The sequence below is a fragment of the Eptesicus fuscus genome, chromosome 4 (assembly GCF_027574615.1).
Source record: "Eptesicus fuscus isolate TK198812 chromosome 4, DD_ASM_mEF_20220401, whole genome shotgun sequence".
In the NCBI taxonomy this organism is placed as follows: Eukaryota; Metazoa; Chordata; class Mammalia; order Chiroptera; family Vespertilionidae; genus Eptesicus; species Eptesicus fuscus.
In genome coordinates this window covers 57918375-58206732 of record NC_072476.1, presented here as the reverse complement: position 1 = coordinate 58206732, position 288358 = coordinate 57918375, and the positions used below count along the sequence as shown (strand labels likewise).

At 42.3% G+C, this 288358-nt stretch overlaps 3 protein-coding genes and 1 pseudogene across 9 annotated transcripts; 2 read left to right on the top strand and 2 right to left on the bottom strand.

The window, feature by feature from the left end:
- The first annotated feature begins 82593 nt into the window (after positions 1-82593).
- On the top strand, positions 82594-86630 carry LOC103288807 (nuclear prelamin A recognition factor-like; annotated as a pseudogene).
- Positions 86631-108651: 22021 nt separating this feature from the next.
- Positions 108652-225322, top strand: CAST (calpastatin). 7 transcript variants are annotated; one of them, XM_028149846.2, is made up of 32 exons: positions 108652-108752; positions 124992-125054; positions 143771-143842; positions 172131-172190; positions 177337-177402; positions 177988-178029; positions 180189-180245; positions 180750-180857; positions 181895-181972; positions 185559-185627; positions 187975-188073; positions 189463-189543; positions 190358-190396; positions 190914-191006; positions 191135-191224; positions 192608-192709; positions 195755-195838; positions 196765-196812; positions 197954-198049; positions 199708-199803; positions 203455-203553; positions 204052-204135; positions 205914-205964; positions 206129-206200; positions 208261-208362; positions 210823-210927; positions 212062-212154; positions 213410-213445; positions 213853-213942; positions 215010-215081; positions 224130-224195; positions 225101-225322. In XM_028149846.2, exons 1-31 carry the CDS (start codon positions 108678-108680, stop codon positions 224178-224180), a joined length of 2373 nt encoding a protein of 790 aa, XP_028005647.2. In that variant the 5' UTR covers positions 108652-108677; the 3' UTR covers positions 224181-224195; positions 225101-225322. The 7 variants fall into 7 exon arrangements, with proteins under 7 accessions (XP_028005647.2, XP_028005655.2, XP_054571022.1 ...); XM_054715047.1 differs by lacking the exon at positions 108652-108752 and adding an exon at positions 109319-109449 and having other exon boundaries at positions 210826-210927; XM_054715046.1 differs by lacking the exon at positions 108652-108752 and adding an exon at positions 109320-109449.
- On the bottom strand, positions 113747-114088 carry LOC103288759 (transcription elongation factor 1 homolog). Its single transcript, XM_054715051.1, has one exon. The coding sequence runs from the start codon at positions 114086-114088 to the stop codon at positions 113840-113842; it is 249 nt and encodes an 82-aa protein (XP_054571026.1). The 3' UTR covers positions 113747-113839.
- Positions 225323-228112: 2790 nt separating the features above from the next.
- Positions 228113-265535, bottom strand: ERAP1 (endoplasmic reticulum aminopeptidase 1). Its single transcript, XM_008144525.3, has 19 exons — positions 265488-265535; positions 259321-259866; positions 256386-256524; positions 253619-253753; positions 250683-250803; positions 249763-249917; positions 249307-249420; positions 248010-248141; positions 243510-243641; positions 243279-243350; positions 241803-241957; positions 240275-240354; positions 239525-239708; positions 237883-238039; positions 236815-236999; positions 235788-235949; positions 233344-233484; positions 232738-232819; positions 228113-228763 (listed from the first exon to the last, which is right to left on the bottom strand). The coding sequence occupies exons 2-19, from the start codon at positions 259845-259847 to the stop codon at positions 228608-228610; spliced, it is 2829 nt and encodes a 942-aa protein (XP_008142747.2). The 5' UTR covers positions 259848-259866; positions 265488-265535; the 3' UTR covers positions 228113-228607.
- Positions 265536-288358: the final 22823 nt, after the last annotated feature.

Below are 288358 nucleotides of genomic sequence, written 5' to 3'. Positions count from 1 at the left end.
TCCTGTCACATAGAAAGAGGCAATTAAACCAATTGTGGCTTATTAGTGCCACTTAGTTCAGGAACAATGAATTTCAGGCTCTGAATAAGAAAGAATCTACTTCTCTGAGATATGCTTGATGACTTCTAGAGGTTACTTCTGTGTCACTTGGGACAGTAATGAAGAGGAAAATGCAGCCACAGATCAGACTTTATAAGAGATTACATCTGGACACATGTGCTCTCTGGTGCTGTAGATGTCCACGGAGCAGAACCATATCCTCACAGAGCTCCCACTGGTGAGGGCCTGATGATATCTCCAGTGAGTATTAACTCCCTCTGCAATGGCTTTTCTTTTCTTTGTATTTATTTATTTATTTTAAAATATTTTTTTAATTTTTAAATTATAGTTGACATATAATATTATATTAGTTTCAGGTGTATAAAATAGTTATTTGACAGATGTATACACACACACACACACACACACACACACACACACACAAAGTGATCACCCCGTAAGTCTAGTACCCACCTGATACCACACATGCCAGTAGTTGTGATCGCCTCTTTTTTCTTTTTTTAATCCTCACAGGAGGATATGTTTTTATTGATTTTAGAGAGAGAGAAACATCCACTGGTTGCCTCCTGTATGTGTCCGGCCTGGGGATCAAACACACAACCCAGGTATCCTAGGAACCAAACGCACAGCCTTTTGGTGTCTGGGACAATGCTCCAACCAGCTGAGCCACCTGGCCAGGGTCCTGTGACTATCTTTATAACTGGCAATTTGTACTTCTTAATTCCTTCACGTTTTTCACCCATCCTTTCAACCCTCCTCCCCTCTAGCAACCATCAAAATGTTCTCTGTATGTATGAGTTTGTTTGTTTGTTTGCTTGTTTTGTTTTTTAGGTTCCACATGTAAGTGAAATCAGATGGTATTTGTCTCTCATTGCTCTTGGAACAAAGCTCAAAATGCCTAACATGATCTATTATGTCCTGCCTTATCTAGGCCCACTTTCCTTTCCAGCTCCTCTCTTTCTACTCTCCTTCCCGTTATGCCTGGGAATATAGCAGGCCACTATCCACATGATCCAAATATCCAATACACCTCAACCAACATTTCAGCAGAGGAGTGTGTGTGTGTGTGTGTGTGTGTGTGTGTGTGTGTGAACTGACAAATTGACATGCTGACCAAAATGCATCTAAAATTCAAAGGACCAGGAGTAGCAAGTCAGAGTTAGCCTTGAAGAATAGCAAAGCTGGAGGAGGTGTTCTATTCACTATCAAGGCATATTATAAAGCATTAATAATAGTGTGGTATTGGCATAATCATATGTAAATAAGCTAATGGAACAGAAATAGAGAGTCCAGAAACAGAGCCATACATATGTGAATACAACTGATGACAAACTCATGCTGCAGTGCAGTGGGGAAAGATAGTCATTACACAGATGTTACTGAATTAATTGCATATCATATAGGGGGAAAATGAACCTGAATGCCTACCTCATACTATACACAAAAATCAAGTCCAGATGAATTGCATATCTAAATACGAAGTGAAAAACAATACAACTTTTAGAGAAAAACATGGGAGATTATTTTGGGACAAGCAAAACTTTCTTAAATAGGATACAAAAAGTACCAGATATTTAAAAACAAAAACAAAACTCTTATTTTCATCAAAGAACACCATTAAGAGAATGAAAAGGCAAGCCACTCACTGGGAGATATTTGCAATACAAATGTCTGACTAAAGACTCATGTATCAGAATAATTCAATAAGAAAAAGATTCAATAATTCTATAATTCATTAAGAAATTCAATAAAAAATATGCAAACCAATAGATAGATGGGTAAGAAATTCAAAGAGACATTTTACAAAAGAGAGTGTGGAAACATGGAAAGATACTCAACCTCATGAGTCATCAGAGATACGCATATTAAAATTATAATGTGACATCTCTCTGCACACTCACTAGAATGACTAAAATTAAAAAGACTACAATACCAAACCCTGTGAGACAGCCCAGGAAGCTACAGGGAAGTTTTGTTTAAAAGAAAAACAATAAAAGGATCCCTAGAGAGTGATAATTGTTTAAGTTGGGTCATGGGTGCATGGGATCTGACTACATTATTTTCTCTAATGTTGTGTATGTTTTTAATTTCTATAATATTTCTATAATAAGAGCAATTTGTTTCTAAAATCTATACAATATCAAGCCCGATTTGCACCCAAATCAAATCAGCAGCCGCTGCAGTCTCTTTCTACTTCACCTCGTATGTTAGCCCCTAAAGAAGCGTCCACCCAGGGCTTGTTGCTCACATAGGAATGCTCTCCTCCTGGTCACTTGAATCTTTGGAGAGTTCTTTCTTATGTGTTCTATTTTTCTCTCCTTGGAAATAAAGATGTGCATTATTTCCTCTCACTCAAGACCCCCACCAGCCAATTACATTCTCTTTTATCCTCGTGTTAGTGCCTAAGGAATGACTGAATAATAAATATAAACTTCTATAGATAACATACAGGGAAATACATGAAATCAAAGAATATCAGCTGAGAAGAGGAGACTAGATGTCAAACTAATGAGAGGCCCCATGTCAAATCAACAAAAAGGAACTAATTAATTATGGGAAGGGAGCAATAGAGCTGTCCCCAAGTGTGTCAGTAAAGTGGAATGATGCAAGTTAGAGTCGAAAATAACAGGCCCATGGATTTGATTTGGGAGTGGGGGGGAAAAAAAAACCCACAAGCCACGCCCACCAGCCAATCAGGAGCGAGTATGCAAATTAACTTAACCAAGATGGCTGCAGCCACAGAGAGAGCAGGAGGGAGGCTTGGATTTCCCCGGTGATGGAGGAAGCCAACCTTTCCGCACACCCTGGCCGGCCCAGGCCTCTGCTTAAGGCTACAAAGTTTCAATTATAGAAGATAAATAAATCCCAACAAAAATGGCGGTAGCCATGGAGCTGGAGAGAGCAGGAGGCTAGGGTTGCCCCCGGTGATGGAGGAAGCCAAGCTTCTGCAGCCCTGGCCTGCTTTGGCCTCCGCTTAAGGCTACAAAGTTTCAATTATAGAAGATAAATAAATCCCAACAAAAATGGCTGTAGCCACGGAGCAAGCAGAAGGCTTGGCTCCACTCCAGGCTACAAAGTTTCAATTGTAGAAGATAAATAAATCCCAGATACCAGGGCCTCTGCTTGGGTTGGCTGGGGGCGTGGCTGTCCTGCAAACCACCACAGGCCCCTTGCCCAGGCCACCCCACCCTCCAAGGGAACCCCCACCCTGATCCGGGACACCATTCAGGGCAAACCAGCTGGCCCCCACGCATGCATCAGGCCTCTATCCTATCTAATAAAAGAGTAATATGCAGATTGACCATCATTCCAACACACAAGATGGCTGCTCCCATATGGTCAAAGATCCTGCCCCCATGTGGACACAAGATGGACAGCAGGGGAGGGCAGTTGGGAGGGACCAGGCCTGCAAGGGAGGGCAATTGTGGGCGACCAGGCCTGCAGGGGAGGGCAGTTAGGGGTGACCAGGCCGGCAGAGGAGGGCAGTTGGGGGCAATCAGGCTGGCAGGGGAGTGGTTAGGGAGTGATCAGGCTGGCAGGCAGAAGCAGTTAGGGGCAATCAGGAAGGCAGGCAGGCGAGCAGTTGGGAGCCAGCAGTCCTGGATTGTGAGAGGGATGTCCAACTGCCCATTTAGGCCCGATTCTACCAGGATCGGGCCTAAATGGGCAGCTGGACATCCCTTGAGGGGTCCCAGATTGGAGAGGGTGCAGGCTGGGCTGAGGGACACACACCCCCTGTGCACAAATTTCATGCACCGGGCCTCTAGTGTATGTGTATATATATATCTGTCTTGTGGCGGCCATATTGTGTCCACATGCGGGCAGCTATCTTTGACCACATGGGGGCAGCCATCTTGTGTGTTGGAGTGATGGTCAATTTGCATATTACTCTTTTATTAGATAGGATAGAGGCCTGGTGCACGGGTGGGGGCTGGCTGGTTTGCTCTGAAGGGTGTCCCAGATCAGGGTGGGGGTTCCCTTGGGGCATGGAGCAGCCTGGGTGAGGGGCCTGTGGTGGTTTGCAGGCTGGCCACGCCCCCCAGCAACCCAAATGGAAGCCCTGGTATCTGGGATTTATTTATCTTCTATAATTGAAACTTTGTAGCCTTGAGCAGAGGCCAGGGCCAGTCAGGGCAGGCAGGAAATTGGATTCCTCCATCGCTGAGGGCAACCCAAGCCTCCTGCTCACTCCAGCTCTGTGGCCACTGCCATATTTGTTGGGTTAATTTGCATACTTGCTCCTGATTGGCTGGTGGGTGTGGCTTGTGGGCATAGCAGAGGTACTGTCAATTTGCATGTTTCTCTTTTATTAGATAGGATAATTTGTATGTCACATACAGATGGCCCTATTTTTACCAAAAAGAAAAAAAATATCAAGAAATGCTTTAAAAGTTCAATAAAATATAGCTACAGAGAAAGGTGATATTGGATTTGTCCTGGCACCATGATGTGCCAGGGCAATGTGGAATGGGATGGAGGGATGGAATGAGCTACAGAGTGTGTACCAAATATAAATAAAAAGAAAGTTAACAAAGTCGTAACTAAAAGAAAGTCAAGGGAGTGCTGGCTGAGGTGTCAACTTGAAAATTTAGGAAGAGAGGCTAGATCCAGTTAAAAGGCCAAGTCAGATATCAGTGGGATCAAACAAAGAAAGAGGTTATGGAATGTAAAGGCCTGGGGCAAATATACAGTACAAGATCATGTGGTAAAAACAAACGTAAATATTTCTGTAAACACAAAAAAATACATGGACTAAACTCTTCACTTAAAAGACAGAGATTAGAAGTGTAAATAAAGAAACATCTTATCTATAAGCAGTTAACCAGAGTCATATCTGAAGTTAGACATACTAGTAACAAGGCATAAGCTTGCTGTACCACTGAAATACCAATCAAAAGAACATATGTGTAACAACATTAATTTTTGAAAAAAATTATTTTATGGCAAAAAGCATTACTAAGAATAAAAATAGTAATTATCTAGTCATAACAGGTTCAATTCACCAGAAAAACATAGAGTATGGTGTAAAGATCAACAAATTAATGAACTGACCCTTATAACCACCACTCAGTTTAAATAATATTCAAAGAAATGGACAAATCATCAGAGTAGGAAATATTAAGACACTTCTTTCAGCAATTTTAAAAGGCAAAACCATCAGTAAGGATGTGGAAAGTTAACCTTTTCTTTCCCACAGTATCTATAACACAAATCCTGTTCTTCAAATCCCTGACACTGTCCCTACTCTAACCAAGAGAAACAACACATAATTCTACCCTCTTGCCTTGGCCCACATTGCTGCCCAGCCTCCAAAGGGACAAAATATCTTGACATGTATTGTCATTTATATTTTCTGGTTGTTTTCTCTTTCATATTATTTGGACTAGATGGTGAGCTGATTGATGGCAGAAATATGGTTCTGAATTTACCAGGATCTCAGCACGGGGCTGAGTTCACAGCAGTATATATATTTTTTTAATTAAAGAAATTTAATTTTAAGAATTTATTTAATTTAAATTAAATGTTTTAATTTATTTAAATTAAGGATTAATTAAAGAGATTTCTTTACTTTAATTAAAATCAGTGCATGTTCATTGTTAAAAGTGAACCATCCAAAGATGTATAATGAAAAAGTAAATACTTTTCTCACCTTCACCTCCCTAAGGAAGTCAGGATTACCTAATATGTCTGTCTAGCTCTCATCTACCTATCCAAACTTACTTACTCATATCATTTTGGGGGGGAAGGGGTTGGAGTTTATTTTTTTTACTAAATATTAGGTCTACTATAAATACACTTAGCAGACCTTGGACATTTTTCCAGATTAACAAATATGGCTCCAACTCATTAATCTATATGATACGTTGTAATATAGATGCACCATAATTCTTCTTTCCTCCTTGGTTAATGGCTTGGGGTTGTTTGTTTCCAGTTTTTCTGCCACCCAACATGCGGGTGCTTTTCATTTCTGTAGGATAAGTTACTAGGAGGGGGGTTTGTGGATCCTTTTCATTTTAGCTTTAAAAGTTGGCTCTTCGTTGCGGTACCAAAAGCTGTTGTAATTTACATTTCCACAAGCAATATATTGCAGACACGGCTCCCTGTTTCCTGGGTACTCTCATGCCTTTTAATTTTTGTCAGTTTGAAATGTGAAAACTGGTATCTTGTGGGTGCTTTGTTTTGCATTTCCCTGGCTACCAGGGGTGCTGAGCCTTTTCACAGAGTAACTGAAATAGTATGTCCTTATCTGCAAGTTGTCTGTTTATATCCTTTGCCCTCTTTTCTATTTATTGTCTCAGAATACTTGTTCACAATATATTTTTTGTGTGAGATGGAAGCGAAGGCGGGTGGTCACCCCATGTCCTCTTTGGCCTGAATTAGTAGAGCCTTCCTCAAACCTCCCTTTCACTCTGGCTGCGCAGACGTGGTTCCACCTCTCGGAGAGTTGAATGCTACCATTTTAAAAAAAGAAGAAAGGGGAGAGCAGCACTTCCTACATCACATAATCCTCTTTGCTATCTGTGAAGCCTGCTGCTGCTGCACAATCCATGTGGGGTTTCTATTCCAGCAGCCAAAGAGCAGGACAGAAAACGCACCTGCAGAGACCCTGCGGCCTGCGTGCCCGTGTGCGGGGGCTGTCCGCTTAGCATCGTGCTGCTCTATTGAAAACCGTGGGCTCCTTCTAATGGCCTCACCTGAGGGAATAGAGGCCCCAGGCATATCAGCCAAACTGGCGGGGCTCAGGCCTCCCCTGCACCTCGCTCTTCCCACCTTTCTGATCACTCCCACAGTCTTTGTCTCTTCTCCCCCCACCCTGCACCCGCTTTTCATGTTTTCACAGGAGTGCCTCCCATTCCTAACATTAATGAGTTTCAGGCTGGTTTTGAAAAAGTAGAAAAGGTAGAAAAAGAAACCTCATCTTCCCAGCCAATATGCCTCCAGCAGGCTTCCCCACAGAGAGAGAAGAGTGAGTCTCGGGCTGCGGGGGAGCTGACATGCCGGGCAGGGGGCAGCTGTCCGCTTTTATTAAAATGCCCCCTTGACCAGAGTCTGATTTCTTTGAGGGCCAGGTGACTGTCGTTCAAATGCGGGGCCCTGCCACGTGCTCTGCTGCTTGTGTCCACAAGCCCTGTCAGCAGGCGGGTTGTAGGGAGGAGGTTAAGGTGGTGCTGCCAGCCCCGCCCCCCCCAACCCCCCCCCCCGCCCATCACTGCCCCTCCCCCACGCCGTCTGGCCCCTTCAGCTTCTCCAGGCGCTTCACCAGCACATCCAGTTCAGCACAGTGATTGTCTGTCTTTTCATTCCCCATGCATGGTGGCAGTGGACTCGCCGATCCTGTCAAAAAGTCCTCCAGAGAATTCCAAGGAGAGGATAGCACGGATGTGCTTGCATATGTCAACCCACACACAGACCAGCTTGAAATGTCAGATGATAGCTGTGTCTGCGCAAATATTAATTTCTCCATGAGCAGATTTTAAAATTAAAGCATATCCCAAAAATGTAGTTGGTGTTTAGGATAACTTTTTCTTTGATATATATTTTTTAAATATATTTTATTGATTTTTTACAGAGAGGAAGAGAGAGGGATAGAGAGTTAGAAACATCAATGAGAGAGAAACATCGATCAGCTGCCTCTTGCACACCCCCTACTGGGGATGTGCCCGCAACCAAGGTACATGCCCTTGACCGGAATCGAACCTGGGACCCTTGAGTCCGCAGGCCGACACTCTATCCATTGAGCCAAACCGGTTTTGGCTGATATTTTTTTATCATAAAGGAAGATCACTACTTGAACAGTTCTGCCCCTTTCCTCTTTATAGAGCTTTATTGAGGTATAATTGACCCCTAAAACTCACCCATTTTTAATGTACAGTTTGAAAAGTTTTTGTAAATGTATGCAGTTGTGCAACCATTAACACAATTCAGTTTTAGAACATTCCCATCATGCAAAACCTCCCTCTGACACTTGTAGCCTGTCCCTGCTCTCACTTCCAGTCCAGGCAAAGACTGATCTGCTTTCTGTGTTAGCTAGTTTTGCCACTTCTAGAAATTGCATATAAATAGAACCACACAATATCTGGTCCTTTGTGTCTAGTTTCTTTCACTTAACATAATATTTTTGAGGTTCATCCATGTTGTTGCATGTATCAGTATTTTGTTCTTTTTTATGGCTGGGTAGTATTCCATTGTATGGATATACCACATTTTGTTTATCCAGCTGATGGACACTTGGATTGTGTCAACTTTTTTCCTTAGGTACATCTCACATATAAGCACTTCTGTGGACATATATTTTAATGTCTCTTGGGTAAATTCCAAGTAGTAGAATTGCTGGATTGCATGGTATTTATATGTTTAACTTTCTAAAAAAAAACACCAAAAAACAAAAAAAAAAACCTGCCAAATTTCAAACAAATTCTTAAGAAAGATAATTACATCTCGCTTTCAAGGTTGAATTTGCTATGAAATTACCCAATCTAAAATTCTATCTAATAAAGAGGGAATATGCTACTTGACCCTCACGCCGTTGCAAAGATGGCAGCACCCACAGCCAATAAGGAGGGAATATGCTAATTGACTGCCCCACCCTCAAAGATGGTGGCACCCACAGCCACAAGCTGGTGGCGCCCAGTCCCATCAGCCCTGGGCCCAGCCTTGCCACATGCCTGCCTCCCGAGTCCCCCAGTCCCCTCAGCCCCCCAGCTGCCCAGGGCTGGCCTGAGGCACAGGCAAGCCTCAGATGGTGGCTGCCCAGCCGCCCAGAGCCAGCCGAGGCTTGCGCTGCCGGCAGTGGCAGCAGCAGAGGTGTGATGGGGCATCGCCTTCCCCTGATCACCAGGTCCCCTCCCGCCCCTGAGGGTTCCCAGACTGTGAGAGGGGGAAGGCCGGGCTGAGGGACCCTCCCCCCTCCAGTGCATGAATTTTCATACACTGGGCCTCTAGTAATAAATAAAAATTTGGAGCATTATTTGGCAAAGTTTTTAGAAATAGAGTCATGGGAATAAAAATAACAGAACTAAGGAAGGGGAATATTCTTAAATTTTATTCCATTCCTGTTCAGTCTTCAGCCAAGAGGACTTTTTAAAAAATTGATTTTAGAGAGAGAGGGGAAGGGAGAGAAAGAAAGACAGAGATTTGTTGCTCCTCTTAGATATGCACTTATTGGTTGATTCTTGTTGTATGTGCCCTGACCAGGGATCAAACCTGCAACCTTGGTGTACTGGAATGATGCTCTAACCAACTGACCTACCCAGCCAGAGCCCGAAGAGGCCTTCTCTAGAACTCTGCTGATGAAGGAAAAGCACAGAATCACCACTGCCTCTCAGTCCTGTTTCTTCCCCTTTCCTTGCCCCACTTCAGCTGAAGGTGCCACTTTCAGATTTCTTTAACTAAGAGCCTTCTGAAGGGGCAGAGGGTCATGGATGCACAGGTCTAGCCAGTCCTATGGCCACTAGTGGAGTGGAAGCTGCTAGAGGGCACTTCATTGACAGGGCCCCTCGGGGCTCCTGGGGCTCCTTCCACCAGCCTTCTGAATGCCTGCGAAGTGGTAGGCCAGGATTTCCCTGATCTTGTAGTAACTGTGGATTCTGGGTCCCTGGTATCAGAAGAGAAGCTAGTGGCTTAAGACAGCACAAGGCCATGGCCCCAGAGAAAGGAGAGGTTTTTTCCACTGCAGTTCTGCTACTTATAAGTTTTATGACCGTAAGCAAATTACTCACCTTTATAATGTTCCATTTTTACCTGGCAGGGTTGCTGTGAGGACTAACCGGGATAATGATAGAATGCATATCATGTAAGCTCTTTGGTGGCAGGGAATCTTTGTACAGATCTCAGGAGCCTACAACAGTGCCAGGCACCTCGTAGGTATTCTGTAAATGTTTATAAAATGGCTAAAGTTCTTAACATAATACCTCAATACATTATTCATTCATTCACTAATGTAATCTTTTGTTTAATATTTATTGAGCACCTATTATATGTTTGCTAAGCTGAGCCACAACATATCAGAGTAGCTAATTAAGACAACAAGGCAAATTTAACTGACTGTGATAGTATAAACAAGAGGTTGCACTGGAAGCACCAATTCCCCCACCATTCCATTTTCCCCATGAAATGACACCTGTTCGGGTTAAATGGATCAGCAGAGACATGGAGAATTGTGTCACTATCAAGAGTCCTGCCATCTTATGGACCCAGGGGCCAAGGGTTGAGAAGGAGGTAAGGGTGGAGGGAAATGTGCTAGAAGTGAAAAAAATACTCAGTCCTGAGTAGAATGGAGAAAAGTATCTTCCAGTTTTCTGTCCTCCTCTCCTTATTAGGAAGTCTCAGTAGTGATGCCTGATAAGTCCTCTATGTACGGGCCCCCGTGAAGAGGCCTCCAAGTGGAGATTGCCTGGCTAGGAATACGGATGGGAGGAACAGCATGACTGGCCAGGGAGGCCGAGTCCTTGACTGCAACACCCTTCTCCACTGCAGTGCAGGGCTGTGCACCAAGTCTGGTGTGGGGAGGGCGGCTTGCCTCTGTCAGTCCTGCCAGGTGGAGCCTTGTAAGAGCCTATGATCTGGCCTAAAAAATCACACACAGATTTTGGCCAGGAGCCAACGTCCTCAATGTGGCCCTTAGAGGAGAAGCAATGTGGCTCTCCGAGAAGCATATGCACACTACTGAGCAGGCAGCCCATAAATAAGTAAACAAATAGCTGCATAATCGCAAATGGTAACGGTGGTCCTGAGGTGGGGAGGGGCTGAACCAGGCTCTGGGAGCTGTCCCTGCATTAGCCTGAGTGCCAGCGCCATCAGAGGGACTCTCAGGACGACTGAGCTGGGAGGAGCAGAGCAAAGAAGCTACAGAAATGTTTATTTGTCCCCACTTGGCGGCACTGGGCTTTACCTAATTATAGATGCTCTGCTGGGGAGGCAATGCGACTTCTGCTGAGCTCACCCGCATCTGTGCAATAATCCACACCTTTATCACAGTGTTTCCTTTGATGTAGAAATTGGTGCATCCAGTCAAATCTGTGGTTATGCAGCTCTCAAACACACGAGTCAGATGTTCCTAGAATCTAAACAGTCTTTTATATGTTAGAATGAACTCTGTTGTGTATGTGGAGAGGTCCAAAAGAATTCGTTTTGCTGACACTCCCGAGTGTGATCCCTCTCTGAGTATTAAAGACTGGAGATGTGCAGAAAGCAGCGGTTGCTTTTGACTTTAGGGAGAAGAGATGGTAAGTGATTATTTTCCTCATGTGGGGAGGGCTCGGGGAGATGCCTGGTACTCCTCAGCCTGCCCCTGTAAGCCACTGACACAACGTACTTTGTCAAGAATGAGAGGGGTCTCCCAGTAATGGTGAAATGCCATCTTCACAACTTAAAAAGCACCAGCAGTTATTGGGAATCTTGTTTTTGAGAAAGGTTATTTATACTTCAAAAAAACCCACCCCCTTTCACGACGATTGTTTACAGTTGGTTCAAAGGAGCCAATCCATTTCACAAAGCCCTTACATCGTGCACCTAAATTTTCACAAACTTTGTTTTTAGAGCTCTTTTCAAACAAGGTTGGATTGAGGTACTGAACTATTTATATCCCTGATTTATTATTTGTTAAAATTTGGAGAAAATTATGCTGTGAAAGGAGAATTAACGTGGGAAGGAGGCAGATGTGGGTTCTAATCTTGACTCAGCCCCTTCCCAGTTGTGTGACTTCAGCAACTTCCTCGCAGTAGTCCTGACCCTCAGTCCCTTCATCGGAAATGCAACCTCTTACAGGGATGTTGTGAAGACAAAAAGTAATTTATTCAGTGACCTTGGGATATAGTATATGCTTAATAAAATAAAGGTAATTAAATAAAGTAGGTTGCTGATTGTCTTGGCTAGGACTCAAAAAGCACACTAAGTTTACCACACTTTAAAATTGGAAGCATCAAATTGAGTTTTGTTGAGCTGAGAAGAGGAGTCTCTGGAAAAGTATTCAACTCTCTTTCCCTAGGTGGTTGGTTGAATGCAGCCTGGAAAAAGAAAATTCATTCAAAGACCCCTAGATGCCTTTATTGGGTAGTGCGGGGAGGGGTGAGAGTTCGGTGGCTCTATAAGGGAGGGGGCATTTTAGGAGTGGAGGGTCCAATGAAAGCAGAAATAATACAGTTCCCTTTCTGTCCATCCTGAGAAAGCCACCTTAGAGCCTTTTCATATCTCAATTAGAGACATTGTTATCATCGTAATTAGCTAGTTATTAGTAGTAATAAAGGAAGAGAGCAAAGGTAAGTCAGACACTGTATGCATGGTAACCTGGGAGGCTTCACAGGAAGCAACAGCTTCACACAGCATTGTTCCCACAAGGGGCTTAATACCCCTCCCTGCCCCCATCCATACTGGATTGTTGGGGGGGTGGGGGTGGAATGGGGAGATAGGTGCATGCGCAGTGAAGTTGGGGTGATGTAGGGAAGGTGCTTTATGTCAGTCTAGACTGGGGAACAGTGGGTTGGCTATGGAGTGGGCCCCATCAGAAGCTCACAACATCTTGGGAAGTTCCTGGTTAAAACCCCCAAACAAAGAGTTCCTCTTGCTCTGGCTTGTTCGTTCTTGCTCTCTCACTCTGTGATCCACACTGGCCTGTTCTCTCTCCATGGCCATGTGGGCCTTGCATAGCCCATGGCCATGCAGACCCCACATGCAATGGGCTACAGTGAGAACACAGTTAAGTAGCCAGATGCTGGGCTGGACTGGACTGGACTTTAATATGGAGCAAAATTCTGGGCAGTGGCCTTAATTCTGGCCCTGCTGAAGACGGGATTGGACTTCTTCCATGGCGGGAGGGACGGAGATGGGACTGTGGAGGGAAACACCCTTAATTTTACATTATCAATAAAGCTTTCCACAGAGCCCTCCTCCTGTGGGGCCTCAGCAAATTATTTTCCTCATGGCACCCCAAGAACTCCACTTCCACCAATGACAACATGCGCTCCTGAAAAGGAACCCTGGCAGAGCCCTTAAGAGTATAGACTTGTTCATTAAACTGGGTTAAGATCAAATCCTGCCTTTGTCTTCTGACCTGGGCTCAGTTGCTCACCCAATCTGTGTCTCACCCTCTTTGCGAGAAAGGATTTGAGATGATAATATTTTCTACCTTAGAGTGTTGCTTTGAGAATTAAGTTAGTAAATACATGTATATTAAATAGTATCAAGCCACAGCTAGGTACTGTTATCATCACTCAAAAATTTCCGTTCAAAGTCAATCCCAAAAGATCCTTCCCATTGCAGTTTTAGAAGTTTTTAAATATGAAATTTAAAGAAAAGATATGTCAACGTAAGAAACATTGAAACCTGTAAGAATTTTCATGAGTTTATTTGAGCCAAACTAATGACAATTGCCAAGAAGCAAAATCTCAATGGATTGAGAAAATGCTCCAGAGAATGGCAGTTTTTTTACCTTATTTTACACATTAGAATCCAAGGAGATGACATAAGGGGGTTACATGAAATCCATTGATTATAGATTAGGAAGGTGGGAGAAAGCGAAGAGGGGAGGGAATCTCTGGGATTGGATGTAAAGTAAAAGGAATGGACACACACTTGTTTTACAGGGTACAGGATAGTTAACAGTTAATAATAACACAATAACAATAACAATGAGGGGCTCTGTCCTGTTCTGCTCTGGTTGGAAATTGTGCCCTGAGGGGTCTGGAAAAAAGGAAATTACCCTGATATTACAAAGGTATGTTATCCTAGATGCAAAAAGACAATAGACAGGATCAGTAAGGTAAAGATTGACCTTTGTCAAGGAAGACTGGCCTAGGACATGACTTGTTTTTGTTAGGAAGTTTTAATTTCCTATGTGGTTACTTTAGGTCTCTGAGTTTGTAAGGAGGCCTTCCCTGAGCTTGTCAGGCTTAGCATGTGGTCCCCTTTTTGTCCACAGATATTTTAAAGAATCCCTATCATACCTCATGCAAATGAGCAATAGCATGTGGTTGGCAGATAACAGGTTCAGTGGGGAGCCGAGAGGGCTGCGGTCCTCGGAAGAAAGCCCTGAGAGGGGCAGGGAGGTGACTGGCCCACATTTCCTCAGTGCACAGCCACAGAGGAAGCGGGTTAATTATTGTAATCCCCCTGGTGGTTTAAATTCAAACTTAAATGGTCTGGATGTTTATAAAACCTTGGTTTTCATTTGTCTTTGAAAAAGTGCTATCTCAACTTTAAAAATCCCCCTGAGCTCTGTGACTCATACCATCAGAAATCTGACCTTTCAACCGAAAGGGAACAATCTAAATTGTTACCTTGACAACAAAAGGTAGGCAGTATGCTCTGAGCTCTGGTTTCTGCTATAAATAATCCATCTTTGGCTAGACACCAGCCAGAAAAATTCTACCGTGAGCATGGAGAGGGATAAGCCAGGTTGGCTGTGAGGACAGTCTACATTTCAGGAGATTGTTTTATTCGCCATTTTTAGGAGTCATTGCCAGAGACTCTTTTGCAGCAATTAACCAATAAACCATTAAAAGGGAATGAATTCAATTTCTAAAAATGGGAATTTACACAAATGAAGAGTGATACGGCTTTTTGTGTGTGATGGCTTTCTCTATACTCCTACCGTTGTCTAAATTCTGTTGTTTGCTTTTGGAATATTTATTCTCTGGTTTCCCAACAACCTATAAAACAGAACCAAAGAAGCTGACAAGGAACTTTGGTCCTTCAGCCATACTTTGCATGTTCCTGCATGGTAGCAGAAAAGGAATAACAATAAAATTGAATGGCTTTTTAAGACTGTGGATTATTAAAACAGAAAAGAAATCAAAGTCCTCTTTTGGTAGGAAGTAACAAAAGATGACTTAATTTTTAAAAAACCAGCTGTACTATGGATGGGTTTAAGATTTATGGCTGTGATTATATTTTTGCTTGCTGACGTAAATTAGTCTTCTGGGAAGTCCAAGTTATTTCTCAATAAGCTTTAATAGTCTGTGAGTCAGAGTAGGTGCTGCTGATAATGAGTCTTGCAGGGTTTATAGGACGGCAAGTAAAAAATTGAGGATCACGTCCACCCAATGGCCTTTGGAAATAGTGGATAAAAATATTTTCTGAATAAGAGCCTTTGCTACAATAGATAGATTCTAGCTGCTTTTCAGTAAATATACTTAACCTAGGGAGATTTTCTAAAGTTACCTTCCATTTGGATGAGATTCTCCTTGACAACTAATGCTTATTGCTGCAATGGGGTCAAAATTGACACCTTCAGACTCACATTAGCAAAATAGCATAACTTGATTTATTTTTTCCAGCTGATCTTGTGTTTGTTTCTTTTCTCAAATTCCTGCTCTGGATTATTGCAGGGGGAACTGCTCTCAATGGAGACATCCTTGATTAAATCTCAACTCAAGCCAACTGAAAATGTCAATGCGAAGCAAAGATATTTAAAATAGACTGTACATTAGCTAGTCCATGAAATGATTGTTCCTTGCTTAAGGTGTGTTAATAGCCTTGTGGTGATGCTATTGTGGTAATTGGCTGTATTTCTTGACATGCCTACTGAAGTCCACAGAAGCAAAATGACATATGCTATCTAGGATTTGCCGTACAATATTTTTTCAAAACAGAGGAGTAGGCTATAGAGGAAACATAAGTGGCAAAAATCTAAATTAAGAGTGATAGGTATGTGGGGGTTCATTATACTATTCTATTCTTGTGTTTGTTTGAAAATATTCATAATTTAAAAAAAAAAACTTTTCTAACCTAAAACAGTCTTTCTCTCTCTCTCTCTCTCTCTCTCTCTCTCTCTCTCTCTCTCTTCTCTCTCTCTTCTCTTTTCCAAGATAGAGTCTTGGAAGGACGGCTAGCATATCCTATTGTAAACTGTGTAGGGGGTGATATGGAGTCAGACCCTCATGGTACTCTCATCCCTGATTCCTCACCGGCTCTGCCTCTGAAGAAGTCTCTAATATGTAATTGAGTCAGGTTGAGGCCCCATGGTTTCCTCTTGCCTATTTGTCTCTCATCTCTGTTTTCCTTGGTGCTACTGATGTTCTGTGACAGAGATTGCCTGTGGTTTGCCCAATACCCAGTCTTCCCCCTTTCCTTAAAGGCCCAGCTGATAAACAACAGTCATTTGGGACCATGAAGCGAAATTAATACTAAAAGCTACACATTAAGAATGGTAGAGGGAAAGAAGCGTGGCTTCCTGCTAATGTATTAGAGCCACCACACTAGCATCGATCATCTTATTTCCCGGCTTCATTGATGTGAGAAGCAACCCCCCCCCCCCCCCGTTTGTTGAAACAATAGTGCAGGTGATATTTCTGTTTTCCCTCGGACCCACTCCTGCGTGTCCAATTCTGTTCTGTATTTCAAGGAAGGGCACTTCCCAGGCTCTCTTGCCTTCTGCTTTTCAGAGACAGTCAGCTAATGGGAGGCACTGGATAAATATTGGAAGGCATTCTCTCATTTTAAATCCCACAGAGCAAAATGCAGTGCTTGGTCACCTCTGTCCCCTTGTGGTCCTCTTCCTGGGAGGGTACACCAACAGCCCAGACTGGGTCTGCACATAATTTGTGTGCAGCGGCACAGGGTCCTGGCTTATTTCCTCTGGCGTGGCCAGTTCCTTTGTTGGAGTTCAGCAATGCCACCCCTCCCATATTTGTTAGGTATAATCCATTACAAGAATAAACCCAAATTTATTCATAGGTGATCACAAACGTGCAAAAGGTTCAGAAGATTGTCCAAATATTCATTTATTATTCCCATAGAGGTTTCTTTTTAGACCATACAGAATTAAAAGTTATTTTTCCCTTTGCACTCTCTGCCCTGTCCTCGAGGTATCTGTGATCAAGGCTAACAAGGCCTGTCCCTGTTTCTAGCCCCAAAAATCAAAGATAGATTTGTAAATCCTTCAGTGTGCAGCACCTATATAAGACATATGCTATCTAGGATTTGCCGTACAATATCTTGGCTAATATTGATCATGTCTCAGATCCTAACTTCAGTGTCTGCATGTTCTGTGAGATGTGTCCCTCTCCTTTGAGGGCAAGAATAAGGAGGAATAAAGAAATTGACACCAGACTCCATTCTGCTATAGAAGAGAATACCCAATGTATTAATTTTATAATAATGAAGAAAAATAAGAAAATTTATTTTTAAAATAGTTTTAGGGCAAATAGAATTGGAATAAATAGAGATGGATAAGGATTTCTAACAAGGATCCATACAATTTAGGGGTCTTTTTTCCTTTAGTCTTTCTCTACATAATTGTTATTTTATAAATAAACCTTTTTCAAGAAATACAGATAAAGACAGGCTGATAGATAAATCTGCAGTATATACCCAATTATCTATGAAGAAATTAACAAGGTAAATTAACATGGGAGGATAGAGTCTTGTACACATTCTTTCTACAAAAGCAATTCCTTTTTTCTTTTTACTTTTTCATATAGAAAGTGTTGCAAGGGGCATACAAATGCTGTGAACTGAAATGGAAACATCAATATGTTGCTTTTGCTCAAAACATCTCTGCCCGGTTCACTGATCTCCCACACTCCTGAATAACACCATGAATCTTTGAGTTAAGTGAAAATAACAAATTAGATTTGTTCTAAATAATTCCTTATATTTTTAGCATGCCTTTTCTCTTGCTATGAGGCAAAGAAATAAGTTGACCTGGTGTCCTTTAACATCCATTCTCATTTCTCAGGCAGAATTGGGAGAGTGCAGAAATCTACACATCAGCGAGTTTCTTATTGGTAGGTGTTTGCAATGGCAGAGTGATGTGCCCTAAATCATACATTTGCTTTGAAAAATATATATATAACTCACTCTCACCCACTCCCCCAAACAGATTTTTCTTCTTTGATGAAAATGTTGGGTAACAACACACGTGAGAAGAACGCATGTGATTTAAGTCAGTTAGCTGGAGTTCAAGACTGCCCAGTGACTTGGCTCTCTGTCATATCGAAGCATGCTCAGCTCTGACAGAAGTGCACTTTTACTTCCAATATGCATTTATAATCGGGAAATGAAGCGTGATAGACCATCTTCATAGTGACCTTGGGTGCTCCTGGGGAAAATATCCATCACTACTATACGTATGGAATCACACATTCAATCTGAAAGGAACCACAGTGATAATTTTATTCAGCCTCTTAACAACATGAAGAAAATTAGGAAGCCCCTAGGCCAGTGGTCGGCAAACCGAGGCTCGCGAGCCACATGCGGCTCTTTGGCCCCTTGAGTGTGGCTCTTCCACAAAATACCACGGCCTGGGCGAGTCTGTTTTGAAGAAGTGGCGTTAGAAGAAGTTTAAGTTTAAAAAATTTGGCTCTCAAAAGAAATTTCAATCATTGTACTGTTGATATTTGGCTCTGTTGACTAATGAGTTTGCCGACCACTGCCCTAGGCCCTCCTGATTTTAGCACTAGAAGTCTCATGTGCCAGGAAACCCCTCAGTCCTGAGCCGTTGGAAATCCTAAGATTAGGTCTAGATTTTGGGTCTTCTGATTACTCATTCAGTGAGGTTTGTCCCACACCTTTTTGTTTTTACTGGGATATTAGTTGGTCTACCCTTAAAGACAACTTGAAAATAAGTTTAAATGCTAATTATGCATTCCTTACATATTTAAGGAATGAAAAATGTTGGTTTCACTCATGCATTTTTTAGAGGCTTATTTCCATATGAGACATGCCTAAATATTATTTTACTTCATTCTCTCTCCTGTCTCTCCTTTCTTTTTATTCCTGGAAAGATGTAGATTTGTGTTGTTATGCATGGCTTAGGCTGCTAAATCAAATCAGTAGACATTTCAAATAAACAAACAAAATGAATTTGAGAGGTTATGAGTGTTTGCAAGTGTCACCGTGGAGACCAGAAATGGATTGTCACCATGGAGACTTGCATAAACACTGCCTGTATGATTTTCATGTGAAATCAGATACAGAGGATATTAGGGAAGGAGGATGTATAAAGGGAGCTGGCAATTAGGATGGCTGGAGTGAGTTGTGTAAGGCGGCTGGCGGATATTAAAGCAAATTGACAGTCTAAAATGTGTCTGTGCTCACCATTGCTCCATCAGTGAGCAAGAAAAACCTTCAGGGAAAACCCCAAAGTTTAGAGAGTGAGAAGGGTGTGTTTCATCAGCTACTAAAATCCTACAGGATTGGAGGTGGTTTCTACCCACTCTTTCACTTCTTTGTTCACACTGGCTATCTGTTACTGTCATAATGTGATGTGATAAGAATGACAGCTAGTCTTTATTTAAGTCTTATCACATTGCAGGGACTGTGATAAGCCCATTATTGTTATCATCACATTGAACCTCAATACTTATAAGAAAATGCAAATATTATTCTCATTTTACCAATGAAGAAACCAGTGCACAGAGAAGTTAAGTATCTTATCCAAGGTCACACAGCTAGAAAATGGTGAAGCCAGGATTATCAGGCAATCTGATGGCAGATCCCATGTTCTTAAATACTATACTCCAAAGAGAAGATAAGGTCCTTGTTTTTGAGGTACTTCAAATCTAAATAAGGAAATAGTAATGAAATTGAAGTATACCATTATACACTAGGGCAACAACATGTATTTATAGCACATATACACATTTTAGCTAGTATTTAATTATAGGTTAATATCCACATGAATTTTATTCTTTTACTGTCTCTCCTCTACAGATATTCTATCATTGGGGTTCTTAGTTTCAGAGAATAGAATCCATATTAGCTAGCTAACGGAGAAAAGGACTGTATCAAAGGGTATCAGTTTGGTCATAGGATAGAAGGGTCAGAGAGTCGAACTTGAAAGCTACAGAACCCAAATTACACCCTATTCCTATTTCAGTGTATACCCACCAACCCGCCAATCACATTTGCCTTAAAATGTACATTTAAACTTTCAAGGTGGGTAGACTCAGGGTTAGACTCCGTTGGAATAATGCTGGATTCTCTAGGCTCTAATTTCTCACAGCAGCCCACGGCCAAGCTTCTCTAACGGTTACAAAGCTCGAGATAAGGGATTCCCAGGGATCTCAGGAAGCTTTGTGTTGGGCCAACCAACCATTCCTGAGAAGCCTTGTCCGACAGCAAGGATCAACAGAATTTATTGCAGTCTTAAGAAGGCTGTATCAATAATTTTGGATAAAGTCCTTTGACGCAAATCTTGTGGAAGACTCCTTTACAAATGAATGGTACACAGCATGAGACGCAACCTTGATTTTGCACTAAGTACTTAGCAGATAGCAAAGTATGCAGGACCTTCTTTTTCTGAGGGGAAGCAAAGGACACTGTGTGAAGTGCACTGGATTCGTACTAAGATTGAAGTTGTTTTGAATATTAAATTAGAAAACATGAGGGTAGTGCCTGGCCCCTAGCAGACATTCTATAACCAGTGATTCACTTCCTCCACCCTGAGACCATGAACGTAATTCCAGACGAGGCTTGTATAAGCCAGATTGGAAGCAGTTCATTTTGTTTTTAACCCTTTAGATACTGTCAGTTATGTAAAGAGGTTTTTTCCATTTTTTATTGATTGAAAGTTTATAACCAAATCTGTGACCCAACTTTATCTAGCAAGTGCATAGGATTTTATGGCAAGGTTTTTAATGCACACCTAGCTTCCTCTTACTTTCCAATCCTCTTTTCTCTTTCTCTCTTTAAAAACTATTTATTTGCACTTTATGTCACTACGTTGCATGCATGTTTTCATGCTTCAATCCATTTTTGGAAAAAGGTGGCAAAACCACTGAGCCACCCTGCAATACCCCAATCACTCTGATGTTGGAAGAGGAATAGATCTTTGAATTGTTTGTGCCACTCACACTGAGGGTAACAGGACAGCCTATCAATAATTTATCATGTTTCCTTCTCACTGGTGTCAATAGTTTTCCCTCCCTCACCCTGAAAGGGTAGCTAAGCCTTTTGTTCCCATCGGGAAGCTCTTGTGTTATGGGGCCAAGAGTAGAAGTGGCCAGGTACCTGGCCAGTAAACTAAGCCTCAACTTTTGTTTTCAAGGCATAAGCTCATGAAAGCAAAGTAGCAAAATACTTAAAAGGGAAAGGGGACTCCAAAGTTTGAAGAAAGTAGAATTGGATCAATTTAAGGGGACGAGAGACTGTAAAGCTTCCTTGAGGATGAAGGGGTCGGGGCTTCGGCCATAGGCCAGGGAGTGAGGACCAGCGCCATGCTCATTCGTAGCACTGGGCACACAGGCATCCTGTGTGGGAATGGCCACGTGCTGTGACTCAGGCAGCCAATGTGGGCTTGGAAGTACCTCCCACACTTGGAAATGTACCCTATGCCCAAGCTGCCCACTTCCCAGGAAGCAAGGCCTGGATGAACCCAACAGTAGGGTGTTCTTCTCTTCGGCTGGACTTACAAGTCAGCTAAAACTGTAATTTAACCCTGGAGAAGTGGGTGAGCACCACTTCTGTACCATCCATCCCAGGCAGATATAAGCTTGGGGAGCATCTTCTTCTTTTCCAACATAATGTTTTTAAAACCAACATGTTGTTGTGTTAATATTTATTCTTGCTACAAAAGGTGGAGCTGGAAGTGAAACTCAGGCCCTCTGGGTGTTAACCTTGCAGTATTCTCGTGTAGCTCTGCTGTCTCTCCGAGCCAAGGGTAGGATTAAGGGAAACAATATTGATCACTGAAGAATGAGTCATCCTAATTTCTCATCTTGCTTCCTTGGCTCATCATTTGTTCTGTTTTCCCCTATATTAATGTAATCCTACATGGTCACCTTGTAGGCTAGAAACTTCTTGAGGGCAGGTAGTTGGTCTAATCTATGACATGGACCGCAGGTGTGTTGCCTTGCTCACAGCTTGTCATTTCACCAACCCTTCGTCAGATCATCATGGCGAAACTTATTAGCCAGGATTTTCCTGTTTGAGCTGGATCGCTCAGAAATCAGACCCAGAGAGGAGCGATCCCCTCGACAAAGTTGTGAGAAAGACAGATACCACGGTTCTTTCCCTCAATCTGGGGCTTGTTACAGATTCAAATGCCAGAACCAGGTCTCCAAAGGAAACCCAGGGAGCTGTAACCAGTGATATTCATCATTCAGTAGGTAGTGGAGGTTTTTTTTTTTAACTTTAGATGAAAGCAGTGGGTTATGAGGAACCATTCTTCAGCTGAGTCATAGAAACAAGTTCCTGCCCTCTTGCAGTTGCAAAAGCACGAAGCATTTTCCAAAGGCTATTGAGAATGAGGCTTGTTTACATCCCTTCCCCTTTCTTCACTTAAATATTGTCCATATGATTATGCATTTGGAGGTTTCCACTTTTAATGAACTGTAATCTGGTGTTTCTAAATGTGAAGCCTGGTTACCACGTAGTGAAACTAAAGAAAAATATAAGCATTATACAGAAGCCAGCAACAAAATAAAATATAAATGTCAGTGAGTTTTACTGTGCTTTGCTACAGGGTTGGCAGGCTTTGAAACTTGGCAGGCCAAGATTGGCTCTCTCCCCAAGGTGGATAACCCAAACTGTTAACTTGAGGCTGGAAACATTTGTCAGCTACTGCGTTTTACTGTCCCATGGTAGTTCCCTCCATCAGAGGAAACTGTGGTTGGGGGATGGGGTGGCACTTGATCCCTGACAATGAAAACTGTTCTGTGTCTCCTAATTGGCCCAAGTGCCACAGATTGCCGGTGTCTGCATTGGTACCTCTTAACTGGATTTCTAATATTAAGTTTTGCAGCCATGGTTCTCTGAGATGCCATTGCTTTTGCTATTAGAAACATAAAAAGACATCAGAATATATCCCTTGGCTGAATATTGGAAGGAAGTCCAGGACCTTGGAGAACTTACTATTTCAGGACTGATGATGTCACATAATGTGCTGCCCTCTTGTAGTTAAAAATGCATGAAGCATTTCAAAAGGCTCTTGAGACACAGCACTAGACCTCCCTCCCCCAAGTTGCCCAGCTCCTTGACCCTGATCTCATAGAGCCTAACCCGTGGAGATTCTAACCTTGCCAGAGTCCCCCACCTCATGGAGAAGTTCAGTAAATCTTTTTTTTTTTAATTTTTTAAATTGATTTCAGAGAGGAAGGGAGAGAGATAGAGAAATAAAAGCATCAATGATGAGAATCATCAATTGGCTGCCTCCTGCATGTCCCCCACTCGGGGGATGGAGCCTGCAACTCAGGCATGTGCCCCTGGCCAGAATCGAACCCGAGACCCCCTCCAGTTTGCAGGCCGATGCTCTAGCCACTGAGCCAAACCAGGCCAGGGCTCTTTGGTCTCTTTTTGTGTGCAGCACTTACTCCTCCCTTCACAGCGGGCTCACAAGTGGTAAAAGGCAAATGTCAGGACTCTTCAGAAAACCTAGAATTGTCACTGAAATAATAGGAATAACAATAATGATGATGATAATAATGATGATGATGATGATGATGCCACCTCCCTTCTCAGAAAGGCAAGGATGCTTCTTTCCCAGAAGTCCTCAGAAACCATCTCAAATTTCATTAGACCAAATCAGATACAGACCTACCCTAGGGCCAATAACTATGAGTAGGAGGTGGGACTATGCTGATTCCTATAGGCCCCAGTCAGGTCTTCCACCTCTGAATCAGAGGGGTACTGAGCCAAGAGTGTGTAGAGCTTCTCCCAAAGTATAAAGGCCTTGTCGGGGTGGGTATGCGAAACCAGACAAGAATGATGCATTTCCGATAGGAGGATGAACGATGGCAAGATAGCCGCAATGTCCACAGCAACTAACACTATTTATTTAGCACTCATTTTATCTTTTCACAGTTTTAAAAACTTTTTCACTTAATCCTCACAAAAAAACTGTAGAAAGAGGTTCCAATTTTATGCACCTTTTCAGATGAGAAAATTTAAACTCAGAGAAGCTAAGTAACTTGGTACAGTCACACAGCCAGGAAGTGGCAGAGCTGATATTCAAATCGGCGTGGTCTGACTTCGAAGCTCAAACTTATCCATTCTCCTCACAGGGAAGCGCTTCCAAGTTTAGGCAGAGCACCCCGAGGGAGGCAGGAGCCATTCTGGGCCTAGGAGACCAACAAAGCTGGAGAGCCAGAGCCAGTTAATTAGCACAACTTCCTCTCCACCTGTGGTGCCGGCAATAGTCACCTCTCCAGGCAACCATCTACACCCTCCGCTGGGCCCCTCCCGCTTCACTTTACACCTCCCCTGAGAGCAAAGGAAGGCCTTACAGGGGCGGTGTGACTTCCTGTGAACAGCATCCCCATAGGGTGGGAGCAGCCTGCAGGGACTAGTGCAAATGCTTCAAGTGTCTCCCTGGGAGAGAGGGTTAGAATGGATGCCCTCCCCTAGCAGTAGGTTCCCCTCGGATGTGATAAGACAAGCTCTTGTTGCTACACAGAAATAGCTCCTGTTACTACACAAATAATGTACTCTAATTTAAAAATGGGTAAAAGGTTAATTTCTAGGAATTTTCCTATTAAAATAATGAATTAAAGCATATAAGGTAGTCTTTTCTTACGACAGCTAATAGCATTTGTAAGGTTAGCCCAAATGATAATAGAAGGCTCTTGTGGTGCTGACTAGGCCAGGCAAAATATCACATCCACAACCGTTAGTAATATCTTATTCTGTCAGTTTTGAGGCCTTAGTTCTCTGGATAACCAGTCTTGGGTTTCTGTTTCTTCCCTGAAGAAGCTGGTGTTGGGAATCAAGCCAGGAATCGGTAGCGGGACAATTGACATGTACCTGGTGAATACAGCTCCTCCTGACAGTGAGATCCTCTCGATTCATCTGATCTAGTTCATGACATTTTATTTGGCAGGTTTAAAGGAATGAGATACAGAGAGCTGTCTGGGCTTAGCAGGAAAGTCTTGCCTCTTTATTGTTCCTGTGTTCTCAGGTGGTGTCATGATTCATAGTTCATTCTGAACTGAACAGTTGTGGCCCTTATCAAACAAACCATGTTAATTTCATACAGTTGGATCAAAAGGATGAAAGGAAAAGACTGGTAGGAAATTTATTTGGAGGTGTAAGCCTATAAATGGTTATAGAGAACTTCAGGAAATTATATATGCCAGTTAAAATGCATCCATATTGTTTTCTGGACTAAACCATTTTTGTAAGTATTACAGTCATATGTTTTAATTGAGCCACATTTTTTAGGTTTGAATTAAAATTTAAAAATTAAATAAACAATAAAATAAGCTGTTACAGTATTTTTGAGGTCCTTTGAGGCAGTTTTAAGATAGTTATAAATAAGAAAGCTTTTGAGATTTCATTATTTATTTTAAACACTATCTACATATATTTGTTAATTTTCTCCTATTTGTCAAGCACTATGTTAGTATTGGAAAAGCAGTGATGAATATGGCATCACAGTCCTACCTGAAGTAGGCCTTACCATTTCATAAGAAAAAGGAAAAATCAGCATAATAAATAATTTCAAATTTGAAAAGTTCTATGAGGGTTGATAATAGAGTGCCAAGAGACAGAACAACAATGTGGAAAGGAGGGACCAACGTGTGCAGAGTTATTATGGAAATCTTCTCTGAGGAGACACCAAAGTATGAGAAGAAACTAGCCAGGCAGATAGAGAAAAAAACAGTATTCTAGGGAGAGGAAACAGGATGTCAAAAGACCATGCAGAGGGAAGGCACCTTAACTAAGATAGGGAGCCCGAGTAGGGGGGATCCTGGAAACCGGTATTTGAAGTATCTGTGAAACACTGAGATTTCAAGTAGGCAACTGGAAAAGAAACCTAGAATAGTGATTTTCAACCTTTTTCATCTCATGGCACACATAAAGTAATTACTAAAATTCTGTGGCACACCAAAAATATATTTTTTGCTGATCTGACCAAAAAGTAGGTATTATTTTGATTCATTCATAGCAGATGACTATTGTGTTGATGTCATTTTTTTTTTTTTATTTGACAGTCTAAGGCAGTGGTCGGCAAACTGATTAGTCAACAGAGCTAAATATCAACAGTACAACGATTGAAATTTCTTTTGAGAGCCAAATTTTTTAAACTTAAACTTCTTCTAACGCCCCTTCTTCAAAATAGACTCGCCCAGGCCGTGGTATTTTGTGGAAGAGCCACACTCAAGGGGCCAAAGAACTGCATGTGGCTCATGAGCCACAGTTTGCTGACCACGGGTCTAAGGGAAAAGAGGTCAGTGCCCCTGACTAAATAGTCAGTTGTTGCATGTTTTAAAAATTCTTGCAGTGCACCAGTTGAAAATTGCTTGCCTAAATCCAGAAGTAAGGTCAGGGTGACATCCCCCCTTACTCAGCCCTGCATTCTGATTCTCTGGGCAGAAAAATCCTACATAGAAAACCAAAGGCCTGCACTCTCCAGCTTCTAGAAATTATCTGGTATAAATAGTCTACCTCCATAAAAAGCACCTTAAAGTAAAATCTGGGAGCTGAGAAGGTCTGCCCCTATACCCAGAGCTCCCAATTAACTTTTTTATTGTTTCATTCTTAAATGTGAATAGACAAAGTTCAATAGAATGTTTAAAAGAAAATATCTAACATGAAAGAAAGAAATCAAGATAAATCAATAGGTAAAAATGACACTGGGGAAAGTGAAAATTTAATACATGGAATAAAAAAAAATTCCAAAACTTGATTTCTCATCAGAGAGATTTGAGAAAATATTGCATCATAACACAAGGAAAAAGACAATCAAAATACAGGAAAGATGTCTTAAGTAATAAGATATGACTGCCAAAAAATAAATATTCAATATAAAGATTACAAATGAAAATGAAAAAATTACTTGGAAAGTAGAAAAGCCAAAGAGATAGAAAATATTATCCTATATAATAAAAGGGTAATATGCAAATTAACCATCACTCCATCACAAAGATGGCGGCGCCCATAGCCACAAGATGGTGATGCCCAGTCCTCTCAGACCCAACGTAGTCCCCCACTGAGAGTGGGCAGTGTGAGCGGCCTGGCAGAATGCTTGCTTCATTGCTGCGGCGATGAGGCAAGCGTTCCACCCCAGCCTCAGAGGGCCTCTGGGCAGCAGGAAAGGAGCGGCCAGTGGGGGTGTGGGGCGGGGGGGATACTTGCCTTATCACCCTGGCGACAAGGCAAGCGTTCCATGCCCGGCTGCAGATGGGCCTCTGGGCCGTGGAGAGCCTCTGGGCAGTGGGCACAGAGCAGCCAGGCCCCACAGAGAGCTACTGGCACATGGATTCATGAGCAGGGCTACTAGTTTAAATATAAAATTATAAATGTGGAAAGAAAACTAAAGAATATATTCAGGTGTTCAAAAAAAGGACTAATGGAAATTCCAAAAAGAGAAAACAAGTGATAGAAAATTATTATCAAAGAAATAATGCAAGAATATTTCAAACAACTTAGTTGCATGAATGTAGATTTAAAAGGTCTAATGAGGGCTTATAACAATGAATTTAAAAAAATGAAAGACCCACACATAGGCACATTGTGTTGAAACTTGGAAACACCAAGGATATAAACATAATCTGAAATGCTTTCATGGGGGCTGGGTGGGGGGCTCATGTAAAGGAAACAACTTAGGAATAAACAAGAATCACCTTCTTATCAGACTTGGCAATAGCAACACCAAGTACTAAAAGGCAGTGGAGCAATGGGAATTTTTGAGGGAAAATGATTTTCAAACTATTATTCCACATTAGCTAACCATCATGTGTGAGGATAGAATTAAGATTCTTTATACAGAACTGAATGTGAGACGAGCAATATCTCATAAGTATATATCTAGTGACATATGATCTCGCTCATCTAGGGGAAATGATGAACAACATAGACTGAGAAACAAGAACAGAACCAGAAGCAAGGAGGCATCGATTGGACTATTGGGCCTCAGAAGGAAGATAGGGGAGGGTGGGGGGAGGGGGAGAGTTCAACCAAAGGACTTGTGTGCATGCATATGAGCCTATCCAACGGTTAAGTTCAACAGGGGGTTGGGGCATGCGTGGGGAGGGGGGGCGATGGGAATGGGGGGATGAGGACAAATATGTGACACCTTAATCAATAAAGAAATTAAAAAAAAAAAAGATTCTTTATACATGTAAGGACTCAGAAAAAATGTGCCTCCCATATAACTTGCCTTGTGTTGCAATAAAACCAGAGAGCAAACAACAGCAACAAAAGATGGCATGGGATCCAGGAAACACTAGCTCTAACCCACAGCTTGGAAGGGAAGTCTCAGGACTATAGCCCAGAGAAAAAGAAGATAGAGGGTCCTCAGAGGAAGGTCTCCAGGTCTAGACTAGATTAATGGTTCTCAAACCGAGCTCCACAGAACCCTGAAGAACATGGAGACCTTTGCAGGAAGACTGTGAGACCAAAACTCTTTTCATAAGGATACTATGACATAGCATGCCTTTTTCATGGCTTTGGCATTTGTACTGATTATGCATAATAGCAGTTAAAATTGTTGATCCTTTATCATAAATCATTGTGGTGGTACCTAGCAGACATTGGATTCTTCTCTATCAAGCACTCTGGAAAAAACCAAAATGCCACTTTTCATTTAAGAGTATAATAGATGAAGCAGTGAAAATTACTAATTTTATTAATGTGGGTCCTTGAATACATCTTTTCAGTATTCTGTCTATCAAAACAAGTGTGCATAGTCTTCTATCTACCCCAGGATGAAGTTGTTCTTGGGCATAAGCACGTGTGCAACTGTTTGAGCTGTGAGCTGAGTTTAGATGCTTTTGTCATGGAATACTATTGTTACTTGACTGCACAAATGGTAGAAAAACTATGGTTATTCAGACTTGGAGTTCAAGCAGACATTTCCTAAACAGAATGAAATGAGCCTGTTGCTTCAAAGAAGAAAAAAACTGACAGCATTTATTGTCACTGATAAACTACAAATTTTCACAAGAATTTTGGAAAACTTGTATCCACTACTATGAATCTGACACACTCCCCATACTTAAAGTTTCCTGATAATACCAGTGATAATATTAACAAACTAGAGGCCCAGCCTGCACCCTCTCCAATCCGGGACCCCTCAAGGGATGACCAACCGCCTCTCACAATCCGGGACCACTGGCTCCTAACCGCTCGCCAGCCTGCCTGCCTGCCTGATCACCCCTAACCCCTCTGCCTGCCTGCCTGCCTGCCTGCCTGATCACCCCTAACCCCTCTGCCTTGCACCGCACCCGGGACCCAAGATTCCCTCCCTCTGGCCGGCCGCAGGCACCCAGGACCTGGGCCGGCTTCGCCCGGCCAGCTGCAGCTGCAGGGGACCATGGGCGAGTGGCTTTGCTTGGGCCGCAGCCGCAGGCACCTGGGACTGTGGAGCAGACAGCTTGTCCCTCTCCCAGGCTGCAGCCTGGCTGGTCCCCATTCCTCTCTTGTAAGCTCATTTGTGCCTGGCTGGTCCCCGTTCCTCTCTCAGAGATCATTTGTGCCTGGCTGGTCCCCGTTCCTCTCTCAGAGATCATTTGTGCCTGGCTGGTCCCCGATTCTCTCTCCCCAGTTTTGAGTGTCTGAGCAGTTCCAGCGCAAGGGCATGAGGGCGTGATGACCATTTGCATATTAGCTCTTTATTATATAGGATGTTATTTTTTATATTATAAAATAAAATGTGTCACCATTTGGAAAATCTGCATAACTCATTCAATCAACATTTTCTAAATAACCAGTGCATGATGTTATAATATCATATATGAGCAAAAGAGCTCTTCAAAATAAGAGACAGACCGGTAGATTTTTTTTCAAGTCCTCACCCGAGGATATTTTTCCATTGATTTTTAGAGAGAGTGGAAGAGAGAAGGAAAGACAGAGAGAAATATTGATGTGAGAGAAACATATCGATTGGTTGCCTCCTGCACGAGCCCCAACCAGGGCCCCGGCCAAGGAAGAGCCTGCAATCGAAGTTCATGCCCTTGACTGGAATCAAAACTGGGACCCTTCACTCTGAAGGCCAATCAGAGCAATAGATTTTAATGTGACAGAGTGTGAAGATGTCAGATTCCACAGGGCAATCAACTTGTAATAAACTATTATTTGTCCTGTTTTGATGAAATATTTAAAAAAATATTCACAATAGGAATTATTAGCTCTTCATTGAACAATATTTACAAAGTCACAATAATGTAAGCACTTTGTTGATTTTCAGTATTTAGAAGCAACTTATTGGCCTAACTATTGTTAGAGAACAGATGGTAAATAGTATCAACCTTGTCAATTCAGTAGAGCAAGTACAGAAGCCAGAAAGTGGGACGTACACCTGGGAAAAGGAGATAAAGAATAGGGCAGGAGCACTAGTCCCCTCCCTTACAAAAAGATCAAGATGTTACATATAGTTGATGGAATAAGAATTTGATAGTGTTGGCATTTTATTAACTGCTGTAAGGAAACAACAATTAACAAAGCAAGTGTAATTCTATTGAGAGAATGGGAAATGAGGAGAGAAAGGAATAGAAATTATGCAATGAAACTAATCCTCATTTATTATCACAGAAGCAAAGAGATAATGTCAAAAAAATCAAGAAATTTAAAAATATTACTTAGAAATATAGAACTAACTATCAGAAGAAGCAGCTTATAAAAATTAGGAAGTATTGCTCTGTCCGATGTGGCTCACTTAGTTGGTTGAGTGTCAGCCCATGCACAGAAGGGTCGCCGGTTTAATTCCCAGTCAGGGCACATACCCAGGTTGCAAGTTCAGTCTTCAATAGGGGTGTGTACAGGAGGCAACTGATCTATGTTTCTCTCTCACATCAATGTTTCTCCCTCTCTCTGAAATCAATAAAAACATATTTTAAAAAATTAGAAAGTATTGCTTCTGGGGAGCAGGACAAGGCATGGGACATGGTGGAATGAGTTAGATAAAATATAACCAGTTAAATTTGAATTTCAGATTTAAAAAAAAAGAATACTCTTAGTGTAAGGATGCATATATAATGTTTAAGACATACTAAAAAGTAATTGTTGTTTATCTAAAATTCAAATTTAACTTGGTGTCCTATAATTTTATTTGTTACATCTGATAACTTTCTGGATGGTGCTTTTGTTTTGTCTTGTTTTGTTCTAATGGCCCTTTTATATGTTTACATTTTTAATCATATGTTAAATTTTAATATTTTTTAAAGAAGGAGGAGGGTAAAGGTAGACCAACAGTGTCCAGTGCCAGTGAGAGGGTGACTAGGTGAGGTTATAGGCGTGTCTATTGCATTTGGCACGAGAAGAGCAATGGTGTCTTTGACAAGAACAGTTTCAGTGCAGGGGCTGTACCGAGACTGTTTGGATTAAAAAGTGAATAAAAAGTCAGGAAGGGGAGGTAATTATAAAATCAGAAAAGAGGAAAGTAAGGCACAGGCATGAGATTTGAAGAAAATCCTTGGATTACAAAGTAATGATACATTTTTCTTTCTATGTATCCCTCACATATTTTAATCTTTTTTTTTTAGCTACCATATCAAATCTGTACAACATTATGAAGGATATGAAATTCTAAGAATAATTTGGGATAAGTCAGGGTCTGACCTTCTGGTGGAGGATATTTGGAACAATATGAACATTCTTTATAGAAAGGAGGAAGTAAGTGAAAATATAATATAGTGATTTGCCAAATATTTCAATCAGATATGGAGCTGGGTGGGAATTTACAATCCCATTCTCGTTGATAAAAGTCACCAAAGCAACCTAACTTCTCTCATGAGAACTCGGAAGTCTAACTCTCATGAAATTTAAATTTACCCAGTGCTTGTACCGAGCACGTAATATATGCAAGGTCTTGGGGACATACAAATATGCCGCAGACATGGAGCCTGCTTCCAAGGAAGAGAAGCTTTCAATACAGTGGCTGGACTCATCAAACGTCCTCTGACTACCGATTGACTTGCTGGCTTGGTGCCAGATTGAAGACTACCCCAGCTGAGCTCTGGGACATACACCCGTACCCCGACCCAGTCACTATGCTTCACTTCCCCCAAAGCTCCTCTCAGAACTGGATTTGAACTGGCTTCTTTACCAAAAGATATAAAGCCAACCTGACTCTTTTCAGCAGATTTTATAAAAAAACATCTGAACACATTTTTCTCTAGTTGAAACAATATGCAAGCCACGCTGACATCTTTTAAGCTTTCCAAGTACTCTTTGTTCCCCATCCACTGTGTTGTGATTTTAAAAAGCCAGCTAATTTGTATTGCTGGAGTCACATATGTGTATGATGAGCCATCAATAGCTTTGAAATGAGAACTTATTAAAAAAAACCCTTCAGTTATGTTTCTCTGAGCAACACAGGAAGAGTAAAAAAAGAAATCCCTATCTTTTCATCTTTCATGGCCAATGACTCATCATTTCCTCTCCTCCTTGGAGGTTAACCCCCTTGTAACCTCATCTCACGTCTCTATCACTTCTATGACCTCGAGACTCTGCCATCTTGAAAGCGGCAGAAAGAGGAGACAATAGCAGCAAGAGGTGGGTGACTTTCCCTTTGTGTTGGAGGTGCTTCTTCCTGGAGTAACCAGGTTGTCACTGAGGCCCTTGGGCCATGCTTCTTTCTCTCTGAGGCCCGTGTCAGCACCCTTTCCCCTATCAAACCTGTAAGATGTGCAATGTATATGTTTGCTAATACTTTTGAGAGGAGGAGGAAATTACGTTGCACATCCTGTAGTGAAAGCTTCCTTTCTGTCCTCACTGATCCTCTCAGCAATCCCCTAAAATGTCTCCCTACAGCAGCATCCACTCTTCCAGCCTCATCTCCCACGTAACCGCTCTCTTCTCAGCCCCTCCAGCAACCAGGCTCTCTCTGTTCTCTCCCTTAGGACCCCTGAAAACCCCATTCAGATCGTGTAAACACTACACACAAGGCAAACACTGATTAAACAACAGCCCAAAAGAGAAGTATGCTTTATTAAGCAAACCAGGGTCACCTTGTATCCTTCAAGCCTTCCAGCGAGTAGCTTCCCTTCAGCCACAGAGGTTATCAAGAGCAGTGTGGGTGCTAAGGATGGCTCTTTGACGGGATACAATTACCAGTTCATGTGAAGCATTTAGGAAAGTAGGTCATTAAATGGTAACATATATGGATGTGATCCTTATATCATGAAGGAGAATTCCTCTTCTCCTAAATTCATCTTTTAGAAAAAATAATGAATGGTTGAAAGTCTTTTGCGAGCCTACTTGATTTGGAAAATATTATTAAACTTTGGAACATCTCTTGATTTATGAATTGATAATATGGTTGAAATCAGTGGGAAAACTAGAAAATGTTCAAATAGCTATAAAATGGACCAACCTCAACCTTAAATTTTTGTCCTTTATAATAAAAAACGTAATATTGAAATACTGTATCATCAGAAATACATAAGGCTTCCATACCTCACTCAGCTATATGGTCTTCTGGTCAGAAATTGAATGCCCTTTGGGATACCATCTCTGTTTCACACTGTTGGATAGAAATATCAGGTTACTGCAATCTGGCAGTTTGGGGCTTTCAAAAACATTTTTAAGGAATTAAAGATAAAAAGTTGATATTATGTGACTCACGGAGGCATTTTTTAATGGTTCTGCTGCTGTCATGTCATCCTAAGAGAAAGCTCTTCAGACTTGGTCAATATGGTGACACTACATCATTCTGAATTTTATCTGAAAGACCACAGGATTATTTTCATTATAATGATCCTGCTACGATGATTCCATCAACCACTAACGTTTGCAGTTTAACTATAGGCAGACTTTGTTCTCTCTTATTTGTACATTCTCATAAAATATGTATGAAAACAATCAGAGAAAATGTCAAAATATCACCTTTTTTGAAACTTAGCAGGACTGACTCATGATGTTCAAAACTGAGTAACATATTGAATGGCTGGAAAAAAAAACAACACAGTCAAAGTCTTAGGATAACATGATTAAGCCTGTTTGAATGGACAATGAAATCCTTATATAATGCCAACTAGTTGAAAGTGAAAGGTGTGATGTGACAGCTTACATTCTGTCATTATGTTATTAAATGTCTAAAACTCTAAAACTATATATATATATAGTTGATTAATTGACCCCCTTTATCATTATGAAGTGATGCTTTTTATTCTGAGTAATATTCTTTGCTCTGAAATCTCTCTTGATATTAATATAGCCATTCCAGATTTCTTTTTATTAGTGTTATATCATTTTCTATCCTTTTACTTTTAACCTGATTATGTCTTCGTTTCAAAAATTTGGTCTTCTTTTTTTATACAAGCTAATAATCTCTAACTTTAATTGGTATATTTATGCCATTTACATTTAATGTTAATATTGATATCCTTGGGTATGAAGCTGCCACCTTGTTCCTTGTTTCTATTTTGACCTATCTGTTCTGTATTCCTTTTCTTCTGTCATATCATGGATTAATTTAATATATATATTCCTCACTTGAAGATATGTTTTTATTTTTTTTATATATTTTATTGATTTTTTACAGAGAGGAAGGGAGAGGGATAGAGAGTTAGAAACATCGATGAGAGAGAAACATCCATCAGCTGCCTCCTGCACACTCCCTACAGGGGATGTGCCTGCAACCAAGGTACATGTCCTTGACCAGAATCGAACCTGGGACCCTTCAGCCCACAGGCCGATACTCTATCTACTGAGCAAAACCGGTTAGGGCTGTTTTTATTGATTTTAGAGAGAAGAAGGGAGAGAGAGAGAGAGAGAGAGAGAGAGAGAGAGAGAGAGAGAGAGAGAGAGAGAGAGAGAGAGAGAGAGAGAGAGAGAGAGAGAGAGAACGAGAACTATTTATGTGAAAGAGAAACATCGACCAGTTGCCTCCCATCTATGCCCCAACTGGGGATGGAACACACAACCTAGGTATGTCCTCTGACCAGAAATCGAAACCCCCCCACCTTTTGGTATATGGGATGGCTTTCCAACCAACTGAGCCAGGGCTAATTGAATATTTTTGTGGTTTAATTTTATCTTTTTTTATTTTATTTATTAGATATAACTCTTTGTTCTTATTTTAATGGTTGTTTTAGGATTTATAGTATACATCTTTATTTTATCACAGTGTAACTTTAAATAGTATAGAATAAAAATCTTACAATAGGTTTTTCCCATTTTCCCCCTCCTGGCATTTATGCTATTATTGGCATACAACTTGTGCATATATTATAAACTCCACAATACATTTTTTTTTGTTTCAAACAGCTGATTACTTTTAAAGAGATATAAATAATAAGAAAAATGTCAATCCACATAGCTTCCATTTCCAGGACTTTTCATTCCTTTGTATAGATCCAGATTTCCATATGGTGTCATTCTTCTGCCTTAGGATCTTCTTTAACACTTCTTGTACTGCATATCTGCTGTTGATGGATTCTTTCAGGCTTTCTAAGTCTAAAACGGTATTTGTTTCACCTTCTTTTTGTTCTCCCAATAATTTTTTACATTAATAGACTGACCATGCTTAGAACTGTTTTAGAGTTACAGAAAATAAATAAGAAAATTCTCACTTGTCTCCCCACAGAGCTTCCTCTATTATTGACATCTTACTTTAATATGGCAAATTTGTTACAATTAGTGAAACAATATTGATACTCCATTATTAACTAAAATTCATAGTTTATTCAGATTTCCATAGCTTTTATTGAATGTCCTCACTCTGTTTCAGGATCCCATCCCAGATAGCACATAACGTCTAGATCTCAGGTTTCCTTAGAATCCTCTTAGCTATAATAGTTTCTCAGTCTGAACTTGTTTTTGATAACCTAGACAGTTTTGAGGGGTTTTCATCATGTATATTATAGGATGCTCCTCTATTGGATATTGTCTGAAACTTTTCTCATGATTAGACCAGGGTTGTAAATTTTGGGGTAAAAGAGCACAGAGGTAAAGTGCCATTTTTATTACATCATATTAAGGATATGTACAGGGCGTTCACCCCAAAAATGTATACACACTTTGAATAATTACTAATTTCAATAGTTTAAATCTGAAAAGAAAGAAACATCAATTGAGTTATCAGCTGTTGAAGTGTATATACATTTTTGGGGACACCGTGTACTATAAATGAATGTGATTGATCACTGGTCATGTCCTCCTTGACCTCCTGGCTGAGGTAGTGTTTGTTAGGTTTCTCCACTGTAAGGTTACTCTTTCCCTGCCCTTTCCCATACTGTACTCTTTAGAAGGAAGTCATAATGCACAGAGCACACCTAAGGAATGAGGGCTTATACTCTGTCTTCTTTAAGGTTGAGTATCAATATCATTTATCATATGAGAGATTCTTCTGTATGAGAGATTTTTCTGTTCTCCCTCATTTATTTATTTACTAGAGGCCCGGTGCACAAAATTCATGCACGGAGGGGGTGGGGGTGTCCCTCAGCCCAGCCTGCACCCTCTCCAATATGGGATCCCTCTCACAATCCAGGACTGCTGGCTCCCAACTGCTCACCTGCCTGCCTTCCTGATTGCCCCTAACCGCTTCTGCCTGCCAGTCTGATCACCCCCTAACCATTCTACTGCCAGCTTGATTGATGCCTAACTGCTCCCCTGCCAGCCTGTTTGCCCCCAACTTCCCTCCTCTGCCAGCCTGGTCACCCCTAACTGCCCTCCCCTGCAGGGTTGATCACCTCCAACTGCCCTCCCTTGCACGCCTGGTCCCTCTCAACTGCCCTCCCTTGCAGGCCTGGTGCCTCCCAACTGCCCTCCCCTGCTGGCCATCTTGTGGTGGCCATCTTGTGTCCACATGGGGGCAGGATTTTTGACCACATGGGGGCAGCCATATTGTGTGTTGGAGTGATGGTCAATCTGCATATTACTCTTTTATTAGATAGGATAGAGGCCTGGTGCAGGGGTGGAGGCCAGCTGGTTTGCCCTGAAGGGTGTCCCGGATCAGGGTGGGGGTTCCCTTGGGGTGTGGGGTGGCCTGAGCAAGGGGCCTGTGGTGGTTTGCAGGCCAGCCACACCCCCTGGCAACCCAAGAGGAGGCCCTGGTATCTGGAATTTATTTACCTTCTACAATTGAAACTTTGTAGCCTGGAGCGGAGCCAAGCCTCCTGCTCGCTCCGTGGCCGGCAGCCATTTCTTTTGGGGTTTGTGTACCTTCTATAATTGAAACTTTGTAGCCTTAAGCAGAAGCCTGGGCGGCCAGGGTGTGCGTAAAGCATTGCTTCTTCCATTGCCAGGGGAAACCCTTGCCTCCTGCTCTTTCCAGCTCCGTGGCTGCCGCCATTTCTGTTTGAATTTGTTTAACTTCTATAATAGAAACTTTGTAGCCTTGAGTGGAGGCTTAGGCCAGCAAGGGCAGGCGGAAAGCTTGGTTTCCTCTGTTGCCGGGGAAACCCAATCCTCCCTCCCACTCTCTGTGGCTGTAGCCATCTTGTTTGGGTTTATTTGCATATTTGCTCCTGATGGGCTTGTGGGCATGGCTTGTGGGCGTGGCTTGTGGGTCTAGCAGAGTTAGGGTCAATTTACATATTACTCTTTTATTAGGTAGGATATCAGTATGAGCTCATGAATACCTACTTTATATTTTCTATTATAACCTAACTAGAGGCCCAGTGCATGATTGAATCGTGCACATGTAGGGTCCCGTACACGCTTTCACTTTTGATCGCGGGGGAGCTGGGTGCCTGTCTGCTGGTGCACCAGGCCTTTCAGAAGCCTCCGCCGAGCCGGAGGCTTCTGAAAGGCCTGGTGCCAGAGCAGACAGGCACCCAGCTCCCCCGCTTTTGATGGTCCGTGGCAGGACGTGAGCTCGCTGCCCCAGAGGCCCCTTCTGTTCTGCAGCACAGCCATGGTGCAGACACTGAGCTCGCGTCACCGCTGGCGATGTGAGCTCAGCGTCCCGCTGGCCCAATCAGCTACCCTGGCCACCCCGAGTCCTGCCCCCTGCACCTCCCACTGGCCCAATCGTAGGCGTAGCGGAGTGATGGTAATTTACATATTACCATTTTATTAGGTAGGATATTATCTTCTTCCTTCCTCCCTCCCTCCCTTCCTTTCTTTCTTCCTTCTTTCTTTCCTTCCTTCCTTCCTTCCTTATTTTGCTTTCGTTGTTCCAGCCTTGGCTATGCAGAGTTCTTTCAGTTGGCTCCTATGTCCCTTTAATATATATATCAATATGTATATTTGTTTTTGAGCAATTACTTATTTCTGGCACTAGGAGATGCCAAGCTGCTTCAGGCTCATCCTCTATATGTCCTGTTCCAGTCCTAGAAACAGTCATTTCTTCAAGGAGCCCTGTTTCCTCCTATTGGAGAATGCCATTAGAAACCCAGATCAGGGTTGCTAGGTCTGCCCATGCTAATGGGATATCATTGCATTTAGATCCTTTCAGCTGATAGAACAAAGAAATATGTGTATACTAACATGTATATAACACATCTATAAATATTTCTATTTGTAATTGTCTGTATCTACTGTAAGTCAAATTATGTACTTCCAGTCCTCAATGAGACAAGAGATCTAGACTCCCCTGAAATAATAGATTTGGCGTCTATGAATTGACTTTGGTCTGAAACTAAGTGAGAAGCTAGATTGCCCATTGTGGTTACTCAGGTCAGGTTTTTGACAACCATAGTTGGAGTTTCTGCGCTATATAGATCAACCAATACTCTAGTCCAGTGGTCGGCAAACTGTGGCTCGCAAGCCACATGCAGCTCGTGAGCCACAGTTTGCCACTCTGTTGACTAATGAGTTTGCCAACCACTGCTCTAGTTGATTGCCCATAGAGGGCGCTAGGGACACTGCAATCAATTAGTTACCACCAAAGATCCTGAGGGACAAGGCATTCTGGTAACAGTGCTTCCCTGTTGTCCTTTACAGTAGACTAGAGGCCTGGTGCACGAAATTCATGCATGGGCGGGGGAGGGGGAGGTGTCCCTCAGCCCGGCCTGCACCCTCTCCATTCCAGGACACATCAGGGGATGTCCTGTACTGGCCGTCGGACATTCCTCTCACAATCTGGGACCACTGCCTCCTAACCGCTCACCTGCCTGCCTGCCTGATCGCCCCTAACCACTCTGCCTGCCGGCCTGGTTGCCCCTAACTGTCCTCCCCTGCTGACCTGGTTGCCCCTAACTGTTCTCCCCTGCCGGCCTGGTCACCCCTTACTGCCCTCTCTTGCTGACCTGGTTGCCCCTAACTGTCCTCACCTGCCAACCTGGTCACCCCTAACTGCCCTCCCCTGCTGACCTGGTTGCCCCTAACTGCCCTCCCCTGTTGGCCTAGTCACCCCTAACTGCCTCTGCCTTGGCCCCCACCACCGTGGCTTTGTCTGAAAGAATGTCCGAAGATGTCTTGTCTAATTAGGATATTACTCTTTTATTAGTATAGATAGCCTCCCTTGTTTGGGGGGTTAAGTACTGCCACTGGCTTCTGTTACTCTGGATTCTCATCATCCCCATTGAATTTATGGAATCAATTTCTGTGGCAGTACCCCATAATCACACCCAGCCCACAAAGATGAGCAACCATAGTTTTCAAGGTTGCTGATACTCCTCTCTCTAGCTTATTTCTCGATGCCTCAGTCAAGGGAGTACCTTCTGAATAGGATTGCCAGATTTAGCAAGAGCAGAGCAAAGAAAGATGCCCGTTAAACTTGAATTTCAGATAAATGACAATAACAAGATTTTTATGGATTTACCATAAGCATATTTCTGCTGTGACCTGAGTTTTCCCATGGCCAGAGCTAGTTCACAGCTGGCAGGCAGAGTCTTATGGACAGGCAGGAAACTTCGAGTCAAGACTGGTAAGCAAGGAGCTCCTCCACAGGAGTATCAGCAGACTGAAGCCGGTAGGCAGGGGAACTGAACATGGAAAATCATGCCATCATGATGACAGCAGTGAAGACTGGTGGGCAGAGATCCACAGACCAGGCCATGCAAGCTTGAAGGTACATATCACCGAGAGACTTGCATGCTACTGGCTGCTGCAGGAGCAAGCCAAGAAAACTACAAGAAACCAGAAATAGAAGCTGTTTCCTTCTGTAGTTACTCTCTTGCACCCTCTACTGGAAAGGGAGAAACACTTACAGGAGCCAGCTCCAACAAGCCTGGGGGACAATGAAGGGTAGATTTAGAGCTGGATTTAACTGATACATATACAAATGATAAAATTCTGTGCTGCTAGCATGTGACTGGAACACCAAAAACACCAAAATAGATTTAAATGCATTCTGGCACTTGGCATATGAAAAATTAGGCATTTCAAATAAGTACAGGGAAATGGGTTATTTAAAAATTGGTGTTGAAAATAGCAGAAGGGCTGTTTGCAAAAATAAATTGAGCTAGATCCTTATTTTGCTTACTAATTTAAGAGAGAAACATTGATTTATTGTTTCACTTATTTATGTATTCATTGATTGATTCTTGTGTGTGCCCTGACCAGGAATCAAATCCGCAACTTTGGCATTTCAGGAAGAATCTCTAACCAACCTTATTTTACTTCTTATACAAAAATTCTAGGTAGATCACAATTTAAATATTCAAAAAATTAAAATATAAAAACACATGGGAATGATACATGTGTAAAATATCAGAGTAGAAAAGTCTTTTTAAGTATAATAGAAAACTTTGAAGTCATTAACAAAAAAATGTCTACACTAAAAACATATATAGGGTAAAATATTTTGAAAAGTCAAAAGAGAAATTACAACCCTAGCCAGTTTGGTTCAGTGGATAGAGTGTCGGCCTGTGTACTGAAGGGTCACAGATTCAATTATGTTCAAGGGCACATACCTTGGTTTTAGGTTTTAGGCTTGATTCCCAGCCTAGTCAGTGGTGCGTTCAGGAGGCAACCAATCAATGTGTCTCACGTCGATGTTTCTCTCTCTCTCTCTCTCTCTCTCTCTCTCTCTCTCTCTCTCTCTCTCTCTCTCTCTCTCTCTCCCCCCTCCTCCTTCCCTTCCAGTCTCCCTAAAAGTCAATGGAAAAATATCCTCTGGTAAGGATTAACAAAAAGAAACGAGAGAGAGAGAGAGAGAGAGAGAGAGAGAGAGAGAGAGAGAGAGAAATGACAACTGAGAAAAATGCTTGCAACTTATCACAGATCAGATGAGGACACAGATCTGTGTAGGCTCAAGAGGCCTCACCAATGAACAGGGAGGCAGGCTTCATATGGGGAGGAGGCTCCTTGCCAAATTATGTTCCTTTAAATCCAACTAATAATGGAATCTAGTCATTGCAGCAGGAGCATAACCAGTAAGCTGTAATCTTTGAACATTTTTTTTAAATACTTATTTTTATATAGGTAATACATGTAATATAGACAAAATTCAAAAAGTTATCTACTAATAAATGTAGACACAGTTCAAGTATGCCTTACCTCCACTCCCAACAATTCAATGCTCACCTCATTAGAGAAATCACAGACAAATCAATAAGAGATAAACAATTACATTATTTGCAAAATTACATGAACAAATATTTCATAGAAAAAAATTATATAAATGGTCTGTAATATATAAAAATGTTCACTATCAAGGAAATATAAATTTCACTCATAATAAGAAAATATAAATTAAAATCACAATGAAATGCAAAGTTCTTACCTCTTAAACTGAAGCACTGAGCAAAAAGTTGTATAACACATTGTGATAGTAGGGGGGGTGTGGGAAAATAACTAATACATATTGGGTTGGAGTATGACACTACTTCCATCATAGGCAGTTTTGCAAAATTATTAAAATGACATGGAAACATACTGTTTCACTTAGCACTTGTACTTCTACAAACTTTACTGTAGATATACTAGTACTCCTTGCACTATTGTTAGTGATAGCAAAAGATTAAAAACTACCTCAGTGTCTGCTATGGTCTGTGTCATCCCCCCCCCCCCCCCCGCCCCTTCATATGTTGCAATCCTAACCCCCAAAGAAGATGGTATTAGTAGGTAGGGTCTTTAGGAGGTGCTTAGGACATGAGGGTGGAACCTTCACTAAGGGCACTAATGGGGTTATTTTATTCTTATAAAAGAGACCTCACAGAGACCCCCTCACTCCATGTGCCACGTGAGGACACAACAAGAAGGTGCCAGCAATGAACAAGGAAGAGGGCCCTCACTCGATCATGCTGGCATGCTGGCCTTGGACTTCCAGCCTCCAGAACTGTGAGAAACACATTTCTGTTGTTTCTAAACTGCCCAGTCTGTGCTACTGTATTATAGCGGTCAGTCTGAATGGACCAAGACAATGTCCAATAAGGGGATTGATTAAGTGCTTATGGTATCTCCACTCAGGGAATACAATGGGGCTCATTTTTTAAAATGAGGTGGCTTACTCCCATTTGGAATGTGGAATAATGTCCAAAAAATATTTTTAAGTGAAGAAAATCAAATTGCAGAAAATACGCATAGCATTATACTACCGCCATGAATATGTATATGTATCTATAAGTATGGGGTCCCTGGAAGGAGACACAAGAAATTGGTAATGGTGGTTTTCTCTAAGGAGGTGAACAGTGAATTGTTGGGCATGGGGGTAAGGCATACTTGAACTGTATCTACATTTAGATACTTTTTGAATTTTGTACCATATTACATGTATTACCTATATAAAAAATAAGTATTTTTTAAAAAATGTTTGAAGATTACAATTTACTGGTTATGCTCCTGCTGCAATGACTAGATTACATTGTTAGTTGGATTTAAAGGAACACAGTTTGGCAAGGCGCCTCCTCCCCATACGAAGCTTGCCCTCCCTGTTCATTGGTGAGGCCTCTTGAGCCTATACAGATCTGTGTCCTCATCTGATCTGCAGGTTTCTTTGCGTTTCACTGAGTGTTGGCAGCACTCTGTGCTGTTGGCGTCTGTGGAGAGCATTCATCTTAGAAGGTGTTGCTTGAATTTCTGAGCTATGGAGTGACGCAGGCTCCGCAGTTATAATTTTGTAGTTATAATTTTAATTTAAGAGGCTCTGTTTCATCATACATTTCATAAATAATGCTTTCTTCTTCCTAAGGCTGTCGCCTCTGCTTCTACACAGTGTTTGATATGCAAGAGAGAGACGTGCTTTTATTCACCCCACAGAATCACCAAATACGTTAGTTTTATAGTCAATAGATGCAGTAAGGGATCCTCTTATGTCCTACCAATTAGAAGGAACATGGAACACTTTTGCTCAGTACCTTTTTCTTCATTTGCTTTGGAAATATAAAGGATGCCTCTCACAATATATCAATTCCAGAGAAAAGGAGAATTGACCATATGGTCTTCAAAATCAACTTTTTCACTTAGATCTGCTCTGATTCCAAAGGCTATTTTCTGAAGCTGATTTTGTTTTCCAGATTTTTTTTTTCTTTTTAAAACAGAACCCTATCCTGGTGTCCAGAAAATATTTTGAGTTCAAGAGGATTAATACACAATGAAAGAAGGAGCAGCTTTTCCACCAGATACCACCTGGCTATAATGAAAGTCCTTCAGGCCCCAAGGCGTTCAACTAGAGAACGCATTCGTTAAGATGCCAAGCTAAACATCATCTCCTCTGTGAAGCATCTATCCACTCACCCGAGCAGGGTTACTCTCTCTTCTTCCTTTGAATTTTTAAAATATGCACATACCTCAATAAAAACATGCATCACATGTATTATAAGCATTTTTATACACATGTCTTCCCTCCCAATTGGACCCTTCCCTCTAGCTAAAACAGCAGCTAAGTATGTTGTTTAACGTGATGCTTGGCCCATTATCATCACTCTTTAATTAATAAATAAATGAGTGAGTGAATAAGTGAAATGGTACTGAGCCCCCTGAGAAGGAAGCATTTAAACAGGTGGACCCCTGGGTGAGTCAGGGAGCGGCCACTGAAAATAGGCTGCCTAATTTCTCTGGAGCCAGCCAGCCAGCCTAGAGGATGTGCAGAACAAATACAGGAGAGATCTTCCATCTCCCCACAGGGTGGACAGGGCAGGAGGGAATACCTGCCCTCCCACAGGGTCATTGGTGCTCAAATCAAACCTAGAAATCCTATATTCACCCTCCCTTTTAGTGGGAAACACTATCTGTCTAGCTAGAATTTCAACAGACATATTCCCAACTGCCTTTAATATCATGACCTAAATATAAATATCATGGCAGGAGCCCATGAGGTGGGAGCACGATTTATTCTAACTGGAAATAGAGGTGGAAAACATCAGCCTTAGTATCCTCGATACTAGAGTGGGGTTGCCATAGCAACCAGCTGAGTCACTAATGAAAAACGAAGAGTTGTGCTATGACTAGGCTGACATTCTGTGACATTCTCTTATTTTACTGTAGCTCTAATGATGTCTTCAGTAGGAATGAAAAAGGGAAAGTGTCTGACCTCTCTATTAAACCTGCAACTGCCTTGACACGCTCTGCCTTTAGCCTAATGCATGTGAATTTCTGTGTGCAAATTCTGCCGTGGAGAAAAGCACTTTAGGAATCTGTCTGATTCATATATTAAACTTGTTGATACCATTGTTCCTTTAATGAGGTCCCTTCTCTTCCAAATTAAGATGGCAGTGCTGCCGATGAGCCTCAAAGCAAAATGGGAAGGGAACAGAATAGTGAAAAGATGCAACAGGGGCATGCAAATCCATCACTGATGACATGGAACTGAGGAAAACAAGCCAAAGCAGTGTCTTCCCCTTCTTCAAACAGGATGAACCACAGGCAATCAAGCAAGACATCTAGGACACTCTGCAAAGACAGGGGGCCCTGCTGGATATGGTCAGGGATCTTCATGACCCACGCACTCACTGGTCGCCACAGTCAGAGCCCTGAGCTAGGCACTATGGGTGTTGCAAAGAAATGGTATCCTCAAGTCATTTGAAGTCTAAAGCTGAAGGAGGGGGATGAAGAGGATTAGTAACTTAAAGTGCAAACTACACATGACCCTTACCACTGCCAGGAAACATGTGCAGGAACCCGCACATTTATAATGCTAAGTTTTCAACATTGAAGTTGATAAAATAGAAAACTGCCACAACTTTGAATATACAAGTGAAGTTTTAAAAACAAAACTGATCAAGACACTGTCGCTGAGTTTGTAAAACAGTGAGAATGCTTTATTTATGTTTTTTCCCCCAAATGTACTTGTTTGCAAACATATGGACTTGTTTTAAGTCCAATATTGGATTGCTTTCATCTGCACAAGAAGGGCCACAAGAACTGGTGTCAGCATTTGCTGCACACTATGTGGGAGTTTCTGAATGTGAGTGTAGGCATCTCCATCCCTTCATCGGCAGGAGAGAAGAGAGCTCCTTCATTATTAAACAGCCTTCCAGCTACTCACTCTCCCATCGGCATAGCAATGCTTGACAAATTTTCTTCATCTATGACTTGAATCATGTTATTCTTCTCCTCAAGGTCTTACTTATCCTTTCACATGTCACTCTCCCAGTTCAGAACAGATGGTGGTTCCCCTGCAAAACAGATCACACCCAATTCTGCTGCCTGATTTGAAATGCCCTCCACTGTTCTGCCCCAGCATATCTATCCACACATATATCTAGTCCTCCCCAGCACCAACCTCCCTTCCTGCCAGGCTGTCTCCTGCCTGACCACAAAATGGCATTGCTAATTCTCACCCCACGGCGTTCTCTCTGCCTATGCCGTGCTAACTTGTCCAGTGGGAAAAGCAAGGGCCACTTCTGGTTCTCGGAATGGCTGCCGCTTTTGTAAACAGGCCTTCGCTCCCCTGACTGCTCAGCATTTTCCTAACATCTTCTCATTTTTTCTGTTGACTAAATTGTTTGCCCCTTGAGAGAAAGCCTCCCATCCTATCTTTTCATGTACATATTCTCCTAGTTCATTTACAGTCAGTCACGCCAGAATGCATTCATTCAATAAATGTCTATGAACATTAGGCCAAGGTAGCTCAAAAGACCTGTGGGCATCTTCATGTGGGATATTTAGACTTCGCGGCATCTGGAATGTAGAGAAGGGATCATGCTGGCGGGGCGCTTTGGAACCAGACAATGGAGAGGATTGGAGACACCTAAAGATTTTGTTATTTAATCAGCCCTGCTTTGGTGGAACGTCAGGGTCTCATCCAGGAGAGGGGACAGCAAGAAGGGCAGGTGAGATGCTTTTTTCTTGATTTAACCAGAGCAGTTTTGCTTACATCTATTCTGTGGATTTAGATGTCTTGCACTTTGAGCTAAAATTTCTTCTGAAGTAAGGGCCCTTTTTGACTGAACATTTGGAACCCTCTTTTCTGGGTATTGGAGAGCCTTTAGTGTTTGTGAGTGGGGAGGGACGAGCAGGTTTCGGCTCTGAATCGAGACGGAACCCACAACAGGATTCAGTACATCACTTAGCCCTCTGGGGGCTTTCACACCGGCAGCATCATGTATCTCTGACAGATGTTCTTTCACTGCTTGTTTGCTAGTAAGACACAGAAGGTAAAAGTGGTTGAATTATCCATTTAATCCTGAGAGGCTTTGGGAAAAAGTATTCTGTCATAATATTTTGTCTTTGTTTACCAAGAAATAAGGTGCTTCCTTCTCTAGTCTTTCCGTGCCTATTTCTTTTGTTTTCATAGGGGATGTTTACTTTCTTGGCTTGTCACACCAGGGAGTACTTTCAAGGACTGGTAGAAGACAAGTAAAACGGATCTCTATCAAAATGTATAAGAACTAAATCTATATCTAGGTAGAATACAGTTAACAAAAGCCAAGCGTACTAGTAAGGGACAGTGGGAGTGGCGTGGAAAGGGAATAATATATGTGTGAGAAATCAGCACAGAATGGGCCTTTGCTATTGATATTGAGTCAGAGCCCAAAATAGAAGAGTGGCTGGTGCAACACAGCAGCCACCCTGCACAGACCAGGCCTCCGAGGCCGCACTCCAGAAACAAGCCTAAGGCTGCCACCTCCTCAGCTGCTGCTGGTACACGGTTTAGGCTAATGAGTGGAAGAAACTCCCTGAGGGTTTCTAGGTGCCAAACCAATAGAGACACCCTTCATTTTATAGAATGCCTCTCTGCTGAAATAGACATTAAAAAAAAAATTCCTAACACTTCAGCTCCTGAAACAGGCACAACGACAGAGACCTCTCACTCATAGCTCTGTTTCTGTCACAAGAATGTGACACGAGTGGCCATCAAGAAAAAGCATCATGTCAGAGTCGGAAGCATTCAGGCTTGGAAGTCAGACGGTGCTATGTTCAAATTCTGGCTTGGCCACTGGAAGACAGAGGAACAAAAATTAGGAATAATTATCTTGCTCCCTGTGACTTGCACACAGAAAGGAAAGGCCACTGGGAAACGCACTGAACGCCGTATCTCTGAGACATAGAGGCCACTCCCATCCTGCTGTCCTTGTAAGCCGCATCTCTCTGCACCTGTCACCCTGCTCCAAACATACCAGACTCTGCATGTCCCCCTCCCTGAGCTCCCATAGCACGCCGCTGATTTCTACATCAATCTTCAATTTCCTTTATTGTGATTCTGAACTTCTTCTTGTTTCACTGCTAACTTAGGAATGATAGAACTTGGAGACTAAAAGTCTCAAAACAGCAATAAACAAGTCATGAATATTGACAATACAATCACAGCTCCAGTGTAATATGCCGTGGTGCCTATAAAAACACCCACGGTGATTGCATTCTTCATTTGGACACCCCTCAGCACTGTTTTACCGTTTGAACAGAACTGTTTGCTGCCTGCCTACCCTCTCCCAGGTGCCCAGAGCAAATTACTCCTATGAGTCAGTAAACTTGGACAATCTGATTATGGCCCTGGTTTGACATTCTGCCTCACCTATTTCATTTGCTGAACCCGCATGGCACCTGGTTCTCAATCACATTTCTCCGTCTAAGACCTTCTCAGTCTAATTCCATCTGAATGACATCACAGGGACAGGTTGCATCCCCAGATAGAACAAAAATAAATGTATAGATAGCCGGATCTAAAATAGGTGGCTCACTTGGGAATGTTGAAAACCACAAGTTTATGAATGTGACTGCCTCACAAGACTGTGAAATCCTTCAGGGTCTTGGGAAAAGTGATTATGTCTTGTTCTCCACTGAATGTCATGTGCTGAGCAGATGTCCTGGTCTTCTCTTCCCTTACCCCCTCCAACTGTAGCTGACCTGGGCATCAAAATAAGGCTTGCACGGGTCCCTCGGCTGAAATACAGCCTGCTTGCTGCTAGTCTCTGCACTTTGGACAGGCTTACTGTTTCCTCCAGCATGTGCCAGCCAGGAGAACAGCTGTGAGCCTGTCGGAGCCGAGAGGAGCTCTGTATTTGTCCACCAAGTGTCTGTACTCCTGGGGGGTATGGCTCATGGCACCATGCACAGCCTGGTGGGAGTTGGTGAGACAACAGGAAGAAAGGTTAAATGAATAGAAGAGTCGGTGAGACAACAGGAAGAAAGATTCAATGAATAGCAAGTGTGCTCAGGACAGAATAGAAATAAACTGGGCAGGGAGTTGAGTGGTGACAGGAACAAGTTACCTGATGACTAATTGGGGGGGAGGACAAAAGCTGTGAAACTGAAGGACAAGGAGGAGCAACACAGGGTGTAGGTAACTGCTTTGGTTGCTGAATCTATCCCACCAGGTGATTTTATTTTATTATGTTTTATGGTGTATGCCCTTGGATTGTGCACTAAGTGTGATGACTCAGATGGTTAAGAGCCAGATGGTCTTCTACCATATCTCCATGGGAGTCCCCAGAAGGGCAGACATTTGAATTTTAAGGCATTTTCTGTTACCATAAAACTTACTTTTTCTTGTCTTTTATTTTGTCTATTTATGCTTTTTACAAAATGACAAGCACAGATTGTAAATACAAATGTACAGGCTGATGAATGTTGACAACTGTGCCAACCCATGTATCCTGCACTGCAAACAAGATAGAAATTACTGACATCAACTTAGACAGTCCCCTTGTGCTCCTTCCCAGACAGTCCCACCCACTACTCCCTCGAGCAACCACTCTTCTGATCTTCATCATGGTAGGTTAGTTTAGCCTATTCTAGTACGTCATAGAAATACAATGGTATAGCATATACTCTTTGTTTCTGGCCTCTTTTGATCAGCATGATGCTTTTGGGATTTATTTCATGATGTATGTATTAGTTTTTCATAAAATACTAACACATAACACGTTTTTATTGCTGAGTAGTATTCTATTGCAAATATATAAAATTTGTTATCCAAACCCTCATGTATTTGCTCATTTTCTAATTGAATTGATTGGTTTGGTCCTGTTAGATTTTGACAGTTCTTTATGTACCAATCCTATATTGACTCTGTGGCCTATAGATGTGTTCTCCCATCATATAGCTTAGGTTTTCAATGAGGGCTTTCACATAGCAATAGTTTTTATTTTGATGAGGTCCAGTGTATCAGTGTCTCCTGTTATGGATTGAGCATTCTGTGTCAAGTCTAAAAACTCTTTGCCTGCCCCTAGATTCCTAAAATTTTATCCTGTTGGGTTTTTTTCTAAAAGTTCTATAATTTTACACTTTTCATTTATGTCCATGCTTCATTTTGTGGTTAATTTTTAATGAGGTATAAACTTTAAGTCAAGAATTATCTTTTTTGCCTATGAATGTTCAAGGACTCCAGCACCTTTTGTTGAAAAAGCTATAATTTATCTATTAAATTATTTTTGCACCTTTGTCAAAAACTAGGTCAGCATATTTGTGTGGGACTATTGCTGGGTTCTCTATTATGTTCTGTTGATAAATGTGTCTATTCCTCTCCCTATGCCTTTCCAAATAAATTGTAGAATAAGCTTGTCTATTAAGTAAATACATGTATACATACAAAATAAATAACCAGCCTTACTGGGATTTTGACAGAAATTGCATTAAACCTTTAGATCACTTTTAGGAGAATTGGAATTTTTATTGAGTCTTCCAAACTAGAAACACAGTAAATCTCTCCATTTACTGAGTTCTTTTTAAATTTTTTTCATCAGCATTTTGTAATTTTTAGCATGTATATCCAGTGCCTATTTTGTTAGGTGTATACTCTAGTAGTTTATTATCTGACATAATTATAATGGTATTGTATTTTTAATTTCAGTTTCACATGTTACTCATATAAAAATGATTTTCATTTTTGTGTTTTGTTCTTACTGAACTCAGTTCTAGGAGGGTTGTCTGTTTGTTTTTGTGTATTTCTTGGGATTTTCTACATAAACATTAAGACATCTACAAGCAGTAAAAGTTTCATATATTCCTTTCCAATTTGTATGTTTTTATTTCTTTTTTCAACTTATTGCAGTATTATGTTGAATAAGAGTGGTGAGTGAACATCCTAACCTTGTTCCTGATATTTGCTGATGGTGTTTGGCTAGTTTCAGAGGGATTCCCCTTCAATCTAGGGGAGGAATGAGCCTACCTGGGCTACCTCCATTGCTAGCTTGGGAGCCAGGAAATACTAAGTCTGGGTTACCTTCTTCTGTTATGTACATACCGCCTGCAAGATACCCTGCCATTGTGCTGTTTCTCCTGTCTGGACTCCCAAATCAATGTGCCTTCTTCTTACCAGTTTTCAGAGTTTCATTTGGTTATCTTCTGAGTTATTTCCAGAGTTTATAGTTATACTTTGTAGGGATGAGCAGGGAAAAACAGGTCTACGTTATCTTCTTCACATTGGAAGTAAAATGTACCTTTAAAAGAGGAATTATTAATAAATTGAGTCCATTCCGTTAAAAAAAAAAAAGAGAGGAATTATTTTTGGTTCTCAACTGTGTTTAGTAATTCTAGGGCCAAAGCCATTGTTGCAGTAATCGTTTCCAGACATTGCTGATTTGAGGTACTAACACAACCCCCAACTTTCTTCTGGGACTAGATGCCTGGATCTGGCCCAGAAGCAGATGGTGAGGATGAAGGGTCAGCAGGTGGTTGTTTTGAAAAAAAGAAACAAAGTCACTCAACCACCACATACATAAATATCTTCAGTTAAATGTTGTATATTATAATATTGCCCTCTTTATCCTTCCCCTGAAGGCTTATTGTAATATTCATCTTAACTGGATTTAATATGTCCATAAAAACAAAAGAAAGGGTAGAGGGAATTATCAAGAGCCTGACCATACCTCTTTATTCAAAGTTTTAGATACATTTCCCCAAAAACTGAGTAATAAGAACCTCTACATAAAATTCAGATTCAATATTTAAAGAGCATATCATAAATAAAAATTATGTGTTGAAATGAATACAATGAAATTTATTGGGAATAAGGGTAAAATCTTTTATTTAGGTACAAAATGTTCATTAATAAATACATAAATAGGGAAATGGTTTAACAATAGTTTATTTGAAAGCAGAGTAAAAAACTTAGTTACTGTGGCTTAAAAACTATGGTAATCCTATATAATAAAAGGCTAATATGCAAATCGACTGAACGGTGGAACTACTGGTCACTATGATGCGCACTAATCACCAGGGGGCAGACACTCAATGCAGGAGCTGCCCCCTGGTGGTCACTGTGCTCCCACAGGGGGAACGCCTCTCAGCCAGAAGCTGGGCTCATGGCTGGTGAGCGCAGCAGCAGTGGCGGGAGCCTCTCCTGCCTCCGCAGCAGTGCTAAGGATGTCCGACTGCCAGCTTAGGCCCGCTTCCCATGGGGAGTGGGGCTAAGCCATCAGTCGGACATACCCCGAGAGCTCCAGGACTGCAAGAGGGCACAGGCCAGGCTGAGGGATCCCCCTGAGTGCATGAATTTCATGCACCGGGCCTCTAGTCTTAATATAAATATCAGAGCCAGGGGCAAGAATTAAAGAGCCTTCATGCTCTGTTACATCTTTCTCTAGTCTTAGTGTGTATGCAGATTACCTGGGTACCTTGTAAAACTGAAGCTTCTGATTTAGAAGACCGGGAGTAGGGCTTGAGAGTCTGCAGTCTAACAACTTTCAGGTGATGCTGGTCCTAGTCAGTGGACCACACTCTGAGGCCCTACTGTGCAGGTCACTTTTAGGAGATATTCACTTATGAGCCAGCAGCACATCTTATGAGAATCATTGAGAAGCGAACTTGTAAGGCAGGATAGAAGTTAAAACGTAGTTCCATGAGTAACAGTAGAAAAGTCAACCCTTAATCCACTAAGAGCTCTTTCAAATTGGTAATATAAACCGTCCAAAGACAACAGGTAAACAATTGAACAACAACAAATCACATAAAACCCAAATACAGATAACCAATTAACATTCAAAAAGATGTTTGACTTTAGTAGTGATCTTGGCATGCCAATTAAAACAACAATATGATATCATTTTGCTCCTGAATAGGCAAGTTTAAAAGCTTGGTAAAATCCACCCTAGCTGGTGTGGCTCAGCGGATAGAGTATCTACCTGCGGATTGAAGGGTCTCGGGTTCGATTCCAGTCAAAGGCACATGCCCCGATTGTGGGCTCAATCTGCGTTGTGGGCTTGATCCCCAGTAGGGGGCGTGCAGGAGGCAGCCAATCAATGATTCTTATCATTGATGTTTCTGTCTCTATCTCTCCCTCTCCCTTCCTCTCTAAAATCAATAACAATATATTATTAAAAAATAAAAACTTGATAAAATCCAATGGGAAAATAGGCATTGTCATACCAGTGGAGCATGAAGTATCACAGTCTTCTTAAAAAGTAATCCAGCATTAGCTATTAAAATAAGAAGGGTGCACATATACTTTGACTCCATAATTCCACTTGGAGGAGTCTTTGCTGATTAAATAAACCTAGAATTATGGATATACTCACAAAGATGCTTATTGCAACATCATTGAGAAAAACTGAATGTTCACCCACTAGTGATGGACTGTGTGCCCTGTGCAATGTTAGAGAGAACTTGCTATAAACTCCTGCCTCCCGAGGGTGGAATGATAATTAGGAGGCTTCTTACACCAGAATGCTCAGTCAGAGGCCATCAGAAATGCTATTTAGGAAATCCTGTGGAAGCAAGACATTGGTCTGCATGAGTTCCAAGTTTCCTTCCGACTATAAAATGCTCTGATTCTATCCACGGGGCACAGTGACCCTTTAATGAAAGAAAGAAGAGGAAGGGAGGTGAGTTGTCTGCCCCATTTTTGTCTGCTTTCCTCGTTGTATAATTGGGACTTTGGGAGCAGGTTTAAGAGCTGGAATATTTTCATTGGCATGTACAGAGGCCACTGACTAAAGTTGTTTCATTTAGAGACATAATAAATGGAGAAGAAAACTGGGTATTGGTTTCTCTGTCCCTAATTGTTGAAACGAGATCCCTGTTTCAGGAATGCCTCCTTTATATTCACAGTCACTAACGGAAAGTGACTAATTTGTGACTGTGCAGGGACACAGCGTCAAACACCCTGAGCATATGGATAAGTGACTCTCTGTGTGTCTAAGATCAATGAAGCCTGATGCCTGCTGCTTTGCCTGTGCGTGGGCCAGCATAAATGCTCTCCGGAAAGGGAGCCGGCATCCCATGACACAGGGGGATGGGGTGACGCCTGCATTTCCCTCCTCACCGGTTTGCACATTATGATACTTCCTCAGAGGTGCTTCTGGGCCCAGCAAGCATTTGTTTAAAATAAGTCTTAATAATTATTTTTTAAACAATTTAAATAGTTATTTTTTAAAACTGTAAATAAAAACTAACCAGCATACACATTCAAATGTGATGGATATATGCCAAATTTTAACATTTGATTGTCTGTTTAGAAAGTAAATATCAATGTCAATGCTTAAGATAAGTTCATGTAAAAAGTACTGTTTTGCTTGATCTATGGTACAATATAATATTTTATTTGAAAAAATAGAAAATTGCACTGCCATAATGTTTTATAATCACTGCCCCAAATGACAAGTTAGGAAAGACGGAAAAGTAAAAGTGGAATGAGTGAAGCCTGAGAAATTACTATTAGGATAATTAATTCATATATATCTTGAATCTTTCAATAGTCCTCACCTCCTTCAGAATATCCCACCTGAACACAAAAAGCTCTTTTTTTTGCACTTTAGAACACTCAAACCTATTTTGTTTCTTTTCAGAATCTGAGATAATGTTCTTCTTCCCTCATTCTTATGTTTTACTGTCATTTTGAGGAAGAGGGAATTGGACTGGGAGTTGGAGCTGAGTTGAATGTTGGTGATAAGGGTCAATGTGGTGACTTGTATGACTGTTTCTGTTCAAAGGGAGGAGGTTCTTCTCAAAACACTCAATTCTTTTTCTATTGCGAACATATTTTGAAAATTAAATGAACCAGGACACTTTCCAGCGCAGGTTCTGTAGTTTGAGCACCTAGGTTCAAATTCTAGGTTCCCCATCAGTAACATCCTTAGATGTGAAATAAAGAACTATCTGGGAGGTTTTATTCACCAAACTTTTAGAATCTATTATAATACTTTAACAATAATTAAATGTCTTTTCAAAATTAAAAACAGTAGCTAACATGGAAAACTTCTGTGTCAAGCACTACTTTAGGCACTTTACATACACTGTCTCATTTATGTCTCACTAGCTGCCTATAAAGTACATGCTTTTATTATTCCATTTTACAGATGAGAAAATTGAGGCTCTGCGAAGTTAATTATCTTCCCCAAGGTCACACAGCTACCAGGTACCAACTAGCTCTTTGAGAACTAATAAGAAGACAGGTCAATAACTTCTTGAGAATTACCTTTCCATTTTCCCCATGTCTAGAAATAACATTTTTATATCTGGTTTTAATCACTTGAGATTATCAAGAAGGACTATAATGTCAAGAAATACTATAATGTAAATGAGTCAAATTTTGCTTTGCTTAAACAGAAATGTTATATCCATAGGTGGATGAGGAAGCCACATCTCCTAGCCTAGGAGCTGAATGTCATACTAAGCAAATCAGAGACAAGACCTTGCTGCAGCAACAGTGTGGTAACAGCTCTTCTGGGTAAATTATTAATCTAGTAACCAACATGGCAGAAGGCTACAATTCATGAAAGCAACCATTTCCTGAAGGCTCCCACTTCCATGATAGCTCTGACCCTGCAATCAGGATCAAAGTGAGGAAAGAAAAGCTACTGATCCACACAGTACAGGCACATCTCATTTGATTATACTTGGCTTTATTGCATTTCACAAGTGTTGTGTGTTTCTTTATTTTTTTTTTTAACAAATAGAAGGCAACACCCTCCACCAGCAAAAAGATTACTGCTTGCTTTATTGCCATACTGGCTTTATGATGGTGGTCTGGAACTGGAACCACAATATCTCCACAAAGTATGCCTGTAAGTAGTTCCAGTATAAATTACTACAAGTTAATCAGGGGTTAATGCAGAAAAGATAGAGAAGAGGAATAAAAATCGCTACTATTCATCAGGTATCTACTATGTGTTAGCCAGGCACCATGTTGAGCCTTCTCTATAAGTTATGCCATGAAAACCCCAAGTGAACACCCTCTGGTATTTTTATCTCCATATTACAGATAAGAAAATAGAAGGTAAATTAGACTGCATAGCATGTTCAAGATCACCAAGGTAGGAAAACTGCCTTCAAACCCAGGTTTATTAGGTTTAAAGACTATAGTCTTTCTACTGCTTCAAGCTGCCTCAGCTATTACTGGATGCTATTTGTTTCTATAATTGTTATGGTTATTTAAGCAATAGAGTTTTGTTTGCAGAAAATAAGACCCTCATTCACAATTCACCACTTCAGCTAGGAAGGTTTGTAAAGTAGCTCTTAGCTCCGAAAAACAAAATTGACCCATTAACAGCAACCTGTTACAGCTGCTGGAGCCATGGCCTCTGTAGCTCAGAAGGTCTATAGCAGGTGCCTGCAATCCTCCACAGCAAGGTAGTAATGCATTCAGTTGTTCCAAGGGGAAAGAGCCAGGATTGAGAGTGGCTCACTGGGAGAATGGATGGAGACTTTCCGACTGGGGAAAGGATAGTTATGTTGGTAAGAATAGGTCAGGAAGGAACAATAAGAAATATTATTTCTTGAATGGTTGCTACTCATTAAGTTGGTAAATATTTTGAGTGTCATCTCTGTGAGAAGTGAATTGTTGGGGCACAGAAGGAAAATGATTATTTCTTTGTTTTTAAAAAGGCATGTGACTTAAGCAGAAAGAGGGGTAGAAAGTGAGAAACTAATAAGAACATTAGACAAAGTAATCATGATAAATAATACATTTACTGACAACTTCAGTGCATCGGAGATGTTCCAAGGGCTTTTAATTTCAAGCGATAATCATTTGTATTCAAGTCCAGAGGAAACAGCTGATTGAGAAATGTGGAAGATCGTTAAAATTCCCAAGACTACCAAGGTAAGAGTATTCTTTATTTTTGTTCTAATTGTGCATGGTATTTAAATAAGGAACATTATGAAAGTTCTGTTTAGCTATTTCAGAAGAGCCTTTATTTTTATGAAAAGTAGTCTTTCTTACAGATAATTCTTATGAGGGCACATATGCAAAGTGCCTAGCACAGTGCTTACCACGGGGTAGCTCAGCTCTCTTTTCCTGGTTGGAACTCGAGCTGTTCAGACTCATTGCATGATCCTGCACCACGTGGGTGTAATTACATGGGCTGGAATCACTTCGGGGAAAATAATAGCTTCTAGAGCAGTGGTTCTCAGCCTTTCTAATGCCGTGACCCTTTAATACAGTTCCTCAGGTTGTGGTGACCCCAACCATAAAATTATTTTCGTTGCTACTTCATAACTGTAATTTTGCTACTGTTATGAATCGTAATGTAAATATCTGTCTTTTCCGATGGTCTTAGGCTCTACAGCACACCCACAGGTTGAGAACCGCTGCTGTAGAGCCTAAGACCATCGGAAAACACAGATATTTACATTACGATTCATAATAGTAGCAAAATTACAGTTATGAAGTAGCAACGAAAATAATTTTATGGTTGGGGGTCACCACAACCTGAGGAACTATATTAAAGGGTCTCGGGATTAGAAAGGTTGAGAACCACTGTCTAGACCTTCTAGACTAGAGTGACATTTCTTTCATTTACCAAAAGCTTTACAATTAAAGTAGATAGTACAGCCCATGCTAAATTCACATTTTCTTCATAAAAATAAGTTATCAGTTCACCAGGTTTTGTCATTTGATAACTATAGTGGTCTAATTCTGTCGATGTAGATAAGGGAAAAAAGGGTGTTTTTTACCCCCACTAGATGAAATTACAGTGAGGTAGCTTGAAAAATGATTTATGTTCAGATCCCAAGAGAGTAATCAATTTACACTCTGAAGCATGAAATCCGATTGCCCTTTTCTCTAATGTAAGAAACCATGTACTACAATTTATTGATCATAAAACTACTCATCCATAGTCAAAGCATTTCTTTTATAATTTCTCTATGCAATCTCCAGAGAAAGGATTAATGTAAGATTGACCAACTATTTTACTTCATATAGAGAAAGCCCCACCCACCCTTTTTTAGTTCTCCATAGAAGGGAGGCTCCGTAAATTGGTAATGGAATTCTGCAGTTCAGTTTCATAATTTATTTCATTCAAATGCATAGTAGTTTTTTAGGCCTCCAGAATAATTAGTTTTCCCACATAAATATTTTTTTATTCCCTGAGTTCAAGTTTGACATTTTTCTTTTTCAGCTTTTTAAGGTTATTGCTACAACTACCCTGCCTTCCAAAGACGTTTTCATTCAGAAAACAGTTATTTCAGTTACATTACTTTAGAGATAATAGACATCTAAATAATGTCAAATTCTCTTTCCATTAATAAATGTATATTTAAATGTCTCAAATGATGCTTATATTACAAGAATTTTTAGACTAAATTGCCAAATGATTAATAAACTTTTCAGAGAGGTTGAAGAAAGGTGTTTGGATTTTATATAAGTAAGTATTTTCATAAAATTTTTCAAATTTTTTATAATTTGAATTTGAATAGGAATATAATTTATTTTAAATCTCATAGCATATCAATGCTTTCTCTTTAAGAACTGGTATGTATAAAATTAGAACATTTACATTTGTTATTTTCAAAATTCTGGAATTTTGGGAATTCCTTTCCTCTTTCAAAGAAATTATAATGCCACTGAGCTTATCTTAAATGCCACTTTCTGCTTTATCTAAAAGTCATTTTTACATTTGCCTTTAAATTTATTTCCATTTGGAAATGAAACATACCATTTATAGTCTCCAAATCTGCATTCATTGACAGCTGGACAGAAACAGTAACAGTTTCTAGAGCAAAAAATCTTAGTCACAATCTGAGGAAAAAAGGATATTTTAAGTTCAAGTAATTCTTTTAATAGTTTCTCTACATCAAAGGTCCAGGAGAACATAATAATTTTAACATAATTATGCATTTCTTTGAGTACGTTGAATCTAGCAAAAACGTCTCGATAAATAATCAGCTCTCACCTTTGCTTTGCAAAGGTCTTTCTTTGATTACAAACAAAAACAAACTTAACAGTTTTCTGCATTCCAGGCAGGTGTTCCTTATTAGAAGAACTGTTCACAATAATGACTTTAAAATAGGTTTTAGGGTGTTACCAAGAACAACAATTTGAACCTTCTAACATATTGGGTGTGTAAAACTGAACCAAGGCAGTTTTCGTCAAATACAAAAGTTGGACTTCACCTGCAATTCGAAAGAGGCTGTCTTATACTGTTTTGGTTTGATATTCTGGTAACTAATATTAGAAGTCAGGACGTTTTATGAGTTTTATACGTTTTCTAAGTTATATTAATTTTTTGTAATTTTGCAATTTTCCAGAGAAAGTTGTATTAATGAATCATCCAGCTCCTTGTTACACCAAGTATGGTCCCTGAACCACCCTGGTGTCGCCTGGGAGCTTGTTATAAATGCAGACTCTCAGACCTACTGAATCAGAAGATGCGTTTTTAATGAGATCCCAATGCACTGCATAAGCATATTAGCATTTGAGAAGCACGGAGCTAGTTAACATGGATACTTGGAAGGACTAGAGACTGTTACAGAGCTTCCTGCCTTACTGCTGAGGCAAGATGCTGGGCTGCAAATGGGTTGCAGGTGCACTCAAGTAAGGGCTCCCTCAGCCCTCAGCAGATGGGTAGGGACTGACACAATCGGAATCCCCTACAGTTGCAAGTGTCCTTGTCCATTAGCCCCTGCGTGCCATACAGATATTACCATTTTCTATGTGTGCTGCTACATGAAAAAAGGTAACAGACCACTGCTCTGATGAATTCGATTTAAAGGGTAAATGCTTTGATGGGGAATATTTTGATGTTTGGGGCACAGACAGATCTAAAGTGAGGAAGCCAGGATGAGACTGGAAATTTGCTTCAATTCTCTGGCTCCTTGCATAATAAGTAGAACTTATGCAACAGCTAAACGATGTTGGAAGAATAGTTCCTGGCTCATAGATTTTATTTTTCCCCCTAGCTCTTGCTTTAAGATAAACCAGCATAGTCAAAAACATGCTTAAAATTCTTCAGCAGTAAATCCTTGGTAATGGCAACAGAAGGATCACAGAATAATAGTAGGATATAGACCAAATTTTAAAAATAATATTTCTTTTAGCCATATTTGTTAAGCATTTGTCCAGGGCTTTGAGGGGAGTGGCTTAGAAATTATATAAGAATCTAACTCTATTGCAATTGTGGTTGCTATAAATGACATTGTGCTTTAGTTAATATTTTCACTTTCATCCCTCAATATGAGTCTGCCTTTCTCAATGATTTTTTTAAAGGGACAAAATTAAAGAATCCCACAGTCTGAGCTTCTCTCTTGTAGCACAGCAGTGGTTTCAAATCGGTTTCTCTTTCTATAGTTTCCCTCCTTCCAGCCCATCATTCACATAAAAAAAGGCCCTTTGCAAATACAAATCATTTTATGTCACTTTTCTGCTTATACTATCCAGTCACATTGCATAGCTTTCTGGATCATTTAAATCCCCCCATTTGGCACTCACATGCCTTTAAGACTCCTTAAAAGGATGGCACCATCTTTTACTTTTAGGGCCCAGTGCTCACATTTACCATGGTTATGAGGGCCACATCAGGAAACATTATGAAAAATACTTCCAGAACACCTTTTAATTTCCAGGCTTAATTTGAATTCTTAAGACTTTCTAAATATCACAGTCTGACCAGGAATTTACCCATTTTCCCTAAGAAAGAGAAGACAAGGTTAGATATTGTCACCATTTCCTCAAGCACCTATATGAAATGCTAATTACAGAAAGTACAAAGTACAAATGCTAATTACAGCAAGCACCTATATGAAATGCTAATTACAGAAAGTACAATAGAGAAAATACTGTCTTTTTGTAGAAACCATGCAGCTGGGGCCTGCTATCAGGAGATATTTATACAAACTGGAATTGCTCTCAAGCAGGCCACGTAGGTTACCATCCCAGCTCCATAAAGTGCCTAGGGAGCTCTTCTAATTACCACGGACTACAGACTTAGTCTTGTATCTCTTTCAAATAATGTCAGCAGCAGCCACGACAGCCTGCACCTTCCAACATCACACTCCTTCATTAGTGTGCTCTGACTCACCCTCCTCATATCCGACCCAATAAACCTTTCACTGGGTGATTTATTTTTCCATGTACTGAATAGCACTGACGCCACTGCCTTCTTTCTTCCTTCTTTATTTTCTACCAAATAACTAGCAAGTGTTTCCTCTGTGCAAGGACATTCATATAGGCTATTTTATTTATCATATACTTAAACTTTAAATTGCAGTTGACATACATTATTATATTAGTTTTAGGTGCATATAGGCTATTTTATTTAGGCCTCACGGTAACCCTGTTGAGTAGACATCACCCTCTATAAATGGGAAAAGTGAATATCAAAGCAGTTGTGTGGTTAGGCAACAGTATTGAGTCATCCTGATGGGCATCCAGAGGGATGGGGAGTAGGGGGAGAGCGGGAAGGAAGAGGGAGAGATGGAAAGAGGAGAGGGGCCAGCAATCTGCAGTACAGTTAGCTGAGCCCCATCTCTGCCTTCCTTCTGGATCAATACGGCTCCTCACATGCCCAGAATTCTATGCCCAGAGACTAATTTTATGGGAATTCATTGTAATAGAAACTTGAATAACCTACTTGATGAGAATTGGTTGGACTTTCTGTCCAGACAGAGCAAAACCGTAGTGCAATTCTATAAATAAGCTGTGACTCCCGTGCCTAATGAGAGCGTACAGTCAGCCTGAGGAAAAATATACTCTATCTTTGCTGTCGATTTCTTTTTGTCCCAAATGCAAGAGAAGTGACTTTTTTTCTGCCTTTTCCCCATATGCTTCTCTCTGTCCAAGTTGGGGTAGGGCCCCAAATCTGCCCACAGCCCAGTCAGTTTCCCTGCTCCCAACCTACGCCCTGGGCAGGACCAAGAAGGCCTGTCAAGTCCCACCCACCCAAGCACCAGGTGAAGCAAACTCCTCCCCACCTGCCCTTTCTCTAGGGCAGCAGCCTTGATTTCTTCAGGAGAATAAGCAATGGCCTGGCTCTAACCTCTTCCTTCCTCTCCATGGCTTCTAAGCTGGGCCACAGGGGCTGGTGCCACAGGACAAACCAATGAACACAGCTCTGCTTCTGTTTTTCTATGAAAAAGGTGACGATCACTGTTGTGGACTTGAATGCTTGTGTCCTCCCAAAACTCATGGGTTGGAACCCTACGGTGTGATGGTATTAGGAGGTGATAGCATTAGGAGGTGGGACTTTTGAGAGGTAATTAGGATTAGATGGGGTCATGAGGATGGAGTCCCCATTATGGGATTAGTGCACTTACTAGAGTCACAAGAGAGCTTGCTTCCCCTCTCTGCCATCTGCCGTGTGAGGAGATAAGAAGTCCACTGTCATAACCCAGAAGAGGGCCCTCGCCAGAAGCGCATGCTGGCACCTGATCTTGAACTTCTGGCTCCTGGTACTGTGGGAAACAAATTTCTGTTATTACCTACCCGTCCATGACATTTGTGTTACAACAGCCTGAGATGCTTAAGACAATCACTGAGCCACAACTTTGTGAGACTTTTCGCATTATGGCTATGTTTACAGAAAAATTTCAAGTTGTCAGACAAATGCACAATGTAAAAACCATTGCCTGATAATTTAGGGGATTGAAGAGAAGGAGGACCTGGTGGCTAGTGTCCCAATCTCCCCTCAGGCTGCTTGAATTCACTGTTGTCCCCAGTGCTCAAATCAGTGCAGGTGGCATGGTCTCTAATTATTTGGGGGATTTGAGAAATACCCATTTCTATAAGTCAGGTGAGGTACAAGTTCCGGCATACATTTAACCAAGTTATAAGGAAATTCATCAGAGGAAATATTGAGACTGGCTGCCTACTCAGTCTGATAAGAACCTGAAAATCTTACAGGGTATCTAGAAAACACTTCAGACCATCTGCCTTTCTGGGGTCTTCATTCCGTAATCCACCCTGGACACCACTGATAAGCTCACAGAGGTCCCTCAAAGTCTGGTAACTTAGGTCACACAGGAGGTACAGAAAGGTTTGCAAAGAGTGGGTGCAAGGACACCCACTGCCCACAGACCTTTCTCCTTTTCTTGCCACAGGGAAATATTTTTGCTTTCTCTTCTATCTTCTCCCTCAAAGAGTTTCTTTAATTCCTGTATTTCTCATTCCCGTCTACCCAAAACAATTCTGCATTATTGTTTCATTGGGTTTTGTTTTTAAATAAAAAAACACAAAACACCTCAAAAGTTGTTAACTTTAGATGGCAAGTTTGAAGTGTTTCGTATCAGTTCTTCTGGATGTAGTGACTAACCTTGGCTGTGGTTGGTGAGGGTACATGTAGTGCTTTAACTAGGCTGCAGGGCATGTGCCCAAGAGGGAAAAAGTCGGATCTGCCTGGTGTTTGAAAATGAAGCTGTCCTAGATTTAAGCATCTCCAAACTTCCTAACCCACTCTCCCCTGGTCCTCCTTTTTCTCTGTGTTCCTTCTGCTTGTCTTCTCTCTGTGTACCTACCTCCCATCTCCCCGGCTACCATTTATCTATGATAGGGCTCCCTTATTCTCCCCCTGCCTCCTCCCTTTCCTTTCTCTCTCTGGTCTCTTCCTTCTGTGTGAATGTCTCTCCCCCATTCTTCTTCGGTGTCTCTCATTCTCTTACCCTTCCTTTCATTCTCTCTTCCCTCTCTGGATGCCTCTCCTCCTATTACTTTCCTTGCTATCCCTCTTTAAAGATTACAAAATGGAAAGGAAACGTATTTATTAGTGCTTGTCATATTTTGTGTTCTATTTTTTATTTAATAGCAGTGAACATCTATTTTATTTTTTAATGAAAGGAAATACCTAAACAAGCTGCTTTTGCATGTGTCCCTCAGCCGATTGTTGTCTCCAGTATTCTGTGGCTTTGAGAGAAAACAAAGGTTCCCCGAGTCTAGGGCTCTGCTTAGAAGGTTACCAGGGAAACAATAGATTCTCTGATCGGTTTATATTGGGAAGAATTTTTTTAAATCTCCCTGCTGTTTAAATAAAAGAGAAAAGAAAGAGAAAAACACAATCCATTATTTACTAAATTAGATTGTTAATCCAAAAGGGACAGAGCTGTTATTGCAGCGAAAATAGTGATTTGAGTTTCATTATACAGAACTTATCTCTCTTGGTGGTACCCTGGAGCTGACATCAGTCGTTCCACTAGGTTAGTTTTGTAATGTTCCCATGTTGCACATTTACTTTGTGAATCTGAAAGTAAAGTTTCAGAAAACATATTACTCTTCGTAGACCAAGTCCAAAGCCCTTATCATAATTCTTATTATCCTGTCAAATGATTAAAATCCCTTTTGGCATTTAATGTCAACAGAGAAAGTTATCCAGCATTTGGTAAGCATTCTAATGCTAATTACTCTCTTTTGTATCCAAGAGCATCGTCTCCTGCCACCTAGTGTCTTAATAAAAAATTGCAGTAAATGATCCATTCAGTCAAGGTCTCCCGGGCTCCCTCTGAACTCAGTGAACTCCTAGGGTTTATGTTCAGATTCTTCTCTCTGTGAGAGGCTACTAGACCTGACTTCACTCTGAACAGCAGAATCCCATCTGTCACAGTCGGGTGAAGTCCCTCTGGTCTATATGTGAGGATACCCAAAGGAGTGCTCTTTCTCCGAACTTTATGGAAGAGCAAAGGATGGTTGAAAATAGCTGAAACATACCCAAACCATGACACGGAAAGTACTTAAAGTACATACACTTAATGTTATATTGTTACCTCAACAATAATTACATGTAGTGATTGCACTGACATTTTAATTTAACATTTCACAAATGTGTAAGTGTAATATGCGCTGGGCACCATGCCAGGAACTGAGAAGGAGGCAGTGGGTGTCGGATGAGGGTCCTGCCCTCACAAAACTTATGTTCTTTGGAGGAAGATGGATGACAAACAAAGCAAGATAAATCCATATTGGGATATATATTATAAAGGAAATAAACAGGACCATGAAATAAACTTATTGGAGAAGATTACTTTGTTTAAGGTGGTCAGGGAAAGCATTTCTGAGCAAGTGGCATTGAGTGGGGCTCAAATAAGAAGATGCCATTATAAAAGTAGCTGAGGAAAGTTGCAGAGGGGTCAGCAAGTGCAAAGGCCTGGAAGAAGAAAGGGACATGATATGTGTAAGGGCCAGCAAAAAGGGCACGATCATTCAAGTGTGATGAGTGGGAGGTAAAATGGTGTCTGTTCTTAGACATTGCCGAGTTAGGACGTGAAAAAAATAAAGTTGTCCTCTGAGATTTAAATTTTGAAATCAATGCATAATGGACTATGTATTTATTGCGATTCTTCAAACCAAACCAAATTAAGAGGAAACAACGTCATGTTGCAGGAGAGGGAAAAGAATTTATTGGTTTATGTACCAGAAAGGGTATTAAATGTTGAATTCAGTCATTCCAGCAGGAGAAGCATGGATCCTGGTAGCTCTGGGCTTACATATCCTAATCTAAAGCTTCTTTCCTCCCCACTCAGGGAAGGACTCTGATTGCCCTGACTCTGTGCTCAATCCTGGGGTCCAGGGAAGTGAGGAACTATGCCTCGCCGCCTGCACCATGTGCCCATCCCTGGGGCCAGGTCAGTTACTACAAATGAAAGGGAAGTGTATGGTGACACAGATATGGCCCCTGGGATACTGAGCTATTTTTGTCTACCAGAGATGAGAAGAAAGATATGCTAAATCGTATTAAGACTAGAATGCCAATAATATGAATATGGGTGGGTTTTGTTTTTTTTTTTGTTTCTTTCATTTATTTTTTTCTTAATCCTCACGCTAGGATATTTTTTCCATTGATTGTTTAGAGATGAGACACATCACTTGGTTTCCTCCTGCACATGCCCTGACTGGGACGGGGATGGAATCTGCAACCCAAGTATGTGCCCTTGACTGAGAATAAAACCTGTGACCCTTAGGTGCACAGGCAGATATCCAACCACTGAGAAAACTGGCCAGGGCAGTAATATGTTTCTTTAGGTTATAAATAAAAGGGGAAAACAAGGGCTAATGTTAATACTATCCAAAGGGGGCGGGGGGGAAGGGGAACAGTGTCCTTCTGAAGGAGTCTCAGTCAGCCATTAAAATACAGATAAAAGGAAAGCCACTGAGATGAACCTTGGTGAGTGTCACCTAAATGCTGTCTGGGGGAGAAGAGGTCTTGGCCAGTGGCCCTTACGGTAAGGTGTATTGTTGAGCTAGCCAATCTCTCTGAGCTAGCCCCTCTGTGGGCCATCTTAACTCTGCATGATCAATGCGTTTCTGATTTTAGTTTGAAGTACATCCTCATTGAAGAACTTAAGAATCTTTACCATAGTCAGGATAGTCTTAGTTCTTTTCCCAACCAGGTCTTTTCTTCTTGCATGATTCAGACTCTGTCTATGTGCTTCTATGTCCCCATATCCGTTCAGATAAGATTTTGCTTTCTTATAATATTGTTAACAGGAAAATCTAAGTCTCTGCATCATCTATTGCTGTTAGGTCACAAAATTTGGCATCGTTTTTGCTAAGGACACTTTACTTCTCTCTAAAGGGCTCTACAAAATGCCCTCCTGCTAGTTACTTGCTATAGGAAAATAGCTTCTCACTCAATTTTTATGGTACTACTTCTCAGCTCTGCGCGCGTGCATGCGTGTGCATGTGTGTGTGTGTGTGTGTGTGTGTGTCCCTCTGGCTCTTAGCTGCCTTGTTAACAGTATGATCAGCATCCCACCTTTTGGAGAAGGTCTTATATGTCATTACTTTTGACATTAAAAGGAACATTTAACCCTGCTGAAAACAGATCTAATGTTGGACAAAATTATGAATGGTAGTAAAGATCAAAACAAACAAACTCATAATTGAGTCACACAGATACCCAATAAAGCAGTGACTCTCAATCCTGGCAACACATTTGAATCACCTGAAGAACTTTCCAAACTACTACAGCCCAGGGCCCCACCCTGAGATTCCAGTTTATTAGACCTGGGTGGGGCCCCGGCACCACTGTGATGCTAATAGATAGCCAACATGGACAACAAGGACTCAAAGGGAGCGGATCAGAGAAACGAGAAAGAGCTTTGGAGGCAGATAAACCTGAATTTGAGCTCTACTTCCCTACCTACTGGCTTTGTCACTTTTGGTAAATTAACTTCTCTGGGGCTCTGTTTTTCATCTGTATAATCAGAATAATACCTATTTCATGGAGTTATCCTGAGGATTAGGCATAGGCTGTGCCAATGTCATAACTGTGGATGGAGTGGCTGAGAGCCATGAGGGCAAGGACAGAGGAAGGGACCAGAGGAGGATGAGAAGCCAGAGCAGAGAGGCAGGCAAGGGGACCAACCAAGCTAACAAACCTGCCTCACCCTTATAACGATTCAGTTCCTGACTCATATTTTCCTGAAATCTAGGGAACAGAAAGCGGTTAGGTCAGAAAGAACGAGGACTTTTACCCTGAGGAAGCCCTGCAGTGTGGAAAACCTCGATGCTCCCAGTCACCCTTCTCATGCTCTCTGACATGGGAAGGTGTGCCCCACCTGTGCACAACGTAGCACCCAGCTCCTGGGGTTTGACACTTACTCTAGAACATCACACTCCCCTAGTGGTCCCAGACCAGCAGCAGCATGTGGAAATTTATGAGAAATGCTAAATCTTGATCCCCTTCCTAGACCAACTGAATCTGAGATTGTATTAAAGTACTAGAGGCCCAGTGCATGATTAAATCATGCACGTGTAGGGTCCCCTACACACTTTCGCTTTTGATCATGGGGGAGCTGGGTGCCTGTCCGCTGGTGCACCAGGCCTTTCAGAAGCCTTCGGCACGGCGGAGGCTTCTGAAAGGCCTGGTGCCTGAGCGGACAGGCACCCAGCTCCCCCACTTTTGATGGTCTGCAGCAGGACGTGAGCTCGCTGCCCCAGAGGCCCCTTCTGTGCCGCAGCACAACCATGGCGCAGACGCTGAGCTTGGGCCGCCGCCGGCGACACGAGCTCAGTGTCCTGCCGGCCCAATCGGCCACCCCGGCCACCCCGAGTCCCGCCCCCCCGCGCCTCCTGGCCAATCGTGGGCATAGCGAAGGCATGGTCAATTTGCATATTTGTCTATTATTATTAGGTAGGATTATAGCACGTGCCCTCGGCAATAACAATGGTTAGCAATAAGTAAACACCAGAGCACTTTTCATTTCATTCACTATCTATATATATAAAAGCCAAGCGACTGAAAGGCCTGAATGACTGGAACGACCGGTTGCTTTGACATGCACTGTGGCCCTGATCAGCTCCCTGACCCCAATTGGGGGCAGGGCCAGCTGGCCAACCTCCCACGTCCCTCCCCCTGGCCAGCCCACCCCAATCGGCCGCCCCAATCAGGGCGGGCCGGCCAGACCCCACCCAGGCCTCTAGTTGCTAAATAAACTCCTTGACTCACTACATTTAATAAATGGGGAGATATCCAAATCATTAAATTCTCCCTCAGAAAGAAATAGGCAATCATCCTTTAGACTTCATTTGCTAAAACTGTCAGACAATACTTTTTTTATATATTAACACTGGTATATCTACCTGTGTATGAATGTGTGTCCTTTTCTATGTTTAGTATGTATTTATTCATTTGTCCACCTTTGCAAGGATTTCCGTTCACTATCACGTTTCTAGATGTCTCAGGTTACTCTGCTGCTCTTCCCAATTAATGTGTCCAGGAAGGCAGGCTGGTCTGCCACTGGCGAGCCTGTTATACGTCCACGATGCTCTTCACAGTGCAGGGAGAGACTGCCACTGCAGGACACAAAGGCTTAGATTCTGCAGTCAGCGGGAATAGGTTTAATCCTATCACCATGTATAATATACACAATGCCAGCTTGTATTTTGGGATAAATTACTTAATCTCTCAGAGTCTTGTTTCTTATCTATGGAAATGGAGTTAATAATATTACCATGCCTACCTCATAGGGTTTTTGAGGAACATGTTAAATACTCAATAAAAGAGACTTTTTGGTACTATGACTTTCAGAAGTCTCTTTTCTTGTAATGATGATATGAAATACTTGTAGATTTTTGAAATAAGAAGACATGATTGGAATCCTAGGGTTTTTGTAGAATTTGAGCTAATGCGTTCAAAGCAGTGCTTTTCAACCTTAGCATGTGTGCGAACCACTGGAGGGTCCTGTGGCAATGCAGCTGTCGGTCCAGAGTGTCTGAGGTGGGGTCTGACATTCTGCGCTTCCAGCAAGCTGGCAGGGCACCGGTGCTGCTTGTCCTGACGGAAGGCACTGCGCGTGTGTCCTCGCACGTGGCCAACACTCAGTAAGCATTAGCTCTCAGTATTGTGACTTCCAGAAGGCTCTCTGCTTAGAATAACAATTTGAAATACTTGCAGAGTTTTGAGCAGAGTTTTGAAGTACATGGGCATTAAGTGGAATCTGTTATCTTCCCAAACCAGGAGATACTTATAAGATCTAGCTATTCTTAATTGCTTTGTTTAGGGAAAAGTGGAGAAGGGACTACTTTTTCCTCTTTTTAATAATGAGCTGCTCCTGCACACACCCCTGCGGAGGGCTTTTCTACGTGTGCTTCCATTTCCCTCTACCTGAAATGCTCCCCCTCCCCCCATTTCTCTTCCTTACCCTCTCAAATATTAGCCTGACCTCAAGGTGCGGCTCCTTTAAGAGATATCTAGCTCTCAGCGGGTTCTACTATACAACATTGCATCATGTGACTCTACAGGGATAACAACACCTTTTAAGTAAAAAACCGCCCCCACCAACGTACTTGACGATGGATGTTGTTCTCAGGACCCTTTTAAGAGATGGGGTTCATGCTGCTGCTGCCATCGCTTACAACAGTTTTGGGACTTGTGTGGGGGCAATTGCCTCTGTATTAGAATGTGCTAGGCTGTGTTGCATGACAAAATAAAAAGGGCCTAAAATGTCATTAGCTTAATGCTGTGAGAGCTTATTTCTCTCTCATCATGTGCCATTGCAACTCAAGGGGCTTTGATGGAGGCTCTGCTCCAAACAGCGATTCAGCAAGTAAGGCTCCTCCCATTGTGTGATTCTGCCGTCTGTCTTAGAAAGCCTGGCTACGGGCTGAGGAGGAAGAACGTGGACAGTTGCTCAGGAGGTCAGTGATCAGGTTGAAAGGCGTTCCCACATTCCAAAACCTGGTCAGGTGATTCCAAGGCCGCCGCTGGCAGGATCCAGCCAATCCGTGTGCCTCCGCGGGGGAAACGGTACTGGAGAGCGTCGGCCAGGTTCTGCGCACAGAGTCGTTGTGCAGGATGTGCAGGAAGGTGAGCTGCTCTGTGTTCCAGAGCCTTTCAACCAGGGTCTGAGGCCCGTGGTGCGCAGTCACAGGTGCGCAGAGGTACTGCCTCCCTCCGCTCTCAGGGGGCTGGGCAGAGGGTTATGGCAGCTTGGAGGTCCCCATCCCCCACCCCCCAGGGCAGCCACCACGGTCATAAACAGCCTCGTACAAGTATCATCTTGTCATGGAAAACAAAAGGAATCGCTGTTATGTGGTCATGCGGAGTCATTGACCGAAAGTCACATTAACTAATTTGGCTCTTCTCCAAAATCAAACTTAGCTCCCAGATGTCTTTCTTATTATAGAAACTCAAGCTAGAGTGCTATCTACTCTAAACGTTATTCCAAAAGGGGCTCCAAAATTATTTTAGTTACTAATGATATCTCCGGGGTAAAGGTTACAAATCGTGCGGGGCTGCTGTGAAAGGGATCACCTTCATTTTTATGTGTGCAAGGATGTGCTTGCTAAAATAGCAGCATCATTGCATCGCACAAGTAGACTCCATCCTGCCGGGAATAATTATCTTTCTCTTCCTTCTCCTGCTCTTTCTCCTTCTTTCTTATTTGAAATATGCTAGCAGCCAGGTAGTCTGCTCCTGTATTCCCCTCACAGTAAGTAGCTTGCTGCCAGGCCCCTGATAGGTGCCCAGAAAATAAATGATTGGTTGATTAATTTGCTCTGTAGACATGTTGATAGAAGAAAATAGATTTAAGCTAAAGTATGTTTTAAAATTTTCCTCCCAGAAATAAATATTTAATATCAGAATTATTTATTTGGCAGGATTTCAATCCTCTTTAATAATCACAAATGCATTTTAATATGTGCCATTCATTTTATGTACATTATCTTTCTCTCTAAACTGTTGCAAGCATATAAAAAATCCAAAGAACATTATAAAAAATGTATCTAAGTACTAACTTTAAATTATTAAACATTGCAGATCTTACTGAAACTCTGTATCCTTACTGGAATGCTATCATCTCTTTCTTTACAGAAGTAGCTACTAACCTAAATTTAGTATTTATTATTCATATGCCTAAATGGTATTATATTGTTCATATATCTTTGACAATTGCCTTTTTTTTTTTTTTGCATAACATGAGTTTCTGAGGTATGTGTTATGTGCAGTTCTAATTTACTTGTTTTATTGGCTATATGGCATTCAGTTCAAAGAGAAAATATATTCACCCATTCTGCTGAGTTAATGTACTTCTAGGTTATTTCCAATTTTGGGCTTTTGCAAGAGCTTCAATAAAGTCCTTGTGAATGCTTCCTTGGTGCCTGTGCTAAAGCGTTTCCAGGAAAAATGCATAGAAGTGGGGTTGGTGGCTTTATAAGGGTGTGCTTTTAGCTTTACAAGGTCATGCCAAAGTGTCTCCAGGGATGCTTGGTTGGTGTTCACCCCCCACCAACCTTCATGGAGAGTTCCTCCTGCTTCTTCACTTGGTATCATCAGACTCAAGCTGGTGGTTATAAATTGCAATCTCATTTTTCTTTTCTTTTTAAAATAATTTTATTGAGGTATAATTGACAATATTAGTTTTAGGCATACAACATTATATATATATATATGTATATACACACACACACACATATATATATATATATATATATATATATATATATGTATATATATATATATATATATACATATACACACTAGAGGCCCGGTGCATGAAATTCGTGCATGGAGGGGGCTTGTCCCTCAGCCCAGCCTGTACCCTCTCCAATATGGGACCCACCGGGATCGGGCCTAAACGGGCAGTCGGACATCCCTCTCACAATCCAGGACTGCTGGCTTCCAACTGCTTGCCTGCCTGCCTTCCTGATTGCCCCTAACCGCTTCTGCCTGCCAGCCTGATTACCCCCTAAACCACTCTGCTGCCAGCCTGTTTGCCCCCAACTTCCCTCCTCTGCTGGCCTGGTCACCCCTAACTGCCCTCTCCTGCAGGGTTGATCACCTCCAACTGCCCCCCTTGCAGGCTTGGTCCCTCTCAACTGCCCTCCCTTGCAGGCCAGGTGCCTCCCAACTGCCCTCTCCTGCTGGCCATCTTGTGGTGGCCATCTTGTGTCCACATGGGGGCAGGATCTTTGACCACATGGGGGCAGCTATATTGTGTGTTGCGATGATGATCAATCTGCATATTACTTTTTTATTAGATGGGATAGAGGCCTGGTACAGGGGTGGGGGCCAGCTGGTTTGCCCTGAAGGGCGTTCCGGATCAGGTGGGGTTTCCCTTAGGGTGTGGGGCAGCCTGAGCGAGGGGCCTGTGGTGGTTTGCAGGCCGGCCACTCCCCCTAGCGACCCAAGAGGAGGCCCTGGTATCTGGAATTTATTTTCCTTCTACAGTTGAAACTTTGTAGCCTGGAGCAGAGCCAAGCCTGGGGCTCCCTCCGAGGCCGGCCCGCAGCCATTTGTGTTGGGGTTATAATTGAAACTTTGTTGCCTTAAGTGGGTGGGCCCGGCCAGGGTGTGCGAAAAGTTTTGCTTCCCCTGTTGCCTGTGGCAACCCTGGCCTGCTCTCTCAAGCTCCATTCTGCCGTCATTTGTTTGAATTTGTTTACCTTCTATAATTGAAACTTTGTAGCTTGAGTGGAGGCTTAGGCCTGGCTAGGGCAGGCGGAAAGCTTGGCTTCCTCTCTTACCTAGGAAACCTTGCTCTCTGTGGCTGTAGCCATCTTGGTTTGGGTTAATTTGCATACTCGCTCTGATTGGATGGTGGGCGTGGCTTGTGGGTGTGTCGGAGGTATGGTCAATTTGCATATTTGTCTATTATTAGAGAAGATATACACATATATATACACACACGCACACACACACACTAATAAAAGAGTAACATGCAAATTGACTGTACCTTTGCGACACCCACCAGCCAATCAGGAGTGAGTATGCAAATTAACCTCACAAAGATGGTGGGTTAATTTGCATATGCAGGCGCCGAGCAGCCAGGGGCATTCTGTACACCCCCCCCCAAGCCGCTCAGGGCCTCTGGGCAGCGTGGGAAGGCGGAAAGGCGGCTCCAGCCAGAGCGAAGGCGGTGCCAGCAGCCAGGGGAAGGCCCATTCTTGCACGAATCTTTGTGCATCAGGCCTCTATATATATATATATATATATATATATATATATATACACACACACACACACACACACACACATACACACACACACACACACACACACACATATATATATATATATATATATATATATATATACATATATATATATATATATAGAGAGAGAGAGAGAGAGAGAGAGAGAGAGAGCTGATCACCACAATAAGTCTAGTTAACATCTGTCACAATATGTGGTTACAAACATTTTTTTTCTTCTGTGTCGAGGAATTTCAAGATCTACCCTCTTGGTAACTTTCAAATATGCAATACAGTATTATTAACTATAGTTACCATGCTGTTTATTATATTCCCATGACTTATCCTATATAATAAAACCCTAATATGCAAATAGACCAAACAGCAGAACGACTGGTCACTATGATGCGCACTGACCACCAGGGGGCAGACACTCAATGTAGGAGCTGCCCCCTGGTGGTCAGTGCACTCCCACAGGGGGAGCACCGCTCAGCCAGAAGCCGAGCTCATGGCTGGTGAGCACAGCGGTGGTGGTGGCAGCACTAAGGACCTCTCGGGGGATGTCCACCTGCTGGCTTAGGCCTGCTCCCCATGGGCCTAAGCCGGCACGCAGACATCCCCCAAGGGGTCCCAGACTGTGAGAGGGTGCAGGCTGGGCTGAGGGAACCCCTCCCCACCCCCAGTGCACGAATGTTGTGCACCAGGCCTCTAGTTTATTTTATAACTGGAAGTTTGTACCTTTTGACCCGCTTCACACATTTTACTCATCCCCCACCCCTGCCTCTGGCAACCACAAATCTGTTTTCTGTATCTATGAATTTGGTTTGTTTTGGTTTTTGGTTTAAGGTGTGTTTTTTAGATTCCACATGTAAGTAAGATTAGATTGTATTTGTCTTTCTCTGTCTGACTTCAAATGGCAAGATTCCATTCTTTTTATGGCTAAATAATATTTTGTTTTTTATATATATATATATATATATATATATATATATATATATATTGGATTGTTTCCATATTTTGACTATTATAAATAGTGCTGCAATGAACATGAGTGCATATAGCTTTTCAAGTTAGTGTTTTCATTTTCTTCAGATAAATATGCAGAAGTAGAATTACTGAATCATATGATAGTTCTACTTTTTGATATTTTATGCTACATCATTTTTCAGTTTGCATTTTTCTCTGCTAAGTGCTGAGACTGAGCCCTTTGTCTAACAGACATTGATATATTTTCTTTTGTAAAGGGCATGTTCACATTTTTTCTCCATTTTTCCACTGAGTTATCTTTCTTTGTTTTTATTTATGTACTCTGATACAAATCCTTTGTCAGGGATGTATTGAAATATCTTCTCCCATTCGGTTTCTGGTCTTTTCATTTAATTTATGGTGTCTTTCCATGCACAAATTCTGCTTTTCAAAGTGCTCCTTTATTTAGGCATTCACAAATAGCTTTCAAAGAAATATTTACTTTTTGCATAATTGCACATCTTTTGTTAGATTTTATATTAGGCATCTTACATTTTTTATTATTACTGCTCATGTTACCTACATTTCCTGTTTAAATCTTCACAAACCCATGAGTTAGACATTTTATAACTAAGGAAGCTTGATTTAGAAAGATTAAGTAGTTCACCAATGTCACAGGTAGGAAATGGCCAGGCAATACTAATACCACTGGTCCAAAGGACTCACTTGCGAACCACTGCTCTGGAAGTCTCTGCGATGACCTTTAATTAACAAGGACTAAAGGAGAGCGCTCCACCAGATGGCAGCAGGAGTTCATCATGTCATCTCGAGTGCGTTTCCACTGCCCTCTGGGTGCAGACCCCCGACTGTTAGGCTGTTTCCGGAAAATGAATCGGGTTCCCTTCACTCCTGGACCTACTACAGCGCGTCAGTACTGACAAGGGATTTTCATCAAGAGCACTCAGCCGGGCCAGGGTATCCTGCCCACAGCTTCTTCCATAAAGCTTATTCCAAGAGGCTTGAAAAGGAGGATGAAAAATTGTTTGCCATCGCTTGCTTTTTCATCACAATGAGTTCAATTTAGGCACTTAACCAAAAACGGCAGGCATAATGTGAAATATTTGGCAGGATATGAAAGGAGGAAATGATTCATTCCCTGTGGGGGAAGGGAAAACCGTTCAGGCAAACAACCCCAAACAGAGTCCAAAGATCCAGGGGAAACCCAAGCCACAAGCCCGAGGACCCTTCGCTTCACGCCAGAGCCCAGGGTCAGCTGGTACGGAGGCCTCTCCCCTTACTCGGTCCTTTTACTTTCTCTCTGAACCTGAAAAGAGATTATTTTTAAACATGAAAATGAGCCCATTATCTCCTAATGTTCCCCCGCTGAGCTTGGTAAGGTAGGAACCCTCCAGCCTCATTAAGGAGGAAACGCACTATTGATGTTTAGTTCCTCAGACGCAGGAGCTTGTGCCCCGGGGAGGCCCCGCGTCCACCTTCAGCGCAGTCCGGCCGGCTGAGGTGTTCGGTGCCACTCAGTGGTCCTGGGCAGGTCCCACCTCCTCAGCTCTCCTCACTCTGTGGTGACCATTGATGTGGTCAGCACACATAGATAGTCCCTCCATGCTATCTCGAAGGGTAATAGTCATCTCGCAGAGACTCCCATGGGTTTCAGATGGCTTCATCAGTGGGGCAAGTGGGCACCTTGGAGAATTAAGCAAACCGAAGGGGGGAGTGTGAGGCTGGGCTGGCTGGCACTAGCACTGATGGGACCCCCTAACACGCTCCAGCGCTCCGGGCACCAGGGAGACAGGGAGCCTGAGAGGGGCAGCTGGGGTAGGGGCCCTGTTGCTTAAGGGTTCCTGCTTCAACACTGTCCTAGGGGGCGGGAAGGAGGACAGAGAACAGGGCCCAGAAATGAAAGCTTAGAGAGGTCAGGCCACTTCTCTAGTCAGATGGGCTACACAGAGTGGAGCTGAGCTGAGGTCCAGGCTCTGATGTGAACTTACTTGTGAGAGAAGTTGCACTTCGTAACAAACAAACAAAAAAATACAAAAGAAAACCCCAGACATAAAAAGCCAACCATCTAGAGATGGGTTAGTGGCAGAGAAGAGGAAGGTCCTTGGCAATTGGCTGTGGCCCGTGGAGCCCATGGCTCTTTCCTCTGGGTCTCAGGATTCCAGTCTCGCACAGGGTGTGGTGCCGGGGATGGGCTGTCAGCCACACTTCTCCCGCCGCTTCCCTGACCACACCTTCCTTAAGGCTCTCGGATTTCTGCCTTTGATGCACTGAGGCCATAGCCTGAATCATAGGCTAATACACTGGGATGAGTTGCTGCTGTGATTCATTTCATAAAACAAAGACACCTTTTGTAAAAAATAAAATTTCTTCCAAGGTAATTCTTGTTAACTCACCAGTGGTTGTCAACTATCTTTTGATCACAGACTCCTCTATCCTATAAAAGAGGACATACACACACCACATGCGCGCGCGCACACACACACACACACACACACACACACCACGCGTGCAACAGCGCACACAACTTCAGGGAGGGTCATGTACCCCAGAAAATCCTATCCAGAAACCCTAAGCTGGGAACCCCTGCCTTAACGGCCATTATTTGGAATTTTATTTAAGTCGAGACACAAAATCCTATTGGTGTCCTTTAGTAAGGAATGAGCAAAAATAGGAAGGGATGAAATTGGAAGTTACTTTAAATTTGTACCTTTTTAGGCAGGCATAAATAATAGTGCTCTTAAAACCCCATAAAAGGCCGAAACCGGTTTGGCTCAGTGGATAGAGCGTCGGCCTGTGGACTGAAAGGTCCCAGGTTCGATTCCGGTCAGGGGCATGTGCCTTGGTTGCGGGCGCATCCCCAATGGGGGGGGTGCGGGAGGCAGCTGATTGATGTTTCTCTCTCATCGATGTTTCTAACTCTGTCCCTCTCTCTTCCTCTCTGTAAAAAAAAATAAAAATCAATAAAATATATTTAAAAAAAAAACCATAAAAGGTATTTTAATGGGAACACTTTAAAGGTAGTGTAATAGTTTTAAGTGGCCACATTGGGTGGAAAGCAGGGAGAAGAGTGAGGAGAGCATTTCAGCACCGTGGGACAAGGGCCCGGCTCCGCTGCACGCAGGGCAAGGCTCTGCTCCCGGGCAGCACAGGGCTCTCCTGGGTGTGAGCCACTGGGTGTGTGGAGCTGGGAGTCCCAGCTTAGGTGGTAAGAGAGCACAGAGGACACTTTACTTCCATCACACAGTCCTGCTAGCTCTACTCTAGGGCCCTCCTCTAGTGATGGGAGCAGATTCCCAGCCCGAAGGTGAAAGTTGAACAATCTTAGGATGTTCTGAGGACTTCTGTCTGAGCTCTGTGCTTTTTGGAGCTTAAAGCTAAGATACACTTAGCATGATACTCTCTAGGGTCCCTCCATGCTATCTCGAAGGGTAAGAGATTCCCGCTTTTTCATAGCTGCATAGTATTCCATTGTATAAATGTATCACAGCTTGGGCACTTGGGCTGTTTCCAGATCTTAGAGATAAAATTAATGAGGAAAAATAAAGATAATATAACACAGCTTTGTGGTCAGACAGCTAGAGTGACCAGCCACCCTGGTTTGCCTGGTTCTCTTCTGGTAGTTCTGCATCTCAGGAAACCGCTCAGTCCTGGGCAAAAAGGCACAGTTGGTCACCCTACTTGAACCCTAGGTAGTGACCTTGGGCCAGATGCTTAATCTCTCCGAGCCTCCGTTTGCACTTCTGTAAAATAAGGCTCATCCCCTGTGTTCCAGGGCCTTCGTGAAGACTAGATTAGGGGCAATGCATGTCGATGCCCAGTGTCTGGTAGGCAGTCAATAAGCAGAATGGCAGTCTTTTCTGTTGTTCTTTCGTTGTTATTGTTCTCCTTGTCTTTGCCTGGAAGGCCAGGCTTTTGGGGGCTACAAAAATACTTTCATCCCTGTCCCCTAGGGCCTCTGAGGCAGTCACGAGGCCCCAAATCCAGGAGGGTTAGTAGAACAGGCCCAAGATGGAAATGTGATAGAGGCAAAGCATCTTTAATTCTCACTTTCCAAATCCTTCTCTCTTCTGCCCACCCGGTTCCTCGTCAAACTCCCCACCGGCACCTTGAGCGCCCTGTCTTCCACCTCCCCGTCTGCCTCAGGAAAGGAGCTGCTAGAAGTTATCTGCACTGTAGGTGGTTTAAAAGAACCTGCCGGAAGTGATGGCATGTTAAATCTCTTGTCTTGAAAATAAAAGCCTAATGTCTCCTTTCAAAGGAGTTCGCAGGAGGATTTGACCCTTTGACAGCTGTGTCAGGTAGGCTAGGTTCAGCTGCCAAGACCGAACACATAAAGTTATAGTAACTTAAGCAAGACGGGAGTTGATTTCTCTCTCATAAAAGGTCGGGAATGGCAGTTTCGCAGACATCATGGACAAGGCATCTTCCATCTTCCTCCCCCTCCACCCCAGTGCTGGTTTCTAACTTAAAGGTCACTTCCTGCTCCCAGGAAGCTGCTGGAGCTCCAGTCCTTACAGGTCATTAAGGGCAAAAGAAAGAAAAAAGCTAAAAGGGCAGAAAGGATACCTGCTGAGTCAGTTCCCTTTAAGCAGCCTTACCGAAAGTCCCACCTCCTTGGCCAGGGCTTAATCACATAGGCACCACTAGTTGCAAAAGATATTGGGAAATATGCAAAGGGAGAATGCACCTAAAAATGCACACCCCCCCCCTCCCCATGGGGAGCTGCACTGGTGAAAGGTTTCGCCATTTCCCTGGTAGCTGGTTTATCAGATTCACCGTAGTCGTGACCAGTGGGAATTAGGCACTTCTCAGTGACCAATAAGAGAAAGAACGAAGGGAATTACACTAATATTGGAGGGATTTGAGTTCAACTGCTGGTCACTGGGTCAGATTTTCAGGGAATGTTCTATCTCAGGATTTTAAAAACCTATTTTAAAAATCTTTATCACCTATCTGGAGGTTTAAGGATTGTTCTATTCTCTTACGATTTTATTTATAGCTTTCGAGTTGTTTCTCAACTATGTAATGAAATTAACTTATAAAAGCAGTCAGGCCCTGGCCAGGTGGCTCAGTTTGTTGGAGCGTTGTCCCACACACCAAAAGGCTGCCAGTTAGATTCCCAGTCAGGGCACATACCTAGGTTGTGGGTTCGATCCCTGTGGCATGTGCGGGAGGCCACCAATCACTGTTTCTCTTTCACTTCAATGCTTCTCTCTTTCTCTCTCTCTCTCCCTCTTCCTACCCCTCTCTCTAAAATCAATAAAAACATATCCTCGAGTAAGGATTTAAAAAATAAAAAATAAATAAAAGCACTCAGAAACTCTCCAAAACAGAAACTATTTCTTCCCCAACATTTATTGACCATGACTCACATAGAAAGTATGGAATGACCAATGAACCTTCAGCCTGTGAGTTAGAATTGCTAATGTAGCATTGGTAATATAGTAGGGGCTGATTTCTGAGGAAAAAGTTAATCCTGTGGGACAATTTCTAGCCTGTCCAAGAAGGAGTAAATCATGTCAGCTTCGTTGCTATGTGCAAGCAGGAGCTGGGATTTCTCAGCTAACATTACAAATGACATCAGACGGATGCAATGCACATAGTGCTGAGCCTGATGCCAAAAACATTCTCCTGACTCTTTTTCTCTGGATACATGATTCTTTTAACATCCACGTTTAAATCTCAGAAGTATGGGCAATGAACTAAATCACCCTTTCAGCTAAAAAGCAATGAGTAATGAGTGCTAGCCTAGGGTTGGCTGCACAAATAAGACAGCTATGATCCATGAGGAAAGCACCCCTAGATATGCAAGTCTGGTTGACCATAAAGAAAGTAAGAAATATTAAATGCCCTAAAGAGCATTTGCTATTTAGGGAAAACATTGAACACAAAGTCAATCAGGAGGGATATTCATTTTAAACTGAAAAACAAGAATGAACGGTCCTTTTCTCAAGGGCGAAACACAAGATTTGAAATGGACAGGCAGTTGCATTTGCCGACCCATTCTTGGTGGAACCTCTTGGGGATGTTACACCGCCAGCCGCAGCAGCGGCGGCCTGAGCACATTAGTCCTGCTTGGCACTGTTTTCTGTATTCAAAACATTCATGTCCAATTTTGTATCTTAGTGAAATGCCTCATTCCATGAGGAATATAAATCATTTTTCCTTCACAGATAGATTGTACCCCTGGCATTTCATAAATTGCATCATATCCAGTGTGCTTCAATAACTGTTGTACCCAGTGCTCTTAACTGCCCTCCTCTGTGATTGTCTTAGTGACAGGTCACAGAATCTAACATGCATTAATAGCATCTGTTTTCATCAGCTCCAAAACAGCAAGTGGAGTGACCATTACAGTGAACGGACACTGCAAATTCATAGGATAGCACCTGGGCGTGAGATGGAACCCTTGGGTTAATTCTTTCAAAAATCAGTAATATTAATAATAGCAGCTGTCAGGGGGAGTACCCAGTTTGAGCCAGGCACTCTAAACATAGCTTTACATTCATGGACTCATTTAATTCTCCTGACAACCTTCTAAGAAAGTATTTACATCTCCATTTTTTAAAAGAGGAAAGTAAGGCTCAAGGTCTTACTGATATCAAATGGCAGAGTCGTCATTGAAATCTGGGTCTGCCTGAACCCAAATCCATGCTCTTTTCTACATTTAGCTGCCTCATGAAGTTTCAGATTTCATTCTCCTCTGATTATATTAGCATACCTTCTTGAAATAAAGGAGAGAAAAGTTAAGGCTTTTTTTTTTTAGATTACAATAATTTTGTTAATGATACTCGTGCCATATTATTTTAACTAGATCTAAGTCACACCCACAGTTTTCTGTACATTTTCCTAGATTAAAACTGGGCCTGTCTTTTAACCATGTGCTCTACTGGGGATTTCCACAAATGTTTGTGGGTATAGCCAGGAAATAACCACAACTAATTCAAGGGAACAGTGTTCTGATACCCATCCCATTGTGTGTGTGTGTGTGTCTGTGTGTGTGTGTGTTTTCTTGGAAGAAATTCTAGGCACAACCTTTCTTTGAGAAACAGACAGCTATTCTTAGCCAGACAATGAAGCACTGACTAAGCATATGACACTGAACAAGTTTAAAAGAGTCTGGGAAAATAGGATAGATAGTGTGATTCCAATCTTGTAAACACACACTAGCACATGTCTAGTTCATTGTTTAATATATGGATGTAATTATCTGGAAAGAATTATACCAGCATCATAACAACAGCTACTACTGAATGGTAGCATTAGTGATTTTTCTTTTTTCTTTTAGGTGTTTTATAACTGTCCAAAACAAATGGGTGTTACTAATATAATGCCCTCCTGAAGTAATATTTTTAACGGGCATAAAAATTCCCCAAACATTGAGTGAGTTGCGGGAGGCAGAGCCATGTTTCATGAGACTTCTTAGTATGGCACCCATCTCTTACTTATGAATGTAATCATTAATCATAAGATCTTTGCTATTTCTTTGCCACTTTTTCATTAACTGAAAAGATAAACTGGTCTCAAAAAAATGGCAAACACAAAGCGTTTACCATGGGTTTAATCTCTGTGAACCAACATAATTTAATAAGCAAATATTCTCATCCATTTATATGTCTTTGTACTTGTGTTCCTTTTATGTGAGAATTGTTTCTAGAGATAAGAAATCACTGCATCATTTTTGGTTATCTATTTCCATGGCAACACATGGATTCAGGGAAGAGTTCTTGCTGTCTTGGCTATTTTTTATGTGCAATTTTTATAGACACATGGTCCTTCTAAGTTAGTAAGGTTAATGCTGTGTAAGACTGCCTCAGTTGTCATTTTTCATGACAATTTCTCCTAAAAGGTCACAAAACAAAAATCTTTTTAGGATTACTAGTTAGTATAGAGTATAATGATGATGGTGTTTTTAGTTAAGGTTCTACTTTCTCTCAAATGCACACGCACACACTCTTAGAAATCAGAATATGAATTTTTCTTAATCTTTAATAAAAAAGAATAGACAAAAATGTAGGCCAATATTCTCCCATTGAGATGTTTTTCTGGTGAATGCTTCAAGCTAGCAATAAAATTGCAAAAGCTAGGAGGCAGAATTCTGATCTTTTACCATGGCCTCTGTAATCTTAGGCAATTTTTCTAACCTCTTTGTGCTTTCAATTTCTCATCAGTAAAGTAATATCTATCTATATCTATATATCTATATATCTATATATCTATCTATCTATATCTATATCTATCTATCTATATCTATATATATATATATGTGTATATATATATATATATATATATCTATATATATATATATATAAATCAGTGACCTTAACCCTTTGCACTCGCTTGCTTTTTTCTCGATTCCTTTATTCTACTCGGGATTTAATTTTTTAAACATCCCAGATTTTACAAAGCGCGGCAGTGGAATAAAAAACTGGAGTTTCTTTTCATACAAACTTATTTATTTGGATTTTTTTATATTTCAAATTATTGATACATTCAAAGAGTATAAAAAGAGCTGCTACCAACGACATCCGAGTGCAAAAGGTTAAAGACCTGAACAACCCGTAGACCAGTCGCTATGAAGTGCACTGACCACCAGGGGGCAGATGCTCAATGCAGGAGCTGACCCCTGGTGGTCAGTGCGCTCCCAAAGCAGGAGCGCTGGTCCTGACCTACCCGTTCAGGAGGCCCACCAGCCCGGTGGCAGCCACTCCCTCCCTCAATCGTCCTGCAGGTTCAATCTCCTGAGGACGGGCCAGGCACCAATGGACCAGCGCCGCTGGCACGATCCCAACAGCACTGCGGCCTCCTGGAACTCGGCCTCGGCACTGCGGCCGCTTCCCCTCCCTAGACGCTCCACAAGGAAGAAAGGATACCGCCAGCAGCACCAAGGGCGACCAGTGGTGACTGCTCTCCCCGTGCTTCCTCCAGGTCACTCGAGCCGGCCCCTGCCCGCCCTGCTCCAGATGAAGTGTGATCACTGCACATGGAAGGAATGTAGTAAGAAAACATAAACCAATGACCAAGAGAATGCCGCAGTCAACGTCCGGAGTCCGGCTCAGGAGAACGGAGAGAAGGGAGAATTCCATAAGCTGGCCGATGCCAAGATATTTCTGAGTGACTGCCTGGCGTGTGACAGTTGTGTGACCGCAGAGAAAGGAGTCCAAGTTTCTCAGCAGAACGCCAAGGACTTCTTCCGTGTTCTGAACCTTAATAAGAAATGTGATACCTCACAGCACAAGGTGCTGGCAGTGTCCGTGTGTCCTCAGTCTCTGCCTTATTTTGCTGCTAAATTCAGCCTCAGTGTCACTGATGCATCCAGAGGTTCTGCGGCTTCCTCAAAAGCCTTGGGGTGCATTGTCTTTGACATGAAGATAGCTGTGGACTTCAGCATTCTGGAGAGTCAGAAGGAATTTGTGCATCGGTACTGCCAGCACCGTGAGGAAGAGCCCCGGCTACCCATGCTGACCTCTGCCTGCCCCAGCTGGGTCCAATATGCAGAGCACATGCTGGGTCACCCCATCACCCCCCACCTCTGCATGGCCAAGTCTCTCCCCAGCAGATCATGGGCTCTCTGGTGAAGGATTACTTCGCCAGATGGCAGAACCTGTCCCCAGACAAGATTTGCCACGTCATTGTGGCCCCGTGTTATGACAAGAAACTGGAGGCCCTTTGAGAAGATGTTCCCACAGCTTTGCATAGTTCCCATGGTGCTGACTGCGTGTTAACCTCAGGTGAAATTGTCCAGATAATGGAGCAAAGTGAACTTGCCTCGAATGACACCGCTGTGGACACTCTGTTTGGAGACATGAAGGAGGAGGAGGTGAGGCTCCACGAGGGTGCCAGCTCCGACGGGTCCCTGGCGCACATCTTTAGGCACGTGGCCAAGGAGCTGTTCAACGAGGATGTGGGGGTGCTCACCTACCGCACCCTGAGGAACAAAGACTTCCAGGAGGTCACCCTTGAAAGGGACAGAGAGGTTCTGCTACGCTTTGAGGCTGCTTACGGCTTTCGGAACACCCAGAAGTGGTCCTGAAGCTGTAGAGGGGCAAGTTCCCCTGCCACTTCATGGAGGTCCTGGCCTGCGCCAGGGATGCCTAAGTGGCAGGGTCCAGGCCCAGGTGAGGATGGGCGTGTGGACAGGGCAGTGCTGTGGCAGATGGAAGGCATCTACGCTGCCATCCCAGTGTGGCCCCCGGAGACCAGCGCCCATGTGCAGGAGCTGTACCAGGAGTGGCTGGGGGTGGGGAGGGTCGACTCCTCCAGGGCCCAGGCGGCCCTGCACACCGCCTAGCAGGGCCCAGGGCAGACTGCCAGGACATCAAGTGGTAAAGGTCCAGCAGACGCCCGGCCTGCAGGCCGCCTGAGGAGGGGTGTCAGACACGTGAAGGAAAGGCTTAGCATCTCTGTCATGGCTTTGGTTTTCAGAATTCCCTGCTCCCCTTCTGTCAGCTCCCTCCCTCTGAGGGGCGCCGCCATCGTCACATGGGTGCAACTGGAATATTGTATCTCAAGAGGATTGCCCGAATGTACGTATCCTTTTATCCGACGATGAAAAAATCCCTAAGAACAAGAATGGAGACAGACTACTGTCCTTTAGGCTTAAAAAACAAAACAGAAGTGTCCTGTGAAGAGCTGAGACTTGGTTCTGCCCACGCACCTCAGAGAGATTGGATGACGAAATGGCCCAGCTTGGCCCTGACTTTACCCACTTATGTTACTCATGAAGGTGTCTTTGCCACAATGTGAATAAACTGCCACCTTTTGGAATAGGGGCTCATACGAAAGTCTGCATTCCCAACTTTTCTTGAAACAGATCTATGTTCTGCAGCTGTGGCCACCGTCCTGAGACCAGGTCCTGTAGACCAGGTCCTGTCTCTGGGAATCAGGGGGCACTGGAGTGGAAGACCCCCCTCCACCCCTGTGCCCTTTTACATTCAGGGATTGAGCTGAACTCACTTTGGGGGAGGCCTGGCAAGAGTGACAGGTGTCACAGATGGAAGGATGGAGAATGGAGAGGCGGACACCCTGCTCGGTCCCTCCCTGGGTGGGGTCAGGCAGATGAAGGCCGGCCAGCCCGCCCCACAATTGGGTGAGATAGCGTCCCTCAGTGTCCACCTCTCACCCTGTGGGCCCGGCCACTCCCCTCAGCTCCAGGCAGCCCTCTGCATTCCCGGCAGCGTGCTCTGCCCTCACATGCTGCTCGCTCTAAATGAGAAGGAAGAGAGCAGTTGGCCCACAGACAACTACACAGAAAGATACGCAGCCATCACAGAGCCCAGCACCCCATGCATGTTAGGGCTGTCCTGTGACGTGAGGTCTGGTGTTGGTTTCTAGAGCACTTAGATTTTGTTATCATGTGGGTGACATTCTTGAACCCCTCAGCCTGTTAGATTTCCCTCATTCCTGTGTTATTGTAACTGTGCACCCAGCTGGGTTGATAACTGGGACATTGTGTGAAATTACCTATTTTCTGCTTTCAATCTATTTACAGTGGAGTTTCATCCTCTGTGATAACGTAGATCCATTTCTGATTATGGAATAAACAGTTGAAGTGTCAAAAAAAAAAAAAAAAAAAGCGGCTGCCAGGTGGCTCCTGACAACTGACGGGAACATCTGTGGGATGGATCCAGATCCCAGGCCCTCAAGGGTGTCCCACTGCCCGTCCGGAGGGCCAATCAGGTCCTGGCTCCTCCCCACCCCCTTTGGGACCCTACTCATGCACGAATTTGTGCACTGGGCCTCTAGTAAGCTAATAAAAGACAGGAAAACCAGTTTGAAAGAAGAGTTAAAAAAAAGAAAATAAAGAAGGATTTCCACTCCACACAATTTCTCTTCTTGTTTTCTCCATAAGTGCAGGGTTCATAGAAGGAAAGAAAGAATACAAGAGGCCTCCCTGCTGTTGTCCAAGCACACATATAAACACAGAAAATTTCAGTTTGTCATTTACTCCAGGCTCAAGCAAAGTACTCCTAGGCCCCAAAATTCATGTGACTGGGGGTTTTTCTAATAGTCCATTACCTAATGGTCCATTAAATTTGTGCCTACCAAGACTAACTAGGCCAGTGATGGCAAACCTCTGACACATGTGTCAGCACTAAATATTTAGTTTTTGGTTTATTAAATACAATTATATATAACAATTATACATTTATGTTATTTAAACTATAAATATCGTGAAATAATGTTTTTTCCTCAAAGTGACACACTACCCGAGTTATGCTCAGTTTTTTGGCGAAGTTTGACATACCAAGCTCAAAAGGTTGCCCATCACTGAACTAGGCAGTCAGGGATTTTCTTCCAGATTTTCAGAGCAGCCCTCTGTCTTCTTCTTTTACTCTCCCTAGTACTTTTTTTTTTTAAAGGAATTTATTAAAGGATACTAGAGGGCTCATAGAATTTCCAACAGGGCCAGTCTCGGAGAACATATTTAAACCCAATGTAAGTGTTTCTCTGGGGACTGAAAAGCCAGAGAGAAATAATAGGCACAAGTCAGATTCTGCCGGCTGAGCAGACTGGTGGGTGGCTGTAACCTGGGAAATCCAGGAAGATATAGTGGCCTTGGCCTTGGCCTTGACCTTGGGACAATCACTCTAACCCACAGGTGAGCCAAGAAAAGGAAATTGAACCAAATGAACTTTATCCAGCCCCTGGGCCATGTATTAAAACCCCAGGCCCCTGGGGTAAGCTGATTACAATTTTTTTTCTAGGGCTTTCAGGTATTACTAAAGTGTCCCAAGTTTTCCTAGTTTTCCTTAGTAAGTAGCTACGCCAGGATTCCAGCCCAGGGTCTAGGTGTGGGTGCGCAGTGTCAGCATCACCAGAGCTCATTACTCCACATCTCATAGCCCACATTCCCTGACAGGTAACATGAGAGTAATTCCTGTTCACCTACTCTAGAGATTGGAGGGTTTTTGACAGTGTTTTTACTGCTCTTCAAAAGAATGAGAAAATTCAGGATAATAGAGTGAATTTTCCAAAAAGTCCATTAAAGGCAATTTGAAGGGCTTTTTATATTAACTGACTACCTTGCTCTTTTGCTATGACCATGGCCTTTCTTTCATGAGTGATGGTAATTGTATATGACAGCATTTTTCTCTCTCAAAGATTGTTATTTAACTAAATACAAAGTTGGACACTCTCTGTTGCTATTCCTTTTTTTATTTTATTTTACTAGTCTGTGAAACCCAAAAATCTGCAATCCACCATATGAAAATGCTTGGAAAGCTGCAAAAATGTTTAAAAAATAACATGAGGTGTTGCTATTTTCTTAATTAAGCACAGATTACTTCCTGAGAAGTAAGTTTATGCTCAGGGCACACAAATGTCAATGTTTTACTGTCTCCTGGATGGTGAGGCTGGTTCATGGAAGAAAGAGAAGGACCTTCTGGGGTGACTGGCAACGCGTGCCCTTAGGATACTACTAGAAGCTGCTGGGGACCCTCTTCAAGTCCATGCCTCAGGTCCCTGAGTTTCCTGGTCCCAAGTAAACCTGAAAGTGAAATTTACCTACGTGCCATACTTTCATTTTCATTTCACTGGGCATGTGCTTTATCCCACAAAGTGAAGATGAAAAACTGGTTGTTTACTTGATTGCTATCAGTGACTTTATTGTAGGAGCAGAACACGCCTATATTAAAAGTGCACATAAATATTACCCTTTACTCTACAAATATTTAGAAAGGAAATAAATTCTTTTTATCATTGTTGATTTTTTTAAAGCATTCTTTTAAAGGGACCACTTTAGTGCACAAAAACTTTTCTCCACTTAATTGTCTGTTTTGCCTTCATCACACAAAGGCCCCTTATGGGCTGGTATGCCCCAAACAGTTTTGGCAGTTTACCTGAACTTGTTCAAATTGCTCTGTAAAAAAGACAGTTAATAAATAAATTACTCTAGCAGATCAGACACCCCCCCATGGCTAACATGTTGGGAACTCAAAAGGGTGTCACACAACCTCTTGTTGCTCAGAAGAGACTTCCCCAAAGATGGCATGAATCAGTTTTGACCCTTCTATCCTATCTAATAAAAGAGTAATATGCAAATTGACTGTCACACCAAGACACAAGATGGCCACCCCCATGTGGTCAAAGATGGCTGCCCTCATGTGGATACAAGATGGCCACCACAAGATGGCCAATATGGGAGGGCAGTTGTGGGAAGTTAGGGGTGACCAGGCCAGCAGAGGAGGGCAGTTGGGGGAGACCAAGCCTGCAGGGGAGGGCAGTTGGGGGGGACCAGGCCTGCAGAGGAGGGCAGTTGGGGGAGGCCACACCTGCAGGTGAGGGCTGTTGGGGGAGGACAAGGACTGCAGGGGAGGATAGTTTGGGGGGACTCAGGCCTGCAGGGAGAGAAGTTGGGGGGGACCAGGCCAGCAGGTGAGGTCAGTTGGGAGCCAGCAGTCCTGGATTGTGAGAGGGATGTCTGACCGCCCGTTTAGGCCCGATCTCAGTGGGATCAGGCCTAAACGGGTGGTCGGACATCCCTCAAGGGGTCCCAGATTGGAGAGGGTGCAGGCTGGGCTGAGGGACACCCCCCCTCCCACGCATGAATTTCGTGCACCAGGCCTCTAGTAAACACATAACATTACAACTGTGGGTACAAACTGAGTAAGGTTTCTATTTCTATGTGATAAGTATGCCCTAATCATACATGAAGCATTAAAAATATAAGGAAATTTAGAAATCATCCAGCCAACCTCCTTTAAGAATCCAGAAGGCTGAGTGATACAGCTGAGATCATGCAGGCTTAGAGCCAGGCAGACAGATCTGCCCTGAGCCTGGCTCTGCTGTTTGCCAGCTGCAAGGATTTAGGATGTCATTCATCGCTCCTTATCTGTGAAGTGAGGATAATGATATTCCGAGATAATCTAAGTCACAGAGACCTGGGCAGTGAACTGGCTTTTTCAAAGTGACCCAATTAGTTTAACCTTCAGAGCCCAAATTAGAAAGTTGTTTGGGTGCTGTTTTCCCTGCATAATCAAAACGTAGCCAGTGAACAAAGAGCTTACTCCTGAAGGGAGCTGTCATGTGATTATACAGCTGCTTTTTATCTCTGTGGCCCTGCTTAGGGCCAACATAATGCTGGGAAGGAGGTTCTGAGTGAACTTGAAGTCTGCACTGAACCTGAAGTTCCCAGAGGAGTTTAGCGTCTATAACAAATACTACCTCTCCATGGTGGGCATAAGAGACAGGCAATGCCTTTGACCCCTCAGAGTCACTCACCTGTCTTTGAAAGGTAATGCCTCCTTGTTAAGTGACTGTATGAAAAGTTCACCTCAAGGAGCCTGGCACTGGAGGTAGGCAATGAAGTTCATTTCCTCCATCCCCTTATTCTCTTTCCTTAAAAATAACATTACAGGTAGAATTAAACGGCTTCTAGCCAAAAAGGGGAAACATGGCCTTTTCTTTATCAGTCGATGGTCTTAAAAAGTCTAAATGATTTTAAAGCCTTATATTTCAAAAACCAAACCAAGGAGAAGGATAGCAGAATGTCATCTTTGGCCTGACAATGTCTCAGGAAGAGTTAAGGAAGATGTAGTGGTCCTTCTGCGTGCCACCTATTGTTTAAAAAGGGAGGAATTTGATACTATTTCTTATGGGCTAAGAGAGGAAGAAAACTTATCCCATGGACAGTATTTACAGTGAAAAAAAAAAAGTAAAGAAAAAAGCCCTGTTACAAATGTCAACCGATGCTCGGGTGGGCTTGTGTGGTAGCGGGGGGACCAGCGAGCAGATCCCCTTCAGGCAGACTTGTCCAGCTGCAGAGAACGTGGTCAGCGGGCAGCCTCCACGCCAGCTCCTTTCAGGGGGCTCCGCGGCAGAGAACTGCTTGGCCTGAGGCCGTGCCCTCACTGGGCAGCCTGCATGGCCACGGAATGGGCGCGCAGCGGTGGGAATACCGGGCCGTACGTTTGGCAGGATGTGACCACCCTGCTGAACAGTTCTCTTTCCAGAGCCCCCTCTGGGTTGGCTAAGGAACTGGCAACCCTCCACCATAGTTAACATCTCATGCCACAGACTCTGTTTTAGCATCGCCTTCAGAGAACCACACCTGCAACAAGTGTTACACCTTCCTAAGAAGTATGGGTTGGCACTTGCCTCCGTCTCTCTGAGCAATGAGCACATTGCTAAACGTGAGAGCTGTTACAGATCAACCAGGCCGATTTCAAACTCTAACATAGCTCAACCTTTCTTCCGACCTCACCCTCCACAGGCCTCCCATGAGCCTTTCACTCAGCAGCATGGGTTTGCTTGCTTCCCATCTTCAGAACCCACTGGTCTGCTGACTGAGAGCAATGCCCGCGCCGTCCCTTTCTGCCCCACCTTAACTACTCCAGGCCAAGCCATGCGTCACCACCCTTATTTGGGGTTGACTTTGGCAGAGATGATTTTTTCCCTCTGTCAGGTGCTATAAAGTTTGCAAACACAGAGCTTAACCACAGCCAAGCCCTAGACCAGCTAAGCCTGGGATGTTGTGGACCAGGCTGGACAGAATCAGCTTCAGAACAACAAGGCAATGCCAGACGCTCTAGGCCGGTAATCTGAGGAGGCTTGTTCTATCATCCCTGCTCTCTGCCTTCACAGTTAGTCATTCAACTAATTTTTATGGGCCACTGTCCTAGGCAGTGGGTATGTCACTGAAGAAAACAATCGTGTTCCCTGTCCTCAGAGTTAGATATAAAAATCCAACAAACAAGTAAATAACCATAACTGCCTGAGTAGGACACTACCAGAATGCAGTGACGGAAGATAAAGGTGAGCAGTGGGAATCTACCAGGTGGCAGGGGCAGGGAAGGCCTCTCTAGAGAAAGACTTAAGTTGGGCCTGAAAGAGACAAGGCATGAGCCCTGGAGAGCCAGGGGGAGTGCGTTTCAGGCAGAGGGATGATCCCCAAGCATTCTTTGTTTATTGATCAACTAAATTACTTCAAAGTTGAGGACCAAAATGCAGAAGAGAAGAAAGCCATCTTCTAATCACACAAAAAATTAGTGCTGTATTGACTTATGTTAAAAGATTTGTTTTTTGTGTTTTAGCCTATATCTGATTCTTTTTTTAAAATATATTTTTATTGATTTTTTTTTTTTTTTTTTTTTTTTTTTTAGAGAGAGAGGAAGGGAGAGGGAGAGAGAAATAGAAACATCAACGAGGAGAGAGAATCACTGATCGGCTCCTTCCTACATGCCCCCAACTGGGGATTGAGCCCTCAGCTATGTGCCCTTGACTGGATTCGAACCTGGGACCCTTTAGTCTGCAGACTGACACTCTACCAACTGAGCCAAACCAGCCAGGGAGGGGATTCTGCTTTTATTGAGTCAAGTATGGAGGCCTAGTGTCTCCTGGGCTCACTATTGGTGAATCTAAAACATAAGAGTGGCTAATCAACATGCCGTTGTCTGTGTCTATGAGTTTTTGTTTGTTTGTTTGTTTGTTTTTTGCTTAATCCCTTAACCTTTGTCATCCAGCCCTGCAGGCCCCCTCCCCACTGATAGCTGTCAGTCTGTTCTCTCTATGAGTCTATTTCTATGTTGTTTATTAGTTCATTTTGTTTGTGAGATTCCACATATGAGTGAAATCATATGGTATTTGTCTTTCTCTGACTGGCTTATTTCACTTAGCATATTGCTCCCCAGGTCCAGCCATGGTGTCGTAAAGGGTAAGGTTTCCTTTTTTATGGCTGAGTAGTATTCCATAAATGGAAAAAAAAAAAACACTTAAGAACAGGAATATAAAGCATGGAGAAGAGAAAACAAATAAATGTATAGATAGTTACTGAAATCAACTAAGATCTCTAAAACAAACAGCCTCATAGTGGGAGGTGGCTGGGATCTTTACTCTTGTGGCTGGAAATGTGTTTATTCCAATATTGTTTTTGTTTGTTTAAGTGGATGCCCCTCTGGATATCTCAGCAATCAAAGCTTACATCAGTCACTTGCATTACAAAAAAGAAAATGTCAGCTCTTATGCTACATGTATACACTGAGTGGCCAGATTATTATGACCACCTGAGGTTTGTAGGCAAATTAGCCATACACTGCATCATATGGGATATGGATGACACCTTTGCTGTCTGCAGTTACCAAGATAAAACGTCTCCAATTCACACAAGAACACAAGGATTGGACAGTCGAGCATTGGAAAAAAGTCATGTGGTCCGATGAATCACGTTTCCAGTTGCATCATGCAGATGGCAGAGTGAGAATTTCGTGGAAACAGCATGAAAGCATGCACCCCACATGCATGAGTACAACCCTTCAAGCTGGTGGGGGCAGTGTTATGGTTTGGGGCATGTTTTAGGCCCTTTAATTCGTGTGGAACAATGTCTGAATAGCACAGCATACCTAAGTATCATTGCTGATGAAGTTCATCCTATCATGTTGATGGCGTATCCCAGTGGTCGGCAAACTCATTAGTCAACAGAGCCAAATATCAACAGTACAACAATTGAAATTTCTTTTGAGAGCCGAAAACCGACTTCTGCGCATGGGCCACAAAGTTTCAATCGCACTGTATGTGCACGCCCGCACGTGGTATTTTGTGGAAGAGCCACACTCAAGGGGCCAAAGAGCCGCATGTGGCTCGCAAGCCGCAGTTTGTCGACCACTGGCGTATCCCAATGGAGATGGCTTCTTCCAACAAGACAATGCGCCATGCCACGGTGCTCGTATTGTGCAGGAGTGGTTTCAAGAACATGAGGGAGACTTTACCTTGCTTAGGTGACCCCCACAATCACCAGATTTCAATTTGTTTTATGAGATTCAGAACTGGACAGTGCTATTCATCAGGCATGGTGTCAGATTCCTTGCATCACCTTTGAACATCTCATGGAGTCAATGCCAAGTAGAATCACTGCAGTACTGAAGGCAAAAGGTGGCCCAACGAAGTACTGATGGGGTGGTCATAATAATCTGGCCACTCAGTGTATATTTTTAAAGTTTTTTAAATAGTTGTTTGCAGAGTCCTGAACTGAGTAACGTATTGCTTCATGGCTCTGTGCTTTTGTACATTTGATATTCTCTGCCTAGAATTTATTTCTCCACTGTCCACTCATAGGACCTTTCCTTGTTTATTCTTCACAACTCACTTTAAGCATTTTTCTTTTTTAAACAGCATTTAAAAAATTGAGATATACTTCATATGACATAAAATTTACCATTTTTAAATGTGTACTTTAGTGGTTTTTAGTGTATTAACTATGTGCTGCAATTGTTGCAATCAATACCACTATCTAATTCCAGAAAATTTTCATCACCCCAAAAAAAACTTTAGTACCAATTAGCAATTAGTCCCAACTCCACCCCATCCCTTCACAACCACTTATCTGCTTTCTGTCTAGACATCTTATATAATTGGAATCATACAATATGTGGCTTATTGTGTCTGGCTTTTATCTTTCATTTACCATATTTTCAAGGTTCATTCTTGTTGTAGCATAGATCAGTATTTTATTCATCTTTATGGCTAAATAATATTTCAATGTGTAGATATACCATTATTTAATAAAAAGAATCAGGATGCCTTGAAGAAATGGTTAATTCTAGTGCTGCAACAGGAAATACATAAACAGGCCTGAAGCATCTTGTAAGGCCAGAAAGAATGTTTAGAGATAAAATGATGGGGTATGTTAAAGGGAAACAGAGCTGACCCGAAAGAGCTCCCAATGGCTAATGCTGGAACATTTCAGCAACACAATAAATAATGTAGTATAAACTATAACCCAAAGTGTAAAATACATATCCATGAGTCCATACTGATATAAATAAATCAGTAGGGGAGAAGAGACAAATACCCCATACAGAAGAATTGCAACTAATACTTCCTACTCAAGAAAATAGAGCTTAACTTTCCACCCCTTGAATGTGGGCTGTCTAGTGGCTTGCTTCCAAAGAGTATAGACAAGTGTAAAAAAGTAAATTTACAGTCATAGAACCTGACAAACACTACAACAGCCAAGTGACCCAGATTAATATGGTGAGTGGTAAATCATGTTGAAAGTATGTACCACTGATACATTTTTTTAAAAATATATTTTATTGATTTTCACAGGGAGGAAGGGAGAGGGACAGAGAGCTAGAAACGTCGATGAGAGAGAAACATCGACCAGCTGCCTCCTGCACACCCCCCACCGGGGATGTGCCCGCAACCAAGGTACATGCACTTGACCGGAATCGAACCCGGGACCCTTCAGTCCGCAGGCCGACTGCTCTATCCACTGAGCCAAACCGGTCTCGGCTGATACATTCTTATAACAAAGGGTTATAAGAATGACCCTTTGTTTCTATGGTCCTGAAAGTCTGAGAAGCCTTTACAGCACAGGGGAGCCTAATGAGACATGAGGACCGACTGTAATGTGGTGTCCTGGATGGGGTTCTGGGACAGAAAAAGGACATCAGGGAAAAACTAAGGAAATTAGAATAAAGTCTGTTTTAGGTAACGGTAATGTACCAATGTTGGTTCATTGGGTGTGTGATAAATGTACCATGGTAATGTGCGATGTTAACAAAGGGGAAACTCTCTATATTATATTTGCAACTTTTTTTGTAAATCTGAAACTATTCTAAAATTTAAAAATTATTTTAAAAAAAATTAGTAATAGATTTTCATACAAATGTATACTTGAATCAGAATTTCTATAGAGTAATAAATAACAGAGACAAACACCAAGGTGAGCATCAAAAGTTCCATTTGCTGGAGGCCGTCATGTTTTTACATAGTGGGTAAGCACACAGCATAGTGGGTAAGCAGACAGCATAGTGGGTAAAGCACATGACCTTTAGATCCACCCAGCTGTGTTCAAACGCCAGCTCTGCCACTTACTGACTGTCTAACCTTGAGCAAGTTACTTAATCACTTTGAACCTCAGTCCCTTTATCTGTTACCTGTGGATAATTAAATTGGAATACTTACTTTCTAGGGTTATTCTGAAGACTGGATGAGGCAATGTATTAAAGCACTTAGTACAGTGCCTCATGTATGATCATTGTGTACTAATGCTGGTTGCAATTATTGCATTACATTTATTATTGTTCATTGAAAAATTTTACATACCAGAGCATCCTCTGGACAGGGGCAAACTAATTTTGGCAGAAGTCAGAAGCAACTTCCTTCCAGCTGATGAATGTTATTGTTGTTATTTTTAATTGTCTAAAGTTTTACATGTCTCCTTTTTCCCCAATTGACCGCCCCCTCCCGCTCAGCCATTCCTACCCTGGGCAAGCCCCCACTGCCCCAGTGTCTGTGTCCATTGGTTATGCTAATAGGTAACGGTAATGTACCAATGTAATGTACCATTGGTAATGTACCAATGTCCATTGGTTATGCTAATAGGTAACGGTAATGTACCAATGTACTTGCATGCATACAAGTCCTTTGGTTGCTCTCTATCTCCTCACCCTCCCCTACCATTTGTCTCTGGATCTATTCTTGTTCATCAAATTATGTTGATCAATATATCTCACATATGAGTGAGATTATGTGATATTCATCTTTTTCCGGCTGGCTTATTTTGCTTAGCATAATGCTCTCCAGTTCCATCCATGCTATTGCAAATGATAAAAGTTACTTCTTTTTTATAGCAGCATAGTATTCCATTGTGTAGATGTACCACAGTTAATACACTCATCTGCTGTTGGGCACTTAGGCTGTTTCCAAATATTAGCTATTGTAAATTGTGCTGCTATGAACATAGGGGTGCATATATCCTTTCTGATTGGTGTTTCTGGTTTCTATAGTTCTAGAAGTGGGATTACTGGGTCAAATGGGAGTTCCACTTTTAACTTTTTGAGGAAACTCTATACTGTCTTCCACAGTGGCTGCACCAGTCTGCATTCCCACCAGCAGTGCAGGAGGGTTCCCTTTTCTCCACATCCTTGCCAGCACTTGTTTGTTGATTTGTTGATGAAAGCCATTCTGACAGGTGTAAGATGATATCTCATTGTTGTTTTGATTTGCATCTCTTGAATAATTAGTGACTTTGATTATGTTTTCATATGTCTCTGGGCCTTCTGTATGTCCTCTTTCGAAAAGTGTCTATTTGCCCATTTTTTGATTGGATCGTTTATCTTCATTTTGTTAAGTTGTATGAGTTCTCTGTAAATTTTGGAGATTAAACCCTTATTCGAAATATCATTGGCAAATATGTTCTCCCATACAGTGGGCTTTCTTGTTGTTTTGTTGATGGTTTCTTTTGCTGTGCAGAAGCTTTTTATTTTGATGCAGTCCCATTTGTTTATTTTCTCCTTAGTCTCCATTGCCCTAAGAGCTGTGTCTATAAAGATATTGCTACGACATATGTCTGCTATTTAGCTGCCTATGGAGTCTTGTAGAATTTTTATGGTTTCCTGTTTTACATTCAAGTCCTTTAGGCATTTTGAGTTTGTTTTTGGGTGTAAATTGGTGATCTAGTTTCATTTTTTTTTTTTTTTTGCATGTATCTGACCAAATTTCCCAGCACCATTTATTAAAGAGACTGTTTTGACTCCATTGTATGCTCTTGCCTCCTTTGTCAAATATTAATTGACCATAATGGATTGGGGCGATTTATGGGTTTTCTGTTCCATTCTATTGGTCTGTATGTCTGTTCTTGTGCCAGTACCAGGCAGTTTTGAGAAGCGTGGCTTGGTATTATATCTTGATATCTGGTATTGTGATCCCTCCAACTTTGTCCTTCTTTCTCAGGATTGCTGTGGCCATTCCAGATGATTTTTGGAGAGTTTGTTCTAGAACTTTGAAATATGCCCTTGGTATTTTAATGGGGATTGCATTGAATCTATAGATTGCTTTGGGTAGTATGGTCATTTTAATGATATTGATTCTACCAATCCATGAACATGGTATGTTCTTCCATTTGTTTATGTCTTCCCCTATCTCTTTTTTCAATGTCCTGTAGTTTTCTGACTACAGGTCTTTTAAGTCCTTAGTTAAGTTTATTCCTAGGTATCTTAATTTTTTTTGGTGCAATGGTAAATGGGATTTTTTTTTTTTTCGTTTCTCTTTTTGTGAGTTCATTATTGGTGTATAAAAAGGCCATAGATTTCAGGGTGTTAATTTTGTATCCTGCTACATTGCCAAATTCATTTATTAGGGCTAGTAGTTTTTTGATAGAGTTTTTGGGGTATTCTATGTATAGTATCATGTCATCTGCGAATAAGGATAGTTTTACTTCTTCTTTTCCAGTTGATGAATGTTTTTGATATATCCCCATTCAGCCAGCATTCCAGACATTCTCCAAACCGTAGGGTGATTCATACCTGAGCAGTACTCTAGGAAAGCCCTGATCTAGACCCACATATCTGACTGACCTGGCAACTGGAACTCATCCCCAAGAATGGGTGCTTTTTTCCATTTCCTGATGAACTTCATTGAAGTATTTGTTTTTTTTTTTGTTTGTACTGATAGGATGTCTTGTTATTGAAACAACTGCAGTATTTGCTAGGCAACCAAGAAAACAACTTTAGGATGATGCGTTCATGGTAATGAATATACCAAACCCCAGCCCTGTTGTATGTATCCCCATCCTGAGGTAATGGCATGCTCATTATGGGCCCTCAGACCTGCGGCAACACTGAAAACTGAGTCACACAATGAACTACTCTGGCTGGCAAGTGTATCTCTCAAATTATATTCTTGAAATCTGGCTGTTTTCTTCTAACTTCCATTCCTCTCACAAACACCATTTTATTGAGTGAATTTCCTACATAAAAATGTTAGCAGCCCAATTCTTTCAAAGGTAAACAGCTTACTTCAGTGCTTAGCAAAGCCAGATTTCCCTTTACTGTGTTGTTTCTGTCTGGAATTTACCAAGACAAAGTGGTCTAGGAATCAATTTTTATTTACCCATGTGATACAGTTTTCATATGAATTATCTTATCCTTTCTATATATCTTAATCTACCCCTCCCAATCAAAGTATAGTCACCTAGCTTTTCCTTCCTCCTTGCCCTCATTTCTTCTTTCAGCATGTCTTTTACCCTTTAATAAATATTTCTTGCAGTGTACCTAGAAGGTATTTAACCTGGGCTGATATGCTGAGCAAACCATATTTCCTCACTATAGAGAAAAAGAAACCACAATTGGTCATCAACGTGACTCACCCAGGCTTCTACCACCACACCCAAACCACATGTTACTGCAAATGCTTTGGTTAGATTTAACCAAGAAAAAAGTGATTAGCAGAGTAAGATTTTGTATATCAACATATGCCTAATGTCACATCTCTTTGGCGTTGATAATAGTCTTAATCTTTCTTATTTCCGATCACTTCACATTACATAAATAATGGTGTTGGATTTATTTTTATTTTCCCCCTATATTTCTGTTGTTTCAAGCTCAGAGGACAACGTGCCCTTTCCAAGAGTCTCCTCAGTGGACTACACACCCATCCCATGTCCAGATTTCTTTTTATTGAGAAAAAGTATCTCTTCAATTATAATACTCAAGGTCATTTTGGGCACTTGCATAATCTTGATTTTTATTTTATTTTATTGCAGTACCTCATTAGAGAGCCCCTAATTTTTTGAGAGAAGGGAGTTGAGAGCATGCACAGGACCATTTGGAGTATCCTCCCAGCATGTTCTATTTCCTCCTTGACTAGTTTCCTAGAGCTCATTATGGCCTCATCACTCCACCCCTTCCTTCCAACCCATACTTGATGGGACCAAGCGTAGACCTGACTTGAACTGACCCAAACAGGGTTGCTTTCCTCATTGGGAGGTGGGCCTGGATAGGAAGGTTAAGAAGACAGAGAAAAACTTTCTAAATGACAACAACTATAAGAAGCATGTAGAACTGGGATTCGCTATGAGAAGTGACAACCCAGCAAGCCAGCCTGCAGAGAAAGAACAGGGTAGGTCCTTGAGGGAAGCAGAGAGACAGATGGAGGTAGAGGAGGGTGAGCTTCCTTGTGGCCTTCCAGTTATGAGTTCCAGTCTGAAGTGAGGCCAGTTGCATTTCAACTCTTTAGTTTTGACAGGTCCCTTATTTCCTGGAACTAATCTGCCCTCTTTTTTGTTTGAACTTAATACAGTTGGCTTTTTCTGTTACTTAATAACAAAAGAGTTTCAATAAATACAGAGCATAACTAGAAAATCGCTCCTGTCACTACTGCACATCACGTTCATGATTCTCTTTATGGGGAAAGACTGTGGGCTACACTCAAACCCATTTCTCCCTATTTGGTTCTCAGAGAGGATAAAGAAAAGTTACCCTGAACCCTCCCTTCTCCTAGCCCTACTCACCCTTTCCACAGGAAGCCAGCTGTCTCCCCCTTCTCTGCAGTTTTCCACGTTGCACTGCCTGGAGAGTCTCATCCCCTGATTCTTTAAATCCTGCCTATGCTTCAGGCTCCAGCATAAGCCCACCCACCATGAGGCCTGGCCAATCACTTCCCCCACAGTTGTCTCTTCCCTTTCTGATCTCTTCAAACACTTCTAATACATATTTATTGACACCAAAAAAGTATTCAAGATCCTATTTTAGGTAAATAATGCAGTTACAAATATCTTTATCTACATCTGTCTGTTACAGAGATGTAGATAAAGATAAAATTATATATCAATAACTTAACTGTGTATTGGTATTTGGGGGTAATTTTATTTCAGTTTTATTTTTCCTGTTTAGGTTTTATTAATAATAAATTCTACAATAAACATAATAAAAGGAAAAGTCTAAGCTCCTTGACCTGGCTTTTAAGGACTTCCATAATTTGCATTCTTCCAAAATTTAGCACAAACCTATATTGTCTTTAATTGTTCTTTTATTCAGGTTAGCTCCCACTTCCAAATGTATTATAATATACTTAATATTTTTATGGATTTTGGAGAGGGAGAGAGAGATAGAAACATCAATGATGAAAGAGAATCATCGATTGGCTACCTCCTACATGCCCCATACTGGGGATGGAGCCCACAATCTGGGCATGTGCCCTGATAGGGAATCAAACCGGCCATCTCCTAGTTCGTAGGTTGATGCTCAACCACTGAGTTGCACTGGGCAGGGCTAACTGTTCATTTTCTGTTTCCATAATTCTGATGTAACAGTGAGTTATTAATTGATTTATACATTCTTGAAAACGTGAGTAGTCATGTAGAAGCTCATACTATGTGTAAATGTGTGAGCTCCTTCTGAAAGATGCAGTAGTCAGCCTTTCTTTGTTGGAGTCCCTGTGACCACCATTTCTGTCACCAGCCTTTTTGTTTCTGGGAGACTTCAAGTATCACATCTTACATTTTGCATTGCATCATTTCAATATAGGCAAGATAATCACATGTCCAAATAATACATGTCAAGTGTGAGTCTTAATAAGTAAATGGCACACACTCATTCCTCGAGTGGGCTTGGCCAAATGCTGCACGTCAGGAGGTTCTCTGACACTGGGCGTTTAGTGGAAGCTTCACAGAGGAATCACCTAAACATGTATTTTCCACCTTGTAGGTGTGTCATGAGCTGATTGTATCTGCAGTTAAACTTATAATTAGGTGCTGTGGATTACTCACCTCACTTTTCTGCTTCATATCTCTCCCCCTGGGTTTTAAGCACCATTTAATGCTTTAGCTAAAATGATATTAAATCAATTATCTTTGCTTAAAAATATCCTTGTGGCATTTGCTTTGATTATCCACATAACAAAGGCAAACAGAGTTGGAAGAAAATCTTAGGGTTGTCCAGAACTTGCATGACCTGTATCACGTGTCCTCCTAGGATTACCCCTGACAGTGGCCACTTCACCTCTGCCTAGGTGACTACTGCAGGTAGGATGTGTGCTAGTGAAGGGCTTGGGCTTTGGGCTCAGTTAAATATAGGTCTGAATCACAGCTCTGGTACTTAGCTGGGAGCTTTTAGGCAATTTACTAAATTTCTCTGAGACTCAGTATCTGCATTTGTAAAATGAGCCTACTAATCCATACTTTGCCAACAAAATTGTTGCAGCAATTTATATTTCAACCAGCAATGTGGAATACTAGCTCCTTCTTTACATTATTGCCAGTGTTATGTGCTGTTAATCCTTTTTGTGTTTTCCAATCTAATAGGATAAAAATGGTATCTGATTATGGTTTTATGTGTTTTTGCCTTATTTTGAATCAGGTTGGAGAGAATTTTCACTTGCTAGTAATCCATGTAATGTCCTTTTTCTGTGAAATTTCTACTTGAGTCTTTTACAATGTGATGTTTCTATTGAATTGTTGGTTCTATTATTGGTGAATAGTCATTTTTATGTTATCTTTTTTATATACTTATTTTCTGTGAGAAAATTTTAATGTAGTCAGATTTATTAATCTTTTCCTTTAGGGCTTCTAAGTTTTATGTCACATTATAGAGAGAGCTTTCCCATCTAAGATTATGAAAAATATTCTCCCATTTTGTCCTCTGGACTAGTAAAGTTTGAGATTTTTTACTGTGTTTCCTCACTCATTCACATCTTAAAATTAAAAAATCATAATTTTAAAAGAATTATACATATTCACATTTCACCTCTGGGAAAGTAAGAGTTACACTGTCTTATAATTTAGAACATATTTCTTTCCAAAGCACTAGAATCTAAAAAATTTAAAGTTTAGTATTAGACGTTAAAGAAAAAGAGAATCCTAGTCAATTGTAATAAATTTTGAAATAATTTTTGAAATAACTGGTGAAATTCAAATAAGTCTGGAGTTTAGTTAATAGTACTATCCCAATGTTGGTTTCCTGGTTTTGACAAATGCATTTGAAAAACACAAAAGACAGTCATATTCAGGGAATCTGAAACTGGGAACCCTCTGTAAAAATACAACTTTTCTGTAAACCTAAAATTATTATTATTTTTTAAAATACATTTTTATTGAATTTTTACAGAGAGGAAGGGAGAGGAATAGAGAGCTAGAAACATCGACGAGAGAGAAACATCGACCAGCTGCCTCCTGCACACCCCCCACTGGGGATGTGCCCGCAACCAATGTACATGCCCTTGACCGGAATCGAACCTGGGACCCTTCAGTTCGCAGGCCGATGCTCTATCCATTGAGCCAAACCGGTTTCGGCTAAACCTAAAATTATTTTAAAATAAAATTTTATTAGAAAAAGTTTTATGTTTAACAAGAATTTTCTAAAAATAAACACCCCTAAAATATTTGAACTAAATTTTTATTTGTAATAACCATTTTTAAAGATTTAAAGATAATTTCCCAGCAATACATTTATTGCTTGAAGTAGCTGACCAACATGCAGTGTGAATCCTCCCAGCAGGAAAACTAGCCCTGCTGTGAGTATCTCTCTAAAATCCTTGGAGGAGCTGCACATGTAAATGGGTGAATAGAAGATTAGGTGATAGCCTTGTCCTGTAGATGGATCTTAAAGCGTTCTTGTGAAATTCATAGTTATGTTGAAGACAGGTTTGTAAAGAAGTATTTTTTAATAACAACTTTATTTTACATACTATACATTTCACCCATTTAAAGTGTACAATTCGATGTTTTTAGTATATTTCTTCAATTTTATTCAGACACGTAAACTGCCAGTTTTAGAACATTTTCATCACCTGAAAAACAAACAGCCCGGCCAGTGTGGTTCAATGGTTGAGCTTTGACCTATGAACCAGGAGGTCCTGGTTTGATTCCTGGTTGGGCCACATGCCCAAGTTGCAGGCTCAATCCCCAGTAGGGGGCGTGCAGGAGGCAGCCAATCAATGCTTCTCTCTTATCAATGATGTTTCTATGTCTCTCCTCCTTTCCTCTCCGAAATCAATAAAAATATATTTAAACAAACAAACAAACAAAACCAAATTCCCAAAACCCTTTTCTTATCACATCTTCTGGTTGGTTTTGGAGAGTATAGAAGTTTCAGAGCATGGGGGAGTTAAAGGGAATAAGGTAAAGAGAGAAAGGATTAAGATGTTCAGCTGTGTGTTCAGACTGTGTGTTCAGACTGTGTGCCCACTCAGGCATTTTCAATTGTAAAAATTAAAATGCTTGCCCTGGCGGGTTTGGCTCAGAGGATAGAGCCTCAGCCTGCGGACTGAAGGGTTCCGGGTTCGATTCCAGTCAAGGGCACATGCCCAGGTTTTGGGCTCCATCCCCATGGGAGGTGTGCAGGAGGCAGCCAATCAATAAGTCTCTCTCATCATTGATGTTTCTCTCTCTCTCCCTCTCTGAAATCAATAAAAACATATATTTTTAAAGAAATTAAAATGCTTTTAATTACCTTTGCAGTGCTGGACCACTGTTGCTTTAAATACAATCTGCATTTAGGATTGAGCCATGCAGATTCTGGACCTTATTTGGGGTATAAACAGTTACAGTATAATGAAATGCCAGGAAAAGTTGGAGAGAGCTTTGGGAATGGAAAAGGAGGAATATTTTAGGGGACGGGAAATGAGCAAAGCCAAAGCATGCTCCAGGATCTGAAAGAGGAGAACAAGGTGGGTAAAGGCATGTGGCGCCCGCAGGTCAGATCTTGCAGCACCTGGGAGACCATATTAAGGGGTCTAAACTTCATCCAGAGAGAGGCATCTAGGAGCCATCAAGGGCTGTAAACATTGAAGAAGACGATTGCTAGTTATTTGCTGGCCGCAGATTGTACTAACACCGAGAACGGTGCTCTTTTCATAAACCCACACCCCCAAGGATGGAAAGCTGCAAAGCTGAGGGGAATTAGTGATGGAAACAGAAGACAGATGAAGGCTCTTGGAACTTCATGGCAAGCCGGGAGTGTCTTATACCTACCTCCTTGCCTGCTGCCAAACCTATAGAGCAATTTTTTTGTTTTAATGTTACTAGATAAAACAAAAAACATAAAAATTTTATTTTCCCTTTATTTCTAACCATTCTTAGCAATCACCACTGTAAAAATGTTGTTGCTCTGTATCTTGATAGTCATATTAACAGCTTGGCTACTCTGTGAAACAAATTGCTCTTCAGTGACCCCTCTTGAAGGCAAAAGTCATTATGAAAGGGGGAGAAATTTAATTGAATGGGTAATATTTTTAAACCTAATGTTCTGTTAAATAGCAATTTGACAACATGCTTTTGCAATATTTATTCCCTCCTCCATTCTATCTGCAAAATTGTATGATGTTATATAACACTGAAGAGTGTAATGGGTGTGATAAGCTACCTGAGTCCCCTTCAGGAATAAAAGAGCCCTTATCTCAGCCTCTGGGAGTGCCACCAACAGAGAGCCCTCATCTTCCAGTCCCCTTTGGGGGTTGCCCCAACTCAAGGGAGCTACCTTCCTCCCCTAAAGCCATGTTCCTGCCCCCTCAATCCTATCCAGGGACTGGTTGATTCCAGCTTCAAAGGCCCTTTCTTGCCAACACCAGCCATCTCTAAGGCGATCACTAAAGGGCATCCCGTTTCATCCTTCCCTGCAGGTTATCTGCGGCTTCTCCTAGATAGGCATCCCAGCTCAACTGCTGCCTTTGCCCATCCTTGCTTCCCTTCCACAGACATTTAATCCCAAGAGACTCTCTAATAAATCCCTGGGGGGAAAAAAGATGTAATCTCAGTCCTCTTTGGTCCACATAGACAAGAAGCAGGACATTTTGTCATGCTGAAGAATAGACCTGAAGGTATTTTTAGGTGTTTTACTAGCTGGAGGGACATAAAGGATGAGACAGAAAACCTGAAGTCCTAACTATAGGCATGTGTGTGACTCGAGTTCTTGTCTGGTAGTTCTTGTCTGGTAGTGAAAAATTTAAAACTACTTCCTCTGCTGTTTATTTTTCTCACTTCTGCCTCTGTCTCTCCGTCCTTCCATCTCCTTCCCTCCCCCTCCCCCTTCTGCCATCCATGCACAAGCCCATGTGATCTGAGAAGCACAGTGTCTTAGTCCCTTTGGGATGACATAAAAAAGCAAACAAACTATGGACTAGGGAGCTTAGAGGCAACGGAAATGCATTTCTCGCAGTTCTGGAGGCTGGACGTCCCACTTCAGGGTGCAGCCTGTTTGAGTGAGGGCCCTCTTCTGAGGTGAGACTTCTTGTTTCTTCACATGGCAGAAGGGGCAAGGGAGCTCTCTTGGGCATTTTTTTTCAAGGGCATAAAGCTCTGCCCTCATGACCTAATCGCCTCCCAGAACCACCCCCACCTACTAATGCCATCGAGATGGGCATTCAAATTTCGACCTATGAATTTGAGGGGCACACAAACATTCAGACCATAGTACATAGCAAGGCTCCGGTGGTCTGTCTACACGTATTCTCTAACTGACTAGCACCTTCCTCTCCTTTGTTTTCATAAACCCATATCCCCAAGGATGGAAAGAACTTCACCACTGAGGCTTCATTCTACAGTCAGATGCACGCAGCTCCTACTCAGATCCATGTTGGTATAAGACAGTGGTTAGCAAACTGCGGCTTGCAAGCCACATGCGGCTCTTTGGCCCCTTGAGTGTGGCTCTTCCACAAAATGCCACGGCCTGGGCGAGTCTATTTTGAAGAAGTGGCGTTAGAAGAAGCTTAAGTTTAAAAAATTTGGCTTTCAAAAGAAATTTCAATCGTTGTACTGTTGATATTTGGCTCTGTGACTAATGAGTTTGCCGACCACTGGTATAAGGGAAAGGAGGCTGAGAGTCTTTGCATATTTGCTAATTAGTCTTTGCCTGTTTACAAGGATTCTTTTTTTTTTTTTTTTTTTCTGGTTTACTCAGGAAAACATCACTATGGAGTGGAGCAAAGTTGACTGAGAGTCTGGAGATGGCAGATAGGACAAGCATGTTTCAATGGCATTGGAGGACACTGGATGTCAGCCAGAAGCTCCAGGGTGAGGGCCCTTCCTGGGGTACATGGTGGTGTAGGAAAAAACACCACCCAAAGTGAAGGGACTGTCCAAACGGTGGGAACCTCAGAGGAACACACTCTCCTTCTCAGTTTTACCCACTGACTGTTATCAAAAACCTCTCAGCTGTCAGATCCAAAGGACACGCTTCATACACTGTCCCACCCAACCTTTGAGTGACATTTTTTACTGTGGACCAGCCCTTCCTTTCAGAAGGCCCCTCCCGTGGCCTTTAGCACCACTTCTCTGTTCGATTCCTTCTGCCAAAGCTCTTTCTTGGGCTCCACTGCCTTCTTCTCTGGATCCCATCCTGCCTTTTTCTCATCTTATATGCTTCCTGGTGAGAAGTGAGAAGTGAGAAGTTCCTGAACAATTATAGGGATGAAGAGGAAGAGATAAAACGTGGAGCTTACTTGGAGGGGATTTCAACTCACTCAAGTCAAACCTGGGGGGGAAGAAGCTGCCCCTGAGCTCACCTACCCCTAGGTCAGGACGAAAAGCCCCTCCTAGGATCCTGCAGCACTCTTGAAATACCGCTCCAGGCCATAGTCCTTCCCTGCGGTCACTTGTTTGTGGGTTTATTTGTTTGTCTTTCCTTCTGGACTGTGATGTCCTTGAGTGCAGGAGGTCCCTGGTCCCTCCACAGAGCCTGACACACAGTAGGTATCCTGTTACTGAGTAAATACAAGGGTTAAATTCTTATAATATGTGCAAATAAACATGTAGCAAAAGTTGCCATATATATTTAAAAGGAGCTTCTCCAAGATACTCAACTGCTGGTTCTGGTATTAAAGTTTCTCCTCAACGAGACCATCACCCTCTTCTTCAACTTTTTTGAAATTTTTCTTTACTCACAGTCATCGAATCAGTGCACTGTTTAGCCTGCAAATGTTCTGCTTATATGAGTTCCAACTATCTCTTCCAGATTTGGGTATGAACTATCTCATGAGCACAGTGTAGCTGCTTAGTAAGTAAGTTGATAAATGGATGGATGGATTACTCCTGAACTTGGACTAGCAACTTCAGCCAGGTGGATGGGCACTTTTTATTTCCTGAACTGCCTCAACCCTTTCTTTTTCAGTCCACATCCCGCCAGCCAGCCAGCCCACTCAAGCCTCCTTTCTCTTCCTATAGTCACTAAAATCCATGGAACCCCCAACTCCCAAAACACATTTGTACTATTCACACATTGTATGTCTCTCAATGACACCCAAGTGATCACATGTTATAAATGCCACATGGCTTCAGCTAGAGTGCAAATCTCTAGAGGGCAGAAAATGTGTATTTAAATCTTTAGTATATTTTCTGTTGTTGTTGTTAATCCTCACCTAAGGATATTTTTTCCAGGGTACCTGCCCTTGACTGGAATGGAACCCACAGCCCTTCAGTCCATGAGCAGATGCTCTAACCACTGAGCAAACCAGCCAGGGCTAAATCTTTATATCACTCCCTCTACAATTCCTTTCACAGTGATATACATGGAAGCCTTTCAGGAAATATACACCTAATTGGTTTAAATTCCATTTCAAATATTCCCTTAGAAAACATCTCAAACTTTAATGAGAACTGTTCTTCTTCCAGATTAATGTTCTCAGGGATCTAACACCCAAATCTAGGGCCCCTAGGCTCCTGAGTTAGGAAATGGTTCCAGTTCCTGGGCCTGAGGTGGGGCTGCCTATCACCTCACCCCTATAGTTTTACTGCTCACTTAAGTTATTGCCGTTGTTTTGTTACTCAGAAAAGCAGTTTTTCAGGCTTATGACACTTGCCCCAACTATGCATTGTAATTGATGCCATCAGTCACTTTTTCTTTTCTTTTTTTGTTGTTGTTTTTAAACATATTTCATTGATTTTTTACAGAGAGGAAGAGAGAGGGATAGAGAGTTAGAAACATGGATGAGAGAGAAACATTCAGCTGCCTCTTGCACACCCCCACTGGGGATTGCCCGCAACCAATGTACATGCCCTTGACAGGAATGAACCCGGGACCCTTGAGTCCGCAGGCTGACGCTCTATCCATGAGCCAAACCGGTTTCGGCCAGTCACTTTTTCTTGAAATGACAATCATAGATAGACCCCATATCCAAGTTGTTTCTTTTTTTATGTACAAATTCCTTTTATGTATAAATTTCAACAGACTGCAGCTTGCTTGTTGGAAATGCTACATACCTAGACAGTAAGGAGAACACCTTAAGAGGAAATGCATTTAAATCATCCTTCCTTCCTCCCTCCATTAAGAATGAGGCTAGCCAGTCTCTTGAGTAAAGGGAAATCAGAATCCCTAAAAATGAGAAAAAGCAAGAAGTCCATGCTGCCAAAATCCCTATAGCATGACAGATCTTTCCCTACAATCTGTCCTCTCTCTCTTCAACCTGCCTAAAACACAACGCTGCTGTAGAGAGTGGTGACCTTGAGGCACGAAGTGTCAATGCCATTAAAGGGCAACAGGTTTTATGGTCAGGTCTGATCACTAGCAGGCAGCCACCGCAGGCTGACAGCCTCTGCAGAGGAGCGTTTTCTAGTCGGGCTTGTAACATTTCACTTCCACAAAAACCAGGAAGTGCCGTGTAAGATGAGCCAAAGACAAAAGCAATCAGCCTCAGAAAGAAAACCCGCCAGGCTCCGGAAAGCCTATAAAGGGTTTCCACTTGGGACTGTTGTTCCATTTGGATCGGGACTTGGCAGCTTCCTCCCCAAAAAACATTATTAAAACTTCCAAATTGCAACACCACTCCTCCCACCCCCGAAAAAAAAGAAAAAAGTAAAATGTCAGAAAACAGACGCAGGCGCTCGCGCACGCACATTCTCAAACACACAGACCAGGTTGTTTTTGGGATCCGCTTTCCCATCCGGACGGTCCCAGACCAGATTTGGGTTGGTACATTCTTCTGGTTAAGTCAGGGCAGCCTGCCGAAAAGGTGTCTGTTTCTCGAGGTTCTAAGGGAGAAGAGTCCAGAAGTAGTCGGCCACACCCGGGTCCCCGCTCTCCCGTTGCACGAGTCTGGCCCAGTCTCAGAAGGAACCTCGGACCTCCCGCCCTCCTCTCGGTGACCCGCAGGGAACCGGGCGGGCCAGGGGGTGCGGGGCGGAGAGTGTTAAGTTTCAGGCCCGGACCGCTACAGCCCGCCGCGGGCAGGGCAGGAAGGGGAGGGCCCAGCGGGGCTTGGGGCAGCCCCTGCACGGGCGCGGGGCAGGATCGGAAAAGCCGCCTCCCGGGCGCGCCCGCCGGCCCCTCCCCGCCCCAGGCAGCCTCCCTTCCAGTCTCCGCTGCGCCCTCCCGGAGGCAGCGCTCGTTGCCGCCTCGCCATGTCCCAGTCGGGCCAGAAGCCCGCCGCCTCCCCGCGGCCCCGGCGCGCCGCAGCGGCCCGCCGCACCCAGGAGGTGAGTGGCGCACCCGTCCGAGCCGCAGGGCCGCGCACGGGGAGGACCCCAGCCCAGAAGCCGCGGGCCGCCTCCTCTGGGCGTCGCCTGCCTGGCTTGCCACCCGCTTCGCCGCCTCCCGTTCTGGGCAGGGCTGTGTGCCCGCCGCGGGCAGGGCAGGTGGCGGGAGGTGGCCAGGGATTCCCGGGCCTGGGCTCGGTGCGCTGGGCGTGGCGCGAGCCGGGTCGGGGGTGGCCCGCGCCGGGAAAAGTTGGGTGGTGAGACACGAGTGAAGCGATGTGAGGATGAGAGGGACCAACGTTCCTTCGGGACCCCCTCCTCCGCCCCAGGGTGGGTGGGGTCGTTCCACTGCGCGGCTGGCTCGGGTCTTCCGCGTCCCGTCGGGGCTGCAGGGCGTGGCTGCCGGGAGGAATAACACCTCGCGCCTACCAGCCGGGAGCCAGATGGGGGCGGGGCCAGCCCGTTGGGGGCGGGGCCAGCCCGTTGGGGGCGGGGTCTGTGTCAGGCCCCGCCCATGTGCCCGCCCACCGGGCAGCTGCGGGGACTCGCTGAGTTGTGTGCCAGCCCGGCCCAGGGCAGGTGGAGTGGAGCCCAGCGCCTGCAGCACCGCACCCCGAGTTCTCGCTGGGTCCCGCGTCGTGTTGCGCAGAGCAAACCGGTTATCGCCATGGCATTCGCAAGCTGGTGGTACAAGACGGTAAATGGAAGCGAACGTCCCTGGGCAGGACCGGGAAGGGAAGGGAAGGGATTGGGTTCGCTTTGCCTTTCCGGGCGTGCGGACGAGGTACTGTCCGGGTTTTGGCGGGGAAGGGGTGGAGGCCGGGTGCGACCTCCTCTGTATCTTCAGGCTAGGCTCCGGGAGAGGCCCGGACTCACCCTGCAGTGGTATGTGGGAGCGCGCCCGGACGTGCAAGTCTGTGTGAGCAGATGCACCGGGCTCAGCTCAGGCTCAGAAGTTGAATGAAACAGAAATTTTTTTTTTTGCTGGAGGAATTCCGCCCCAGGACGGGGATTCCTGGATGAACTCGGACTCAGCTCTTTGAGAACTAATATCTAGTGTTTGTTTTTAACCCATGAGCAAAGCTTAAAACGGAGGCAGGTTGTTGGCCGTGCATTCTGCAACGCGAAGGAGAGGCAGCTGGGATGGAGGCGTGGAGAAAACCCCAAACTCCAAGGAGCAGAAGCAGCTGAGGGTGGTTAAGACCCTCGTGGGGAAGGCGGGAGGTAGCGCTGCTCTGTACTTTATTAGTACTTTGGATGAGGAACAAAGATGTTCCATTTGTTTAGTGTTTTGAATGCCAGGCCAACCGATTAGGTGTGATATCCAGTCAAGCTGGCATTTGTAATGTGTAGGAACTAGGAGGCAAGATTGAACATTAGATTACATTAGTTATGTATACCAGTCTCTACCAGCATGCGGTATTGTAAAAAAAAAAAAAAAAAAAAAAAAGGCAAGGATGTTGTAATCAGACCCTGTTTAGAAAGCAATCTTGTGTTGGAATTAGTAACCCGTCTCTTACTAGCCAGTGACCATATACTGAACATCTGTGTGCCAGGCAAAGTGCTAGCCTCCAGGTACACAGTGGAAAACAGGACAGGGTTCTTGTTCTCAATGGGCAATGAGTCAACTTTTTTGAACCTGTTTCCATATCTATAAAACGTGGGTGATAATAGGCACCACGTAAGGGACTCGTTAGATTCATGAATCAAAGTACCATGGGTATATACTTTTAATACTGGGAATTCCAGTTTCCCCTGAGATATTTCTTCATGACTGCTTCCCATTATGTATTCTGGGCTTTTAAAAGTTTGCTTTGAGTCATTATTGTCCTGAGGTTATCAAAATGAAGTCTGCAAATATGGATGTCATTGGTTCAGAGCTGATATCAGAATCCTTCCAAACTGGTGATTCTCTAAAGGAAATTATGGGGGGAACATTTGGATGAAAGTTGTTTAAATCTATGCTTTTAACTCTTACTTTTAAGAGTAGGGTGACATTTTTGTTAAAACCTCTTTTAGAATCCAGTTTTGGAACTATAGTATTATAGAAATTGTTTGCTAGTAGGAAGGTCCTAAAGTCAGCAATATGCCTGTGGCCAAACTTGGACTTTTCCCAAACCAGTGCTGTCCAGTAGAAATATAGTGAGCCACATATATCATTTTAAATTTTCCAGTAGCCACATAAACAAAAGAAACAGAGAAAGTTAATAACGTATTTTATTTAGCCCACTGTATCTCAAACACTATGTTAACATGTAATCACTGTATAAATCATTTATTTTATACCCTCTTTTTCATATGAATTCTTCAAAATCCAGTTCACCCTTGCCACATCTCAAGTGCTCAGTAGGCACGAGTGACTAATGGCTAAAAATATGGACAGTACAGCTTAGGTTCCTAACCAGTTTTGTATGGTGATTGTGAGGGGGTGATCAAAGACCACTTGAGAATTAAATGCAAGTTAAGGGCCATTTTTCCACAAAAGAATATACACTTATACACCAAAAAGCCCACCAATAAATCCCCTAAAGGTCCATGGAGCCAATTTATAACATATATATCGTATTTTCCGGCGTATAAGACGATTGGGCGTATAGAAGATTTTCCTGGGTTTAAAAAGTCGTCTTATACACCAGAAAATACGGTACATACATGATATGTATGCATGTATGTATATATCATAATATATACTTATATATATAATATATTGATATATAATAGCATGGCTTTTGGTAAGTCTTATAGCAAATATCTTTAGTGGGATCCTTTAAATACTGAAAAAAAAAAATTCTGACTGACCTAACTTTAAAAATTTAGGCAAATATAATTAATTAGAAGACATGTCTGTGATGTGTTTGTTTAAAGGAATGCCACATTCCCTTAAACATTGCACTGTATATTTCCACATTGAATAACATCAGTATCATTGAACTTCTGAAGAATTATGTATAAAGTTAGAGTTGAAGAACATCTGATGAGCCTCATAATGATGAAGAGTACATTTGGTTTACACCAGTAATTACATTCCTGAGTCCTAAGTTGACTTGGTTAGTCCGTATTAATTAAAGGTGTTCCTTAGCCTAATTAGACCCGTGGGCCCCGTGGCAGCATGATGAAGGAGCCCAGTCATTTGGGAGGCCCATCCTTGCAGCCAGCCTGGGAAGAGTGTCTGTCACAAGCCTTCCATGGCTGGACAGACCACTTGGCTGCAGTGATGCTTAGGAGTAGGAATGCAAATTATAGTGTCTGCAAAAAGGGCACAGGCTTTAGGTGAAGAGAGTATGGAGGTCAGACACTTTAGTCTTTAGGTTGGCAATTTATGAGTTACTTTGCTTCCCATTGCAGATAAGACTTTTAAACTCAGAGTGATATCTCATGGTAGTGTTCTTTAATCAGTTTTGACACTTCCCAAAAAGTTAATTATATTCTACAAGTGCTTTTTAAAGAATGATAGAGCTTGCTGGGGGTGTAAAAGTGGGTGGTCATTTGAGATTCTTAGGTGAATGAGTAGATAATTAGTTCCGAGTAGGTTGTTTCCCTGGAATACAAGACTTCTCTAAGCAGCCCATTTCTATTCTATCTTTTCCTTGGAGTTTTTTTGGTTTTGTTTTTGTTCTTAATTGTGGTAAAAATACATATACCATAGAATTTACAACTTTAGCCATTTTTAAGTGTAAAGTTCAGTGAAATTAAGTATATTCATATTCTTATGAAGCCATCACCACCATCTATCTCCAGAACTCTTCTTATCTTGAAAATATTGAGACTCTATACCCATTAAACAACACATCCCAATTTGTCTTACAAACATGAATTCGAATACATAGCATTGTATTTAAGTATTTATGTTATTTACCATTTTCCTTTTTTATTTTATTGTAAGGACATTTAAGATGATATTGATATATATGACATTTTGTTTATTCATTCATCTGTGAATGAACACTTACGTTGCTTCCATTTTAGCCATTTTTAAAGGAACCACCTTACTGTTTTCCAAAGAGGTTGTACCATTTTACATTCCTACCACCGGTACACAGAGGGTCCAACTTCTTCACATGCTCACCAATACTTGCCCACTGCCTTCTGACTTCTAAGGTTTGCAATCTTACTGAATATGCCTTGTATGTGACAATTTTTCTTGCTGCTTTCAATATTCTGTCTGTCTTCCAACAGTTTGATTGTAATGTGGATTTATTTGAGTTCATCCTACTTGAAGTTTGTTGAGTTTCTTGTTTATATTCATCTTTCAGCAAATATGGGAAGTTTTAGGCCATTATTCTTTAAATAATCTACTGCCTCTTCTTTTTCACTCCTTCTCCTTCTGAGACTCCCACCAAAGATCTGTTAAGTTCTGTTCACTTCTCTTTAATCATTTTTCTTTCTGTACCTCAGATTCAATAATTTCAATTGTCCTATCTGTAGGTTATTATTATATTTCTTCTGCCTCCTCAAATCTTCCTTTGAAAATCCCTCTAGTGAATTTTTCATTTTAGTTATTGTATTTCTTTTCTTTCTTTCTTTCTTTTTTTTTTTTTTCTGCATCGGCTGCTTTATTTAAGGGCTGGTGACTAACAGTCCCCATCCCAGCCCCTTCCTCTTCTATAAAAGCAACTACACATGAACCGGGGCCCCCATCCAGTGGTGTTGAATCCCAGGCCACAGTCCTTCGAAGGCAGAGGAGGGTGTGGGTCCAGTTCACACAGGCAAGGTGCTGGAGAGGGGGTGAGGAGGCGGAGAGTCCTGAGACCGTCTCTGTGGGCTTGCCCCCAACCAGGATGTCAGGACACTGGCCCCTGGAGAAGCCAGGGCTCCAGAGCCAGGGGGTCAGGGACTGAAAGAGGGAGCAAGTCAAAGACTTTTGGAGCCAAGGAGGCAGTTCAGGCCCCCGGAGCCCCCTGCCCCTGAGCACACCCCCATGGCCATACTTGCAGCCAAACATTCACATCCACATCCACTCCATACACAGGCAGGGGGCTGTGAAGGCCCTGGACCCACACCCTGGACCTCAGGAATGTCTCTGGATTGGCACCCAGTGGGCTGGTCCTCGGCAGCGGGGCCGCTAAGGGGGTGGGTCCTCTGTTTTGCTACTGATTGGCGGCCTCACAGGCATCTATCCAATCACTATGTACGTCCACTGGTTCTGATAGATACGTGATGGGCGCCTGGAATTCCTCTAGGCACACAGTACAAGAGATGACTCCGGTGTTACGGGCACGGTCCATTTTCACGTCACAAGATTCCTCGTGGTTGCAGAAGGGGCAGGTGAACTGGGTCTCTGGGGTGCCTGTCATCTTCTTTGGGGGTGGCTTTCGTTTTGACTTTCTGCGCCCCATGTCTGCAGGAGTGTGAACCTGCACAAGCTTTCCCTCGTTACGACAGCCTCGTTCACCTGGGAGACAGAGACTTCCCTAGTTATTGTATTTCTTTGCCCTAGAATTCCTTTTTACTTTCTTTTTATCTATCTTTTTGCTGATGTTGCTTTTCTTTTTAATATACTTTTTTTTTCTCTATTCACTGATTTTTTTAAAAATAAATATACCTCTCACATTACCATTCCCAATGAGTTTGGGGTTTTTTAGTTAAAGTAAAATGAGTAGGGAAATACATAGTATTGAGATAAGAGGACTCCAAAATTTTCAAAAATTTTTATCACAGAAGAAGAGAGAATAACATAATGAATTCCCCATGTACCAATCACCTGACTTCAATAATTATCAACATTGTAAGATTATGCCAATCTTGCTTTATCTGTCCAACTTCCAGCCTCACCAACACACACACACACACACACACACACACCTACACACACACACACACACCCTTCCAAAGTATTTTAAAGTGTGGGAATCAGTATAGGTTGTTTGGAAAATGAATTCTCTTTACCCTGTGAACTTCATTTTCTTAGGTATAATATGGAAATGTGAGATTAATATAATACACAGTCATGAGATAGACAAAGTCGTAAACATAAACTTATCAGATGAACCTAGTTCCTTTGTTCTTATAAAAAATAAAAAATAAAATCTCTGTTCTAATATTTACAGCCTTAAACTTTTGCTTGCATCTCATATTCATTTTACTGTCTCATAATTCGCCACAATCGGATTAGTGCCAGAGAAAAAGAAGGGAGTGGAATAGCTTTTATTGTAGTATTCTTAAAATGAGCCAGGCAATGGGCCAGGTTCCTCATTAACTCAGCCAATTTCATAAATATCCCATAAATATCCCTGGGGGTAGGTAACATTAGCTCCATTTTACAAAGGAAAATATACACACACACACGCACACACGAAGGTTAAATTATTTGCCCAAGGTCACATAGCCTTTCACTTCCATGCTCTTTCTGTCCTATTAGAGTTTGTCAGGAAATGGAATGCAGGGAATTGGTTACCCAGGTTATAGAAGAGGCTGGGAAGCCAACTGGAGTGGGTGAGGCAACCCAGAGATTAGAAATTGCAGGAAGCTGCTACAATTCCTAGGCTGGAAAGACAAAGGGAAGAGCTGGGTCACCCTGCAGAAGCTGGAACCACCATTGGCTTGTCCTTCAGGAGACCCTACCGCAGAGGCTGCCAGAGGCAGAGAAGAGGGAAATACTGCCCACCCACCACCTCCCATCTCTTGCTGGTGCCTCCCACTGGCCAAACCAGCCTGAGGCCATCCATCTTGGGAGCCAGCAAACATCCCTGCTACACCGACAGGGCAGGCTCAGGGCGGCCCAGAACTGCACTAGGGAGTCTGTGTTAAAGCAAAACCATCGTTACATCTTGGTCCTCCTTGTTTGCTGAACAATCCTGTCTTAGCAAGCGAAATACACAGAAGAATAGATTTGAAGGGATTTGGCAGGAAATATTAAATTTGCACAGTGTCTCTAATATATATTAGCTTTTTGTTCTTTTGTCTACTTTATGGACCTGAAAAGAGCAAAAGTGCTTCACAGGGAACATTTAGAGGTTTGTGGAAAGAGGTTTGTGGAAAGTATTCATTCAATCAAGACTTAGTTGCCATACCCCCACCATGGGGAAAAAAAGAATAGAATTTACCATGTGGTTAGGGAGGCAAAATATACATTTATGAAGTAATCAAGTGAGCAAGAGAGTCTACAATAAAGTGCTAATTAGTTTGCTTTACTAAGGAAATAGAAACTTACATGCAGACATGAAGATATGTGCCATGCATAGGACAAGGCTCGGGGTTAGTCAGGAAACGCTGGTGTGCACACAAGGCCCTGAGCCATCAGCGCTCACCCAGGAGGCCCGGAGCTGCCCCAGCCTGCCTGACCAGGCCAAGCCCCCCATCGAGGCTGGCTCAGTGGGTGATTTGAGAAGCAGAAACCTCCACTTCCAGTCATGGTGCCACAAATCTCCCTGCAAAACCAGTGGTTTCCAATCCTAGCTGCATTTTAGGAATTTTAGAAACTATATTCATGTCCAGGCCCCACCCTGAGCAAACTAGCTCCAAGTCTGTGGCTCCAGTGTGAGTGTTTCCAAACGTGCCCCGGGTCCTGGTGGCCCTCTCTGCGGGTGAACACCCTGCTGACCGAAGGCTTCCTGATCTTAGGAGGCCCCGGAACAAGCCTTCCCCAGTAGGTGCAGTGGTGGTGCAGCGAGACCTGAGCTTTGTGCACTGGGAAAGTCCAGAGGGCACCAAGATAACATTTTATTGCTTCACGGTTTTGGTACAGTGGGCGCTGGACATGCAAATACTGATCTCATGCAAATACTGGTCTCCAAGTTGAAGAAGGAAAATTTTCAAATAACTTTTACGGTTTTTTAAAACAACTTTTAAAAAATATAATTCACAAACCATAAATTCACCCATTAAAACATACAATTTAATATTTTTAATGTACTCATAGGGTAGTACAACCATCGCCTCAATTTAATTTAATTTTTAATATTTTATTGATTTTTTACAGAGAGGAAGGGAGAGGGATAGAGAGCTAGAAACATCAATGAGAGAGAAACAACGATCAGCTGCCTCCTGCACACCCCCTACTGGGGATGTGCCCACAACCCAGGTACATGCCCTTGACCGGAATCGAACCTGGGACCTTTCAGTCTGCTGGCTGACGCTCTATCCACTGAGCCAAACCGGTCAGGGCTCCATTTAACTTTAGAATGTTTTTGTCACCCCTAAAAGAAACTGTATCTTTATTTTTTAATAAAGCAAAGACATTTCAGTGTTGGGTGCTCTTTCACAGCTGGCCTTGGACTTGGAAAAGCTCATTTGTTTCTGCCTTCTCTCCTCGTTCACATGTGTAGAAGTTTGTTGATTGTGTCTTATTCTGTGCAAGGTATGCCCTTGTCTGTGTCTGGGTCACGATAGGGAGGGTGCCCAAATGCTGGAAGGTCCTCAGCTGGGTGGGAGATGGGCTCCAGTCTTCCTGCTCCTGGCCCTGGTTATTTCCTGACAGGTTCAGGGTCTGGTTTGCTAGGGTAGAAGATTTTAGCTTATAACTGCTATCTCCTAGAATGAGGACAAAGACAGCTGTACTTCCCAAATACGTGGTGATGTCAGGGGCTGGGCATCGTTTGGAAAATTATTCCTTTTTGAGGGAGGAAAGGAAAGCCCTTTATTTCATTTGTTTCCCTGCTTCTGCACTCCTGTCTTGGGTGGCCTGGTCTTCCCAGGGAAATTTTCCTTGCTGGCCTCCTGCTCTTCCTGCCTTTGGCCTCATCTCCAGCTGCTTCTACAGGATGAAATGTACAAGTATTGTGTGTCTGACTAATTTTATAAAACAAACCAGTCTTAGAAAAGAAGGGTTTTGTTTTGCCTTTTTTGTGTGTGTGGTGATTTTCATTTCAGAGCATTGGGCTGAGACTGTTTTTTGTTAATCCTCACCTGAGGATATTTTTTTCATTGAATTTTAGAGAGAGTGGAAGGTGAAAGGTTTGGGGTTGGACCAGGGCCACACAGAATGAACTCAAGCCTCAGTGTAATCAAAATGATATTTATTCATGGCACCTGGGTGCAGGGGGACTGATTTCGAGAAAGAAACCAGTGGCAAATGGGGAGGGAGCAGGCTTTTTATGTGCTCAGGGAGCGCTGCAGATGGGTTGACACACATATCAGGACCGTGCCCCTACCTCCACCCCCCACCCCCCCGACCCTGGTCATAGTTTTATAGTCTTGCCCTTTTGTCCTTCTGCTGGTGCCAGACGTCCTTCCTCTGGGGGGCTCTGCAAGAATTAGGGTCTTCAGGAATTTCTGTAAAATAGCCACTCAAGGGGAACATGTTTGTACAAGGCTTAGGCTTGCAGAACGAGCTTTCTTTTGTTAGCCCCTGTTGAGTTAGCCCTGTTTCTTGATTAACCCTTTCAGAAGGGAGGGGAAGCAACAGAGAAACATCAAGATGAGAGAGACCCTTCTATTGGTTGCCTCTCGCATGCACCCCAACCGGCAACTGAGGTACATGCTCTTGACCTGAATTGAACCCGTGATCCGACGGTCTGGGGGACCTGTGCTCTAACCACTGGGAAACACAGCTAGGGCTGGATTGAGACTTTTTGGATGTGAATCTCAAGATCTCAGCTAGCTTTTAACTGGATGCAGCGTAACCCAGCCTCTGGCCATAGACTGTAATCCTGACATGTGGTGTGACCAGGGAAGACCTCACCTTTCAGGTCCTCTACTTTTCCCCCATTTTATTTATTTATTTATTTTAATACTTTATTGTTGGAAGTTTTACATATGTCTCCTTTTTCTCTCATTGACCTCTCCCTGCATGCTCCCACCTCCCAGCACATGCCCCCAGCCCCCTGTTGTCTGTGCCCATTGGTTATGCTCATATGCATGGATACAAGTCCTTTGGTTGATCTCTTACCACCCCTCCCCTTCCCTCTCCTGCCTTCCCTCTGAGGTTTGACGGTCTATTTGGTGCTTCTGTGTCTCTGGATCTATTTTTGTTCATCAGTTTATGTTGTTCATTATATTACACAAATGAGTGAGATCATGTGATACTTATCTTTCTCCGATTGGCTATTTTTGCTTAGCATAATGCTATCAGGTCCATCCATGCTATTGCAAATGGTAAGACTTCTTTCTTTTTACATCAGCATAGTATTCCATTGTGTAGGTGTACCACAGTTTTTTAATCCACTCATTTGCTGTTGGGCACTTAGGCTGTTTTCAAATCTTAGCTATTTAAATTGTGCTGCTATGAACATAGGGGTGCATATATCCTTTCTGATTGGTGTTTCTGTTTTATTGAGTTATATTCCTAGAAATGGGATTACTGGGTCAAATGGGAGCTCCATTTTTAATTTTTTTGAGGAAACTTCATACTATTTTCCACAGTGGCTGCACCAGTCTGCATTCCCACCAGCAGTGCACAAGGGTTCTTTTTTCTCCACATCTTTGCCAGCACTTGTCGTTTGTTGATTTGTGGATGATAGCCATTCTGACAGGTGTGAGATGGTACCTCATTGTTGTTTTGATTTGCATGTCTTGGATGATTAGTGACTTTGAGCATGTTTTCATATGTCTCTTGGCCTTCTATATGTCGACTTTCGAAAAATATCTATTTAGGTCCTTTGCCCATTGTTTGATTGCATTGTTTATCTTCCTTTTGTTAAGTTGTATAAGTTCCCTTTAAATTTTGGAAATTAAACCCTTACCAGAGATAACATTGGCAAATATGTTCTCCCATGCAGTGGGCTTTCTTGTTTTGTTGATGGTTTCTTTTGCTGTGCAGAAGCTTTTTATTTTGATGTAGTTGCATTTGTTTATTTTCTCCTTAGTTTCCATTGTCCTAGGATCTGTATTGGTAAAGATATTGCTATGACATATGTCTGATATTTTGCTGCCTATGGACTCTTCAGAGATTTTTATGATTTCCCATCTTACGTTTAAGTCCTTTATCCATTTTGAGTTTATTTTTGTGTGTGGTATAAGTTGGTGATCTAGTTTCAATTTTTTGCATGTATCTAACCAAATTTCCTAGCACAATTTATTAAAGAGACTGTTTTGACTCCACTGGATGCTCTAGCCTCCTTTGTCAAATATTAATTGACCATAATGGCTTGGGTTGATTTCTGGGTTCTCTGTTCATTTCGATTGGTCTATATGTTTGTTCTTGTGCCAGTACCAGGCAATTTTGAGAACAGTGGCTTTGTAATATAGCTTGATGTCTGGTGTTGTAATCCCTTCAACTTTGTTCTTCTTTCTCAGAATTGCGATGGCTATTCAGGGTCTTTTTTTATTCCATATAAATTTTTGAAGAGTTTGTTCTAGCTCTGTGAAATATGTCCTTAGTATTTTAATGGGATTTCATTGAATCTATAGATTGCTTTGGGTAGTATAGACATTCTAATGATGTTGATTCTACCAATCCATGAACATGGCATATTCTTCTACTTATTTATGTCTTCCTCTATCTCTTTTTTTTCAATGTTCTGTAGTTTTCTGCATACAGGTCTTTTACCTCCTTAACATTAAAAAGATCATATACCATGACCAAGTGGGATTTCTTCCGGGGATGCAAGGATGGTACAATATCTGCAAATCATTAAATGTGATACTTCACATAAACAAATTGAAAGACAAAAACCACATGATCATATCAATTGATGCAGAAAAGCATCTGACAAAATTCAACACCCTTTTTTGATCAAAACTCTCAGCAAAGTGAGAATAAAGGAACCATACCTTAATATAATAAAAGCCTTTAAGACAAACCTATAGCCTACATAATACTCAATAGGCAAATACTAAAACCATTTCCCCTAAGAACAGGAACAAGACAGGCATGCCCGCTTTCATCGTTCCTGTTCAACATAGTATTGGAAGTGCTAGCCATAGCAATCAAACAAGAAGAATAAATAAAAGCTATCCAAATTTGAAAAGAAGAAATAAAATGGTCATTATTTGTGGATGACATGATATTGTACTTAGAAAACGCTAAAGACTCCATAAAAAGACTACTGGATTTAATAAATGAATTAGGCAACATAGCATAATACAAAATTAACACTCAGAAATCAATGGCATTTTTATATACCAATAATGAGCTCACAGAAAGAGAAACTAAAAAAATAATCCCATTTACCATTGCAACAAAAAAATTAAGATACCTAAGAATAAACAGATCTTCTATTCTTTTTAGTAGATGCTTAGCACATGTTAGTTTCTTTTTCCTCATGGAAAACTGCTTGGATTTATTGGGATTGTGGTTTGATTCTCTTCCCTGACCTCTCTCTCCTTCCCTTCTCATGCTCATCACCTCTCCCCATCTCACAGCCTCACATAGTAGTAGCAGACAAAGTTTTCTCTCTTTGTTCTTAGAAAGTCTTCTTGCAGATTCCTAAACTGGATAAAATTTGACATATTTCCCAAATATTTCATTTCACCATCTCAATTATGTCAAAAGTGCTTAATTGTTCCTTGAATTAAAACATTAGGCACTTTTTACTCTCTCAGTAAAAAGATATAATTAATTTCACATCATTAATTGAATGCTGAGTGTTGAATGAGCCCCATAAAAGGATCAGGGCAATGGTTCATTCAGAAAGTTGCTATTTACTGGACATTGAATGGCATTAATAATACTTGTTAATTCTCTTAAAGTCACAATGGTGGAGTTATATGGGAAAAGTCCTCAATTTAATGAGATACATGGTGAAATATTTAGGGGTAAAGTTTCAGGACATTTCCAATTTACTTTCAAATATAGGTACATATACAAACATAGATAAATAGATTTATGTATCTGTCTATAATATATGACAGATACATAGATCTGTTAATAGTTGTTGGATCTAAGTGGTGAGAATATTGGCATTTAGTGTATTCTTTCAACCTTTTGTATGTTACCAAAATCTATAATATAAAAGGCTAATATGCTAAGTCCTTCCAACTGTCTGACCAGTCACTATAACATGCACTGACCACCAGGGGGCAGATGCTCAACGCAGGAGCTGACGTGACATGCACTGGCCATTTACAAAGAAACGTCACTACAGACCTGGCGCCAACAAAGTAACATTCAGCTTTTCCCAAGTGGGACACAGGCCCCCACCACCCCAGAGCGACAGCCCACCAAATCGCAGCCAATGCTGCTGAGACCCCATGGCGCAAAATGCAGCCCACAGCCCAGCCCAGCCCAGAAACGATTGTCTTGGGCACTGGGTAATGACATCACGTAGCAACTACGAGCTTCCTCTCCCTAGCGACTAGCCTCCTTGGAGTTTCTTCAGCCTAGGAACACAATTTGCTTTATAGCCAGGTACAAACATTTTACAGTTAAACCGAATGTCTGTTAAGCATTTTCCCTTGCCTCATCTCATTTGATCCTCACAGAAGTCCTGGAGTAGGTAAATAGGAGACTCAGTAGAATCCTATTTTCTTTTCATTAGCCGGAAAATGGAGATTTAGAAAGTTTAGAAACTTGACCCAACTGAAAAGAAGTAAGAAATGGTGGACCTTGAAAATGACTTCAGGTTTTCTCACTGCACAGAATATAGTCAAACACTGCTGCAGTTAAATATTTTACCCTTTGTTCTCCCTGCATGATCTACAATAATAACCTGCTTCATGTTGATATTTACTGCTGTGTTGCTGACAATTACCTGAAAGAGAAGTTGGGGTGCCTCACTGGGCTGGAAAAAAGTTCAGCTAAATCAGAAAGCAAGTCTAATTAAGCAAGTTTATTCTCTATATATACAAGGCTAAGTTGACTCGTGCATGTGTGATACATATAAAGCTCTGGCTGGTGCCAATCGCACGCGTGTGTTTCTATCTGTCATTGTCAATCGTGAATTTGGTTGATACTTCTATTATAGAGAAAGGGCAAATAGTGATATTAAAATATTTCTTCTAATTAATTTCCTTTCGATGTGCATGAATTTGTGCACTGGGCCTCTAGTTTTATAACAAAAAGCCAGGTTAAAAAAGTAGAAAATGGAAAAATACAATACATACAGTTCCTAAAATTTTTGCCACTTGTTTATATGACTTTTGTCATTATGCTTTTGAATATTATAAAAAAGCTTCCTATTGAGAGCAGATATTTCTTTTGAAATGACAAAATACCAATTCTTAAAATCCATAAGTTTTATAAATTGTCATTATAACTTAACATTTAAAAAATATTTGTTATATATATATATATATATATTCCAAACTATTATTTAGAACCAACATTATTTTGAATAATTTTGAGCATTTCAGTGAAAGCATGTAACTGATATTGTTGCTTAATCTGGAGAACTGCAACTTGAAACACCATCAGGAAACAACTTTTTAAAAATTTCTAAAGAAAAATATCTGAATACCAATAGAGAGAAAAAGCATTTACTGTGGGGTAATCATTTACTGTGGGGTAATAAATCATAACATATATTTGCTACATGAGTAGAAAGCAGATTGAGACCTTGTGGAGAACATGGAACCTTGCATTGACTAGAACAAACTGCTTCTTTATTTGTAAAATGGAATAATAACACCTCCTGGCAAGTAAATGAGACACTCTAGACAGTGTGTTCAGTAAAACAGTGGATACTGTTGTGTTATTACCTATATCTAATCTGACAAAGATATGGAATTGGAGATTATAAATGAATGTGATATCATGGCTCTAAATGACAGTTCTGGGAGGAGACAGACGGACTAAATCTCTATCACTGCACACCTGTCCCTCTCAAATTCTGTCTCCAAGTGCCGAAGAATTCTTCCCCCTAGTCTGGCCTTTAGGAATCTTTTGCTCACCAAATATTCTAAAATTTACCAATTCCCACCTTGCTTTGGTGCATATGGGCTTTTAAATGGCGTTTCCCCCCCAAGATTTATTAACTACTCAGTACTGATTGCTCTCAACTGTGGACAAACAGACTCCTGACTAGGACATGTGGGTAAAACGAGCCCTGTGTAGAGGGCTTCATTCACAGGCTAGTGCAGCAGCTGCCTGCTTTTCTGTGGATTCCACTCACCAATTCATGAGAGCTTGTCATATGGGGAAGAAGTTCCCATTCATGAAAGTGATTTCTGCATAGTCTTTCATACAAAGATGCCCATGTGTTGGGCATTCCTTGGCCTTTTTTTTAAAAATTTTACTAAAATATTTGTTGATATGCTTAAAGGGAATAGTATTCTATCTTGCTGTTTGTATAATGACAAACAACAGATTTTAAGTCAGAAGACTTGCTTTGTAAATTTTTCCCATTTGTTAGGTGTCTGTCCTTGTGAAAAACACAGCAATTGACTCTCATTCTTAGTATTTTATCCACAAAATCATATGAGCCACTTTTATTGTCAAATAAGAATGTATCTGAAAGTGCCTTGTAAATAATAAACAATGCTATAATTATTATTACTATTGCAACTCTTAATCTGACTAATTTCAATTACCTACATACCATGTTATGATTCTGTTCTAGGGGATGTAATGGAATTTTATATTTTGGTTGAACTGTAGATAATTGTGATTGAACCCAATGATGAGCTTTTTTTAAAAAAAAATTATTTAGGCTTCATTTTTTCACTTTTTTGAACATCCCACAATATGCAAAAAAATGAAATAATTCTTTGTACTCTCTTGTCAGGAATATGCAATTTTCAGTTTTCAAAAAAATCAATAAACTTTATAGCTTCTTTTACTGTAGCATCAAAACAAATGAGCCGGTAAGCTACTTGAAGCTTTTATGTACCACATACAAGTACTTGCATTCATCTCCAGTGTTCTAGTGAGAAAAATAATTCTGTTTCTGGATATTACGAACTTTTAAAGCCGTAGTGAGTGGAAGTTGCAGGTGTGGTCTTGCCACGTCAGGGTTTATCTCTCTGAACTGGTGAATACTGAGAAGAGCTGTAGGGAATTCCAAGAGCCATCGAAGTGATGGCTGACTGGGAAGATCTGGTCCTCCCTCTTGTCCATGCTGACGGAGGCTTTACCCTCAGCATGACCCCCGACATCTCATCTCCCTCAGGAAACAGACGTCTCCCACACTGGCAATTTGGCATTTTGTAGGAGATGAGATGCCACCTTAGCATCACCATCAGATCTGTGTCTGGTTAATTACAGACTGACTTTCTACACCCCAAATGCATGTCTGTAGTTTCCCTTGAGTTTTGAAAGCCACCCACATCAGTGGGGATAGAATTATCAACATTCCCAGGAGGAAGATTAAAGGGGTCCTTGTTCTTGACAGTCTATATATTTAGCCCTTTGGGATTAAAGTCACTATTATATTATCTTGTATCACCTCCCTCTATTAAACATTATCTTTTTTTTTTTTTTTACAGCATGTCTATGAAAAAGACAGTGGATCGCCTTCCAGGTCAGGAGAAAAGAAAGGAGCAGATGAGGTAATTTCCACAATACTGGGTTTTCATTTTCTTTTGCTTTTAAATTGTGAATTCTTCATTGAAACAAATAATGAGGTAGCAAAGAGTTCCTACTGGTATATTGGCAAATTTAGTTTTAACTAAATTTAATTCAAGAATATAAATGGAAATCATTAAAAAATAAAATGCTTGCCCTGGCTTGTGTTGCTCATTGGTTAGAGTGTTGGCCCACACACCAAAAGGTCGCGGGTTCGATTCCCAGTCAAGGGCACGTACCTGAGTTACAGGTTTGCTCCTCGCTCTCGATTGTAGTGCATGCGGGAGGCTACCAGTGGATGTGTCTCTCTCACATCGATGTTTCTCTCTCTCTTTCTCCCTCTCCCTCCCTCCCATCATTCTCTCTGAAAAGCAGTGGGGAAAAAAATATCCTCATGTGAGAATTAACAATAAAGTAAAATACTCCTGGAGAAAGAACCTTTAGAAAAAGAACTAAATTATTTAGGGTATTTTTCCCATAGGAATTGGTGAATCTTAAATGTTCTGTTGTGAACATGGCAGATTGAGAAGGGGAATCCAAATGCTGCAGTGGAAAAGGAAATCTTTTTATTTTATTTTATTTTATTTTTCAGTTATAGCTTACATTCAATATTATTTTGCATTAGTTTCAGGTATACAGCATAGTGGCTAGACAATTATATATATTTTACAAAGTGATCCCCCCCCCCCCCCGATATTTCAAGTGCCCACTGGCACCATACATAATCAATACAATATTGTTGACTATATTCCTTATGTTGTACTTCACATCCCAGTGGCTATTTTGTAACTGCCAATCTGTACTTCTCAATCCTTTCACCTTTTTCATGCAGCCCCAACTCCCCTTCCCTCTGCAACCATCAGTCTGTTCTCAGCATCTGAGTCTATTTCCACTTCGTTTGTTTATATTGTTCTTTAGATTCCACATGAGGAAATCTTTTTAAAATTGGAGTGCACTGTGAAAGGAGGACAGTGATGGCCTGGATTAACCAGACATTCAAGTTCGTAAACAAAAGGAGGAGAGAAAGAACTATTTTATTTGGAGTGATTCTGTGGAAATGCTAGTAAAGCCAAACCTCCCCACTCTGAGATGGGTTTTCTGGGAGCCTGGGAGCTTCTCCTTTCAGTGAGCGATGCACCATTGTGTGCACCGGCAGCCCTGGCCTGCTCCTCCAGGGGAAGGTCATGGGAAAGTGCTGTCCTTCAAAAGGGCTCTGGGCTTGCCTCCCTTTTGCTGCTTTTTACCTTTTAAATCTCAATAGGTAGACTCATCTTCATTCAATAGAAATTGTTTCATTCCAACTTGCTAAATAGCTCCTGAAAATCATGTGCAAAGTTAGAACAGCATCAAGTGGTCATTTTATTTTTCTCTATTTTATCAACATGTTTAGAGAAAGTTTGCTCCTCTTTCTGTTTATTTTCAATATATTCCATATGTCAGGAGAATATAATGGCTAGAATCAGCCAGGAATTATATGCACTAAGGTTTACTCCTTTGCTTTCCACTACCCTTGAGAATATAATTTAGATTGTTTCTTACTAAGAAAACTTGCAGTACATTTTTGTAACCACGGAAGGCAAATGTTTTTTGAAAGAGAAAAAGTAAAATTTTATTAAGCTTTTTACCTGCTTCTTGGTTAAATTATTAAAAACTAAATGTTAATATGAAAACCACATTTTTCCTCTTCACAAGCATGAAAATCTATATAATATTATTCAGTTCCCTTATCAATCTTACTCTTAAAATAGATTCCTAGATAAGTTTTCTATCAAATAATGTTCTTTAAAAAAAAAGATTTTAGAAAGGGAGGAAGAGGGAAAGGAAGGGAAAGAGAAAGACAGAGAGACTGGAACTTGCATGTGAGAGAGATACATCAATTGGTTGCCTCCCGTATGTGCCCCGACCAGGGATCAAACCCATAACCTAGGTATATGCCCTGATCGGGAATCAAACTGGCAACCTTCTGGTGCAATGGGACAGTGCTCCAACCAACTGAGCCACACTGGCCAGGACTATCAAATAATTTTCTGTTTGAAAACTGTAGTGTATCTTTATTCTCCAAATAAAGATATAATATTTTTAGATGTTGTTCTCTATTAATATTACTCAAGATTAAACTATTTGTACAAAAAGGAAAATCATTTTGAGTACAGTCAAGTGGTTAGTAGTCTAGTTCTTATAGGCTATTTCGCCCAATTAGGTTATCATTATGTGGGAGCTTACGTATTACATCTGGAGTGTGCATGCATTGTTGGGTGTGCATGATTGATAACATAGTGTTGGGACTTATTTTTTTATAATATCTGGACTGTAAAATGCCTTATTTCCATTTTTATAAAGGGCTTGGCCAAACTGGTAAGGAGCCCTGTTACAGATGCAGCCAGGGGAGAATTCGAGATTTCTGTCCGAGGAGGCAGACTAAATGAACTTCTACCTCAAGAAAAGGAGGAAGGAATGTTTATTCTCTTTATCAGCCGATTCAAACAATTCCAACATTGTTTCATAACACATGAGAAATTCAGATTTACAGCTCCTGTACTTGTGTCAGAGAGTGGACGTGTGGGTCTGTTCTGCTCTGTCCTGGCCAGTAGAAGCAAGGAGGGGGTAGAGGCTTGTCCCGCCTCCCATGGAGTAAAACACTGTAGAGATTCATATAGTCTGAGGTGGAAGATTGTTTATTATCTCACCAAATTCTGCCCAGGCCTACTTACCGGGGCGGACAGACCTGTGGGTGGGATGATTTGGTGGGCAAGGAGCCTCTAATTCTGTATGTTATGTGAAAATAAGTCATTGAGGAGATGCTGTGGCCTTGGAGACAGTTCAAGGAAGTCATCCTGCATTAGGCATTATTTTAGCCTTTGTAGTCACAATTATGAAACCGAGTCCAATCTGGAATTATTATCTACCCTGCCTCCCACTGTGGTTGCTTCTCAAGATTACCAGAGAAGGATTTCTCGAAACTGATTCTTTCTCCCAAGTATTTTTCTTACTACTGCTCTACTGAACAAGAGGTAAGATTCGGAAGCGTATTTTAGGTTTTGGTAATCCATTTTCAAACTAGCATGCATTCCCAAGGTTAAATATCTCATTGTCCTTAACATATGTAAACATATTGGTTGGACTTATATGGACAGACCTAGGACAGACCTAGGCCTTTGAAATAAAGTCAGTTTGAAAATTTGCTTTCTATGCTCAGGGTACTTCTTGGTGGTTTTTCTTCTCCCTTTATTATTCTGCTGCATTTCATTTGGAGGTGCAAGAAAAAAAGGGTACAGAAGAGGACTTTGGAAAGTTGCAACCAGGAGAAAACAACTGGCTTTATAATTCCTCTATCTCTGAGAAGGACTAACAAATTCATAATGATTGTATAAACAGACAAATACATTCTCATAGGCATTAACTCTAATCCAATCTCACGCATTTGCATTGCAAAACTGCCTTACAGTTTTCTCTCTTGGACCTTTACCTTTGCATTCTGGGAGAGTTTCTGAAGTTAATCCCCCATATTTTTATTTCTATCATCTAAAGTCTGCTCTTTGAAACTTAAAATACAGATTTAAATTTTGCCCCTTTTTTTGGGGGGGGGGGGAGAGGGTGTTTACTTGCAGCCCCCTCTACGGTCCACTTACCTTTCTGTCTCACTCTGTTATCTCTCCATCTCAATCAGTTCTGACTGCAGCTCTCAGGTTTCGTGGAGGTAAGACCATCTTGTTTCCTATTAAGGATGCAAACCTTTTTCTAAAGTTTTCTTCTCGTAGCATATCATTTTGTGAGATCTGTTCTCCTTTTCAGTCTTCAGGAAAATGATGCTCTCTCTCTTCCTCTGCAGTGTCTTTGAGAGTCCAGATTTCTTTATTTCTGTGTGACCATTTTGAAGTAGAACTCTGTGTACATCTGGTTTGTCCATACGCATGAGCCTGTCGCCCACAGCCCCGCTCTGGCCATGTTCAGGCCGTTCAGTCTCCTCAGATCCACATCTGTTTGGCAGGTGGATATGTACACTACCGGCAAAATCCCCGCTGTTAACAGGCTTTCGTTCAGTACAGAAGACGGTCACCTGTGCGAAATGACATGCATAGAAAAACGTCACTCCTTCGCCCATTTACTGCTGAAGGGGCTCTTCCTACCCCTGTCCCCAAGGAGACCGCTTTACTTAGGACCACTGCTCCCCCAGGCTGCAGCGTACCGCCTCCACACCTCGCCCTCCCACGTCTCGCCCCACTCCACTGAACCCACTCCGGATGCTGCTTAGCTGGTCCTCAGATTTTGAAACCTTGGCTTAGTTCAGAAAGAAGAGACGCTCGCATAGAAAGAGGCACCGATGGGGAATAAAGGTGGACTGCCTCATGCCTAGGCTTTCTAGGGAGTTGCATTTCTAAACGAGGAGCCTGAGCATTCCGGGAAAAGAAAAGGGCTCTCAGGGACGCGTAGGCTTGCTCTGTTTCACCACTCATGACACAGGTGGTTCGCCGATTGTGAACATACAAAGTGCTCCGTCAGTGCTAGCTGCTGTTACTGTTGCTGTTATTATCATTGCTTTATTATTATAATTAATTTTTAGGGCAACAAAGAGAACTCCCATGGCGATAAAGGCGAGCCCTGTATTGATTTCTAACCATGGGATGGGACAGGACTCAAATTCCTTTCTTGATTACGTATTGCAGAGCCCTACCCATGAATAAAGGAGTTTTGTAGTTCATTAAGCTTAGTCTTCTGTTTTAGAACCAACCAAGTGTAACACCTAGGAACATATGCCAAAACCTATGTTTAAAATAGAGACCTTTTACATCATCATTCAATAAACAGTTTTATGGGAAGCTGTTTTATGAGGTTTTAAGCTAATAATATTTCTAGTTGGAGATATTGTAGGTCCCTGTGAAGCTGTTTCTGCTACGATTGTGTGCGCATTAAGTGAGTAAGTGGGCATTCTGCATGATGCCTCTTCTCTCTCAGTGTCATACATGGATTTATGTGCTGAACATCAGATAAAGCAAAAAAAAAGTTGAAATTGGTGTTTATACAAAGAGAGATGAGTGTGCAAAGATGCATTACATGTTACAAATTTCTTGAATTATTTCCCAGTCGTTTGTAGGTAAATGGATTCAATGATTAATCGAACAATAGCAAATAGGGACATTATTTGGAAAGAACTTACGAGTGATTTCTAAACATATGTTCATCTCCATTCCTAGGGCTCTAGTCTTCCTGGTGGCTTATTCACATTGAGATTGGCATCCCTGGGCCTTCCCTTTTGCAGATCAAGCCTCTGATTCCTAGGTCGTCTGATTTGAGCTCAAGGAGCAGAGTTTTGGGACTTTAGTATAGCCCAGAAATAGATCATGCTGAGTCTGCAAATACAGTGTTGAAGAAAAACATTTCTCTTTATGGGAAATTGAGAACTAAAATGAAATCCTATTCCCATTTCAATTTTGGTTTCACTTAGCACCTGGATAAAAAATTGCTTCTCTGAATATAATTTTGTTACTTATTTTTTTTCTGCTTCCTTTCTTTAAACACTGAGTTACACTCAGTAAAATCTGAAACTATTTCACTGAATAGCGAAAGCTGAACAGAAAGCTGAATCGCTAATGAACTTTAAAAGTAACACGTTTAAAAGATAATGAAGGTCCGTACTACCAGCTACACAGACGAGAGGTTGCTGAAATACTTCTTAGATACGACACTGTGCTACCTATCTGCCCGAATGCTAAATGTATAGCTCAGGGGACACCCAGTGGTTAAAAGGAGGAAATTCCTGCTGTTGTGCAATGTTAACAAATGGATGGAACAAAACATTTCTAGCCTCAGCGGTGGGAACACACTGCTGATTTTGTCTTTCTGAATTAGCCTATGTTAGGGGGTGTGTGTTTCAAGAAAGAGGCTTGCTTTTGACTTCTCGTGCAAAATTTCTTCAAATATTTGAAAATTTACAAATTATAAGATTGAAATGTTAGAAATATGATTAAACTAAAAAAAAACTTCATTGCTGAGAGTATTACAGATATCCTCCTTTTTCCCCCCCATTGCCCCCCTCCACCCAGTTCCCGCCCCATCCCAGGCCTCCACCACCCTGATCTCTGTGTCCATAGGTAATACATATATGCATATAAGATCTTCGTTTAATCTCTTCCCATCCCCACCCCCCTTTCCTCTGAGATTCATTAGTCTTTTCCATGTTTCCATGCCTCTGGTTCTATTTTATTCATCAGTTTATTTAATTCATTGGCTTCCTTGTTCATTTATTTTGATTTTTCCTTTAATAAAAACATAAATGACATTTAGAAATGTGGAATAAGTGACTGAGATTAATGCACAAAACAATAATTAAACCTTTTTAACCCAGAAATTCTAATTGTAGGAATTTGTTCCAAGTACATAACCAGAGGTGTATTTGATGGCTATGCACAAGTATATTTATCCTAGCTTTACTTTATCATTATAGCAAACTAGGGGAGAAACAGTTGTACGGCATTAATGAATTAGTGAAGTTATGGCACAGATGTAGTAACTGAGGCATCTTGAACACCATGCTTTGAAAACATTTAATGAGAGAGGAAAATGTTTGTTAGGTTAAAAAAAGAGAGACTTACAACTCCATTTATATAACATTTAAAACACATATTACTTATTTTTGTATTTGCATAAAAATAGAAAATAATTGAAAGTAGTTGTCTTGCATGGCAAGATTTTGAGTGATTTGCATTTTCTTCTTTCTATTTTTCTCTTTATTTTAAAACTAGAGGCCCAGTGCACCACATTCGTGCACTCAGAGTGGGGTGGGTCCCTCAGCGTGGCCTGCACCCTCTCGCAGCCCAGGAGCCCTCGGGCGATGTCCGAATGACGGCTTAGGCCGGCTCCCCGCTAAGCCGGCAGGCGAACATCCTTAGTGCTGCCGTGGAGGCAGGAGAGGCTCCCACCACTGCCGCTGTGCTTGCCAGCCTGTGAGCCCTGCTTCTGGCTGAGCGGCGCTCCCCCTGTGGGAGTGCACTGACCACCGGGGGGCAGCTCCTGCATTGAGCATCTGTCTCCTGGTGGTCAGTGAGCGTCATAGCGACCGGTGGTTCTGCCATTCAGTTGATTTGCATATTACCCTTTTATTATATAGGATGTATGTTTTTTAATCAGAAGAGAAAGAACAATACACAGAATAGAGATAATAAAATAATAATGGAAGAGAGTGTTTTAACAATGACCAGAACTACATCTCTGCCTTTGTCTGCTTAGGCCTTGAAAGAGAAAAGTGTTTTATATGTGAGCCTTTTTCCTTGGGACCCCTAAGAGATAATTCCAGAGCAAGGCTGCTGCTGCTGCTGCTGCTGCTGCTGTGTGTGTGTGTGTGGGTGGGTGGGTGGGTGTGTGTGTGTGTGCGCGCGCGCGTGCGAGAGAGAGAGAGAGAGAGAGAGAGAGAGAGAGAGAGAGAGAGAGAGGCGGGGGAGGGAGTACACGTTTGAATACAAGCGCATCTCTTAGATATGGATAAAGAATAAGAATTTAAGCAGCTTAGAGGGCAAAGACTCTTAAATATTTTTAGTGCATGGTCCCTTTGGCATCTGGTGAAAACTGTTATCTTTTCCTCTGAAAAGTACACAGATACGTGAATACAAAAAAATGCCCCCTAAATGTGACTACAATTTAAAGAGGCTTAAAGGTACATTCCCACCCCTGAAGGGGCAATCTTATCAAGTAGGGATATGTAGGAGGCACCATGTAATAATGATTTCCAGGTGGCTTGTTCATGCCTGAAATTCCACCATTAGCAACTTCCTTGACCTTTGAAATATTATCTTGCCCTGGGTCCTCTTTTAAATTGTCAGTATTCCTAAGAGGGATATTACTATATTAATTATTAACACTTTAGTGAGAACTAGTTTACAAAAGGGGAGGAGAATTACATAAACACTATTTTCTATAGATTTGATAAAGGTAGTTGAGAACTGGAAATCATTTGTTGAGGACTAGAGATTAAGAATAGCTAACACATATATAGGCACCACACACACACACACACACACACACACACCCCTTACAACTACAGTCTTCTGAGGAGGAAATTGAGGCACAGCTTAAGTAACCTGTCTGAGGTCACAGTTATTTAGTAGTGGAGCTCAGAATTGACTTACTCACAGTCTGTGCTTTTAACTAGTAATGATACTAGTTATAAAATTACCTATTTTAAGAATTCTACCTAAGGCAACGCCGTAGATTTTTTTTTTTTTTTTTTTTTACTGTTGCCCATTTTTGCAACTTTCTTCTCTAACTTTTTTCTTCTTTCTTCCTTGTGCTGTGCCCTGTTTTCATTCAGAAGATCATAAAGTAAAATAGTCATTCCAATTCCCAGTGGAAGAAAGTGTAGGGACAGACATTCCCTCTTTTTTAGGTGGAAAACATGGCTTGGAGGGAAGCGGAGTCTCAGCAGAGGCAGAGGCCGAGAAGGATGGCATTCTCCTGCCTCCAAGTCAGTGCAGCCACCTCGAAACTAGAAACTAGAGACTTGAGCTGATGATGACTGGGCGCTGAGTCATCAGGAAGAAACCCCACCTCACTGAAGTGTGGCTCCCGTAGTGTGTGTCATTAAGGCTGTTGTATATGGTACATCTCATTTAACTCCTTTCTGTGTAATCTTGTGAGTTAATGGATAACTTACTTATGACTTACTTACCAGTGTTGCCCAAGGCCATCATATCCTACTTGCTGCATTGCCTTTGTGGTAGCACACGTTTAGACTTCTTGTGGTAATTAAAGCAATTTGTACTTCTTTGCAGACTATTTACAACCAGGGTATGAAGGAACATTTCTAAATAAGAGTCACAGATTTATAATTGCTAGTGTTGGGAAATCTGCTTACCCTTTTGAAAAACGATCCAATTCTAGAGACTGTTTTCCAATAAAGCATGTGTTTTCATGTGGAAATACAATACTTGTCATTTCACAGGGTGACTATTAAATAGTGGAACTAATTTGTTAACAGATATGTCAAAACATATATTTTAATGAGCGTTCTTGTCCTGAAAACTACTACATTTCATCAAACTTAAGATGCCACTGATAAAAAAAAAAAAAAAGACTGATTAGAAAATGCTAAGAAAGAAAAAAAAACCTATCAATTAATTTCTGACCACAGTTTTCTTATACTGGTTTTAAGAAGCATCAGGTGTGAAAGAGGAAAGAAAAGTGACATTAAGTCAATGAAATAAAATTCAGTAGTAACCTGAAAATTTATGTAGTTAAGGTGTTGTCTGTTGTTCAGTTAATTTTGAAACTAATTCTACTTTTACATTCAGAACACAAAAAAAGTTTTATCTTCCCCTCAATATTTTTTCACTAAAATCAATATTGTCCAGTTTAATAGCCTTCCCATATTTACCAGATATGAATCTGATTAACTTTTGATAGTTTAAAAAAATGTGATTGCCATTCAGAGGATAAATATTTGTTTTGCCTTTAGGAATAATCAAATAATAGGTGGCAGTTTCTGAAGACAGTTAAACAAATAGGGTTTCAGAAATAACTTAAGCAACTATTTGAGCATGCCAGCTGCTAACTTGAACCTTTGAGGCTTTCCATACCCATTTAATGCAAAAGTTTTTGTGTGCTCAAAATTTTTGCCACATGTAACATTCTCTCTGTTACTCATAGATCATTGCCAGCTACAGAATCCCCTGGCCTGCTCTCTCTTGAGAGCCCCCTATGGAATATTCACTATTACTTTGGTTGAAAAGTGGTCTAGTCCCTTTTCCCTGCACTTTGTGTGGAGAAGACAATGGATTGCAGGCTGCAGGAAATCTGACCAACTACATGGCAGGGAAAGGCACCGAGTCTTAGCTGGGACAGGAGGAGGAGCTCTCTCCCCACAGATGGCTATTTCCTCATCACTGGAAGTCTTTGAGGATGTCCATCTAAAACCCAACTTGCCTCTTTCTTCACTCTTACTTGGGATTTGCTGAGCTTGCGTGGTGGGCTTATACTTTTCATCAGATGTTTTAACCACTTTTTCTTCAAATACTTGGTTTTGTTTCCTCATCTCTCTCCTCTCTGGAAGCTGGGGTTGTACGTGTATTAGCTCCTGGAAGTTGCCCCACGCTCACTGATTCTCTGTTCTCTACCCTCCGGTCCTTTACTCTCTGTTTCATTCTGGGTAGTTTCTATTGCCACGCCTCCAAGTTCACATACACACACACACACACACACACACACACACACACACACATTTTTTTTTTAAATAATTGATTTCAGAGAGGAAGGGAGAAGGGGGAGAGAGATAGAAACATCAATGATGAGAGAGAATCTTTGTTTGGCTGCCTCCTTCACGCCCCCTACTGGGGATTGAGCCAACCTGGGCAGGTGCCCTGACTGGGACTCGAACTGTGACCTCCTGGTTCATAGGAAGACGGTCAGCCACTGAGCCACCTCGGCCAGGCTCTCACTGGTTCTTTATCCCAATGTAGTTTTCATCTGAGACCTTGTATTTATTTAATCCTTAAAAGTTTGATTTGGGTGTGTGTGTTTTTAAGTATCTTCTATGTCTTGTGTATGTTTTTAAGTATCTTCTATGTCTCTCCTTAATATACTTTGAAAAGCTTTTTATTTTGAAATAATTATAGATTTCCTTGACCTTGCAAAGATAGTATGGAAAGATCCCATGTACCCTGCATCCAGTTTCCCCATTGGCTGAATCTAATGTAGGTAGAGTACAGTATCACAGCTAGGAAATTGGCATTGGTACAAAATGTGTGTATGAGTTCTAAGCCAATTTATTAAAGCCAATTTATTACATGTGTGATTCGTGGGGGCAGTACTGCGATCAGGAAACTATACTTTTGAACATTGTATTTCCCTGCATATGGGAAATACGTTGTATTTTCCTGCTTCTATGCATGCCTTGTAATTTTTTATTGGATGCCAAACAGAAGTACATTTTGTCTTGTTGGGTGCTTGCTTGTTGTTGCCTTAAATTTTCTTGAGCTTTGTTCCGGGACACAGTTAGGTTATCTGAAAGCAGTTTGATCCTGTGGGGTTTGCTCTGAAGCTTTGTTTGGCTGGACCAGAGCCGCCTGTGGAGGGGGACTACCTTTCATCTGCGTGTCCCACCCAGTGACTCACTGCTGGGAACACGTCCTGGCCTGGGCTGTGCGAGCCCCAGTGCTTATGCCTCAGCTCCAGACTGCGGCTTTCCTCCGTATCTGGCACTCTCTCTGCAGCTCTCCTCTCTGGTGCTCTCCCTGGGAGCCCCTGGGGGCCCCTGGCCTGGGGAACTGCCACCTCCTCCCCTGCATACCGGGGAGACCAATAGCTTCTGCCAGACCCCTCCTCCAGGCTGTTCCAGGAGCCTGGGAACTCCGACAGCCCTCCCCTCCCTTCTCCTCTCCCTCTCAGGAGCACTGTCCTGGGCGCCTACTGTCGGGAGTCTGAAAGCCACTATTTCATGTAATCGTCTGGGGATTTTTAGTTTAAGGTAGAACACTTCTCACTTTTGAATCTAAAAATCCTTACCTAAGAACGTCATTAACACAAAAGAGAACTAAACCTGTACTCTTAAAGGGGTTTGAAAATAGTTCCGGAGTTGGGTTATTGAGGTTTTTCTCAGCCATAAGCCTTATCATTGACTTACTTTTTTGTCCCTATACTAATGAGTTTAGTGCTTTCCAGATATTCTGCTGAGGCTTAACTGTGCAATAAAAACCGTCGAACTCGCCTCAGCAGTATCCTGCCCTGACACCTGTGTAGTACCTCAAATGGGCCCTTGCAACTCTCGGGAAACACACTGAGGTCATGTCCATTCCTGTAGATTATAATGACTCTGAGTCACCCCTCTTCCTCCTCGACTCCGAGGCCCCTGTGACAGTGTTGGCACCTGGGAGCCCCATCCCAGCAAGGCCAGAGGGGCTGTCACCTTTGACATCAAATGCAGGACAGCTGGGACCCGCTGCTGGCTCTGGCAGGCCCCCTCAGTGGGCAGGCCTTTGAGCGTGAACTCTGTGAGTGGTCCCGGGCTCCCCATAGCTGGGGTGTACTGAATGATTGTGCGTCTGTCTGTCTTTGGGCTAGGTGCATCATATTTATACTTCATGTAATCCCCAGAGCTCATACAGAGCCAGGACGGGACATGCTCCCACTAGTCAGAATCACCGAGTAGAGTCCTCAGAAGGGTGTCATCTCTGCCCTGAAAAAAAGTTACTCCTAGTCTCAAAGCTGCTCTCACTCAACAAAGCTTACGAGCCAACCTCAAAAGAATCAAATTGTTTCTGAGTAACTTAACTGTGTCCCTTATTAGAATCATAGTTAGTCCTAAGGAAAAATCACTTCTTTTTTTCTATCCAGTGAAAAAAACAATTATTTTTTTTTTTGATCATGTAAATATTAAAATCTCTTGGAAGATTCTCAGGACTCTGTATGCGTTAAAACTAGGCCCACAGGTGTTCCCCTGGGGAGATCAGTGTGTTTGATTGATGTTAAGTACTTTGGGCCAGCCGAAACCGGTTTGGCTCAGTGGATAGAGCATCAGCCTGCGGACTGAAAGGTCCCGGGTTCGATTCCGGTCAAGGGCATGTACCTTGGTTGTGGGCACATCCCCAGGAGGGGTTGTGCAAGAGGCGGCTGATCGATGTTTCTCTATCATCGATGTTTCTAGCTCTCTATCCCTCTCTCTTCCTCTCTGTAAAAAAATCAATAAAATATATTTTTTTTTAAAAAAAAAAGAACTTTGGGCCTGTCTCTTCAGAGGAGGGATTTCCAACCTGTGCAACAGGCCTCAGGCCATACCTCATCTCATTTCATCCTCACACTCTCCCTCGGAAGTATGGGTAGGGCCATTCCATTTTTCAGATGAGAGAACTAACTTGTCCAAGTCATAGCTGACGTTTGGTGGAGCCAGAATTGTTGCCACATATATCAAAAGACAGAGCCATTATTCTAGAGAATGCGGCACCTTTCTTTACAGAGCTGACATGAAGCTCCACTCCAAGGGCCTTTCCTGAGATTTTTTAGGAGATAGTCATTGAGCAGCTCTCTGCCTGCCTCTTGGTGCTTCATTGCTACTTTGAAAACAGCTTTTAAGACTTGAGTTCTGATTCATTCAACAAAAATGTTTATTATGCACTACAACAAATACAAAAAAAGTTAGGTAATTCTTTTCATGCCTTTCTGCAACTGCGGATAGAGTTGATCTAATCTGGGCATTCTTTATTGAACTTCTCTGCTCAAGCATGAGGTGCCTCTTCGTGTGTCTCGGCTGTCAGACTCTGCACCCGTGTTGGGGGCGGGGAAGGCTCCTTATAGGAGCAGGCGCGGTTTCACAGTGCATGGAGTCAGGGCCCGTGCACGCTCAGGAGCCTGTGGCTGAGCAGGAGAGATTACTCATGCTCTCTGTAACTGGACCAGACTTGGTGTCCTGCAGTTTGAGTCCAGTAGAGGCAAATAGGGCGTGGAGGGTTACCCTTCTGTCCCTGTCAATCGGGAGGACTGAGGCCCTGTGACATGGTGAACTGCTAGGAGGGCATGACTCAGCCAGGCCTGCGACTTGACATGTAGGGGTGAGGGGCAGGCTGCTCCTGATCATTTCCTTTCTATAAAACTTAAACAAAGAAGATCTCACAGATTAGAAGGAAAACGATTGGTTGGCAAGGAAAAAGCTGCTCCATGGCCTCTAGTCTATAGGTTTATGGAAAAGTAATTTAACTCAAAATTTGAATTATCATAGTTATTGACATCCTCATTTAACATCTTAATCTTTTAAAGACGAGTTAATTTGTATGTTAGGACAAATGCGGGGTCATAGATAAATGAGCTTATTTTGAGCCTTCTGTGAGCAGAAGAATTAGTTCTGTTTTATCTGAGGGTAGGTCCAGCCCTAGTACTAGTTAGTGAATATGCACACCCACCTAAGGGAGAGATGTGTCCAGGCCTGAGTGGGCTGTCCGAGGACCAAGGATGATGGTGAGGAGCTGGAGGAGTGAGGGTGAGGAAGACACCTGTCAACTAAGCAGGAGGTGACCGGAAGCCAGAGGACTTTGAGAACGTTTCACTTGGAGGCCAGGGAGGACTCCCGGGGGCTAGATGGCACCCAGAAAAGATCAGGAAGCAGGCCAATGCTGGAAGAAACTGGTGACCTCAAACACACCTGACTGTGGGGCCATCCTAAACCTCTGTCACTTCAGTCCAAATATCTTGACCCAGCGTCCTGTGTCATCTCATTCCTCATGCCTGTGCGCACATGCTGCACCTGCACCAGCTTCCTTCCGTTCCTCAGACTTGCCAAGCTCATTCCCATCTCGGGGCCTGTGGACAGGCTACTCTGTCCACCTGGAATGCCTCCCCTCGCCCATCCCATGTGTGCATGATTGGTTTGTTTGCCGTCAGGTCTCAGTCAAACATCACTTTTGTCTATCCCATTGGAATAGACAAAAGTGATTTGCTGAGCTCAGTGGCTGACCGTCTTCCTATGAACCAGGAGGTCACAGTTCGAGTCCCAGTCAGGGCACCTGCCCAGGTTGGCTCAATCCTCAGCCAGTCACCCTGCTTTAGTGTCATTACCCTGTTTTAGTGTCTTTATTCGCTGAAATCATTTTGTTTTTTTTGTGGGCTTATTTAGAGTTCTCTGACTGTAATGTAAGCACTGTAAGAGTAGGACTTTTTTCTGTTTAAATGATCATTACATCCCTACTGCCTAGAATAGGACCAGGCTTATAGCCAGGGTTCAATAAATGCCTGTCCAATGAGCAAATGAATGAAGGGATGAATGTGTAAAGTCAGACACAATTGGAGAAAGAGAACCAAGTCTTATATATCAGCCAAACAATCTATAGTTAAATGTTAGTTACTAGTCTGAGAATAAAGAATCTGTGATCTGGTGTTTGTATGTATTTCTAAGCTCTTCTGTTATCTTTTAAGTGCCTGACATTGACTAAGGGCTCAATAAAAATTTGTTAGATAAAAATTTAATGAAATGTGTGTGTATATATATATATATATATATATTATTATTATTTTTTTTTTTTTTTTACAAATTCTACCCTTGTTTCAGCTGAATTAAATGGGTCCTTTGTAGACCAGGTAGTCCAGGTGGCTCAAAGGACAAGGCAAGCTTTGAGTGACAGGCCATTCCCATAGGAAAGCTGAGAGGTCCTCAACGTTTAAATCATCTTTTGAGTTAGAAGACATTGAACTTATTAGTAAATCAATATTTTAAAAGTACAATTTGATTTGATATACAGGTAAAATAAAAATCAGCATGTGTTTAAGTAGTTATTATTTTTAACTTAATAGTTCTATAACTCAGACAAAGGCAAGTTTTTGAATTCTTGTGTGTGGCAGTGGAATTCGTTCACAGATGAGCCAGGGTTCGGAATGTGGGCTTGGACGCGATGAATGGGAGCTCTAGATAGCACAGCACAGGAATGCGACCTTCCTTGGTTGTAGCTGAGACCAAACACTAATAACTGGAGTGTGGGGCAGCTGGGGCGCACGGGACAATGGCGTGACCTCTCTGGACTGAAGTCTCCTCCCTGCAAAATGAGGAGGTTGAAAGGGTAACAAGGTTAAGTTGAACAGCCCCATTGCTGTGTTCTTGTCTTTATTTCTTATGCTTGGTCCCTTACACTGAATCCAAGTATACACAGAGGTTATCAGAGCTGTTTGTTAGTACACTTTATATTTTTAAAAGAGCCTTGTGATATGGATAAAATTTAGGCCATCCCTCCTTTCACCATCCCCCATATCACATCTGCATTACTAGCTTTTTAGCAGCCTCTTTATTTCTATCAATTTACCTAGGATTTTTCTTCCCTTGGTTGGTGGTGGTGCATGTGTGCTTTGGAGAGACTGTTTAGCCTACAGGCGATGCCTGGGAGCCTGGGACTCCTGCAAATGCCTCTGAGGCCCTTTCGATGCCCATTTTATAAACTGTGTCCACCTAACTGATTCGGTGACCGATCTTCCTGGAGCGCTCTGAGAAGGGTCAGCCACTGGGCACCTAGAGATTATACTTTGAGGACAGGAAGCTCAGGTTTGGCTTTTCTTCTTGCTAAGGCAACGTTTACCCTGAAGGAAAACGAGGCTTCTACTCAAGCCTCCATGGTAGGCATTTTCAAAAATATGAAGCAAAGCAAATTTTGCTAACTAGTCTTACTAAATGTTAAACAATTAAACCAAAATTTTCTCAATTACATATTTTTTAATTTTTTTGCTGCATAGACATACAACTCTTTAATGTATTATGTGTCAGCTAATTAGTGCATCACCATCCCTCCTGTATTCTGTGTATAGAATCCATTATTCATATTTTATAGATGGAGCCTAATCTCACCATTTTATATGATAAAACTTTATAGTTTATACTAGAGGCCTGGTGCACAAAATTCGTGCACGGGGGTGTGTGTCCCTCAGCCCAGCCTGCACCCTCTCCCACTAAACGGGCAGTTGGACATCCCTCTCATAATCCAGGACTGCTGGCTCCCAACTGCTCGCCTGCCTGCCTCCCTGATTGCCCCTAACTGCTTCTGCCTGCCAGCCTGATCACCCTCTAACCACTCTCCTGCCAGCCTGATTGATGCCTAACTGCTCCCCTGCCAGCCCGATTGCCCCTGACTGCCCTCCCCTGCAGGCCTGGGTTCCCCCCAACTGCCCTTCCCTGCAGGCCCAGTCGCCCCCAACTTCCCTCCTCTGCTGGCCTGGTCACACCTAACTGCCCTCCCCTGCAGGCTTGATTGCCCCCAACTGCCCTCTCTTGCAGGTCTGGTCCTTCCCAACTGCCCTCCCCTGCTGGCCTGATCGCTCACAACTGCCCTCCCTTGAAGACCTGATCCCTCCCAACTGCCCTCCCCTACTAGCCATCTTGTGGTGGCCATCTTGTGTCCACATGGGGGCAGCCATCTTGTGTGTTGGAGTGATGGTCAATTTGCATATTACTCTTTTATTAGATAGGATAGAGGCTTGGTGCATGGGTGGGGGCTGGCTGGTTTGCCCTGATGCATGGGTGGGGGCTGGCTGGTTTGCCCTGGTGCATGGGTGGGGGCTGGCTGGTTTGCCCAGGGGGTGTGGGTGGGGGCTGGCTGGTTTTCCCAGGGGGTGTGGCTGGCCTGCAAACCACCACAGGCCCCTCGCCTAGGCCGCTCCACACCCCAAGGCAACCCCCACCTGGTATCTGGGATTTATTTATCTTCTATAATTGAAACTTTATAGCCTTCAGCGGAGGCCAGGGAAGGCCAGGAACTTGGCTTCCTCCATTGCTGGGGAAACCCAAGCTTCCTGCTCGCTCCGTGGCTGCAGCCATTTTTGTTGGGATTTATTTATCTTCTATAATTGAAACTTTGTAGCCTTGAGCGGAGGCCTGGGCCTGCCAAGGTGTGCAGGAAGCTTGGCTTTCTCCATCGCTAGGGAAACCCAAGCCTCCTGCTCACTCCATGGCCTCAGCTATCTTGGTTGGGTTAATTTGCATACTCGCTCCTGATTGGCTGGTGGGTGAGGATTGTGGGTGTAGTGGAGGTATGGTCAATTTGCATATTACTCTTTTATTAGGATGTTTGCTGCTTTGAAATATGGATGTTAATGAGAAATATAAGCTATCAAGGCCTTGTTCAGAAAGTAACTGTATTTTACATTTCTCCTCCTCCCCCCATTCATTGTCTTTTTATCAGTTGATGAAATTTATATAAGAAAATACAAAAAAGCACAATGAAGAATATTTTTAAAAATCACTCTTAGCCCTACCATCAGAAAATAACCCATATGAACTTCAGAGATAGTACTCTACCTGCTATTTTATAATCTGAATTTCTTTACATAAAATATGAATATTTTCATTTAATGAAAGGTTCTTCTCAACATGAGTTTTAATAATGACATATTTGATCCTGTAGCTGTCCATAGCATAACCCCCGATTGCAGAAGGCAGGATAGGAGATAAGAAAATGGTCTGAAGCAGACATTCTCCTTTTTACTAGCTGTGACCATGGCCACATTTTTTACCCATTCCATTCCTCAGTCCCCTCTTCCATAAAATGGGGTAATAATAGTATCAGCATTATATCCATTAATGTAAGGATGAAATAAGTTATTATATGCTTTGAGCACTTACAGTAATACTCTCAGATATTCTATTATTAGAGCATTATTATTCTATTATTATCTATAATTCCATTATTCTAATAGAATAATTACCTGGCACATGATAAGTACACAATAAACATTCATTCTTACTTACATTATCTTCAAATTTTTGATGTTATACTACTGTGATGAGTATCTTGGAAGAAAAAAAGGCTTTTGCTGTTTTCATCTTATTTCCCTAAGGTAAATTTTTAGAAGTAGAATTTCATCTTTGCTACTTCCTGCCAGGTCACCCTGCATAGAGGGTGTATGTACCATGTTCTCTCTATAGCACTGTAGGGAGGAGGCAACTGCTCCTTAGTTTCTGGAAGCGCACTGTGGTGGAAAACAGCAATGGCTTATGTGAGGATTTTTCCTCTTCTCCAAAATCACTGAATATTGACCAGCTGGGATTTATTCAACTTACTCTTCCTTTTCAATATTGATGTAGTCTTCAGGCAAAGGTATAAAAAATTAAAAGATGTAATTTTTTTCATGTGTGCTTAGTATGTGATAGTCTGATTTTTACTTGAGAGGATATTTGTATTGATATGAAAATTTGCACTTTACATTGTTAAGATGTTTTCTCCCGTTGAAACAAATATTTTCTATTTTCAAGAAAAAAGCCACAAGCCATGAGAGCAGTCAGCCCTCCAGAACCTATGCTGGTGGAAGAGTCCCGGCCACCAAGGTCAGTCATTTCCTAATAATTTTATTGATAAAACCATGAGAGGATCTTACACTAGTGGGTGAGGCTTACAGTGTCCATATATCACTGAAAGATTTTCAACAGAGTATCATTTGTGCGTTGGAGGGGTGGGGGGGGATGCAATTTATTAATGATTTGACTTAAAACCTAGTAAGACCATTTATATTATAATTTTTACTGGCATAGTTTAATGTGTACAATGAATATTATTTTCATAAATATCCTATAGAGTAAAAGCCTAATATGCTAAGTGTCCGGTCGTCCAATTTATGTTTCTCTCTCTCTCTTTCTTTCTCTCTCTGTCTTTCCCTCTCTCTTTCTCTCGCTCGCTCTCTCTCTCTCTCTCTCTCTCTCAAGTAAAAAATCAATAACATATCTTTGGGTAAGGATTAAACTTAAAAAAAAATAAAAAACTGAAGCTATAAAATCTTTTAAAAAAATATTTTTATTGATTTCAAAGAGGAAAGGAGAGGGAGAGAAAGATAGAAACATCAATGATGAGAGAGAACCATTGATCGGCTGCCTCCTGCACGCCCCCTACTGGGGATGGAGCCCACAACCCGGGCATGTGCCCTTGACGGGAATTGAGCTTAGGACCCTTTAGTCCTTAGGCTGACACTCTTTCCACTGATCCAAACCAGCTAGCACTGAAGCTGTAAAATCTTAACTTAAAATCCTTCCCATAATACTTAGACTAAATCCAAATTCTTTACCAAATCTTTACAAGACTCCATAATCTGACACCTGCTCTCCATTAACCTTTTCCTTTCTTTGTTCATTACACTGGCCCTCTCACTCTTCCTTTTTTTTTTTTTTTTTTCTACATTCTTTTTTTTTTTTTTAATATTTTTATTGAGGTATTATATGTGTACATATCTTACTATTACCCCCCCACCCCACACCCACACATGCCCTCCCCCCCCCAGAGTTTTGCGTCCATTGTTTATGCTTATATGCATGCATACAAGTCCTTCGTTTGATTTCATAACTCCCCCACCTTTCCCAAACTTTCCCCCTGTACTTTGAAAGTCTGTTTGATGCTTTACTGTCTCTGTATCTATCTTTTTGTTCACCACTTTATAATGTTCTTTACTATCCCTAAATGAGTGAGATCATGTGGTATTTTTCTTTCATTGACTGGCTTATTTCACTTAGCATAATGTTCTCCAATTCCATCCAGGTTGCTGCAAATGATGAGAATTCCTTCTTTTTTATGGCAGCATAGTATTCCATTGTGTAGATGTACCACAGTTTTCCGATCCAGTCATCTGCTGATGGGCACCTAGGCTGTTTCCAAATCTTAGCTATTGTAAATTGTGCTGCTATGAACATAGTGGTGCATATATCCTTTCTGATTGGTGTTTCTAGTTTCTTCGGATATATTCCCAGGAGTGGGATTACTGGGTCAAATGGGAGTTCCATTTTCAGTTTTTTGAGGAAACTCCATACTGTTCTCCACAGTGGCTGCACCAGTCTGCATTCCCACCAGCAGTGCACGAGGGTTCCTTTTTCTCCGCATCCTCGCCAACACTTGTTGTTTGTTGATTTGTTGATGATAGCCATTCTGACAGGTGTGAGATGGTACCTCATTGTTGTTTTGATTTGCATCTCTCGGATAATAAGTGACTTTGAACATGTTTTCATGTGTCTCTTGGCCTTCCTTCTGTCTTCTTTTGAAAATATTCTGTTTAGGTCTGTTGCCCATTTTTTTATTGGATCATTTATCTTCCTCTTATTGAGTTGCATAAGCTGCCTGTAGATGTTGGAGATTAAACCTTTATCAGTGATAGCATTTGCAAATATGTTTTCCCATGCAGTGGGCTTTCTTATTGTTTTGTTGATGGTTTCTTTTGCTGTAAAAAAGCTTTTTTCACTCTTCCTTTAACACTTAATTTTTGCATTCTTATGAGTAAGAACTTTTGCATTTATTGTAGTCTGTACCCAGAAAGCTCTCCTACATATCTTTCCAAGGACTCCCCTTTTTCAATATTTAGGTTTCCTTTCAAATATTATCTCCCCAGAGATTGCCTCTTTGCCTGCTCCATGTAAAATATTAACCCCATCCACTCATACATTAATCTGACTTAATTTTTGTAGTACTTATTACCAGAATCATATTTACTTAGTTGTCTACATGCTTATTCTGTCTTCCTCCATATAAATCTATGCTAATAAAAGAGTAATATGCTAATTAGACCGGGAGACCTTCTGGACGTCCTTCCGGACAAAGCCATGGTGGAGGGGCCAAGGCAGAGGTGGTTAGGGGCGATCAGGCTGGGGGGGGGGGGGGCAGTTGGGGGCAACCATGCCAGCAGGGAGGGGGCGAGCAGGCCAGTTGGGGGCAAGCAGGCCAGCAGGGATGGCAGTTGGGGGTGAGCTGGCTGGCAGTGGGGGGCAGTTGGAGGCAAGCAAGCTGGCAGGGGGGGCAGTTGGGGGTGAGCAGGCTGGCAGGGGGGCAGGTGGGGGCAAGAAGGTCGGCAGGGGGGGCAGGCAGTTGGGGGCAATCAGGCTGGTGGGGGGGGCAGTTGGTGGCAATCAGGCCGGCAGGCAGAGTAGTTAGGGGTGATCAGGAGGCAGGCAGGTGAGCAGTTAGGAGCCAGCAGTCCCGGATTGCAAGAGGGATGTCCGACCGCCGGTTTAGGCCCGATCGGTCGGACATCCCCTGAGGGGTCCCAGATTGGAGAAGGTGCAGGCTGGGCTGAGGGACACCCTCCCTCCTTTGCATGAATTTCATGCACCGGGCCACTAGTATGTAATAAAAGTCTAATTTGTAAAAAAATCGAACGGCAGAATGAGGAGCAGAACAACTGGTCGCTATGAGTGCACTGACCACTAGGGGGCAGACACTCAACTCAGGAGCTTCTCCCAAGTTCCTCGTAGGCCCTAGGCCAGCCAAGGTGGGTGCCAATGGGGGCCCCCCGATCGCCCTGCCAGTTGCCCCACAGATCAGCGCTGATTGCCAGCCAGGCCTAGGGACCCTACCCGTGCACGACTTTCGTGCACTGGGCCTCTAGTCTCTAATAATATTGGACTTTGCACATACGGTGAGTAGAAATCTAGTCCTCCCACTTCTTTAGAAAATAATTCAAATTGTCTTACTGAGCATTAACCACACACAGCTCTCTGCTAAGTGTGCTATACAATTATCTTATGTAATCCCCACATGACCTTATAATTATTATTCATTTGTACCTGAGGAGACCAGGGCTCAGAGAGGTTAAGTAACGTTGATAAGGTCACAGAGCCAGTAAGATGGAGTTAGAGTCTGAAGCCAGGTTTCCTGTTCACACAGGTCCTGGATGTGCTGGGCCACATAAAATCTGGTTGAGTATTCTTTGGTAAAGTAACACTTCAAAGCTTTGCAATTTATAAAAGTCACTGAAATGTCACCTTTCAAGACAAGAAACTGCAATTTTAGCTAGTAGTTAATAATATGTAAAATAGTTACGTTCAGCCCATTTCAACTTGTGTTCTTCCAGTATGTTGCAAGGTTATCAAAAACCTTAACCTATTTCATGTCTATCTAAACAACTTTTAAAATAAGCATTTTTCCTTTAAAACTCGTGGCTCTCCTAAGGAGGTCTGTGGATTTTCTCACGTAGGTTACTTGCTTGGTGAAGTTCATTTTTATTGCCTTCCAGAACCCTAGCAGCTTTCCAAGCCCCTAAAAGGTGCCAAAACCAAAACTCAGCCGAGAAATGAGAAGAGGTTGGGCACAGAGTCGAACGCCATACTAACTAAAAACGATTTTTCCAGACATGTTGTCTTTTCTGGCATTAGGACCTTTATTTAACTTATACTTAAGTTATGCCTCTAAACATGAGAAACCTCATTGGCACAATGGCAAGCCAGTGAGATTTAGCAAATCGTTGGTAAGTGGTTTCCAGAATTGTTAGTGCCTAAACTCTTGGAAGGTCTGTACATTGTGGAAAACCACACTCAGTTTTCTTGGACTTTGCCGTAAGAAGCAGTACCTTTCCCATCTTTTATTTCCACACGGGAATTATCATTTAATCATTCTGCAGTGGAATGGTTATGGAGAACTAGATGTCTCCCCCAAAGTCTCAGGAAGCTGGGGGAGGGTCGTAGCTGGGAGGTGGAGATCTTTTAGCCACATGTTTTCCCATTTAATGGCAATCTTGACATTCTCTTCTTGGCTTCTAAAGCACTGTCCTTCCCGACTCCATCCTTCTCTCTCCTGTTAACTCTGTCTCACCAGGTTTCCTGGCCCACTCTGCTTCACCAGTTTCCCGAACATTAGTTCTCCCTGGGTTTAATTCTTCACTCCTTCCTTTCTCTTTAACGCTTACACAGATTGGAAGAAAAATAAATAAATACATTGTAAAATATACTTTCTTCTTTTGATCCAGATTGAAAGGGCTTTAACTCAGTATCATTATCACTTTTTTTTTTTAAAATCATTCCTCTGACTAATTAGCTGGGAGTAATAATAGCATTTGTGATCATTTGAAGCTTTTATTACACACAGACAAAAACAATATTTTCTCAACACATTTTAAAAAGGCATGACAAAGTAATAGATGTAATTGGCGGTGAGAATTAATCCTGGTGTTTTTTTAATTTTGGGCACATTCTACTTGAAAGTTAAAATAAATGATACATTTACAATTATTAAGAAAACCAAGTCTGTCTTTAATATTAAATACTTAATTTGAAGCTTATGGGTAAGCAATGTATTGTAGAATAGTCACCATGTATTTCAAAACTACCTAATAAGAATTCTTACAAAATGAGTCATTACATGCATGAATAGTATCACTTATGCCATGAAGTGCGGGTCTTGGAAGATCCGAAGCGTTTAAGTGGCATTAGCAATTTCTAACTCAAAATAATTATTGTAAGATTTTTAGGGCTTAAAATTCATTTTTTTTTGGTAAAATTAATAATGAAGACAATGAGGCTACAGAAATTATATAGGCTTTTACTAAAGCCCATTGAAGGTAGTTGTGATTCATCATGTCATACAATTTTATTGCTGAAAGAGTTGTCAGGCAACTTCTGTCATAACTACCGCCCTGTTCAGGTGAGGAAACCAAGGTTGACCCTGCATTAGGAATCGCTCTGTAGAAGACCACGGCTGTTAAGAAGATGTATTGGTTAAGGTTATTAATTCCAACTGGAACCCACTCTGACTAGTCCAAGCCAAAAAAAGAATTTCTTAAAGATAGCAGGTAGCTCCTAGAGAAATCCGAAAGCTCCGGCAGGAGGATCCTAAAGTTTCACAGCCACAAGCAATGCCCAGCCACGGAGCCTCTCCTGCTGCAGCTACAGCTCAGCACCTATCACATGTAGGACCAGATGCCAGAAACTCTGCCGCTGCCAATCATGAAGACTGACCAGCCTTATCGTAACATAGATTTCCTGGTGGACAGTGCCATCCTCACACTGCTTACTTCCAAGCTCATTCTTGGTTGGCACATCTGATTGGCCAACACAAGTCACATGGCTCCACCTTGCTGCAGGGGAATCTGGGGTTGTGAGTATTCTGGATTCTACTTTGGGAAGGTGAAGATTGAGTAGGTGGGAGATTATCAGTAGGTATGAGGGTTTGTAAATGTGTGTGGTCAACTGCCAACCTGACAGACAGCCACCATGGAAGGGAAAACAAGGGAATTACCTAATTGAGCTGAAGGGAATCACTGATGATAGGTTGTTGAGTAACATTAGGGCTTTTACACAGAAGAAGGTACAAACAGCTTTTCCCTAGCTAGAGGGGAGAAAATCTAACAAGCACAGTCAGAGAAATGCTTTGTGATTTTGGTCCTGGTTCTGCTATAAACAGCTGTGTTAACGGTGCCCACACAGCTCTCCTCTTGAGGCACTTGCTGGTCTCCTCTGTTATCTGAGTGAGGGGCTGGCTACACTCTCTTGTGTTGCCTTCAGTGTCAGCCTCACCCACAGTACCCTTGGGCTACCCGTAGTTAGTGAGATGACTCTGTGTGTTAACAGGCAAGCGTTTTTATTTTAACAATGGTGCATATATTTTAATATGCTATAAAGTAGTAAACTAGAACTTCAAACTCATGATCCCATGACTAGTTTTGCTTAAGACAAGGCTAAAAGAAAAGTTAAAAAGTAAATCTATTTTTTTAAATATTAAGTAAATAAAGTACACTAATGACAGATTAAAAATATGTATTATTGATAATATACAAATAACACGAGTTTAAGAAACAATATCCAGAGCAGTAATTCTCATATTTTAATGTGCATATTAAGTCGGGGGGAGGGGTTATTAAAATGATTCTGATTCAGAAAGTCTGGGGTGAAGCCAAGCTTCAGCTTTTCTAACAAGCTGCCGGTTGATGCTGAGGTGTCTGGTCTGGCAGCCACACTTTGAGGAGCAAGGATGCTGAATTGTGCTGCAAGTGGGTGGTTTGGAGTGCCTGCACCTTAGATTGCCTCAACATTGATTGCAGAATTGGGTTAAAACACAGATTCTCAAGTCCCAAGCCAAGAAATTCTGATTTACCAGGGTGGGCTAAGGCCCAGGATTTTACCTAGGCAATAGGTACCCTCAGGGGTTTCCGATGCAGATGCTGTGAGGACCACACTGGGAGAAAGGATGCGCCTCAGCGACTGGATAGCCACAGAATATCATGGTGCACTAAGGTCCTTCTTCATCTCTTAGGAAAGGAGCCACTTTCTTCCTGTCTTGCAAGATATGAGTCTTTGGAAATTTATTACATAAAGTGTAATTGCTCATCTGTACTCTTCAGGAGCACATAAACACTCGCCTTTATTGTTGGAGATATGGAACCCAGAGTTCATTGAACCCTACTGGGGTGTGGCCCAAATAAGTCACCCTGTGCTGGTTTGTCACAAGAGAAATGAATATCAGTAAAACCTAGATGAGCTGAGGTTTAGTTTAAAAGAAAAAAAAAAAAAACAGGAGAAAGAAAATACATTAAATAAAACAGGAATTTTTAATCTATATTTTGATTTTAAAAATTGCAAGGATCGGGTCTTCTGCTCCAGGAATTATAGAATATTAGGGTTGGAAGGGCTCTCACTTCAGCTTTATTTAACAGCAGTTAGTGAAAAATGAAAATAAACAGGTGGCTGTGAGGAACATGTCGTCAGAGCAGCCAGAGGGACCCCAGCTGCTCTGACTTCTGGTGGATGGGTGGATGCGGGTACAAGACTGTGCAGATGGCTCTCCAGCTGTGAATGCCAGCGGGCCGTCACCTCTGCCTTGGCTGGATGCTCACCTGTCACTAGGTGGGTCTGAGGTGTCTGCTCCTCCACCACTGACCACCCCCACCTCCTCCGCTCACACCCCAAGCTGAGGGTCCACAGTCTTCATTGTCATCGGTTTATGGGGTCGGGAAAAGTTGGCTTTCCATATTTCTTTTAGAATTTCATAGCTCTTTTCTCTAACCCCAGCATTCATTCTATATTTATTCATTCGCATTCTTCTCTAAGAAAAAGCATTTCCTTTCCCCCTACCTACCTACCTATTCATTCATTCATTCATTTTTCTTTTCAACAGATTAAAATCAATTCTTATTTATTTTGAAAAATTTTGTCACAATTTTTAGCAAAATCCTGACTGTTAAACTGCTCTTTTTTAAAAAAAAAAAAATCCATTATACCATTAGAAATGTGATTTCTAATCCCTGGTGGTGGTCATGATTAATTTGCTATATAGGTTAAAAAGAGAGATGGAGGTGGGGCACGTATTTGCATAGAGCACCCGCAAAGAACACCCACCGTTGCTCCCTTATGTTGGTAGAATCCCAGGATGACCGCCTAGGAGCGGCAGTGGCCTGAATCCCAGGCCCAGAACCTCAGTTAGCCAGCCTCCGGGAAGCCGCCCCGTGACGAGTCACTGAGGGAGGAGGGCGGGGCGCAGCCTGCGTCGTTTCCCAGGACCGCCCCATAGCTCTCTGCAGGCTCAGAGCTCTAAACTGGAACTGCGGGGCGAGCCCAACCAAGAATGCAAACCCCCTGAAACCCCCGCTGAAGTCTCCGGCCCGGGAGCTGCACGCAGAGTGAGTACTGACCTTTGCCGCTGCCCTCCCAGGCTGCGGCTGCTTCCCGGGCAGCCCAGCCGCCACCTTCGCCGCCGGGGCGGGCCGCGCGTCCCAGCCTCAGACCCAGTCACCGGCGGCTTCCCTGGGCTTGGACATGCGCTCTTCTCTCTCGGCTCTTGACCCTAAAGAGACTTCCCTTTCCAAATGGGTTCTAAGTGGAAGTGTGTTCCTTGTCGACCCCTGTGGACAAATGGGTAGCACTGTCGCTGGCTGGGGACCAGACTTGGCAGGGTTATAAAACCAGAGGTTTGTGTGGCCCGGGAGTAATGCTGAAAGAATTAGAGCGGCAGCTATGTCTGTTTGGTTTGGCACTTTTCTCTCTGGGGAGTTTGCCCCTCGCCTTCTCCCCGGCCCTGCCCCCACCGCGGAGTGACCTCAGTTTTGGAGAATGAGTTCACTCCCTGTAACCTCTCCGTGCACCTGATGCATGCTGGGTGTGGCGTGGCAAATGTCACAACATGTTTCTGTTTCCTTGATCAAAACCTGAGACCCGGATCGGATACCATCCCTGAGGGGCCGTTGGTATCTATCTTTCAAGAATGCGACGTGTTTTTATTAGAGATTTAACCATCTCTTTTGCACTCTTAGGGTCCCAGCGTTCTCAGTTACAAATGCCCAGGAGTCCGGTTCTTTATTCCCATCGCAAAGCTCGAGAAAATGAAGCGGGGAGTGTAGGAAGCTCCCCTCAGGGGCGGGACCTGGGAGCCCACCGATGCATCAGCGGAGCAGTGCTGCCGTCAGCAGCCCTGGAGCATTTGCTGTGTGAGACTCTTCCAGAGAGAAAACCTCTGCATTGCAGGGAACATCAGTAAGGAGTGGCACCCGCAGTTCCAGGGGAAGTTTGTTTTCTGATGAACAACGACCCAGTGCCTCCTCCTGATGTTTTGTTTGTGGGCACGGAATTCAACTTTTGCACACTGATTTCTCAGTATCTAAAAGGGGATTTGTTGCTGGGAATGTAGTGGGGCAGGAGTGCTGTCTGGGTTCTAGGAGGCAGTCTAGTGACATTTGCCCTGGCTGGTGTGGCTCAGTTGGTTGGGAGTCACCCTGTGTAAAGGTCGGGTCCAGGCAGTGCACATGCCAGGGTTGCAGCTCGATCCCAGGTAGGGGGCGAGCAGGAGGCAGCCGATGGATGTTTCACTGACACATTAATGTTTCTATATCCGTCTCCCTTCCTCTCTCTCTAAAAGTCAGTAAAACTTTTTTTTTAATAGTGACACTTAACATAATCGTAGGAAAGGCCACATCTGCTGACTGATGGAGAGGGCGTAGGTGGCCAATCTCAGTGAGGATGTAGCGGCAATCTGTGTGTGTGCAGCACGGACTCTTAATGCCCGTTATAAACCGGCGAGCTTGGCAGACTGCGCAGCAGTGTTTAGGAAGCAGCGCCTTGAAATGTAAATGTTGGCTTTGGTTCAGTCCATGTGTGTTGAGAGAAGTGCCCCAATGCACTACAGCAGTGGTCGGCAAACTGTGGCTCGCGAGCCACATGCGGCTCTTTGGCCCCTTGAGTGTGGCTCTTCCACAAAATACCACGTGCGGGCGTGCACATACAGTGCGATTGAAACTTCAAGGGCCCATGTGCAGAAGTCGGATTTCGGCTCTCAAAAGAAATTTCAATCGTTGTCCTGTTGATATTTGGCTCTGTTGACTAATGAGTTTGCCGACCACGGCACTAGAGGAATTGGTTACATAGTACTAGTGGTGAGTTCAGTTCCTTGATTGTTCTCTCAATTGGCTGAGTATAATTCCTCTCCAACAATGAAAATTTAAAAGGTGTCACATATAGTAACAGTTTTGAAAGAATGAAACTGAGAGCAAGAGAGGGAGGAAGGGAGACAGGAAAGGAGGTAGGGAGGAGGAGGGAGAGAGAGAAGAAGCAAGAGAAAGCCATTAGGAAAACATGAAGAATTAATTTGAACTAATTTCTTAAAATCAGCCAACTATTTGTGTTCCTATTCATTGTTTATAATAACAGTTATTTTGTTTACCTCTACACAAATCTTTATAGCTGTTTTATCAGTAATCGCCACAGCCAAGTGACCATCAACTAATACAACTGGATAAAAATCCAGGGCACATCCATATAATGGAATACTACCCTTGAATAAAAAGAAACTACTAATACATGCAAAACATGTACAAAATTTAAAAATCAGATAGTAAAGACTAAAAACTGTAAGACTCCATTTACTAGTACTTGAATTTCTGGGGAAGGAAAAAAACTATTGAGACAGAAATCAGATCAGTGATATTAAAGATCAAGGGTAAGGGTAGGAGACTGAGAGAGTTATAAAGGAAATTTGGGGGGTTATGGTAGTAGTTACTCCATTAGATGCCTTTGTCAAAAGGATATCTTTTAACAAAATCTACATTTTTCTGATTGTTTCTAGCACCTAGAAATATAGTTGACTTTTGTATATTTATCTTAGATCCAGCACACTTGCTAAACTTTGCTACTAGTGTTAATGATTCCTATGTAGACAATTATATAATTTGTGAATTATAAGAATGGTATTACTTCCTTTTAAATTCTGCTATTTTTATTTGTTCTTATTTAATTACTAGAGGCCTGGTGCACAAAATTTGTGCAAGGGGCTTGGCCGGCTCTCGCAGCCTCAGCTCTGTCTGGAATGTGGTCCGGACGGTCATTCTGCTGTTGGGTCTAATTAGCATATTAGCTCTTTATTATATAGCATGGTGGCTAAACTCTTTAATAAAATGCTATCCCTGAACTGGATAAGAATGTTTCTAAGATTTTTTTTACCATTAATTATGATATTTGCTCTAATTTTTTTAGAATATAATATCGAGTTCATAATGTTTTCTTATATTCATAGTTTGCTCTGAATTTATAAGTGGGTATTGAGTTTTTTTAGTTTTTGTTTTTCAATTACACTTTACATTCAGTATTATTTTGTATTAGTTTCAGGTGTACAGCACAGTGGTTAGACAATCACATACTTTACAAAATGGTCCCCCCCGATATTTCAGGTACCCACCTGGCACCATACATAGTTACTACAATATTATTGACTATATTCCCCATGCTGCACTTTACATCCCCATAACTATTTTTGTGACTATCAATTTGTAGTCCTTAATCTCTTCACCTTTTTCACCCAACCCCACAATCCCCTCCCCTCTGATAACCATCACTGTTCTCTGTATCTATGAGTCTGTTTCTATTTTGTTTGTTTATTTTGCCCTTGAGATGAAATCATATGGTATTTGTCTTTCTCTGACTTATTTCACTTGGCATACTGCCCTCTAGGTCCATCAATGCCATCACAAATTGTAAGATTTCGTTCTTTTATTTATCACCAACTTATATTCCATTATGTATATGTACCACCACATTTTTACTCACTTGTCTATTGATGGGCACTTGGATTGCTTTAATTTCTTGGTTATTGTAAATAATGCTGTAATGAACATAGATAGGGGTGCATATATACTTCCAAATTTGTGTTTTGGGTTTCGTTGGATATATACCCAGAAACAGAATTGCTGGGTCATGAGACAGTTCTCTCTTTAAGTTTTGGAGGACCCTCCATACTGTTTTCTACAGTGGCTGCACCAATTTGCTTTCGTACCAACAGTGCATGAGAGTTCCCTTTTCTTCACATCCTAGCTAACACCTGTTTGTTGACTTATTGGTGTGTTAACCATCTGACAGGTGTGAGATGGTATCTCCTTGTGGTTTCATTTGTATTTCTCTTATGACTAGTGACTTTGAGCATCTTTTCCTGTGTCTATTGGCCATTTGTATGTCCTCTTTGAAGAAGTGACTATTCAGGTTCTTTGCCCACTTTTAATTGGAATATTTGGGTTTTGTTTTTTTAATGTTGAGTTGTATAGTTGGACTATATAGAGCTTATCTGTAAGTAGTCTTCACCTGGCCTTGGCAGTGCACTGAAATCTTGATGAGAATTCTAGCTATCTTCAGGGTCTTAGAATTCTGAATCATACTGAGGTTGCCCCATGAACTGAATTGATGGATGTTCATGTCCCACATTTGGAGCCTAAGCAAGGATCTGACCACTCCCATTTCACTCAAAGTTTCCATAAGAGATTGAGTCCAGCCTAGTATGTGAGCATGCTCTCTGGACTCTGGACTGGATTGAGGTCTCCTGCACAAGTGACTTAAATATAAAGACTTAGACCAGACTTTGGAGCCTCTAGAGTTGCCCATAATACAATTGTTAGGGGAGGGATGAGAAAGCCTTTTTCCTACATAGAAACCAGGGACTCAGTCTCCTGTGCTGTTTCTTTATTGGCTATTCTAAGAGGGCAGCCAGAGAAAGACGCAAAGAATAGAATTATTTGTACGTTTTCAGTTACATATAATTTTTTAATTTCATATTATGAACATAGGAAATTGAGTTTATGTCCAAAAGGGCAAAAAAACCCTTTTATATAATTCCATTACTATGTCTTGCCATCATCATGCTAACAATTTATCTAAAACAGTGCCTCACTGGCTTTTAGACATGCATCTTTTCATGATATTTTATTTACAGAGGTGTATCAGGGTCCGAGGGCTTGGTCTACAGCAGAAAATTGAAACTGGTAGCCAGAATATTTTATCATCTAGGATTCTTAACCTCTCTTATATTTACTATCCCTTAGATTATCTCTTTATTTATTTAAATTTTTGTTAAATTTTATGTAGTATTTCTATGTGTCTGGAACAGAAGAGGATTCTTCCATTAGCATTCATACTAATTTCATTAGGCCTCCATAATGTATTAAAATCTTTAACCCTGGCCAGTAGCTCAGTCAGAGTGTCATCATGATACGCCAAGGTTTAGGGTTCAATCCCCTGTCAGAGCACATGCGAGAATCAACCAATGAAACCATACCGAAGTGAAACAAAAAATCAATTTTTCTCTCTTCCCTTCCTCTTTCTCCCAAATCAGTTTTTAAAAATGTTTGAAAGCCTTAAAGTGAGGAATGTATGCTCAGATCTGTTACAAAGTCCACTACCCCCTATCCATACTGACCTGATATACTCCTTCACGTCACCCAACACATATTTTCATTTGTATTTTAGACCCCTCACCTACAAAAATAGACAAATACTACTTTCTGAAAATTCAATCACTATGTCATTTGAAAATTGCACTGTTTAAAAAATCCTTGCAGATGAGCTGTGTACTTGATGTGTATACTATTAAGTGTTTCTGTAATGGAATAGGATATCTGTCTATAAAATGACGGCAGTATTGGGATTGGTGATGTGTACAGCATACAATTCCTTAGAGTATAAAAAAGGGTGTGGGCTACAGGCATAATCGAAAGAATCAAGAGCCGCTGGGCTGTAGGGCCATAAGACTGGAGAGGACAGATATTCTTGAGGCACTACAGGAATATCTCTTCAGGGAACACCTGGGCTGGCAATCTTAGCACTGGCTGGAAAGTACTTTTGAAAAATAATTTTTTTAATGTTTCCTAATACCTCGTGTGGTCTGGTTCCTTTCTTTTGACCAAATGAAAGCATGGAGAGACTGAGTTTGTCACCCGGAGGAAAGTGCCAATGGATAACGATAGATGGTAGGAAACAGTAGTCATTTCCCTGACCCACTCTAAAGCCATCTTTAAACGACCTAAAGTGGTGATTCTTAATGTCGGGGAGTTTCAGAATCACCTGAGGGGCTTATAGCTTATTGGGCTACCACCCTTCCTCTTCCTCCCACCCTTTCCTCTTAGTAAGGTTCTAAGTGTCCATGTCCTCCACCCTCCCTCCCACACACTGCCTGTGACTGCTCTGTTCCCGGGCCAAGAACCATTGTGCTAAGGTGTTAATGCGTGGCCAGTCACATTGCCCAATGACATGACATAGCAGTCATTGCCAAATCATTATGTACATTTTTATGACAAAATGTTTAAATAATTATCTGTTTCTGCACATTTTGCTTCTCGTTTCCATGATTAGAACTAATGATCATTTTTCCCTAGCAGTGTTATAAAACTAAACTATCTTTGATGTGGTACCTTGCTCTAACCTTGATGTTTAAGTCAATCAATTAATTAATCCTTTGTTTGGAATTTTGCCACATTGCTAAGAAACTTACTGAATATCCAGAGATCAAAAAGAGAAGGTTAACCTCTTCTGGCTATTGAGTTTGAGCCTTCCCTTGGTTTTAAATTTTTTTGCGGTAATGGGTTCTCAATTATTCTCAATGTTATTGGGGTTTTTTTGGTAGACCAGGATTCCTAGCCCAGCAAATTAAAATTGTTTTCTTCTCCAGTCCTTCTGACAATCATATTCTTATACCTCTTCACATGTTCCCAAAGATTGGATGTAATGAACACTGATATATATATTTGCAATTAAAATCCTGGCCAAAACACACCAATTATTTTCCGGTTCAACCACTGGTAAACCATACCTTCTCTGTGTATGTATAACTTGCACACATTCTCCCGTAGATCAATGAACTGAAGATTTGGTTACTATTCAAAATGGAAAGACAACAAATAAAACATAACAAAGGACATTCTACCTAGTTCTGATCATCTGAAAATAGTTCTGGAATGCTCTGAGAGAGGGGTTAGGTCCAGCTGCATCTATGTAGTTTGGATAAGCTCTCCAGTATCCAGATATTTGAAAATGCACAGAAAGAAGAAAAAGAAACCAACCATTTATTACTTCACTGAACAACTGCTGTGCTAAGTGATATACATAGGATTTCATTTAATCTTCTTAAGAGTTGAATATTGTGCAACTAGGTAAGTGGGTGATAGGCAATTTTATAAATGAGAGGACCAAGCCCCTGAGAGATTAAATAACCTATCCTGGCTCACTCAGCAAGGTTCTATTTCATTCTGAGGCTCTTTTCAGTAGACTAGTCTTATAAAATCCTCCGCTCAGTAGTCTCTGTCTCAGCAGTTTAAATAACAGAGAGGAATTTGTATCTAAATTCAAAAGAGCACTAGAAATCAGTATTGTGCTCTCTATTGTTATGCTCAATATCTCCATGCTGTTGAAATTCTCTGATGGATGAGGTTTCCTGCTTGTGTGAAAGGGAGAGTATTGTACCCTAATTGGAATGAGCAGATAATAGTTTCGTTGACAGAGTTTCTTTAGACATTTTAATAGGAGGTTGAGAAGGGATAAATTAGCCATCTTTGAACATGGTGAAATTTTTAAACAGCAGGATTAAAGAATACATAACTAAAAACTCCCTATTGTGTAGGAATGCAGAACTTTTGCTTAGGTTGAAGGATAAGCAGCAATGTTTAGATTTTACATTCATTTCAAATGAAGCCTACTTTAAAATCATTTTTTCTATTCCCCTAAATTTTTATTCTTGAGGAAAGTGGAATGAAATGCAGTAGAAGGTGCTATTATTATTCCCATTTTATAGACGAGGAAACTGAGGCACAAAGCAGTTAAGGAATTTGCTCAAGGTCACACAATGGGCAGCAGAACTGGAATCAAACTCAAGTGGTCTGGCTTCATAGCCATTAATTCTCCTAAAGACTACAGAACACTACCCCTTTCGTATTTGCTAAAAGATTAAACTTGCTGTTAGTATACATTTGTGAATTTATTATTTTTATATGGTTTCCAGAATGAGAGTTTAGTTCACGCCACATTTTTGTTTTGATTATTTAAAGGTCAGCTTGGACAAGGGAGCCTTGTTATAATTCCTGTTGTGTAAGCCTTGTTAGAGCATGCTTCACCGAGAAGCTGGCTGCAACCATGTGCATGTGAGAGGCCCCTATCTCAGCTGCCACATGATTGGCTCTATCTCAGCGTTTCCTTATAAATTCCCACTCACTTTCCGTTAGAGACATTTGAGTCTATCATCCCGGTAGAAATTAGGCTGGCAATTGGTTTGATAACACAAGGACTGTAAAAGTCAGCATGTCCTCTCACTCTCCCTTCGGTTTGTAGCTAGGAAATGAACTTGAATGCGCTGCGGAAGCCAAGCTGGAAGGCTCTGAGACAGTTGTTCAGGAGAGCTCAGAACTTTTTACTCTTATCCTGTATAATGAAAGCATAGTGGTTTGGGTCGATATCTGGATTCTCTATTCTGTTCCATTGATCTATATGTCTGTTCTCGTGCCAGTACCATGCTGTTTTGAGAACAGTGGCCTTGTAATACAGCTTGACGTCTGGTATTGAGATCCCTCCTACTTTATTCTTCTTTCTCAGGATTGCTGTGGCTATTCGGGGTCTTTTTTTATTCCAGATGAATTTTTGGAGAGTTTGTTCAAGGTCTGTGAAATATGCTGTTGGTATTTTAATGGGGAGTGCATTGAATCTATAGATTGCTTTGGGTAGTATGGACATTTTAATGATGTTGATTCTACCAATCCATGAACATGGTATGTTCTTCCATCTGTTTACGTCTTCCTCTGTCTCTTTTTTTCAGTGTCCTGTAGTTTTCTGTGTATAGGTCTTTTACCTCCTTAGTTAAGTTTATTCCTAGGTATCTTAATTTTTTTGGTGTGATGGTAAATGAGATTGCTTTTTTAGTCTTTCTTTCTGTAAGTTCACTATTGGTGTATAGAAATGCCATAGATTTCTTGGTGTTAATTTTGTATCCTACTACATTACCAAATTCATTTATTAAGTCTATTAGTTTTTTGATGGAGTCTTTCAGATTTTTTATGTACAATATCATGTCATCTGCAAATAAGGACAGCTTTACTTCTTCTTTTCCAATTTGGATGCCTCTTATTTCTTCTTCTTGTCTAATTGCAATAGCTAATACTTCCAGTACTATGTCAAACAGGAGTGGTGAGAGTGGGCATCCCTGTCTTGTTCCTGTTCTTAGGGGAAATGGTTTTAGTTTTTGCCCATTGAGTATGATGTTTGCTGTGGGTTTATCATATGTAGCTTTTATTATGTTGATGTATGATCCTTCTATTCCCACCTTGTTGAGAGTTTTTATCAAGAAAGGGTGTTGGATTTTGTCAAATGCTTTTTCTGCATCAATTGATATGACTATGTGATTTTTATCTCTCAATTTGTTTATGTGATGTATCACGTTTATTGATTTGCGGATATTGTACCATCCTTGCATTCCTGGGATAAATCCTACTTGGTCATGGTGTATGATCTTTCTGATGTACTGCTGGAGCTGATTTGCTAGAATAAAAGCCTAATATGCAAATCAACTGAATGGCAGAATGACGGTTGCTATGATGAATACTGACGACCAGGGGGAAGATGCTCAAGGCAGGAGCTGCCCCCCCGCCCCCAGCCTGCAGGCCCCAGGCCAGCCAAGGCAAGTGCCAGTGGGCTTTCCTCCCCATCACCCCGCTGGTCGCCCTGCAGATCGGCTCTGATTGCCGGCCAGGCCTAGGGACCCTACCCATGCACAAATTTCGTGCATTGGGCCTCTAGTGCAGTAATAATATCAATAGCCACATGTGCTTTAAGTGAGCTCATAATCTTTCAGGATTTGTACAAAACTTTCCTGGCAACGAGATTCCTTTCTCTGTATTGACTGGAACCTAGATCTAAGCAAGCCATGCATTTGAATCCAAAGAAAATGCTGTAATGCAAAATAATGTTGCCCTTTTTTCTTTAAGGAAGATAAACAATGTTAGTGTGTAACTTCTCAAAGCAGTGGTCACTGCAGAACTGCACTTCCATTCGGAGACTGAGGAAAACTTTTGAGGCTGCTACTATTCATCAAACAAAAATCACTGCTGTTTATGGACTTACCATGTGCCAGGCACTGAGCCAAACACTTCATAAACACGCCCTCATTTAAGCCTCACGACCAGCTTATGTCGTGGTATCATTTTTATACCCATTCAACCTAGATAATAGCTCTGATTTGGAAGAGTGGAGCAGCTTCCCTGAAGTTACAGCTAAAATTAGACCCCAGGTCGGTGGGACTCCAGAAGCCAAACTCTTGTCTTTCCTATTTGACCATGTATCATTGGCTACATTATTTAATAAGCTTCACATAATTACAATATATAACATCAGCGATGCAGCACTCCAGATTTCTTAAGCCTGACAATTTGCAGGTGAGGAAACTGTTCCAGAGAGGTTAAGGCTCAAAGGTCACATACCTTGCAAGGGCCTTCTTCATTGTTCATTATGGAGCATCTATTCTGCTGCAATTGCTTGACTCACAGGCCTAAGTAAATCCTAGCTGGACAAACTTTTTCTCAGGGAAAAACCAGAAAAGGAGAGCGGATTGTCTTTTCCGGGTATAACTTCTCTACTTCGCTTTATGTTGGGCAGGCAACGTCAGACATAGTTGGAATTATTTCATGCATCTAGAAAAGCAATGGGATGGTGGGGAGGGATGGGAGGTCTGGGTGGAGGGGGCAAAAGAGGGAGGGGGAAATGAGGACTTCTGTATTAGTGTCAACAATAAAAATAAAGTGGAAAAAGAAAATCATTCAGGATCCTTAGAGGCAGGAACATAATTTCAGGAAAAAAGTGGCTTTTCTACTCTTTGATAACTAATCCAGGCACTTGCTCTTTAACTTGCTCCCAAAATAATTATCATTCCAGAACAAAACCAAAAACAAAACACGCCCCACTGGAATACTGGAGTTTGCAAAGCAATGAAAATGAATCAATTTCCTTGTAGTACCGGAAGTTCAACTTCATGCCTTCTGTGGATTTTTTTATAAGCACTTAGGGTGGTCCAGTGTTAGAGCTCATAATCAGACACTCACAGCAGCGTGGCCAAAAGTCCTGCAGCCTCTCTGGCTTGGGTGAGATCACAGATCAGCTGTGGCTATTGTCCCGGTTTCCAGGCAACATTAGGATGTTTGTTTTGAACTCTGCCCACATGTTGCACCAGAGGCCAAAGCTTCTGTGCTTTTCACTTTCCAGAGCAAGCAGAGAGTAGACACTCTATTTTTATCCTGCCTGTTGTCCCTTTTAATGGTATGTTTCATGAATGCTCAGCATACTCAGCTGCAATGGAATCAACCATCTTCTGTTTCCCCCCGATGATGCTCAGAGTGCCCCGTTTTGCAGTGCTCCGCTTCATCCAGCCGGCTGCACTCTGGATTGAGTATCTCTGATACTTTCCCGCCTCTAGGCCTAGCTCAACTGGAATGACAAACACATCTCAGCCTTCATCTTCATTTTTGAAAAGTTCAAATATTTTATTTTAGTTTTTGAAAGTAGGGGAGTCAACTTGTTAGAGCAAAAAATTCATGAGCATCATTGTCATCTGTTCAAATCCAAGCTCCACCGCTTCTTAACTCTGAGGTCTTGGATAAGTTACCTAACTTCTGAGCCTCAGTTTTCTCATTTCTAAGATGCGGATAATAATGGTTACCTCCTAGGATTCTATACAGATCTATTAGAATCAGACAGGTAAAGCACCTGTCACATGGAAGATTTGATAGTCCCCGCCCCTCTGTTGGCACACAATTAGTATAAATACTAAGTAAGTAGTTCCCACCTCCTCTGTGAAGTCTTTCCTAACCATCTCCCAAACGAGCATCTCAGAAATCGTCTCCCTCTTCTGATCTCTCACAACATCATATTGCACTTAAGGTCCTATTTTACCATTTAATAATGTCGGATTTTGAAATCAAAGAAAACACGATAATTTCAAGAGAAACATCAGAAGTGCTTTATTCAAAGTTATGTCCATTGCTAGCTACACATTTCCCCCATCTTTCAGGTAATTTGTGGATACAGTCCCAATAGAACTTTTCTTGTTTTGAGGCAAACCATTCAGAGACCCAATTTTCCACTTCTTCGTACGTTTTGAAGTGCTGCTCAGAAAGTGCGTGTGCCATCAATGGGAACAAGTGGTCATCTGAAGGAGCAAGGTCTGGTGAATACAGCGGTGGGTTAATACTTCCCAGGCAAGATCTTTTAACGTGTCTTTAACTGGTTTTGAAGTGGTGCTTATCATGAAGCAAAATTACTTTGCTGTGTCTTCTGGCCCATTCTGGTCAAAGCGTGGTTCAAATTGACTATTTGTCGTCGGTAGCGATCAGTATTAACGGTTTCACCTGGTTTTAGCAGCTCATAATACACCACACCTTCCTGATCCCACCAAACACAGAGCACTGTCTTCTTTCCGAAGCAATTTGAACTTGCAGTCAATGTTGATGGTTGACCTGGATCAACCCATGGTTTTGTGCATTTGGGATTCTCAAAAGAAATCCACTTTTCCTCGCCAGTCACAGTTCGATGCAAAAAAAGACTTTCTTTTGTGCCGTTGAAGCAACATTTTACTGATGACTTTTCGGTTTGCCATTCATCTTTCCTTCAGTTGATGTGGCACCCATTTTCCTTCCTTTAAAATCTTTCCCATTGCTTGTAAATGATCGGAAATTGTTTGCTGAGCAACGGTTAATCTTTCTGCAAGTTGTTTTTGAGTTTGACACGCATCTTCATCCAATAACGCTTGTAATTGTTGGTCTTCAAACTTTTTCTGTTGACCTGGATGTTCTTTGTTTTTCACATCGAAATCATCACTTTTAAAGCGTTTAAACCAGCATTCACAAGTATCTTGAGATGGAGCATGGTCACCATAAGCTTCCCAAAGTATACGATAACTTTTTCTTCAAAATAAAGTAATGAATTAAAACTTCCCACAAATGCTCTGTTTTTTTTTTGTGCAAAACTTGACATTTTTAAGCATAAAAATATCTATGATGTTAACACCTTCAGCAAATTTGACATATGAAGTTTTGAAGCTTGTTGTCAATACAACAAAATAGCATACATATCAAATCGCATATATATCAACATATGTGTAACTCCATCTATTGAAAAAAATCCGCATTATTAACTGGTACAACTAGTATATTATGTATGTGCTGAGATGTGTGTATGTTGGTGGCCTACGTAGATCTGCTGGCACAAAGGGATGGCTCAGCTTCACTTGTAGATGATCCATTATCCTTCATCAGAATCATGGTCTTGTTGTGATAAATAACATACTTTGTTAGGTGACTGTATTGCACGTCTTTTTTAAAGCACCATTATTATGATATGTTAATAATTTAAGGCATTGCAAGAATGTATGTCATGGTGTGACAGCATGGCTAACAATAGACAAACCGGAACATCTGACTATTCTTTTGCTGAAGTGAATGAGCCGTCACTGCAGACACCTGTAGTTCCTGGGTCCGCAGGTGCTGTTTGTGAAGCACAGAGGAGCTCTCCTTAGAAAGCGGCTCCCTCAGCCGCCGGTTGCTTGCTCTGGTGTCTTACAGGAGGCAGCCCCGGGATTTTTGTGTGTATGTGTTTTTTACGTTGTACAACTGCCAGGTTGATGACAATAAGCTTGTAAGTGACTATATATTTAAACTAGGTTATCCTCACCAGTTTTCTGACGTGCTTTGAGCAAAATTTCTGATAATTGTAAAACTCATAATGTTGCTTTTGAGCCACCAGATAATACTTTTGTGTTTATTCATGCACAAATGCATACACTTATTTAACAAATATTTGTTAAGGAACTATTGTGTGCCAGGCTCTGGGGATGTGCAGCAGCTGAAACAGGCATGGCTCCTGTCCTCGTAGCGTTTAAGTTCAGGTCTGCCTTATAGCTCCTGTGAGGAAAGAACTTAAAAAATAGCCAGTTCCCTCTTTCATTATTTGAGATGTGTTATTAAATAAGAATCTTATTATGGTTCAGAAACATATTATTTGTTTTTCTCTTGTGCATTCAGCAGAGATAGTTTTAAAAGTTAAAAATCATTATTGATTTGTCCAAGGTTTTAAATTGGGAACGTTTGTAATACTTATTTTGTGTTTTTGCCCATCTTGCCTGAGTATGTTGTGTCTGACTTGACTCTCTTAGCCCTGTGGGGTGCGTGCTATTCCCAGTGTGGGAAACGAGATGCTTAGTGGACTCTTGGTCACTAAGAAGCAATCAGACTGAAACGTAAGCATTCTAATTTATTAATTACATTCTTGAGTCTAGCATTTTTTTTAAAAAAATGAGTAATTAAAACTATACCTCATTCATTTTTAAGTGAAATTTTAATTGATTAGAAAATGGAAACAAAGGTTTGAATCAAGAGTGATTTTTGAGCTCCTCTCTGCAGCAGTACACCCAGCGTTATAGTGCATGGAGCGGTGCAAAAATGACCCCTGTCTCTTGAGCAGTTTATAGCTTCATCGACACGCCATGGCATACATTCAGAAAAGAGCCCATAACCCTCCAACGCAGCGTGTATGAGTAAAAGTGTTCACGTGGGAAGTACAAACATGAGTTGAGAAGATAACCTGAGCTAAAACAGATACAGGTGTTGTATCTTGAGCTAAATCCTCAAGGGGAGGGGCAAGTGGGACCTGAACTGGGTAAAGGCTTTGTAGGGGATGGGAATGGCAAGATGAAAGGCTCAGAGGTGGAATGTGGCGTGATGGTGGTGATAACACTAGCTGTTGCCCAGCACGTATCATTTGCCAAGCACTGTTACTGGTCCATGTACATTAACTTATTCTTAAAACAACCCTATGAAGTAAGAATTGTTACTATTCCCATTTTGCAGATGTGAACACTGAGGCACAGAGAGGTTAAGTAACTTGCTTGAGGTTGCACATGAATTCAGTGTCAGCTGGAATTCCACCAGACGGTCTTGAGTCCAGACTCCTCTCACACTCTTAACCAGTGAGCTGTGCTGCCTGATGAGGTGCCCATGAGACAGGAAGGACACTCTGACTGAAGGGGATTTGTGGGCAATATCGAGGGAAGTAGTGGAATAGATTAGTAATACTGTGGTCAGCAAACTGCGGCTCGCAAGCCACATGCGGCTCCTTGGCCCCTTGAGTGTGGCTCTTCCACAAAATACCACAGCCGGGGCGAGTCTGTTTTGAAGATGTGGCATTAGAAGAAGTTTAAGTTTAAAAAATTTGGCTCTCAAAAGAAATTTCAATCGTTGTTCTGTTGATATTTGGCTCTGTTGACTAATGAGTTTGCTGACCACTGGATTAGGTCAAAGTCCAGTAATGGAGAGTCTAAAGTTCATGGAGAAGATTTGGGGCCTTATCTAGGACACAGTGGGAAACCATAGAGAGTTTAGTATTTCATCAGAGTGGGAACATGGTACACATTTGTTTCCGATAAATTAGGCAGCCAAAGAGAAAGGATTGGGAGCTAGAGATGAGGGTTGGGATGGTGGTGGGAAAGAACCAGACCTGGAAACTATTAGAAGGGCCTTGATATAATCCAGGTGTGGGAGATACGTGATTAGATCAGGCAAAAGAAATGAAAGAGCGGCATGGTGGTGAAGACTAGCATTGTGCCCAACGCCAGTGGTTCCGGGCCAGGGGAGTTCCCTACATTCCGTCATTTGACCTTTCCATCAACTCCAGTGGGAGGTGGTGTTACTCCCAGTTTGGAGTGAAGGCAGTGGAGTCTCCAGGAGGTTAATTAATGTGGATTAGCAAGTACTGGAGCAGGGATTGGAGCCTGCATCTTTCTTGGCTTCCTCACTTTAAGGAAAAATAATGTAGTCTGGTGATAAAGTAGGGCTGTTAATAAGTTAGGGAGAATTGTTCACATAATCATAGTAAATGATAGTTAAGGTCATGGGGAGAAATCAACTTCCTGAGATAGCAATACTACAAGAGAGAAGGAGAGGGTTTGTGACTGAATATTAACACAGAGCAGGATGGGGCAGGTGGAAGAGCTTCCGGAAGAAAACAGTTCAGATGAGGGGGGGAGAGGGGGGAGAGGGCCTGTCGTTCTAAGGTCACTGTGGCTGTGGGCGAGGGCGGTCTGTGATGCAGAGTGAAACTGCCGATGGATGGATCATCGGGTGGAAAAGGAGAGTACCTCCGAGCGGCTGGCGTTCCTAGCAACCCTCCACAACACACGCTAACCCGGCCAGGTGTGTGAGGGTGGCTAGGGTTGCAGGTGGGAGGACACAGGAATGCTGCCGGCGAGGGGCGGGGAGAGGAAGCAAGCTCCGAGCTCTGGGCTGAGGTGCAGCCACTCTGACTCACTCCACTGCGCTTTCTGAACCAGGCCAGCCAGAGACAGCGGGACATCCAGGTGAGGCCCTGTGGGTCTGGACGGGAGGGAGTGTGGAGTCCCATAAACCTGACGGAACCACCCAGAAAGACTCTGAAAGTCTTCTGGGAGACCAGGCAAGCGAGAGGACGCTATGACGTGGAAGGCTGAGACGTAAAGAGCTGAGGGGATGACTTTGTCGGCCAGATTTGATGGCAGCAGAATGGATGAGTAAGCCCTCGAGGCCCACCCCTTCTCAGGGAGCCTTTAGCTCTCCCGGCGTGGCCCTTCACCAGGCCCTGTGCGGAGCTCACAGCTTCTCTCACAGCCAGCATGGTAGGAGGGTAGAGCATGGTCCTAGGTCTTATTTATCTTCTTGTGAAGCTTCACTGGAAACCCCGTGTAAGTTAGAAAAAGCCCCACATAGAGACCTGCTGTCAGAGTGGGGGCAGCTGATTAGTGTCCCCAACAGACAGCCCTTTTAAAGGGACCCCATGCGCTGGAGGGGCCATTCACGATGCGGTTGTGTGATGACCTGCCTGAGCATGGCACTGTGAGCCAGGGGGCGGGGACTGGAGAAGAGTGCCCGTTAAGGCGGGAGCTGATGAGATGTACCCCTGAAAGGAAGGGCAAGTAGGATTTGGATATTTGGGGAAGAGAAACATCTCAACCAGTGGCACTTGTGTGAAAACCATATGAAGGAGAGACGAACGAGGTGAGCTCTGAGGCAGGATGGGCAGCTGCCTGGAGCAGCTGTTCTGAATTGGGAGATGGGGTGGGATTGGGATCTTTAAGGGCAAGAGAAAGGAGTTTCATGTGATACGGAGGGCAGCAGGAGTCACCGCTGGTTCTGCTTCACAGGGAGACATGTGCCTGAGAATGACCAGAGAGGGTTAGAGAGCTGGAAGGCTGTACTCTGGGGGACCTTTCCAAATATTTGTGAAAAAGGAGAGCAGTTTCCATGTTCCGAGGGTCTTAAAAGCATACGGTCCTTTTCTCATATATCTAATCCTTTACTGCAGTAAACTTCCCAAATTCTTACTGTGGCAAGTAAACACACTAAAAGAGACTTTGTGGAATAATGCCAGAAGACAAGATGCTACATTTGATAAGTACAGGATTAAATATTAATTTTTCCTAAGCTCAGTCACTCTCTTCCATCGACATTGGTTTATCTTTTATGTGACTTGACAAGATAGCCAGATTATTTGAGGTGGGCCTGAAACTAACTGAGCACTCGGACATTCGTGTTGTCACCCAGGATTCTCTTCATGCCTCTGTCAGAGCCCTTAGGTTGTAACGGAAGCCCGAGTGCCGTCCAGGCCACCTCAGGGGGCTACAGACTCTTCCAGGCCCCGATGTGTCTTACTCATTGTGCATCCTCAGCGCCTGGCTCGTTGCCTTTTAAATAGCAATTGTGAGTAGGTGGGTGAAGTGGGGAATGATTATAGGAGGTAGCTTTTCTCGACTTTGTTACTCTGGTTTATGCCTTTATTCAAGCTTGTAAATGACAAGCAATACTCTGGATGTTAAGAGACTTAGGTGGGTCATTTGGGAAGGAAAGTATTGTTATGGCTGCAATTCAGTCTGATTTACAGCGCCAATCCCAATAGAGCTATTTTCTTACATGTGAGTGCTCATGGTTGTGTTTTAACATTGGCTGCCGCTGGGTGTGGACAGGACCTGCAAGGGTAGGTCCTGCAGCAGAGTCGCTGGTTCAGAAATCAGGCAGCCTAGGTCCCAGCCTCGCACATGCCACTCAGAGGGTCCGCTCCCGCCTTCGGGTGATGCCTCCTTACCTTCAGTTGCCACGTTAACTGTCACTTCCTCAGCATCACCTGTCCTGACTGTCTCCTGAACTAACTCTGGTTGCCTAGTCTATGCTCTTGTGGGACCCTTGATAACACTTACAAGTAATGATTGAAGCGATTATTCTGTTAATGTTACCTCTGATGAGGCAATAACTTTCGCAAGGATTGGAACCTGCGTATCGGTTTCTCCACTGTGTTCTCATCACCAAACATAGTACCTGGCACTAACTACCAGTACACTTGAATTAGCTCTTCAAAATTTTTTAAATTGTAATTTATTTATACCCATGATTAGAAATTTAGACAGTACAGATTTAAAAGGACCCTCACTAGAGATAACAAGTATTAAAGGTTCCTTGTCTTTACAAACAGAAGAAACATTGAACAAAACTACAGTTGGTTGGAGTTGAATGTATTTGCAGCGGGAGGGGATTGCTTTCCTTCTTCCAGGGAAGCAGCCTGCCTATTTCAGTTCCCAATGTTCCATGCCTCAGTGATGGGATAACACTTCCATGGAGGAATCTGTGCTGAGAACATATGGGGCCAAGACCCTGAGCTAACTACCCATGATAACCTGCTCTGTGCTAATTAATGCTATTCCTTATAGAATTGACTGTCTTGATGGGCCTCTGAAAATTATCTTTTCTAGGAATAGAGTATTACATCCAGCTATTGCTTAATAAAGTAGTAAGGCAGGGTGGAAACTCCAGTGATTTGGGGAATGTTTTAATAAAATTGGATGTTTAGGAAATAAATTAATGTTCACTTGAAGATTTGCAGCTTAAAAAGCATTTCATGTAACATGTGTGGTCTTTGGTGGTTTTATATGGTGAGGGAATTCATTGAAGGAGTGGGATATATCAAAGCAAACTTCTTGATTTTGAATGGAAATTTGTACAACCACTTCTAAATGTGGAGAGACAGAATTATATGCATAAGGGAATGTTAATCCCCACAAATTAAAAAAATTCTCAAGGAAAAAAAAAAAAATATATATATATATATATAGTCCATTAATTCAGTGTGGAGGGAGGATTTATCTTAGTTCATCTTCCAGTTCTTTATCCCAAAGATGATGTGAGAGACCACTCCATGCCCTGCTACAGGACCAGGTGTGAGTGTGTGTGTGTGTGTGTGTGTGTGTGTGTGTGTGTGTGTTGCTGGAGTGGGGGGATGCTCAGTTGGTGCTGAAGTGTACTCAGAAATAGTTAAATTCATATGATCATGTTGAAAAATCAGTATATTAAAGCTTTGGACTTTTATCTGTAAATTGTAATTTTATATAAGTATATAAATTTCATAATTTATAAACCTATAATCAAGATGCTCTACATTAAGTCAGGTCTGAGGAGAAGGTGATATTGTTCATGGACATGGGCTGTAGTGGGTTCTTACAGTCACCAAGAGAGATGTTGTGTGGAGGTGGGTAAGGCAGGGGCCTTGCAGGGATGGGCTCATCCTGCCCCGGTCTCTGCCTCTGAAGTGGCTCAGGGCCTGGCATCAGAGACGGGGTCTGGGGACTGTTGGCAGGGCAGCAGCTGTTTACTGACAGCCAGTTACTTAAGGAGGCAGCGTGTGCCAGATGGAACTCCTGGGCTCTAACACCTAACGACTCAAATGTTAAGGAGGTTTAATGAGCCTGGGCTGGACTCCCAAAGACAGTAATTGTCCATTTAATATTAACCAGTGTATTGCAAGCTAAGTACTAGAGTAGTATTCAATCCCATGCAAGTAGCACATGCACTGGGTGATAAGATATCAGGGGCTGATCTCCCCTCCCACTGGCATCCCTAGGAAAGGTGTTTCAGGTACCATTCATCCCCTTTTGCCTTCCAGGTAGGAGCCTAGATGAGACAGATAATAGAGCAATATTTCCTCCACAGCCCTGTCCGCACCTTCTCTTCCTTACACGACACCGGGAGGACAATTCTAATCTCCCTGAGTCTGTTTCCTAGAGCTATGCCCTGTTCCTTCTATTTTGCATAATATATTATGGATAATGCATGGGCAATTTAATGAGCACCTACAATGTGCTAAACACTTTATACACATGACCTCAAATACAACCCTGCAAATAGATATTATAGGCCCTAAACTGAGACTCAAAGTCACAGAGCTAGTAATCGGCAGAGCTAGCATTTGAACAACATTGTTTCAAGCTTCCAAGTCCATGCTTTTTCTAAAAGGAACACACACAATAATTACAATATTTCCTGAGCTCTTCATGTATTAGTCAGTAGTAAACTTATAAGGTAGTTATCGATTGAAGAAAAACTGAGAAAGGGGGGAAATGAAGATCAAAAAATTTAACTTGCCCAAGATTATTTGGTAAGTGGCACATTCAAACTTTGAACCATTTTGTGGGAGTGGCACTCTAGATGTGGTAAGAAGAGGTAAGAGCGAGTATGGTGAAGAGGGTCTGAAGGATGAAGTAGGCTGTGGGTTAACTAGAGTCAGACTTTGTTTCTTTCCGTCCTAGGCGTCTACTTCCTCTGCATCAACCAGCACGTCTTCCAGTATGAACACCACAGAAAACAAGGTACGGAGAGTCTTCCAGGGTCAGGTTGGGTGGATGCCTTTAAGTTGATTAATGTAAAGCAAAACAAATGTGGATTGATAGTTGGCAAATGAGTTGTATGTCCTAGGGAGCTTATGTTATAGAAGTAAACGTTTTCTTCCTAATGTATGGGGGTCGTTGGAAACTCAAATTTCCTTTCAGTATTCACCTCAAACATCGTCTAGATGCTTCTACATCCTTTTAGAATATCTAGAAAAGACTGGTCACCCAGAGGTTTTTTTGGTCTTAGACTGGAAAGAGTTTTTTTTATTTGTAAGATAACCTAAGTACATTTCTCTGGGTCTAAATAAGAGTATGAATTTTTAACTTCTTACTAAAAGTATTTGATTATTATAGTCATTTAAAACTAAATATAAGAATGAGAAGTGACCTAAGTGAACATAGATGAGCAACGGATACTGGTCATTTCAGCTGCTTTCTGAAGTTTCTTCCTGAAATTTGAATCATGTGGGGCACCATATTATTGGTAAACCTTTGTTGAGCTCTACTTGGGATTTATTTCTATAATTATGTCTTGGAATTTCAGAAGAAAAATATAAAAGAACTAGAGGCCCGGTGCATGAAAATTCATGCACTGGAAGGGGGTCCCTCAGCCCAGCCTGCCCCTCTCACAGTCCGGGAGCCCTCAGAGGCGGGAGATGACCCAGCAATCAGGGGAAGGCGACGCTCCCATCACACCTCTGCTGCTGCCACTGCTGGCAGGGCAAGCCTTGGCCGGCCCTGGTTACCTGAGTCTTGGGTGGCCCTGGGCGGCTGAGCAGCCGACATCCGAGGCTTGCCTGCACCTCAGGCCGGCCCTGTGCGGCTGAGCAGCCAACATCTGAGGCTTGCCTGTGCCTTGGGCTGGCCCTGGGCAGCTGCGGGGCTGAGGGGACTGGGGGACTCCGGAGGCAGGTGTGCGGAGTGGCTGGACCCGCTGGGGGGTGGGCCCAGCCGTGCCGCACACCTGCCACCCCAGTGGGGCTGAGGGGACTGGGCACTGCCATCTTGTGGCTGTAGGCACTGCCATCTGTGAGGGCATGGCAGTCAATTAGCATATTCTCTCCTTATTGGCTGTGGGCTCCACCATCTTTGTGAGGGTGTGATGGTCAATTAGCATATTCTCTCTTTATTAGATAGGATGCCCTCCAATGGGATTGACACATAGAGGGAGCCTAGTTCTGAAGAGCTGGCCTTAAACCCTCACCCTTCGTTACCAAGTCTCAAGCTCTGTATCTTGGGAGTATTCTTGGGTGGAGGTTTAAAGAGGGACTCTTTTCAGAGGTTCTCAGCGTTATGAGGTGATAATATTTAATGCCTCTAAGAGCTACCCCAGCTCCATTATTATTAAGTTGTCTTTGTTTAAAATCCCCGACATCTTTTGCTTTTTATCTTCCACCTTACTTTGCTGTCCCAGTGGGCTCCTACACCACAATTTAATACTGCATTGTAATTTAGTGATATTGAGGGATCCTATGGCCTCATCTTGAACTGTGTTTAAAGGACATTGTAAATATCTTGAAACACGCTGTTTGAATATAAGCTCTTATAAATGTCATTTAACATTTATTTTAATTTTTCAATTTATTATTAACCTAAAATTGTTATGGAATATTTTACATTTATATTAATTTCTTATTTTCATATATATATATATATATATGTAAAATTGATTTTAGAGAGGAAGGGAGAGAGATAGAGAGATAGAAACATCAATGATGAGAGAGAATCATTGATTGGCTGCCTCCTGCACGCCCCCTACTAGGGGGATCGAGCCTGCAACCCAGGTATGTGCCCTTGGCTGGAATTAAACCTGGGACCCTTTAGTCCACAGGCCAATGCTCTATCTACTGAGACTAACCGGCTGGGGCTAATTTCTTATTTTCAAAAGAATACATAATCGGATTCATAATTAACCTATTAGCTGTCACTCCTTATTTATACCTCGCTTAATCTTAAAAAATAAGAAAAACCTAATTTCAGTCTTAAAATAATCTTAAAACTATGGTAAAAACATCTACCAAAAGGCAGTTCTCACTGACCTTAAAATGCATGAAAACTTGAAGTAAATAGAAAGGAGAGCCAGAAATATAGGATTTCCTTTGTATTATATTGGTTTGCCTTTGACCTATTGCCTGATTCTAATCATCCCCCCAACTCTCAGCTTGAGGACCAATGCTTAATTCAAGTGTGCCCTGTTTTCCAGAGCAAGTGTCAGCAAACTCTGCAGCCATCCATCCCTAAGGATTAAACAGGAGATTCCTGGAGGTTCCGGAACTAGAGGAAGGGAGGGGGGAAGAGGAGAGTAGGTGAGCTAAAAGAGGGAGGGACAGGAATAAGATGCACCCGGTGAAGTATCACCAGTGGCTGACTCAGGACCACTTTGGCCTTAATTCTGTGTCCTTGGTAGATTTCAGTCACTGTTCTCATTAATCATCTTGGTGTGCTTCTCATGTTGGCTCATAAACATTTTTACTAGCCTCCTCTGAGAGGTTTTTGTGAACTTGATGAGCGTATTCCTCTAAATATTTTGAGTTCCTAGAGAAAAGATTTTAATTCAAGTTAATACCTAAACCAAATCCTTACCATGTTCTACACCTTTCAAATGAAAGTTAGTCTGGCTCTGAAGGGGGGTGATATGTCTAGATTTAAGTTCTCTCTTGCCCCTGGCACACAAGAATTGGTAGACACACTGCTGTGTCTGAAGTAGAATTATATTATTTTTAATAAAATCTTCAGGGTGAGATACCTAAGAGGATATGTAGTGTGGACACTGGAGCCAGATAGCCTCGCTTAGAATCCTGCTTCCACACCAGCTGGGATGTTGGAAGACATCATTTTTGCTTTGGTTTCCTTATGTGTACAGTTTGGAGGAGAATGATAATTACATTTATCTCATAAGAATGTGTAAGGAAACGAACATATAAAACTACTAGAGGCCCGGTGCATGAATTCGTGCACGGGTGGGGTGCCGCGGCCTGGTCAGCGATTGGGGCCATCCAAGGCCATCTCTCCCAGTCCCGATTGAGGCCGATTGGGGCCATCCGGCCAGGGGGAGGGACCTCAGGAGGTTGGCCGGTTGCAGGAGGTTGGCTGTAGGAATGCACTGACCACCAGGGGGAAGCTCCTATGTTGAGTGTCTGCCCCCTGGTGGTCAGTGCGCATCATAACAACCAGTCGACTGGTCATAACAGTCACTTAGGCTTTTATATATATAGATTGGACAGTGCCTGTCCTAGTAACCTCAGGTTAGAACATCTTTACTTATGGTGCCCAGTAAGAGCTGGCAGGTACTCCAGAAACAATATGCTGATTGAGAACACCAGGGGTGTGCCTCAATTTCTCATCCATGAAATGGGGATGATGATGATGATGATGAAGATAATGATAATGATAACAATACCTATCTCACAGGACCATTATTGGGACTGAGTTGGCATGTGTAAAGTTTAGGACATTCCCTGGTACTAAGAGGTGATCAATAAGCATTAGTTATTATTGTCACAATTATTTTGTCAGCACCACAACCACATAAAATAAATTTAGGTAGTGTATTAAGTGATTACTAATTATAATGCACATCCTATATAATAAAAGCCTAAAATCGACTGACCAGTGGAACGACCATTTGCTATGACGTGCACTGACCACCAGGGGGCAGACACTCAATGTAGGAGCTGCCCCCAGCCTGCAGGCCCCAGGTCAGCTAAGGCGGGTGCCAGCGGGGGCCCCCCGATCACCCCGCTGGTCACCCCACAGAGGGAGGTGACTGGTGGCGGTGGTGGGGGGTGGGGCCAGCCGGCGAGTGGGTGGCAGTAGGGGGTTGGGTCAGCCAGTGAGCGGGTGGCTCTAGGCCAGCCAAGGTGGGTGCCAGCAGGGGCTCCCAATTGCCTTGCCAGTTGCCCCACAGATCGGCCCTGATCGCCAGCCAGGCCTAGGGACCCTACAAATTTCGTGCACCGGGCCTCTAGTTTTATGATAAGCTGTTTGCATCTGTGAGTGTACATTCTTAATTGTATTGTAGAGTTCTTCCATGCAAAATCTTAATTGCCAAATTAGAAGCTATGAATAGATTCAAACCATTATAATACCAGCTGGCTTATTTTCTTTGTTAATCACGTAAAAAGTTACATTTGCATAAACTCAGAAAAGCATAGTAGTGCATATAGAAACTCATTAGCAAAGATCCAGTTTGAAATGGTCCATAATGTAAATGTTCTTTAAAATATTTCTTTGATCATAAACTGTGTTTCCTCCCCAAACCATAAGTGTATCAGCAGAACAAGGGTCTATCATGTGAGGGACATATGGACCTTCATTACTGAGGCACAAGACATTATAAAATTATTTGGTGTTACCCTTTTCAGATAATAGAATAAAAATAAAACTTTGTGCTTATATTACCAAACAGATAAAGGGGAAAGAAATGACAGGAAGCATTAGACCTAATTGTTAATCTTTTACTTTGAAAAGTTCATAAAATGTTTTATCTCTGTTTCTGTATCTTGCCTGTACTGAGAATGTATGTATGTGCTTAAGGAATTGCCTCTTTTGACACAGGTTACCTTTGGTTGGGTACAACTCTGTAGAATACTCCACTAAAGATCCTAAATCACAGCCTGCTCTTCAGAATTATTCCTAGAACTTTAGATTAGATCTCTAGATTTTTATCGTGCAATACCAATCCATTCACTATTTGCAAAATTGTTGTAAGATTATATTGCCAAAATTTCAGAAAACTTTTAACAACACCTGTGACTACTCCTTTGATAATAACCAAACATTAGAAATATAGGTGGAAAAAAATATTGTTCAAGCAGCCTTTACACAGGAAAGGAGGGGGAAGGAAAGAGATCCAAAATTAATTTTATCAATGGAAAACTTACAGATTTCCTCTCACTAAAAAAAAAAAAAAAAAAAAAGGAGTAATTTCAAACTGAAATATTTGCTTGAGACTTTAGAAATTAAGAGCCTGCAACTTCTTGGAGTTGTATCCATCTGCATAGAGTAAATGCAATGCATGAGTAGAATGGGTTTTGATATAAACATTTTAGCCCTGTTTGTACATGGCACTTATTTTACTGTCAGACAAATAAAAACCACACTTGGGGCTGTGCTCTTACGTTAGGCCATTCCAGTCAGCAAACAGATGGAAGGAACACCTCCTCCTCACAAGAAAAGACACAAAAAACAGGTGATGTGGCTCATTGTACTTGCTCACTTCAGCTGCTTGGCACGTGCTTATTGCAGTTCACAGTCTCCTGTCACTCTCTGACCCATCACAGACTTTCTGGCGTAATCACCCATTGCCCACATTCTGGCACTAAAAATAAACTCACTGCTCTCTGTACTCTTGGTTCTGTCACCATCCCATTGTTTCACACTGTCAGATGAATCCTACAATGACTATTTTACTCATACAGAGACTGATCATGCTAGTGTGGCTTTGAAGGATGAGGGTTTTTATTTTATTTTGCTTATGTATTTGCTGCAATGTTCATAGTAATAAATCTTTACATATCTTTGATACATATAGGAATATGTAAGATGTAAATTGTTATTTAATAATAAGAGCAGATTATTAGTGTGCTTAAGTGTTTATCTAAAGAGTTACAATTTCAAGCAAAGTATAATAATCTTAACTCATAATATTTATATTTATAAATACATCAAAATCATCTCTTTAGCTTCCTTAGTTGAAGAAAATCCATGATAAACTTTGTAAATAATGTCCATTTTTCCTTCCTCCCTTCTTCTTTCTTTCTTTTTCTGAATTTAGGCTGTAAAATCAGAACCTGAAAAGAAGTCACAATCAACTGAGGTAAGTGTTGTAAGTCAGCAATGAGTTATTTGGATTCTTTGCAATAATAATGAATAACGAAGTTCCTTATTTGCTGTACTGAATGGTAAAAGGATTTTTGTCAGCTAATTTAATTAATTAGAACATGATTTTATAGAGTATATGTAAAATAATTATAACATTGAATTTACATATTATGAAAATTAATGTATACTAATCTATACTAATAAAAGGGTAATATGCTAATTAGACCAGACATCTTCTGGATGTCCTTCTGAACAAAGCCACAGTAGTGGGGGCCGAGGCAGAGGCAGTTAGGGGAGATCAGGCCGGCAGGGGAGGGCAGTTAGGGGCGATCAGGTCAGCATGGGAGGGCAGTTAGGAGCGATCAGGCTGGCAGGGGAGCAGTTAAGGGGCGATCAGGCCGGCAGGGGAGCAGTTAGGGGGCGATCAGGCCAGCAAGGGAGCAATTAGGGGGCGATTAGGCAGGCAGGCAGAGACCGTTAGGGGTGATCGGGCAGGCAAGCGGTTAGGTGTCAGTGGTCCTGGATTGCGAGAGGTATGGTCGACTGCCGGTTTAGCCTAAACTGGCAGTCGGACATCTCCCAAGGGGTCCTGATTGGAGAGGGTGCAGGCTGGGTTGAGGGACCACCCCCCCCCCCCCCCCCGCACGAATTTCATGCCCCGGGCCTCTATAATAATAAAAGCATAATATGCTAACTAGACTGGAGGTCCTTCTGGATGATCTTCCGGATGAAGCCAGGGCTGCGAGGGAAGCCAGGGTCCCGGGTACCAGAGGGAAGCCATTGCTGGCAGCTGGAGGAATGAAAGCCTACTCTTGCATGAATTTCGTGCATCGGGCCTCTAGTTTATAAATAAAAATAATATGCTTCAGAAGGAATTTTGTTCAAATCTATATATTCTTTTATATTGTTTAAAAATAAGCAGCAGGAGCAAAGGACAGAGTTCGAAGGTAATGAGTGTCCAATTACTTTAATGATGAGCTATCCAGAATAACTGTGTCTGTTGGACCTAGCACCCAGATAACTAAAGCTGAGAGTCTGACTTACTTCTGACAGTCTTATCTTGGTTGGTAGAACTAGTTACTTAGGAGACAGCTCTGACTTCCCCTTGGGAGCAGCTTCCCTGGCTTTCTTGACTCAAGGCTGTCCAGACTGAAAGCCAGTCTGTGTCCACATGGAGAGTGATCCCGGGGTGTCTGCAGCCACGGCAAATGCTCTCATCAATCGGGTGCTGCTCTTTCTTTCTTTCAAGCACACTTAAGCAAATACTCAGATAAAACCACAAGGTTTCCTGTGGGAAAGCACAGAGGTGGTTCTGGCTGAAGTACTTTAAGGGCAGGCAAGGGTGAGGTCATCAGGGTGAAAACTGAGGCTTGTCTGATTTGGTGTGAGGCATCTTGGCTGCCCCCGAGGATGGTAATTCCATAGTCCGCTCCAGAGGAAGAAGTCAGCAGCCAGGTGGGGGGTGTCTTCTATTTTATATTTAAATGCTTTTGGTTATCTACCCAATATCAAGAGAATTGTAAAATTCTGTGAAAGGAGATTTTAAAAAAATTAATTTCTAGCCCGGCTGGCGTGGCTCTCAGTGGTTGAGCATCAACCTATGAACCAGGAGGTCACGGTTCGATTCCCAGTCAGAGCACATGCCCAGGTTGTGGGCTCGATCCCCAGTGTGGGGCATGCAGCCAATCAATGATTCTCTCTCATCATTGATGTTTCTCTCTCTCTCTCCTACTCCCTTCCTCTCTGAAATCAATAAAAATGTATTTTTAAAAAAATTAATTTCTGGAGTAGAATCCCCTCTTTTTCACCAAACTCAGAGGTCACAATGACCACTTGTCGTCTCTGTGGATAAACCTGCAGTTACCGAAAGAGCTGCATGAATTATGAAAAACAGCCCATAATTTAGAGATACATACCTATTTGAAAAGTTGTTCTAGGTGAAAAACTAAATTTTTCATCATTCTTCTATAATTATCATTATCAGACTGTTGGTAGGATTGCTGTTGACCAGACAGCACATGTCTGCTTCTCTCGTTGTGTCATTCTCAAGAGAGGCAGAACAGTCTAATTGGGAATTTTGTTCTTGAGCCTGTTTGGAATTATGAAAACAATGAACTCCAATGTAATTGATGTATTATCTTTTGAAATTGACAGCCGCCTCTGCTTATTGACGGGAAAAAACTAGATAAAAAGCCAAAGGAACAACACGAGGTAAGCATTAGTGCTTGATATAAGGTGAAGCCTTTTGTGTGTGTGAGTGATGAAATACTAAATTCTCATCCGCCAAGACTTATGTCCCCAGAAGGATCATTTTGTAAATTATATGATCGTCTAACCACTATGCTGTATAGCTGAAACCAAGAAAAAATAATATTGAATGCCAACTGTAATTGAAAAACTTTTAAAATGTAAATTGCTATAGAAACAAATCCTGTGAGGCTGGCTGGTCTTTGCTTTTAGCTAAAATAGCACCACCATGCGGCAGTAGAAGGATTTGCAATTTACTCATGATTCTTGCTGAATTTGGGGGGAAGGATTTGCGTTATTTCAAATTTTGTGCCTAAGGTGAAATTTGATCACATTGATATCACACTAATTTAAACTTGCACAGTTCAAAACTACATAAAACACAACTGTTTTTGAGCACCTCCTACTCTATTGAGAAAAGTATCTGTATTTGCCATCTTGTTAACAATGTGGTGTGTGTGTTTTCAGCCAGAAAGCCTATCCAAAGGCACGTCACATACAGCAAGCAAGCATGCTCATAAAGAAAAGGCAGTTTCCAGATCAAGTGAGCTGCCAGAGAAACCAACAAAACCAAAGGTAAAGAAATCAGATTAATAGCGAGGAAAACACTAACATCAGCTAGGGGTGAGATACTGGTCCTCTCTCTCCATGGATATATGGAGGTGAATCTGCTGAGCAAGGCCAAATATATCTGTGATTACAATGATTTGGTGCTATCACGTTGATGGTTTCACAAATAGCCTTGTGGGAACATGGGCCTATGAAAGGCCTGAGGAGAGCACCAGATGGGTCCAGGGGATGTTCCATCCAGTCCTCTCCTACGGCCCATCAGGGTCCAGTCATGACGGCAGGGCAGCAGGCTCTGGTGCCTCACAGACAGGAGCTGCCTGGACCTTATGGGCTGTGGGAACCCAGATGCCCTGCATGATCTGTTGACATGGAAGCCTGAAAGAGTTTTTAGAGTCTTGTGCTAGAAGAGATGAGCTTATAGAGCGAAAAATCAGAACGAGTCTCCATATTTCTAGAACCACTAGAGTATCAACTATTAGAAGAATAAACAAATATGAGAGGAACTTTCCCACTGATAGCACTTGCAAGACAAGAACTAGTCCTGCTTAACAGTGTGCTTCCTATCAGAGATTGCAATCTCTGGCCCGTCAGTTAGAGGAGGCTCGTGTGTGTTTTGTTCAAATGTATTTTGTTTGGCTTGCAACATTATTTAAATTAGCTACCGACAATTAAAATCAGAATATTTCACATAACATCAAAATGTCTAGCTTCTCTAGAAAAATCAGGATACTTGGCCAACAGTGGGCTCACATGGCAAGAATTGACTAGAGCTTGACACCTGGTATACGTGCTCTAACTTAACCACAGACCCTCCCTGGCCCACTTCACTGTTTGTGTCACCTGCGCGGACTCTGTAAGCTCTGAGCCCAGCCTCACGTGGCTGGTGCTCAGCGTTGCATCATGTTCAGTGGAAGCTCGTGACCTTTCCTATACAAGATGTCCACAAGGGCAAACTGGCTCAGTAGTGACATTTGAAATGCATAATCTCAAAAACAGTCGCTCAAAGAGACTGAGTTCTGTTCATCTTTCATCCTCCTCCTTAGACTAGATCTCAGGACACAGGCGGAGAGAGCGCTGCTGCTGCCGGTGTGGTTGTGGCCTCTGGCAAGCCAGACGACAAGGTGAGCACGCACAAGCAGGCGTGGGGTGTGCGTGGGCCCGATGCTTATCAGTCTCTCGTGAGAAACGTGCTCAGGGGAGTCCCATTCTACCTGGGCTTTTCCTCTGGCTCTCATTAACCGTTTAAGGTTCTGGTGCTGCCACACTCAAATAAGACGGAATGTTGTTCACATATAAAAATCTGTGGAGAGGATCACGTAGCTAAAGGATATAGAGTGAGCAGAATACTGAAATTGATTTTGAAATCCATATATTCAATAAATATTTATTGGTCACCTGCCTTGTATAAGGCCTGGTATCAGGATTGAGGAAATTGACATGTGGGTTAACTCAGAGCCTGCCTTCAAGATGTACAGGTTGGAAATCAAGTGAAATTGCCGTGAGCATTTGAATAGCATTACTCTCAATTGTCAAGTTTGCTCCTAGTCAACCATGAATAGTCACAACATCTACATGAATTGATATGGGAGGTTTTCAAAGGGGACAGCATTAACCCCCTCAGAAGAGAGTATATATACCCTTCTGGCCGGTTATGGGGCAAATTTTCCTTGGGTCCTTGATGAGCCAATTAAGATTCTAGCCTGGAAATGTAAGAGGAGAAGTAGTCTGTGTTTCTACCCATGCAATACAGAGCGTTACCCATGTGGAGCCATCTCCCTTAGAAATGCTAGTACTTATTTCTCTGGAAACACAAGTAAGTAATCGAAGCAATAATGAGAAGATGAAAATAGAAAGAAGGAGTATGTACTTACCTATTTTCCTGCTTCTCACAATGGAACAGATATTCTCCTGAAGGCTCAAAGGGAAGGAAAATCGTAGGATAAATTATGGCACATCTGCCCGAAATATCCAATTTTTCTCAGATTTGGGGGGGGAAATGCACATTGTTTTTGTTCAAATTAATGTAAATTAAGATCTTAGAGTGTAAGATATAGACTTTTAAATGAAAATACCCAACTTGGGTTTAAAAAGTATTTTCTAGCAGTAGCCCACTTGAGACCCCTACCCCCAACGCACTCAAAGGGTACACGTTGCTCTCTCATGTTGATGAAATGGTTTGAAAAAGGGGTAGATTTAAGACAGAGGATTAGATCTGATAGAATAGATTTTAAAATTAAGCAAAATTTTAAATTTTACTTTAAATATAAATTAGAGTTATCAGTGAAATCTGAAAAATAAAATTAAGAGAGGCTTATATGGAATTCTAGTTTGCACTGATTTGAGCTGGAAATTGTGGCAAATCACTTCACTTTTCTTTGCCTCTGATTTGTCTCCCATAACATGGGATGGATCAGATCTGCATTTTTTTAAATTATTATTATTTTTTTAGTGCATACCAGGCTGAAAGCACTGTGTCTGACACCCGAGCTGCAGGCTGGCCATCTAGGGGTGGGAAGAAGACACTGCCTCAGCTGCAATTCAAGGCAGGTTAAGACAGGGAGCTGTTTGGTGAGGACCGAATAGGACCTGATTGCGGGAATCCACAGGGACCTTGAGTAGATCCAGTCTGAGTGAGGCGTGGGAGCATAGCCTGGATTGCAGGCTTGCAAAGGCATCAACATGGAAAAGGATAAGATGTGTTCTGGGAGCAGCGTGCGTTCCAGTGTTGGGTGAAGCGCAGGGCGGTGAGCAGTGGGACTGTAAGACCAGGCGGACAGGTTGAGGCGTTGCTGTGGAGACTGCTAAGGTGAGTTAGTGATTCAACAGGCAGAGGATAAACAGTGTGAGAGAGATTAGAGAACAGATGCCGCAGTGCCCTTAAAACCAAGCTGCAAAAGGGTTATGAAAGTGACCACAGGGGGATTACAGATAGGAAGGTGGGAGGTTTGGCCAGGGGCTGTGCCAGTCGTCCTGGTGAGTCCTAATTTAGTGTAAATTCGAGCTGAGATAGAATAAACTGGTGGGGAGAACGGGAGGAGGCATTGCAGAGGTACATCCTTCAGGTTTTGGGAGATGATTGGGCAAAGGTAAAGGAAACCTCAGGCTAACCTGGGGCTTGAGTCTGAAGGAGCTAGGTTGGTGACCCTAAGGGGAAGGCTCCTGCCAGTGAGGGAGAGTGAGTGCCTCCTGAAACTGTGAGCCGGCCCCTGGTGGCCACTGGGAGGCGGACACAGTTCCCCAGAGGAATTGGTTGAAGAGGAAACGGGGTGTTTGATGTCGGACAGGCTGAATGTGTTTGAGGTGTCCCAAGAAAGATGTGTAGTAAGGCAATTAGAGTACTGTTTTAGAGTAGCAAAGAAGTGGAGGAGAGAGAATTGGGGATGGCCCACACAGTATTTTTTAAATCTTCACCCAAGGATATGTTTATTGACTTTAGAGAGAGAGAGGAAGGGAGGGAGAGAGAAAGCCGTGACCTCCCATCCGTGCCCAGATGGGGATCAAACCACAACCTTTTGGTGTACAGGAGGGCGCTCCAACCAACTGAGCCATCAGGCCAGGTCCCTTCCTCCCCCCACCAGTGTTTTTAATGTGACAATCCACAGTCATTTACTTAACACTTTCTTAAATTAAGCACTTACAAAGGGCTCAGTATGTGCAAACACTGGCTTTCACACTTTCATAGATTCATTTACCTAATCCTCACAACCCCTGAGGTAGAGGCAGTCACTCTCTGAGATAGAATAAAGAAGAGGACACTGAGGTGCAGCCAAGAGCTTGTCCGGTTGCAAACCCAGGAGTCTGTGCTCTCCGCCTCCAGACTCTGCTGCCCAGAATTCAGGGGCCGGCAAATGGGACATAGTTTCCTGTTGTCTTCATCCTGGCAACGTCACCCATTTCGTTGGTGCCAGGCCCTGAAAGCATTTGGCCCCTGGCCCCAGAGAATGCTCTGGGACTGGTCCACCAGCACAGGGCAGAATGTGTAGGCTGTGTGCAGTTGGGGGTAAAGCAGAAGAGATGCCAGAGGCGGCAGAGAACAGGGGCACAAACGCCCGAGTAGAACCAGGATGGTGCTCGGTCATGGCTGCCGTGAGAGGTGAGAATCATAGAGGGGTCCTTGCCAGGGTGTGGGGAAAGGCATGAAATCACAGATTGGAAAGTTATTGGCGATCATTGATATCATTGATAGAGCAGCGGAAGCACTGGTTGGAAGGAAATTCATTTTAGGGAACTAAAGGGAAGAGTAGGTGATGAGATACTGAACCGAGGGGAGTGGAGGTCTTGTTGTGTGGGGAGCAGAGACTGAAACAGCAACAGCTAGAGGAAGTGGACACTTACAGGAAGAATTTATGGGGCCCACAGAGACTGGCTGTGAGCCCCAGGAGAGGCAACCAAGAGTAGTGAAGAAAGAGATGGGCAGTTCTGGATTCAAATCGTGGTTCTGTTTTTTTACTGTGTGACCTGGGAAAAGTTACTTAACCTCTCTGAGCCTTGATTTCCACATCACTAATTTATATTATGATTTATTAATATTATTTATGCTGTTCTGAAAAAGGGTATAATACATACACCGTCATGTCTAGCACTGAGCAGATTCAGTATACTGTATGAGCAATGCTATTATATTGAATTCATTTTAATATATGTAATATTACTACATTTTATACATGTGTGTGAAAACGTTTTTATTTCTTTCTAAACCTCCACCAGAAAAAAGAAAATAAATCATTAATGTCGGCTGTACCAGTTGAATCCAAACCGGGTAAACCATCTGGAAAGGTACGAAGATAGCAGTGCATTTCTGCCTAAGATAGTTATTCGCAGCCTCTCTATCATGATCTCATTTCTTGAGAGCAGACAGTATGAGGTGGGGGTAACTGAAAGGACCTTTTTAATGAACTGTTTCAAGATAATATAACTGGGTTGAAAGTGTGGTTTTCCCACATATGTTTGTAACATTTTATAGTATAACCTTCTGTTCTGAAAACTCCAGTTACATCCCATAAAGTTTTCATTCTACTTTCTCTCCTGCAAATATATCTGCTTTAACCAGAGGTATCACTAAAGAATGTCCGGTACTTCTTCACTCTGAAATTCCCAGTTTAATTAGTCTAAAGCTAGCAGGCCCCAAATTCTAGTACATTATCAGGGGAGTTTCTAAAATGGTAGTGTTAATATAGTAGTTATTTTTACTAATTAATCTGAGTTAAACAGTGAAAGGTCTTTCCCCATATTGTTGTTTTCCCTTTAAATTCAGGTTATCCTTCACAATGAGTCATTCTTAACCTCAAAATTAGAATGGAGGCATTCTTTCATTATAATATAAAAGCCTAAGCCACCGGCTGACCGGCTGGTAGCTATGACGTGCACTGACCACCAGGGAGCAGATGCTCAACGCAGGAGCTGCTGAGCAACAGCAACTTGGCAGAGTGCCCTCGCACTCTGGCACCCCTTGGGGGATGTCAGGCTGCCCGTTTCGGCCCAATCCCCACTGGTGCGTGCACCGGGCCTCTAGTACTGATATGAGCCCATATTAGTAGAATAAACTGTTGCTTCTTGTAAGTTTAACATCCCTTTCAGGTAATTTCTGTTTTTGAACATCTTTGGGCAAGTGAGTAAACAAACAAACAAACAAAAACACAAGCAAAACTCCACAGATGGATGAAAGAACACAGGGCAATCCATTTTGACATAGATTTTATTTGGAAAAGGTGCTATGGAGAGAGATTTTGTTAATGTTGTTTATATACATAACTACAGAAATCTATTGATCAGCAATAAATACCAAGAATTTCTCCTACTGCATATAGCAACATGGTCATGATTCTTTGTACTTTGCTTTGTCCTTTTTTTTTTTTTTTTAACAGTCAGTTCATTGGTCTGGAAGCTTTAATGAACCATACATTTGTTCATGTAGTTAATACCTTTAAACTTAAAAAAAATTGCAATTCTTATCTTCAACCTAGAATCTGTACTCTGAGACTAAATAATAAGGTTTAACTGAGACCCGATTTTTTTCAGGTAATTATTTATGGACAGCATTTTTCTGCTTGTTAGTGGAGGACAATAATAACAGGAAAGGTAGAAAATGGGTAATTTCAGTTCAAATTATGTGCACATTCACAGCATGAGATAGTGAAGCCGCTCACATCTTTTTTTCAATTTAACTTGAATAAGTCATACATGTAGCATAGTTATCTTCTAAAAGGAAACTCCCCAACTCATTAGAATTTCTTATTTTACATAGCACTGAAACGACTTTAAGAATAATTGTGTGTAGGACTTACCAACCAAATACATTTTTTAACTTTTCACTTTCCTTTTAAAGAGGTGTGTAAATATTGACATAAGGTAATTTTTTAAAAATATATATATTTTTTTATTTATTTCAGAGAAAAAGGGAGAGAAAGATAGAAACATCAGTGATGAGAGAGAATCATTAATCGGTTGCCTCCTGCACACCCCACACTGGGAATTGAGCCCACAACCCAGGCATGTGCCCTGACTTCGGAATCGAACCGTACTTCCTGGTTCCTAGTTCGACGCTCAACCACTGAGCCATGCCGGCTGGGCAAGATAAAAAATTTTTTTAAAGTTATTTTTACTAAATAATAAAGTGTACTTTTTTCTTTAAGCCTTACATTTTTAGCCTTTAAGCTAAATTTTTCTATAAATTAGTTATAAGTCATTATATAGTCTCAAATAGGCCGTTACCTTGTCATATTTTTAGTGTGTTTCTGCCTTTTTTCTCTGAAGACTTCTTTCTCTTTAATACATGTAAATATTTCTTGCTTCCATTTTCATTCTTTTTTTTTAAATTGTTCACCCTATTACAGATGTCTTCCATTCTCCTCCCCTCACCTTTGTTCACCACACTGTTGTCTGTATCCATGCGCTATACATATATGTTCTTTGGATAATCTCTTCACCCTCTTTTATCCAACACTCCCCTCCTACTTCCCTCCCCCCTGAGATCCTGAGACCAGATTTTAGCTATTTTGATATTTGAAGAACTTTTGGTGTTTGGTATTTTTCTACACAGATTGGTGTTTTGTAGTTTTAAAAAATCAAAAGTGAAGTATGTGTAACAAATAACATTTAAATATCTGCTCTCTCTTCTTTCTAGTCAGGCATGGATGCTGCCTTGGATGACTTAATAGACACTTTAGGAGAACCTGAAGAAACTGGACAAGATAACACACCATATACTGGACCTGAAGTTTCGGTAAGTGATCTTAATATCTGTAAAGATTCACTCTTAATGGGTAAGAGAGCAAAATAAGGTCATGATGCACAAAAGTCCACTCAGTGTTCTGTTACTTGGAGAGAGACAAGACGGTGTCAGTATCAGTAACAGCAACTGAATTAGTGTTGGGATGGAATGGCTGCTGACGCAGGAAACATTCATTAATTGTCTGTGCTGAGATTATTGCTGGCATATAGTCCATTGGGCCACAAATACTTTTCTGTCCTTGAGATTAAAGTTCCATGGACTTATTTTGATTTCTAGATATTTACCATCCTCAGTTCATCCCTAATTCCTTAAAAGCAAGAAAATTATATGACATTCTATTTAAAGAAAAAGACATACCGTAGACTGGAAGGAAATATTTGCAACAGACACCACAAAGGATTTATGCCAGAATTTACGAAGAATTTTAAAAAATGAGAAAAAGACAATCTAATAGGAAATTAGGAGAAAACTTGCTGGGCTAATAAACAATGAGAGTTTCCCTAGTAATTAGGAAAGTGATACTACAACATGGAGAGGTGTCACTTCACACCTATTAGATTGGCAACTCCCCTGGAGCTCACGGATGCTGAAGATGTGCATACCCCGCAGCCAGCAATTCCGTGTCTAGACGGATTCCCCAGAGGGAGCCTTGCACGCCTGTGCAAGCAGTTATAAGAACAGCTGCAACATTCGGAATTGGTTGTGTCAACAGGAGACAAGATAATAAAATGGGATACTTCTATAGTGATTAAAATGAATTATGCATTTATCAACATGGATACATTATAAACACATTTTGAACATGATATCAATTGTATAACATTTGAAAATATGCATTGTGGATACCTACATGTAGAATAACCGTTTTAAAATATGCTCCACTTTCAGTGGATGGATATGATAGACTTAAAGTTCACATTAGTAACTATCTCTGGTTAATAAGGAAGGGGAATGGGATTGGAAAGGGCCAAATAGGAGACATCATCCTATCTAATTGTTTTGTAGAAATTACATAAGAAATGACTAGATCTGATAGAGTTGGGTGTTGGGTTATATAGAAATATATATATTTTTTGTATGAATTGGAAACATCAGACAATGAAAAACATTTCAAATCCAATGTATTTTAATAGAGGAATCAAATTTAACATAGTGATTTGAATATTTTCTAGCATTACATATGGGGTAAGCTACTTAAATAAGGGAAAGTATGTAAACAAATTTCAGAGTTGTGTAAAGTATTGGCTTCTTAATAATTTATATTTTATTTCAATAGTTTCATAAATTAAGAATGGAATAGTACTTTGGTTTCAGAATATGCATATAACATTCTCAGATAATTAATTATATAATGTACCTAAATGTGTGATTTTGTTACAGGATCCCATGAGTTCTATCTACATAGAGGAATTGGGTAAAAGAGAAGGCTCAATTCCTCTAAAATATAGGGAACTTTTGAATGTAAGTTAAATAACCATTTACTTTTACTGTACTATTTCCTTTTTGGAATATATTCGTTATCACATCGATATAGTTATAATTTTTTTTAATTTAGAAAATAAAATGGGCAGATGAAAAGTTCATGACTATGACATTCACTGTATTAGTTTGCCACGGCCGCCATCACAAAGAATCACAGCCTGGATGGCTTAAACAACAGAAATACATTGTCTCCCAGTTCTGGAAGCTGGAAGACTGGAATCAAGGTGTGGGCAGAGTTGGTTCCTTCTGAAAGTCTTATGGAGACATCTCTCCTTGGCTTGTAGAGAGCTATCTTCTCCTTGTATCCCTTCATGGGGCCTTCCCTCTGTATCTCCAGGACATATTTCCCCATTTTATAAGAACACCAGTTATACTGGATTAGCCCCATCCTAATGTCCTCATGTAACCTCAGTTATCTCTTTTTTTAAATGTATATTTTTATTGATTTCAGAGAAAAAGGGAGAAGGGGAGAGAGAGAGAAATATCAGTGATAAGAGAGAATCACTGATCAGTTGCCTGCCGCATGCCCACCACTGGGGATCGAGCCCGCAACCTGGGCATGACCTCCTGTTTCATGGGTCGACAGTCAACCACGCTGGCCAGACTCAGTTACCTCTTTAAAGGCTCTATTTCCAAACACAGTCATAGTCTGGGATACTTCTGATTAGGGCTTCAATAATATGCTTTTGGGGAGGACATAATTCAACCCATAACAGTCACTGAGTAACACATTTTGCTGATTGTAAGGATTACTTTTGCATTCTCAACATTATCAAATTGATGTTGGTTTCAGAAAACAGAAGGGATCACAAGGCCTCCTCCAGACTCTTCGGTGAGTTTACATGAATGTCTTCTAAGATCCAAGTGAACATTTTTTGTATCTTTGGTTGGTGGGTAGGGCTATCAATACTGTATTATGGCTAATTAACCTCTAAATCAGATGCAGTTTTCATCTGTTCAGAGGAAGGGAGTGTATGTGGGGGTTGTGTCAGTGCTCATTGGTTTCATATGGATTTTTGTTTATGTGTTGTTTTTTTATTGTTGTTTTTTTTTTTTTTTTTTGAGAGGAAGAGAAATGGAGCCCAGAAAGTTTTAGGATAAAATAAATGTTAATAAAAATAGAATGGGAATGTCTTAACATGTAATACATTTAAAAGAGGGAACAGAAAAATAATAGTGCAAAACCCATTCCCTACCAGACATAGGCTTTCATCGGCGATATCTTACTAACACATCTCATTTGGTGGTAAAGGAATCGCCAGAGTACTTTCTTCCTTTGCTGGTGTATAATCTGATCTTTCGCCTGAGTGATTCCCCCGTGATACCCATCCTGGTATCTGTTTCTTTAGAAACCCCTGGGGCCCAATGACGCCATCGATGCCTTGTCATCGGACTTGACCTGCAGTTCTCCTACCACTGGTGGAAAGAAAACGGAGAAAGAGGTATTGTGTTTAATGTTTTAGGGGAACTTGTTAGAAGCCCTCCCGAACTTCAGAACAACAACTTTCTAGTTTTGGTTATTACATTTCCCTCCTCTACACATTTAATCTTTTGTATTTTGTTTTTTCAGAAATCTACGGGAGAAGTTTTAAAAGCTCAGTCAGCCGGAGTAATCAAAAGTGCTGCTCCACCCCATGAGAAGAAAAGAAAGGTGGAGAAGGTATAAACAATTACTTTTTGGAAAATAACCATGTGTCGAGGGACAGCAGCTGCCTTCCTGAGGCTGATGTAGCTGATGCCAAACAGTCCCAAAAGTGTATTCTGCATCCTGGGGCAGGCGGAGGGAGGGCGAGGCGGGGCTGCGTCTTTCTCCCCGCAGGTCTGTGGAGCAGTGAGATCAATCAGGGCCATACCCATCACCTCCAGGCAGGTCTTCCTTGTTTCTGCAGAAGTTTATGGGAGATTTCAGCACACTCTCCTTGGTTGTGAATTAAGACCATCTTACCATTCCAATGCACAGAGGGCAGGGTGCCAGAGAAGTGACACTCTTGGAACACAAAATAATCAACGTGGTTTCCTCCAGGAGTTGGAGCCCTGTGAAGCCACGAGAGGGGTCTTGTTGTAGCTGCTTCTATCCACCTCTCTTAACCACAGTCAGCGCGGGCTAAATCTCACAAACCCTGAGATGTGGTCCTCCAGTCTGGGCTGCCAGGGACAGCACTCCCCGTGTGCAGACAGGCCAGATAATGCGAGGAGCAGTTGCTGTCAGAGCGCTCTGCCTCTCCCCTCCTGGAGGGGACGGTTTATTTTTATCTGGCCGGCGGAGGAGCAGTAAGAGCACCACACCCCTGAGAGTGGGTGTTCCCACCGGAGCAGCCTTTGTGCCTTCAGAGAAGAAGGCGGCGGGGGCCACCCCCGGTGCCCCTGCTCTCTGGGCTTAGCTGCTTTGCTCAAGGACAGGGTCGCCAGAAGTCATTTTTAGAAAAAGAAAGGCAGGATAGTGAAAGTTCACGTTTTGCAGCTTTTATTTTGGCACGGGTATTTTATAATGGCATAGTTATGGTTAGCGTGATACTTCTAGCTTGCTAAGTAAGAGGTGCAGTGTGCCCCTGGGACACGGTTACTGTAGAAGGAGTCTTAGCCCCCATTTTCACCCACTGGTAAGTTCTTTATCCTTTCTTTCTTTTGCTAGGTTTCAGGTAAACTTGCCTTCCTAAAGTCCTTCCCCAACCCACGATTGATCTTTTAGATTTAAAGTGTGTATTTCACAAAGAAGTGGATGGGTTGTTCAGGCTGAGGAGATCCTCTCTTTTTTATTTTTATTTTTATTTTTTTTAATTTAATTTCTTTATTGATTAATGTGTTACATATGTGTCCTTATCCCCTCATTACCCCCCCCCCCCTACTCCCCCCACTCATGTCCTTACCCCCCTGTTGTCGTGTCCATTGGTTAGGCTTACATGCATGCATACAAGTCCTTTGGTTGATCTCTCCCCCTTACCCCCACCCTCCCCTACCCTCCCTCTGAGGTTTAATGGTCTGATCGATGTTTCTCTGTCTCTAGATCTCTTTTTTAATGGACAGACTCTTTCCTTTGTCACAGGACGCGATGAGCGACCAGGCACTGGAGGCGCTTTCGGCTTCGCTGGGCCGCCGGAAGTCAGAACCCGAGCTCGACCTCAGCTCCATTAAGGAAGTTGACGAGGTACTGACCTTCGAGTTCATATACAGAGCATGTTAGTCTGCAGGTCACAAAACTCAATGTGCTAGGCGTGTTTCGAATGATTGCACAACTTTTATTTTATTGGAGACCTAAATTATTTAGGACTATTCTTCATCCTGCCTTCCTTTCCGGGTCTCTGGTTAATTTAGAGACTTCTGGCTGGGGAGTAGCAGCCAAGAAGGATATTTGAGTGTTTGTCTTGTAAACCATCTAGAATTTTAATATTTAAAATTAACAGTAATCTCCTCTGCCAATGCTTGAATGATACCTGACTAAACAAGATAACATGGAGTCAGTGGGCTGTTGAGAAATAGGTTTGTCTACTCTTATGGAAGTTGGAAATTTGTATTTTCAGAAGGGTGCGGGGTGACTGTTTATAAGGAGAGAGGCAGCTGACTGTAGGTGTGTAGGGAGTTTTATATATACGTATATATATATATATGTGTGTGTATATGTATATATATATGTATGTATGTATGTATATATGTATATAACTGTGGGGAAAGATGTTGAAAATTTGTCTCAAATTAGAATAAAATCCAGCAGCAATTACTCTGTAACTGAAGCTGCCGCGTGCTCGGAGCGTGATGCTGGGCAGTTTTTATCCCACCTCACTTAACAAGATCTTAACAAAGCCAAAGCAAGCTTGTATTGAGTGGAGTTTTAATATTAAATTACAATTTTTAAAGAGTTTTCAAATGAGTCCTATGGGGGAAAAGAGGACAGAAGAAAATTGCCCTGGGACATTCCCAGCAAGGCAGTGTGTGTGTGTGTGGGGGGGGATGGGGGGACATGGATGTGCAGTCTGGGCCCTTAGAGCAGCACCCTGTCAGCTGGGGGCGGAGCGGGGGGGGGGGGTGGGGGGGGGGGGAGGGGGGGCGGAGCTGGCAGGTGCGCTGTCACAATGCCTCTGCCTCCGCTGTCACTTCCTGTTCTGACTCACTGGGGAAGGTGAGTCTCATAGACTCCCAGCAGCTCTCCCTGAGTCTGGGACCACCCTGGTCCAAAATGGGCCAGTTTCTATCTTCGACTTTCCTCGAGGGCTCCCCAGACGCAGTGTGGCACAACACGCTTGGTGAAGGCGAACACAAGGGAGCAGGGGAGGCGGCCCTCGTCTTCCAGGACCAAGTAATGTATTGGGAAGAAAGGGAACCGATTAACACACAATGCGGGACGCACGTTACTGTCTAAAGAGTGGTCCAGGCAGAATCCAGGAGGCAGATATATCAGCCCACGTTGAGCTGGGGTTCCACCACCAGAGGGCTCCACGGCCATGAGTCTCAGGCTTCTTACAGAAAATTAGGGTGATTTAATGTGACAGTCATTAGGGGAGGGGAGGTATCAACATAAATCCCGGGACAAAAAAGAGTCTTAGAGGGACTAAAATTAGATAAATCGATGTAACCATAAGTTAAATAGCATAACGGAGTAAGCTGATTGATGGTTTACTATCTGATGGTGAATTTGTTACTTCCTGGGTAGTCCGGTGTGATAAGACTGGTAAAGATCATATCCTCCAGGAGTTCACCGCCACGCCGTACATTCCACCGGGGAGCTCTCTGAGCAAAAATTACGTAGTGCTTCAGAGAAGGGGCCCATGCCTACTGGTCATTTTTATAAGGTGTCGTAACACAAAATAATATTGATACCTCATTAGTCACCTCCCCCACTTCTATGTGTAGTTACGTCGTCTGGCGCTATTTCAAGGGAGTAGACGTTTACTTCCCACGCCTACAGTGCAGGCATTTAAAGAACATAAAGATCAAAGGAATAGAAGGGATCCAGCTGGGCAGGTACCTCTCCTTGTGGGCAGGCCTGAGTGGAAGGCGGGGGGTGGGGGGCCGGGCAGTCCTACCAAACAGGTGACGTGCCTTTCATGAAGACTGGTTTATAGGCGGAGACCCCACAAATCTCTGAATTGAGGAGAACCACTAATCATAGGGCTTCTTCCATATCTGCAGTAGAATATAACTGGAAATGTTAAAAAAAAAACAAAAAAACTTTCATCCCTTATTGAGAGCTGTTATGCTATAAAACATATAAAACGGTAGAGCATATATAGAACAATGGAAGTGTATCCCAAAGCCTAGAAGAGTGCCTGGTTCATTAAAGGGCTTAGTAAATCTTTTTAAATGAGTCCGTTAACTAATCATTCAGTGGAGAAGTACAATCTTAGGCTGAGATGTAGGTGGGAGCCGTGGGTTGAGCTGGAATTTGCTGAGTGACACCTGCCCGCCTTTGTGCCCAGGAGCTCCTTGGTTTAAATCTATGCCTTGCTATGGGTACACATTGTGACATATCACGGAACTTCGCCTTACTCACCAATTGCTTAAAATGCAGATGTTATACCCTGGAAGCCAGCCATCTATTATAGAACTACCCTACACTTTTATGTCTAATGGAGTTGGTAGCTCATGGTTCACTAATCCAGTGAAGTCCTGGTGATATGGAAGGGAGTCCTTGTAAAAGAGGCAAAGCTAGTTGTCCATGGATCAGCCAAGGTTTGTGATGGGCTGTTTCTCCCGTTTCCAAGCTGTGGTTAACACTCAGGAGGATTGGGTTTCTCCCCTGCACAGAACTGCCTCATTGAGTAAGAAAGATGAAGGCTGTTGAAATAATTGCAACTAACTTCTGCACTGTGCCTGACTGTCTCAAAGGATATTTTATTCACCTTTCCCCGGCGATCCTTACAAGTCAGTAGCTAGGCAAGGATTATTGGTAGGCCCATTTTATAGCTGAAGAAACTGAGCCAAAGAAAGACTAGGTGGCTCCCCAAGGTCATGCAGCGCCTGAGAGCAGGGCTGGGTCACCTCCCCGGGATTCCTGGCTGTTTTTCTCAGTCACCTCACTTGCCTTCCTCAAAGCCATTCAGCATGGTCTTTGCTTGGTAGTTTGCAAAGCCCTTACGGACACTTTTGTCTGAATTGGTCTTCTCTACACCACCTATGAAGTACATAAAGTGATACCATCTTGTTTTACATATATTATCCAAATGTTTACTTATTCTATTGTCTCCATTTTCACCAGGCAAAATCCAAAGAAGAGAAACGAGAAAAGTGTGGTGAAGATGATGAAACAGTCCCAGAGGAGTACAGATTGAAACCAGCCACGGTACATTGTTAGCCGCGGTGCACACAGCAGCGCACGCCTCTGGCTTTCCGTGGTGTTTTGGGTGTCTGTCCCAGGATGCAGAAGGACACGTCTGTCCTGGTTTCTATACTAACTCTGAAAGCCCTGGACCCTTTCATCTCTGCTCTCTGGAGTTGGACCCATTAAGGGATGGTTTCCTAAGTAGTGACCATGTGGTAATTAAAATTCCCACAAATTCAAGCTTTTCTACTATTTACAATACTTGTCGTAGATCCTTTACCTTAAAGCAGAAGGGACAATTTGGGAATACTTTTTTTCTCTAACTGCTATCTGGATAAAAGCACCATAGATCTTAGGCTATTTCTCATTGTCCTCAGTTAAGGTTTTGTTTTGAGGTCAGAATGGTGGACTAATGCCTGTAACTATAGCTCTAATATATCTTCAAAGTAATCACATAAACATATGATAGGAAATAGTTGTGATTCTCATATATGTTCATAGATGAAAAGTTTTTCACTTTTAGAAATACTCTGAATTTTGAAACCTCATTTCCAAAAAAACTAAAACAGTATTTTAGGAATAATATCCACCTCTTCACCCTGGGTTGGAAAATTGACACTTAAAAAAAAAAATTCATTAATGTAGTTGCACCTTTCTTGTCAAAGATATTTTAAATTCAATTTTCCTATTGAATAGGTAAAATTTTTAAAGCAACTTTTAAAGAAAAGTAAATGTGCATTATATGTGATATTTGGTCCCTTGATTTTTACATCTCAACTCTTTATTCTGATACTTTATAAAAGATAAATCTGAAGTAGAAATTCACTCAAATATGAGGAGAAAAAAGCTCTCTTCTCATATCCTGCAATTTTCTAAGACAAACATAATGGGATATGAAAGCAAATTTTTCTATTTAGTTTTCAATAAATTTTCAATTTCATTTGCAGGATAAAGATGGAAAACCACTATTGCCAGAGCCTGAAGAAAAATCCAAGGTTGGGAAATAAGTTTTTTCTGGATACTTAACAGAACAATAGAACTGTAAAGTATAAACTAGATAATTGCGACAGAAGGATAAGGAGAGGGAAACTGCTGATAGCAACACTTAGCTCAGATCTGTGACTCCTTTTCACATATTTATATTATTTTCCTCATGAATTAGCACTAGACTATTGTAAATTGTAAGGTGAATCCACTGCACATTAGGAGCTAATGTCAAGAGGGCCTTAAATTAGTTGTTAACTAATTTAAGGCCCTCTTGACATTAGAGTTTGATTCTAATCACAGCAGCAAATACTCTAATGATTCTGCACTGCCATTACTTAAGTTTGTTTGGTATCAACCAGCAGCATTTATTAATCCCTTACTCTGTGCCTGGCATTGTGCTAGATGCCTTTCATAAGCTATCTTTTTGAGTCCTCACTAAATGAGGAAGGTGCCATTATTATTCCCATTTTACAGGTGAGGAAACAGATTGTGTAAATAGCCTAGTCACACAGTTAGAGAATAGCTAGGCCAGGAATCCAAATTCAGGCTGCCCAGCTCGGGTCCAGATTTTGAATTCTGTCATAGGTCACTCTTATTAGGCAAAATCACCACATGCCCTAAACAGATAATCCACCTCACCTGCAGGAACTCAGGATGACAGAACTTTCCTGCCAAAACCCCACGTAGTCATAGGAGAGGAGTACATAACCTATTCTTCCTCTGGCTTATTCAGAAGGGAAGTCAGTGGGAAGGAGAAAAAACAGTCGCAAAAGAAAAACTACACACATCTTCATTGGGAAGAACAGGCAATTTTATTTGAGCAAAATTACTCTGTAATTGAAGTATCAAGAAAACTTTAAACCATTACCATTTTTGTGGCACTGAGGTGTCTAATATTCCTTATTTGTTGCATAACATCTTACATTGATAAATGTCTATAAATTAGCTTTTGTTCACATTGATGTTTCTCTCCTTCTCCCTTCCTCTCTCAAAATCAATTAAAATATTTTAAAAAATAAATTAGCTTTTGGTTTTAGATCTCATATGTCCTAATTTGTGTTAACCAGAAAAAATTCTCTATGAAAACTTTTTTTAAAAACGCTATAGAAAATACTGACTTCATAATATACGATGTCTCTTGTATTACAGCTCCTGAGTGAATCAGAACTCATTGACGAGCTTTCAGAAGATTTTGACCAGGCTAAACGTAAAGAAAAACAATCTAAGCCAACTGAAAAAACACAAGTATGTTTCTAAAAATAAGTCTCTAGCTTTTTAAAAATGATTTGCTAAGACCTTAAAAGTATGATGCCAAAAGTGTTTTAACATGAAGTGGTTAATAAGAAAGCCCATTATGCTGTCTTTTTGTACATGCAGCTTTGTTTTGCCTTTTTCTGAAAGTGCTTTCTTTCCCCAAGCTGACCTTGACTTCCTTGCAATTTAAGACCTGTAATTATTCCTTCAGGAAAGCGTTCACGCCCATGCTTTCTTTTCTATTCCTGCCTCTGTGACTGACCTAGCTAAAGTTGTCATCACCACTCTCCTCCAGATGGCAATGGCCTCTGTCTTTAGTCTCCTTCCAGTCGGTCCTGTATGTCCACCAGAATTCTTTCTTGAGCATGCTTGTAGCCACGTCGTTCCCCTGCGCCAGCCTTCAGGAGCTACCCATTTCTACAGAAGAAAAATTTCTGCTAAAGTGTTCTGGCCCCAGATTCCTTTTCTACCCAGGTGCATCCCCACATCACTAAACCGTGACATTGAATGTGTGTCTCCATGGCTTTGCTCACATGGTTCCTTCCATCTGGAATAACCTCCCCTCCTAATTCTACATCAACTCAAGTCTTAGTCATCTCTTGAAGGCTGTGCTAACATATGGCCTCTGTCTCCTGCTTTTCCCTCCCCACACCTGACCACATTTCCAACTCTAATTAAGCAGGATGTAACATGCCAGCGAGTCTGTAGTTCTTTCTTTATATATATCCCTGGTAAGGCATTTGTTGCAAACAAGTTATTAGCTCTTGGTCCTTCTTTACACCTTACATTTATACAAAGTTTTAAGTAGTAAGTTCTTTGAACAAGAAATCGTACCCTATTAATAGTCATCTGCTAAACACCGTGCACATAGGATATATTTCCATAAATGCCTGGATTATAAATAGTTTATTTGAATTTTTACCTTGTGATAAAATAAAGCTCTCAAACTTGAGCATACATCAGGATCGCTTGAGGATTTGTTAAAACAGATTGCTGTGCCCTACCTCTAGAATTTCTGATTTAGTGTGTTGGCGTGGGGGCCCGAGAATTTACACTTCTAATAAGTTCACTGGAAATGCTGAGGCTGCTGGTCCAGGGACCACACTCTGAGAACTCCTGGGATAGTATTACTACTTGCACTTATATATAGCTATTTACAATGTGAGGGAGCTCTTAGATACATAAAAATGATGTATTTATGTAATTATGTAAAATGTTACATTGTATTATATGATTGATATATGATGAGAAATAATTTATAAAAATAAGAAATAATAGTTGCTAAAATTTATTGCATTTACTGTTTCCAGGTACTATGCAAAACACTTCACATGTTTTATCTCCTTAAAGCCCCCTGCCAACACTTGATATGTAGGTACTACTATCGTTCTCACTTTTCAGATGTGGAAACTGAGTCTTCCAGAGGTTAGGTAATCTACCTAAGGAGAGAGGTAGAACTAAGTTGAAATAATGGTAGCCGAAGAGCTTTAACGTGCCTTGACTTATTTACTGTTCAACAACCCTATGTGTCCAGGAGAATCACGCTCACAGCGTCTTCTATAGCAGAGTGTATTGTTGAGTCATCATTGTTCAGTGTTACTAGCCCGATAGCTCTAAAAATTCGTCATCGTACCTGCTTCTTCCCACAGGAATCGCAGGTCGCTGCCCCGGCTCCGGCGGGAGAGGATGTGCCTCGGGCCTCCTTGTGCAGCGTGCAGTCAGCACCACCCAAGCCCGCGGCCTTGGTGAGTGGTCCTCTGGGCCCTGAGAAATGTCTCGGGGAAGTAATAGTCCTCCCATGCACTGTCTGCTCTGTGCACCAACATATTATTTTATTCTGACACAACAAGGAAATCTTCTCTAGCTGTAGTCGCTACTATTTGGGGCTTCAGGGGGTGCTAGAAAGTCAGGCTATATTTAAATTTTTAATTAGATTCCTATAAGCTGTGTTTTTTCTTGCACCTTCTGAAATTCTTCCTAGTTCCTCCGTGATTGTGAATAATCATGCTTTTTCACTTTGCTGCATTTTTTCGAGCCTATTTGGAGTTCCACAAATAGCCCGATCTCCCTTTTCCTGACTCCGGGGGGCGGGGGGGGGGAGGGGAGGGGATAATCTGCACCAGTATCATCAGGACCCCCACTCCCACCCGAAGGGGGAGAGATTGACTCAGCTCCTCTCCCTTCTTCATCTCTTGCCTCTCTCTCACTTTCCATCTTTTGGATGAATTCTGATATTTAACTAGTTGAATCTTTGTTTCCTTTTGAATTCACTAGCCCACAGAGCCTGACTTAGAGAATAACATCAGTGGATTATGTTTCAGTACTACGGACTTGGTGGCTCTGTACTCTGAATAGCTAACCTGTTCTAGATGCTTTATAATATCTTCTTAAATTTTCACAGGGACACGATTCAGACTGATCATCTGTTATAGATGAGGGAAATGAACCTATAACTTGACCTTGAACAAGCAACTTAACCTTTCAGAGCCGTAGCTGAAATGAAACTATGGCTCCAGCCCTAAGCTACCTTCAAGTCTAGTGTGGATATGGGTCAGATCTCAAGCTTACGGCACAACTTGATCACTCGTGTGGAAAAGGGCAGAGGGACTGTGGGTGCCTCACCCTCCAGGGAGGAGGAGGAAAGACTTGCAGGTGATGGGCAGCGTCACACTGAGATGGTGGGAGTAGCGCTGTTTCGTGGGGAGACCAGTGAGCCGAGGACAGGCCAAGCACCGGGGTGTGCGGCACTTGGTATACTTGGCATGTGTGCATTGAGGTGTTTGAGGTGCAGGGCAAGTGTCCTGGGCATCCTGAAGTGGCTCTTCCCACCAGGGAAGTCCTTGGTGCCAACTGCAAATCCCCTCAAAGCCCAGGGTCTCCCTCCTGCCGTATGCAAGATTTGAGCCCCCCCCCCTTTTTTTGAGGTTTCAGGGTACTCTCTAGAAGTTCAACATTGTGGGAGCCAGGCACAGGCCATGGTGGCAAAGACCAGGAGAGAGGAGAGAACCTGTGAACAGACTGGAGGAAGAATAGGGACAGAGGCAGTGATGGAAATCAGGACGATAATAGCCAACATTCCAGGGCAGAACCCTTGTGACCTAAGTATGTGTCATCTACTCCTCATGCCAAGTGTGACTGCCAGGGCCTCAGAGGGCTCAGTTACTTCCTTTCCAACGTCACCCTGACTGTAGAGCCAAGCACTGGGCGTACAGTGAACAGAAAATAAACAGAGCTCTTGTTTTTCCATTCTCTGACTCCCGTTCCCGGGCCTCTGCCCCAGCAGCTCTGGTTACCACGGTTGCCACGATTACCGTCACCGAGGTTCGTGGGCATTTCTGGGATTGTGACACCCTTGGGAACCAGAGAGAATAGCTGCAGTGTGTGCTAAAGGTCAGAGGACTCGGGAAAGGCTTGAGGATTAGTGAGCAGAAGGTAACAAAGACCAGAGGCAGGAGGCGAACATGTGCCCCGGGTGGTTGTTTGTATAAAAAGAACATTTATGGAGGAAATCCAGACCCCCGAGTTCTAGTTCTGAATCTGACAACATGAAATGCTATTGAAATAGAAGTTCTAGTCCTTAGTCCTATGTCCAGATTCCTTAGTTCTTAATTCTGCTGCTGCTTCTCCAAGCTTTTCTGTTGCACTTCTTTTTTTCCCCATGAAATGGATTGGGTAACGTTGGTTCATAAAACTATCTAGGTTTCAAGTGTACAATTCTATGATTTGCCATTTGTATATTGCATTGTATGTTTACCACCCAAAGTCAAATTTTCTTCTATCACCACATATCTGACCCCCCTTCCCTCTGGTAACCACCATACTGTTGTCTGTGTCTATGAATTTGTGTTTGTTTTTCTTGTCTGTTCATTTGTTGCTTTCAGTTTTATATCCCACATATGAATGAAATCATATGGTTCTTGACTTTCTGTCTGACTCATTTCTCTTAGCATAATATCCACCCATTTTGTCACAAGAGGCAGTATTTCCTTTTTTTTTTTTTAAGGTTGGAAATCACTTATTTCTTAAGTCAAAGGACAGAGAGGCTCAGGAAACAGTGGTTTCGAAAGATTCTACGGCAGAGAGTAGGAGAAAGCAGACGTGGAGTGTGAGCAGGTGTCTGGGATCAGATAGCAACTCGAGTTAAGATAAGATTTGGGATCGCTGCAACTCTTGCAATTTAGATATAATCCCAAACAAATGAGATACAGCAGGGATTGTTGTTGCTCTTGGAGTAAAATCTATGCAGCGTCCAACCACTAGATGGTGATACATCCCTTTCCTCTTAGGCTCCCATTCCTCAGTGGTGGTACTTCCTTAGGCAGTGCCGTTTAGCTGAGAACCAACTTTCTTCACTTGGAATGACAGCCATGCTAAAGAGACTTTTACTCTAAAATCCCAATATATACTCAATATGAGGTCATAGACTTTTCTGGTAAGAATAAAGTTTGGGACAATGTTTAATTCAGGGGCTTTCATATTTTTGACCAAGACCAATAGTCGGAAATGTATTCATATCACAACCTAGGACCCACACAATAGAAACGGCAGTTTGATAAGTAGTACTTATCCTGGTTATGCAAGATGTCTTCTGTTCTACTCTTTCATTAAAAAACAAAAACAAAAAACCAAACGTCCTGGCCATGAACTCTGAATTGATTTTACGAGCCACTAAACCTGTGGCTCACGGCCTGTGGTTTGGAAGAAGCCAGGTAGTCCTTTCTTCTAGCCCAAACGTTTCTTCTTTGTTTTCCCTTTATACCATTTATGCTCTGTGTCCATCCACTTTCTCACTGCATCACGAGAGGAGCACATTTCATTTGAACAACCGCACCACAGTGTCATTGTGCCTCGCGCGTCCGTCAGCCAGCCACAGGCGTTCACCTGGGTCAGCGTGAATCCCCTTTGACCAGGCGAGGCCAGCTGGCCGACGTAGGCTTCTGTGCCTCAGCAGGCGCCCGCCTCCCCGGGACGGCCAGGCTGGCTCACAGAACATTGAGAAGAATGTCCTCTCCTGGGCTTCTCTGGAAATCTTGCCTTTGCCACCTCAAAAACAGTCACAGCAAGTCACTCCTTTCTTCTTCCCTGGCTACCAGCTTGTCAGTGGCACACCTCTTCCACTGCCTGCCTCAGACCCAGCCAAAACCGCTGGGTTAGAGCTTCGGTTTCTCAGTGTCAGTACATCAGTTGCACACACTTAATGCTTCATATACGAAACTTGCTCTGATTTCTAACGTTTTAGATTCTAATTCAGTTGATAATTCAAATTATTAAAAGATAACATGCGCCTCTTATCTAGGTCTGAAAGAAGGATATGCCCTCTGAATTGTTTGATGTAGTCTCTTTAGAAGGAGGCACTAACCACCTGTTTCGTGCATCCACTCCCGTCCTTTTCAAAGGGCATGGCGCCAGACGACGCGGTGGAAGCCTTGGCTGGCCGCCTGGGGAAACGGGAGGCAGACCCAGAAGCTGGAAAGCCGGTGGAGGATAAAGTCAAGGTAATGGCAGCTCAGATGCTCCTAGAAAGTAGCTACCCTTGATCGCCCTCAGTCCCCAAATAAGTTCGTCATTTTTTAGAACGTGTCCCACAACACGTGGCCAGCTGGCCTTCTCTGTTGCCGCACATACCCTGCTTAATAAGCTCAGCCTGCGTGAGCATCAGGTGTAAGCACAGCGGTGGGTGGGCAGCATGCTCGTGTCAGAGTTCGGGGTCCCACCTGGCCCACCTGCACTCCTGTGGCCCAGGGCTCGGGAGAGACGTGGCCGTGGCCTGCTTCCTCAGGACTTCCTTGTAGCCCGGCAGGCTCCGTGGTGGGTCTGCACCCGCCAAACTGGTACACTGTGAAAGACTGAGGTGCCGTCGGAACTCGGCACGTAGGGTCATCTGTACGTTCTGACCTAACGAGGGCTGTATTTACCTCCACTCGAGTCATGCAGGCATCCGCTCTATGGAGAAAAGATGTGTTGACAATGGAAACGGTATGATTTCTGTTTAGGAGAAAGCCAAAGAAGAGGATCGTGAAAAGCTTGGTGAAAAAGAAGAAACAATTCCTCCTGACTACAGACTAGAAGAGACCAAGGTAAATAGGCCGGGGCTGTGGTCGGCAAACTGCGGCTCGCGAGCCACATGCGGCTCTCTGGCCCCTTGAGTGTGGCTCTTCCACAAAATACCGCGGCCTGGGCGAGTCTATTTTGAAGAAGTGGCGTTAGAAGAAGTTTAAATTTTAAAAAATTGGCTCTCAAAAGAAATTTCAATCGTTGTAACTGTTGATATTTGGCTCTGCTGACATTAATGAGTTTGCCGACCACTGGGCTGGGGTATTTTTTCTATTTTATTTTAATTCATACTGAATTCCACATATGTAAAAAGGGGGCATGCAAGCAGACCTGGAATATCAAGATCTTGTTTCTGAATACTTCAAACACCAAATAGTATTGATAGCGCACCAGATGTGAAGCTAAAATATTCCTAACTGGCATTTTTAGTCCTCCTTGAAGTGAAAATAATCTAAGGTCTAAGCTACCTAATTTTTTTCATCTAATCCATGGTTTGTTACAATACCAGAAATAAGAAAACTTAGAAACCTTTATATAGATAAGAAAAGGGAAATGGACAGTTGTTTCCTATGAGGGAAAATTTGCAACTTTTAGATATAAAGGAAAAAATAAGAGCACTGTTTTCTTTATTTTGAATGTACAGATTGTTCAGAACAGGGGAGACCCCAGTATTAACCTTGTAGTTTAAGTTTGGCCACTTGAACAGGAGCAGATGCATGGGCAGTAGAACAAATGCCAGTCATCTCCATTATGTGCCATTACTTCAGAGGATATCCAACTAAACACGAACAGTTCAGCAAAACCCATCCTCATCCATGTGCACTGGTCATTTGTCTGGCAAAGACGGGAGCTCTATTGAGCTCTCCCAGGTTGAGTTCATTCTGCTTGCTTGTGCATTTTTATTATTTTTTTAATTCTCACACAAGGGTATTTTTCCATTGATTTTTAGAGAGAGTGGGAGAGAGAGGAAAAGACAGAGAGAAATATCAAAGTGAGAGAAACACATCGATTGGTTGCCTCCTGCAAAGCCCCAACCTGAGCCTGGGCCAGGGAGGAGCCTGCAACTGGAATCAAACCCGGGACCCTTCGGTCCACAGGCCAATGCTCTATCCACTGAGGAAAACCGGCTAGGGCTGCTTCTGCATCTCACAATAGAAATAAAAACCATGGCATTTCTATTAATAAAATGGGCTTGTGTGTTTGCTGTTACAAGGTTTTGAGAGAGCTTCTTAAAGGCCACGGGTTCTGTCCCTACTCACCCCCTCCCCGAATTTGTAGAGGCAGGTAACTCTCTTCCTCATGGGATGTTGGCTGCTTTCTCGCTCCCTTGGCTGAATTTTAGTAGCAGTTGATTGGCTTTCGCTGACCACTTGGTTTGGTGGAAGTTTCGTGTTGCCTCTACGGTTAACCAGCTTTTTCTAAGCAACTTCTGCAGAGCCCTCCGACCCCCAGGCTCACCCCAGGCTCCCAGTGTCCTGCAGGTGCCCTGTCACAGCGCCATGCGCCGCACTACATGAACTGTTCACGTGTTTTTTCTGGCACTTGTTTGTAGGCTTCCGAGGCCACAGGCTGCTTCATCTGCTTTGTAGCCCCGTGCCCAGGGAGGGCCTGGTATATGTGAGCTGTTCGTTGCCATGAACTAATTATGGCATATTCTCTGGTGAGAGAGACTGTTTCCTGAAATGATCATCTAATTGATAATGCACAGCAACATCAGGCATAATCGGATAATGTCTACAAGGGTTCATACTTAGGATGAATGCAAAATGACTCAGTGCCATGTTTTTCTCCCCCTGCATAGGACAAAGACGGAAAACCACTCCTGCCAAAAGAGTCCAAGGAATCGCTTCCAGTAAGCAAGCCAGTTTTCTCTGAGCATGTCTTTCTCACGTGGCCCTGACTGTAATTCAGGAAGGGCATAGCTTTCTTTTTCATGAGTTGACCAGCTTATGAATAGTAACATGGTTTTTGAAGAGGAGACAAATGAGGTGTCTGATACATTTCTGGTTCTTGCAGCCCTTGAGTGAAGACTTCCTTCTTGATGCCTTGTCTAAGGACTTCGGTGGACCCCCAGACACTTCACCACTTGTAAGTCTGAAACTCCTGGTTTTATTTCCTCACTTTCAGAGTGGCAGAAATAAATGGAAACCTGTGACTTAGAATCTGACTTGGGAGCTGAGGAAACAGTCACAGAATTAATGGCCCTCAACCCACAGTAGCCACTAAAAATGTGTTGCATCATGAAATAGTAAATATTGTTCCAGCACAGTTAATGTTTTCAACAGTGTCACTAATGAAACCAGTGAGCATGTACTCTATCAAGTACACCTATGAAAAGAGAATTTCAAATTGAGTTTATCTAAAATTACTTCTTAGACAACTTTACCAGCTGATATTCTACAATTTGGTCATTTTCCAAATTACCTCTAAGGAAACTTAGCTTCCTGTGGAATAGATAGGCCTTCAAAGGGAATTCTGTTACTAGAAAGTTTGGAAAATGATGTGTAACCGTAAGCAGGTTTCTCCACTGCAGGATTTTTAGGACTTTTTTATGTGAACATATTGTAAGTCTTTTGGAGTTCCCATACGTATGTAACTGCAGAACCTTTTCTGTGGAGTCTGGGTTATTTAATCCTATGTGAACAATGGCATGCAAAGTATGTATCAGTTAATAAATAGAGTAAGTGACAAACAGAAAAAAATAATGATTCCTTGGAGTTGTCATAAGTTTTTGCTTTCACCTTTGTACATAATATTATGTATGCTATGTATATTAGTAACAGATTAGAAAATATAATTACCTAACAAGATGTAGACTTATATAAAGAAAACTGCAATAGAAGACATAAATTAAAAAAGAATATGAAGAAATTAAAACCCATACATCTAAGGCAGTTTGATAAATGTCTTAAAAGAATGACAACAATTATTTCCAGTCATTTTTAAGTTAATATTTTTAGTAAAATAGTAATATATAATATAACTCAGTTATTCTGTAATATATTTGAAAGTGAATGCATAAAAATGTGAAAAAAATAATACTGAAAAGCATTTTTCGCTCTTTTTAGGGAAGATTAACCTAACTAAATACTAGGCTTTATAATGCTACTAGAGGCCCAGTGCATGAAATTCACATGCTCGGGAGGGTCCCTCAGCCCGGCCTGTGCCATCCCGCAGTCCGGGTGCCCTCGGGAGATGTCCAACTGATGGCTTAGGCCCGCTCCCTGTGCAGTCGGACATCCTTAGTGCTGCCACGGAGGTGGGAGAGGCTCCCACCACCGCCTCTGCGCTCGCCAGCCATGAGCCCAGCTTCTGGCTGAGTGGCACTCCCTCTGTGGGAGTGCACTGACCACCAGGGGGCAGCTCCTGCGTTGAGCATCTGCCCCCTGGTGGTCAGTGCATGTCATAGCGACTGGTTGTTCTGCTGTTCTGTAAATTTTCATATTAGCCTTTTATTATATAGATAATGGTTAGAAAAATACAGTTCTGATTCAGAAAGCAAAGTCACGGGGCAATGAAAAAAGAAATCGAGAAATGAACATAAATGACAGATTTAGTATATTTTTAAAATGAGAGAAGAGATCATTTCATAAAGATTCTGGAATAATAAAACTGAAACTTCATACAATACAACAGGTAACAGTAGTACATCATACCTAATATATTATCAGCATTTGAAATATGTGATAAATACTTCATTTGGGTGAGCAAGTCTTGCTTATTCATTGCTTTTAACAGTGTAAGTTCCTAGTAACTTCTGAGAAGGCAGTTTGGCAGAATTTAGCTAACACCAAAAGAAAAAAGAACCACTGCTAGAACTTTGATTCAGGGCAACTAATTACACAGAAGAAAGCTGAAAAACTGCAAAAATATAACAAGAAATGGGTAAACCAACCATGAAGCTCTAAGTCATTAGATTACTAAACACCATTTAGAGTCATAAATAGGACTAGAAGTTGTGCAAAATAATACCATGGAGTAAGAAATGGAATAAAAATTGCTCTTAAGATCCTATGTTACTAGGCTTTCCATTTGGATCAAGAGAATTAATAATTGTAAAGCTATATTAAGAGTTGTATTTAAGCGATGGCATTGTGGACATACTTTTGTATATAACATATTAACGATTAAAGTCTTTCTTTTAACAGAAGCCATTCGACAATACTAAACTCACAGCTGCTGTCTCCGAACTGGTTTCCCAAACCCCAGCTGCAACCACGCACTCTGCAGGCCCATCCCCTAGCACTCTGGTAAGCAACATATTTTATAAATACTTTCTCCACGGCAGCAGCAACAAGAGGAAAGAAAGTAGGACTCCTGCTTAGAGTAAGTGGAAATAGACAAAAATTGTTAGAAAGATTGGGCACCTTCAGAAGAGAGAAGACTGGCGACTTAGGGAGATGACAAAATATTGAAAATGATCAAATATTGAAAATGAAACAATATATGTGAATATATTTTATACACAGTTGAGGAGCTTAAATTGTTGCTTTATTAGAATTGAAAGTGCAGTGTGTACATATTAGGTTTTTAAAAAACGTTTTTTCAGCTTTCCTGATCATTGATTTTTCTCCTTTTTTTTCTTAACACATACTGTAAATACTATCCATTATTTAACTTCAAGTTTATTTTATGGAATTGTGCAGTATTTGAGCTTCTCCCCCCAAAAAACTAACAAACGTATCATGGACTGGCATTGTTTTCCTCCCATTCACACTAGTTAAAAATGTGTCATTTTCATGCTAGCAATAGAAAAACCTCAGCATCAATACTGTTTTAATTATTTACATATTCTGAGGCAAGACTGAGGGATCAAAGTTCTTCCAGACTTCCTTGATTAATTTTCTGTGCAGTACCAAATGTGAAATTATCGAGGAGACCACGGCACATCAAAAGATAGAGATTGCCCTAAACCAGACCCCATCTCCTCTGGTTGAGAAGTGCCGGGCTAGCTAGATGGAGATGAAGTAGCTTTAGTGAAGTCAGCTCTGCTTCCTCTCCTTTTGATGTAGCATCAAAGCTCACTTAGTGCTGTAGTCAGAGACTCTGAATGAATTTTCAGCCTGTTGGGTCAGCCTCAGGAGCATCTGAAAATATCCAGAGGCACTAATGACAAAGGCCAGACCCTGCGGGGGCAGCTCCACCAGCAGCTATAATCCTGGGCTCTCATGGAGCACGTAAAGTAGTAAAATGCTGTGTGTGTATGTGTGACACCCACGTGATGGAAGTCCCTGTGCCACAGAAAGGAGAATCATTAATAACCCAGGCTGCCTTGACACTTCAGTTCTTAATACTCAGGTGAGAGGCTCTGCACTGACGGAGGCTATTAGTAGACATCCACAATCAAAGGCCTTTTTCTTTTTAAGCCAAAAGATTCCTGATTTTATTTTCTTTCAATTAGTTTTCTTTTTCAACTACAGTTTACATCTAATATTATTTTGTACTAGAGGCTTGACCTGTGGGGTCCCTCAGCCTGGCCTGCGGCAGTTGGGCCGAAAATGGCTCTTCAACATCCCCCGAGGGGTCCCGGATTGCGAGAGGGTGCATATATCCTTTCAAATTAGTGTTTTGTGGAATTTCGGAATCATAAGGCAGTTCCATTTTTTTTTTTTATGAACCTTCATACTGTTTTCCATAGTGGTTGCACTCATCTGTATTCCCAACAGCAGTGCACAAGAGTTTGCTTTTCTCCACATCCTCACCAACACCTGTTGGTTTATTAATGATAGCCCTTCTGACAGGAGTGAAGTGGTATCACATGGTTTAATTTGCATTTCTCTGGTGATTAGTGACAGTGAGCATCATTCTTTCATATGTCTATGGGCCATCTGTGTGTCCTGTTTGGAGAAGTGTCTTTTCGGGTCCTCTGCCCATTTTTAAATTGGATTGTTTGTTGTATGAGTTCTTTATAAATTTTGGATATTAGCCCCTAATCATTGGCGAATATGTTCTCCAAGTAGGTTGTCTTTTCGTTTTGTTGATGGTTTCCTTTGCTGTGCAAAAACTTTTTAGTTTGATGTAGTCCCATTTGTTTATTTTTTCTTTTATTTCTCTTGCCTAAGAAGATATATCAGAAAAAATATTGCTAAGAGAAATGTCAGATTTTACTGCCTATGTTTTCTCCCAGGAGTTTTAGGAAGGTGGGCTAGTTTCATTTTTTTTGCATGCATTTGCCTTTCACAAGTATATTTTAGAACGATACTTTTTTTTTTTCTATCAGTTTTTCCATCAGAGGGTCTAATTTTAGTTAATATTTTATTTGGAGCCATCACCAAAATTAGGTATAATCTTTATTTAAATGAATATACTCCGGAATCAAAGAGTAAACTAAACTAGAATAATTCATTGCTGGGGACATTAGATTGTCACCAGTAGTGTTACATACACGGAAAGCATTTCAAGACATATTTCCAAGCAAATCAGGCCAGGAACCCCATCTTTTTAGGAAAGACCTCTTTTCTTGGACGGTGCAAGATATCTGGGGGGGTGGGAAGGGAGGCAGGGGTAGACAGGCGCCAAGAGGTCACTGAGAGCCAGAGAGCAGAGAGAAAAGCACTGGCAAGGGGTTGGCAGTCCAGTACCTCCCACCCACCCACCCAGTCCATCTCCCTTGTGAAAATCCTCATGGAAGTATTAGTGGCGGTGCTGAAGCCACTTTCCAATGGGTGACCTGATTCGGCCAACCAGTGATTAATTCAGATTTTCTTTAGCAGAGGGACAAAGAACTCGACGATGCCCTGGATCAACTTTCGGACAGTCTAGGGCAAAGACAGCCTGATCCAGATGAGGACAAGCCAATAAAGGATAAAGTCAAGGTAAAAGAAAATTTAGGCTTTTTTCACAGCATAGAATACACACACAAAAAAATAACTTCCAACTTTGTCTGGAATTAGTGAATAGTTGGATAACTGTTTCATTTTCCCCCCTCTCTGTGGTCTATGTTGTATTTCTTTACTTCCTTGGTGAGGATTATGCTGTGTCACAGATACAGGCAAATGTCCTGTTTGTGAGACCAAACCTTGTTATGATGGAAAAGCATCTGACATCCCTAAGTGTGCATTTCTTAGGTGGACACATTCTGTACATGTAGTGGCAGAGGTTTCCGTAGAAGCCTTCTCTGCTGGCATAACTAACTGCGTGCAAATTCCAAAAGGAAGAGGGCGTGGGACCAGGAGTGCAACACTGTGCAGAGGTGTGTCTACCAGGCACAAACTGTTCTCTCTCCATATCTTAAACAACATGTATTTATACTTAACATACAGTATTCAGCAATCCATTTAGCTTGGAGCCAGGAAGTAACTGACCATCCAAATTGGTGTCCCAAAAACAAGACATTTCAAGGAATCATTACATCTTAATTCTGCCATTGTCATAGGAATTCTGAAAATGTGAACTTAACCTATATTTGAAAAATGAAACTTAAACGATGCAGAAAAAAATCTAAAGCACTCCCTGGGCGGGGGAGAGTTAGTGTCACTGAGTTTGGGATGCTAGGCTCCAGGTGCTGCTTACTTAACAGCAGGTACTTTCTCACCTGCAACACAAGCAGTCAGCACATCCATTCAGGGTTGCTAAAAAATAGTGGTTACCTAAAGCCAAGGTTCAGTGACTTGATTCTTTTATTTGAAAAGTGAAACTCACAGAAAAAGGTATTTTATGCCCTTGAATTTTATCTCTTTACATGGCTTCTGGAGTAGTTATTTAATAATTTATTTCAGTTTAAAATACAGGTGGAAAATTCACAGATGTAAACCGACATAGAAGCACATGGGTTTACTTTTTTTCATCAACTAATAGTATGTTCAAGTCATGCATCTTGTTCTCTTTGCTTAATTAAAAAGATCATGTTTTGCCTCAGAAAATAACATACAATAAATGCTGCATTTCAGAATGTATTCTATAAGCAAAGGAGGAAAGGAATATTAATCATATCCATTCAATGATTATAGGAAAGAGCAAAAGCTGAACATAGAGACAAGCTGGGAGAAAGAGATGACACTATCCCACCTGAATACAGACATCTCTTGGATAACGATGATAAGGTAAACGAAGGCAAATGTCTAGATTGGATATATACAACAAAGCCTTTTAAGTTCAACCCTCAGTTGACATGAGTAGGAGGGTACACTTTAAGAGTAGCATAAAAATGTAATGCGACTATTTTTAGACACCAATATTGTTTGATGTTCAGTTATGTGGACACTGTGGTGTAAACAGTGTTGAATAATGTGCAGTCACTCACTGATGCTCAACAGAGATTCCAAGGCATGTACACTGATGAATTCTTTTACAAGAAAAGGCTATCAAAAAGAATAATGATATTTGTAATCCTACTGAAGCAGAGTCTCTCTGTTTAAGGAGCTAGAATTGGAATAATAGGGCAAATAAGGCACCTGCAAACCTGGGGTCTCCCTTTCTTCCTTCTCCTACACCCGCAAAACCATATCCTCAATCACAAGTCCCATTTCTATATCTAAACATATTGTGTCAAGAAATCCTGGCCTTTGCCTCTAACACATAGAGGCCAGTTTTTCTTAGGTCAACCTGGCCTATATCTCTTCCCCATTCTGTTTGGCTCCTAGTTTCAAGTCAGTTAGATGACAGATGACACAAACCCTTTCCAGGCCTGTTCATCAAATACAAACAAGGGAGTCCAAATTACACCCGTCTTTCTGTCCTGCATTTGGTTTAAAGGAGGTTACCTACTAGCTTGAGTGTCTCTCTTACAGGAATCAATTCTCCTTGCTTTCATTCAGTATTCCTCAGGATAGCAGTTCTGCACCCAGCTAGAATCCACCCTGCTTTGGTAGTCTCACCTGATCCTGCTTGAATCTTTGGAAAATGGATTATTTAATGTCCTTGCCTTTGTAGATGGGAAAAATCCCTGGTGGGTTGTGCTCATAAACATCTCATGTCTCTGCAGACTGCTCCTCAAATCCTTCTGACCTATAATAAGCTGTAGGAAGTAAGACATAAAATCACAAGTTGCTCTTGTAATATTTTAAGTAGAATTCTAACACATGATGGCAGAAAGTTCCTAAATAATTCATGTTTCTTTCACTTCCAGGACCAGACTCTCCCTCTTGCATTTTCTCCCAGGACATTGAAATAGTTATAGGGTGGTAATTAAGCAAAGCTGGTGGAGAAGAGTAGGGACCCAGGCTAATCAGTTGTTGCAAATAGTATATACTCTGCAAGTCAAGTCATTGGATAATATTGATTATATAAATGCTGACTACACCTAAGTAAACCTTTATAAAAATTTATGTCTAACCAATAGTCTGCTTTGCTTTTAAGGACAAACCAGTGAAGCCACCCACAAGGGATCCAAAGGTAAATACCATAGGTGCATATTTCTATAAAAAGATTTTTTTTTAAATTCTAGCTGCAACTTTTGCAATTTAGAAATATTTATTGAATGCCCACCCTGTGCTTGGTGTGATGCCAAGAGTACTTAAGAGGGTATTATTTTCTTTCATTCGGTCTTCCCAAGAACCTTTCAAAATAGACAGTTTCATTTTCCATTTAAGAAAATCAGGGCTCTGAGAATACTAAGCAACTTGCTGTCAATATTAATATCTCCTTTGTAATACACTACTTCATTAGAAAAAGAATGTCATCAAGTTTTTTTTTAAATAAGGGATGTGGGAAGAGGTACTACCCAGCATTTTTTCCTTGCTTTCTTCACTGGTGGTTATTTCTCTGATCTTGACTGATGGTTATTCCTATTAATGTTTCAGAAACCTGCAGATGATCAAGACCCCATTGACTCCCTCTCAGGGGATTTTGACAACTGTTCAAGTACAGAAACCTCAGAGAATACAGCAAAGGTACTGTACTTTGTCATATTGACTTTCTTTGAATGTGTGTCTACACATATATATAATTTTTAGACTATAAAGTAAATTGATGCCATAGAAGAAAACAATATAATTCTACTACCCTGCAAACACTACTTAGTACATTCCTTGTCTTTTTCCGTCTATATATATTTTATATAGTTGTATTTAGAGTCCATAAAATACATTGCATAACATTATTTCATACATATTTTCCATGTTGCCATCATTTTTTACTGCCACACTGTATTGCTGTACAACAATGCTTCCTCCTTATCCCTCCGGGCCCAGTTCAACCATCAGCTCCTTCCGGAAGACTTCTCTTACCACTTCTCCCTTCCCTGCCATCTGGGTTACCTATGGTCACATATGTATTACACCACTCAGCTATGTACTTTACTTAGTAATGATATGCCTTTTACCTCCGTGCTCAGCATTAGCAAAATGCCTGGTATATAAAAGATGTCAAAATGTGTTTATTAGTGAATGAAAAAAAAAAATGTGTGTAAGTGTGTGGCATTTTACCTTTATATTATACCCTTCCATAAATCAGGAGAAAAAGTGAAATTGACTGTAGATCTCGGTTTGCTATTATGTATATCTCCCAATCACTGAATTTCCAGTCCTTCCCCTATTGGGTGATTTAATTTCTAGTCTGCCTCAGCAACTGATTTCTCATTCCTGGAAACTCATAAATAATGTATTTTTGGTGAGTGGGCTTTATTTTTATACGTGACGTCCCCCAGCTATCTGTGGTTGTCTCCATTTCTCTTTGTAACACTGAAAACAATGTCCTATTCTTACTCTTAATGAGAAAAATAAGGTCTGGGTGAATCATGCATCATGGAAATGGTCAGAGCATCAGTGTGACCCACATTTCCCTCCAACCTTAATCACTTCTGTATACATTCACCATTGTTCAAAAAATCCTGACTAAAATGCCCAAAGTTTTCCATTATTTAATTAAATTGGAGATCTCCATGGTACTAACAAGAATAGTCTGAATTTATAGATGGATTAATGATAGCAATAGCCTCATTACCTTTCCTTTGTTTTAGGACAAAGACAAGAAGACTACTTCCAGCTCCAAAGCACCCAAGAATGGGGGGAAAGCAAAGAATTCTGCAAAGGTAAACAGAGCAGTTAAATATATTACAAATTAATTTAGCAGTTTTAATTAGCAGTTACAAGTGGCATTTATCCTTTTAGTCATTTAATTTCTGATTGGAATCATTTAGAATAAAAATTTAAGCATTAAACACTACCTCTCCCATGTCTTGGTAAAGAAATTGAAGTTTTAAAGATTTTTCTAAAAAAAACTGATACTTTAGAAACTTAAATGAGCATTCTTACCACAATTGTTAAAACACTACTAGAGTTGCGCTAGCTGGTTTGGCTCAATGGATAGAGTGTTAGACTGAAGGGTCTCGGGTTCGAATCCGGTCAAGGGCACATGCCTGGGTTGTGGGCTCGATCCCCAGTAAGGATTGTGCAGGAGACAGCCAATCAATGATTCTCATCATTGATGTTTCTATTTCTCTCCCTTCCCCTTCCTCTCTGAAATCAAAAGACAAAAAACACCACTAGAGTCCTATTCTCATCTAGAGAATATCGCACAAAGTACTGATGGTGTCCAATGTCAGGTTTTCACACTCCCTTCCCAGCCACACACCCCCCACCCGCAGATGGCCTTGCGTTCTACTTCAAAAAGAAAAATTGAGGTTACTGCAGAAAATCCTAAGATCCTCTTCCCACTTACCCATTGACAAACCCTCTCTCCCAGCAGTCAATAATCCACTCCCTCCAAAATCTTCAGTTTCTTCATCTCAATTTTCCTCCCTTATAGTAATTATGTTTAAGTTCTTTCATCACTCTAAAAGCAATATTCAAACTTAGGAGCCCTCTGCCTATTTCCCTCCATCCTTGAAAGATCTAAGATTTCTGTCTCCTCTTCTTGAGCTCTGCCTGAGATCAGCAGTGCCATGCTGTTAGCTATATCATTAATCTCTTAGATTTGATGCTGCCATGTGATTGAGAGTTTAGGGAATATTGGGATGCATTTTGCACCTTCACCTCTCTAAAGACCCAGGCCACCACTTCCAACTGAACATTTCCACTTGGATAACACATTGACAGTATAGGTTCATATACTGCATCTCATTAAATTGAAATTATCATCAATAAAATAAACCATTACTTTGTGTATCATTAAGGAAAAAAAAAGTCAATTTGATTATGATATGCTATTCATTGTAAGAACCATTGCAAACTGAGATATTTTAAAAGGCGGGGGGAACACCACCAGAGAATATGGTTTATATAAATTTAAGAATATATAAGTAGAATATAGAATTAGGGAAGATCTTAGAGTTTCAATACTATTGTATATCATTTTTCATGTTGCTCTCGAAAGTAGAACTAAGGCTGAGTGGAAGCTTTAGGTTCCAGTTTCAAGCTTCTCCTATTATTTAAATTATTCAAACTGTTACCAGTAAAGGAATGGAAATTGGATTAGACAACTGGACCCCTTCCAATTCTTAAACATATGATTCAGATGGTTATTACTCTGATCCCCTAACTATCATGAGAAATTAAAGGTACAGATTTAAAACCAATAGTCCAGCTACATCAAAACTCTTTACAACAAGATACTTCCAATTCAAGATAGTAACACAGGAAGAGCCTGAACTCGCCTCCTTCCATGGACATGGAATCTACAGCTATAGGTGAAACAATTTGCTCTGGGGAAAAAAAAAAAATCCAGAAACTAGCTAAGTGACTCTTACTCATTGAACAAGTGAGAAACAAACACCCACATCAAAGCAGGTAGGAGAGGCTGAGATAAAATCTTGGCATAAACCTTACCCCTAGTGTGACAACCCAGAACTTCTCCCTGAAGAGCTTAGTTTGAAGCCCACTTTTGGTGCCCGATTTTTAAGAACTGCACCTGAAAGACAAGGCCCCAAAACATCTAGCTTGGAAAGCCAACAAGGCTTGTAGCCACAAAGCTCTAGCGAGCTGATAAAACGGTCCTTTAAGGGCTTGCATGCTTGGACTCAACAGCCCAGCACAGAGGCAGCCAATTGAGAGGCGCCTATACTTTTATGAAAGAGGCTTAAATGGCTTGTCAGCCTGAAGGTTAGGCATCTAGCACAGACCTAGATGAATTACTTACCAGGGACAGAGGCTGTTGGTGCCGCCGTTGCTCTCCTTTGCTCCAGCCAGCAGGTGCCATCTTTGTGCTCATCCACTGCTTCACTGCAGCTTGCCAGCAGCTCCTGGAAAGGCGCTTGCACCCTGCTCTGGTGCCTCAATATTTGCAGCTGCTCCCAGGGGACACCTCTAGATCACCTAGTTCTGATGGCCAGTGCGACTGAACCCTTGGGGACCCACATAACTATACAGTATATTTGCATATTTTAAAAGCTGCTGCCTGAGGGTCTGGCTTCCAGTCAGCCTGAACCTAGGTCCTGACTGAGATCCTCCCCGCTTTGGAACTCTGACAGATCTCAGCACCCGCTCAGCTACCGGGGGCCGCTTCAATTACATAGGCTGCTAGGACAATCACAAAGGTTTGAGAGACAACTAATAGCTAGAACAAGGCTCAATGATAAGCTTCATCTCCTCCAGGAGGCCACGCCCTTAAGACCGGAAGAGGTGGCCGTTTTATCTAAAGCCTAGAAACCAACACTCGGTATCAGGAAATGAAGAAAGAGGAATGTGTTCCAAACAAAACAAGATAAAGCCACAGAAAATGTCCTTAACCAAATGGGGATAAGGAGTTCAAAATCATGGTCATAAAGATGCTCACCCAACTCCATGAGACCCACAGAGGAGGAAACTAGGTGAACACAGAACTTTAACAAAGAGTCAGAAAATATAAGTACCAAATACTGTAGAAGTTACAGAGCTGAAGAATACAATAATTGAACTTAAGTATACACTAGAAGGGTTCAACAGCAGACTAAATGAAGAAAGAATCAGAGTAGCAAAACGAAAAAAGATGGAAGGGAAAATGAAGATAGCTTAAGGAACTGGTGGGACAATATTTGCCTTATAGGGGTCCCAGAAGGAATAGGCGTAAACTCCCCTAACTTGGGGAAGGAAACAAACATCCAATCTAATGTTGTAAAGGTGGTAGATTGGTAACTTAAAACTAGTATGAAGGTAAAAAATAACTGTAACTACAGAAATTAAAGGATATATACAACAGAGGATGTTAAATGCAGCATCAAAAATATAAAATGGGCTGGGGGTGTAAAGGTCTGGAATGGATTCAAATTTAAGTTATCAACCTAAAACAGACTGTTATAAATATAGGTTGCCTCATGGTAAGCACAAGGCTGAATGATATAGTAGATACACAAAAAATGAAGAGAAAGGAATCTAAGCATACCACTACAGAAAGTCATCAAATCATAAATGGAGCAAGAAAAGGAACTTCAAAAGAGCCAGAAAACAGTTAACAAAATGGCCATAAGTACAAACCCATCAATAATTCCTTTAACTGTAATTCTCCTATCAAAAGACAGATTAAGAAAACAAAACAAGACCCATCTATGTGCTGCCTATAAGCGATTCACTTCAGATCTAAGGATATCCATAGACTGAAAAGTGAAGGGATGGAAAAAGATATTCCATGCAAATAGAAACCAAAAGAAATCGGGGGTAGCTATCTTTAGGCAAAATAAGCTTTAAAACAAAGACTGTTGACAGATGTCAGCATCATGGCCATGTGAGTTGTTCCTTTTTCCTTTCCCTTTCGATTTACAACTCTTCAGACTTTCATAACCGAGCACAGGTGACTGCACAGTACACCAGGATACCTGAGGGGTCCTTCCGTCTGTGCATCTGAAAAGGGGTGGATTGAACTGCAGTGGAGGTGCATAGCCAGGAGAATGGTGGCATAGTGGCAACCTTGCTGGCAGAGGAGGTGGAGGGTGAAGGAAGTGGGTGGGGATCTTCCCAGCCATGCACGCTGCAGCAAGGGGGACCCATTGCTGTCTCTGAGGAGAGACTGCAGTGATGCCTTGGGGAAATGGGGGCAGAAACGGAATTACAGCAAAAAGTCTGCCAACAGACTTCCAGGACTCCCCAACTCAAGGACGCCCCTACCGGGCCATGGGCACACCCAAAGCCCCATGTGCTAAGCATTTATCTCTCCCCACACTGCCACCAGCCTTTTAATTTTTTTTAAAGCCAGCTTATTTTCACAGGCACGCTCCCAACTTTAGCAGCAAATCAGCTCTAGTAAGAGAAACCAAAAACTTGTGCTATACAGCCAATGTCTGGAAAAGCAAAAGTATTCTAATTGCCAGTCAGTTAAACAGAATCAAAAGTAAACAAAGCATCACCTAAAGAAGAAAGGCGTTTGTTACTTCAAATGCGATGGCAGAGGCACATTTCATCGAACACTGTGAAAAAATCATAGTAATACAGTATCACGAAAAGAAAACCACAATCTTGCAACAACCAAACTCAGACATATGGAATATTATTATCTGATAATTCAAAATAGTTGCTATAAAGATATTCAACAACCTGTAAGAAAACTCAAGCCATTCAATTAACTAATGGAATAAAATTAATGAACAGAGGAGTACTTTATCAAAGACATAAAAATTGTAAAAACCAACCAGAAATTCTGGAGCCAAAGAATTCAATAAATGAGATGCAGAATACATTAGAAAAGCATTGGAAATGGGGCAGATAAGTCTGAGGAAAGATTAAGCAGTCTGGAGGATAGGAATCTAGAAATGATTCAGGCGGAAGAGGAGAGAGCACTAAGACTTTTTAAAAGGGAAGAAACCCTATGAGAGCTATCAGACTCCATTCTAAAAGCCAATGTAAGAATAATGGGTCTACCAGAAGAAGAGGGCAGAGAGTTTACTTAAAGAAATAATAGCTGAGACTTCCCAAACCTGGGGAAGGAACTAAACATAAAAATCCATGAAGCTAATAGAATGCCTTATTATCTCAATGCAAAAGACTTTCTCCAGACATATTATAATGAAACTGTCAAAAGTCAATGATAAAGAATTTTAAAGACAGTCAGGGATAAAAAGAAAAGAATCCCCATTAAGATATCAGCAGATTTCTCAGCAGAAACTCTATAGGCCAGGAAAGAATGGAATGACATATTCAAAGCATTGAAAAATGAAAATTGCCAGCCAAGAATATTCATTTTGGCCAAGTTATCTATCCTTCAGATGTGGAGAAATAAAGGCTTTTCCAGACAGACAAAAGCTGAGGGAGTTTTGGTGCTTAGGTGCTGGGAAAATATAATTAGAACTGCCTTTCAAGAAATGCTGTGAGGAGTTCACACTGAAAAGCAAAGAGAACAGTACAGTACACAAAATGTTGATTACGGTGATATTCAAAATTAGAAAATGAATTCTTAGAAAGGTGTGTTAAACAATTACAGCATAAAGGTTAAAGGAAAGAAGCATTAAAAATAAATACAGCTACTACAATTTATAACAAATTCACAGCATAGAAAAGATAATATGTCATGTTAAAAATGTAAAAGGATGTAACCTTTATAGGTGAATGAAGATAAGTTGCTTTCAGCAGAAAAAGGACTATTTTTACAATTTTTAAATAATTTTATAATTTCCCAATAGATTTTGTCTATGAATAAAAAAGAACAAAAGAACAAAGTGTTTACAATAATTATCAAGGCAAAGTTGATTATAACACACATTTCTCTGTAGTGTCATTATTCTGTCAGTAACATGATTCTGGCCACTACACACATACATACACACATGAAGGCAGTGGGTTTTCTGTTTGCTTGTTTGTTTGTAAACCGCATGGAACCACAAAAATATCTAGAGCAGAGACACAAAACAAAAAAAAATGGTTGGTAGGGGTGGGGCGAGTGAACAAATCACCATGAACAACTATCAGCTTAAGAAGGTAGACAGATCAGAAGGAAAAAGAAACAACAGAATTATAAAATAACCAGAAGGCAAGATATAAAATGACATCAGTAAGTCCTTACATATCAATAATCACCTGGATTAAGCTCACAATCAAAAGGCACAGAGCAGGTAGACGAATTTGTTTTTTAAGGACCCAACTACACGCTGCCTACAGAAGACTCATTTCAGCTCTAAAGACACACAGAGGTTCAAAATGAAGGGATGGAAGATAATACTCTAAGTAAACAGAAACCTAAAGAAAGCAGGTGTAGCCATATCAGACAAAATAGACTTCACGCCAAAAATGGTTACAAGAGACAAAGAAGGTCATTATATAATGATAAAGCAGTCAATACATCAAGAGGATGTAACAACTCTAAGGATCTATCCTTCCAATACCCAAGCACCAAAATATGCAAATACTAACAAATATTAGGGGACAGATATACCATAAACAACAACATAGTAGGGGACTTCAATATCACATTATCAGAAATGGATAGATTAATCAGACAGAAAGTCAACAAGGAAATGTGGGAATTGAGCCATACTTGAGAACAAATTGACTTAACAGACATACAAAGAACATTCCATCCAACAGCAGCAGAATACACATTCTTCTGCATTTGGAACATTCTCCAGCATAGATCATGACAAGACACAAATTAGCAAGTTTAAGAAGACTGAAATCATACCAACTATCTTCTTTTACTGCAATGGTATGGAACTAGAAATGAACAAGAAGAGAGATTTACAAATATGTGGAAACTAAACAACACTCTGAACAACCAATGGGTCAAAGGAGAAATTAAAAGGGAAATAAGAATTATCTCAAAACCAGTAGAAATGGAAATACAGCATATCAAATCTTGTGGAATGCAGCCAAAACAGTTCTGAAAGTTTATAGCAATAAGTACATATATTAAGAACTTAGAAAAGTCTCCAAAAAACCCACCAATCTAAATCTACTAGTACACCTTGAGGAACTAGATGAACAACAAATTAAGCCCAACATAGAAAGGAAATAAAAATCAGAGTGGAAATAAAATAGAGACCAGAAAAACAATAGAAAGGATCTACAAAACTAAAAGCTGGATCTTCAAAAAAAAAAAAGACAAACCTTTATTACTTATTAGGAAAACAGAAGACTCAAATAAATTAGAAATGAAAGAGGAGACATTACAACTGGTACTACAACTATTCATAAGAAAATAAGAAATTACTATCAACAATTATATGGCAACAAATTACATAATTTAGAAGAAATGGTAAAATTTCTTACCTACCAAGACTGAATCAGGATGAAATAGAACATCTGAACAGACCAATAAAGAGTAAAGCGATTGGATCAGTAATCAAAAAATTCCCAAAACACACAGACACACACCAGGACAAGATGGCTTCACTGGTGCATTCTATCAAACATTTGAAGAAGAATTAACACCAAGCTTCTTCAAATGCTTCCAAAATAGCAGGAAGGAGGGAACACTTCCAGAGTCATGTCATTCTACGAGGCCATCACTACCTTAATACCAAAACCAAATAAGGATAAATATAGATGCAAAAATTCTCAAAACATTAGCAAACTGAATTCAAGAACACATTAAAAGAATTATACACCAAGACCAATTGGGATTTATCCCTGGATGCTAGGAAAGTTCAACATACATAAATCAATAAATGTAATGTATCACATAAATAAAATTAAAGATAAAAATCACATGATCATCTCAATAAATGCAGAAAAAGCATCTGATAAAATACAGCATCCTTTCATGGTAAAAACCCTTAAACTACAGGGCATAGAAGGAACATACTTCAACATAATAAAGGCCATATGCAACAAACCCAGAGCAAACATTATACTCAGTGTAAAAAAACAAAAAACACAAAAACCTGAAGCTTTTCCTGTAGGATCAGGAACAAGAAAAGGATGCACACTCTCCTATTTAATACTCCTACTATTCAATATAGGAGGTCCTAGCTAGATCATTTAGTCAAGACAAAGAAATAAAAGATGTTCAAATTGGAAAGGAAAAAGTAAATTGTTCGTATTTGCTGGTATGGTTTTGTATATAGAAAATCCCAAAGAGTCAACCGAAAAAGTGTTGGAACTAATTAGTAAATGTTCAGGATAAAAAAAAAAAATCGACATACAGAAATCACTGGTATTCCTTTACACTAATGATGAAACGTCTGAAAAAGAAAATATCCCATGCACAACAGCATCAAAAACAATAAAACAGGAATAAATTTAACCAAGAAAGTGAAAGACTTGTAGACTAGAAACTGTGACTGCTGAAAGATATCAAAGACAACATAAACCAATAGTGAGATATCCCATGTTCATGAATCAGAGGAATTAATATTACTAAGATGTCCTTACCACCCAAAGCCTATCAATGCAATTCCTATCAAAATTCCAATGGCATTTTCACAGCAATCTAATTACTATGTATTTCTCCAAAGAAAATGAAAACACTGACTCAGAAAGATATGTGCACCCCCATATTCACTGAAGCACTATTTATAAGAGCCAAAATATGAAAACCTAAGTGTCCATCTAGGGATGAATGGATTTTTAAAACTGATGTATATATGCACAACAGAATATTATTTGTCCATAAAAAAAGAATTAAATCTTGCCATTTGTGACAACCTGGGTGGACCCTGAAGGCATTAGGCTAAGTGAAATAAGTCAGAAAGACAAATAACATATGATCTCACCTACGTGTGAAATCTCAAAGTTGCTCTTGCCATTATCTCAAATAGATTAATTTGCTTATTATTTAACTTCAGTGATAGAAAGCATATGACCAACCCTTTCACAAAAAGTAGAAAGCATAATAACCCTACATGCTGAGTGGGTTAGCTGGCCAGCAATACCCCCCATTGCAGGGAGAGGAATCACTGTAGAATGAATGAACAGTTCCATCCAAGAACACCTACATATTCTTTTCTTCAATTACCCTGGTCTTAAAAAAAAAAAAAAAAAAAAAGTCTAGAGTAAAACATTTAGAACCACTTAAGGTTATTTTTAACTTATAAACTTGAAGGTGAAGAATTCATAGTGCTTTGACTAAATAAAAAAAAAAAATTAGAAAGAACCATCTCATTTTCCCTAATTGACTACCGAGTTTTGCCCCTTTAATTTTTAGAAGCCCATCTCCCCATAAGGATCTTCTGGTTGATCAGTTTTATGATACTTAATCCAGAAAAGGAAGAGCTCTTTGATGGTTTTGCTTTCCCTTTTAGGCAAAGGAGGAAACTTCCAAGCCAAAAGCTGATGAAAAACAAACAAGTTAAAGTTCACACTATTTGGTAAGTTGGATGTTTGTTGCAAATGAGGGCAACCGTACCTTCTACCAACCTATGTGTTATAGGCGAGAGAAACTGAGTCTGCTTCTTGAGTATTTCATGTTCTCAACTATTGGCATGAAATGCACATTGCAAAATCTATAGAGTAATTCTCTGAAAAGCACTAAATGGGATGATTGTGCTATTGGAATGTTAAAAAACAATCTTATAATAAGAGCTCTTTAAAGTGTTAGGCCAGGCTCTTGAAGAAAATAACCATCTAAGTCTAATTGATGCTTTGAAACCCAATTGCTCATAATTTTGCAGATTACTGTGGCAAAGCAAAGTTAGCATGTTGTAATACCTCTTATAGTAAAATGCCCCTATGTTATTGATACCAAGACATGATGGGTGCGGAGAAGTTACCCCTTAAGGTCTGGTGGAAAGTACAGGGTTTTTGGAACCAAGGGCAAAGGAAAAGATTGACTACTTTTGGCCAAATACTATGTTTGATTATACGTTAGGATGACTCACGAGCTTGTATTGATGAGGGAATCTCTGAGATCTATCTTGAGAGCTGGACCCTTAACTTGAGAAAGAAGAGATGTTATTTTCAAGTATAAAAGCTTATAATTGCTTGCCAAACAAAGCCTAAAGGAAATAAAAATATAGATTTCTCTCACCATGTTCCACTTTTAGTTCCCATAATGAGGGAGGTATGCTGATGAGAACTACTCTTAAAGAATCCCTCCAAAATTTAAAAAAATTCTATGAATAATTCACTTTCATATTTACTTATAGGAAATTCCTTCTTGTCTCTATATATATATATATATATGCTTTTGGTAAATGTTACATTTATTATGCCTTGTAACAACAAAAATTACATACCAAAGTGGTTCACTGGATTTTTGTCTGAATTTTTCAAGGTATCTACATATAAAATCTTCAGCTGGTGGTTGGTGACTTCTGAAGAACAAAAGGCTTTGACAACAAACTTTTCTGGGTGGCTTCTAGACAGTGATCTTTGCTGCGTGTTTTGACATCCTAAACATTGGCTTGTTATTCTTTTCCCAGAAAGAAATTGAATTTGTCTGGTTCAACTGTGCTATTGTACTGAGTATTGATAAACTTTGAATTTTTAAAAATTGCCTTCAGTTGGGAGAGAAAGGAACTTTATATTTCTAAGAGATATATTTGATAGTTTCTTAAAGCCACACATACACACACCAAAAAACAACCACAACAGGAAAAACCTTTGCAAAATTTTGCACATTCTACACACAGTGCCTGTAAATCTCATTAGTAGTTTTGGTTTGCACTTAATTTGTTGTTCTTGTTAGCATTTGGAAAACAATGCTGTAAACATTCGCCAATGTTCTGATTTCTCATTACCTCTTTCCTCTTGGGCTTTTGAACTGTATTTGATGTTTCTCTGGGTTAATGTTTATAAGCCCATTAAATATTGTACATCGGGCACATATCTCCTCTCGGGCTGCTAATAATAAATTAATTGATAGGTAACCTGGACAGACCAGGAAGCACTGCACCTCTTTTCAGGTTAAACTATTTGCCAGAGGTTAGGACTTAACGCACCTTATAGCCGCGCAAAACATACTGAGACTTGAATCAAGTCAGAAGAGCAAGATACAGACTATATTTCACTGCATAGCAAGTTCCAAGAATAAAATCTACTCAGAATATTCATATGGCTTGAACTCTGTTGGTTTACTATGTTAAGCTGTGCTTCCACTCACTCTATACAAAACCTGAGCAGCAGTTGTTTGCTTAGTCTGTTGCACTGTATAGCACCTGGCTTCAGGGGAAGTTAGGTTTACCAAATACAAAACTGAACTTCTGCTTTAAAAAAAGAAATCTGGAATTTGAAAATTTGCTCCCTTCCCCCTCACGGAAACTTAAGAACTAGGCTCTGTAGTCCTGCAACTTAGAATCGTTTCTTAGATCTTTCTGAATGAATTGCTTATGAACATAGATAGCACTGAGGTCCTTGATGAGGTTTTGATAAATATTTAATTCCACTTTTACTTCCCGGTAGTGAATGCAGGAAAAGACATCAGGTACATATCATACACTGATTTGGAATTTCTTATTTCAGAGAGCACAGCCTTCCTTAGCCTATGTGTGAAGATTTTATTTATTAGGACTTAGCTGACTCCACTAAGTATATCATCACCAATACTGTCTAATAAGGAGGGAGAGACACAAAAACAGTAACACTGCTTATAATGGGCGTCAAATTTTGTTAAGACCCTCTATAAATTCTCTTTAAAAATCATGCAGTACCTATGGGATTTCAAGCGTCACCCACTTTAAATGCTCTGTCTGTCCCATCAGAGAGACAGGGCATTTTTCTATTATTCTACGTCTGGGAAATATAAGCCAGTGTTATGGTAACTGAACAGACCTCTTCAAGGCACTGACAAGAAAATACATGTTTCCTGAGGGATTTTAACTATCTAATTCTTCCATTTGGGTAGTACAAAGTGGGGTTTATTTTGTTTGTTTGTTCAAAAAGGTAAAACCTTGGACATTGACAGATGTGTTTGCAAGGATATGGCTGCAGTATTATTAACCTGATGCATATGTAGTAATTTTAAACAGCATACCAAAATCCAGAGATGTAAGAAATGCCTGTAAAAGTAAACATTTAAGGTACTCTGACTATGCTTTTTTGTTTATTAGAAATGTCTTCAAGAGTTGGATGTTGGTTAGTAATTAATGATGGCTTGAGTCAGCGTCAGCATCCAAAGCAGTCCTTTTTACCCGTCTAATTAGGAGGAAATAATGGCAAATACCTGCTTACAGGTAAATCATAACCTTTTATTACCAAACAGGTTTTGCACATTGTTGTGGCAATATTGTGTCCATTTAGGAAATGGACTTCTCCAAAAGCAACGGAAAGTAGGTTCCTCAGGTGACCAAACTGAAGACCACTATTTCCACGTTTCGTATTTCATTAATCAAAATGTAAAATACAATTAAAAATATTTTACATTCAAATCTTGGCTTTGTATGTTTTTAGACGGAAAATACCTGGGGTAGAAATGACCAGTGATTTCTGTTTCTATTTCTCAAATCATTAAACCATGCAATATGTTTAAAAATGGAATTGTAAACGCATTTAGGTTCAGAAAAGTCACTATTCCTAGTGTATGAGAACACATTTTGACGTTTTCCCTATCACATTCCTTTGTCTTGAAAATTCTGCAAGTACATTAAAAACCTCATAAAAGACTTCTCAGAGGAATACAAACAAATATTTTTAGTTTCACAATACATTGTCATTTACAGGAGACTCTGCAATGACTTATTGGCAATAGGTGGCAATAATGAGTAATTCAGGAATTGTAAACTAGGCCAAATAACGAGCAGGGAGGGGAAGCAGCACCTACCTAAGGATCAACAGCTCTCAGGTTCAACTTCAAGTGACAGGTTCCTTCTCTAGACCTGAACGTACTCTGCCGTTTCAGAAGGGACACTGTCAGTCAGGATCCCTGAGGAGTAGATGACACTCAAATTAGGGTTACTTGAGGAGGGTGTCATACAAGGTGTTGTTTTGTTTTTAAACAAAGGCAGGACAGGGATGTGTGGAAACCACAGGTACAGCCAAGACTAGTAAAAGCCAGGCTACCACTTCTCCCCTCATCCTGAGGGTAGGAGGAAGCGGTTGCTAGAACGCAGAGATGGGGAAGGCTCAGTGGGCAAAGGGGCCATCCCCAGAACGGAGACCTTCAGTGGAGGCCAGCCTGAGGCAGCCTGAAGGGACCTAGGGGAGGACACCCACCTCCTCTCTCCCACCCCAGCTCCAATCTGCCCTCCTGGGAGACTGACCACAAGCCGGAGGGCAAGGAAGCCCGAGGAGGTGACCCCACATTTGCCCCGGGGCATGGACAAAGAAGGTAGAAGCAGATCAGACATCCTGGCTTTGAGTGTGTCTATTTAATATGTATCCCACATATACACACAGATGCAAACTTAATCTTTTTAAAACATGGTATCTAAAAGGCAGATCCAAATGGTCACTGTCAGTAGTTCCCACCATTCACAGCGTTCCAAGGCGACTAACAAAACAGTTTCCGAATGACCAACACGGGAGGGAAGGGTTTGGAGACTGTGGGGCTTAAGTATAAAATAAAAAATAAGAGTAAGGTACTTTACTCCTCAGTAGTGAGGAACCCGCCACTTGGGTTTACATTGCAGGCAACACCTGTAAATGAAACACACAACAGAAATAACCCACTGATGGAAAAATTAACAGCCAGGCTTTGCACAGGACCGGTCAAATGAGTAAGAAGTTAAAGGAAAAGGAGGTGTCTTCAGGGGGGAGCCCAAACAGCCATCTCTAGTAGAAGGTATTCACATTCAACCAAATTTAGGTGACTAGAGATCACAGGAACCAACAAGGAAACGGACTGTTAAAGCAGTTCAAGATTTTGGTTTTGGAGCCACACTCTGATTTTATCAAAATTCTTATCCATCCAACGTATGTTTTCCTCAATGGTTTCAATTGTTTGTTGGACACAACGGAGCTGAGAACCATTTTCTTTCAAAGAGCTGAAGAATCCTTTTACCTTGTGAGAAAAAAAAAAAAAAAAAAAAAAAAAAAAACACGAGTTCTTAAATTTTTGCTTATTGCATTATACAAGTCCAGGCTCGTTAAAAGAAAACTGGAGCCAAAATTCCAGCATTTGTCAAAATTCTATACGGAAGGCAGTGCCAGGTGTCTGGATACGATTATGTACACAAACTTAAGCTGTATGAAATGAGCTCATGCCTCATGATGTCAAGTTTTGTGTGTGTGTGTGTTTTTTTCTCTGCAGTTTTTTAGTTTGTTCACAGTTGCCAGATTCTAAAAGACTTCACTGTTTACCACTTTATAATTAAGGTTTAATTGAGTGTGTCTGTTTAATGTGTATTCTGTTATAGACACACAGATGCTAACTGAATTTTTTAAAACATGGTATCTAAAAAGCAGAATGTGCAGAGTGTCTTCTTTGCCAAGCAAAACAGTTTCAACCACATAAGTGGAGTCTTTCTCCACGGACCTGGCCTGTGTGTTATTATAGAAACACTGTGGGGAATGGGGTTCTTAGCAAGTTATGGTGGTAATACCCCTCACTCTGCCAAGTTTTTATTATCTTAATCCACAATTCAGGTATTGTTCCCTTAAGATAAAATCCATACAAAGTTCCCCATGGCTTTAAAGTGATAAGAAACTCTTGGCTATCTCCATGAAAATATATTTTTGTTGTTTCATCACTGGGTATCGGAACCCCTTTCAGCTCACAGGAGGAATAGGCCGGCTTTGCCACACCATTGATCATTGTGCTACTCTGTTTCACCTTAAAGGGTTCTTAACCTTTTCCCATAAATTTTCACAGCGTTAATCCATCAATTTTTTATTTTGCAGACAAAAAGCAAGTCTAGACCAAGATGTATTGTTTATTCAGCATGGATTCCAGACAGTTAATTCCTTAAGAAGAAGAAAAAAAAAAAACACCACCACCATGCCATAATATCATGAGTTTGAAAATAAGAGGGAAGTCAGAATAGGTTTTTAAAAGACCAAATTCCAATTTTAAATGATGCAAGGTTGTTTTAAAATTATCCCAGTGTAACTTTCCAATGAGCTTAGAGGCACGCCCTCCTGTTGCAGCAGCCTAGAAAACACTGCTTCTCTGTCCCAAGTTGCAACTCAACCTTCCTTCCCACTGAACTCAAGATTAATTGATATTCAGCTAAAAAATCACTCTGAGCACTCCTCAACAGTCACACCTCATTGGCAGTCTTACCCCGTGGTCAAACTGTCTGAACCTGAAGGAGCCCGTCACGATAATACCACTAAAGAACACCTACAAGATTGGCAACAAAACCAGTTTTAACACTTGCTCTTAAATTTCTTTCTGACGCCCCAAGTCTCTCTCCTATATGATCTGATTTGGGAAACGAAGCATGTCATCTGAGTATTTGATTCAAACTTGTCTCCTTGAGAACATTTTCTGTGCAACAAGCAGCATGATACAGGGATAGAAAAACAGGTTTATCCTGACTTGTTGGACCTTGAGCAAACTATTTCACTTCTCTGGGACTGTCTCCTCATTTGTTAAATGAGGGTCACCTCTACATTGCAGAGGACGTGGTTATGGGATGTGGTAAGGTGCAGAACCTCAAACCCAGCTGTGTCAGGGCTTCAACCTCATCCATTTAGTCATGCCGATTTACACTGGTACTTATTCATCCCTTGCCTTCGTTACTGTGCTGGAACTGAGGATGTGGCCGTGAATCGAGCAAACACCCTACGCTCAGGGAGCTTAGTTTCCCTGGAAGACGGGCAGTAAACGTTGATTACTATAAACGGTGAAACCAACTAAGGCTATGACAGGAACTGTGGAGGGGGTGGCCTGCTACACACAGAGTGGTCTGGAAAGGTGACCCTTGAGCTGGAACCTCAAAAGGATAAAATGAGCCTTTCCAGCGAAAAGTTGGGGAAAGAGCAAGCCAGGCAGAGAAGAAAGTGCAGAGCCTTTGGGATCAGAGAAATAGCTGGTGGCCCAGGAGCAGGGGGCGGCTGAGAGAGAGTGAACGAGGAGAGCAAGTGAGAACTGGCTGGAGTGGTGGACAGGAGCCAGGTCATCCCGGTTTGGGCACACAGGAAAGAGAGGTTTGGGATTTATTGCAAGAACAATAGGTGGGGTTACAAGAAGGGGGTCAATTCAGTTTTAAATGTGGAAAAGTGGTTTGGTTAATGGCAAGTGGCAGGAGGTAGGCCAGTTAGGAGATGATCACCATAGACCAGACTAAAATAAATATAGATAGATAGATAGGTAGGTAGGTAGGTAGGTAGGTAGGTAGATAGATAGAAAGATAAAAGCTTGGATGAGGTAAGTGGCAGAGAAGCGCAGAGATAGGATGCATACGCCACAGACAGGGCCGACAGGACTCAGGGATGGATTAGATGTGAGGAAAAGAAGGGCTCGGGAGGACTCCTATGTTTTAAAAGGCAGTGGGATGTTCTCTGTCAGTATCTCAGGCTTCTTCATTTCCATGGCCTATCTCAGTTTGTGCACCTGATGTTTCCTATGCACACAACACTCTCCTCCTAAAGACCTGCGTTCCCTTTAATGTCCACTGGAACATCTCCGAATCATCCTATAAAACACAGCAGCTCCCCACCCCAGGCACTCTCTGTCCTTACCTTGCCTTAGTCAATCTTCAACCTGACAAAGGTGGTTTGTCTGTAATTGTCTGATTCCCCCGGTAGAATTTAAGTTCCATGAGAGCAAGGGCTTTGTCTATTCTGTTCATCTTCATTCCCTAGAACCCCAAACCAAGCCTGCCATATAGTAAGAGTAGGATGTCTTGAATGAATTCATGAGAAAACAAATGAACAAGTGAGTGAATAGACTATTTTGTTGCCACAGATCTGGTCTATGGACAGCTATCTAGCTAGTTCAGCCTGTGGATAACTCTCCGGTCATCACACAGAACACCTCTGCTATAGTCCTCAGTGGAGGTCAAGCTTGAGATATTATGTGCAAGTTAATTTTACAAGCCCGGGTGAGGTGGGGACGTGACATTTCTTTTGCATTTTCAAAGCACTCTTCCTATATCCAACTGGATCATGGTGTAACCAGACTACATATGAAACTACTCCTTAAAAAAATAATATTTGGCACTCAGATCTTATCTAAATGCAGCCTAGTTTTGAAACCACGTAAAGTTTGTTCTACGACCTTACTATAGAAAACGTTATCATAGAAGGGACACCAGAAACAACCCATTGATCCAATTCCTCAGAGTTTAAGACTCAGAAAAAAGTATGCTCTTGTAGTTCACTCTTACTGGACAATGAGGATAACTCATACTGTTTTCTCGTTATTTTTCCTTGACTGCTAGGAAGCTGTAATAAAGTTAGGGTTCGAGTGCAATATATTATCCTCTGCATAAATTCTTCAGTTACCTCTTTCTGTCCATTATGCAGCTTTTTATTCTTTATTTTAACATTTATTTTATATCTGGACCTTATAAGTTGCCTAAAATTCTTTCTGAAAAGTAGATGGCATATACATAATTAGCAGGAAATCATGAACCTGAAAGTGGAGAACCTGGATTCCAGACCTGCCTCTTTCATAACGGCTGGATGATCCCCTCAATTATTCATACTTCCCATGATCTCTTTTATCGTCCCAAACAGGGATTCCGTATCTAAAGTAGCCTTTAAGCTCTAACCTTAGTAATGGCAAGGCTTAGGACTTCATGTGTTTGGGAAGAGGCACAGTTTTTACTAGTTCATTCATAACTGATTTTTGCTTATGTTAACAACACTACAGCACCCAAAAGGAACATCTACTAAGTGACAAGATTCGTTGCTAACTCGTCACATCCTTAAAATATTTTGTCTACCCCATACTTATTAGCTAATTGTCACTTAAGCAAAAAAAAAAAAAATATATATATATATATATACACACATATATATATATATACATATATATATGTGTGTGTGTGTGTGTGTATGTGTGTAAATATATATATTTATTTTTACCTCTTCAAGCCGTGCTCTTGTGGAGAACTGATTTGTTGTTCCCATGACCATGTAGGCTATGGAAGGGGAGCCAAGGTCAAACCTAGAAATGGAAACTCGTGTTATTTTGTGAAATATTCGTTCTCTCAACATATATTTCTAAGTGTCCCTTATAGCATTTAAGTAAAAACTGGTTAGGCATGGAAAACATGGACATGATCCCTGCCCTCCAATGGATTAAGATCTAGTTGCAAAAAATAGACACCAACAGGTGAATAAAAGATGAAGTACCCAGAATAAAATGATAGAGGTACTGATGCTACACAAGTTAGACAAGGACAGATGCAAATCAGCAAAGGTGCTGAGCAGAAGACTTCTAATAGGTCAGTGGGTGCGGGGAGGGATTATTCCAGACGGAATAGAAAACCTGACTATCCAGACTCATGGGCTAGCAATGAATTAAGAGTTTTATATTGTCTGAGGATATTGTAAGGACCTCTACTTTCTAGCTTCAGTCAAAAACCCCCTTTGGATGATCACCGTTGTTTTACAAACAAATTAAAAAAAAAAAAAAAGCCCGAGTTGAGGAACTTCCCCAGGCACAGCACAATCTTTGGCACTACTTACTTTTGTATAAGTTTATACCAATTGTCCCTCAGAAACTGCCAGGCCAGGGGGTATCCCACTGGGTTTCTGCCAACAGAGCGAAGAATATCTGGAAACTCTTGAGTTTTTATTACATCTCCCTTAAAACTTTGGTCTAGTAACCTAGAATGATTAAGAGAAGAAATGTTAGCAATGAATATGCCCTGGAAAAGTTAAGAGAAAGCTATTCCATACAATAATTTAAAGCCAGCCTGCCAATAACAAAGACCGAAAAAGGTAAATAGGTAACCAGAGCCCTGGTAAACTCGCTATAGCTATCCTAGCTAATAAAGAGGGAATATGCTAATTGACCATCACTCTGTCACAAAGATGGCTGCACCCACAGCTGAGGCCAAGTTCCCATAAGGAGCCTTAAGGAGCAATCAGCAGGGACCTGAGGCTACGCCCTCCCCCGCTGCCATGGGGCTTGACAGGGGACCTCAGGCCCTGTCCCCCACTTGGCAGGGCTTGACAGGGGACCTCAAGGTGTGCTTCCTGTCCTGTTGCTGGGCTAGGGGACCTCAGGCTGCTCCCCCTGCCCCAGCGCCAGGCCGGGGGACCTCAGGCCGCACCCCCCACCAGGTGGGGCTTGACAGGAAAACTCAGGCCGCGCCCCCCATCCCAGCACCGGGCCAGGGGACCTGAGGCTGTGCGCCCCCTGCCTGGCTGGGCTTGACAGGGGACTTAAGGCTGTGCCCCTCATCCAGTGGGGCTTAACGGGGGACCTCAAGGTATACCCCCAGTGTTGGGGCAGGGGAACTCAGACCACACCCCCGCCCCGCAGGCTCCAAGGGGGACCTGAGGCTTTGCCCCCCCCCCCCCCCCCCGTCTGGCAGGGTTTGACAGGGGATCTCAGGCCATGTCCCCCACCTGGCGGGGCTTGATGGAGGACCTCAAAGCACACCCCCACCCCAGTCTGGGCTGGGGGACCTCAGGCCATGCCCCCCGTCCTGGCACCAGGCCATGTGACCTGAGGCTATGCCCCCTGCCCAGCAGGGCTTGACAAGGGTGGGACTGGCCGGGTCTGGATCTAGCCTAATGGGGGGGGGGGGTGGGCAGCGGCTGGGTCTGGGTCTCACATGATTTTGAGGTGCACGTGGGTGGGCGGGGACTTGACTCTGGGTTTCATGGTGAGCCCCAGACTCTGACAGGAGGAAGGTTTTCATATACATTTTACTAATTTTCTTTCATCTCTGACACTTCTATTATAGAGAAAGGGCAAATAGCAATATTATTTCCTCTAATTAATCCCCTTTTAATGTGCACGAATTTTGTTCACCGGGTCACTAGTGTAACAATAAAACTGACACACAGTATTCACAATACATATTCTCACATATATTCTCATTTTCTCATAAGAGGAGCTAAGAAAGTATATGGTTCTAATTTTGTTATTTTAAAGATACACAAATATATGCTCCTTTAAATATTTTTCATGACACCTGCTTCTCCCTAATTATTTACCACTAGAGGCCCGGTGCATGAATTTGTGCATGGGCAGGGTCCTTAGGCCTGGCTGGCTATCAGGGCCAATCAGGGCTGGGCCCATCAGGGCCTGCTGGCTGGGGGGGGGAGGGACAGGGAGAGGGAGCATGGGCCAATCGGGGCCTGCCAGCCAGGGGCGAAGAACGGGGCGCAGGAGGTTCGCCGCCAGCCCCAAGTAGGGAGCCAGCCCTCAGCTCCGCTGGGAAAGGGGCCTTGTCTACAGCCACCCCCCGCCAGTTCCTCGTCCTAGCCCGGGGCCCAAAAAGCCCCAGCAGGGTTGGGAAAGGAGGTGGCGGTCACCGGGCTGGGCACGGAAAAAACGGATGCCGGTGACCCACCACTGCTTGGTTCCCCACATCCACCCCTCCTCCTTCCCTCACCACTGCACCGCCACTGTGGTGGGCGGGCGGCAGGCCAGGAGGTGGGGGGAAGAAGGGGCATGAGAGGTTGGCCGCTGGCTCCAAGGAGGGAGCTGGCCCTTGGCCCCCCTGGGAAAGGGGCCGCATCCGCCACCACCCACCCCGAGTTCCCCGTCCCAGCCCAGGGCCAAAGGCCCCAGCGGAGTCAGGAGAGGAGGCAACGGTCACTAGGCCGGGCACAAAAGGAATGGATGCCAGACACTGACGCTGCCAGCCGGCCGCAGGAGGTTGGCTGTGGGAGTGCACTGACCATCAGGGGGCAGCTCCTGCATTGAGTGTCTTCCCCCTGGTGGTCAGTGCATGTCATAGTGACTGGTCGACCAGTTGTTCCAGTCGTTTGGGCCTAACAGTCGTTTAGGCTTTTATATATATATAGGAGATACTCGTTAGCTGTCTCCCCACTAATATAAATGTTCCCAGCAGAACAGGCAATTCCTGGTCAAAAGAACAAAAATAGATGCGAGAAGGATCTGATCTAAATTAATTCCTTTGTTCATACATGAACATGAATGAATTACTCACCACTGAAGCTTTTCCTTGTTTTGGCTAACACAGAGGGCAAATTCAATTTGGTTTTTCTCGGTACTGGACAGAGAAGACTGATATTTACGATAGAGAAAATCCCATCCTTCAGTGGTCTGGGCCCCCACAGCAAACACTGCCAATGTCACATCGTTGGGTAGCCTGTGGGAAAGAGCACATGGGCGAGAGTCGGAGTTGTAGGAACTGTGTTTGGATGAAGAATGGTGACCAATTATGAACTGATAAATGGCCTCCTGATCAGAGAAGCCTGGAAATCTAAACAAAAATAACCTTTCCTTCAGTTAAATTTTTTGAAAGAGGCAAGAAAAAATATCTAAAATTCAGTTGTAAGTAGTCTTCTCAAAAATGTTAAATGAAATGCCACTTTCACAAGTACCTATGTGTCTAACACACTTTAATGACACTGGGTGACTCCCAATAGGTGGCCACTTTTCAAGCCAAAAGAAAGAGTTACAAACTAGACTCAAGATGTAATCCATGAACAAGCATTAGGAATCGAATAGGACCACCACTTATAAGCATGTCTTTCAATGGAAGCATGTATACTATGGGCTTAATGTTTCCCAGATGGGATTTAAGACCAGATATACCTAAGTATGGTGAGAATTAATTTTCCAAATACAGGAAGAACTTAGGCAGCATCAGCAACTACTATGCGCCTCCTGTCAGGGACTTTGGAGACCCAAAGAAACTACTGCGAGAGGCAATGCCTCTGTTCCTGGCAGCACGGCTGTCTCAGTTCTGGTAGGTTTTGTACCCTTGGCTGCATAAAGTGGGAACATTCTAACTCTCCAGATATTTGACTTTTGTGCATAGAAGTTCTCTCCTAGCATTACTGCAAGTTGAGAGATACACAGATAAATCTTAAAAAGTCATTTATTTTCCTAAAAAGGGAGGCCAGGGAGACTTTTTGTAGTTGGTTTTGCTCCCAACATGTAGCAGCAATGATGGAAAATAGCAAAGGCACCCCTTTCATGAACGAACTAGCTGTTTGCTAAGGACAGACCTCAAATCTCCATCAGATTCCTTCCACGCTCTGAAGTAGCCTTCTGCCCTCTGTACGCAGGGCTGATACTTGCGCACACAGGCGAGGAGGAGGAGCTGGCTCCGCAGCATTCGCTCTGAGACAGAGCCCTCGTCAGTCCATGTCTGCTTGTCAATGAGGCCCCTCAGCAGCCCGATGAGAAAGCCCTGAGGGAAAGCCACGGTGTCAGCATTACAGTCCCAGGTCCCCACATGTTTTATGTAATCCAGTACACTCAGGTGAGGGGGGATATTTTACAAAGTGTAATAACAACTCTTATTTCTAAAACCATGGAGTTCTGTTTATATCCTATGTAATAAAAGGCTAATATGTGCATTGTCCCCTCGACTGGGAGTTCGACCAGGGGGCGGGGCCAGGTGGCCAACTGCCATGTCTCCTCCTGATCTGGCCGGACCCCACCCGTGCACGAATTCATGCACCAGGCCTCTAGTTTCATTATAAAAGTTGTCAGACACAAGAAATGATTAACTATTTTAGTATTTGCATAACAATCTTTTGTAAATATATGTTTATCTACTTAAAATCAAGATAAACTGCCACTTTAAAAAAATAAACTAAGGGAGTTTATATGACTACATTTTGAAGGCAAATTTTACAATGGAACTTCATGACCTTTTGCCAAAAAATAACAACTTTGTACTTCTTCTTCAAGTACCTGAGTCCCAGAAAATCTTAATAGTAGCCATCATAATACAGAAGTAAAATGAATTAAAGGATTTGCAAAAGGAAGGGAATAAGAAATCCATGAAAATTAAGTACAGAGTCTCATAGTCCCATGTCTACTTTTAATGCTAAAATAAAACCAAATACCTTTGCTAGTCAATCCAAATACTGAGTTAATTTTTATTTACTTTTCTTTAATATATACTGATATAAATATATGTGTGTGTGTGTATATATATATATATGTGTGTGAATATATATATATTTACACACACATACACACACACACACGACAGTAATAATTCTTGCACACCCATATAAAAGCAAACCACTTAAGTAACCACTCAGTTTACTTCAGGCTTTTACCTTGAATTGAATTTCCACTTCATTCATATCTCTTTTCTCCATTAACTTGTACATAGGTATCAGCTCATTCAAACCTTGGAACACAGGCATAATTTCTGTTTCTTGTTTCAAGTACAGGGTTAAATTCAAGGCTTTTTCAATCGGTAGCTTTCCAATGCTGGTCAGGAGACACCATGGTGAGAGGTTTAAAAGAAAACTTAGGAAACCAACTTTTTGTTTCAAAAAATATTTTAACAATCTACCAGCAAAAAATTCAACCATTTAATGTCCCTCATAAATAACGATCTTTCTATTAGTATCTTTTCCATCATAAATAACACAACATTGGCATGTTTGCACGGTGAGGGGAGTTGCTCAAACACAACAGAGCTAGGGCTAACTTGTGGTTAAGACAAGAAGCGGGGCAGGGTCTGTTCCTCTACGAAACGTTGGACTGTGTGCTGATCTTTGATCGGGATTTTAATCACAGATCCTTCAGGAAGCCTAATCGGAGAGACTGCCACTCAGTTGACACTGTAAGTCTCTGGAGTCAACACATCCTCTTCTCCATTCCAACAGAACTGACTATGGATAAAAACCCTTCGTTATAGAGGGTTGATGCTAAAAGCCTCAGAGGTAAGGTATATGCTCATAAACACAACATCCTCTAAGACAGGGGTCCTCAAACTTTTTAAACAGGGGCCAGTTCACTGTCCCTCAGACCATTGGAGGGCCGGACTATAGTTTAAAAAAAAACTATGAACAAATTCCTATGTACACTGCACATATCTTATTTTGAAGTAAAAAAACAAAACGGCAAAAACACCCGCATGTGGCCTGCAGGCCGTAGTTTGAGGACGCCTGCTCTAAGACTTAAGATTTAAGCATCAGTATGCAACAGAGGGGAGTATTTGTGGGCATGCGGAAACAGCTGGCTAAGCACCCCCTATTTTTATCCCCCATTGCTACTTTTCGCCTCAAGAGGCCCCGATGCGAAAGAACTTGACATTTAGAGCAGAGGACATGGGGTATGAGGAAAATTATAAATTATTCCTTTCTACCTGATTCCCCTTAGGACTTCTGTTCTGCCTAAATACTGAGGAAGTGTAAGTTTTTGTCTTGCAGGCTATTTCCTTAATAACCATTGTCATGGGGCAAAAAATCAGAGTAAACACTCAACAGCTCAAAGTTCATTCGTTTGGGCAGCATTTTATGAGCTGTATTCCATTAAGAGGCTGTGAAGTTCAAGAATCTGAGTGTGTGCAGGGGTGGATGGAAACCCCTTTAACCCAGCGGGGGAGGAACCAGATCTGGTAAAACAGGGCCAGGGCCAGAGAAAGCCACAGGACAACTCTTTAGAAACCAGCCAAGGAGCTTCTCCAGGGAGTAGATCTCCTGATTTTCTACACTTTTGCCTCCATGTGATCATAGTTGTTAATGAAAAAGGTTAAAATACAGATGCCTTCCTTTACCTGACTCAGCAGACACAGACAGGAGGTTAACCATACGGCTACAAGCAACCTGGGGTTGTTAGAAGAACTTAGGGGAAAACACCCTTCAACTTCTTATTAGCAATCAATCATTTCCATCTTTAGAAATCAAGAATTTGAGCGATAACAGCCGCTTTCAGAAATAAACCAAGACTCTGAGGAGCGTGTATTACCTGACAAGCTGAAATGCATTGTTAATGAGACTGGCCCGATCATTACTGCTGATTGCTGTGTGCGTTCCTTGTAAAAGGCCAGTCAAAGAATCCCATCCATCATCCTCATAATGCACAATGTAATAGCCATTCATTCCCACGTTAAATTTGATCCATTCCACCTCTTCTGGGAGGATGAGCACATCTAGAGCAAATAAAATAAATCTCAGCTCTATTTTCTCTCTTGACGGATGAAAGCTTTTCTGATCAGAGACTAGACCACGAAACTACAGGAAAGTTTAATACTGAAATGAGTTTCATATTGAACAAGTTTCTTTTAGAAACCAAAAAACAGCACCCCCATCAACGAAAGCCAACACTAGTTTTAGGCACCCATTTCGTGAGATTTATAGATCTATGAGAAGAATGCAGCCATGTTTCAGGCCATACAGACAATATAACCCAGCAATGTTAACAAAGTAATGGGGATTTTTCACTCGTAATCCCTTCTCTTTATCATTACATAAATCAACTGTTTTAATCTCTATCTGGCAAGATACTGGCCTTTTTTTTTTTTTTTTTGCAACCAGACAGGATTTTCAACCTATAGTCTTCACTAGAAAATGAAAGCCAGAGATCTGCTGAAGATAAAGGTGGACCTGGTCCTTTTTGTTTTAACCAAGATAAATAGCCAAAGAAAGGTGGTATCCAAATCCTGCACATTTCTATAGTTCCTTCTTCATTAACCTAGTTATTTCCCCAACAAATTACCTGTTTTTGTCTTCAGCAAAAATCTCTGGGCCGATTCCGATTTGCTGGTGATGAATGTCAATGGAACATGCCACAGGTACCTGAAAGAGAGGGGGATGAACTGCTCATTTGTTGATTCCACTGAACAAACAGTCATTCAATCACCTACCACGTGCCAGCACTGGCTAGTTTAAGAATGGCACCAGAGCGGCTACAGACAAGAGATCAGAACACCCCTATCCTGCTGTTCAGGCACTATCATCCTTCTCAGGCTCCTTCAGTAGAGTTAGGAATTTGGGCTCAAGCGAGCCCCGACAGCCTTTACAGTGATTGGCTGGGAGCTCCCAGAGCCGAACTTAAAAACCGTGACCACCAGTAATGGCACAAATTGACATCATGTGCCTCCTAAATCATACACTAAGAAGAACACATCACTTCCGTGGAATTCCTACTAATGATGCATAACCTGAATCTGATCATGAAGAAACGGCAGAAAACCAAGCTGGAGGACATTCCATAACATAACTGGCCTGTACTCTTAAAAAATGTCAAGGTCAAAAAAGACAAAGACTGAGGAGCAATTGCAGAGAAAAAGGACTAAAGAAATGTGACAATTAACACAATGTGACCCTAATACTGAATCCTGCCTGAATCAGAATATTTTTTTCTTTTGCTACAAAGACATTATTAGGACAGTTGGAAAAACTTAAATAAGGTTTAGATTAGATAATAGCATTTCATCAAATTTATTTCATAATTTTGATAACTGTGCTATAGTTATATAAGTGAATGTTCTTGTCTTTTAGAAAATACCACACTAAAGGATTTTGAGGTAATGGATTATCATGTCTCCAAATTACTCTCAAACAGGGGAAAGCCATATATATAAAATACATACATATATATGGCATATATGAAGAGAGAGATAAATATAGAGAAAGCATATCTTTACTTAGAGAGAGAGAGAGAAATGTGGTAAGAAGTTAACATATATCAGGGTTAAAAATATATGGGAATTCTTTGCCCTCTTCTTACAACTTCTCTATTAAGCATAAAATTATTTTGAAACAAAACATTTTTAAAATAGTGTCCATCTAGGGCCAGTCAAGCTGCAGTATGTCATTTCCAGTGATGTCCTTCTGTCCTGTTAATCTGGCAAACAAGTTCCAGGATCCAACTCAGACTTCCCAAAGAAAAGAACTGAGTCTCTCCTCATTCCCAGAAATTGCCATTTCCAGGCACTATTGTAATTTAGTGACAGTTACTTAGATCAGAGCTTATTACAAGCCAATAACTGGACATCAGCATCCTATCAAAGTACAAAACATGATAATTATACATCATCAGCTTCACCGAGATGAACCAAGGTTTAGAGCCACCTTCATCCTCCTGGGGAGATGGTGGTGTATAAGTCAACTTCATAGGGTATGTAGATTTGATTGAAACATTTTAGCCATAAAGGTAAGGGCACTATTTCAAAAATAAGGTTTTATCCTACAAGGCAGATGTTACCGAAGCAAACAAATGCGTTTTCCTCGGGGCCCCTTACCCAGACTCTGGGCTGCCTTCAGAGCCTTTCATATAGTGCTCCTGCTTCAGGTGGACGTTCCTCCCCCTCACGGTGACGGTTATCAGGGGGAAGCCCTTCTGCAGCGTCCAGGTGTTCATCATGGTTTTCACATCAAGGCCTTCCTGCTGCCAGTGCTGGTTTATACAGAAAAACACAGCTGCATGACCCACTTAGACCCAACTAAGAAAAGGCAGAACCCGAGCTTCTGCTCACAGACGGAGCTGCTATCAGTGGCCACCTCCCCTCTGAAGCTCCTCCTCATCCCTCCTCTGCTCCTGCCCTGCCCCCTTCCCCACTGTCTCCAACCACAGCACGTGGTCCATGCAAGCACTGACAGTTACTTCTCGTTCTCTTTCTCTACACATGTGTGTCTTGAGAACAGGTACCATATCTGGTTCTACTGGGCATACCTTGGGCGTGGCACCGGGCACAAAGTAGGCATGTGCATGAATGAATGAACGAAAGTAGAGAAGGGAAAGTGGCCAGGTGTGCAACACCTACAGAACGATGCTGGCTCTCAGACAAGCAGGTGGGGGAAAGTGTTCAAGAGCCTGTACTTCCAAAGCCCAAAGCGCTAACACCCAGATGGCCCACACTCCACAGCAATCATGAACTCAAAAGAGGACATTTTCTTTGATACTAAGAAAAGCTTTTAAGAAATATTTAAAAGTTAGTAAAAGGATAAAATATGCTACAGAACTAATCTACAAACTTCTGAAGAAAGCTGCCTCTAAAAACAAGCCAAGAAAATAAAAATATGATGGAAGAAATTCTGTTAAATCTCCAGACTAATCCATAGCCGCCTAGGAAAATAGTCCACAAGTCCAGATAAGCAGAGATGTAGACTGTTTTGTGATTCAGATTTCTTTTCTTTTTTTTAATTCTTTATAGCTTATTGGTTAAAAACACAAGTTAGAACTAAATTCAAATCCCAGCTCTGTAATTTACTAACCACATGCCTTTGGATTTCATATTCACATCTGTAAAAATAGGGATAATAGTGCCCCACTCATGGGCTGACTGTGAAGAGGAAAGGTGATAATGCACCTAAGTGCGTAGCACGTGCTTGACGCGGAGTAAGTGCTCAGGAATGCTCGCTGCCATCATCTGTTTCCTTCCAAATGAAGAGCTCTGGAAATGATCGACATAGCCTGACTGATAAAGCCCGAACTCTCACAGAAACCTGTCATAAATTCACTGCTTTACCGAGAGTGAAGCTGAAGAAATTAATATCAGTGAGACGTGTTACCAAAGAAGGCTGTGCGACTCCCTTGTGTAGATAACGTTTTAAAAATTGTAAAAGGCTGTCAGTCTGGTATGGTTTAAATGCAGTCTTATCAAGAGCGAGGGTGATATAATCGAGGACCTCAGAGAGTCTGGCACAGAGCCGACCTTCAAAGGCTGTGGTGGAAAAGAATGCGAAGAGGGGTACCGTGTACAGATGTAAAAACTTACTGAGGATGAAGATGAATGCTGACCCCTAGAGCAAAAGCCCTCCATCCTTTGTGTGCTGTCTGTAGGGCAAATCTAAAAACCGAAAATATACACGTCACTCTCAGGCAGGCCTGTGGAAAACCCTCATGATTCTTCTCAGAGGGATTAATATGATGCAGAAAAAAAACAAACACCCAAAATGATATTAAGCCTGTCAATCCCAAACGCAGAGATACACAAAAACATACTCACACTTGCTATACTGTTCCACAGGTCCTCGTTTTTTGTGTTTTTATAACTATATGTCTGAAGATAATGTACAATACCACGTTTAAATGTATCGGCACTAAGATAATCTCTTAGCATGTTCAGAATACAAGATCCCTGAAAAAAAAAACACACAGTAAAATAAGTATTAACTATACTTCCTCAATCTAACCCATCACACTTTATTTTGGAATAATTCTTTTAAAAGTTTCCTTTTCTGGAAGAATTTCCTAGGTCCCTTCAAGGTAGAGGTAGTCTCCCTCTCCCTCTGGCTGTAGGGAATGGTGGGGTCACAAAATAGGCAAAGCCTGGATCCCCAAATGTCTACATGAAGTATATGTCCCTGCCAATAGGACTGGTACTTATTTTATTGGAATACTAGAGGCCCGGTGCATGAAATTTGTGCACGAGTAGGGTCCCTAGGCCTGGCCCAAGAGCAGGGCCTATCGGGACCTTCCGGCTGCCAGCCGGGCCCTTTCTTCATTCCGCGCCGCCCCCTGGTGGTCAGCGCACGTCATAGCAAGTGATTGAACTTCCGGTCTCCCAGTTGAAATCCCAAGGGGACACTTTGCATATTAGCCTTTTATATATAGAGAAGATAATGACATAGCATTATATTAGTTTCAGGTGTACAACATGATTTGATATTTGCATATATTGCAAAATAATCACAATAAGTCTAGTAAACATTCATTAACACATAGTTACAAAATTATCTTCTTGTGATGAAGACTTAAGATCTACTGTTAGCAACTTTCAAATATGCAATACATTATTAACTACTGTCACCATGCTGTATATTACATCCCATGACATTTTGTTTGTTTTTTGTTTTTGTTTTTAATATATTTTATTGATTTTTTACAGAGAGGAAGTGAGAGGGATAGAGTTAGAAACATCGATGAGAGAGAAACATCAATCAGCTGCCTCCTGCATACCCCCTACTGGGGATTGTGCCCACAACCAAGGTACATGCCCTTGACCGGAATCGAACCTGGGACCCTTGAGTCCGCCGGCTGACACTCTATCCACTGAACCAAACCAGTTAGGGCCCATGATGTTTTTATAATTAGAAGTGTATACCTCCTGACTCCCTTCATCTATTTTGCCCAGCTTCTCCCCCATCTCTGGCAGCCACCAATTTGTTCTATGAGCTTGGTTGTTTTTGTTCTTTTTTTTTTTAAGATTCCACATAAAGTGAGATCATACAGCATTTGTCTCTCACTTATTTCACTTAGCATAAAGCCCTGAAGGTCCATCCATGTCTGAAATCACAAGATTTTCTTTTTATGGCTGACTAATATTCCATTGTGTGTATTTCACTTTTGTGTATTTATCCAAAGAAAATGAAAACACTAACCTAAAGATATATGCACTCTCATGTTCACTGCAGCATTACTTGCTATAGCTAAGATAAGGAAACAACTAAATGTCCATTGATGGATGAATGGATAAAGGGTGTGTAGCACACACACACACACACACACACACACTGAGTGGCCAGATTATTATGATCTCTGAATGCATAATAATCTGGCCACTCAGTGTACTTATGTATAAGAGAAAGCTTGCAAATCTTGATATGTCAAGGGACCAGGAGATAGTGGCCCCCAGCCTCTGGCTAGTAAGTCCTCTGCTTCTTTCTAATTACCCACAATGTAGTTCTTATACATGGAAAAACCTTATTTTAAAATCCCAACTCTGTGGTCAGTCTACACTGAGTGGCCAGATTATTATGCATTCAGAGATCATAATAATCTGGCCACTCAGTGTATATACATACTAGAGGCCTGGTGCATGAAATCCCTACCCAGAAGTAGGGTCCCTAGGCCTGACCAGCAATCAGGGCCGGCCAGGGCCTTCCTTCCCCCAGCTGCGAGCTGTCGGCTGCTGGCTGGGGCATTCCTTCATTCCGCGCTGCCCCCTGGTGGTCAGTGCACATCATAGCAAGTGGTCAAACTCCTGAGCGGACAATTTGCTTATTAGGCTTTTATTATCTATATATATATATATAAAAGCCTAAGTGATCATTAAGACTGGTTGGCCAGTCACTATGACGTGCACAGACCACCAGGGGACAGATGCTCAACACAGGAGCTGCCCCCTAGTGGTCAGTGCACTCCCATAGCCAACCTCCCACAGCCAGCCAACCTCCCGCGGTCCCTCCCCCAGGCTAGCCGGCCCTGATCAGACCTGACTGGTACTGGGTTAGACAGCCCTGATCAGCCCTGATCACCAGCCAGGCCGAGGGACCCCCACCTGTGTACGAATTCATGCACCGGGCCTCTAGTATAGGATATGTGTGTATGTGTGTGTGTGTGTGTGCTACACACCCTTTATCCATTCATCCATCAATGGACATTTAGTTGTTTCCTTATCTTGGCTATAGCAAGTAATTCTGCAGTGAACATGACAGTGCATATATCTTTAGGTTAGTGTTTTCATTTTCTTTGGATAAATACACAAAAGTGAAATTACTGGGTCATATGGTAGTGCTATTTTTAATTTTTTGAGGAACCTCTACACCGTTTTCCATAGTGGCTGCACCAATGTACATTCCCACCAGTATACAAGGGTTCCCTTTCCTCCAAATCCTTGCCAACATTTGTTATTTATCTTTTTCATAGTAGCCATTCTAACAGGTGTGCGGTGATATTTCATTGTGGTTTTGATTTGCATTTCCCTTATGATTAGTGAAGTTCGGCATCTTTTCATGTACCTGTTGGCCATCTCTATGTCTTCTTTGTAAAATTTCTATTCAGTTCCTCTGCCCATTTTTTTTTTTTAAAATTTATTGTTGAAAGTATTACAGATGTCCCATTTTTCCCCCATTGACCCCTTCTAGCCTGCACCCACTCCCCCACCCCCAGCCTTCACCACACTATTGTCTGCCCTTTCTAAAATCAGATTGGCTTTGTTCCTGAGTTGTATAAGTCCTGTATATATTTTGTATTCTAACCCCTTATTAGATACATGGTTTTCAAATGTTTTTCCCATTCTATATGTAGCCTTTTCATTTTGTTTCTTCTGCTGTGCAGAAGCTTTTTAGTTTATTATAGTCCCACTTGTTTTTGCTTTTGTTGCTTGTACTTTTGATGTCAAGTACAAAAAAACATTGCCATGACCCCTGTCAAGGAGCTCTCCCCCTATGTTTTCTTTCGTGATTTTTACATTTAAGGTCTTACATTTAAGTCTTTAATCCATTTTGTGTTGATTTCTGTGAATGGTCTAAGATATGGGTCCAGTTTTCCCAACACCATTTATTAAAGAGACTGTATTTCCCAGTGGTATATTCTTGGCTCCTTTATCATAAGTTGACCACTTACGTGTACTTTATTTCTGGACTCTCTATTCTGTTCCATTGATCTATGTGTTTGTTAATACCCGTTTTATTTTTTTTATCTCCCCTGCACTATTATAAAAACATCCAAGCAAGAAATACTTTTCTGTTTGCGACAAACAAAACAACAGCCAAACACAATGATAAATGACACATTTTCCGCCTCAGTGAGAAGACAACAGAAATTGTGACATTGGGCGGGAAAAGTGGAAAAGCAGAAACCTGGCCTCTTAATGGAGCCATCACTGAGCTGCAGCCTATGTTGCCAAGGGAAGGAAATACGGGCCCCATGTGACCAGAAGCCTCCCTCGCTCCCCCAAGAGAAGCCATAAATCTAGATTTTTATGTAAAATCTCCCAATTATTGAATGTTGGAAACTATTTCCAATTTTGTTATTAACACGTTGTGCAGGAAAATACTTTGCAGTTCAACAATGTACACCATTCCTAAAGGCATGGAATGTTAAGCTACACAAGGGCAAGAATTTTTGCCTGGAACAAAGACAATGCTCAATCGAGACCTATTTGTTGAATCTATATATATAAAAGCCTAAGAGACTGTTTGTTTGACCATTCGACTGGTAGCTATGACGCGCACTGACCACCAGGGGGCAGAAGCTCCGACCGGTAGGTTAGCTTGCTGCTGGGGTCCGGCCAATGGGGACTGGACAAGGTGGGCTGGACACACCCTGGAACCCTCCTGCGGACCCTCCCCACCCCTGATCATGCACCAATGGGGTCCCTTGGCCTGACCTGCACCCTCTCGCAATCTGGGACCCCTTAGGGGATGTCGGAGAGCTGGTTTTGGCCCGATCCCCACAAGCCAGGCCAAGGGACCACACCAGTGCATGAATCCATGCACTAGGCCTCTAGTAATAAATAAAAGGCAGAGTTTTGGTAGGCCATGAATTTTCAACTTACAACAGAATAAAGCATTTACCAAAATGTAACCTTTAGGATTATGAGACAAATTGCAAGTTAGACTTAAACAGGTGAACTCCAGCCAGCTCAGTTCAGAACAGAAGGCAGTCAATCCGGATTGCTCCTTATGAAGGGACCATCACCCCACAACCCTAGCTATAACCTCTCCACGCCAGTATTTATAAATTTTAGTATCCAAACTGCACCCTTATAGTCCATTTTTACCTTATCATAAGAAACCTCATCAAACATCTCCCGAATCTGAGCAGGATTCTCCACGTGTGTGGACACAGGGTGTGAGGAATTCAATGCGTCTACCTCCATTGCATTAAAACACTTGCCAAGGAAATAATCTTCCTATTGAGACAGAACACAGACACATCAGTTATGATTTACATGTAGATGAAAAGTATAAAAGGGGGATAGCTTGATCTGGGGCAACAGATTTATACTTTAAATTTCTGGTCCAATATAGTCTATATTTCTAGAATTTACAAAATAAAATAGAACTACTATCTTCTAAACAGCAGCTAAGAAACAATGGTTTTAGGTAAACATTTTACATTTCCCTCATCTTAAATATTTACTTATCACTTTAGAATAAAGAAAAGTTCGTATTAACTTAAAAACAAACCATTATGCCTTTAGCCAAAAAAAAATAAAAATAAAACAAGAAACTAAAACGTATAATAATTTCAACATTTCCAATCAGCCTATATTATTTTAAAGCAAAGAAATGTAGCTTTAAATGCATGTAGTGAAAGAAAAATGGAAGAGGACAAATTCCAACTATAACCTGATTATTAAGGCCTATTAACCAATAGAATAATACACCTACCTAATCATTTTTAAAGATTATGTGGAAACATAGACAAACATTTATGACCTATTATAGTGTAATAATTATAACTATGTATAAATTATGTATATAGGAAGATGAATATGAACCATTGAAATTATTATAGAAGAATAAAGAATTTTTTTACATAAAGTTTACATAGTTTTTTAAAAATTTTACTGCATGTGATTTTCACAAGTTAAACACGTGACTTTTAAAATAACATATAGAGGTTCCAAAGCATTGAATCTGTGACCCATGAGTCTAGGTTCACATATAATCAAGTGTGCAGTTACCTTAAGCATAATTTATTTGATTTGGCAAGTAGAATTCTACTGAAATAGCAATCTGTAGCTAATACTTCAGTGAGCAACCTGATGGTTGGAGAAATTATACAGAACAGAAAGGCTGTCATTATTTCTAGTTCTCTGATATTAAAGGAGGACAAAATTTAGTATAATTTTACAACAATCATAGATTCACAATTTATTTGGAAATAAGCATTTGTGATATATATCTTGAAAGTTCACTAGCATTTTGGGAACATAATTCATATATAAACTCCCAAGGAAGTTATTAACCTATGAATTCTGTCATCAAAGCTCAGTAAATATTTTCCAGAAACACTGAACAAAACAACAGATTAACCTAAAATGTAAAAAATAATAAGTAAATATTTCTTACAACTTTCAGTTCTGGATGAGTCACACTGACAGACACAAACTCCATAAACTTGGCAAATCCCTCATTGAGCCAAAGATCATTCCACCATTCCATAGTGACCAGGTTCCCAAACCACTGGAAGGAAAACATTCACCAGATTATTCGCACATTTCTATGGAGACTGGCTTATCTACACAGCCATAAACATAAAGCCTTTAGAAGGAAATATATTTTACATGAGTGATGTCCGTTATATGGATGTTAACGTAGTCATAGAACTCATATTTTATGAAAAGAAAAACATTTTAATATGCATTATAAAACACGGTATCTAATGCTTTAAAGAAATCATTTTTCTTACAGAAAAAAGAGACAAAGTAGACATTGTCCCTACACGATATGAACAGCCTCATATGTCCCGTGAAGCAATTCAGACACAGTTTCCACTATGTAAGAAGTGTGAGTGGGCTTCTGTACCTGGTGGGCGAGCTCATGGGACACGGTCATCGTGATGCCAAGCTTACTTGATGCAGAAGCCTTTTCCACATCAAACAAGAGAGCAGATTCCCGGTATGTGGTCAGTCCCCAGTTTTCCATAGCACCAGACTGAAAGTCAGGAATAGCAGCAAGATCTTGGGACGGAAGCAATAAAAATATATTTAAAAGCTACACATTTTCCAAACACCCTACCTTTCGGAATGGACGGATGTAGTAATCAAAAGAAAGTCTAAGCTGCCCGTGCGGACTCATGGAGTTCTAGACTGGAAGAAGCTTTCACAATGGAGAAAAGGCGCCTGGTGACTCATTCAGAGTCACTGTGCTACCATGTGACAAAGTCAGACTCGGGTCTCAGGCCTCCTAACTCCATTTCTAACTTTCTGACAAGGAGTTTAGGATTGAATAATGTTAACAACTGACTCAATAATCCACTCTGCTTTGAATTCCCAAGACCTCCATACACCTAACAACCTCAAACACAAAGTAATTTTAAGGGGTCTTATAAGAAAATGCAGATTTTCTTCTGCTGTGTAAATTCATTCATTCAAAAATTATATTTTTTAAGCATCTTATCCAAGTATGTGCCAATAATGGAAAAAGTACAGCATTTGCATTTTGCTGTCTGCCCACAGACATTGTTGGGTTTCTCTTTGAAGTCCAAAGGCAAAATTATTTCCATGCCATGTGCCTCAGGAACTGGATCAAGATCTGCTTTTACTATCACTAGTTTACTGAACAGATCAGGGGTGAGTAGGATCAACCCAATGGTTGACACCTGCCAGGGTTTTAAAGAGTTGAGGGACTGGCGCGATAACCACGGGGATGCTAATTAGGGGGATATAATCGATGGCTGGGGTCAATAAAGGCCACAATGTGTAATATCTGTGCCAAATCTCTACCTTGTTTGGGTAAGGGATATGGAATGCTAAAATAATCCTCATAAAATTCCAGAAGAGTCACCGCAGCATCCAGTGCATAGTCCGCCTGAGTGATCTTGTCTGGCACGGCATACACAGACACCTGAAGAGAAAGGCACACGGACTTTACTCCAAGACCATCATGGCTGCTCTCCACAACTGCACATGTTTACCAGCTTCATATTGTGAACAGGGTTGCCAATATCAAAGAAGGCAACTGGAAGTTCTATTTCTTGTATTAATGCTGACTATTCCTGATCAACTCCCCTTCTGAAAGCAGCTACAAATGCTGGATAACATACACAAGAAGGTCTCTTTAAATGTTTCCATGAGACAGTGATAAAGACAACTTGGAGGCCAGAAGTGAAGTGACAGTAAGACGCTCAGAAGTCAGAACAATGCCGCCAGCTTTTGCCCTATACACTAGACCCGTGGTCGGCAAACTGCGGCTCGAGAGCCATATGCGGCTCTTTGGCCCCTTGAGTGTGGCTCTTCCACAAAATACCACTGGCCTGGGCGAGTCTATTTTGAAGAAGTGGCTGTTAGAAGAAGTTTAAGTTTAAAAAATTTGGCTCTCAAAAGAAATTTCAGTCGTTGTACTGTTGATATTTGGCTCTGTTGACTAATGAGTTTGCCGACCACTGCACTAGCCCAATACAGATAGATTTGAGCTTTTGTTTTCATGGTATTGAAAGACTCAGGAGATAGGAGACAAAGTCCAAAGCCTGTTTAAGATGGTCGGTGTAACAGGAGACACACCTCAGCAAAAGGCTGCACCCTGAAGGATATGCCCTTACTGTAAGCGAACCAGAAATAACCACCCCCTTCCTCAAGAAGAGTGCATTGAAAAAAGATGGTTTTCAATCTTTGCTACTATATGGAGAATCTGAACCAAAAGCTAACCTCCATGCTGTTTAACAGTTAGATTCACAATAACCAGATGGTCCAAAAACCCAAAGCCAGTAATTCAATTTAAAATGCCGCCCGAAGTGCTTCCGGTCACCCGACAAGAGCAAGCCCAAATTCTCTCTGGAAGAATCCGCCTCTGACTCAGGTAGTACAAGTTCACCGACATAATCCACAATATATACAAAGGAACAAGACACCGTGAGCAAGAGACAGCAAAAACCAAAAACCACAGAACCGGGTACACAAAGACTCTAGCCATGACAATTACTACACAGAGAGTATAAAGTATGCGTTTAATGCGTTTAAAGAAATAAAAGGACTAAACATATTAGTATGTAAAAGGGATTCTGGGACCCAGTTCCAATGTGGAGGGGTGTGGGGAGTTGCAGGGGGAGTTTCCCCCACATTACCAAGCAATTCTCCAACACCAGCTGGGTGTCCTACAATTTAACTCAATTCTGACACTAACTAGAGATAGCGTCCGATTCCTCAGTTTAAGGGTTCAGCCCTCCATGACTGCCCCCCACTCCCACCTCAGATGCCAGTCCAAAGTCCAGGTTGTCAGCTGCGCCTCTGACTAGCGGATTTGAACTGGAGGTTTCAACACCCGCTCCTTGGGCTTGCTTAATTTGCTAGAGCGGTTCACAAACCAGAAGTTGACTTACTAGATTACTGGTTCACTGTAGAAGGAGATAACGCAGGAACAGTCACATGGACGAGGTAGGTAGGACAAGGTACAGGGGAAGGGTACCGAGCTTCAGTGCCCCCTCCTAGCACGCTGCCCTCCCAGCACATCCACAAGTTCCCAACATGGAAGCTCTGACCCCATCCTGTGGCTTTGGGTGGAGGCAGACACAGGCAGGGCTGATTAAATCATCCTCTGTTGGGGCCGGAACTCAATCTCCAGCGAGGTCAGGGGTGGGGATTGCAAGTTCCAACCCTCCAATCACCTGGTTGATTCCTGGCAGCCAGCCCCCAACCTTAGGTTACCTAGGGGCTTTCCAAAGGTCACCTCATTAGCAAAACAAGAAACACCTTTATCACTCCCTTAGCTTAGGAAACACCGGAGTTTTCACTGTTCATTGCCAGAATCAGGAGGAAGACGAAATAGGCATTTATTATAAACCACAGTACCACAGTAGGGAAGAGACCTTATAAAAAGATTCATAAATGATTCACAAAAGAGGGCAAATCAATGAGTGGGTGTTTTTGTTGATAGTTTCCCTGCTGAATTGAATTGCTCCCTACATCCAAGTCTCAGCATCACCTGCAAATCCCCAGGTAAGGGGCGGTTTTTCCACAAGGAGAAGCAGCCTCAGCCCTTATAGGAACAAAAGGCAACTTAACAGAGAAACCCTAACTACCCAGGCCTCAGTGAAAACCAGTACAAACAAGTGAGCTATCTCGAACGTGTCCTGCAGCTCCTTGCCAAAAAACGCATTTGCATTCAGTGTCACAGAAAGGTTGTATGGATTGTTCACTACCCAATGGTACTCAGACAAGGAGCGAGTGCTTCTTGAAACGAGAATTTTTTTCTCCAGTATTCCAGTATTCCCTAGCCCAACGGCCTCCCCAGAGCCATTTAATACTCCAAGCTGACTGCTCTTTCTTCCTTCCAGAAATCACCTGCTCAGATAGTCAGTGGCATTCATTTCCAAACTGCAGAAAGTTATAGCCAGCAGCCACCTTAGAAACCATTGCAGGGTCATGTCCAACTAACACACTTTAAAGCCATATAAACCAGTCCCAAAAGGAGGGAGTCGGGCCGGGGTCAGAGAGCCAGGTAGTGGTGGAGCCAGGACCATGACACACGCCAGGCCAAGCTTCTCCACGTGTTTTTGTGATTAGAACCTCACTGTACACATGAGCATCTGTGACAGGAGGATCACCAACCCTGGTTTGCCCCTGACGGAGGGGTTCCCAGGATGTGGATTTCCAGTTTTAAAACCAGGACAGTCCCAGGCAGACCCGGGCCAGCTGGTCACCCCATGTGACAATCACAGGTTCACCTTGACTCCGCTCTTGGTCATCTTGCTGACAGACTTAAAGTCTGAAATAATGAAGGCCACGAGGTAGGTGCTCATCTTGACAGTGACATCAAAATGGTCTTCTATGAGTCCTTCAGCAATAGTCTCCGATTTAACCTAAAACCAGAATAACTTACATCATCAAATAATCCAATTTTATAATTTCCTACCAGACATACCATTGAAAGTATGTGGCATGACATTTGTATAATTAATTTCTCTTTCCAATATTCGATTGTAATTTAGATAGCAATGAAACCAAAATGTGGGGTTTTTTAGTCCAAGTTCACTGTCTCGTGAAACTGAAAAATGAAGTCGTGGACAAAAATGGTTATTGGAACCGGAGTTGATTGAGAGAAGCCAGTCCTGGAAAAGGAGCAGCTGGGGTTCCAGGAGCAGACCAGCGTCCAGAGCTTCCCTTCCATGTTGCAGTCCGGAGTAGTTCGGCGTCCAAGAGAATTAAAGTCTACTAGTCCACGTGTGGAGGCCCACACGGCTCATGGCTATAAGCCACATGGGCAACAGGATGTGCGCTCCCCCTCCAAAACCCCCCTCCCACCCCCCCACCCCTTACCTCCCACCCCCGCCACAGGAAGGAACATCAGAAACCCATTGCCTGCTGGGTAAAAGGAAGAGGGTGAGAGGAAGCTCATGCTTTTGAATTTAGGGTGTGGGTACAGACTTGCTAGCTCCTGATTGGTTTTTTCAAAAAAATTCTGCCTTAATAACATTCTTGGGATTGGTTATATGCCTCAGTCTTGGGACTGGTCATCTGCAAGCTGCCTGTCTTAGCAACATCCATACATTTTAAAGTTCATGCCTCTCTTTCGCCCTTCCTTCCCCGCCCAGTTGGGGTACCTCAGTAACTCCACCTAGTTGGGTGCCCCTCTCTACCTAGCTTCCTTTTGTCTCCTCATTAAGGCCAAACCATTCTATTCAATTTCTTCTTTACAATTTTAAGGTATAAAATTCAATGGGTTTTCAAAATTATATTCAGCATTGTGCAACGATCACCACTTAATTTCTTAAAAATAACCCAGATGACCACAAACTGACTCGTATTTGGTACATGAGGATTGATGATATGGATGGGACAAAGCAAAACTGAGATTGCTGGTTTTGCCAATATGTAGTCCACTTGTCCTTAAATACAGGTATGAGAATTATCTAGAAGTGTAATGCCTAATTTATTTTCTACATTGGGCAAGTATGTAATGATTACACAGCCTAAGTAACCCATGCCTGGGTATGCCCCGCAAACCTCCTCCAAACTGATTTGCTTCATTGGAATCAGCTTTTCAGTGCACTCAGGAGGCAGCCTAGCAGAGCGGGGTGGGAGCGAGGGAGGTACAGTCTGAGGTCTGCTCCCAAAGAAGGAAGTCCAGTACCTCAGCCAACAGAAAGCACTGGGCCAGGATTTGGAGAAAGGACCCTCCAAAACTAGCCTGGAGCATCCCATTGCTAACATATGCATTTTTCCTTTAATCTTATTTCCACCCAATTTCTGGGCTCTGGTCCTTCTTAATATCCACCAGCTGGTCACCCTCTGCTCATTCAAACCCTGATGCTGACAGCCAACCTAGGTTTACACTTGAAGGACCCAAAATTACCTTTTCTTTTTAAAATGCCTTTACCAACCCCTAACCAAAATTTCCGTTCCTGATGTTCTCTATCTCAAATTTATATTAGAAAAATGACAAATTTTTTTCTTATCTTTTCTTATACGAATGTGGGGAGGGGGAGACAAAAGTTGGTGGCTGGCAGGGATTTTCAGAGAATGTTTTTCATAGGGGACAGCCCTCTACAGGGGCCTGTCAGAACCTTGCTTGAGGAAGGGATCCTTCAGGTATTTAGAGGGGATCCAGAGTTTTAAGGGTTGAGAAGTACTGTCCTGGAGGTTGGTCTGTGGCACTCTTCATGCGAAGAAGTGGCACAGGGATAAGGAGGGTCACCCTTCAGGGCCCCCGACAAGGGGTCCACCCTGAGTCTCATCCACAGTGAGCCTCTCAGGACAAATGTGTGCTTCAGGAGTTGGCGTGCATCTGTTGCAGAATGACAGCTCAGCCGATGTTTTTTTCTAAGCGACCAGAATCATAGGACGGGGGGCCTTGCGTCCTATTCATTTGGCACAGTCATTTCTTCTGGCCACTTTGAAAAATCAGAGGAAACACTTCAACATCTGCTTTGAAATTTGAAGGATAATGGTTTTTTTAAAGGAAACTGAGCTACCTATCATTACTAACCTTTAGTACTATAATATTCTGAAAAAAAAATGACTTTTTCCTTTTTTTCTATCCGCCCAATTTTGTGCATATGGTTACAAACTACATAGTTAATGTTAATATATAGAAATTATAGAAAATAACTACAGACTAGAAATATGGCCCTATTTGACAAAGCATGCTCTTTAAAATCCCTTTAAAAGATCATACGAGAAAACATAAGTGAAAGTGCTTGTGAAGGACCTGAATTCGTCAGACTGAATCCCTCCTGAAAACACTGATGACCTAGAATTGTCACTCTTCCTAAAACCTTGCATGTTTTTAGAGACAATTTTTTTTCTCTGACTACAAAGAAATGGTTGCTTGACATAAAAGCATAGGTTAGAAAGAAACAAGAAAAGTTAGCCATCTGTCAGGCAATAAAACAAACGCAACAGGGAGCTGAATCATAACGATGGTTGGGGTAACGCAGTCGCAGTGAACCAGTGGGTCTTCCTGTGAGAAGGCGTAGAGGAGCTCAGGCTCACCAATGGCATATTGGAGATGGCGAGGTGCCTCGGCTCCCTTCTGATCCTGATGGAAAAACTCGCTTTGAAGGCAGGTTCGTCGAAGCAGGGGAAGGCCATTCTGGCTGCAGTAGGTTCAAACTGTGTTGATGCGAGAATCCTAAAATGACAGCAAACAAGATAAAAACCCAGCATGAAGTACCAGGGACTCTAAAACAGGTGTGTGTGAAGGGTGAGTCTTCACCCAATGTGACTGATGTCCTTATAAGAAGTGGAGATTAGGCCCTAGCTGGGTTTGCTCAGTGGATAGAGCGTCAGCCTGCATACTGAAAGGTCCCAGGTTCGATTCCGGTCAAGGGCACATGTCTGGGTTGTGGGCTCTATGCCCAGTGGGGACTTGCAGGAGGCAGCCGATCCATGATTCTCTCTCATCATGAATGTTTCTATCTCTCCTCCCTCTTCCTTCCTCTCTGAAATCAATAAAAATCTATTTTTTAAAAAAAAAGAAGTGGAGATTAGGACACAGTCATGTACAGAGGAAAGAGCATGTGAAGACACAGGAGAAGACAGCCATCTGCAAGCCAAGGAGACTTCAGGAAAAAAAACAAACAAACAAAAAAAACCCTGTTGACACCTTGATCTCAGACCTCTGGCCTACAGAACTGTGGAAAAATAAATTTCCTTTGTTTAAGACAAATAAAATAAAATCTATATATATGAAAGCCTAAGCGACAGGTCAACCAGCAGCTATGACGCACACTGACCACCAGGGAGCAGATGTTCAATGCAGGAGCTACCCCCTGGTGGTCAGTGCGCTCCCACAGTGGAGCACTGCTCAGCTGACCAATGAACGTCAGATGCCTGGCTTGTGGCTGGTGAGTGCAGCTGCGGGGGAGGGAGCCTCTCCTGCGGACACTCCCCCTGCGTTCCACTCCCCCATCTGGACCGGACTGTGGCAGCTGTAGGTGCAGTGGGGCTGGGATGAGCGAGAGCGGTAAGGCACCTGGCCTGGGCTCAGGCTCAGGCTCCTCCCTGGCTGCCTACCACTTCGTGCACTGCTACACCCCTCGGGGGATGTCAGAGAGCCCGTTTTGGCCCATCCCTGCAGGCCAGGCCAAGGGACCCCACCGGTGCATGAATCTGTGCACCAGGCCTCTAGTAATAAAAAAATAAAAAATTAAAATTAAATAAAATAATAAATAAATAAATAAAATAGGTGTGTGTGTTTTAATTTCTAATGTTACCATGAGATAGATGGATTTTATACTATAAAAAAAATGTTTTACAGTATAGGACAAAAGCTATCATAAACTAAGTGAAAAGACAAATAATACCCAGGAAAATTGAAAGATATTTGACAAAGGGTTAAGAGTCTTAACAGATAATGAGCTCTTAAAATGAGTAACAATATACCGAGCAAACAAGTGGAACAGCAGACACAGGTCATAAATAGACAATTGACAAAAGAAGAACCTTCAAATAGTAAATATATCAAGAGCGGCCCAACTTCCTCAGTTATCAATGTAATTTAAATTAAAAGGAGATATCTGTTGGCTTCTGGCTCTAAGAAGATTGCCAATACACAAAATTGATTAGAGGTGAGGAATATGGCAAGGGAATCAAACATTTGTAGACCCTTTGACTTAATAATTTTAGTTCTAGGTATTGAGTCCAAAGAAATAATTTATGAAGATGTTCACCAAAGTGTTGCTGATGTTATAAATTTGGAAACAAACTAATCTCCATCAGTGGGGGATTAGTTAATAAATCGGTGCACAAACATAGATTTTAATACTCACTAAAATGATGCACAGTGATAGCCATCCATATTAAACATCTTCTCAACATATTTTTAAAAATCCCTTCTAAAACAGAAAACAAAATGTATCTTCCATTTACATAAAGTAATGTATATACATATTCAGAGAGAAGTCTTTAGGATGTTCCCCTAAAATAGAAGTAGTAGTTATCTCTAGGAGCTAGGAGTGGGTAAGTTTTACTTTCTTTAAACATATATATATTTTGGGTAGCATCTGACTATTTTTTACTTCAAAAAATACATAAAATCAGAAAAGTAAGTATAATCTACTGACAAATAAAACTTAATTTAAAAATGTAGCATAAAATCTCCCAAAATAAATTACCTCCTTAAAAACAGAACTAAAACAAGGCAGGTGAAGATCCCTAAAAACTTTTAACTGAGAGGAAAATATTTCCTCTAATAGACTGAGTTGAATTATGTCGTCCAAAAGGATATATTGACATCTTAATCCCTAATATCTGTGAATGTGGCCTGACTTCAAAATAGGGTCTTTGCAAATGTAATCAAGTTAATATAAGGCCATCAGGTTGGGCCCTAATCCAATATGACTGGCGTCCTTATAAGAAGAGGGAAATCTGGAGAATGGCCCCATAATAACAGAGGCAGAGACTGGACTGGTGTAGCTACAATCCAAAGAATGGCAACGACCAATGGCCACCACAAGTGATGGAGAGACAAGGAAGAATTCTACTCAGACTCGGAGGATAGGCCTGCTGACACCTTGATTTTGAACTTCTAGCCTCCAGAACTATGAGAGAATAAATTTCTGTTGTTTTAAGCCACCTAGTTTATGGTATTCTGATATAGCAGCCCTAGAAAACTAATACATAGGCCAAGAGAATTAAAGATGCTTATTACATCCCAGGAATCTAATTACACAAAATAGGTATTCACTCTGATAGAGCTGAAAGCAAGAAAATTGGTTAAAACAGAATGAAAAATTAGATCCAAAAAAAAAAAAACACACAAAGAAAACAAACTATTGCCATTTTTAACTCTACAAAGAAGATGTAAAAACCAAACACCAAAGAAAGAATTCAACATTTAAGGGAATTTTAAAAGGTAATCCATTTGAAATAATAAATGTAGTGTGGGCAGCACTTGAAGCTTTAAAAAAATAATAGAAAAAAATACCTCACTTCCCCTTCCTTGGTTCTGTAGGTGCTTTTATAAAATCCATGGAAGCTCTCAGAAAGATTGCCAGCATAATCAAGGACAACTGTGTACGGGAGCCCAACCTCCAGAGGCGTGGGGGCCAGAAGTGCGATTTGCTCACGAGGTGGGTATTCCAGGACCTGCAGCGGTTCTTCAGACGGCATCTCTCCAGCTCCCTTCTTGAGGGTGGCTTTCAGTATCTGCAGGTGCTGACTATGCAGGATGATGGCACTGGTGGGCTGGCTGGCTGTGATGTTGATTGCCGTGGTCCCCTCGAAAGTCAGAGTGGTGAGATTGGCATGGATCAGGAGATCATAATGAACTGGGACGATGTGCTCAGGAAGTCTCATCTTATTCCAAGGAAACAGGGTCCCATCACTAGTTTTTGGAGGCACAGTGTCACTTCTCTGACCCCAGGAAGGAGTTGACACAATTAAGAGAATCAGCAGTGAGGAAGGTAGAAATGACATGGTTCTAAGTGACCATTTGCTGGACAGAGATATCATCTTCTTTGTTCAAACTACCCTAAAAAAAAAGCAAAACAACAACAAAAGTCACTAAAATATTATCAAAACAGCATGATTTCAGAATGTATCCACCTAGATTGGGCAAATGCAGATATAAACTTTCAACAAAAGTATTTGGTCTTTTCCTAAAAGTAAAATTACCTTCCCAATGTTATTGATTCATAGAAGGAAAAAGCTTACGGTTAGCAACAATCATTAACACCTACTCAAAGGCATCATCTGGTTTCCAAAGTTTAAATTAATTTTATCAGTAGGGTTCTTGGTTGAAAGCAACAGAGCAAGCTCTGGCTGAGGATCCTGAATAGCTCACTAAATAGGTTGCAGAGTTGCCAGGACTTTTGGGAAACCAGGCTCATATAAAGGCAAAGATGAACCGCCAGGACTTCATCAGAGAAGCATCGGACCAGAGGACCACTTCCCCTGACCGCCCCCCCCCCCACCCCCTCGCAACACACACACACACACACACACACACACACACACACACACACACACACACACATATTGGGGCTTGGAGGAAGCCAGCCGCCTTACTGCCCTGGAGATCAGATGCTTGGCACAGTTACAGGCACCACTACAGTGAGGTCTCCACTGCTCCTGCAACTGTGCTTTGCTTGTTTCAGCTTCAGGGTCCTGACTTTCAACTACGACTGCCTGTCAGAGCCGAGGTGAGGTGTCCACACTACCAGGCAGGGAGGTGGAGAAAGCAAGAATCAGAACTTTGCAGTGTCTGCTGTGGAGACTAGCCTTACTTCTCACAAAGCTTATAACGCAGAGACTTTTTAAAGCCTAGCGAGCACAGGAAGCAGATGTAGATACTGAGTAGCAAGGGGGCGCAAGGCAAGTACCCATAGCAGGATCCTTCAGTAACATTGGTATGTATCTTTGTCAAATTATCGTGCCAAAAGTTAATTTAATATCTATTTAGCCAAGAATTACTGAAACAGTTTATAGGGATTTTCACCATAATGTGACAAACCCACCAGTCACCTGGATTCTCTCTTACAATCAACCCAACACATACGGGTTGAATGCCTGCTACATAGAAGGCCATGTGCTGAGCACTACGTGGAATATAATAACACACCGGACACAAATCCCACAGTCAAGGACTTTAGAACCTGGAAGGGCAGAAAACATTCATACACCAATAATGAAACAGCAGAAAGTGTGGAGTGCTGTAAGAACAATAAGAGAGGGCGCCCGGGAAGAATGGAATGATGTTTCTAAAGGAAGAGAGTGACTTGGCTGCAGTGACTCTGGGATGCCTCCACGCAAGACCAACCTTTGAGTGTGGTCTGAAAGATCCGGTCGGATCTGGAAATGAAGGGAGGACATTGAAAGCATTCATTACAGATGGAGCAAGCCAGGGCAGGAGCTAAAGCACAAGGGGAGAGAGGGCTGTTCAGGCAACTGATGTGGACCAAGGGAGCCTCAGAAGAATGTAATGGAGGATTTTTCATAAGCTAAGAGGAGGTGACGCTGAGATTATGCTCAAAGCATCCTGGGAGTCATACCATATTTTGCCCCTTATTTTAAGGCTGCAGACCATATTTTTCCCTTTATGTTAAGGCCATAGGACACAAAAGGAATGTGACTCTTAAGGGAGAACCCAGCATACTTCTTTCTGTCTTTGATAAAGACATAGCTCTAATGGGTGTTTGCCAGGAGGGGTCCCCATCAGGCGAGCCCAGGTAATTCCCTCAAACTCCTCTGTCTCCTAGACATTTGGTCAGATGAGAAGAGTAATGCTGCAATAAGGATCTCTCGAAATGATGGTGGTGCATGGGATTCTCTCCCTACATGTCTGTGGTTTTCAACTCTGGCTGTGCATTAACATCGCCCTGGAGACTTTTAAAATAACTGTGGACTAGATCCCTATCTAAAACAATTAAACTGGAAGCTATGGTGATGAGGATGAGGCATCAGGATTTTTTTTTAAGACTCCCCAGAAATTCTATTGAAGAAACAGGTTGAAAAGCTCCTAGATAATTCTTGCCAAACTCTGGTCTTATCCCTTGAACCCTACATGGGGGGGGGGGGGATGATAGTTTAAGGTAATCACTGATGTGCTATCTCCCACCCCCACTTTCCATCCTGTTCCTTTCCCAAACGCACAGCTAAGGGCACCTACCTCCCCTTCCCCATGGAGCAGATCTTCAGGCTAAACAGAAAGGATACCAACGCAGTAGAGACAACCAACCACGTAGACACCCAATTCAAAAGGCATCACCCAGAAAAAGAGATGTGAACAATGTGAACAGGTGGGAAAAACAGGCTTTTTTTGTTTTTGTTTTTTGTCTCAGAACTAACTACAAGATGCCTCCAGCTCCAGAGGATCAGAGCGATTTGGTAAACAACAAAGATTAAATATCAACATGGTAAAGAGGTCTTGCCCCTACCTCCTCAGGCAGAATCCCAGGGCAGGAGGAGAATAATGGATTTCCCTTCAAGTGGGGGACCAGAAGTAAAGGGAGTTATGTGTTTCTCCCATTTGAAATTTCTCACGGCGGTAGCTTAGTGGATGTGGCCAGTGACCCAAGATGGTAGAAGAGGGCAGTGAAGGTCCAAGTTCAGGCCTGTGTGTTCTCCCTGAGTGTTCTCCAGCAGCCAAGGGGAAACCTAAAAATTCCAACTGGTTCTGCGCTGACAGCAAGGCCCAGGGGCTGCTAAAGAGGCTGGCAGTGAGAATTCACTCAGAGCATGTGCAGGGTTGAGTCCATGAGGGGTGGGGGCCAAGGCGAACATGGCTGTGTCCCAAGGAGGATGCAGTGCCAGGAAACCAAAATGGAACATGAAATACAGACAACTTAAATGTCAGACTACATGCCTGCACAGACATACAGATATAATTACAGCTATATTAATCATATGTATGCTAGGCTTACAGTCAGAAAAATCCTGGCTTTGAGGCCCTGCTCTGCCACAAACTGGATGAACTTGGGCAGGTGACTTAATGCCAGTTCAGTTTTCTTCATGTGTAATATGAGAATGACAGCTCTCTGAGATAATCGTGAAGATTAAATGAGTTAAAATATTTTCAACCACTCGTTCCACAAATATTTATTGAGGGCCTATTATGTGTCAGGGGTTCTGCTGACCACTAGCAGTGCAAGATTGCACAGGTCTCTGACCTCAAAGAGCTTACAGTGTGGGGGGAGGAGGCGAAGGCACAGGTGGGCAGGGGCTAACAAGCTGACACAAACAGATAGATAGATAGATAAATAGATGATAGATAGATACCAGCAATGAATACCTATAAAGGAAAAGCACACACATATACTGAAAGAATAACAGGGCAGACGAGTTTACATTGGGGCTCTCGTATATTTTTAGCTGAGATTTAAAGGACAAATTCGTATGAGCTAAGCAAAGAGGGGGAGGGAGAGTTTCCCAGACACAGGGAACAACAATCATATCGGCAGGCTGAAGCAGCAGGGGCAGGGAGGGGGGCGGGGGGGGGGGCGTCTCACTCTGAGGACAGCATGCAGCAGGAGAGATGTGCCTTGGACAGGTGGGCAGAGGCAGACCACTACACATAGTAGGCTTAAGGATTGTGGACCCGACCCTAAGTGCCAAGAGAAGACACTAGGTTTTGAGCCAGGAGGTCTTAGGATCCAATTCACACTTCAAGAAAGTCACTCTGGCTGCTGTGTGAAGCAGGGAAGACTACTAGTAGAAAGGAGCAAGAGTGAAGGCCAAGAGACCACTTAGAAAGTAGTCTAGACAAAGTAAGCTGGCAGGTTATACTGAGGTGGTGTCCATACAGAGAGGGCGAGGAGTGGGGAGGGGGGAGAGACAGAGATACTGGGGGAGGGAGGGATTCCACATCCCAAGTGGGGATAAGGAAAGGGTGCATCGGGATTGCCGCAGGGTTTCTAGAATGAACATCTGGGTGGTCGTAGGCGCCCTTTACTGAGACAGAGAAGATGAGAGACTGGATACATTTAAAGGGGAGGAGAGGAATCAAGAGGCCATTTTTTTAATTTAATGTGTGGTATCTATGAGATAGCCACGGGGAAATATCAACTAGGCAGCTGAATACACAGGTTTGGAGCACACAGATAAGGGTTTCAAGGACTTTCCTGTACTTGACTGTACTCCGTTTTAAAAACTATTTTTTTAGCATCCGATCTTACTAAAAAATCTTGCACAGTCAATGTTGTCAAGGAAAGTGCAGCAGTAACAGTACCCAATTTGAAAGTCAGAAAGAGTCCAAGATACCTCAGGAACTTTATATAGGCTGCCTTTTCCCACTCACACAGTAAGTCGGGGGCAACTGATGTGAAATCGATCACCAAGAGGCAACTGACTTTCTTCCCAAGTCTTCTGCACAAATTACAAGCACTGATTAACTTGTCAGTGCGGGTAAATAATAAAAAATGTTGAATTAATTCTTTTTTTTTTTTTTACCATACTAAAATTTTTTTCTATTTTTCAGGCCCACCTGAAAATATGCTAGGTATTAGTTACAACTTCAACTCCTTAGGGAAACAGGCAACTCTGGCCAATTGAAGTATTTTTTTAAAAATCGTTGACCAGCCAAAACCGGTTTGGCTCGTGGATAGAGCGTAGGTCTGTGAACTGGAAGGTCCCAGGTTCGATTCCGGTCAAGGGCATGTACCTTGGTTGCGGGCACATCCCCGGTGGGGGGTGTGCAGGAAGCAGCTGGTCGATGTTTCTCTCTCATCCATGTTTCTAGCTCTCTATCCCTCTCCCTTCCTCTCTGTAAAAAAATCAATAAAATATACATATTTTTTTAAAAATCGTTGACCACACGGTGAGTTGAGCTGAGCGCGCGCCCTCTGGGCACTGGGTAGAAGGCGTGTCTCTCCGCACCAGGCCGGCGCGGGGCCTGCGGAGCGGGAGGCAGGGCCGCCGCCCGCGCTCCCCGGGAAATCACCGCAGCCACCTGCGAGCCAGGCGCCCAGAGCGGAACCGAATTCGCTCCCACCCGAGAGCTTTATCAGAGCTCAGCCCTCAGGTGGTCGTTTCACTAGGAGACGCCTCCAAGGAGGAAGGAGAGAGAGTTCCCGAGACCAGCCAGAGGAGAGTGGAGGGAGGGCAGAGAACTGCTGGCAACAAGTGCAGAAGGCGGAGAGCGCTGACAACCGCCAACCCCAACCCGCCCATCCCCCGGCCCGGCAGTCACCCGAAGCCATGCCCGTCTCTCGGGCAGCCACCCGCGAGGTGCCCCCGTCCTCCTAACCCCGCCGCCCACCCACCCCTCCATCTGGCCCAGCTTGGAGTCCGGGGGCCGGGTGGCTGGCAGACGCCGCCGCGAGACGGAGCCCCGGGAGGCTCCCGCCCGCGGGGAGGCGGCAAAGCCGGGAGCACGCGGAGCGGGCGCGCCGCCGGCCCTGCGCCCCTGCCTTCCCGGCGGACGGGGTCCCCAGCGGGGCCCGGCCGGCCGCCGCCCCAGCAGCCCTCGCCGCGGACTTGGGCCGGTTCCAGAACTGCCCCCGCCTGCGTCGCAGCCCCTGGGCCCTCCTTCCCCTTCCCCCTCCCCCGTCCGGGCCCTCCGGCCTCCTCGGGGCGCAGGCAGGAGGCCGGACCGCGCCCTTCTCCAGCCGCGCAGCCCCCTCCCCGCGGGGCGTACCCGGGACGGTCCCGCTGTACCTGCGGGTCCGGGACCCAGCCGCTCGCCCTCCCGCCGCCGCCGCCTGCTGCGCCGGCCCGAGAGCGAAAGTGAAAGTGGAGCCCGGGAGCCGCACGCGGCGCGAGGGGCTCGTGACCCTCGAGGCTGACGCGGGGAGCCCGGGCGACGGCGGCAGCTGGGGAAGGGGGGACCCGGAGTGGGGCTGCGTGGCGGAGACAGCCGGTCCCCCGGCGGGAACTCGCGAGTCATGTCCGGGAAGCAGTGGGGTTGCCATGGGGGGGGAGGAGCGCGCTTTCTGACTCGAATCATTCTCCCTGCGAGTGCCTTTGGAGGTGTTTTTTTCATTGGTAACATCTGGCGCAGCGGGGTTGGGGCATCAAGAGCCGGCAGGTGCTCCTGGAGCAGGGAGCTGACGCCTCCGTCCAGCCTGGACGGGCTCCCCGCCCCCCTTGGACTCAGCGGGTGTCCATCATCTCTCTCTGCCAATGGGCTGAGAGCTGTTGGCCCGCCTCCGAAAGAATCGGGAACCCAGAGCTACCCTTAGCTGCAAAATGCTAAGCCCTCAGGTGGTCAGTGGAGAGTGGTTTCCCTAGGAGCCGCCTCCAAGGAGGAAGGAGATAGAGATAGAGATAGTTCCCGAAACCTCCCCACCTCTACCCAGGGGACGTGGACCCCAAAGATTTGCTGCTCCCCGCATTAAAACGTTCATCTTGCTTTAACAAATCCAATAACCATTCCTAGGCTCCCTTTAAAACATTAACGCTGAATGAAATGCACACCCCCCCCCCCCGGGCCTATCTCTGAACAGCTGAGGGTAAACGAAGTCACGAATGTTCATACTCACCCAATGCTACAAGTGGGGGAGGGTACTGTACCGCTGTGCCCCTGCGACCCTTTTCTTCCTGTACTCAGGCTTTCTCCTCTCACTGCCCTTTTAGCCTTCTTACTTTTCAGAATGGGCGTTTCAAGTCACTGAGACAGTAAATGTCAACTCTTTTTCTCCAGCCTTATGCATCCTTTTGAGAAAAACACACTTTGTTCTGCATATTCTCTCCAGTCAAGGACATTTTGTAATATAAAATTAGCACCCTGTCCCCAGGTCCAACCAGGGTGTGATCAAGGGAAATTTTTCACTAAAATTCAACAAGAAACAGGGCTTTGGGATCAGGTAATTTCCCAAGTGTGGCAGGGGTGTCAGTGCATAGCTATGGCCTCCAAGGCCTCCAGGGGTCAGTGAGTGATCCCAATTTGCGCGGATGAGAGGTTCTTGTCCTTCCTTTCCTTTTATATTTATGTTTTGGCATGTAATGGTTCCCCTTTAGTTCTGGATACACTTTCTTTAAAATATATATCTTGAAGATCAGGATGGAAGGGCACCCAGCAGACTGAAGGCTGCTATAAATGGCAACTGAAGGTGGGGGCGGAGGGAGGGCGCTTTGTAGGGATGTGGGCAGCAGAGAGCTGAAATGTCAGTAAGGAGCATGCTGTCACGGGTCTCTAGACTGTTCTCTCACAAGCTCCTGCTTGCTCAGACTTTAGACTCAGTTACACTGGCCATGATTTCCTCTTCAGAATCCAAGTGCACGACAACAAATAAAGCAATAAAACAGAGGGTTTGGCTGCCTTCCCTTCTAATATCAAAGCTCTAGCAGGGATATAAGGGATGCAGACCTTGGAGTGAGGACTTTAAACTTGAAGCAGTCCCAGTTGAAGAATCTGTGAAATCAAAGCTTAGCAACTACCAAATGTAAAGATAGTATTAGAGAGAAGCGGACTGGAAGAAAGGGCACCTGAATTTGATTCCTTACGATTAGAAACTGCGCTAAATGCTAGCCATATGCATATGTGTATGTAATTTACTCTTTCCCAGCAATCATGTAATGTTATTGTGCTTTATAGGTAGGAAAAGTGAGAGCAGTTAGCAACTTGGTCAAAGGCAGAGAGAAAATAAAAAGTGAAACCTAAATTTGAACCCTAGGTAGGTCTATTTGACTCCAAAGAGCATGCTTTTTCCACTAAATCACACCGCTTCCTCAGTTAGCAGTTTTCCACTTGCTCCTCCTCCTCTTCACTTCACCCCCATTTCACTGGGCACTCCCAACTTTGCCATCCATTTCCCTATGGATTTCACATCCTGGGAAATCTTCCTGGAACCTCCAGATTTCTTCTCAGTGGATATTAGGTTATGCTGCTGTAATGGAGCAACCCGAAGTTGGCAGTAGGTTAAGAACACAAAGCTTGCTTGCTCACTCAGGGTACACAGCCCTTGAAGACAGGCAGGGTACTCTGCCCTGTGTGGCCACTGGATACTCAGGGTGACAGAGGCTTGTCATCTTATAGGTGCATCCATCTGAAACTTGTCAGGAAAGAGAAAGTCCAGAGAATTATGCATCAGCTTTTCCTCACCTAAGTGCTGAATAACACACATCACCTCCACTCACATGTCATTGCACAGAACTATGAACACTATAAACACTAATAATATTGTCTACCACACAGTGTAAGAGGATCAGTTGAGCTCATCCATTTCTAAGGCTTCTCAGAGTCCTTGGTCCCAGATTCGGGCAAAGATGTGGACTTAAGCCATTTAAGCATGAATGACTTTAGGCTACTACTGATCAGTTTTTTCTATTGGATTACAGGTTTTGATCAAATGGGGTTTAATTTTGCTCCAATTGATTGAATCAGTTCTGTCTTCATTGGCTTTTAGTTGATTACTACCAGCATTTGGCTAATTTCTTCTCTTTTGCTGCCAAAGCTGCTGCCATTTTGATCATATTACTACACTCCTTTTTGATGTAAAATCTTACCTAGAATCATGATGTAGAAAACACACAAAAGCAAGGCTACTCTGATTAAGTGGGATAGCTTCACCCATTCAGTCTTTGCCAACTGCCTCCTAGCACCTCCTGTCTCGCCTCCACACACATACATACTGTGGTCCCTGACCACCTCCACAGGCCCTAAGGACCCAGAACTCAATTTCTAAAATGTCAACTTATAAAGGAATAGCGATGTCCCTCATTCTTTATATCCTTGGTAGAGAGGATGATACATTTTTTTCCCTGTGTGCCAAATTGCAGGAGAGTCCTGCTCGATAAAATCAATACCATTTTATTAATAATCAGAAACAGGGAAGAAGGTATAGATGCCAAGTTAAAAGAATGACTGTCTCAAAGCAGACCTCTGAGCTAGTAACAACTAACAAATTCCTCTGAAACGTTGTGGTTTGAAGGCATTTACGTATACTCCATCTCATTGGATCCTTGTGTAGGTGGCTTATAGTTCCATTTTTCTAGAATGAGGAAACTGGGGATGGGAGGCGGTAAGTGACCTACCAGGGGATACCACACGGGGAGGGCCTGCTCTAAAGTTAAGCCAATTCACAGGAAAGCAGAGGTGACAAAGACAGAGAATAACCCCACTGAGGCTCTCATATCCATTGTCCTGGGGAAGCCCTGCCCTTGGACTTTCCAGTCAAGAGAACCAAGGATTTCCTTTCTTAATGGAGCCAGTGTGTGTCAGGCTTTAGAAAGAGTCTCGAGTCACCATTATGACAAGCACTGGAGGAGGGAGCAATGGGTCCCAGCTCCTGGAGGAACAACTGAACTTCTTACCAAGTGACCAAAACTGCCGTCGGACCACTAGGACCGCCAGGTCCTGAAAAACATTCTGGGTGACTTGAGGCCTGATTACATTTCCCCTTTCCCCTCCCTCCTCGAACATCTAAGGTATGTAGTTCCTGCAGCCCCATGGAGTCCCTGGGACCCGCCAGGGTTTGTCCTCCTCAGTAAGCGACAGGGCCCGTCCATTGCTCTCTAGCCAGCATGTTGTATTCCCATTGCTTCCCCTTTGCTCACTTCATTAAGGAGGTAAATCGCCATAGCCATGTGTTTTTTTAAACTTGCATTTCTTTCATTACTGATAAGACTGAACACAGATGCTGAACATGTGTTGATGAGATGTTTTCACTTATTTCCTCTTTTGAGAGTTATATTTTGATGCTTATTGCCCATTTATCTACTGGAAAATCACTACTTCATTATATACAAATTATGACAACTAAGAAAAACCCATAAATTCTATTAAAATTCAAATATCACAGTCAGTAAGGCTCTATTGTTTCAAAGCAATCCCACAAATACATTTAGATGAATCATGGCAGTTTCCTAAAATTCAGACCTCAGCCTGATATATTATTTATGTTGGAGTTTACCTGATATTGTCAATCTGAACAATCCACCTGCTCTTCGAATGCAACAAATAATGCCAACCTCACTTCATGTTTTGTATCCATGTCATTACAAAGACAGAAAGGAAAAAACAAAAAGGCCAGTGACATTTACAAAAACTAATTTCTATGTTGGATCAGTGAGGATTCAATCCCAGAGAACAGAATTTATTCAAGTCATTTAATCAGAAAAGGATTTATTGCAGGCTATTAAGTGACTTACATAATCACTGGGTAGGCTTAAAGAACACGTGCTAGCCCCAGTCCCTAATGGTGAAATCGGAAAATTTGTACAACAAAGGAGTCTCTCAAGCTTGGCCCCATTTCTTTTCCCTCTTTTTGTGTTGGTTTCACTTTGGGGACTGGGAGCTCCAGGAACAAATCCCAAAGCCACATTGTAGAACTTGGCCACCAGTGAAGCTACTTCTCTTGCCACGACCCAGTAGCCATCTGCTAAATTGCAGAGAAGCAGCCTCTCAGAATAATTCCATTTTTTAAAAAACTCACTGACCACAACAGTGTCTGCACCCTATAGCCACCCGCTGTGTAGTCCGGAGAGCCCCAGAAATGTCACTGTGAGGGGGAAGAGCCAAAGAAAAACTATTGTGAGACCAGGAAGGGAAGAGAATCCATGGTTCCATAGGGCAGGCTTTGTGAGTGTGTGTGTGTGTGTGTGTGTGTGTGTGTGTGTGTGAGAGAGAGAGAGAGAGAGAGAGAGAGAGAGAGAGAGAGGGAGAGAGGAAAGGAGAAAGAAGAATCAAAAACTTTTCTTAATAATAGCACTCAGGTGTGTTGTTTTCCACTTGCTTTTTTTTGTTTTTTTAAATATATTCTTATTGATTTCAGAGAAGAAGGGAGAGGGAGAGAGTGATAGAAACATCAATGATGAGAGAGAATCATTGATCGGCTGCCTCCTGCAGGCCCCCACTGGGGATCAAGCCCACAACCCGAGCAAGTGCCCTTGACATGAATTGAACCTGAGACCCTACAGTCCACAGGCCAACGCTCTATCCACTGAGCCAAACCGGCTAGGGCTCCACTTGCTTTTAAGCTTCCTCAAAGCTCAGTTCTACTGTAAGTTTGAAATGAGTAAAACCTGCCCCAGGTTTCTCTTTTCAAACACTACAGGATCAAATCACACAGGCATTAGAAATATGGCATACAAAACAATCACCCTCAAGGAGGGTTTAATTAGGGGTGAGTCCTCGTGATGGACGCTCACTTTTCTGAGCACTGTGTTCATTCAGCACAGTCTTCTAATATTTTGTGGGAGATATTGTCACCTTCTAAGACATCACAAAGAATTGAGCATATAATAGACTTCAATCAGTCATGGATTTAATATTCACAGTTTTTACTATTTGAGTAGTCTGTAATTTTGCTGAGGCATGACTTAGAATTGCATGAACTGATGCGACAAAAGGAGCCACTTGACCCTTGAGTGGGCCTGGCCAGCCATTCAGAATCCACACCCCCATCCAATTCATCATCACAGGCACAACTTCTGCAGTGATAAAATCTAAAAAAGTAATAAAAAAATTGAGGCTACATTTCTAGAATTTTATTAAGAATCTTGAGGGGTCACTTAAAGTTTTAACATTCATTTGACTGCATTTTATGGGAGAAAATATGTACTCAAGTGGTATTTGAAATTGGAGTCTTGGAAAATTCTTGCAGAAGTCTGCTATAATTTAAACATCAATAGTTTTTCTTAAGCTGTTGAGGATAGTATAATTCATGAGTAAGGCCACAAAAGTTTTTAGAGTGAGTCCTATAAAACTGCTACTAATTCTGAAAATGAGATTTTCTTTTATTTGTCTTAAAAAAGAAAAAAGAAAAAGGAGTCATGTCCTTTGCAAAACTGCAAACACAAATGCTGATGGATTAGTGGCCAAAATGGTCTTTTCTCGTTCTTTGTGCTGTTGGTTTTTGTATTTGATGTAGTTTATAACCTCTTCTTTCTTGAAGTCTCTCACCTCCCTTAGCTTTAGAGATACCACTCTCATTAATAACCCCAAATTCACTTACAGTTGTCCTTGGTATCTTTGGGGTGCCCTGTGGATACCAAAATCCATGGATTCTCAAGTCCCTTAAATAAAATGGTGTAGTAATTGCATTTAACCGATATTTGCATAGAGGCTACCTCAAGAGTTGCCTACACTTCATTTCATTCGTGTGGATTCAACACAATGCTTGGCTCACAGAAAATTCATGTTTTGCTTTTTGGAACTTTCTGGGATTTAAAAAAAATATTTCGATCTGTGTTTGCTTGAATCTGCAGATGTGAAACCCACCTAAACAGAGGGCCGACTGTCCTTGGATTTCTCCCTTGAATTCTAGATCTGTATAAACACTACTTAACTCTGGAACGTTCTCTTGGATTTTCTATAAACAGACTCCAAAAGAGATTGCCCTTGTTCCTCACAAACTCACAACCTCCTTCTGTCTCCCCTTTTTGATTCTTTTCTCTGGTCGCAGACCTAGAAGTCAGGCAGGCCTGGGCACTCAGTCCCAGGGACCCAGGGGAAGCACAACATGAAGAAAAGGGCCGGGGGCAGAGGGGTTCCTTATCTATGACCAGGGACTGGCTGTCATGGCCTATAACTAGGTGAGTGCCAAAGTCAAAGCAAGTAAAACAAGCCTAACCTATGAGCTCCGTGAAAACTAGGAGGAACTACTTACCCATTCCGCGCCCCCCCTCCCCCGCCCCGGGCAGTTTCAGTTACTCACAGTTTAAAAATATTAAATGAAAAATTCCAGAAATGAACAATTCATAACTTTTAAGTGGCGTGCCATGCTGAGTAGTGTGAAGAAATCTTGTACAGCTCTGCTCCAGCCCACCAGGGAGGTGAATCTTCACTTTGTCCAGCATCTCCATGCTGTATCTGCTTCCACTCCCCACTGGTTAGCCACTTAATAGAGAGAGGGAGAAAGACCCATTCATATAACTTTTATTACAGAATACTCTTATAATTATTCTGTTTTATTAGTAGTTATTATTTTTAATCACTTATTGTGCCAATTTATAAATTATACTTTATCATAGGTATGTATGTATGTATGTATATATAGGAAAAAAATAGTATATACAAGGTTTGCTACTATACATGGTTTCAGGCATCCACTGAGAGTCTTGGTATGTACCCCCCTTGGATAAGGGAGGACTACTGCTGTTAAAAAAGGAGATCTCAAAGCACTAGGAGATGAGTGGACCAGAGGGGCACATCTTAATAATAAGAACTGGTATGTTTTGAGCATTTCTGTGTGCCAACTGCCATGCCAAGCACTTTATATGTAGAGGGCCCTTTAACGCTCACAACACTATATGTTATGCTACCATTATCATTTTCATGGAGAACACAGGCTCTGCAAGGCTAAGTAACTTGAGGGAAATATGGTTAGGAACTGGTAGAGCTGGGTTAGTGGTGAATTCTCAAGATTAAGTACTCCTGCTTTTCACATCTCTCCCGGTGCAGGTTTACTTGTGTGCCATCTTAGTTTGAAAGGGATTGGTGAGAGTTAGACTATTCCAAGTGTGATTATGATCTTGCCTTCAACCTAGTTACCCAAGCTATCCATTAACATGACATTATCATCTAACCCCTTCATTCCTTCACCACTCAACCTCACCAGGTCCTGTCAATATTACTTCCAAAGGAAGTATGTCCTGAAGCTTTCTCTTCCTTTCCATTCCCATGGACACCAATAATCTCTCCTGTGCTATTATAACATCCTCTTAACTAGCATTTTAACTTCTAATCTCTTTCTTCAATCTGTTTTCCATAGTGTTGTCTATCTAAACCACCATCCTAAGCTAGCATGGGGCCCAGAAATGTAAACCAGGAAGCCAGAATTTGGCCAGGGATTAAGACAGAGCAACTACTGTGATGGCAAAGTTGGGGAGGGGCATGTGGTAGGGGTGGGAGTGGGAGGAAGCAGAATTGAAAACATTGTCCAGGGAAATGGTGACCTGGAAACCTAGAAAAAGTTCAAAGAAGGTATCATTACAACTAGGAGCAAGCAGAGATCCAAAAACTGGGTCTTAAGCAGAGAGGCCATAACTGGATTCAGTCAGATGAACATGTTGAGAAAGAGTGTGAACAGAAGGTAAGGCTTTAGATTGGTCTGTGGGTGGGACAAGACAGGTACTCTTCAGAACACGGTATTTGTTTTCTATGCTACATAACAAATTTAGCAGATTGAAACAACACATTTGTTATCTCACAGTTTCTCTGTGTCTGGAGTCCAGGCACAGCTTAGATGCCTCCACTGAGGGTCTCACAAGGCTGCCATCAAGGAGTCATCCAGGGCTGTGGTCTCATCTCAGGCTTGACTGGGGAAAATGCAATCCCACCCATTCTCAGGGCTCTCCTCCCATTAAACACCCTCTCCTCCACCAAGATTAGGAGGTGGCCCACTTAAGGAGGGAAGCAGGATAGTGGTCGCTGTGTGAGTCACTACGTCCTTTCCCTGTTTCTCTCCCTTGCTAAACGAGACACCATGTGGTCTGTGATCCTGTTCTCCACCCAAAGCTGAGGAGTCTCATTTTGCACTTTCTTCTCTGCACTCCAGTCCCACTAGCCTTTTTGCTTATTTATTGCATGGTATTCCTTCCGGCTCCCCACATTACTACATGTTATTCTACCTGCCTGAACTTTCTCTAGTCCCTGCTTCTCTTAACTCTTCCAACTCGCAGCCCAAATGGGCTTGCTTTATCTCTCTGAGGGCAAGAGGAGATATAGGTGCCAACTGAGTCTCACACTGTGAAGAACCAAAGTAGCTCCACTGTCTGATCCCTCTCTGATTTCCTGAGATTACCTCCTAACTCAAGCGTGCCTTAGCTCTGTCATTGCTAGCAATGGGTTCCCACTTATTTTTAAAATATATTTTTATTGATTTTAGAGAGAGAGGAAGGAAGATAGATAGAAATATCAATGAAAGAGATATATATCTATCAGCTGCCTCCTGCATGCCCCCTACCAGGGGTGGAGCCTGCAACCTGGACATGTGCCCTGATTGGGAATCAAACCAGGGATCTCTTGGTTCATGGGTCAGTGTTTAACCACTGACCCACACCGGCCAGGCAGGTTCACACTTTTTAAAGAAAAAAAAATACTATGAGATATTTGACATATCTTTGACCCAGAACCTTGCTAAAGATATCAAATATTGTGACTATAATTCAATTCCTGAGGGCTCTTTTAAGTGTAGTCTACAACGAAATGTCCATCTTTCTCATGATTCTTTGGCACTGCACTTGGCTGTCTTTGATGTCCCATAATTCCTTGGCACTTCCTTGACTGGCTGTCATGAATTTGTTTGCCTCTGACTCTGTGCAACACCATGTCTAGTTTTTGTGTGGCTCTGATATCATGTCCAAGTTACTTTCATATCATGTGTTCCAACAGTAGATTAAAAGACATTTTTGGTAGATTTTGAGGGACCCCTTCATAGGCAGCCAGCTCTTTGGGAACCTACAAAAGGGTTCTTCCACCCTGGAGTCCAAAATGCAGTTCAGAAATAGTGTTGTTGAAGTAAGTCTCTTCTTCCCAAAGGAACAGGGCCATGGCGGGAGTTACTAAAATGGACACATCTGGGCTGGTTACTTTGCTTGTGTTGGTGCCCAACCACTTCCTTCTCTTTTTTTTTTTTTTTTTTTATTTGGCAATTTTAAAGAATCAAATCTATTTTATTTGGCAGGGTTTTTTTGTTGTTTTTTTAATTTCTTTATTGATTAAGGTGTCACATATTTGTCCTCATCCCCCCATTCCCATCCCACACCCCTCCCCTCGGATGCCCCAACCCCCTGTTGAACTTAACCATTGGATAGGCTCATATGCATGCACACAAGTCCTTTGGTTGATCTCTCCCCCCTCCCCCCAACCTCCCCTATCCTCCCTCTGAGGCCCGCTAGTCCGATCGATGCCTCCTTGTTTCTGGTTCTGTTCTTGTTCATCAGTCTATGTTGTTCATCATTTCCCCTAGATGAGCGAGATCATGTGTCCCTAGAGATTTACTTATAAGAACTGAATGTGAGACGAGCAATAATAGTTATGCTGACAGGCAAATGAATCAGTCTGTAGTGAGTTTCTTTCTGGACCAACAGTTCTTTAGAGACCCAATTTCAATGTCCACCAGTTCCTTATGTGTACATGTCAGCATGACCCCTCAGTTCCGGATGGTGGACAAATGGTGGTAACGCAGGTCCGACTCCCGCTGGTTTGGTCTCGGCCGGACACAGGGGCACGGCTTCACCCGGACTCAGGGGCACGTGCCCTCACCCAGACCCAGGGGCGCGTGGCCTCACCCGGACCTAGGTGCGCGAGGCCTCACCCGGATCCAGGGACACATGGCCTCACCCGGACCTAGGTGCGTGAGGCCTCACCAGGATCCAGGGACACATGGCCTCACCCGGACCCGGGGGTGCGTGGCCTCTCCCAGACCCAGGGGCGCGTGGCCTCACCCAGACCTAAGTGCGCGAGGCCTCACCCGGATCCAGGGACACATGGCCTCACCCGCCACTTCCTTCTCTTTTCCTACCTGGACCACTTTAGCAGTTGAAGGGGACATTCGGGGCCGAGCTTGAAGTAGAGTGTGGCACCAAATTTTGCTCCTGCCCAACCCTGTCATGAGTTCTAAGTAAGAAAGTTCTATGGGTCAGTGTCCTCTGTACCAATGCCGGTCGTGGCTATGTAACTGCACAGGCAGCCTTGCCAGCTGGATTGAATTTAAGAATTAACATGCTGCCGAAACCGGTTTGGCTCAGTGGATAGAGCGTCGGTCTATGGACTGGAAGGTCCCAGGTTCGATTCCGGTCAAGGGCATGTACATTGGTTACGGGTACATCCCCCGAAGGGGGGTGTGCAGGAGGCAGCTGGTCGATGTCTCTCTCTCATCGATGTTTCTAGCTCTCTATCCCTCTCCCTTCCTCTCTGTGAAAAATCAATAACATATATATTTTTTAAAAAAGAATTAACATGCTATATTCACACCCAAAGCCCAATGTTCAAATGTTCAGCCAGACCCACTTGAGAACATGAACTACCTCAGAAATTAGATTCGTCAGATGTTCCACTGGCAGCCTGGTTTGGGGGCTCAAGTGGCTGCCTCTGCTGTAGTTCTTAGGCCTGAACCAGAACCCAAATGCCTCTTCTGCTGGCCCTGGAGTTCTGTGTCCACATATAAATCAGATCCTATTTTCCTAATTAAAAACTCCAATGGCTTGTCTTGACACTTCCCAAAGTCTATAGGACCCTGTATAATCTAACCCTGTATGCCCTTACAAATAATCTCACATCCCTCTTCTCTTCGTAGGTTTTACCATACTGACCTTCTTTCATTTTCACAAACAGGCTAAGCTGTTTCCTGCCTCAGACATGCTATTCTCTTAGCATGGAAAACACTCGCCCCCCCCCCCGCCCCACTCCACCCTTGCCTTTCCCAACAATTGGATTTCAACTTGAATGTCCCTTCTCTGACCACCTTAACAAAAAGTAGTCACATACCTTTTATTATTTAACACAGCTATAACCACAATTTTTTTATTCTTTTAAAAAATTTCTGTTTCCTTGGTCTTAGTCAGTTTTCTCAGCTATTTTGTAAGTTCTATGAGGCCGACCTGTGTCTATTTTCTTTCTATGCAATACTTTTACTGCATCCTACAAATTTTGATAGGTTGTATTTTTATTTTGTTCAATACTTTTGATTTCTCTTGAGACATCTTCTTTGACTTATGTGTTACATATAAGAACGTTATTTGGTCTTCAAATACATTGAGATCTTTCAGTTATCGTTCTGTCATTAATTTCTAGTTTAATTCCATGCTGGTCTGAGAGCATACTTTATATGATATTTATTCTTTTAAATTTGGAAAGTTATGCTTTATGGTCCAGAATGTGATCTATCTTGGCAAATGTTCCATGTGAGCTGGAGAAGAATGTGGATTCTGCTGCTGCTGGATGAAGTATTCTATAAATGTCAATTAGATCCAGTTGATGGATAATCATCTCTCTTTTCACCATTAAATGCCCAGGATTTAACAGAGAACTTGGCTTGTATAATGTGCTCCATAAATGTTTATTGAATAAGAGGAGAGAGAATGAGCAAGAGGAAGAGAAGAACAGATACAGTGACCTCACATGTTATTCCCCTGACTATAGTTTTCAATATTTAACTATCATCTATATAATACATTTTAACTCTTATTCTTCCTACTCAGTAGTAATATGTCAAAATCATTTACCCTGTTTCTTCTGTTGTAACAGATGCAATTATTTTATGTACCACTGTAGAAAGGGGGGGAAAAAAGAAGCACCGCCAATAAAATTGTGAAATGCCAATTTCAAAGATGTTTAAATATGAGAAAAGCAAGTCACAGAGCTGATGAAATATTGTAGTTAGCTACAAGTCTGTCCTGTGTGCTTATTTAGCTTTGTATCCCCAGCACCAAGCTCGGGGCATAGAATAAATGCTCATTAACATTAGTTTAGTTATTTGATGTGTCACTCACTCCCCACCACTAGCCCCCTGGCCATCCTTCATCCCCCAGTCCTGATATTTCCTGTGATCCCATGCTGTCAGTATTCCTAACTAGTCAGAGATTTTAATTTCTTTTGAAATACATTTGCTGCATGAAAATCTGATGCTTTTTCGCGTTTCTCAAGACCTGGCTGTGGGCAGTCAGCTACACTACAGCTACATATCTGCCAAGCTCACCTTTGCTCTTAAAACTACTGTGATAGACTGGCGTCCCCTCTGCTCTCCTGGCTCCCTCAGCACAACTGCATTGAGCCTAGTGGTAAATACTGTGGCAAACCAGTGACGAAGAGAAATTGGGTAGAGAGAAGGGGTAGAGAGGGTGAATGGGGAAAAAAGGGGGGACATCTGTAATACTTTCAACAATAAAGGTTTTGTGTTTTTGTTTTTGGGTTACAAAAGAGGGAATTGGGGCAGAGAGAACTTTGGGAAGCTTCAAACAAGTTGCTGATAACTCCTGGTCCATTCAATGGACTGACCTTTCCCTAAGCTTTATTTATTTTTAATATTTATTTAGGAAAAGCAAAAAGAAGTAAAACTAGAGATCTTCAACCCCAGTCAAATAAACCCTATTCCTTTTAATCCCTTTTCTATAGGACTTCTTTAAAATAAGGATTCCACATGTGTATCATGGTGGAGTGAATGTAGCCACTCAGTTCAGCCAGCGTGGTGTTTTTTGAACCATGAATTGGCTGTGCATTCTCCAGTTGGCCAGCACATCACTTCTAACCATTTTATTGCAGTGGATTTATATATTCCTATTACCCGCTGGACCCTTGAACATATCTGAATTTTTGACCCCTGCCTTGACTGTGTGGTTTTTCTTCCCCGGGAGGCCCTCCGGCTCACCATGTCCCCTTGGTTTTCTTATCCTCATTTTGAGATTAATTGGCCATTAGAGATGGGTCAGTTTCTCTAATTGTAGAGAAAACTATACCCTGACGTTGAAATAAACTGGTTATAGAGATGTTTGTTAGATATATTTATTGGTGCAGGATGTAGCTATAAAAATAATCCCTGCCTCAATTCCCACAAGGCCCAAACGCCTTGTGGTCATTATGAAGCAGTATTGGAAGGAGGAGGGTGGTGTACAGAATTTTAAAAATTTGTCACAATGTTAGTTAACATTTAAAATTTCATGAAGAATTTGGGGATCTAAGACCTCCCTCTAGCCCAAGCTCTAAACACAACTTTCAAACAGATCTTCCCTGGGCTTTTGCTTGGAATTTACTAAAGAAAGCACAGGTAGGGGAAGATAGTGTTGGATGAAGCTGCGAAGACTTGGAGTAGTCTCATAGTGTGTCCTTTAGGGCATGGCCACAAGGAATAGATGTTCTTTTGTCTCCTTTATACAGTCAATTGGGCATAGAAGACAAGTGATTAAGTTAAAAATAAACCTGAAGTGCTTCCCTCTGTTTCAGGAATAAAAATATAAAAATGTTTTTTTTCTGGAATTGGTTGCTTTTAATCTTTTAATAGTAGTTTCCATTTCACTTCTCCCCTCCACCTCACCTTTCCCCTCTCCCTGTACCCCCTGCGAGGTATTCATTCCCTTGCATAAAACTGAAGTTCCCCAATTCTTATCTGAAAAATGCTGAGACCCCTGCACTGGTTGAAACCCCGTGAGGGTAATAGAAGGGTATTGCATTCCGAAACACTGATCATTAATTTTTCTACAGGGCCAATTTAAAGTCAAACTTATTAGGTTTCATAATTATTTTCCAAATAAGTCTTTTTAACTCACAGACTAACCTATTTAAAGCTACTGTGATAAATGAAGCCTAAATGAAACACACTCATCTTGTAAATTATTTTAAATTTGAGCCTGGAATGTATAGAGAAATAAAAATTTTCCACTAAGCACACAAAGAATAGAACCACTAAAAACACGGGCACCATCTCTGCTGCCTTTTGTGAAGTCTAACCCTAAGTTCCTTCTGTTTTCTATCTATTACAGGGTCAAGTCTTTAATTTATAGGTCTTGTTTTATTGAGAGGTAATTGGCATATAACACTGTATAAGTTTAAGGTGTATGACATGTTGATTTGATATACTTATATATTGTATATTGCCAATGTAGTGTTAGCTAACATCTCCATCATGCCACATTATAATTTTTTTTTTTGGTTATGAGAACACTTAAGATCTTACAACTTTCAAGTATACAATAGTATTGTTAGCTATACTCACAATGCTGTGCATTAGATCCCTACAATTTATTTATCTTCTGATTGAAAGTTTATACCCCTTTACCAACACCTCCTTAATTCCTCCATCCGTCCCACCCCCATTCTACTCTCTGTTGCTATGACTTGGCTTTTTAGATTCCACATATAAGTGAGATCATATAGTATTTGTCTTTATCTGTCTGATTTATTCCACTTAGCATAATACCCCAAGGTCCATCCATGTTGTTGCAAATGTTGAAACTCAAAATCTTGTATATGGCTTCACAGAAAGGAACAACTAAATTGTTAGTACCACTGGATTTTTGTTTCTTCAGTAACTCAATTACATCTATAATTAAAGTGGGATTTCATGAAAGAGAAATGTTTTTGATTACCCCACTCTGTCACAAGAATCTCCTCCAATACATTATGCCAGACTGACTAGCAGACCCTGAGCGATGGATGAATGGATTACTCTGACATGTTTCTGTGAAAGAGAGGACTAAGGGACTGCTTGGCTATAGCAACCAAGCAGCCCCATTTGCCTGCCTCCTTAGGCTTTTATTGTAACAACAGTTTAACTAAAATTAACTATTAGATACTATCAGCAGGGTAAGCATCTTTGAGAAAACTCATGCGTCTATAGTGTCCTTTAAGCAAGAATGCATCTAAGTAAACACCCAGGGGCTCAGACTTGTTTGGAAAAGTCAAGGCAGGGTCTGCTGCCTTCGGCAAAATTCCCCTAGAAGCCCCCGAACTTTCGAGAATTCCTTCTTTCAGACTTTCCAACCAAGTCCCGTGCTCCCCCACAACATTAGTTTTCTTTTTGCCAAGAAATGTGTGTCCTTAACCTCCTGGGTGGGCTGTTAACAGACTGGGTTTCTATTCTAGCTCTGCCTCTTTCTATCTGTGAGAATCCATTATGCTTTCTAGCCTGGGTCCTCTAAATTATGAAATATAAATAATAACCTCAGCCATAATGAGTGTTGTGCATAGTGGACATATCATTAATGTTGATTCCTTCTTTCATTTCAACACGGTTATCAGACCATGTTTAATATGAAGAATTTTAAATTCTTTGCTAAATTGTGGAATAATAAGTGAACTACTAGGCTTGATGTATATCAACATACACTAAGAACTTTCCAGATGGCCTGGTTCACAGTAAAATGAACTACTAGGAGAAGAATAAAGAAAGACAGGACAATCAAAATATAATCGATCCGAATCAGCGGTAGCTACAATTTGCTGATCTTGTTCAGTAAAGAACATAGAAAATAGGTCTCGAATGTGACCATTAGAAGTATTTGATGCTATATGAAGGAATAATTTTTCTATTTCACTGTTATTACAAAATCATTGCTGCCTTATGTTTAACCCAGACTGTATAAATCATCCAATAAGGATTAATTTCTTTTTTTGTTGTTATTATGAGATACAAATGTTGACACCAAGAAATATGAGATAATTACCTAGTAATAAGCAGTTTTACAGACGCATTGAATCAAAATCTGATTTTGGGACTAGAAAGGTACATTTTAAAGAAGCACCACACATGATTCGTATGCACACAGGTAGGTTAGTACCACTAGCATGAAGGCTATTAGTAATTGCTGTATGTTGAACCCTTCTAGATCTTAAGGAATACTACGGGGCTGTTAGGAGTATTCTGGTGGTTGAAAAGTTTACTTTGATATCAGTGGAAAAGTAACATCATGTCATTGTCTGTGGCTTGAAGTATAATCATGACATTGCCTATTGAGGAAGTCAAAAGTCTTCTCCTGGCTGTTCTGGAAGGCTCAGAGAAAACTGGAGTTGCCAAGTAGGGTATGACAAAAGCTGCTTTGGTTCTTCAGTAGCTCAACTACATGTGTAATTAAAGTGGGATTTCGTTATGAAAGAAGGTGAGTTGGAGGGGAGAAGTGAAATGGTAACTATGATTAAAAGATTAAAAGCAACCAATTTTTATATTTTTATTCCTGAAACAGAGGGAAGCACTTCAGTTTTTAACTTAATCATTTGTCTTCTATGCCCAATGGACTACATAAAGGAGACAAAAGAACACCTATTTCTTGTGGCCGTGCCTTAAAGGACACACTATGAGACTACTCCAAGTCTTCGCAGCTTCATCCAACACTTTCTCCTCCTACCAGCGCTTCCTTCCCCCAACTGCTTTGGGGCTTGCTGGGTGATTCTGGCCATGTGATGGGGTCCACAAGAACCTGTCAAGTTCCTAATAACTGAGAATTGGACACTGCCCCATTAAATGGCATGAATTGCTACAGAGATCCTGAAAAATATCAACAAAAGCCAAAGAGAGGCCCAAATGCTGGTCTCAAATACCAATCTGTGGGCAGCACTTCCTATTGTATATCTTTGAACAACAATAACAATAAAATAGAACATCCCATTGTCGGGTACAAGCTCCTCAGCCAGGGACATGACCCTCCTCCATGAGGAAATCGCAAGAACATGCGTGTACAAGCAGGCAACTGGGACATGCTTTATTCCACATAAAAGCAGCCATAGCAGGCTGCTCAGCGACAGCTTATATACATGCTCAACCAAGCTCAAACAAAATAAGCATTTTGCCATCAGTATTTTGCGACAGAAAGGCATGTGTGCACAGTGTAAAGCTCATGGCGACCTTGTACCTGGATAATAGTATCTTAGCCTTGAGCATCCTGATTCGGCTCAGGCTGAGTGGTCTTAAATATCCGGTGTATTCCAGACAGGGCCCCACACTCCACCCCTTACACCGGATGGTTTCTGTGGGATACTCTTGCCCATATTCTAGCACCGTGATCCCAGGGACCACAACAGCAATACAAACCACAACCTATTATGAGCAGTACTACAACTCCAATACCACCAAATGCCCAGCGCCATGCTCTTGACAGTATATACCACTGACCTTGGAGGGGGTAATGGGACAGGGCTCGCATGGCCTGACCTTCCCTGTCTATCTCTTCTAGGGCACTGGTTACATTCCCTTGATTGTCGGGTATATATGTACAGCATTCTGTAGCAGTTAAAAAATCTAATGCCATTCTCTTCTGCAGTACCACCTTTTGCATCGGGGTCATTTCATCCATCATTAAAGTAAGGGCTTGCTGGGTCTGATTCAAGGCTTTAGCTGTATGCTCAGCTAAAGCTGTTACTTCCAACTCCACCTTAATTGTTCCTGCTACAGGGAAGAATACAGCTAAGGGGTAAAACCACCAGGGAGTCCGTTTAACACGGTGCCACCGGTGGTAAACTGAGTCCCAGTTATGGGGAACTTCTTCTAAAGTCTTGAGAATTCGCCCAAGGATGTAGGGCCTTCCCCAGGTACATCGACTGGACCAATTCACTGGGAGGTAGGGCCACCCATACCTTCCACACACCCATAGGAATCCTGGCATCATCATACCTGCAGGTTTTGTGCCGGTATGACGCTTCCCATTCCAGCACTTCCGGGCCTCAACATTAATGGTTATGTTACGACACAAATTTGAAGGCAGCCAGCCAACAACGTGATTCTTACTGCCTCGCTGCTCCTCCATGTTAGAGAGTGGGAATTTTTGAGCATTCCAGAGAGGCCGTGGACTATGCCCCAGATAGAGTTGTCAGTGCTGACACGAGGCCAAGCCTTGAGATATGGTCTCATGGCCCCTTCCCAGCACGTAGCCTTCTTTCATAGAACATTGTCAGCTTTCTGAAGAACAGGATGACCCTGTGAATAACATGGTCGTCATTGGCTTGATCCTGACGTTGCTTGGGAAAAGTGTTTTGTCTTGGGTTACTTGTTCTGCAAAAACCGGATGTGGTTAATGTGCTTAAAAGCGGTCCTACACAAAGGGTCGCTGCTGCTCTCTGGTCTCCCGGCGTGGAGAATGGCAGAGCAGTCGCCGGGTCGTCCGGCCACCCGGCTAATAAAGGCTCCCTAAATTTTAATTTGGTCTGGGCTCCAGTGGTCGTTCACTCGCATCTGCTCCACAACACTCCACATACCCGTCTGTAGGCTCTCTTAATTCTACTTGCTCTCCTAACAGCCACCCCCAACCGTTCCACACTGTATAACCAATAAAGGGGTGGGCATTGCCATGGTCCTGCCGGATTAAAGTCTCTATGGTTTGACACACAGGGTCCGAGGAGGCGTTGCCGAAGTCTTGGTCAGCTAGCCATGTCCAATTGGCAGTGGTGGCCGGATGGATGCACCATGGAAATCCGCCGGCCTGTCCTGGGGGAATCTCTGTGCACACCCAACAATGGGAGACATTGTGTACTCGAGCATAGGTGTGTGCCCACGACACTACGCTCTTAGCCAAGCTCACCCTGGTCAAAGAGACAAAAGAGAAACTGAGACCATCATAGGGAGATCACGGCCTTCGGGCATGATGCCAGCAATGGTGTCTCCCCAGCACTGTGGTTGGATCTCCCCTTTCAAGGGGGCCAGCATCACAGGGGAAGCACTGGGAAATCTGGCACTGGCCAGAGGGCGATAGCATAAGCTCCCTTTAACAATGTTCCCTTCCCATGTTACCAGTTTTGACTTGCCCGGTTACAGGCCAGGGCTGGATTAAGGGTGCAACTGTAACTTGTAGTCATACCTACTTCCCCAAGGGGATAGGAAGGCTACCCTGCTTCCCCAGGAACAGTCCATGGCCGGGTCCACACTGCCCCCTCCCACTCTGCCAAGGGGGCAGGTGTAGGCAGCGGCAAAGTTCCAGATGGGTGTACCTTGGGGTGTAACAGTTCATCGGTTGTTTTCACCTGCACTTGCAGCATCTGAGGATACCTCCACATCATTAACTCTAAGGGGAAGGCACCCATCTTCCTGGACTGCTCATTCAGCAATCTGATGGCCGTATCCAATCATCTAACCTAACCTTTTAAGCTAGGTGGGTCCACCCCTAGATGGAGCTTGTCCTTTAACAGGCCTTTGTAGCACTCAATCATCCCAGCAGCTTGGGGATGATATGGAACGTGAAACTGCCAAGCTATGTCCTGGGCCTTGGTCCAGCTCTATATCTCTTTCCCTGTGAGATGGGTTCCATTATCACCTGCTACGCTAAGGTGGCCCATAGGTGGCCTCCAAGTGTTCCAAGCCTTGGACAACTGTCCGTTGGGTGGCCTCCCTTGCAGGGTAAGCGAAGAGGAGGCTTGTGACACTGTTTACAGCTGTCAGGGAAAACTTAAAAGCCTGGTCTGGAGGAAGAGGCCCAGTGAAATCCACCTGCCAATGTTGCACGGGGTCCCCTCCTCTGAGGACATGGCTCTCCTTCCCTGGAGGCCATATTAACAGGGGTATGCCTGAGCACAGCGGGGAAGAGCCTCGTACTGCAGCCAGGGATTCCCCCATAGATAGGACCAGGCCCCACCGCTTAGCTACCTGCACCATTGTCCATGGCCCTTCGTGCCCCAATTTCCAATGGAGCCACCAAGGCCGATCTTCAGCAGAAGGTACTACCTCGCAGACCCTTGCCAAGGCATCTGCTCCACCATTCCCAGGGGCTAGCAGTGGCCCATGGCCACTCAAATGGTATATTGTTGCTTCTTTGGAAGTCCCTACTTCCCATGTGTCCTTCCACATTTCCTGTCCCTACACGGGTCTATGTCCTACCAGCCACTGCTGCTTGTGCCATTGTGGCAACCATAAGGTTAAGCCTTTAAAGTCAGCCCAGCTGAATGTCCCAATTGCCAAAGGGCCAGGCTCCTTTGTCAAAACCATCCAGACTGCTCTTAGGTCAGTCCGTTGGCTACTTTGCCCAGTACCAGAATCAAACCACAGTTTGTATCCAAATGGACAGCCACAGCCATCCATGTAGGAGGGTTCCCTGGCCAGAGGGCGATAGAATTGGCTACTTTGCCCGTGTACCAGATGGTCTCTAGGAGGGGTGGCACGCCCTCTCAGAACCAACTAGCGAGTAACTCTTCCATAGGAGTTTCATCCCTTGACAGGATCTCATATGTCATAGGACCCAACAGGGTCTGCAATTCCTATGACAGAGGACTGGTACTCACCACTGACCTCTGTTCCAAATAGGCCCCTCACTTTGTTAAAGTTGGGGTTTGTGCCACCCCTGACTTAGGCGTGGTCACCCAGGACCTAAGCCAACTGCTAGCTATAGGATGGCAGTCTTCATGAGCACCTTACTTTGTGCGGTGATTGCCTTACAGGCCAGGAAGGCCGCATACATGGCTGCCAACTGCTTCTCAGCGAGGGAGTACCGACTCTCAGCCCCCTTCCACGGCTGAGACCAGAACCCAGTGGGCACCCTTCTCTGCCCATGCTGTTGCCCTGATGGTTGTGTTGGGTCTACAGCCTGTAAGGTCTGGGTTTGGGCCATCACCCTCTTGGCAGCGAGACAGGCCTCCTCAACCTCAAGTCCCGTACCATGTCTCTCCCTTCTGGGACAACTGGTATAAGGGCCGCAACAATTGCACCAGGTGGGGAATGAATGTTCTCCAATACCCCCAAAGACCAGTAGGTCTGTAACTGTTTCACTGTAGTAGGATGGGGAAAAGCCTGCATTTGTCAATGATTGCTTCGGTTATCACCTTGGTCTTACCCGACCAGACAACTCCCAAGAATTTGACAGACAAGCCAGGTCCCTGAACCTTGCAGTCGTTCACTGCCCATCCCCATGAGTCCGACGCCAGCAGCTGTGTTCAAATCTGCAAGAGAATCAGAGGTTAGCATGATATTAGCAATATAATGAAGCATTGTCTCTGTGGGAGGCTTGCCCCAGGTGGCTAAATCTTGGGCCACCAGACCATGACAGATGGTAGAGCGGTGCACATATCCTTGAGGGAGAACAACAAAAGTCCACTGTTGGCCTCCCCTCGCAAAGGCAAACTGCCCCTGGCTCTCCGGGCTATATCTATGGAGAAGAAAGCATCAACCAAATCCTCCACACAGTGATATTGCCCCAAGACAAAGTCAAACGTCCATCAGATCTGTTACAGCCGCCACTGTGGAGTGTAATGGGAGCATCGCTTTATTCAGTTCTCTGTAACCCAGACACCCCCCAGGTGCCATCAGGTGTTTCCACAGGCCTATTAGAGCATTGTAGGGGCTATGTGTGGGCCTACAGCGATCTTTGCCTTTGCCTTTGCCAGCTGCAAAATTGTCCAATTTCCTCATGCCCTCCTGGGAGGCGGTACTGGGGTTGGGGTGGGAGGTGGGGAGGTGGGGGGTGGGGGTAGGGGTGGAGGTGGAGGGGGGGCGGTTAGGCAGAGTCACAGCTGCATGATGCAGGTGCCCTCTTGTGGTAGGTTTTATCACATGCACCCACAGGTGGAATTCACCCCTGGTCATTGCAATAGTTAACCCTTGCAATACATCTATTTCCAAGATGTATTCAGGTATGGGGAAGATTTACACACCGTGGGCCTTCGGGGGAGGCGGCCAATACCCAGTGTTAAGGTTGCCTGCCGTACACAGACAGTCCTGCCTCTGTACCCGTCTATATGGGACCGGGACATATATCTGTCCGGTTTGCCATACAATCAGCTGCAGTCCACACACGTATCTACCAGTGCCCACACACGTTGCACATTGGAGGGGGAGGCGGGGCGGGGAATGATCAATAAATAGTAAGTTCAACATGCGGCCTCCGGTCCTCCGGGTCCCCCCCTAACTGGGTCCCTCGGGCTTGTCCTTAGTCTGCAAGATTATATTCCTCCTTCCTGGGGCAGTCTAAGTAATCTTGGAGGCACACCGGTCTCAGGGAACTGCCTTACATGGGCAGCTTCTAAAACGCTATCCTACTGATAATAGTTTCCACAGAGCCAGTAACACAGCATTAGGCTGTTGATCTATCTTTTCTTTCTGAACTCCTGCAGCCACAACCTGGTCGGGGGCCACGTATCCTCCCACCAGGTAGATGGGGTACTTACCCCAGAATCCTGCCTCCAACTAGCCAACTGTCGGGTGAGAGCTCCTCAGCCAGGGACGTGACCCTCCTCCATG

Coding starts and splice junctions, on each gene's coding strand:
- CAST (XM_028149846.2), top strand. CDS start 108,678: ATGTCCCAGTCGGGCCAGAAGCCCGCCGCCTCCCCGCGGCCCCGGCGC. Junction 190,397..190,913: donor GGCCTCCTCCAGACTCTTCG/GTGAGTTTACAT, acceptor CTGTTTCTTTAG/AAACCCCTGGGGCCCAATGA. Junction 191,007..191,134: donor GAAAGAAAACGGAGAAAGAG/GTATTGTGTTTA, acceptor TTGTTTTTTCAG/AAATCTACGGGAGAAGTTTT.
- LOC103288759 (XM_054715051.1), bottom strand. CDS start 114,088: ATGGGGCGCAGAAAGTCAAAACGAAAGCCACCCCCAAAGAAGATGACA.
- ERAP1 (XM_008144525.3), bottom strand. CDS start 259,847: ATGATATCTCTGTCCAGCAAATGGTCACTTAGAACCATGTCATTTCTA. Junction 237,000..237,882: donor AAGTGGAAATTCAATTCAAG/GTAAAAGCCTGA, acceptor GCTTTCCCTCAG/GGCTTTCTCATCGGGCTGCT. Junction 235,950..236,814: donor GAATCTGATGGAGATTTGAG/GTCTGTCCTTAG, acceptor TCTTTCCCACAG/GCTACCCAACGATGTGACAT.